The following is a 288,358-nucleotide window of genomic DNA, read 5'->3' as shown; positions in this document are numbered from 1 at the left end:
GTGCTTTTAGTTGATGCTATATCAAATTTGTTCTGAAGAGGTTTCATTTGTAGAGGATTCTTTCTGCATATTTTTTTTTGCCCTTGAATTCAGAAACCTATTTTGAACCTTCCCAATCATCAAATCCAAAAACATACCACAAATGCCTTAAGAATAGCTCCTGTATCATCTCTCATTTTCTCTGATCAACCAGGAGGTTGGCAGAACTCTGTTCTAATGGAGTGCAGAGCTGCAACTACATGGAATGGTTTGCAAAAATGCACAGTGGCAGTCGGGCAAATGGACAGAGAAGGGAAAGACCTTGGCTGGCATGGGAAAAACAAACCAGCACTTTACCTAATACATCCATGCTCTCCACGTGGTGTGTGTTGAGAAGACAGCATTTGGATGAGCTATAGGGAGAAAATCACAGCCTTACCTCTAAACAAGTTGCTTTCTTGAACTGTGTAGAAGGTTTGCAAAAAGCAAGATGCTGAAAAACCTGCCTATGAAGGGAACCAAAGCATAGTATTCAAGTGCCTATTTCCTTCATTCCCCTCAGAATTTGGAGCTGTCATTTGAGTCGACAGACAAGTGACTAAGAAAGGACTCAAAACTGGGCTGGAGGCAAAGGAAGATGGGCTTGCCTTGAGCGAAATAGCGATTGGAGTGTTCGACTAGGAAACAGTAGATGGGATTTACTCGTCCTACTCTGCCCAAGGCCATCAATAACCTTATCTCCTATCTCTCTCCTAGGAAAATGTTGTCAGCACCAGGCTGGCTGTGAAGCTGTCTGGAGGCAGTCCCCACCCTGCCTGAGTAAGCTTTTCTCCTGCAAAACAAGAAATACATGAAGCCTTAGGAGCAAGAGAAATACTGTAAAAGGATGCTGTAATGTGACGTTGCCAAAGAGTGAGTTCTGAGAGTGCCCACCGTAACGTGCATCTCCCAGAGGGCTTGGGAAGAAACACAGCTTGTTCTTAAATCCATGTTAGTTTGTTCAGCAACTAAATTGGTACAGAAATGATGAGCAGTTCTGGCCATCCACAGGGTTACTGTTGTAGGTGCTGGGAAATATGGGAATCAGAAGAGGTTTGGGCAGCTACAGATTTTGCTGATACCTTAGCTTAGAAGGTTCAGAGATGAGGTTCCAAACCCAAATAGCAGTGTTTTGGGTATTCTGCCTAAACTATGAGTTAGTTGCCCAGCAGATTTAGCTGTAACTCTTTTTTAAAATTGCATAATTATAAATTAATATCCATCAAATGCATTTATTAAGAAGGGCACTTCCTCCTTAGAGCCAAAAAAATGTTGCTAATAGAAAAATATAAGTTAAAATATGAAACACCTTAGGAATTAAGAATACAATATGCCTACTATTTTCCAAGAAGCCCTCATTTATTAAAACAAACTAACAAAAAAACCCACCAAGACAGTAAAAGTCAACATGAAATGGTCAGGTTAAACAAGAGAAGGGTGATGCTAACTTGTCACTCTTCAGACTTATCGTTCACACATGAGAGATCTGAACAGGTTCAGAGGATGCGGGGGGAGGGGAGGGGGGGAAGTTAACTTCCCTGCTTGTTTAAATAGCTGACCTTTTTCTCACTTGTCAGGATTTCTTGATATCACTTCTTTGTGTACATAAACTGTTCTTTTGACTAACTTGGCTCATCTTTAAGAAGTAAAATATTTTTTTAACAGATACTGAGCAGAGCATAAAAACTGAGCATGCCATCAATCACAGAATCACAGGATTAACCAGGTTGGAAAAGACCTCTAAGATCATCAAGTCTAAGCACTCCTGATCAGACTGAGTCAGTTGCATTTTAGTTTGTTGACTGAGGAGAGGCTGAGGGAGCTGGGGTTGTTTAGCCTGGAGAAGAGGAGGCTCAGGGGTGACCTCATTGCTGTCTACAACTACCTGAAGGGAGGCTGTAGCCAGGTGGGGTTGGTCTCTTCTCCCAGACAACCAGCAATAGAACAAGGGGACACAGTCCCAAGTTGTGCCAGGGGAAGTATAGGCTGGATGTTAGGAGGAAGTTCTTGCCAAAGAGAGTGATTGGCATTGGAATGGGCTGCCCAGGGAGATGGTGGAGTTGGCACCCCTGGGGGTCTTCAAGCAAAGCCTGGATGAGGCACTTAGTGCCATGGTCTAGTTGACTGGATAGGGCTGGGTTCTAGGTTGGACTGGATGATCATAGAATCATAGAATCAACCAGGTTGGAAGAGACCTCCAAGATCATCCAGTCCAACCTAGTACCCAGCCCTATCCAGTCAACTAGACCATGGCACTAAGTGCCTCGTCCAGTCTTTTCTTGAGCACCTCCAGTGATGGTGCCTCCACCACCTCCCTGGGCAGCCCATTCCAATGGTGAATCATTCTCTCTGTGAAGATCTTCCTCCTAACATCCAGCCTATACCTCCCCTGGCACAACTTGAGACTGTCACCTCATTCTGCTGCTGGTTGCCTGGGAGAAGAGACCAACCCCCACCCGGCTACAGCCTCCTTTCAGGTGGCTGTAGACAGCAATTAGATCCTACCCTCCAACAGACCGATGTTAGTTCTAGTAGAAATAAACAGAAATTAGCATGTTAACAGAAAGTGATAGGAAATAATCTGTGCCTTTCAGAAGCAGTTTAAGTGGAGTAAAGCAAGAGGTTTTCAATGTATTCTACACAGCGACCGTCTTCCTTCCACTAAAAGACTTGGAAATCTGGGATGCCCTTTGTCTACCATTTGTGAATGCACAACTCTAATTCTTTAGTTGTATTTTACTGAGTTAATGCTTGTAGTGCAAGATGTAACATGTTCCACAGCCAGACAGACCTGGTATTATCCACTAATAGAGCTCTGTAATGGTTCCCTCGTTCTTTCTTTTGAGTGTGTTTTGCTTTCTGTTTGATCCTGTGTTTTCTTGGCATATTTTTTATGATATTGTTAATACAAATTAGTACAAATGTCTTTATTTACAGAACTAATGTAGGTAGCATTGCCAGTCTCTGGATACCAAATTCTTGTCTGAATATGGAAATTCTGAAATACATTAAAGTGTTGTAACACTATAACTGCCTTATAACTAATCCATGCATCTCTAAATAGCCATATTTATCCTCCATTAAAAGTGGGGTGGGTTATTCTGTACCCTCTGAAAGTAGGTTAAGCTGAAATGTAAAAATACACCCTTTCTATTTATACTGAAAGCTAATCATGATTCAAGTAGAATGCAACTTCAAAATGCAAACTTTTCCAAGAACAAGAGTATTGTGAGAAATTTTCATTCAAGTTTAATTTAACTTCCTTTAAAAGTGGATTTTTAAAAATGTGTTAGTTCCTTGGTGCTCTGCATTAGGTTGCTGAGGAATGAATCTGGAGTATTTATTACCAAATTAAAAAAAAAAAACATTTCCAAAGCTTCCTGTGAGACAATGTTTTGGTGCAGAAAAAAAAATTCTGATTTATATATTTTAATCTAGGCTATTTCCTACATACAAAAAAAAAAATCCAAACAAACAAACAACGACCAAAAAGAGTCTAGGATTTGGCTCAGTCTCGCCCCATTGGCCTACAAAAATAGTGTGAGGAAGCCAGGTATATGGTGCAATCCTTATAGATGGTATCAACTGCTAGTGGACTGGTTTCTGCAAGGAATCCTGGTTTTGTCATCCTCATTCTGGCAATATCTCTTGATGTAATCCAGGGTAACTTTGCCTGTGCAAGGTGTCAGAATTAGGCTTTGGGCTGCTTGTTTGTATTCTGTCCATGGCTTGATGCTGCAGCATACAGAATGCTATAATATGTGGGATTTCAGTCTTCTGTTGATTGTTCTCTGAACCTTTGTCAAAAATCAGGCATTTATGTCCTTATTTAGAGTCTAGTCCATATTCTGCATATCTTCCATGTAACTCATGCAGAAGATGTACTGTGGCTTTGCAAAGAATGACTAATTCTTTTTCTATTACGATGACTCACTAGTTTTTGTTCTAAGAAACAGGCTTCTCAAATCACAGCTCTCACTGAAAGTTTTGAGGGTTTTATCCTTCTTCTTTTAATTTTTGCCCCCTCATTTCGTATTCAGTATTTATCAGTCTAGGCAGATGAGAGACTTCTTAATTTTTCATACAAATTTTCCCCAGTATCTTCCCTTAAGTATTGTCTGCAGAATTTTTACCTCCTACATGAAGATTTAAGAAAAGATCATTCAAGTATCTAATGCGATGAATAATTTAGCATTTGAAAGACATATTCTCTCAATGCTACAATTAAAGCACAGTTGCTCCTTACAATTATATGTAAAGAAATTTTCTATCTAATCCTGTTGATTAATCATGTCTTCTTTTTTTTTTTCCTCCCACTGACTAGCTGTCTAAATTTACATGCTTTTTGCAATTACCTTAAACACAGACCTCCAAACTTTTGCTACTATAGCTGTCTATAGCTATTTAATTCTGAGCACAAACAACTAGGTATGTGGCCTTTAAAATTTTTGGGTAAATTATTTCTACATTTCATGCTTCTTTATGGATTGATTCGTGGCCAAGGCATACAGCTGAGATATTTCAGTTTGCAGATTCTGTTTCTTTTCAAAATCCTGCAGTTTTTCTCCCATTTTTACAATGCACACAGAAATTCACTGTTCATCACGCCAGTGTAATGAAATTATTTTATCTTTTGGCAATGTCAGCTACTCTGAACAATAAGATTCTTTTAAAAATGCCAGGCAGCAGTACATTCTTGTGGCACACACTTCAGTACTGTGAAATGATTGTTTTTGTTTGCTTTGGGTTGGATTGGTGATTGTAAGCACATTTTTTAAATTGCCTTGTCATAACATTGTCTTTAAATCATTGTAATTTTAATGTTTGTGTGTCTTGTAATGACCAAATTGGCTGCATCATTAACTCCTGGTGAAGAGAGCTACACATTTAAACCTACTCTGTCTTTCTGTTAGATTCATGTTGGCATGCATTTAACTTTGAAAATCTGCCCCCTTGGTAGCTATGGCAACTAGTGATAGATTCTGGGGTATTACAAGCAAATATGAAGGGTGATGAACAGCCTAGAGGCTAAGAAGAATCTCTCTTTAGCATTAGTTACTGTCCATTTCCTCTCTAAATTTCTTGGTGGTGAGGGCAGTCTACAAGTGCCCCATATGCACATTGAAAGGTGTACAAGAGACTGTAAACAAACAAAATAAGTTGAAAAAAAAAAATGCACTGTGTGCAATGAGGTTATCTTTTTAGGGTTCTTGATTGTTTTCCTGACTGCATTTCCTTCTTTTCTAAGTGAGGCTCTTATTTTGGGTAAAAAACCCAAATGCACATTGCACATGGGAACTTCATCATGCATCTTCACTTGCAACTCCTTCATCTTCAGCTGCCATTCAGGTTTAGGAACTGGGGATGGGAGGGGTTGGACTTTGTAGAATGCCGTGGTTATCATCATCCATTTTGTACTGGAAAGGAAGAGAGGATGTATTGAGCTCCAGTATGTGAGCTAAGGCCCTTCTGGCACTTAAAATCATTGAGAGAATTTGTAGATCTCAAATAATTTGCAAGAATCCCTCTCCATGATTCAGATTTTCTTTGGGATGTTTCTAGCCAGCAGTCCTTGCTGCCTACAAGGCAGCCCTGTTATCAAGACCAGTTTCAGCTGTTGGAAAGAGAAAAGAACCATAGAGAAAAGATGTCCTGGGCCTTCCGAACTCTTTAGGGCAAACATCTGGGGTTTCGCTATTTAGAGACTAATTTGTCAAGTAATCCTCTTATAGATAGGAAAAGCAACTTTTGAAATTGCAAAATACCATTTCTACTGGACATACTAGAGAAAGCAAGAAGGCAACACCCATCAGGAAGGAATCCACAGCAGAAAGGAGAGGCAGGACAGAACAGAACAGAGGAGAAAAGGAAAGAAAAGGGTGGGATAGGAAGAAGGATCTGGAACAAAAGAATAACAGAAAGCCCTGTTTGTTGAGATAAGCAGAGTTTAATGAAATAACACTAAAAATAACAGCTTTTGCAGTGTGGAGGGTTTTAAGAAAATCACTCCCCAAGTACGATTTACCAGACCAGCTCAGATGGCTTGGAAGTAAGAAAACGTTGTATTTTACAGCAAGGTACATAACAAACTGTGGTGCTTAAGGTGTTTACCCCTCCACCCCCACTTGGAATCACCAGGCTAACTCAGACAGCTGGAAGTTAAAAAGAAGCGATGTTTACAGCACAGCACATATTTACAAGCATATATATATATATATTCTATACAGATATTTACGATTATATGCAAGTCAGAAGTAATACAGAAATTCAAAACCCCTCTAAATCAGTGACACCACCCAGGAGGGCTCCTTAACTACCTGCCCTTCTCCTCCCCAGCCCCTTTATCTCAGAAATAATCAATTAAAGCCTCATTGAAAGCTTACATGATTAATCTGCAGAGAAAGGAGAGCTGAGATGCCATAGCTGACAAGGGGTTAGACTGAAAATTATTAGATCAAGTTACATAGGTTCAGGCAAAGGAGTTAACGAAGCAAGCTGCAGCTAGGCACAGACTGAGAAACGTTGTTACTGTTTTGGCTTTATATGTCTCTCGGCAATCCAATGGGTAATATAGACATTACTATTCTTTTTCTTTTCACAACCAATGATCTATTTTCTCTCATTAAAACGTTCCAATTAGTGTCAAACCAGCACACAACCATATATACAAAACATATTTACACAAAAATGCAAAAATAGTACAGAAAGCCAGTCCTCTCCTTGGACTTAGAAAGCCCAGAATAGACCAATGCGACCTTCTTATCTTCCCTGTTATCTGGTCAGTCAAGGTTAGTATTCAATTATGCACAGATGAGCAATGGAAGGCAGAAAGCAAAGGGAACAAACAGTGAGAAAATGTTTATACATTGCCATTTTATCCTTCTTAGCAAACCAATGCATGATAAAGACTTTATCATTATTATTCTTTTCACAATCGATGCTATAATGTATTTACATTCTGCACTGAACTTTAAGGAAAGTTCTGGATTCTCTCATTGGAATTTTCCAATAAGCCTTAAACTACTACATGTAGCAAGCAAAGGAGTAGACAACCCAAGCTGGCAAGCCCCCAGAAAAAGAGAAACACCCAGGCCCAGAAGCAGAAGAACAGTGAGGGGAAAAAATGGAAACAGGCAGTGTCACAGGCCACTAAAGTCCAAGTCCCATCATCCTTTTACTTGTCCATCACTTCCCTTATTCAGCAGGCATGATGTCAGCATGATATTGAATGGGTATTCAATATCACGCTGACACCAAGCTGGTTCAAGTGGCTGTCTTGATTGGTGTTGCCATCCGGCTGAAACCTGACCTCAGTCTGTAGAGCCAGCCACAGACCAGGGGAGTCATCCTAACAATTGGTAATCACCTGATGAAATTGAAACTTAACTTCCAAACGCAGACAAGGACTGCAGGCATGTGCAGTAGATTGAGGCTAGGGCAGGGAGGTACAAGGAAGCACAGAGCAGCGCTTAACCATTACAAGCTGAGCAGTGTTAACATGTAAAAAGGAAAGTTTAAGGAAAGGGATGAATCAGGATAATGAGGGTGCTTAGTGAATAATTCCCGGGCCTTTTCTTGTGCTGCAGTGGCTACAGTGACAAAGAATCACAGCCCTTATTTAAAAGTTTTAAAGAGTAGCTGGTGTGATTTGTACTGTGGTCTGTACACTTTATGACTGGCTCTGAGCATTTCTTGCACACTGACAGCAAACTTGCTTGGCTGAAGCATTCGTAGCCTGTGTGCAGCGGTACCTGTAGTGTTCCTATTTTTCCAACCAGCTCTTCTTAGCTGAGCCCGCAAATAAGAAAAAAAAATCAAAAAACCATGTACATCGCTGTCAGGTGTGACCTGTGTAAAAGGAGCCTTTTGAATCCTGGTTTAATCAGAAGTTATATGAAAGTCTCAGTCTGTGAATCAGAGGGACACGTGCCATCAATTTACTCAATTCTTGAACTTCCCTTGAATCATAGAATCATAGAATCAACCAGGTTGGAAGAGACCTCCAAGATCATCCAGTCCAACCTAGCACCCAGCCCTAACCAATTAACTAGACCATGGCACTAAGTGCCTCATCCAGGCTTTTCTTGAAGACCCCCAGGGACGGTGCCTCCACCACCTCCCTGGGCAGCCCATTCCAATGGCAAATCACTCTCTCTGTGAAGATCTTCTTCCTAACATCCAGCCTATACCTACCCTGGCACAACTTGAGACTGTGTCCCCTTGTTCTATTGCTGGTTGCCTGGGAGAAGAGGCCACCCCTTACCTGGCTACAGCCTCCCTTCAGGTAGTTGTAGACAGTGATAAGATCACCCCTGAGCCTCCTCTTCTCCAGGCTAAACAACCCCAGCTCCCTCAGCCTCTCCTCATAGGGTTTGTGTTCCAGGCCCCTCACCAGCTTTGTTGCCCTTCTCTGGACACACTCCAGCACCTCAACATCTCTCTTGAATTGAGGGGCCCAGAACTGGACACAGTACTCAAGGTTTGGCCTGACCAGTGCTGAGTACAGGGGAAGAATAACCTCCCTTGTCCTACTGGCCACACCATTCCTGATGCAGGCCAGGATGCCACTGGCTCTTTTGGCCACCTGGGCACACTGCTGGCTCATCTTCAGCTTACTATCTATCAGTACCCCCAGGTCCCTTTCTTCCTGGCTGCTCTCCAGCCACTCAGTCCCCAGCCTATAGTGCTGCTTGGGGTTGTTGTGGCCAAAGTGCAGAACCCTGCACTTGGCCTTGTTAAATCTCATCCCTTGGTAGCATACAAGGCTGTATAGATGACAGGATGACTGTCAGGAAACTTCATTCTAATCTCTTGCTTTTCTTGTCTTCTATCACATTTTTACTCTTTTTTTTTTTTTTTTTTTTTTTTTTTTAACTGAAGAGACCAAAATTATTGAATAGGACCAGGGTAATGAACACTTGGAAGTACGTCACCAGAGAAAGTATAAGCTGTAGAAATGCCTGAAATAAGCATTATGCCTGCTGAATGTGCTGGAATTCTCTGAGTGCACTCTAAACTGGGAGGCAGAAGTGAGACAAATAAAAATAATCTCATTTGGAAGACAAACCTGTGTATCACAGAGGAACAAAACAGTAAATGTCTTACAAGACTGATGTGTTTTTCAAATGGACCTCTGTTCAATAGTTGATATAATTTTTTTTCTTTTTCATGCATCTTTCTAATGTCTTCAAGGTTCTTCATAAAACTGTAAGACAGGAGCAAAAGAACATAATATTTCTATTTGTGCCTTGTTGTTGTTGTTAACGTGTATAAAATCCTAAGTTTTTGCTTGGGTAGTTGGCATCTTCTTGGCAGCCTGTTTAAAATATGATTTAGAATCAACGTAGTACTGATTTATTATCTTTGCTCTTTTCTTTCTGAGTCAGCTCAATATGTGTCTTCGTACTTGCTTAGAGGTTTGGGCAGCGTGAATGTCACCATGATATTTCCATGTGTTTATGTGCACTTCTATTCCAGTGGCAGGACAGATCATTTCTCATCCTACTACACATAGTTCTCCAATTAGTGCAATCTAATTCCATATGCCCACAGAAAATCCTCACTTGCTACTGTCTCATCTATATTGAATAAATTTTGTATGGGTCTAACTGTATTTTTTTTTTTTTCTTTAAAGCTACCATCTATGTATACAGGTATTAAGCATCCATTATAGCTGACCTGAATTACTAAATTATGTTAATTACTCATATTTTTTGTGTGCTAAAGTAATTTCTTTTTATGCCATATACTCCTAAGTCTTGTTATACTACTAATACAGGAAGTGGTAATTTCATCTTTTAACCAATATTACATCATTTTAAACATCCAATCAGTGACCACGTGTTCTGTCCGAAATTATCTTTCAGCCCATTGTCTCTCCAGTAGCTGGGGATACAACTCTGTAAGTTATCACAGGATGTTAGGGATTGGAAGGGACCTCCATAAATCTTCAAGTCAAACACCTCTGCCAGTGTAGGACCATAAAATCTAGTGCAGGTTGCATAGGAACACATTCAGGCAGGTCTTGAAATTGTCCAGAGAAGGAGACTCCACAATCTCTCTGAGGAGCCTGTGCCAGTGCACCATGACCCTTACAGTAAAGAAGTTCTTCCTCTTATTGAGATGGAACTTCCTGTGCTGTAGTTTATACTCATAACCCCTTGTCCTGTCACAGCATGCAACTGAGCAGCCTGTCTTCTCCCTTTTGACACTCAGCCCTCCTATATTTATAAACATTGATTAGATCCTCTCTAAATCTTCTCTTCCCCAGACCAAAAAAAGTGCCAGGTCCCTCAGTGTCTCTTCATAGGGCACATGCTTCAGCCCCTTGATAGTCTTCGCAGCCCTAATCTTCGTAGATCTTCATACCCTTATCTTGAAGGAAGAAATTGTTGTGGTACTTCGGAATTAATAACTTCAAATTATTTTTGTTTACTGCTAGGAGAAAATCTTAAAGACTAAGCTATCCTTCTTCAATTTAGAGGACCAAAACATAGTGGAAATTTCCTTATCAGAAGCCCTTGCCTTACTTACTCATATAATTAAGCTTTGTCATCTGTATCAGACTTACTAAGTTCACTGCTATACTGTTATGTTTTGAAATTAATTATCATGTCTATGCCTCTGTAAATTCTACCCTTTCTCAGAGATTTTGAAATAACAGCTTTTTCAAAGTAAAGGTATGTAAATATCTCCCTGGATAAGGAATTGGCTGGATGGTCTCACACAGAGAGTGATGATCAATGGCACAATGTCCCTATGAAGACCAGTGACAAGTGGCATCCTTCAGGGGTCAGCGCTGGCACCAGTGCTGTTGAACATCTTTGTCAGTGACATGACAGAGGAATCAAGTGCACCCTCAGCAAGTCTGCAGATGACACCAAGCTGTGTGACACAGTCGACTTGCTAGAGGGCATGGATGCCATCCAGAAGGACCTGGACAGGCTGGAGAGGTGGGCCCAAGCCAACCTCATGACATTCACCAAGGCCAAATGTAAGGTCCTGCACCTGGATCGGTGCAATCCCACGCACAAATACAGGCTGGGTGGTGAATGACTGGAGAGCAGCCCTAAGGACCTGGGGGTCTGGGTTGATGAAAAGCTCAACATGAGCCAGCAGTGTGCATGTGCAGCCCTGACAGCAACTTCAGCCTGGAGAAGAGAAGGCTTCAAGGAGACCTTATAGTGGCCTTCCAGTATCTGAAGGGAGTCTACAGGAAGGCTGGAGAGGGACTATTTAGAAGATCTTGTAATGACAGGAAAAGGAGTAATAGCTTTAAACTGGAAGTGGGGAGATTAAAACTAGATGTTAGGAAAAAACTCTTTACAGTGAGGGTGGTGAAACCCTGGAATAAGTTGCACAGGGAGGTTGTGGATATTCCCTCCCTGGAGGTGGGATGATGCCTTGAGTGACCTATTCTAGAGGGAGGTGTCCCTGCCTGTGGTGAGGGGTTGGAACTGAATGATCTTTGAGGTCCCTTCCAACCTAAACCATTCTATGATCTCTGCATTATCTCAAAGTCAAATGAATTTCCTTCCTTCAGTTAATTCCCTCATGCTTGGGAGGCCAGCTTTTCCCTATAAGCAGAGAATAAGAATCTTTAGTACTGTTTGGAAACTAGGAGTCGTTGAAAAATTTGTTAGGCTCTATTGTCAAAGGGAAGAGTTGAGATTAAAATCTTGACTCCCCTGAAAGTATTTTTAAAACAAAAAAAAGACCAACAACAAGAAAAAAAACCACAACAGAAGGTAAAAGATTATACTCTAAAGATTTTCTTTCCTTGGTTTGGATAAAATCCCTTATTTTATTAGTGCTGTTACTTTTCTTTAGGAAATATTTAAACTGTAGATGATATGATATGTTTTAATGGTCAGGCTTGTCGGAAATTAAATGCTGGGTGACTGTGCAGTTCTTGAACTTTGGGAGAAAATTTAACTGAAGGGTTAGAAATTCAATGTAATTTTAAATGTAGCTAGGAAAACAAAGTAATTTTTCATCTCTCTGTACAAATTGGTAGAATTTTTTGTGCTTACTTGAGTTAGGCAAAATGTTCATGGCATTTGGACACTGAGTTCTCTGAAAATATTGATTAATACTACTTGTTCTACATTAAATATTTTAGGACCCTTTCAGAATAGCAGAGGTGCACTGTCTGTATCTCATCTGAAAGGAGTTCACAAGAACTGAGGTTGGGATCTCTCTGCAGAAATGTATCTGAGGTAAGTAGAAGTTGATATCTCTTTATTACTGCCTACCTGGCTCCCTTTGACAGATTCTGGAGACACAGGTGGGATTATCTTGTTAAAGCAAGGTAATTAGAGACCCCTTGGTGTCTTAGCAAACATTTCATATTTTCTGTGACTAATTCTGGTTTTCCAAAACCAATTTTAATTTCTTAACAATACTTGGGAATATAAGCAGGCAAAAGATATGATCATGAAGACAATACTGTCTGACCTAGCCAAGATGTGCTTGGCAGATAGTCAGTAAGTTAGTCATCAGTATGGTTTTGTATCTTGGATAACATCTGCCTAAAACAATTTGGAGCAGTTTAGCCATGCCAGGTGATAGGGTTATGGACATATTCATGTCCTTGGCTAGTACTCTAAAAAAGGCAACTTGCTTACTCTTCAACATTAACCTAGGAAAGAACAACCCCATGTATCAGTATAGGATGGGGACATGTTGGAGAGCAGTGAAGGGGAAAAGGACCCGGACATCCTAGAGGATGAGAGGTTGACCATGAGCCAGCAGTGTGCTCTTGTGGCCAAGGGGGCCGATGCCTTTCTGGGGCTTATTAGAAGGGCTGCGGTTAGTAGGTCAAGAGAGATTCTCCCCCTCTGGTGAGGCCACAAGTGGAGTGTTGTGCCCAGCTCTGGATTCCTCAGTTCAAGAAGGACATGGCACTGCTTGAGATAGTCCAGTGCAGAGCCACAAAAATTATTAAGGAAGTTGAACATCTTCCTTATTAGGAGAGACTGAGGGAGCTGCAGCTCTTTAGCTTGGAGAAGAGGTGACTGAGAGGTGACCTCATTAATGTTTATAAACATGTAAAGGGTGAGTGCCAAGAGGATGGAGTCAGTCTCTGCTCAGTGGTGTCCAATGACAGGACAAGGGGCAATGGGTGGAAGTTGAGGCATAGGAAGTTTCTTGTAAACATGAGGAAGATTCTTTTTCACTGTGAGGGTGACAGATCACTGGAGCAGGCTGCCCAAGGGGCTTGTGGAGTTTCACTCTCTGGAGATATTCAAGACCCACCTGGAAGCATTCCTGTATGATCTGCTATAGGTCATCCTGCTCTGGCAGGAGGGTTGGACTTGATGATCTTTTTTGGTTCATTCCAGCCCCTAACAGTCTGTGATTCTGTGATTCTTTCAGCTACCCATAGATATCTGCTGGATTTTTCAAAACTTAAATTAACTTCCTACCCCTGCTGTGGCTGGACTTAACCCATGACATCTACCTGTTACAGCTGCATGGGTGCAGTTAGCCATTTCTCTGGCTTAGGATATTATTGCTGTTTCCTCATTTTTCATTATCTGGATCTGCTGTACTTGTCCTTTTCTAAAGGTTTGAATAGCAGAAGTGGAAGGGAGAGGTCACTGTTACCTACACCTTCCTGTGTAAATTCTTTTTTCATGCAATTTCACTACTTTTCGGATCTCCTCTTTCTCCTTTATCTGTCGTGCTTATAATAATTATCCCCTCTGGCTGTAGCAAAAACCTTTATGGCATTTAATGACGGCACTTTTATTCCTTCAGTGACTCGATCTGCAAGCTGCCAGATGTCATCCACTTGCCAGCACTGAAACCAACCTGGTCTGTGCTAATCAGGAGTCTTATGTAGTTTCCCAGTCTATTTGCCAAATAATTTTAATGTATTTTTGACACTAAAATGGAAACAGATGTACCAGTTTGTATTTGTTAAAGGTGATGATAATTCCATTAGATTCATTCAGTTTAAACTTCCTTTGACTTAAGAACATCATCCGAATTCTAAACATCTTAGGAGAATGTATTGCTTCCAAAAACTTTAAAGTCTCAGCTAGGAATCCATCTGTGCCTGTATTTTTGTTTCCTGTTGACAAATATTTAATTACCTAGCTAATTTCTTGATGCAGAGCTTCTGTCTCCTGTCTAAGGTGCTACATCTAAGTTGAGAGGGCTTTTCCCCATCAAAGGTGAAGCAGAGAGATACTTCTCTTGGTGGAAAAAAAACATTGTTCAACTTGTAAGTTCGTTGTGACGACTCTGTTCTTGCACTGTATTCACAGAATCACAGAATCATTGAGACTGGAAAAGACCTCTGAGATCACCAAGTCCAGCCTATAACCTAACACCACAACATCAGCTAAACCATGCCACCAAGTGCCACATCCAAACTTTTCTTAAAGATCTCCAGGGATGGTGACTCCACCACCTCCCTGGGCAGTCCATTCCAGTGCCTCATCACCCTTTCTGTGAGGAAGCACTTCCTAATATCCAACCTAAACCTCCCCTGGTGCAGCTTCAGACCATGCCCTCTTGTCCTGTCACTAGTTGCCCAGGAGAAGAGCCTGACCTCCACCTGACTACAGCTTCCTTTTAGGTAGTCATAGAGAGTGAAAAGGTCCCTTCTAAGTCTCCTCCTCTCCAAGCTGAACAACCCCAGCTCCCTCAGTCTTTCCTCATACAACTTTCTCTTCAGCTCCCTCACCAATCTCATCTCCCTCCTCTGGACCCACTCCAGCACTTCAATACTCTTCTTGAAGTGAGAGGCCCAGAGCTGCACACAGTACTTGAGGGGAGCCTTTACCAGTGCTGAGTACAGAGGCAGAATTACATCCCTAGTCCTGCTGGCCACACTGTTCCTGATATGAGTCAAGATCTATTTGCCTTCCATGCCCCCTGGGCACACTGCTGGCTCACGTTCAGCTGTCACCCAGCACTCTCAGGTCCCTCTCAGCCGGGCTGCTCTCCACCACTCATCCCTCAGTCTGCAGCAGTGCATGGGGTTATTGTGGCCAAAGTGTAGGACCCTGCACTTGGTCCTGTTGAGTCTCACACCACTAGCCTCAGTATTCTTCTTCTTGTTGTATTTTAGAATTCTTAACTCTAATTGTTTCTTTCTAAACTGTCAGGTCTGATTATTTTTCCAAAGAAATGTCTCTGTCAGTTGGTTGAGAGGCTTCCTTTCATTATTTTTGATGTTGCCAAATAGTTTGTCTTTTTTTTTTCAATTCTTCAGTCACTAATCAAATAGTTGCAAGAGTAATTTTTAATGACATCTGGGTAGTAATAGAATACTTGAAGCAAATTGTTGTTTGGCATCTAGAAATAACTGTATGGACTTTATTCTGAAGTAGAGAGGCACTCAGTATGGATAAACTCAGAGTCATACCAATAGGTCTGTAGTTTAAACTCGTGTACAATTGATAAGTACCAGGAATAAATTAAAATTAATTCATGGGCTAGTGACTGTGAGTTAGACTATCTGGAACATAGGGCTCTATTGCCATTTTAGGATATGTTTCATCACAGACAATGCTGGGCTACAAAATCTGGGCACATTACCTGTAACACTGGAATCTCGCTTTCAACCTGAGGAAAGGAAGCAATAGAAAAAAATAAGAGTCCCATTGAGCTCAAAGGAGTGTTGTAAGTCTTAGCTATTTCTTTGGCTCTTTGAAAAGCAGTTTGAAATCTTCAAATAGAAGGTGGCATTAGAATGAAAATTATTCAGGCTGAGATTTGACTCTAGTGTTTGCACAGCTCATACTGAGTGTGTATTAACTGCCAATAATCCCATTGAAAATGAGACTGGAGCCCCCATTACAAGGATGTGGATGTGCTGGAGTGTGTCCAGAGAAGGGCCACAAAGATGATCAGAAGGCTGGAGCACCTCTGCTATGAGGACAGACTGAAAGAGTTGGGGCTGTTCAGTCTGGAGAAGAGGAGGCTCCAAGGTGACCTTATTGTGACTTTTCAGTATCTGAAGGGGGCCTACAAAAAAGCTGGGGAGGGACTTTTCAGGCTATCAGGGAGTGACAGGGCAAGGGGAATGGAGCAAAGCTGGAGATGGGTAGGTTCAGACTGGACGTGAGGAGGAAGTTGTTCAGCATGAGAGTGGTGAGAGCCTGGAATGGGTTGCCCAGGGAGGTGGTTGAGGCCCCATCCCTGGAGGTGTTTAAGGCCAGGCTGGATGAGGCTGTGGCCAGGCTGATCTAGGGTAGGGTGTCCCTGCCCATGGCAGGGGGTTTGGAACTGGCTGATCCTTGTGGTCCCTTCCAACCCTGACTGATTCTATGATTTTATGAAGCCAAAATGGACTGCTTTCCTTTTAAAACAGATTAACCAGAGGCAGGATCAAAAATCAGTGGACCAATTGCAGTCTTCCAAGAGTTTCCTAGATTGCACCAAACCTTTGTGGATTTTGACTGCACAAAACATCACAATATAGGAAGGGAGGCACAGACCTGACTGTTGCTGCTACAGCCTCTGCCAAGAGTACAAAAACTAGTGAACAGCTTCAAGTATTAATCACCTTTCTTAATTTCTTCCATACTTAAGAACTGTTCTGAACTAAAAGGGTTAGATGAAGAGATGGAAGGCACTAACTCAAAGCTGCCAGCATCATGCACACCAAGGGAACAGCAGTCTTGCCTTTTTTTTATTGTGTGCAAAGAAATTCTGCATGGATTTTAAGATATTGAATTCAAGGAAATTGTATATTGTAGCTGAGGGATAGACCACATCCACAGGCCTCCCCACACCCACCAAGCGGGTCACCTGATCATAGAAGGAGATCAGGTTGGAGAGGCAGGATCTGCCCTTCCTAAACCCATGCTGGCTGAACCTGAGCTCTTTGCCATCCCTCAGGTGCACTCTTATCACCCCCAAGATAACCTGCTCCATCAGTTTCCCTGGCACTGAGGTCAGGCTGACAGGTCTGTAGTTCCCAGGTTCCTCCATCCGACCCTTCTTGTGGATGGGGACCACGTTGGCAGTTTCCAGTCTCCTGGGACCTCTCCGGTGAGCCAGGACTGCTGGAAAATGATGGAGAGTGGCTTGGCCAGCTCAGCTGCCAGCTCTCTCAGCACCCTGGGATGGATCCCATCTGGTCCCATGGACTTGTGGGTGTCCAGGTGGCTCAGCAGGTCCTGAACTAATTCCTCATGAATTTCCAGGGGAACACACCGCTCCCTGATCCCATCCCCCAGTTCAAGAGGCCACTTGCCCTGAACTCCTCCCTCCTTACTGTTGAAAACTGAGGCAAAGAAGGCATTCAGGACCTCAGCCTTTTCTACATCATCAGTTATAGTATTCCCCTCCTGGTCCAGTAAGGAGTGGAGGCTCTTCTTGCCCTTCTTTTTAGCATTGATAAATTTATAAAAGTGCTTTTTATTATCCTTCACAGAGGTGGCAGCCTAAGTTCTAGCTGGGCCTTAGCCTCTCTAATTTTTCTCCTGCATAATCTGGCTACCTCCTTAAACACGTCAGGAGAAGCCTTCCCCTCCTTCCTGAGGTGATACACCCTCTTTTTTTTCCCCCAATTCCTTCAGGAGCTGTTTACTCATCCAGGCTGGTCGCCTTCCCCACCGGCTCATCTTTAGGCACATGAGAATTGCCAGCTCCTGTGCCTTCAAGAGCTCCTGTTTAAAGTAGGTCCAGCCATCCTGGACCCCTTTGTTCTCAAGGACTGCTACCCAGGGGACTTTGGAAATAAGTTTCTTAAGCAAATTGAAGTTTGCCCTCCGAAAGTCCAAGGTGTGGGTTTTGTTGTAGTGCCTCCCTACCTCCCTGCATATTAAAAACTCCACTATCTCGTGATCACTGCACCCCAGGCAGCCTCCCACTGTCACATCTCCTACCAGCCCTTCTTTGTTGGAGAGCAACAGGTCAAGCTGAGCTTGACCCCTAGTAGGCTCACTTAACAGCTGGGTCATGAAGCTGTCCTCCATGCACTCTAGAAATCTCCTGGACTGCCTCCTCTCTGCTGAATTAAGTTCCCAGCAGATATCTGGCAGGTTAAAGTCACCCATAAGGACAAGATCAGATGATCTTGAGACAGCCTCCAACTGTTTTCCTCTGTGACAGCGCTACCACACCATCATTCCACTTGACATCCTACCATACCTAAGCAGACTTAATGCTTTAAAGTACTAGACATTAATTGAAACAGAAACTGGAGTGGCAGCAGGTGATGCTTGACGGCAAGGGATCAACGCTCCAAGCTCGAGGCCAACCTCTGGAAAACAGTGAGCAGCTTTATTGTAAGACCAGTGAGCAGAATGGCCCTGACATATGTATGTTGCCTAAGAATGGGCATTGCACCAAGATGGGTGTGGGACTGTTTGGATCAGGAGTAGATTCAGCTCTGATGTGAGAGGAAGACCCCAGACGTCCTGCACTAGTGAGAAGGAGGGCAATGTAAGGGTCAATACTGATGGGCCAAGAGGCAGAGAAAAGAAATGGAAAGTGGAACTGTTTAACATCGTGCAGATGCTGCTGTGACTTGGAAGTAGCCTTGAGCATGGCTGAAGGCAAGAGATGTATGTTCCAGAACTGGTGTGACATCTGAGGGGGCTTTAATTTCTGAAGAGTTCAGAGCACAGACACCTCCTCAGGGCCTTGGGATGGGGTTGTACTAATGATGTGTATCTACCTGTATACAGCAAGGTGTACAGCCAGCCTTTTCCTGAGGGTGTCCTACATGACTTCAGAGCAGAGCCTGCTTTACACTGGAGTTGCCAAGCAGGCTATTTACTGGTGGCGTAAATAAGGCCAAATTTGGAAAGACGGGTCAGACTGTTGTGACATGCATTGTCTCTTCTGTTAGTAAGACACAACCATAGGTGCTTCAAAAGTACGTGAGAATTACAAGTACATATTCTGGAGACTGCTGTCCATTAGTGAAAATGTCATTTGCTTCCCAGCTTGTCCTTAAACTTTAGAACTGTCTATAAACATTGCAAAAGAGCTACAAAGCTCAGGATTCTTACTGAAAATAGAATCCTCACGTCTTCTCACAATAAAGACATCTTTTAAAAAAGGCACAGTGGCAAATCTTACCACTGAGTGCCTGGTTCTCAAGCATGATGGTACCACAAGCCACAAATAATAACTCTAAAGAGTATGGGAGGATAACAATACTTTCTATGTATTTCTTTCTGCTTTCATTTTGTAGGCTGATGTCATCATTATGAATTGTCAGTTCCTGGGATCACAGCTAAAGCTCTGGTGACTTTGTTAGGAAGATAATTCATGAAAGGCAGAAGCTAATTGTTCTCTGGATTTGTCCTTCATTGTAAAAATTTATGAGTAAGTTTGTAAGTGAATTTGAAGCTTATCTAAGCCACTTGAGTTTTCTCCCCTGGTGCTGCTATCTTTATTCCCAGGTTAAAGCATCCATCTAATAAAAGTCCCTGTTTCCAGAATTTGCTAAAGGGCACTAAGAAAAGTATTTTAACACTGTAAAATGGAGAAGTAAAAGTACAGAAGTGTCAGGCTTAGGTTTCAGAAATGCTTTCATTCTATTATCGTCAGCTTTTCCTAAAGCAGCAGCAGTCTCTTGTGACCTGTCTGCAAACACTTCCATTACAAAGAATAATAGGTGAGGGCATCCTTTGTCAGTCCTCTTTCAACATATGCTTAGGAAAATAGCAGAATGTCTCACCAGACAAAAGAAAAGCAAGGAGAAGTATAAAGGAATGTTACCAATATGAAATAGTGTAATTGTTGGATGAGGATGATACTGCTTATAATTCTGGTTTTCCTTCAGTTGTCTTCAATCTCAGCAGCCTCATTTTCAGGAGCCAAACCTAGTGCTATTCAACAGTTTTCCCTTTAGGAGGTAATTTACCATTTTAGTTGGCCTTGCAGTGACTGAAATAGTTAGGGGATTTGTGTAGTGACAGAAATAGATAAGATGTTTGAGGCAAACGGCTTAGCACTGTTTAGGAAAATCTCCATGGGACTTAAGAGGATGCACTGATGTAATACAATTGGTGGTTTTACTAAAATTCTTTCTGAATAACATCTATAGCAAAAGTACAGCCTACTCCCATTACAAAGCACACCCATTCTCCTCACCCCCTCCATAATATCCCTCCTGAATAAGTTAGAAGCCTGTCTAGAGATGTAAACAATACTGCAACAGCAAAGGCTACAGAAATATTTTGGAAATCTATTTATTGTCATTGCGTATTTGTTCATTGCTACGAGAACGACCAGCCAGCAGATCCTCCAGTGAAGCTGAAGCTTGAGACAGTTTCATGTTGTTGTTTAAAAAAAAAAGTATCAGAAGTAGCATATGATCTGCTTGTTTATATACTGCTTCTATCTTGCTTGATCAGAGTACATCAATGAAAGAAAGAATGAACACATGGTACTGTGTCCAAGCACATCCATGTCTATGCTCCTATGTAAATGTGAACATCTACATTCTCTGATATGGAACTAGACTACACACAGACAATGGCAAAAGATTAAGGAGGCACTCTGAAACACTCAAAAAGCCTAGAAGTACCAAAAAAAAAAAAAAAAGAAAAAAAAAAAAGAATGAAAGAACGTTGCTGAGGCAACCTTAGTTTGGTTTCCTGGTCTGGTTGTGCTGCAAATGAACAAATGAAGCAGTTTGGGAAACTTTCTGTAAAATGTTTTTGTCACAGGATGCCTATCTAGTAAAACCAAGACACTCACATACACATTCCAGTTCTGACAATGCTTCTCTCAAGCACAGACTGGAATCTTTATGATGAGAGACTTGATTTAGGGTTGGTTTGGACCGGTTTTGTAAACTTGGCTTTCTCCAAGTCCTAACTAGGCAACTTCCAGGTGACTTCCCAGGCCTTGCTACCATTTAGTTTTCCCATAATTCTTAGTTTTCTGACTTAAGGCTGTAGGACTGTTTGCAGAAATGTCGAATGCTCGTAGATATAACTGTAGTTAGCAAGAGCTGAGCTTTGAAAACACAGTGCTAAATAATCCTAAGAAATAGGTTGCAGACATTTAAAATTGCTTACCAACTTTGAATACCTCTGCCTCTCTTCTTAATCTATTAAATGGTTCTGTAACATTTGTGTATCGCTCAAGTGCTATTATGGTAAGCATCCAGAAAAGCCCCTGAGGAAATTTTGTATTCTTTTTAAGAGCAGGCTTGAATAGTGTTCAATGAACACATTAAGCAACAGTGTATTGAACAAGGAAAGAACGAAATACTAAACACTTTCAGGGCACTGTCCTTCCTAAGTAATCAAACGAGGCAGAGGTCTTCTCACAAAGAAACTTTGATGTCACCCATACATGGTGACAACACAACTGTACAATAGAGGTTTAATTAAGGCTGAACAGGGAGTTTTAAAGTTGAGATTTCCAAAATCCTGGATGCTAAACTTTGTCATGTTTTAGAAGAACAGTATTAAGGTGGGATTTCTGTGGTCTATACATGTATAATCTACAGAGAAAACATATGCCAAGCATATGACAGAAAAAAAATATTGGGATGTCTGGTTGACTTCGTTATTTCTAAACAGCCAGTAATGGGAGTTATATTAAATTAACATGTTTATTAAAGCGAAGTGTGTTGGTCTGTGCAGGAGATGGAGAAGGAGTCATTTTACTATTAATACATTTTCAAGGTGTCCAAATCAAAGCAGAGATTTTCTTGTACACAAGTATATCCCATGCCTACCACAATGCCTCTCTATTACCCACCTGCTGGAAATTTGCGTCAGCTGTGACCTTTGGAGCAACAGAACTAGGATGGGATTCAGGGTGAAGGTAAGGACAGATGAGGAAGAAGTGAAGGTAGTTCAAACAGTGCAGGTGCCTTTTAAATTCAGATGTCAGCTGCTCAGTCTCTGAATTTTGACACCTGTCTGTGAACTTCACGCCACTGATGTGTTATATTGTACAACACTGCTGAGATCTTCTGGTTCTGCAACTCAGCTCCCCAGTGTCACATGAAAGTAGGCATTCTCTCTATTTTTTCTGATTAAAGAATAAAAATTCCCCTTCCTATTGGTAATGAGTACAATAAATCACATTCTAAATGCAAGCCTTCAGTGCAGTGATAGGACATGGCCCAAAAGATAAAACACTGAAACTCTTCCATACTAAATGGTAAGATCCACCCATCACTGCAACAAATATTTCCTTTTTCCAGAGCACACAGCCAGAGTTTCCTTTGAACCTCTTGTGCTGGATCTCCTGGTCAGCCAATACAGATAATTTGTCTGCAGTATGCCATGGCCCCATCATCTAAAGGATCAAAAACCTGAATGGCAGGGATTTTCTTAAAGAACATATCTTCATGCCAGCCAACTCCAGCATACTATTCCTTCTACTTATTTAGAAGAAACACCCATTACAAGATGGGGAATTCATGTGTAGACATTTAGGAGGAACAAAAACAGAAGAGAGAAATAGTGTTCCAGGTAGCATTACCACCAATACCACAGTGAAAGCTCTCCTAAGCAAATGTATTTGTATGAAACTGCAATTACAGGCTATGAAAAGCCTCTGTCACCTTAAAGTAAGATATCTAAGAATGAATTGCTTTAATTCAATGGAGAACCATTGTAGGAGGTGAGCAGAGATTTGTGAAGGTGGAGGTTACACATTACCCTCTCTGGAATGTCCACGAGAAAATTAATACTCTGAGCAGTGCTTACAGGGAAACGGAAGGCAACTGTTATCACTTGGGCTCACCTTGAAGGATTCTGTGATGATAACTTTCCTGTTTAAATTTGGGAAATACATTGCACAAATGAGCTTCATTGTCTTTGAAGTTTCCTATGTGAGTCATGGTGAAGATTCTACGTAATTACATTAAAATTATGGGGACAGGAATCAGCATGCAAACAGGCTGAGGGCAAACATATAGTTACGTGATTCTATCAGCTATACAAATGAAAATTAGCTCTCTCTCCATAATACTTACCATGCTCTCTCTAAGTGTTACATAAGTTAGTGATAATATCTAAATATGTTTTCAGAACTTAGGAAAATCATGCCAGGAGAATAAATCAATGTAAAAGCTTTACAGGAAATTTGTTGAAAGTCAGTATTAGTAATGCATTTAACATCAAACCTGCCAAGCATGCCTATTTTGAGGGCCCAAATACAGAAGTTTAAGCCAAGTACTCTAACAAGAGCACTCTTCTGTCACTGTTCAGACAACTTGCATTGGCTCAAAACCTTGATTTCACATTTCCAGCTTAGTGAGGCAGCACAGTAAATGGTTGTGAGAGAGCTAGCAGAGCAGTTGAGAAGTCAGGAGGTGTTTAGAAAATGCTCACTAAAGGAACAAGGTACAAACATCTCTAACAGAACTTGTCTAATGCACAACAATGCTACAAAGAAACTGAGTAAATGCAGATTGCACTGCATGCTTTCACTCCTGGAAAACCTGTTAGATGACTATTAAATGCCATTGATGAAAAAGGAGAGCTTCCTTCAGATAGAGTGAAGTTTGAAGGAGAATGGAAAACTTTTTACAACTGTTAGAATGCTTCTGAAGCCTATTGCTCCTTATCTCACCTAGTATTTCTCTCCATGGAGGGTAAGGAGGAGGGGACAGAGGGAAGGAAGTACTGCAGGACAACCTAGGAACAAGTTTTAACACTGGCCACTGCCTGCTAGTCCTATTACTTGTCACTGTTTTCTTTTTATAGAAGCCCAAGTCTCTTCCAGTGGTCATGTACATTGTGTTTTGTGACAAGCAATTGGAACATACACTAAATAGGCAGCTTTTCAAAAATCACTTTCTGGTATTCTGTGGCTTCTCTCCAAGAGCAAGCGAAATAGCAAATATCAAATAATTGCTACATTCATGAGCACTCTGATTTTATCTTATAGATGATTGTTAATAAATAGCACATTCATTGATATTCAATTTCTTAATAATGTCTGCAGACCAGAGAGATTTTTCAAAGTGGAGTGGGGTTCCTTTTCTAAAATTACTTCTAACTCTATTTATCCTAATTTGGGTTTGCCTCTGCTGCAGAAACTGCATGACCAGAATCTGCAAGTTCAAGTGACTAAAGCCAGCATTCCTAAGCCCACATTTAGGCATAAAAAAAAAAAAAAAAAAAAAAAAAGGTCTGATTTCCAAAATTGCTGAGCAGCCAGTAGCCCTAATTGGAGTCTATGGGAACTGTTGGATATTCAGTGCATTTGGAAAATCAGGTCACTTACGTAATCAACTAATTGTTGCTATAAAAGCCCAACTTCAGCACCTAGTTTTACAAGGGTTTGGTGTCGCTTTGCCCAGAAACCTTTCAAAGTTAGGGCATCTGGCATGCCCTAATTGCTGACCTGAGAGGAGGCCCTGGCCCCTGTTTGTACCCTGGGAAACCCCTATCAGCAGGCTGAGGTTTGTCTGTTTATGATGTATATACAAGGTGCTCAAGCTGAGGCTGGAGGTGCATGGCTACTCTTTGTGATTTGGAGGTAGTGGATGCACCAGGCTGCAGCGACTGAACTGAGTGCTGCCTGTTCTGAAGCCACGACCCTGGACCTCATCAGCTACCTCTGAGCAACCCTGGATGACAAGATGCCACCTCCAGACCACTCCTGATTCTCTGACATCAGAGGACACTTCAAAAAATTTGCCCCATTTAAACAGTATTCCTGGAAACTCTGAGGCTTTATTGGCTTTATTCTATTATGTTTGGAAAGAAGGAAGAACAATCCAAAACCCTCTGGAAAAATCTTGTGGAAAGGGACCCCATTTTTGGCTCAAAGGCCACCCCCCTTTTGTCAGCAGGGATCAGCCTCCAACCCCATGCGTCATGACGCTTGCTGAAGGCTGTGCAGCAAGTATGGGACAAACAGTGCCATGAACTATTTTAGTGCTAAAATGAACTTAGTAAACATGGGTAGACTCAAGTTCATTTAGTACCTACAAGGGTAAGTTTGCAGAAATTCTTGTAAATCCCTGTTGCACAACATGCTCAGAGTGACTGTCATCCTGAAGTGATAGATATTCCCTTAACATTGTGAAACATAAATAGGTGTCTTAGTCTGACTTTCCACATCAGCAAAGATCAGTGCAGAGTGTTTTCCTCTTTGTTCTTATGTTTAAAATAGTACACAACAAATGTAAGCAAGTTTCTTAACTCCTGGGTAAGGTCTGGTTTCCTAACTCCTGGTGCTGGGCCAAGTTCTAATCTGAGGCACACAGCATGCATACTCATGTATCTCTGCAGACATTTCCAGGTACACAGTGCTGCTCACAATTCACCCAAGATTGCAATCTGACCTGAGAAGAACATTCTGGAGGTGGAGGATACAGGACAAACAAGTAATGCGAAGGAGCAAAGCAGCAGCGGCATTCTTTGGCCTGCAAGCCCCAAGTGCTCTTCACAGTAAGAGGCCCTGAGCGATAATCAGCAGTTTTCAGAAGCAGTCTTTATGAAGACGTGCTAGCATAATGAAATATTTTCATCCCTTTCATTAGGGCATCCCCACAACCTTCAGAAAGTAGGGCAGGCTGGCGGGCAACATTCAAAGAAAAGCCACACTGGTTGTGACATCAACACCGACACTTTAAATTACAAAATTAGCTGTCATTGTTTAACTTAATTTAACAGAGGCTGGGAATGCCTGCTTGATTGTCAACCATACAAGCTGCAAACAGCGAGTCAGCTCTTCGGCCTCAGGTGAGGTTCTGGACTGCACTGTCCCACTGCTCTTCAGCATGCCCTGCTACTGTCTTTCATCCCAGGATCAGCACTGTCCTTCCTTAGCATCTAGCTGATGGGTGAGTCTAGGTCCCTTTGTGCTACTTTAGAGAAGGTGAAAATTACATTTCATGCTCACAACACTGAGTAGTATTTCTGTTGTCCCATGCATCTTCAAAGCACTCAGTAAGAAGCCAGCTGAGTTGTGCAGCTGCCAGGGGTGGAACTGGATTGCAAGGCACTTCAACTGTCCAGTCCTTGAGGTGGAGCCAGAGATGGTTGCATACACACAGACATAAGAAGTACACCAGATCTAGTAATCTTTTTGCCAAAGAGTGCATTGGATCAGTTCACTGAACCAGTGCAGGGCCTAATCCACCATCTGTCCAAGCTGTGTGCTGGCCAGCCCTGCAACTTCTGAGAACAAGATGGAATACAAGCAGGAGCAAGCAAACAAATGAGGGAAGGAAGATGAGGAGCAGGAGCTACTTTGAACGGATATGCCAATTGCATTCAGCTGGCTGTGGTGTGAAGCTGCACATCAAGCAAAGCATGTGTACATGTGGATCCAAATGGCCTTCCCGTTTTTTCTGCACCAACCCCTTCCTGTTAGTGATGACATTCTTCTCCATAGGTAGGAAACACTGCAACCTTCTAATTTGTCTCCCATGCTTTGGTTAGAATATTATTTCCAATACAATTAGAATATTGTTTCTATTATTAGGCCTTCAAGGAGTCATTGTATATGCAGTACTCTGTTGTAAATCAGTGAACTAATACGTCAGCATAGAGGAGAAGGGAGGCAATAAATTACATAGGATTTGTACAGTCAGCCCTACAGACTGAATCACTTTTGTTGATGTTCTGATAGAAAATACCTCACAGTTGACAAGCTGCAGCTAAAGTACAAGTTGGATCTTGTGGCTTATGGATAGTCGTTGGTGTGAAACTATTCTCCTTTAATATCTTAAAATACGTAAGATGTAGGAGGTAAAATTTGCTATTTTGTCACTGTTCTTCTTTTCTTTCCCATCCCAAACCCCAGCATCCCCCACTGATTTTATTTACTTTTTACAGTGTTACAGTTTGTTCTTTTCTGGAGAGCTGTGGATGGATTTAGTTCACAGGAATGAAGAGAGAAATGTGTGTTTGTGCTTTCTGCTGAATACAGACGTAAGCCTACCCTCCTTTCTTTTTCTTCCTCATGGCACATACTGTCATTGTGTGATGACGCAGAAGTGTATCACCACAGAATATCATGACTTGTCAGGACAGGCACTGCCTCTGGTTTTGTTTTAATCACTAGCCTACAACTGAAATGAAACCTAAAAGCTGCCATAGTGATGACAGCTAGTAAATATTACTGGGAGTCAAAGTTACAGATAGAAAGCTGGCAAGAAGAATCACTCACCTACTCAATATCAAAGAGCTGTGTCTGTGCCAACAGCAGTGAGGCTGTGCCAGCAAAAATATGTTGCAGTAACACTACACATTGCCTTTCTGTGCAAAAATACTGGACAAAATTCAGCCTTTGGAGTAAGCAAACGCAGTGCCTCAAACACTTCAGGTGCTGTACCTACGTGTTTACACCCATGTGGCTCAAAACTGTATGTTTAAATAACATTAAGTGATTAAGAGAAATTTGCTAATACCACTGTAAACAAAGGAAATACTGTTCTAGAGCCAACAGCATAACCTTGGCTCCCACTGCTGGAGCTTGAGTGTTAAGGGGGAAAAAGCTGGCAGTCTGAACTTGGAAAGGGAGGGAAAAGGCAGAGTAGCACTCGCAGGAACAGAGCCGTTTTCCAGCTAAGGACTCTCCCAAGTGCCAGATCATAGGGAAGCTCCTGTTTCCTTTCAGCTGATGTTTTCTTTCCCAACAGGGCCCATAAGAGAGATCATACGCAACTTCTCAAAGCATGTGGCCAAGCATGCATGTCCCTGTCGTCTCCCCTCTTCCCCAGGCAGCTGCTCTCACCCTTTCTGCCTGCAGCCTGATGAGCTACAGGCTCTTCCCTTGTAGCTGCAAGTGAATTCACAGTATCACAGTATCATGAAGATTGGAAGAGACCTCATAGATCATCAAGTCCAACCCTTTACCACAGAGCTGGACTTGATGACTTCATGACACCAAGACTAGATTTTGCCCTCAGTGATGTTTATTTCCAGCCTTATTTTGTACGGTAACTTTCCCCCTTAAAATATGGCCTTGCTAAACCAGATAAAAGCATTATGATGGTAAATAATGTGCCAAGCCACAGAGCTGCAAACTGGTTAAACCCATATGTAAACGGTTCTGTAGCAAATATTGCTGGTATGTGGGCAGTAACCCCGAATAATTGAATTAATTAGTTATATGCCAGTAACTGATTTTAAAGGGCACACTAGTCACACTGTCAACAGTAGAACAGGTAGTTACATGTTAAGTATCTGTGCTATTTTATCATCCTGAACCCTGCGAATGCAAGACAAAATATACATTATGAAAGCAAGTGATTTCATTTACACCAGAGCTAACACTAAACTTTTTTAAAGTCTCTTAACTTTAAGACATATGTGTTTTGTTTTTTGGTTTTTTTTTAAGTTTCTGTTGTGTCCAATGAAGCAACCCTTTTTCCTGTATTTTCCACACTATTTTAGATAAAAGCCATGCCACACAGACTGCTAGGCTCAGGAGTGATCTCTCCTCTCCCAGACAACCAACAACAGAACAAGGGGACACAGTCTCAAGTTGTGCCAGGGGAGGTATAGGCTGGATGTTAGGAGGAAGTTCTTCACAGGGAGAGTGATTTGCTATTGGAATGCGCTGCCCAGGAAGGTGGTGGGGTCGCCATCCCTGCAGGTGCTCAAGACAGGATAAGGCACTTAGTGCCATAGTCTAGTTGATTGGCTAGGTCTGGGTGATAGGTTGGACTGGACAATCTGGGAGGTTTCTTCCAACCTGGTTGATTCTATGATTCTGAGTAAAATTATATGCATTTTCTGTTCACAAATAAGTTCACTATAAAGAGTACATGAGGAAGAAATAATTACTTTAAACCTGTAGAAATATTTCATGTTAGTGCAGCAGTTGGTGTTGGAACGATAACTTACTTGTTTATTGCAGGGTTTCACTACTTCTTACAGTTAAGGTTGTTTCAATAAACTTACTGTGAATTTCTCTGAGTATGGACTGGACTTTGAATTTTAAGCATTTCTAATATTCGTTTTGGGGATAATTGCAATATTCTTGTAATGTTTATTTTGTTTACATTTTTAATCTATACTCTCTGTCTTAACTCTGTTGTTAATATAGTCTTGGCCTGGGAGTCATAGAATCATGGAATATGTTGATATTGGCCTTTCGAATGAATGAAGAGCAAGATCACAATGAAAACTTAACACAGTAAAGGAAGTAGAACTATTCAAGATGACAAGGAGGAACAAACACTACCTGAGACACAGGGTTTGCAGGATATTTCTAGAGAGCTCCAAAGGGAAAAACAGAGACAGTATATAGTCTCCACATCATCTGAAGATTTTTGCTTTGTTCTTTTTATTTTAGCTTATTATTACAGAAAATTTATTGTGTGACATTCGATTAATTCTGATGTAACAGCTCATATTGGGATGTTATTACCACTTTGGCACCCTCCCAGAAAGGCTTCCTGACTAGGTTAGATTTTCATGCCCTTGCTCACCAAAAGCTATATCAAAGCCTAGACCCTCATCAAACTTGCTAGAAGTCGTGGGGTCTATATGATCTTCAGAGTTTTTCAGAGTCTCTTAGCTCTTCTGCAAGTGGTACTCAGCCACTTACTTTTTTTGCTGACCCAGAAGTCTTCTCATACTTTCTGTAATCTCAGGAAAAAGTGTAATTAGGCACAAGCCAGGAACCTACAGCTTTTAAGGACAGTCTTTTGTGTTCCTATACACTTCATGATCTTGCTAATCTATGCATCCTCCTCCCAGCTGGGAAAACAGCAACTGTTTGTCTGTTTTACAATTGGATTACAAAGAGAGTTAAAGAGTTCTTTAAGTGGTACTGTGGGCTTTAGAATGCCCATGTTGCCTCTCAGATCATGATGCTGGATAGATCTTAATCGTTGAGCTGGTTAGACAATTCATGGGAGTTTGTAAATCTCCATTTTAATGTGTGTGATCTTTTATCTCACGTGATTAAGATCTATCAACCCAAATGCAAAAGTATCTCTGACAGCTAAATTGTAATTTATTCCTGAAGCAAGGAAGGAAACCAGGAAATCCTGAAATCAAAAATTTGCACTCCCAGAGGTTGCTACTGAGACGGCTGCTTTCTAGCAGATAACAACATGACTTTCTCCATCACTTGCTCTACAGGCAGAATACAGGAGAACTGTGCATAGTCTACTGCTGTTGATATCGGGATTGATGAGGACTTTTTAAGAACAGGGTGGAGTAGAGCGACTGAAATAAGCTGTGACTGTGTAGTGGTAGCTCCCAAAACTTATGAAGGAACTTTCTCAGGAACCCTTCTTATCTCTCTAATGAACTTTACTAGAAGTCTATTAGAAGACTAAATGCCTAAGAGCATTATTGATTATAATCTTTTGGCTGTATTTCACCAGCATAAATCTCACCTGCATCTGTAGAGTTAAACCTACTCACAAGTAACTGAAGTTTTGTGGTTGCTGTAAGTCACAGGATTTTGCTGCTGGGGACAATGAGAAGGATGGGGGAGACAAGGACTCTCACTTCCAGCCCCTGGGCACAAATTCCTTGCCATTATTTTTAGTTACCAGAAGATACAGCATAGGTCTGTTGGTCATGCAGAAGGGACTGCAGAAACTCAAGTGGCTGTGAAAGTCTCCACTGGTGACTGCTCAATAGTTTGTTCAGCAGGGCTGCTTCCACAGGATCACAGGATGTTAGGGGTTGGAAGAGACTTTCAGAGATCATTGAGTCCAACACCCCTGCAGAGCAAGACCATAGAATCTAGCACAGGTACACATCCAGATGGTTCTTGAAAGTCTCCAGAGAGGGTGACTCAACAGCCTCTCTGGGCAGCCTGTTCCAGTGCTCCATGACTCAACAGCCTCTCTGGGCAGCCTGTTCCAGTGCTCCATGACCCTACAGTAAAGAATTTCTTCCTTGTGTTGAGGTGGAACTTCCTGTGCTGTAGGTTATATCCATTATCCTTTTCCACCCCCACAGTAGTAGTGCAGACTTTCAAAAGGGAAGTTGGTTATATGCAAATGAAATGCAAATACCTAATAAGCTTGTTAAATAATTAGCATAGAGTATCACACATGGTGCAGCATCAAACTTGGCAGCTATGAGCTATGATCATATCTACTGCACTGCTAGTAGTTCACTAGTTCTAAACTGGTTTATACCAGCTGAGGATCTGGCCCACATAGCATATGTAATTTCCTGGATAAACTGCTACTCCTTGTCATACTTAATCACTGGCAAATACAAGCCAGATTTATATTGCATATATATGCTGGATTTATTGAATGATCTTTCTCACTCTGCCATCAGTTCAAGCAGTCCATTAAAACAGTCACTGCAAGTGCACTGTGTGCTGAAGTCAGAGCAGATCACATGCTGGCATTTAGTTTTCTTGATAAAGAATAGAGGAAATAATGTAAACAAGTATGCTTGATTACTTTCCCACCCCCGTTCACCCATTTCTGAATCACACTGGATTAACAACACATCTGAGACAAAGATACTGAATTTTATTAGCATCACTTGCTCACTAGTGTCATTATTAAATGCTACATTATTAGCTACTTGGGTATATCATACATTCTTCCTGTACCGTTCCTCAGAAAATAAGCAAAAGCCAAATTGTTTTGTGGCATACTGAAACCAGTGCTGACTTTATGCAGCAGATGTTCATCTAGCCATGCATGTAGATGATTTCATAGATGAGGCAAATGTGTTCACCAATCACACACATTGTTTTTTTTCCTCCAGCACTGAATCATCATCTCTCCTTAACTACATTTTTTTTTTTTTGAAATAGAGAAAGTAGAGCACTGTACAAACAGTCATGACCTTTCCTGTCTTTAACCAACATTTTTTTTAGTGCCCCAATTCCAAGCTGACCTCCTTTTTCAGAGCTATCTTTGGAACTCAAATAATACTTTGAAAAAACATTTGTCATTTTACAATTAGTGCTTTGATAGTGATTTTCTTTCACTGTTTGTTTTCCCCTTGCTGGTCATATTACGGCAATTTCATTTTTATGAACACAGATAAATGGCAAAGGAAAATCCAATTTATTACTTTACATTTACCTCTATATCGAAGAGATTTCTGAAGGCTGTACTTCATATGTCTTTAAAACTAGAGACCTTCCTGAACTACTTCAAGGTTTTGTTTGGTCTAAGGAGGAGAGTAGGAACCACTTGCTTTGCTGTCACTATCTTAAAAAGCTTCAACAGCTCTGCATGTCTAATCTAGCTGCAGTACTAATACTAATAATGCATAGTTCATGAGACACAACCATCAAGAGTATGACTATGCTAAAGAAATACAGATGTGTGGAAATATTAAACAGCTTATGAAGTGAAGGTCTAAATTACTAACATGCTTGTTGTGGAGAAGAGAGAACACGCTGTATTTACTGCACTACAATATTGTGCTATCACAAATAAAATAAAATGAAAAAAAACCTAAATCAAATAGACAAAAAAAAACTTTCTACTTTTTTTTTTTTTTAATTTTCAAGCTTCTGTCATCTCATGATGCTTTCTACCACTACAGTTCATAGAATCACAGAATGCATTGGATTGGAAGGGACCTTTAAAGGTCATCTATTCCAACCTTCCTGTCTTGGTTCTAGTTTAAATTTCCCAGAGACTCAAAAAATATATATAGCTAACAGAACCAATATAATTATAGGATGCCTTCCCCTCTCCCCACTTTTGGAAAGAAAGAAATTAGATGTAGAGGGGAAAAGGTAAAACAGACCCAAATAAATAGTTTCATTTTGATTTGGACATTAAAAGATAAAACTTTAATAATAAATAAAAAATATTTGAGGTAGGGGAGTTACAAAGAAGTATAGGGAAGGAAAAACAAGATACAAATATATATATATATATATATATATATATATATATATATACACAACCAGATTGATGGCAGTTGGTTTGTCCATCTTGTGAAAGGATGGCCACACGGTAAAACAAAGAACAGCAGGAACAAAGGGGTGGTGCTGGCAGGCAGGGAGGCAGGGCAAGAGAGAGGGAAACAAGAAGTTCTTCTGTTTTTATAGGGGGCTAGACAGGAAGTGGGAGTGGGCTAACCACCTGGGGCCGGGTTCAGACCCACCCCTGAAGAGAAGTCACGCCATTATATGACTCAATTCGCTCTGGGAGGATGTGTCTCCACAGCATGTGTCTCTGCAGGCCCAGAGTGGTATTGTGGGCAGTGGCATGAGATGCTGGGTAGGTTTCCAACCACTCAGTGCTTGCCTCCACCATGGTTAGCACATACTGTTTGCCATTTGGAGATTGAGGCAGAGTGATGTAAACTATCTGCCAGGCCTCCCTGTACTTTTATTTTGGCCACTGTCCCCCATACCACAAAGGTTTCATGCGCTCAGCTTGCTCTATGGCAGCACAGATGTCACAGTCATGGATAACCTGTGCTATGGCATCCATGGCTATATCCACTAACCTGTCCTGGGTCCATTGGTATGTGGCATCGTTTCCTTGGTGGCTGGAAGAGTCATGGGCCCACTGAGCTATGAACAGTTTGTGCTTCCAGTCGAGATCTATTTGGGAGATTTGGGCAGCCAAAGTTGTCTTAGTGGTTGCACTGTTCTTCTGGGGATGCAAACACTGATAAGTTGGATTTTAACTGTCAGTCTCTCCAGGAAGGCAGAAATGTCATTCCCGAAATCAGCAGCCCAAATCAGCTTCCCCTTTCTGTGCAAATCATTTTGCTTCCATTCCTTCAGCCACCCCCAAGAAGTATTTGCTACCACCCGTGAGTCAGTGTAGCTGTAGAGCACTGGCCACCGTTCTCATTTTGCAATGTCTGGAGTCAGCTGGATGCCTTTTACCTCGGCAAATTGGCTGGATTTGCCTTCTCTGTCTCTTGCCTCTGCAGCTCTATGTGTAGGGTTCCAGACAGCAGCCTTCCATCTCCACTTCTTGCCTACAAGATGGCACCCACTTACTCCAAGTGGCATCTGTGGCATGGTGTGGAGTTGAGCCTTTCCCTTTAAATATCCAAGTTAGGACTGGAAGTCTTGGAGCGAAGAGGAGTGGTGACTCCATTCCATTCACCTCAGAAGCAGCCTGAACTCCTTCATAGGCAGCTAGAATTTCTTTTTCTGTGGGGGTGTAGTTAGTCTCTGAGCCTTTGTACACTTTGCTCCAGGACCCAAATGGGTGGCCTCATGTTTCTCCAGAAGCTTTTTGCCATAAGCTCCAGCTCCCACTGGTTGCAGTGTAGAGGATGTTCTTAATCTCTGGGACAGTTCAAACTGGTCCCAAGGCCATAGCATGGACCACTTCTCATTTTATTTGGTCAAATGCCACCTGTTTTTCAGATCCCCACTCAAAGCTATTTCTCTTTCTGGTCATGTTGAAGAGGAGCTACACAATTTGACTGTACCCAGGAATGTGCATCTTCTAAAACCCCACAAACCCCAGGAAGGATTGTGTCTCTTTCTTGTTAGTGGCTTCCACCATAGTGGCTACCTTATTCACCACATATCCATAGTGATATGGTAGCAGCCATCTCACCATCAAACTCCCAGAAACAGGATTTCTCTGGCAGGCCCTTTCACTTTGCTTCTCTTAATGGCAAAACCAACATCCAACAGAATATTGATTTTCTCACCCTTCTCAAAGACCTCTTCTGCTGTCTCACCCCATACAATGGTGTTGTTGATGAGCTGCAGATGTTCAGGAGCTCCACCCTTCTCCAGTGCTGTCTGGATGATGCTGTGGCAGATTGTAGGGCTGTGCTTCCACCCTTGAGGTAGTCTGTTCCAGTGGTGCTGGACACCTCTCCAGGTGAAATTAAACTGTGGCCTACACTCCTCTGCAATGGGGATGGAGAAGAAAGCATTAGCAATGTCAATAATGGCATACCATTTGGCCTCTTTCAATTCCAGTTCATACTGCAGCTCCAACATGTCAGGCACGGCTGCGCTGACTGGAAAAGTCACTTCATTCAGGCCTCTGAAATCCAGGGTCAGTCTCCATTCCCTGTTCTCCTTTCACGCTGGCCATATTAGGCTGTTGAAGGGTGAGTCTTATTGATGACACTCTCCTTTTTCAGGTAGTGAATCAGCTGGTGTATGGGGAGCAGGGAGTCTCTATTCATGCAGTATTGTCTGTGGCATACTATGCAAGAAGCAGCTGGTAACTTTACATCTTGTACCTTGTGTGTGCCAACCATGGAAGGATCATCTAAAAGGCTGAGCAGGATAGACAGCTGCTCTTTGTCTGCAGTCTCTACAGCTGCTATCCTAAATAAAATACCCTTCCCTCAGACAGTCAATGCCAAGGATGCAAGGTGCATCAGGACCAGTCACTATGGTGTGTTTCTCCCACTCATTCCCAGTGAGGCTTATCTCAGCCTGCAGCACAGTCAACTCTTGTGACTCCCCACCATGTAACTCCTGAAATTGTTATGGGTTCTGTCCCTCTGTGGCTTGAGGGTATCAGGGCGAATTGAGCACCTGTGTCCACCAAAGCTCAGTACTTCTTTGCTTCTGAAGTGCCAGGCCATTTTATAAACACTTCCCAGTACACTCTGCTATCTCTGTGCTCCACCTAGCTGGAGACAGGACACCTCTAATGCTGAACATAGTTACCACATGAAGTACATGGATACAAGCTGTTGGCAGAACCACTCCTCAGGTGAAAGGATTGCTTGTGGGACACCGGAGCAGCCTCTCTTCCAGAGGAGTTATTCCCAGTGTTTGCAACCTGCTGTTCTCTTACTCTGGCCCATAGAGCTGAGGTGGGCTGGCCATGCCATCTGTCCATGGTCACAGAGAGTTCTCCACAGTGAGCCCTGGGATGTCCTCTATCTGTCTTGGGCTGGTCTCCTACAAGGAGGAGGAGCACAGCAATGTGTGTTTCTTACAGCTGAAACATGTACCCATTCAGAAGGTGAAGAGGAAGTGTCCTCCCTCTTCTTCAGTTCAAAGACAGAGGCCTTAAGCTCATTAATGTCTCTAGTCAGGGTTTCCACAGCTGATGTTAGAGCTTTTCTAGGACACTATCTTCAAACTGCCTCACATCATTAACGAAATCATGGAGAGTTGGGAGATTGTTAAGGTCTCTGCACAAAAGCAGTTCTCCCAATGTGTGTGCATATGTGGAAGGGGCACCTTGGGTCAGTTTCTTCATCATCAGGGTCCAGAGGCAGTTGGCCATTTCCATAGATTATTTCTTGTACAGCCATTTGCCTCAAGTGCATGATCCTCTGTTCCATATTTGGGCTCTTAAAAGGGTGGAAGATCATGTCATCTTTTGAAGTGTACCAGTGTCTTAGAGTTGTGAGGAGTTGGGCCCAAAGTGTGTGTGTGATCTAACCTCCCCAGCTCTTTATCCACACCCCCACCCCTTGATAAGGACTCCAACTATTTAGCTTCTCTCTGGTCTAATTCCAGTGTCTCTGCCCCTGCATCCCAGCAGCTCAAGAGCCAGTAGAGATTGGGCATTTTCCCTTGCATAATCCTGCTGTGTTTGCATGATTTACTTTCAAGGGATGGTTGTGATTGTGACTACCTAGATATCAGATTCATTTCCATCTGGTACATTTTGCTGGGGTGTGCTGGTACCAGCGGAGCTGCCTTCCGTTGGATCTGAGTCTGGGAGAGGTCTGTCTGTTTTCTCTGGTTTTCTTCTGTGAGTGGTGACAGGAGCCTGAGAGATCGAATGCATAGGAGCAGCTGTTTGGTTGGGAAAGGCCGTGGGAGCTGCCCTGCCGCTGCCACTGGCCATGCTGTTCATGCTGGCCACGCTGCTGCTGGCGTTAGAGGAGTCATGAGAAGTTGCAGCTCTGCTACGAATGCCAGTCTGGGCACCGCCACGCTGAAACCCACAGCATCAGCAGTTACCACTGGCCTTCATCCTACCACTACAGGCTTTGTAAACAGTCCCTCCCCAGCTTTTTTGTAATCAGTTCCTTTCCAGCTTTCTCATAGGCTCCATTCAAGTACTGGAAGGCCACTACAAGGTCTCCCTAGGCCTTGTCTTCTTCAGGCTAAGCAAAATTCTTTCAGTCTATCTTTGTCAGAGCAATGCTCCATCTCTCTGATAATTGTTTGTTGTCCTCTTCCAGACATGCTCCACCAGATCCATGCCCTTCCTATGTGGAGGGCCCCAGAACTCTCACAGCAGAACACAGAAATGGCAGTTTATCACTGCAGGGGTTCCTGAATCTTCTGTACTATTACATCAATGTCCTCCCACCTAAACTGGTCTAGAATATTGTTCTAGAATATGGTGGGTAAGTTTCCAGACATTACACCTGACGTGATCAGGCTGTGTGCTTTCAGGGGGCCTCTGTACTGGTATCAACTAATCTGATAGGCTCAGTTTGGGCAGGGAGTGTTGCCTATTCAGACAGATGCAGAAATCTTTCAACTTCTGGACTCCACCTTCCTCCTCTTTTTGTCTCTTCATCCTGTGACTGCTCTTCAGTGTTTAAAAAATCTAATTAGCTTCTTTATTTAAATTTCTGTCAAGCAACAGAACTATTGCAATGTAAAATAAAGATTATAAGGTAAAACCACTTGTCCCAGCTTGGGACCACAAGCCTACCCAGGAATGAAGGACAGAAGTGACTCTTACCTCTTTCCAGGAGCAAGAAAGGGGATACTGCACACTGATTGGAAGTTTAAGAGAAATTCTATTCGCAAGAGTGTATATACAAAAGGCAAGCAGGTAGAATAAGCACATAAACCTACTAGGCCCAAACTGGCCTTCTAGAACCCTCCACCCCTTCCACCCTCAGTTGGCCTGAGGGTAGGCCAAAACTGTCCTCCCCCAGCTGGGGACTACAAGGGCTCAGTGGGCCACATGGCGCAGCTCAATTCCCTGCCAGCCATCTCCACCACCAACCATGCGATAAGAACTTACACCATTCCTAGAGAGAAGTGAAGAGAAGAGAGGCAGGAAAGAGAAGGGAGAGAGATCAGTCAGGCTCTGTCTTTTAAACTATGATACCAGAAGACAGAATAGAATAACAATATTACAATATCCTGGAACAAGCAGGTCTGCTATATTACACTACCCTGGGACAAGCAGGTCTATCCCCTTGGGATGGGCCTCTGTCCCTATGGTTTTTTTAAGGGAGACTTAAGATCCTTCAAACTACCACATCACTGTAATGATCCTTGTTCTTCAAATACTGAACTGATGGTCAGGAAGAAATATGAATGAAGAAGCTGAGTTAGCCAAAGAACAAATGAAATTGAGACAGTGGTGTAATGTAAGCGAACCTTCAGGACCACAGGCTGTTCTTCCTAGCTAAGAATCTCCTTGCACATACCTTATATAAAAACAAGGTCATGCTGAGGCTGCTGCTTGGCATCATGCCATCTTGCTTGGTGTCTGATGTGGCACATCCCAGCCACAGCATGGCACTGGGTAGGAAGTCATCTCCCAGCCCTGCACACCACTCAAACTCTGTATGCTCTCAGGCCTCAGAAAACAAAAATCTTCTGTCTAGGTCTCCTTGTGTAAGTCAAAGAGCGTGGGCATCCTTGTAAAACTATGCCTAGGACAATGCTGAGTTTTGACTGTGTAGTAACAACTCTGATACCTGCTCCATAACAGCAGCAAGACACTTTGAAAGAGAATCCAGTATGTTTTTAGCAAACATATGAGACTTAGACAAAAAGGAACCTGTTCCTTTGAGATTTTTTTGACCAGTAGTGTCGAGTCATGTATAAGCATGTTACTGCAGCTTCAGCAGCAAACACGGATGGATGGTGATTTTCTTGAGCACTATGCAAAAGAAAATAGAAACTGCTGGCATCTGTGCATGGGTGATGATGAGATCTTTAAACAAAGGACAGAATTGGTAATGTGCACCTGATATTACTCTTGAGAGCAAATAGAGTTTTTAAATTGAGAAGCTTAAACCCATATCACACAGAGCTATGCATGTATTGTAAAAAGGGACAGGATGTAGAGATGCAGAAGACAAAGAAGCTGCTAGGGAATTCATATTTGTGGTCTCATATGCTATGGAGTTTCTTTCTAGCTATAAATCTGAGGACAATCTGCTTTACTCCTGAAGTTAAGGAGTGACTTGCTGCTTTCAGACATTGCAATTTGCTGTGAACCTGATAGGAAGCAGCATACAGATATTCATATGGTAGTTGGACTGTCCCATTCCCTGAAAGGCCTGCTGGTGAGCCATGACAATAACCATAGATAGATCACTTTTAGACAAGGTGAAAAAGAGAATAGGTGTTGAATTTGTAATCGGGGATATCAGACACAGAAAGATGAAAACATAGTTCTTAAGAAGAAAGTACAAACACCCAATTGGCTCAGCTTCAAAATTCAGCTTGGAGTTATTAAGAACATCAAAATCTTAACCAGCAACAAGGCAACAGTTTATGGCTAGTCTGTGGCTGATTAACCCAGAGAGACTCTGCTCTAATGAGCCTGTAATAAAACTGTTGGGCCTTCACAAAAGGAAGCTGAAGCCCATAGCCAGCAGTGAACACATTTCCAGCTTTGTCTGCAGAATGTAGCCACTTCAGATAGTTACACAGAGTGCATCTAGGGTAGTTCAGGGGAGTATAAAATGCATTGTGCTGATGTGGTGCTCATTGCATAACCCCTGACAACAGACAGGGTATGGAAATTGGCAGTATTAGGGGCACGATGGTCACAGCTAGCCAAACAGAGGGCAGCTAAAGCACCATCTGATCTGCATGAATTTAGCTTTCATGGGGTTTATTCAACCATGACCTACAGAGACACGCGAATCTCAAAATGCTTGTTTTTGCACTTTAGTCATGAGGTGGTGTTGGAGTTAACTCTTCACATATGCCTTGATGCACAGGAGCCAGATGTTACTTCTTCCACTGAGGACATGAGGTTACTGCCCTGTAGAGGTCAAGAATTAAATAAAAACTACCGAAAAATACAAGAGCTATTCTTCTACACTCAGATGGTCATTGTGCATGTTCCTGGATAACGGAGACAAGTCAGTCACTGAAGTACCTGGGCACACACTTGTCACAAGATCTGTACTTGCTTTAATAATGGATTTTCTCTAACGTGTGTAATTCTGAGTCACAAAATTCTGCAAAGAGGAATGAAAGGCCCTCTTTCTTGCTTGCTGCTGCACCCTGAAACAGCACAAAGATTGCTTTAAGAGAGTCTACATGAACTGCCAGTTACATATCAGCTTTGGTGGTTGTCAGGGAATAAATGTTGACACAGGTGTTTTTTTTTTTTCACATTGACGGTTTGTTTAGTTTGATGCAGAAAACCATTCTGTGGCAAAGACTTGGGTTTTATTGATTAAAATAGTTTTATTTCTATTTGTTGCAAATATTGAGAGGAGAAATGAGATGTAACAGAATGAGAGGGAAAAACTCTTTTATGTTGTTTTTTATCTGTAAGTTAGAATAATAGAACAAATGCTATTTCTATACCCAAGTGATATTGTGTATTACTAGGGCAGAGCTTTTTTTTAAGGATGCCAATGGCTAATTCTTTTTAAATTACAGAAGAAAATGACCAAGATTTATGACTGGAATAAACGGAGTGAATTTGAGTCACGAAGTGCAGTTCTAAAAAGTGAACAATGGAAGAATATTCCAGTTCCATACTGAGGTGAGGTTGAACAGTAAACACCTGCAGTGCTTGCTTGCCCACTTGTTGGTGGCATATGATTTTCCTTTACCATGTTCTGGAGGGTTGAAATTACTCCCCCATGATAAATTTACCAGACCAGGTCAGACAGTGTGGAAGCAAAGAAAGCTATATTTTACAGAAAGATAAAACTTGCAAGCATATAATATAATGTATATATACAAAAATACATTTACAACTACTTACAAATATTTACAATTTAGAAGTAACACAAGGATCCTCACAGGGAGCCCACTGAATTATTCCTCACACCCTCTGGGCCAAAACCCAGAAGGGTTCCCAGCAACCAGACCCACGTTGTCCTCCCTATCCCACTACCTCCCAGATGGTTTGTACCAGCAAAGAAGGTTAGGGCAGAGATAAGGGGAGCAGTGAAAAGCAGAAAAGTTGCAAGGAGACCAAAGCCAAGGACAGAAAGAAGAATTGTTTATACATTGGCTTTTTATATGAATTAGCAAATTAATGGAATCGTATAGATATATCTGGTTTTGCATCCAGCAGCAAGTAATTTACCTTTTTTACTCTTTCATTTTAAATCAACATCTCTGGAAAGTTCCTATTTCTTGTTTACAGTTAGACACAAAAACTAAGTCTTAAACCATAACACATGTTTCTGACACTTTTACTCTAGGCTCTTCCTGCACCCCAGTCACTGGACTGCTTCTCACAGTCACTGGTTCTCTGTTTTCTTGCCCAAAGTAGTGGTGCTAGTCAGTCTCATTTAGCCCAGTCTCTTTAATCTGTGCATCCCATTTCTGGCATCTTTATTGACTTCTATAACCTCTGTTTAGTCATACTCCTTAGTTTACCTCTTGGCCATGTCATCTGTATACAGGATTTCCTGCCTCCTCTTTCCCAGTAGGATATTTCTGCTGATGTGAGCAGGACCATAATAGTCCATAGTGTGTTCTTTTGCATCAAAGAGGTTATGTTTTAGTTTGAGTCACACTCTGTAAATCTACATTGTGCAGTTACTAGAGACAGCAGTCTTTACAATCTTCATAATTATATCATCTCCCTAGATACCTTACTCACGCTACCTGTAGCCAAAAAAATCCCCAAACTGATGCTTCTCCATTAATGTCAAATGGCAATCATAAAATGGTCTTTAGCCCTTTCCTAAACTAAGCTTGTTTTATTTGAGTTATCAACATGGCTGGATTTTAACATCCAAGGTAGGTTTTAAGATGTCAGTACCACACAGCTCCACTTCTTTCTTATCACAGTATCACAGTATCATCAGGGTTGGAAGAGACCTCACAGATCATCAAGTCCAACCCTTTACCACAGAGCTCAAGGCTAGACCATGGCACCAAGTGCCACGTCCAATTTTGCCTTGAAGTGCCCCAGGGACAACGACTCCACCACATCTCCGGGCAGCCCATTCCAGTGTCCAATGACTCTCTCAGTGAAGAACTTTCTCCTCACCTCAAGCCTAAATTTCCCCTGGTACAGCCTGAGGCTGTGTCCTCTCGTTCTGGCACTGGCCACCTGAGAGAAGACAGCAACCTCCTCCTGGCTACAACCACTCCTCCGGTAGTTGTAGACAGCAATAAGGTCACCCCTGAGCCTACTAATTCCCTTCTTGTATACTGGAGCCAAGATTTATTTTGCTATAAATGTTTTCTTTAACACCAGCCTATGAAGAAGAAAATATGCCTGAAAAAATCATTACATATTTTGAAAGTATATTGTGTAGATGTGTGATTTTTGAGAGAAAAGGTTGGAGAGGGTATTAAATACTAACATGCAGAAAATTAAATAAAGTTGGGTGAAGATCTAGCAGCATGTACACATCCAGGGGAGAGCTACAATTCTAACCTCTTGCTGCATAAAACAACAAAAAATAGAGACAACCAGAGCAAAATTAGGCCTTCATCAAAAATCAGTCTTTAGTAAAGTTTAAGCCTATTCCACAAGTCAACTAATTGCTTAAATTGGCATTAAACGTTGAGAGGAAACCATAGGAAAAGAAAACAAACAAACAAGAAAACAAGCAAACAAAAAAGCAAACAACTTGAATGCTAAATTAACTTGATTATGCTGGCCTGAGTAAGAGATGGCAAGAAGACAAGTGTAAGAGCCCAAACAGTATCTTCCATATTACAGCCATCCCTCCTACAAATGACAACAGCATGAATCTCCAATGGGTAGGTTCTTCATGAGCAGAGAGGGACGACAATCTAGGACACTGAGATTGGAAGAGGCCATTTAAAGGTCCTTGTACAGTATACAAAGGCCAGGGTGTCTAGGTATTTTGATTAAGAGACCTTCTGCCTTTCAGATCAACCTTTTCAGAGTAGTCCTCTGTTGTGGAGGGCCTGAAGGCCCAAAAGCAGGCTTACTTATGCCTCCTCTGCCTGGATATGTCTCTCTGCCTGCACCAGGGGTAAACGAGCACAAAGGGGCACAACAGACTGGGACCATAAAGTCAGCTGCCCAGGACACCTGACTGTGTAAGTCCCCACACGCCCAGCTTGTGCCTGCCTGGTGCTGGGTCCACCTGATTCCCATATGTAAAGACCAGGCCTGTGGCTCTGGCCTAGTATGGTAAGGTTTGGCTGACTGCCAACCTGATTGGTCATTCGAGTGGCCAAAGAGGTCATTAACTCTCAGCCCACATTTAATAAATAGGGGTGCAGGGGCTCAGGAGAAGCCTTCCCCACGTTACTTGTGGCTCCACCACATGCTTGCCTGCCTGCCTGAGTACTTCCTTGCAGCTGTATGCCTGCCTTTAGTCAGAGTGAGACCCATGCTCAGACTGCACGGAGTTCTGCCTCTGCATCTGGAGATCCTGTCTGCGTACCCCTGGAGAGAGCAGCCAGCAGGATCCAGCAGCAGTAAGGCCAGAGACTGCCATTTCCCCTGAAACCGGAGGATTCCAGCCTCAAAGTCCACAAGCAGAGACCCTGAAGAATTGGACACTAGGCACAGGCTGACACAGCCCCAGAGGATGATTGATAAGGATTGTGAGTAGATGCCTCTGCAATTTCTATTACCTCTGCCATAAAGCAGAGAGCAGCTTTCAGCTCAGCTTTGCTGGGCAAACAGTGTAAGACCCCAAGCGGCATTGAGCCACGGGGAAAGCTCTCTCTCTGTATATAGTTTGAATGTTTGCTAGTTATTAATAACTTTCTGTACATATATGTTCCCATAATGTCTTCATAATCATGTAAAGAACAATTTAATATTAAAGTTCAGTGGTTGGGGGTGGCAAGAGTTGAAAATATTGGAGTTTAATAAATAGATATATATTTTTATAAAAATCCTCTCGCCTTAATTAATTTTTCCCCTCCACCACAACCGACGTACAGTCAATACCCTCCTCTGCAACGTCCTCCTGCCCAATCTTGGCTTACCAATCAGCCGGTTTTTTTCAAAGCCTGATTTCCTCAAAGCAGGTTAATGCTCTACATGTTGTCATGTAGTCAAAAATCTACCTGTATCTGGACATTAAGACTATTATGTTCACATGGATATTTCAAGATAGCATGGATATCTGCAGAACTTCAAAATTAATGTCAATTCAATAGGTAAAAATACACTTCCCTTTTCTCAGTCTTGTTGGACAGAAAGAATTGCAGCTATCAGCTTCCACTGTGTCACTGTACCATTAAAATCAGCCTATATATTGATAGAACTGTGACCTCTGGACAATACTGATCTTGAAAACCAAGGTAAATACTTGAGAACTGGGAACAAAACATCCTCTTTTAAGATATTTCAGTATAGAAGATCAAAGAGTGTTGAAACTAATAGTCTTCAGAAACAAGAACAGCTCTTTACATTGAGACACCATTTTTGCCATAAATGTTTCCTTTCAGATCTATTTTTTCATTTCCAAACTCCAATACCTTACTCACTCCCCAGAAAAGGAGAGCCTGAAAGGTTCTTCAATCATAGAATAGAAAATCATAGAATGGTTTAGTTTGGAAGGAACCTCAAAGATCATCCAGTTCCAACCCCCCACCACAGGCAGGGACACCTCCCACTAGAACAGGTCACCCAAGGCCTCATCCAACCTGGCCTTGAACACCTCCAGGAAGGGAGAATTCAAAACCTCCCTGGGCAACCTGTGCCAGCATCTCATCAGCCTCACTGTAAAAAAACCTTTCCTAACATCTAGTTAGAATCTCCCCGTTTCCAGTTTAAATCTATTACCCCTCATCCTATCATTACAAGACCTTGTAAATAGTCCCTAAATAGTCCCTCCTCAGCCTCCCTGTAGGCTCCCTCCAGATAATGGAAGGCCACTATAAGGTCTCCTCAAAGACTTCTCTTCTCCAGGCTGAAAGCCCCAACTCTTGTAGCCTGTCCTCATAGCAGAGGTGCTCCAGCCCTCTGATCATTTTTGTGGCCCTCCTCTGGACTTGCTGCAAGAGCTCAATGTCCTCCCTGTGTTGGGGGCTCCATAACTGTACACAGTACTCCAGGTGAGGCCTGACGAGAGCAGAGTAAAGGGGGAGAATCACCTCTCTTGCCCATTAGAGACTTTGATGTTACCTGTGAGGCACTCAGATACTGTTGATAAATAGTAGTGTCAATAATCAGTTAGCCATAGATGACTTCCAGTGTGGGAAATATTATTATCACCAGTGGAAGATTTCTGTTCGTTCTCCCTTCCATTCTCCCAGCAGAAAGGTAATGTAATAATGATAATTTTTGCATTCATTTTTTTCCTGATCACCACTAACAGAATCGGTGAAATAAAATTCAAAGGGACAAGAGTGAGAGGGAAAGAACAGAGAAACGTGTCAAATTACTTAGCTAGGAACTGAATCCTTGTACATTCCTGAAATGGTCCAAAACCAAAACCTCAAATCTGAACTTCCTCAGACCTTGGGAAAACAAGAATCTGTATGTGAATTTTGTGGTTTGGCTTCTCTCTTAAACCCAGCCTACCTCATGAGTCACTGATGCAAGAAAGTGCAGGCAAACCATTAAATGCCCTGCAATATCTTAAGAGAAAATAAATTAATCAGTTAAACCAAAAATAAAAACAAGGGTGACAGGCTTATTCTCTTCTAGGTTTCCTGTGTGTCAACTCCTGCTTTGAAATACAGGGCCTGAGAATAAGATCAGATTGTCAGAGCAACCTTTTAGTTATTCTCAAAAGACAAGGACGAAACCATAAAACACTGGGGTTTGCACCGTATGTGGACACACCCCCACAACAACACACAATGGTAATAAGAAGCAAAAGCAAAGAAAGCAAAGTCGAGAATGAGAGAAGTATTCTCCTCTCCTGCATAGTGTTCTCTATACCCTTCTTTTCCTAAATCAGCTGTTCTGGTGCCCATAATTCATAACATTAAATTGCAAACCAAGAGCAGGTTTGTGTGAGATGAACTAACTAAAGTAACGCAACTCGTAATTATGAATATTTGTGAGGTACTTTAATGTATGGGAAGTGCTTTTTCTCTCTGTCTGCCTGCAACATACTCCTCTAATGTCAAATGTCCCAGGCTTGGAGCTTTTGTCTACATCATTATTCACAATGGCACAGTGGAGCTTAGCATTCCTGCAGGGTAGCACTCAACCTCTTGTCAGTAAGAGTATTTCAAGTGAGAAGCACTGAAGGATCATTGCAATGACTTGTGCTGTAAGTGTGCATCTTGTTGTCAGTGAAAATGGTCAGAAATATTCCTAAGGAATACAATACTCACCCTGAAATGCTGATTAATCAAACCAGAATTGTGGCAATGTGTCTGTTTTAACATCTTCTGACAAAACACAGGCAGGTTTCCAAACCTGCCTGCTAGGCAGGTTTCAGTCAAAAGTCTACCTGGTTTCATGCCAGCTTGCCAACCCAGCTCCTTAACAGTCTGCCCAGCAGTCTGCTGTCTTCAGACTTCCCAGTGTTAGGGCAGCCTGTTGAACAAAGAGCCTCAGCACTGGAGTATCTTGAGCTCACAGGCTGTCATGACAAAACTAGACTGGTTATTGGCCTTAAATGTTGACAAGACTGGGGCTGCCTGCCCTGAGAAGGATAACAAAGATGCTTGTCTGGGACTTGCTTAATGGAAGCAACAAATGAGGGGTGAAGAGGAAGAAGGCAACAAGGACAGCAAAATACCTCTTCCCTTTCGCTCTGGTTAGTACTGTGATTGTGCTCTAGATCTGATACCTATTGAGGAAAGGAGAATTGACTTGGCTGAATTACCAAAAAAAAAAAAAAAATATTTTGCTCAAAGTATGTGTATACACAAAGAAGTGTTTCAACTCTTTACTATTCTAGGTTCCATTTAACTTCCCTCTAAGATGAGAAGGACAGAGCAGTAGAATTCTTTTTTTTCCTATGATGGGTTTGTACATGCACCAGTTTGTTGATGTGTACTGCACAGTGGTTGCACTGCATATGGATAATAGCTCAAGTTATTCCCAGCAGCAAAGGACTCCCTGTGCGCCTGCTGCTCTGCACAGGTCTGTGACTGCTCTAAGAAAGAGTCCAAGTATCAATGCCAATTTCCTTGCCAGCCTTTTTTTTTTTTCCTCAAAAACAACTCATAAACATAAAAGAAATATGACACGTATTGGAACTTTGGGGCATCTTAACTATTCCCCTTATTCTTTAAAGGATGTGGTTTTGCCATATAATGGGCTGGTGGATAACAGTCAGCTTCTGTCAGCTCTCAAACTACTGAGCTTCCCATCACTTGCAAGTCTTCTGTGTGAAAAATGGTCACAAATTGTGCAAGCAGGACTCATCACTACCCTGGGGTAGGAGTGAGGGCTAAGAACTTGTGGTTGAGAAGATAGTCTTTATAAACAATTCTCTTAACTTTTATTTTAAATACATTTTATAATATTATTTCTATTCTATGAATGAATGGATTTCATTCTAAGAATGGTATTTGAGGAATAGTAAACACCAAAAAAAAAAAAAAAAAAAAAAAAAAAAAAAAAAAGGAAGTTGAGTATTTGGACAAGTATTCTTGAAGTTGGGTATTTGGATAAGTATTTTTTATAATCTTACTGCATTCCCATTGCAGGCCAATGAGACTGACACCAGTTCATCTCCATAAAAATTGTTGACAGAAAACTAAACCAGCTTTTTATTACAGAGTAGTATGCGAATGGGGAAGGAATGGTCCATAGTTATTCTTCTGCACCTCGATGACACTCATTTATGGCTAATTATCCCAAGCAGAGCTTAGCCTAGGTACACTAAGCAGGAGTAAATCTGCACTTAGCTGATTTTTCTATCAACAACACAGTTCTGAGCTCATACAGCTCGAGATGGCATGTATTGCACTGTCTAGACATACACTCAGTTTAAGAGAGAAAAGACTTATGTCTGAAAAGGCTTCTTGTTCCATAGAATTTTTCTTTCTTTTTTTTTTTTCAAACATTTCTTCTCTTTTGACCATGATAATGCACCTCAGAAGCTGAGTTAACAAATCTTGAGAAAGTTTTCCTATAGGATGCGTGATCACTAGCAAATGTAAGGGACAGATTCTGTCCTATTGAGAAGGAAGGTTGGGTGACTTGCAAGAGTGTGTGACATGTGCAGGTAATAATGGGATGGCAGGGAAAGAAAGTCCATCCCCTCCATCACCGCAGTTTGTTACCTCACTCCTTCTTGGCCTGACACAGCTCACCTCTTGAAGTTAATTCAAATAATTTATCCAGCTGCTCAAACAGAAATACTGTATGGATATCAAAACTAGGTAAATTTGGTTTGCCACTAGCATTGCAAGCTTTTCAAACCATTACTTGACCTACTGCATTATTTAAAGCTTTTGCCCTGTATTTCAGACAGTTCAGTGTAAAAGCAGGATTACTACCTGTGTTGCTATGACTTGTGTTAGCAGAAGCTCTGAAGTCATAAACAAACTGATTTTTCAGGAGAGAAGATACTCATAATTCTTACTTGGAACACTAAATAAGTATTTCCTTTTCTCTAGTTCCAGTTTAATTTCAAAGTAGATTTTATCCATATCTACCTGTTCTTACATAAGAGCTGCATAGTAAATATTCTTGAGAGATTTGGTGTTTATGCATGAAGAACAATAGTACAATAGTTGAAACAGATTAACACACAAGATTTCCATCTCCTATCTGAAGGAAAGGCACAGGCATTAACAGATAAGATACTTCTGAAATAGATTGATTTACAGGCTGCTCAACCTTACCGGCTTCAGTGGACTACATATTTCCCAACCCCATTCACTTAATACATTCATATTCTATTTTTGCATTTGCCATCTGAGTCTTGCCTGAAACACAATGATGAAAACTGTGTCTATGTTACTGTATATGTCTCCATCATACTTATTTTAAGATAATTATTTTTAAGCTTAATACACAACAAATACAAAAATACAAGCTTACTTTGGCTTTTTGTGCCTGCTCTGGTGGTATTTTTCTACATATGAGGTGATTCTCTACCCATCTTCTTGGATGTCAATTCTAGAACTCTCCAGTACAAAGACCTAGGAAGCAACCAGTGCAACAGGAGTTTATACCAGCAGTGTCTGGTAGAGATTTTTGTCCAAATGGCTATTATATGCAGCCCTGTTCCAGACTTGTGTAGAAGTCCCAGTTTCTCACATCTCAAGGTTCCAGCTGGACTTATTTGCAAGAAAGGCATCTCCCTGCTGCATGCATAGAAGGAAAACCTGTAGTTATCTGCGAATGTTAAGGGTGAAAAGGAATTACGACAATGCTATTTACAGTCCTCCAAAGTTATCAAGTAGCTGAGCAAAATTCTGATAAAGTCATCTGCCTGACTTTGAATTATGAAGTCCATGCAAAAAAAGCTGTTGAACAACCAGGAGCACACTTTTCAGAGATCCCTGTTAAGGGTGTTTTCCAGATTCACTATAGTCCTTGAGAGTGAGGGCTAAGACTAAGATTTATACTCCATTCGCTTGCAAGACTATAATCAGTCTGCCCAGTGCTTGCACAGTTTTAATCTACAATAACCATCAACCAGCAGAATAGACATCCCTTGTACAGAACAAAGGCCTCTTCTTGTCTCTCTGCTAATCACTACTGTGTGACAAACTTTTTATAGCTCTAGATGTCTTTAAGTTTACTACTCCTTTTTTATTTCAATAGAACAAATTTCCAACTATTTTGAAAAGCATAGTGGCTTCAACAAATGACTCACTGATAATTACCATCATAGGAGAGACAACTGCTCAGTACTTTAATACACATTCAACTAATTCTCAATTATTGTGGTGGCTGTAAAAATCCATCAAGCAATATTTACTTTCAGCATCATTCCACAAAGCAAAACATCATAGAAAAATGTCTTTCATCAGTGTTTATCCATCCTCTGTGGTCAAGCACACCAGACTTTCAAACATCTTGGTGAAAATCAAGTGAGGTACACTTCTTTTAGATTTAGTGCTTTCATTTAAGTAAGGATTACTCACAAACATAAATCATCAAAGTCAGTGGGATGAGTAATATGAACAAAGAAAGAATAAATGGCAAGTCCAAGTCTAAAATGTATATATGATTGCAAACCCCTCACCACATTGGTTTCTTTACACCTTGGATCATGACAAAGGAAACATCAAAGTAGATGACTGGAAAAGTAGCAGTAAGTAGTGCTAGTTCATATCTGAAAAACTCTAAGAGTTATGACTTTCTCTTGTCTTGGCTCTGCTGGAGACCATTTAATTGTATCATAATTTCTCAGTAATCTCATTTAAATGACTAACAGAATCAGGCTTGTACTGACTGTCATTTGGGTAACTTTTATGCAAAACAATTCTGGATTGTTTTGGAAATAAGATTGCTCATATTCATGTGGACAGAAAGCTATCTTAAAAGGAAAATGTGAAAATGCAGGGTTTTTTTCTGTTTGCTTGCTTTTTGGTTGTGGGTGTTTTTTACCTTCTTTCCCTGGCCTCTACCCCTCCTTTTGTTTCATTCTGTGTCAAAAAGCTTCAGTTCCTGGGGCTTTACACTAGAACTGGTCAGCAGTAGCTTCAGTTGCTGTAGACTAGAAGAGCCTCTGGACATAAGGACATTTTGAGATCTCTCCAGCAGAAATCTGGGTATTACTTTTCAAGAAATCACCACTTCATATCAGAAATCCTGCAGATTATTGGCCTGGTTCATTTAATGGAATGATTCAAATGTCAGCAGTGAGGCAGCTCTGAGTAACCACACAGTTCAAATCTCCCTGTTCCTTGGCAAACTCTGAGCAAGGTGCCATGAAACTGATACTTAATGTGCTCCTTGGTGAGTTTGTTTCATTTCTGGCTGAAAACACCTGCTCTTGCTGGCATTGCAGTATCACTTGTCTACCTACGGTACTGTTGTCCAAGAGAAACTGCTGTTCCTTAGCGGTGTGTCAGCTCCCCCTTCCTTTCAAATATAACTACATTTAAGTTGTGCCTTGACTTCTCGGTCAATGCAGAATGCGTGTGCTTTCCTTCTCTAGTACTTGTACATTGTGTGCTCCAGGTTTCCTACTCATCATGTCAACTGCTCAGTCATATACAAAGGGAAGCTAAAACTCACCTCTTTTTTTTTTTATTTCCCCCCTTTTTAAACAGATATTCATAGCATTTCCCACTTTCTATATACTATACACTTCACAAAATTACACATATTCACATTCTTGAGGGCTTTCCAGTGATTTTTTTTTTTGTAGTCTCGCTGTGAAAATGAATGGCAATACATGTTTTTGCTTTCCACAGTATCGGCAGAACTACCCTTGAGTTTCAGTAACAGTAGTGTTACATGCCTTAGCAGTACATGTGTTCATTAATTTTTAAAGCATTTTTGAAAATACTTGGGTTTGTGTTAAAAATATTCAGGTGTCATCAGATTCTTCAGTCCTGAAGATACTGTTCTCTAGCTTATCTCTAAATCTAAGTAAGGTAACATATTAGTGGCTTGATGGGCAGAATTGCTATCTATGTCCTAAGGAACAAGACATCTTTGTTTACTTCTAGACTCACATAAAATATTTTAATATTGTAACCTTCTTGTTGACACTGTTGCTCTGCCTGAGAACATACGAATATGAAAGCCATTCACAGTCATTGAGTTTGCTTTTGCACTTCTGTGTCATCTGAAGATCAAGCATGACCCATCCATCCTCATTTGTCTGTTGCAGTGCAAAAGTATCATGTAAATTTCCTTTATTTAGCCTGTGCATTTATTGAGCAATTTTGGATGTTTCTTCATATTTAACAATTACAGTAAACATTGCCACATGTCTGCCTAAGCTACAACGTGAAGACCTGTTTCTCCTGGATTTGCTTTTAGCAAGAGTATATTACAGCACAAATATTTTTCAATACAGTTTCCACTAATGTTCCCAGGTGCGTGGAAATGTTTTGATTAATGCTTTTAACTGTAGTCGAATTACTTGCCTTTTTTTTTTTTTTTTTCTATTTTTGATATTTATCAAAGCACAGTGTTGCTGTCCCTGGAAGAGTTAAAAAAATGACTGGATGAGGCACTTAGTGCCATGGTCTAGTTGATTGGACAGGGCTGGGTGATAGGTTGGATTGGATGATCTTGGAGGTCTCTTCCATCCTGGTTGATTCTATGATTCTGCAAAACTTTCACTACTACTCATCTTGAGAAGGAAGCTCTGGAGGACTTTCTTAGTATTAAACATTTTTTAGTAACAATCACATTAAATATATAATGATTGGTGAATGCAGTTTTCTGTGACGGCACATTTTTTTGTAATACAAAGAAATTAAAGATTATAGCAGGTTTTACCATACCTTCAATTAATTCCTATGTGTTTATGTATTTATAACTCATTTAAATATATTTTAAAGTATTTTGATCCAAACTATATGTTATTCAAATTACTATGTTGTAGGTGGACTACAATGAAGGTAAGGAATTACAGCCTTTCTTCTCTGGAGGCACTGGGACTTTTACAGTTGACTTAACTGATTTTAACTTTCAGGCTGGGTAATATTGAGAGCTAATAGTGTAGAAAGCTCACGAGGCATGGACACAAGTGAATGCAAAAAAAAAGTTGATGTTATAGATGACAGACATAGCTTCCTGTTGTATTTCTGTTAATTACTTCTCAAGTACTCCTTTCCTAGACCTTCCATGTAGTATTATGACTCAGTATAGGCTCAGCAATACTTGTTATGCTAAAACCAAAAACTGCATTAAGAGGGTTTAAGTCAGGTAGTAAAAAAAAACACTAGTGAATATAAAGAAGTTGAGGTTGATATTGTGCCATCCAAAACTAAGGATAAATTCTACCATGCTACAGTCAGTTGAGAATTTAGAGATAGATCTTCATGACTTACTTCATCTCTTCAGTAGGAAAATCAGCAGAAGTGGATAACCACAGAAAAAGTTGCTTTTTAGAGTTTTTCCAAAAATTCTTAGGCTCACTTTGTGGAGAATACTAGCTATGGCTTTCATCCATACTATTTTTTTCTGTATCTCAGGAGGGGAGGAAAGATTGTATGTTCCTTCAGCTGTATCGGCATTAAACCCTCTATCTCACTTTATCCTTGGATTTGCCAACTTCCCAGTTAAGGTTTGGAGTAAGAATGAATTTTGTAGCAAAGGTTTTGAGTTTCCTGACCTCCATGTAGTAGAAGAAAAGTGAAATATAGTGGTTTTATATATATATAAAATCTGAGAGAAAGATTAAGTCCTGGTTTATGGTGGATTATAAATAGTCACCAACATGTAAGTAAACAGGCAACCAAAATAGTATCTTCCTTGGAGAAAACAGACTGTACTTATCCATTAAAAACAAAACCAAAAAACCCAAATCAAACAAAACCAAGCAACCAAACACCCCCCCAAAAAAAAAAAAAAAAAAAAAAAACACACAAAAAAAAAAAAATAAAAGCTTTGAGCTGTAGTTTAGTTTTTGGCAGTCCTAGGACCTGTCATTTCATTTTATTACTAAAATATGCTTAGTATGGGACATTACACGTGCTGCACAAGTTTCCTCACACTGGTTCTCCAGTGTGCCTGAATCTTTAAGTAGACCACCAATATTTATGAACTGGTAAATCTTCAAGCTCATTGCTACAGCTCATGCCTGACATTTCCAGTAGCACGCTGACTGTCTTTGTATGCATGTGCATCACTGACAAGTGAGATCATGGCAAAAAAAATTGACATGCAGCCCCCAGACAGAGGCAGCGGTCAATCTTTTGGAATTGTGCTACTTTTGAGTCTCCTTTCCAGTCAAGGCAGGCTTCACAGTCTTGTTACCATTAACAAGGCCTCATATCTTAGTTACTAGAAACAGGGAGCAATATCAATGCAAGAGAAGGTTATTAAACTTGCACAATAAAAAATCTGGGGAGATATATACAAATTAATATATGATACATACATTTATTGTGTCAATGAGATAAAATATCAGGAGCAGAGATAAACCAAGTGGTATTCTTCTGGTGTTTGAATTTGCTGTTAGGTTTGCTTTGCTCCAGAGGGCTGTCTCTGTTGACATATGAGATGACAGTGTAATCTAACAGAGCTATGTTAAGTGAAGACCATGTTATTTTGGTAAGAGTGTTTAACAGAATTATATCAGGGATCATTTCTGTTCTGGAATTAGGATTCAATACGGAATTTTTTTCTTTTGCCTCCAGAGATTTTACTTGTGAGAGAAAAAGAGAGTGACAAACCTGCAAGGAAAAAAAAGAAAAAAGAGAGATCAATATTTATTGCACACTTAATCAAATGTGTGCACATACGAGCACATTCTGAGATGAGAATTGGATTTTCCGTTGGCCGTGTGGTGTCCTTTTTCTAAAACAGAGGTTAAAACAGTTTCAAAACAGAACAACTTTCTTAGTGAATCCCCACTTCTTGCAGTGCTGTGCAGAGAGAAGTGGGGCTGAGGACACGGAAAGGTGGGACTAGTCGCAGACTGTGCCGAAGGCATCGCCCCGGGAGGCGCCCCTGCTTTTGAGCAGTTTTTCAGTGCCTTCGCCTCAGGTATGAGGGCAAAGACAAAGCCGGATGAAGAAAAGCTGTCAAAGCCTTTCACCCTTGACGATCAGTGCAAGCAAACCTGGCAGCTCTCGGTAGGCAGTGCCGAGCGGAGTGGTGTGGAATAATGCGCGCCCAGCGCTAGGCTCAGTGGAATAAAGCGCGCCCAGCGCCAGGCTCAGTGCCGTCAGCGGGTTCCTTCGCCGCCGCTCCTACCACTCCACTCCCACCCTCGTTTTATTTTTCTTCTTCCTTTTACAATTATTGTCTTTTCCGCAAACCAAAGCCGAGGAGCGCTCTCCCAGATTACCCATACGCGTGGCAAGGTGGCAGGTACGTGCCTCAGGAGCGCGGCTCCTGGGTCTTGTGCAACTGCTCTGAGACGACAACGCTCCCGTAGGGCCGAGACTTTAATTCTGACAGGCCATATAGATACAACTTGGTGACGCCATGCATTACGGGAGCGCTAAGGCTGCGGGAACCGCGCTCCGTACCCCGCGGCAGCCCGAGCGGCGTCGCTCAGACACGGCCGCAAGCCGCCACCGGGACCGCGGCGCTGCGCCCCTGCGGACGCTCCTCGGAACAAACACCCCACTAGGCGCTGCTGCGGGGCGTCGCGGCAGTTACGTAAACGCCGTCGCCCCTCGAGCTGCTCTCCCTCCCCGCCCCTCCCGCTGCCCCCCCGCGCCACCCCCCACCCCGCCGGCGGTTATGCAATCGCCAGCACACAGACCTACTGTACCACACACCGCCCCCGCCCCGCCCCTGGCTGCTCCCATTGGTCGTCCTCCGGCAGCTCCCGGCGCCGATTGGGGCGGCGTCCCCGCCAGTCACGGCACGGCTGGCATGCGGGCTATGAGCCCCGTGCCGCGCAGCCCTGACCTACTAACACACATCCCTCCGCGCCGCCGTCGCCACCGCACGCTCTCGTCCGGCCGCTCTGCTGCTGCCTTGCCCGGCACAGCACCGGATCACACTTCTGCCCGTGTCATCTTGTCTCGCCTGCGGCCCGGCCCGGCGCGGGCGATGCTTGACGCCTTGCCGTGCGCTGCAGGTAGGAAGGGTGCGCGTACGCCCGCGGAGCGGTGTGCGGGTATGAACTAGGGGTGCCCGCCCGGGCTGCGACGCCCGCCTCGCCTCGGCGGGAGGCGGCTGTTACATAATGCGAGCCCAGCCAGCGCCGGCTGCCGTCGGGCGGGGAGGGGTCCGTTGGGGCTGCCGGCTCTGGGCGCTGACGGGCGCGTCGGCAGAAGGTTGGTGGCGTACCAGGCAGCCCAGGAGATGCCCGCCGAAGGGTTTTCCCATACGGGAGGTTCTCGTTCATGGCCTGCTGCGCTGCCCCTCGGCTTCTCCTCCCAGCGAGTGCGGGGGTAGGGCCGCCGGAGCTGTTCTCCTACATTGCGTAGTGTGTCGGTGGAGAGCGCACTGCCGCGGCGGCTGCCGCGCGGGGCGGAGGGCTGGTCCCGGCCACCAGCTTCGCTTTGGCCCCAGGGACCCTAGAAGTTGTGTGCCGCCGGAGGCTGCCGGCGAGACCCTTCTTTTCGGGTGGCGCTGGGAGAGGTTGCCTGCGGGCATTCAGGATTAATGTCAGCGGCTCGGCCTCGGTCCCCGCGCCGTGCGGCGCTGTGCTTGCCTCAGCTCTTTTCGTCACTTTTGTCGCTGTTTTTCAGGCGCTGCGGGACCGATCGCATAATAGTTCCTGGAAATGTTGCATTATGTAACCACAGAATTTGCTGGCAACCGGGCTGGGAAGAGGGAGCTAATTATGCGATTTTATAATCTCGCTACAAAGAAACTAGGGCAATCTCACCCTGAAAAAAAAGCCCCTAAACCCCGTAACTGTAACAGATTTTGTTAAAGTGCGTTTAATAAGGGAAGTAGACAACTGGGTAAATGGAGAGACAAGGCGCCGGCTGCGTGCCGAGTGCCTTAAAACGAGATTTGTGTTGGTCTATATTTAGCCACATCGCATTTTAGCAATTGTGGCTTCATGTGCTATTTCTGGTCTTTTCTCCAGAGCTGTGCGTGTAGACATTCGAGGCCGTTTGCTCGGATTTTTAACTCCACGCCTTCAGAGACGTTTTGATAAGGCTATATTTTTAGGCAGGCATTTCGCCCAGACGCTGAAGCATCTCTCCGATATAGGCTTTCACTTGCCGTTTCTTGAGGGGGGGGGAAGTCTTATAAAAAAGGGGGGGAAAAAAGAGGGGGGAAAAAAAAGGGAGGGAGGGTCGGACGACACGACACGCGACACACACGTCTAATTGAAGTGAGGAAGGCGTTTAGGTGATGTCAGCCGCTCGGGAGAGAGGTAGATCAGTCCCACCCGTGCCCCGACGGCCACGGGGGGCGGCGAGGTGCCGCTGTCCCCCGGGGGCAGCCGCCAGCTCCGCGAGTAGATCAGTGCGACAGAGCCGGCGGGAAGAGGAGCCGGTACGCGGAACTTGATCCCGTCCGCACTAGCCCCTCAGGCTTGCGCTGCGCGCGGGGGTCGCCGTCTTCTCAACGGCCGCTGGGAGCCGTTGGTGGCCGTTGGGGCGCGGCGGCCGCGCGGCGGCGGGTGAGCGGGGGCTGGGGGCGCTGGCGCTCCCCCTCAGCCCTTTGTTCTGGGCTGGGGCGGCGGCGGCGGGCGAGTGGTGGGGGAGCGGCAGGCTGATAGCGCGGGGCCGCGCTGAGGGGGGGAGCGGGTCGGGAGACATGCGCCGCCGGTCACGTAGAAGGCCGCCGAGCCCGGCCGGGCAGCCTTTGTTGAGGACGCTGAGGGCTGAGCTGCGGAGAGGCAGCCGCCTCTCCTCAGCTCGGACCCGTACAGTGCCAGGCGTAGGGTCCCCACACCTCTTACCCGCACTCCTTGTCCCACCGTCTCCTGTGGGCAGGAAGCGCCAGACAAAGGGCACACACACACACCCTGCCCCCACCCTCCGTTGCCTCTTCGCCCCCCTGGAGGGGTACGGCTAGCAGGTAGGTATGAGATAGCCTAACACGCCCCCCCTCCCCCCCCCCGCTAGACGACTGTTTGGGGCTTTCTCCTTACGTAACGAACAACAAAAATGGCCATTGCCTAATTCTCTTATTTTGCGAAGTCACTTCGATATTGCAGTGGCAAAAGCCGTGGCTGGACATCCCGTACTCTGAGGTCAGATTGTGTTCTGCCCTCGATGGGACCATAGCTCGAAAGTTGCTGATGATAGATAACTTTGCTCTCAAGATGAGGTGACTTTTGTGTGTGACTAAAACGGTCCTCTAAGCAGATGAAACCAGCATCTTTGTGATCAAAGCTCCCGAGCCCAAACTAACTATGCCTTCCACTTCGTATATATGCTTGGTATACCCGCTGTAAGCAGTAGTAGCAAAGTATTTTAAATTTGTAATATTCTTCATAATATGGATAAACTTTTCTACTACTTCATCGTTGGGGGTCAAGTACAGCTGTGACTGTGAAGCTGTCTTGGAGTCACTGTCGTGTTAAAAATGGCCTTTCCCCCCCCCCTTTTCTCATGCAACTTGAATGATTGCACTTGGTTTCATTGTGCTTGCTCCTGTGTATGTAACCTACTTTGAGTCATGTTTGCCCATTTCAGTAAGTAATGCAATCCAGACACTCTTTAAAATGTTGCTATGTGCATCTATTCATATTCAATCAAAATACTGACTTTGATGGGAAACTTGAATGAGTAAGGATTCAGGTTTTAGTTGAAAGACCTGATTTAAACAAACAGGTTCAAGGGTTACTGAATAAAGATCCTTAATATCATTGACATTAATAGGTACTGTTATGGAAGTTCTCATGTTACAGATGTTTTTGACTGTGGAAGTGCTAACACTCTTTGGAACGATCTGCCTCTACTTTCCATTTTAATTTATTTCTTTCATATTTTTAACTATTTCTTATTCTCCAAATGACCTTTAACTAGCTTTTAATATCTCCAGCTTCCTGGGTTAGTCTTCAAAGTCTCACGTTTCTGCTGTGTTGAATTTTGTCTGTTTGTGGCATGTGTGTTAGTTTGTTTTCAATTACTTTTGTTTTTTAAAGGAACTTATCTGAAAAGTGTAAAAAAAAAAAAAAAAGCTTAGAGTCTTCTCATGAGCAATATGAACTTACATGATCTTAGATTTTACATTATCCTAAGAAGGAACAATATTTGCCACGCTCTGGCTGAAATTTGTAGACCATTCAGACGTTTCTTTTTCTATTGCAATAAAGTCTAAATATGTTTGTGAAAGATATCATTACCTTGCTGCTTGTTCAATCCTTTATCTTGACATAAAATGAACTAAAGGCTCATTTTATTTATTAGTTTTAAATTGACTTATTTTAACAAATAGTTATGCAAACTATCCTTATGCAATACTTTTTTCCAGACAGCAATCTTGCTGCTGTTATAACATCACTATGATGCAATAATATGAACAATAAAACCCTCTGTTTGAGTCTTATTACACATGGTTAAGCAATGTATCTGACTCATCAGCTTAATTGACTCTTCTAGGTGACCTTGCCATGATCATTACAGCCAGTTATGAGATATAAATGTGCTTCGGATATGTAATAGAAAAAAAATGCAAATAGATGGCCAATTCCTGCAGTCCATTCTAAAAGAAAACAACAACTGATTTTGTGTTATGTTGCAGTGCTGGAAAATATTTTTTTAAATCTTTTTTTTTTTTCTTTAAAGTATATGTAACTCTCTAATATTGATGCTAAATATGACTGTCAAAAATAAGATTGTGTAAGCAAGTGCATACTTGACTCAAAATGACATTATTGTTCTTAAACATTTGTGTTAAAAGATAGATCTCAAATGAGTTATTATTAAGAGCTCCTTAGACACTCTGTTTTTCCAAATTCACATGTTGAATTAGCAAACTATGAGAGTGAATAGGGTGACATCTATCTTCAATCAAAAAGAATGCCTTAAGATGTGGTTGTTATTTATTTTCTTTCTTGAGTTGCTCTTTCTTGGTATAATTTTCATTCTGTCCTAAAGTATTTGAATAGCTCAGAGGTGGCTATGCAGCAGTTAGCAGCATAAGTGCCAGTACTGCAAGACCTTTTTAAAAGCAGAACACAACTCAGTAATTAAAATGATGTTTACTATGGGCAGTGTTCTTTCATCCGGGACTGTCTCACAGAATTGGAACTGTAAAGATTGTTGGTTTTTCTGTTCTATTTGCAGTGAAGGGTAGACACCAACATTTTAGAGGCAGTATTTGTCTCACATATTTGTACTCCAGTTATATAACAAGATGTGTGTTTAAAGCATCAGCTGGGACTAATTGACATAATTCAGCTGCCTTTAAATAGTGCTATATAAATTTAGGTCAGCTGAAGGTCTGGTCTATGCTTAGCATTTTCAGAACACAACTCAATAATAGAAAACCATTTGTTGTCAAAATTGTATTTTTGTTGTTTGTGCATTTTTTATTTTTTTCAAATAAGAAAAGCCAAGATCGTATTTCCAGGATATTTTTATCATTACGTTAAAGCATTTTGTTGCCTAATTTTTCCTGATGTTAAGTAGCTATTGAAATTAGGAGAAACATGCTGCCATAGTACTGCAACATTAGTAACTATTGTTTCTGTTGAGGCTTTATTAAAGATATTGGAAAGTGATATTTAAAATAACATTATTTATATATGCTTACATGCATATGTAATTAAGCATTTATGCAGTTTTATCTACATTTCCTTTGCTTCTCAGTGTTATTATAGCTTTTTCTGGCACTTTACTGGGAATTTCTTTTCCTTCCTTTAAATCAGAGCAATAAACAGCTAGTTTTTGAAAAACTGAACAGTTCTTCTAGGATTATATTATCTTCCTAAGGAAATGAAAGAAAATATAGGTCAAATTTGTACCTATTAACCTTGACTGACCTTTCTGAGCAACAGCTACCTTTAGTATATGTTTCACGTACTCCAAATAATAATTTTATTTGCATAATTTGTGTAATTTACCTTTGGGAAGCAGGCTGTACTTTAATGAGTTAATTTGTAGTTATTAAGATAAACCGTAACTTAAGTAATTTTCCTAACAATGAAAGCCTTTTGTAAAACTTACATACGACATCAACTTTCTGGGTATGGCTTGGAGGTGGGTAATATGAAGGGGCAATAGTATTCTGAGTTCCATGAGCATTTTTTTTCCACACTATTTGATTGATGAGTGGTGTAATAAATTACTTTTTGTGTTCCCAGTGGAATATATCGTGTAGATATCTTCCTTTTTTTTTCTTTAAATAAGATAACCATTTTAGCAAAAATGGGTCATCTTGTAGAAAGCTATCATCATCAGTGTTCCACTGACCTAATTATACGTTGATCCTGAAACCGTAAGCGCTTAAGATGCCCATGAAGTTGTAATAATGGGAACTTGTAATAGGATCAATAGTTCTACATTGTGCCATAATGTTATAAGGGATTCATGGCTTCTGAGTGCAACTATGTAATAGCAGTAACTGGTGGTAGCTAATACTTGTATTGTAAATGTCTTTTGTGTTTGGGTATCCCTCCACAGATAATGTGACCATCATAGCATGAGATGCAATCACTTTTTTTTTTTTTTTTCCCAGAAAGTTTGAATTTAATTTACTCTACATTGCCTCGACCCTCTTGTCTGTTAGCACTCTTCTGCTGGAGTCAACATTAAAGGTTTACTTCAGCAGCATCACTTTACTAATGGTGCTAGACAAAGACAAGAAAAAGTATGTTGAAGGATTTCAGTAGATGTTGGAATGGGACTACATCCGCTGTTGGAGAGGATTACTGAATTAGGATAGGTCTGAGAGGTGCAGAATTTCATGGCATAGTTTTTGTATGTGAAAAGCAGTAGGAGGTAAAGTGGCTCCAAAATATTTCAGCAGTGTTTAGGCAGGCTCTGTGTTTGTTCACTACCTGTGCTTTAAACTCAGACACTTGTCCTGTGTATGCAATGAGTATGTTGGTTGGTTTTGTTTGTTTGTTTGTTTGTTTTGGGGTTTTGTTTGTTTTTTGTCTATTTGGTTTGGGTTTTTTGTTTTTGGTGGTTTGTTTTTGTGTACGTTCTAGTAGTCTTGAGACAGATTTCAGCTGTTTTTAAAATGTGTTGAGGATAAAGTGCAAACTGTATTCTTAGAGTTTTCAGTGTAAGAAATGCAAATGGGTAATTTTGATTTTTATGAGCAGCTTCTATAGCAGCTCTTCTGGTATGTAGACAGATTTGCAAATAACCTGTGATAGAATGATAACAGTAATATAATTGGTGATGCCTATGCAAACTATGGACAACAAACACATACAAATACAAGCTTTTGTTGTTTTTCTGTAGTTTGCCATTTAGTGATAATGGCGATAGAGGCATGGTTCTTCTTGGAAGTAAGAAGTTGTACTTGGATATTATTTTTGTATCATTGTGCAGGATTGAGAGAGAAATCTTTTGGATGCATGGTGATACAAAAGTGAATTGTGTTGGAGCATGCAGCTGCTAGAAATGGGATTTCATTTAGTTTTACAGATGAAACAATAGAATTAAACAGTTATCTTGTTCTAGGTTACATTTGGAAAATTGTGCTTGAAGATAGCATGATTTTTTTTTTTTTTTTGCTAAATGTTTACGTACGTGGGGAGGTCCACATGCTTACTCCAAAGCAGAAGAGAGAAAGGAAAGATTGTGGCTCTGTCCTTCAACCTTTCAGTTGTTAGAGTATGAATATACAAATCCCCAGGATCAGATCCATAATGTACTATTTTGATACAATCAGATTACTTAGGTAGTTGTTTTAAGTCCATGGATAAATTAACTTTTGGTATTTCTGCTTGCTTAATTTCTTACTTCAATAGCATGACTTCTATACAACAGTCTCATTAACACTTGGATCTGGGGGCTGTGTCTTGCTTCTATTGAAGCCAATGGCAAAATTGCTGTGGGAGCAAGCCTGGGTCTATAATTAAGTTAATAGGGTTGAGTGTTATTACATTGTTGAATTGGCACGTAATGCCATTAACATCAACCAACAGAAAATCTTTAGCAGTGACTAATGTAAGGCAGTATTAAATGTTGGTTTTATAATACTTTGAGGGAGTGATAGAGCAATTGAAAAAATTAATCATAAGGGAAAATACTGGAATTTGAAATACAGTCAGAGGAATAATTACAGTTCATTAATTTATGTGTAAATACTGTTTTCCAGAGGAATTATAAAATGTGTGTGAAGTGAAATGGCTGGTTTCATTGAAGGCATTTTTGCCATTATCATCATCAGATGGAATTTAATTTGTTTACAGACTCAGCATTCAGCTGGTCCACATGAAGAAGTATTAATAAACAAGGGCTTTCACTCCTGTTTGTAATGCAGCAATTCCAGTTACCATGATAGAAATGCTCACAGAAGATGTAGAAAGAGCTAAAGATTTGTTTTCTTTGTTCATTCACTAAAGTAATGGCATCAGAAATAACTATGTAAGAAGCAAAATAGTAAGACTGTGTCAACGGTTTACATGTCTGTCTTGACAGCTTTACTGCTGGGCTGTACCAGAGAGCAATGTTGAATACTGATACAAAAACATGGTCATTTGTCACGCACTTAATATTTGCTGTAGACTTGCATGCTACTTACATTCTATTTGTGCCAGGAACAAAGTGTACAGGAGGGAGGCTGGCCAAAACAGGAGTTACTAGTGCTACCGTGACCAGATTGTCCACTAGAATGACCCAAATTACAGAAGTCATGTTGAGCAAGGGACATGAACTCTGCAGGTTGTTGAATTGTGAAGTGCAGCTCAGTGCTAGTGGATTGTCTGCAAGAGATTGTTTGGACATGCAACTGAGTTTTTACTGATGCACAGGCAGTCGTACTGTATATTGTGAACTATGTATGACATTGCCTACATTCATTTAGGGAAAAACCTCCAAATCAATAACTTTTTTTTGCTTTATTATTAGTAGTAGTATTTCTCCTAGATTGCAGTGTAGGATAAACAAAGTGGGGTCGCTTTGAGCTGGAGACCTTATAGGTAGATAAAGTCATGTACTTCGCCTAAAACTATCTTGTTCAAAGCTATATATATTGCCGCTACATATATATACTGTGGAAATGGAAGACTGGAATAGAAGTTGACAAAAAACTTGTATTAAATCTATGTGTCATGGAGAGTTTATGGGGAAAATACGGGCGGCGTAGTTTCGGGAAGAGGGAATTCGCATTTTTGCAATAAATCACTGATAAAATAGTCAACGCCTCGCGTATTTTCCCCATAAACTCTGCCACGAAACTGCGTTCCTCGACACTATGTTAAGTGTATTTTCAATATTCTAAAAGGCCACAGGTCCTCTGTGTTTCCCTGATGTTGTCACTGCTTCAAGTATAGATGTTCCAGGGAATGGCAAATAGATATATAGGAAATAATGATGTATGCGTATAAGTATCCTTTTTCTAAGAGACAAAAATAATATTTAGGTTTGATTGTAGGTCTCAGGTACTGTTTAATTCAGTAAGATCTCTGAATTGATAAGGCCATGAATTTTCCCAATACTTGTATTCTTTTGACTTCATTGAGAGCCGGATGAGAAGCATACTAAGAGAGAAGTCATGATCCAATAGGTAATCAGTACATGTTACACTGCTTCCTGCTGTGTTTCCATAGAAGTTGAATGCATTTTCTCAGACATTCAGAAGTTAATGACACAAGTGAAAATTCTTGTATATTGAGACAATTAAGGTGCAATAATTGTGATTCCTAAATGTTAAAGGTAGTGAAATAAAATTTTAATATTTTTCTTCTTTTAATGTAAAGTCAACACCACAAAATTCAGAATTTCTTTTCACATATATATATACACTCCATGTGTTCAATATTGATTTATTTATTTATTTATTTATTAAAGTGTTGTGTTGCACTAGGTTTAAAATGGTATACATAGTAATTAAACCACTCATGGATACATATAGCAGTGGAATGGACAAGATGGCTACACAGTGTCTTCAGCAAATCAAGTCATATTGAGCATTTAGACAGCAAGATACTGCTTTGTTGGGGGCTTTTTTTTTTTTTTTGTTAACTTGACAGACAATTTCCTTTGACTCCACTTTGACTAGAGTCTAACTATGCAATTGCTTGTATATTGGATATGCATTTCTCCTTTACAAATGTGGCAATTTGTGGTGCTGCTTTTGCACAAAAATGTTAGATGGTGCTTTGGTGTAGTTTCCTTCTAACTCTGTTTTTCATTAAGGCTATATTATCAAAGACGAATAGTTACATATCAGTAATTAACAACAGATTTTAGGAAATTCTGCTTAGCTGTTCTATTAAATATGTTAATTTTTCATTACAAGAGTTGGCATGGTTTGATGAAACAGAACCCAACCTTAAACTTGAGCCTTTTATGATCCTACTTAATTGTTATTACATCATTCACTTGTCTTTGTCTTCTGGAAAAGACAAGAAAAACTGGCATAAGACAATTTATTTATAGCTTTCACAGCTGGTAATAATATTTTTTTAATTTTTTTTTTTTTTTTTTTTAGTCATTGTAAATACATTCCTTTGAATTGTTACATTAATCTGAAGTGGCTAATCTTTCAATATTCTGGTTTGGTTTTGTTTATTATATGGTCAAGAATTACTGCTGATTCAGTAGTCAGTTCTGTAAAAGCACTTGACACACTACATTTATTTTACTAGGAACTTGAATGACTGTGGAAAATGAGGTATTGAGAAGGTATCTCATATCAAGATCAAATGATCTTATGAGAATTAAGTAATTTTGCACTAAGAGGGACTAAATAAAACAAGAGCCAACATAAACGCTGCATTCGAATGTAGTGATTATAAACATTGTTAGTTTTCCTTTGGCGATGGTAACAGCTTTAAATCTAAACTACTTCAGTGAAAACACTGTTTTCTAAAGGTGCACATGCCTCGATAGTAACAAATTTCACTGTGATGTAAAAATGTATTTTTCAAATGTAAATTATTAATTATATGTATTTTTCAATGCTGATTTTAAAGTTTTCTTTGTAAGAGACAAAAAAAAAAAAAAAGACATAATTTGTATTGCCAACATTCTAAAATGTGTCTATATAAATGTATTTTACAGGACACAGAAAATAATTATATCTTTATTAGCTTTAATGAATAGTAGTGTTATTTTAAGACAATAGAAAGCACTTCAGCTTGTCTAAATCAGATTGTTATTTTTAATCTTGTAGGACCCAAATACATAGCATTTCTAACTCTCACACCACAGCTGCTTTCAAAAGAGATACTTTAATGTAGATGAACAAGATACTTTCCAGTGCTGCTCATCAACGTGCCTGATGTCATGCAGTATTAAGTGTTAGATGTTTAGGTTTGTCAGTAATACTGTGAAAAGTTTTGTGATAGCATTGCTGCAAGATCAAAACTCAACTCTTTTTTTTTTTTTAATTTATTTATTTTCCTTGGATCATGCTGTATTTGTTCTAGAAGCAAATCTGCTACCTAGATATCATAATGCTTAGAATATCAGTTGGTTCCGTGTTGTGCTGTCCTCATATTACAGCAGGTTTAATGAATCAAAAGTGAGTCTAAGCTTTTTATCAAGAGCTATTTCTGCATTTCCCAAGCATGCAATTCCATAATACTAATCAAATTCTTTTATTTATTCCAGGTTTTTAAGACGTCTCCCATTGCTTCTGCAGAGAAAATTGGTTCTGGACTCTTCTGTCTGAGAATATGAAAGCAAAGGAAGAATGCATGTGGATTTAGAATTACTGTATTTATCAAGTTGTGGATTGAAAAGTGCTGAGGAAATAGCTTGCTCTGTTGCTCACTGTAGATCTACAACAAATTGTTTCTGATGCAGCTGAGAAAAATGCAGACCCTTAAAAAGGAACATGGACCTGTTGACACAAGTGGCAATGTTGACAAAATCATGGTACTTAAGTCTACTTTAGCAGATGTGTCTGAAGAATTGTCTACAAATGAAGATATGCTACTTACTGAAGCAAGTAGTGGCAAAAGCAAATCTTCAGCTTGCCGGAGAAAGAGAGAATTCATTCCAGATGAAAAGAAAGATGCTATGTATTGGGAGAAAAGGCGGAAAAATAATGAAGCTGCCAAAAGATCTCGTGAAAAACGACGACTAAATGACCTTGTCTTAGAGAACAAATTAATTGCACTGGGAGAGGAGAATGCCACTTTGAAGGCAGAGCTACTTTCATTGAAGCTAAAGTTTGGTTTAATTAGTTCTGCAGCCTATGCCCAAGAGATACAGAAACTCAGTAGCTCAACAACTGTGTATTTCCAAGATTATCAGAGTTCCAAATCAAATATTAGTTCATTTGTAGATGAACATGAACCATCTATAGTTGGTAGTAGTTGTATTTCTGTCATTAAACATTCTCCTCAAAGCTCAATGTCTGATGTGTCTGAAATATCATCTGCAGAGCATGCTCAACCAAGTCATATACAAAGCAACTGCAGAAGTCCTGAAAATAAGTTCCAGATTATAAAACAGGAGCCTGTGGAATTAGAGAGAGAGCCAAGAGATGACAGAGGTTCATATAAAGCATCCATATACCCAAACTACGTGGGAGCCACCTTTAATGTGTACTCACATTCTCCTCCTCTCTTGCAAGTTAATAGGTCCTCCAGTAATTCCCCTAGAACATCAGAAACTGATGATGGTGTAGTTGGAAAGTCATCTGATGGAGAAGATGAACAGCAGGTTCCTAAGGGTCCAATCCATTCCCCAGTTGAACATAAGAATGTTCATGGAACAGTTAAAGTTCCAGAAGTTAATTCTTCTGCTTTGCCTCACAAGCTTCGAATTAAAGCCAAAGCCATGCAAGTTAAAGTGGAAGCAATGGATAATGACTATGACGCAACACAGAAATTATCATCACCCATTGATATGTCCTCAAAAAGACATTTTGAGCTTGAAAAACATGGTGCACAAAACTTGGTGCATCCTTCTCACACTCCTTTCTCAGTTCAAGTGACTAACATCCAAGACTGGTCACTTAAACCAGAACTCTGGCATCAGAAGGAACTTAATGTAAAAATTCAGAGTGGTTGCAAAACTGGAGTTGTTGAAATAAAAGACAGTATCTACAATGTCTCTGAGTCAGAGAACCTGTATTTGAAACAGGGCATAGCAAATTTATCTGCAGAGGTTGCTTCACTTAAAAGACTTATAACTACACAACAAATCTCTGCATCAGACTCTGGTTAAGTTACTACTGAATAAAGGCTTACTGTTTTAAAGGATGTCATTTGCAGTAGATCAATATGTTTTGTATTATGCTGAATTTTCACTGGACTTGTGATGTCATTTCACTGTAATGTTCACATAATGTCGGATTGGTGTCTTTTTGTGCACAAATTATTATGAAGATAGGTTGTGTTATGATCACTATGCCTTGTGTATAGTCAAGTAGCCTGTACAAAGGCTGTATATAGTGAACTTTATTTTCTTTTCATTCTTCTACTATAAGGTGTGTAAGTTGCCAGTTACAATAAAATATTGGTGACAAACACAGAACATTTACTCCAATTTAGTTGATTTTATGAACTTGTAAATAAGTTGTTGATCAAAACCTGGCTTTTTCTTACACTGTGCTCAACTTCACTTACATGTTTGGTTTTTACAGCCTAACAACCAAATTACAACATATGTAATCCTTCCGGCCACCCTTTTCCTTAACACATTTTTTTAGAAGAGAATAGAAATAAAGTTAATATTTATAAATGAAACCAATTTATAGCCTTAGCCTTCTTTAACTTATTTATTAGTAGAAGTTAACCAAAACCCACACAAATTCTAACCCAGTAAGTAATGTTAACAGCCATTTTTTCCTTCTGTCACAGGTGAGACAGCAATGAATGGTTTATTGTCGTAAACCATTTTTTTTTAATATTATAAGTTGGTGTTTTAGATTAAATTAGTTAAGTTGGATTTGTACACCTGCAAAGTTTTCAGAGCCTTGCAGTGACAGAATTGGGCAATGCTATCTTTGTCAAGTGGTGGCTGGTGCTTGCATAGGATGCAGGGATGGAAAGACATATGCACAAAGGCTGCATAAGAGAGTCTGTCCTTGCATACCATGATTCTTTCCATGGCACCTGTAGGTGAAGGAAAAGGCTACTGGATGTGTAGACTCTGAGCTCAACTAGGCAAATATCTACATAAGGGGCAGGCAATAGTAGTAGCAGAGTTAGAGGAGAACATCTGCTATTTTAATTCCCAGTGGGGACAAAATGCAGTTTTAAGTATGAAGTAAGTTTGACCACCATTTTGGCCTTGGTTTCAATGGCTTAGTTAACTGAACTGGAATACCTTGGCTCACTATAGGGCATATTGCGAAAACTTAAATGTCAAACAGACACTATGTGAAGAACTGCCCAACCCAAATACTACTGGCCCTTTGCAATTTATGCAGACAAGTTCTTCACTTGATGACTGGACAGGGCTGTGCTGCTCTTGGTCTTTGAGAAAAGCCACTGAACCATGGAGACCAGACTTGCATCACATATCCTTGGTTTGGCTTACCAAAGTCTTTAATTTTAAAATTAAAAATAATTTATAAATAAAACATAGACATGGGCAGAGGTTCTTTTCACTATACTTCCCTCTTTTAACATACTAATAAGACTAACAAGCTTTTTTCTGAAGAGGCTTTTTATTAATTACCATACTGTATAATGAATTGAACCCTTCCATAGACATAAAATACTAATTAAAAACAAACACAATTTCTCAAGGTATTGTTTTTTTTAAATTCATACTTGACTTGAGCAAGAAGAACTTTGACAATTTTTTGGGGATACAAAGAGGAGTCTGAGTCACTCCTGATAGCTCTGAAACTTGGTCCAGCAGTCAAGGCAATGGCAAAGCTCCCTCGTGTCAGCAAGGCCAGGATTTGATCCTGTACCTTTTCAGGAGCTGATGTTTCACAGTCATGTTCTGGGAGAACCTCGGCACAGAAATCACTGATACTTTCTGAGCTTTTTTTGAGCCTTCTAACTGCTGTTCTGTATTTGTGGAATTCAGAGTTAATAAACTGTTATTCTTTTTTCATGCCTTAATAATACAATAGATCCCATAGCTGGGCTCTGTATGTATTTGGTAATTAATATAGATGACATTTCAATGTTACTGAAAATAAGCTCAGGATTATTGCATGAAATGTAAAAATTTGCATTGAATGATGGGGATATGAGACACGAGGCAGTGATTGCTACTGTCTCTTTGCTTGCTAAGTATCTTCTGTAAGCAACAATAAAGTTCTTTAAATATTTTGCATATTATTTATCACATGTAATGTGTTCAAAGAGAGTACTTAAAACTCTCAGTGTTGCCATCTGTGTAAGCCTAGATCTATTTTTTTTTCTTCCCATTTCTTGTTACAGTTGTTTGTCATAATGGAAGAATGTTGTCCTCTTTCTAGCTCATTATATATTTTGTGTATCTGTTTTGTGCAATTAATACTTAACAGTAATGATGTAGTTAATTTGTTGAAGGATGTCATTGCAAGAAAGTTATAGCATGGAGCTTAGGAGCACAATCAGATGTTATTTATACTCCCTTTATACCTTAGTGTTATGCTTCTTTTGAAGAAAGAAATAAATAATTTGTCTTTTGTTCAAAACGAGATCTAATTACAACATGATTTTCTATTACATTTGTTGTCATAGTCCAACAACATAGATGTGTTCACTGCAGACAATGACAAATCTTCCTGTGCTGAGGTTACCATTTCTGCAGACAATATTTGGAGTATCTTCCACAGATGTAAATACAGGAGAATTGGTGGTACGTAGAAAGCCCCCTTCTTGAATACAGTTGCAAACTGGCCAGATAAATCCCTCAATTGCTCAGCTGCAGTAGAAGTGGTCTAGATGGCCTCCTTACCCATCTTCAGCCTGTTTTCCTTCAGGAGATGGGATCAGAAAAGATGGAGAATCACACAGATTGGCAGGGAGGGAGAACGCCATGGGACAAACTTCTTGTTCCAGCTTTCAGATGGTACATGGGTACATAAGTGGATGACTGGAGGAGCTGGGGAATTCGATAACTGTGCTCACAAAGACTGCCTTCCCTGTTGTAGAAAGTAGACTTAGCCTCCATGAAAACAATGCCCTTAGCTGGTTTACTGGTCTCTCTACTGGAAATGGGAAGGTTGGTTTGAGCACACAATGGGCTTTACCTAAGTGGGTACAAACTGGTATCACATTCTCTTAAGCTTTAAAAACTCTTGTAAGATCAGCAATTAACTGACAAACCGAAGAAAAAACATGCCGAAGTGGAATCTTTCTCATGTGAAGGAATGTGGATGATTAGAAACTAACTGTAAAGTGTGTCTTCAGATGACAATGTTAGGAAGACCATATACAGAAACTGCCAACTTCAGAGCCATAAGTTGTAAATTTTCATGGGAACACAGGAATTACCATGGTAGATTAATGTAGCTAGTCCAACACCTTGCCTGTGATAATCACTGGTATTAAAGGCTTCATGGAAAGTTCTAAAAAAGCTCCATGAGTAAGTGTTGATTAACAAGGTAAGTTTTTTTCTAGTGACATCAACTGATGGCTAATGAACACTGATAAGTGTGAGTATCAGATCTTCTGTTAAATCTGCCTCACTTCATTCTGTATAAAGACAGTAATACATCCTCATTTTCTGTCAATACTTGTATTTTGATAGGTACAGAAATTGAATGTGAATTTGCTCATACATACAGCAGGCCTATACATTACGTTTCTCCGAATCCTCTACAAATTTTTCCTTCAGTAAAACTGCTGTATTGCATGGGTTTTGTTTAGATGTTACTAATATTCTGTACAGCCAAATATTCTCTGTTCATGAACAGGAGAGTCAACTGGAAATTCATGCTTATCCATATTATTTTGGATGTTTTCATCACAGCCCAAGTGTCCATGAGAGCAGGTTATGAGAATAAAAACATTTATTTTCTGTAGAATTCAACAAAAACGTAAAATTGTACCACAAACCCACTTCTGAAGTTTTAGTGTCAGGTTCTAAAAATCTTTTTTCTACTAGCTAGTACATAAACATGATTTTGAAACTAGGTAGTGTACAATTAATTTAGCAGAAAACTCAGAAACCAGTTAATATATCCTTTATTACCACCATATTGTTTTAAAAATACTTTTGGAATTTATTGCACAACATGAGCCTGGTAGCTACGAGAATGCAACAAAACAATTTTTGGTATTTATTGCAAAAGAAGGAGTAGCACATACTGTTCTGTTACAGTGCCAAATTAGAAGTTAAAAATACTACACCAAATCCTAAGGCTTTTAGCTCAGTGTTAGAGTCTACTTTCCATAACGAAGCAGGCTTTTTATGTGTGTAATATGCAACTTACTCAAGACAAGTAACATTATCAAGGCGTAACCTCTACAGTTCACTCAAACAAACTCCTATTGATTTTCCTGTCTCTAAGGCTAATTCCCTTGTGACACAAGTGATATATGAGTCACTTTATTCATGTCACTGGAGTTACAGGGAACTTGCTCACATACAAAGGAGAAGGCAGCCAGATATTCAGCAATTATGTATTCAGTGACAGCTCTAAAAGGAATTGGTGAATTATGAGCAAAAGCTCGGAGGAGAGGCATGTTTATTTGCTTGAAAGAGAAAGCATCAGAAGACACTTGGTTTGAAGACTCACAAAAATAGCAAGTGTGCATCTGGGTTTTTTATGTTTTTATCAGCCCACGTGCCAATCTCAATGGCCGTGACTACAGTATTGTAATTCCTCCTCCTTAAATGCTGTGGAGCTTGCCAGGATCAAAATCAGAAGTACTCAGGAAGACTTAAGTGCAGGGCCTGCAACTCTACCATGATTTTATGTTGATTTTAACTCCCTGCATGCAAGCACCTCTGTTGCTTGTACAGCATCTGAGAAAGACTGCATCAGTTCAAAGGTTGCAGGGAAGCTAAATGGCCATCTAGCACTATTCATATTCCGATAATGTAGTCAGTTTCTACTGTCCCTTGTTTCCCCTACAAATGGATGCACAACTTAAAAAGTCAGGCAGTTGCTACACTTTTTCATGCTATTCAGATTCTTGGATGTGCAGATGCCTGAAGGGCATCTAATTATATAATCTATGCATGTGAAAAGATACCTGTATGTGCTAGCATTGATATCCATTATGTGTACATTTCTGAGGCATGACCTGTGAGCCTGACCTCAGTGCCAGGCAAGGTCATGGAACAGGTCATCTTGAGTGCCATCACAAAGCACCTACAGGATGGCCAAGGCATCAGGCCCAGCCAGCATGGGTTTAGGAAGGGCAGGTCCTGCCTCACCAACCTGATCTCCTTTTATGATCAGGTTACCCGCCTGGTGAATGTAGAGAAGACTGTGGATGTAGTCTACCTGGACTTCAGCAAAGCCTTTGACACTGTCTGTCAAAACAAGCTCCTGGCCAAGCTGGCAGCTCATGGTTTGGACAGATTTACTCTGTGCTGGGGCAAGAACTGGCTGGATGGCAGAGCCCAGAGAGTGGTGGTGAATGGTGCCACATCCAGTTGGCAGCCAGTCACTAGTGGTGTTCCCCAAGGATCAGTGCTGGGCCCAGTCCTGTTCAATATCTTTATTGATGATCTGGACGAGGGGATTGAGTCCAGCATCAGTAAGTTTGCAGATGACACCAAGCTGGGAGCAGGTGTTGATCTGCTGGAAGGTAGGAGAGCCCTGCAGAGGGACCTGGACAGGCTGGATAGGTGGGCAGAGGCCAATGGGATGAGATTTAACAAGGCCAAGTGAAGGGTTCTGCACTTTGGCCACAACAACCCCAAGCAGCACTACAGGCTGGGGACTGAGTGGCTGGAGAGCAGCCAGGAAGAAAGGGACCTGGGGGTACTGATAGATAGTAGACTGAAGATGAGGCAGCAGTGTGCCCAGGTGGCCAAGAGAACCAATGGCATCCTGGCCTGCATCAGGAACAGTGTGGCCAGTAGGACAAGGGAGGTTATTCTTCCCCTGTACTCTGCAGTGGTCAGGCCAAACCTTGAGTACTGTGTCCAGTTCTGGGCCCCTCAACTCAAGAGAGATGTTGAGGTGCTGGAATGTGTCCAGAGAAGGGCAACAAAGCTGGTGAAGGGCCTGGAGCATAAACCTTATGAGGAGAGGCTGAGGGAGCTGGGGTTGTTTAGCCTAAAGAAGAGGAGGCTCAGGGGTGATCTTATTACTGTCTACAACTACCTGAAGGGAGGTTGTAGCCAGGTGGGGGGTGGCCTCTTCTCCCAGGCAACCAGCAATAGAACAAGGGGACACAGTCTCAAGTTGTGCCGGGGTAGGTATAGGCTGGATGTTAGGGGGAAGTTCTTCACAGAGAGAGTGATTTGCAGATGACACTAAGCTGGGGGCAGATGTGGCTGGGTTGGAGGGCAGAAGGGCTCTGCAGAGGGACCTTGACCACCTGGACAGATGGGCAGAGTCCAATGGGATGGGGTTCAATAGCTCCAAGTGCCAGTGCTGCACTTTGGCCACAACAACCCCATGCAGAGATACAGGCTGGGGTCGGAGTGGCTGGAGAGCAGCCAGACAGAGAGGGATCTGGGGGTGCTGATTGATACCCACCTGAACATGAGCCAGCAGTGTGCCCAGGTGGCCAAGAGAGCCAGTGGCATCCTGGCCTGCATCAGGAATGGTGTGGTCAGCAGGAGCAGGGAGGTCATTCTGCCCCTGTACTCTGCACTGGTTAGACCACACCTTGAGTACTGTGTTCAGTTCTGGGGCCCCCAGATTAGGAGGGACATTGAGATGCTTGAGCATGTCCAGAGAAGGGCGACGAGGCTGGTGAGAGGCCTTGAGCACAGTCCTACGAGGAGAGGCTGAGAGAGCTGGGATTGTTTAGCCTGGAGAAGAGGAGGCTCAGGGGTGACCTTATTGCTGTCTACAACTACCTGAGGGGTGGTTGTGGCCAGGAGGAGGTTGCTCTCTTCTCTCAGGTGGCCAGCACCAGAACGAGAGGACACAGCCTCAAGCTACGCCAGAGGAGATTTAGGCTCGAAGTGAGGAGATTTAGGCTCGAAGTGAGAAAGTTCTTCACTGAGAGAGTCATTGGACACTGGAATGGGCTGCCCAGGGAGGTGGTGGAGTCGCCGTCCCTGGAGCTGTTCAAGGCAAGATTGGACGTGGCACTTGGTGCCATGGTGTAGCCTTGAGCTCTGTGGTAAAGGGTTGGACTTGATGATCTGTGAGGTCTCTTCCAACCTTGGTGATACTGTGATACTGTGATACTGTGATTTCCCATTGGAATGGGCTGCCCAGGGAGGTGGTGGAGGCACCGTCCCTGGAGGTCTTCAAGAAAAGACTGGATGAGGCACTTAGTGCCATGGTCTAGTTGACTGTTTAGGTCTGGGTGATAGGTTGGACTGGATGATCTTGGAGGTCTCTTCCAACCTAGTTGATTCTATGATTCTATGATACTAAACATCTTTGCTTCTTAGAATATGGACCTCTAAAAAATTTACTGAGGACATATTGCATTGATTTCCGTGGGATTTGTGTTATGCAGCCCTGAATGCCAGGATATTAATGGTCTGTATAACAATCAGAAAATACCAAATCGTAACAGTATATCATACAAAATAGCTGAAAAGATGATAAAATGGAATGAGAGCCATTGCAGAACACTCTGTTCCTTTTTCTAGGCATTGTTCCCATTAAGGATTTAGAAATACTAGAGGGAGTTTAGAGAAGAACAAAAGCAAAATAATAAACTCTTAGGGGCTGATCCATGAATTAGAATTACACATTAAACTCTAAGTTCACAGTATACACATCAACAGTCAATACATACATACAAAGAATTTAGTTACCATTCCAAAAAAGAAAAAGAAAAAGAAGAGTTTTGGCAACTTATTTTTTTGAGGTCTGGTAGTTAAACATGCAAACAAGAAAATGTCAAAACTATTTATGCAAGCAAAACTACATTGCACAAGAGACAATAACAGTTAGACGACATACGTGGCCTATAAATATTGTATGAGGCTTGAAGGAATTGTTTATACTTTCTCATTTTCTATAAGAATAATGAGATTACTTTAAAGGAACATTTTTAGCTTCTTTCATCAGATAATATTTATGGCAGTGAAAAATACAAAAGTTGGAGAAAGGCAAATAATGCTGAGTTGGTGGTTACTGTAAAGTGGTAGAATGGAATAGTTCCAGTTGGAAGGGACTTCAGCAAACATCTAGTCCAATTGCACTATCACTTCACAGCTAACAGTGAAAGCTTCTTATGAAGGACATTGTCCAAATCACAAAATGGCAGGGTGGAAGTGACTTCTGGAGATCATCTGGTCCAGCTCCCCTGATAACGGATTTACAGATATCTCTCTTTAAGACACTGGCAGGCAGGTACAATGACCACTTTCCTAGGAAGCCTATTTTGGTGTTCAGCCACCATCTTGGTAAATGAATGGTTCCTAATACATAGTCTGAAGCTCCCCTTGTGCAGCTTTGGACCATTCCCACGTATCCTATTGCAGGATCCCACGGGGAAGGGTTCAGCAGCTCCCTCTCCCCTTCCTCTCCTCAGAAAGCTGTAGAGAGTGATAATGTCTCAGCCTCCACTTCTCCAAACTAGCCAGAGTTCTTGGCCACTTGCCATCTATCTGCTGGGCATCTGCCAAAGATGAGTCCTTTTCAAGCACAGGCAAAGAAATGCCAGACTCTAGGATGGATCTGGAAGACTGGGAAGAAAGGCTGTGCTCAAGGGCAGCAGCATGGGGTTTACCTTTCCCTGGCTGCTTTCAGCCATGTAGCTTGCCATGTGTGCTAGGCCTAGTTTTGTCCCTTCCCAAGTGCAAGATGCCATGCTTCCCCTTGCTGAACTTATTGGTTGATGCAGAGAGCAGCACCAACTTGTGACTCCATGCAGGAGGAGGGAGTTGGTGTTGCTGTAGTGAGGCTGCACCCATCAGTGCAGGCTGCTAGGACACCAGAGCCCTGGAATATAGGGACAGAGGGTGTGGTGAGGCAGATCACAGGCCTGAGGTGATGGGGTGTGGGTTAGCTGACAAACATGCACCCTGGGACCAGCTGCAGAGATGCAGGCCTGAAGCTGGGCAGCACTTGCCATCCAAGGCAACCATGCACCGGGACTTGTCACGTATAGAAAGACCTCTCAACATTAACATCCCATGCCTTCCAGTAAAAAGGGGCAAGGATAGCAACAGCACCTGTGCTGTTAGTAAAGTTCAGACATTTTATGTGTGCATATTTAATGATGCCCCAGTCCTGGTTTGAGTCCTCCCATGAGGCACCCTCCAAGGTCACTGACATGGTGGTGGCCTCTTGTTGCCTGTAGAGTCTTCAGGGTTGCTATTGTCTTCTTTGGGGGTCACTGTGCCCTCCCACCAGAGTGCTCACTGACCTGTCCACAACTGGAGGGCCTCGGCACAGTCCCCACTGACATGGATGGCAATGGAAGCAGAAGGGTGGCTGCCAGGACCCTCACCAACAGCAGCAGATGAGGTGCCAGAGAGCTCATCTGCACTTGATCTCACAGAGTTGCCAGAGGGGGCTAGGCCAGAGGGACAAGAGAACCTCCTCAAGAGGCAGTGTGGGCAGGGGCATGTGCGGGCTGCCATCCTACCCTTCAGCAGCATGGGTGTCCTGTCAGCCCATCAGACAGTGGGAATGCTTGCTGTGCTGATGCATGGAAACATGCTGTTGCATGGTGTGGTTTTGGAGGGAGACTCTCAGCATGTGGCCTGCCAGCCCTCTATTCATCCTGTGGTTTCCAAAGACCACCTCAAGCTCCCAATGGATCAAGGGCTGCAGGGCCTGGAGGAGTACTGGGTTGTTCTAAAAGTGGTTCAACCAGCTTGGGGACTGGATGCCATCCACAGGATGCTTGGCCACTCTATATTCAACCCACCATTGGGATACTTGACACTGAAGGAGGTCATGAGCAGCGTGGTGTCTCAGAGCTCCTCCAGCCTGGTGCACAACTAATAGTGTCTCACATGGTAACTGGTAGTGTCTCACATGGTGTATTGACATGCTCCATACTGCCATTATTCACTCTGTTGGCTCCCCTGTTTCTTCCAGCAGGGCATCAAAGACAGCACTTGGCTAACTGTGGAAGGCCTTGTCCTGTCATTCTGTTCTAGCCAGAAGGCACATGAGTGATCCCTTCTGCTCAGCACTTCGGTTCTCATTCAGGAAATACATCTTCTTTGGGGTCCTGGAGACAGGCTGCCAAATCAGATGGGCTTCAGGAAGATCTGTGGAGTTGAGGCTGCTTGAGCATGGAGGAAGGGAGGCATTGTAGCACCTCACAGCACACTCCAGTGCCTACGGGGCAGGCATCAAGGGTATAGGAACAAGAACTTCCTATCACTGTCTGGTGAGAGGGTGAGAGATAGTGCCATGTCACTGTCTGAAACTAGAGTGGCTTATGCTGGAGATAAGGAATCAAACCCAAAACTTCTATGAGGATCATGAAGCACTGAAGATAGTATTCCAGAGAGGTTGTGGCATAACTGAGCCTAGAGGTCTTCAAGACTTGAGTGGCCACAACCCAGAACACAACTGTCCCATGAAGGGATGCTCACTGAAATCCTGCAAGAGAAGGCATTGCAAATACATAATGCTTACATTAAAGCTAAGCAGTAAAGATTTCAAAGGTGCAACAGTTTCCATAAAGCTTTTACTTTCTGATTTCATTTAACTTAGCAGCTTTCACAATGTTTTATTCAGGTTAGGATAGTTCAGTTGGATGGAACCTACAATGATCATGTAGTCCAACTTCCAGATTACTCCAGGGCTGAACAACAGTTAAAGCCTATTATGAAGGACACTTCCAAGCACTTCTTTTGAAGGCATTGACAGGCATGGGGCTACCTCTCTAGGAAACTCCTCCCAGTGTTTGATCACCTTCTCACTAAAGGTTCCCTAATGCCAAAAGGCCAGTTCTTTATCCAACACATTGTGTACCAGTTCATCTCATAGTGAAACAGCCTCTCCAGGATGCTGTGAAAGGCAGTATCAAAAGCCTTTCTAAAATCCAGTAAAAACACCGCTATCAGTTTCCCTTCTTCCATTATGTGGGTAACCTTATTGTAGAAGGATCTCAGATCAGTAAGGCAGGATTTTCCTTTGTGAACCTGTACTGATTGTGCCTGATGACGGCATTGTCCTTGAAATGACTCTCAATGGAATCACAGAATGGTAGGGCTTGGAAGTGACCTCTGGAGATCATCTAATCCAACCCCCTGTCAAAGCAGGATTATCTAGGGCAGGTCACACAGGAACATATCCAGACAGGTCTCGAAAGTCTCTAGAAAAAGAGACTCTATAACTCATCTGGGCATCCTGTCCCAGTGCTCTGTCACCCTTACAGTGAAGCTTTTCCTTATGCTGAGGCATAATTTCCCATGTTCCAGTTTGTATCCATTGCTGCTAGTCCTATCACAGGGCATACTGCATGCAATATTGTATTTGCAATACCACATTGCAAAGAGACCAGCACCTTCTTCCTGACACTGACCCTTCAGAAATCTATAAACATTACAGTATCACAGTATCACAGCATCACAGTATCACAGTATTATTAGGGTTGGAAGAGACCTCACAGATCATCAAGTCCAACCCTTTACCACAGAGCTCAAGGCTACACCATGGCACCAAGTGCCACGTCCAACCTTGCCTTGAACAGCCCCAGGGACGGCGACTCCACCACCTCCCTGGGCAGCCCATTCCAGTGTCCAATGACTCTCTCAGTGAAGAACTTTCTCCTCACTTCGAGCCTAAATCTCCTCTGGCGTAGCTTGAGGCTGTGTCCTCTCGTTCTGGTGCTGGCCACCTGAGAGAAGAGAGCAACCTCCTCCTGGCCACAGTCTTCCTTTTTTCCAGACTAAACTGCCCCAGGTGTTTCAGCCTTTCCTTGTAAGACAGGTGTTCCAGTTCTTTAACCATCCTTTGTAGCCCTTTGATGGACACTCTCTAGTACATCCCCATCTCTCTTGAACTGAGGAGCCCAGAACTGGAAACAATACTCTGTAAATGGTCTCAAAAGGGCAGAGTAGGGGGACGGGGGGAGCAACCAGTAAGATCTCCATAATTCTCCCAGGTACTGAGTTTAGACTAACAGGTCTTTAGTTCCATGGATCTTTGATTTCTTTCTTCTAAATTGGAATAACGTTGGCCAGCTTCCAATCAGCAGGCACCTTCCCAGACTCCCAAGGTGATTGAGAACAGTCTTGTCATAACTTTCTCTAGCTCCTTCAGTATTCCAGAATGAATCTTACCAGGTCACATGAGCTTATGAACATTCAGCTGACACATCTGGTCTCTTAAAAATTTCAGTGTCAACAAATTCAAAGACACTGTTCCCACAGTCATGGTCCTCCAAGTTAGAACACTGGGCAGCTCAAGGTCTGTCATTAATATTACAGACTGAGGCAAAGAAAGTATCGAACAGCTTTGCTTCTTCTGCACCTCTATTTGCTAGGGAACAACCTTCATCAAGTATGAGTTGTCCTCCATTTTCCTGTATTATGGTTGACAAGGAAACTGGTGTCTCTGTTTAAAAAAAAACACCTTACAACGTTCTCCCTTTTTATGTCTTATGATCATGTTTGGTGCGATAAATAGTTAAGTAGCATGGCAGATTGCACAAAAATTCAGCTGGCTTTTACAAGGTTGCTTTGTAAAGAATTCTGTACATCTGTAGCCTCAAGAGATTACAGAAAGACTCCAGAGACTCCACATCAGCCTCCTCTCTCTATGCCATGTATTTGTGAAGTGGTTGGGAGCAGGCATTCTTCCTAAAAGAGTACTGAAGTGTATCAGGGTAACAATGGACTAAAATACACTGCTGCTGCTGCTGCTGCGGTTGCTGAAGCATGATTGCTGCATGCCCCCCGAGTTGTTAAGAGGCTTTTTCCCTCCTGTTGGCTCTTGTGAGTAGATCACAGAAAGCTTTCCTAAGAAGCAGTGGTGATCTAGTTGGGGGTGTTTCATTGCAGTTAGTTCAGATTCCAGGTACCTTAAGCTACCTCCTAGAATAGGGAAATCACAGAGCCAACAAGAGTTGAGTCCCAGGAGCAACCCCTGACAAAGATTTCAAATCAGCCAACACTGGTTCTGACTTTGGCATCCTTGATCAGTTTGAAATGTTCCTTTATTCAGTTGCCTGGATCTTTACTGGGTTTATCCTCATTGCCTCAAAAAGCGTTTCAGGTATCTAAGTATAAATAAGCAATAGATCTCAACCTAGAGAAACTGGACCTCTTTTATTTACTCCCACCCTCTAGACTACATCTCTCAATGCCAATTTGAATATTACGTTGTGTTCATGTACGTACAGAGTGCTCTCCACTTAAATTCTCCCCTCAGTCCTGCATAGTAACAGAATCTCAGTTCTGTTACATTACTGGGGCTTTGACATAAATTTTCCAGCAATAGTGTGTGGCTCAATATTTATATCAGAATGACACCCAGCCTTCAACAAGGATCTCAGTTTGTTATGGTATCAACTTTTTTGTGCAATGCAGTAGGAGTGCTGGCAATAGGGAGAATGTAAAAAGGCAAAGCAGTAACAGTGTCACGTAAACTGGTCCGATAGCTTGGGTCACATTAGTTATCTATTACACAAGTCTTTCTTTAGAGAACATGGTCTAGTAACTAACTTTCCATATTAATTGATTAGGCTGTCTGCCTCAGCTTAGTTATTTTCTGCTCCGCTTCTGAAAAGACTCAGTTCCAAAACCTGTGGTTAATTATGTTGTAGTTCACAGGAAAAAAATGCTTTTGTTGCCACTTGGAACCTTTAGAACAGGAAGGAAAATGTGTTCCTTAAGGAGGTACTAGAGAGTCTGGGACACAAGACAGTTTCATTTTTTATTTATTTATTTTTAATACTCTGCACACATACTTTCTTTAAGTCACTTTTTTCCAAGTATCCCTGTTTCAACTGAAGCTACAGTCCCAAAATACCCACATGGCAGTTGTCTCCATAGGGCAGATCATGGTTTTCTTAACTGCAGCAAATTTTCCAATTGGAATTCCAATCAGGACCATTCCTGGTTATTAAATCACTCAGGTAAAGGAAAAAGGGGGGGAGAAAAGAGAGAGAAAAATGCAGATACCAGTATTTTTTATTTTCATTCAAGTATGACTAAAAATCCAAGGGCAGGCTGCAATTCAGCAAAAAGATTACTAAATCAGAGATATGAAATGAGAGACAGGTTACTGGTATATGAAATGTTTTTCTTGGAAAGGACACAATGTATATGTTTGCACATCTGTCTATTTATAACATGAAACATGACCCAAGCACATTTTTCCTGTGCCACACTTCAAATATTGCATACACATGTAATGGTGAAATGCACTGAAAAACTGCCATTACAAAATGACCCAGTTTTGGGTTATCAAAATGTGTCAAAAAAGAATGATAAGGACAATTAATAAAGAAGAATAAGGATAATTAATAAGCAGATTCATGTAACAGGTTTGGAACTTGAGCTGAAAAGAACATGTTTCACATGTGGTGCTGAGTAATTTTTGTAACACTGGAAGTGCCTTTCTATAGTGCTCCAAGCTATTTTTTCACAGTTTTGATGCAGAAGACAGTGCATGTTCAAAACTTCTGCTAAATTTATATCCTAGTTCATTTCTGAAGCATTCACTAGAGAAATGGGAGCTCTTCTGTCCTTGTCTGTGACCATTCTACCACTCAAAGGTTATGGGAAAGAACATTAAAATGGGGTAAAGAGCAGCAGAATATGCAATGAAATCAAAAGAATTTCTCTCAGTGTAGCTGATTAAGTATAGCATCAGGCAGAAAGTTAAGTAAACATACAGTCATAGAAAAAAAATCCTGCACTGGGGGAAAGACTCCTTTGGCTTTTCTTGTAAGAAGAATTTGCTAGATGACAAGTCTAATTCTCGCAAGAATTTTGTTGCAAAATTTGCGCTCAACATTTGGACCTTATCTGTCAAGCAGAAAGTACAACCACATGCAGCATGAGAGAAACATTTCAGTTTGTATGACAAATGTCACTTGAAAATGGGCTTTGCTTTTAATTTAGGACATTGTAAACACATCAGGAGAAACTAGTTTTGATCATTTGCCAAATATTGCACAAGTATTTAGACTAATAAATATCCTTCTATAACAGGAAGTGTACTGTATATTTTATGTGTTCCCACAATTTTTAAGTGTAAGCCTCATCCTTTCTGTTTCACAGATGTTTCTAGAGAAAAAGAAAATTAGATAAAATAGCATATAATACTATTTGTAAAAAAAAAAATCAATCATCAGCTAAACAGTTAGGGAATATTAAGAATACATTAAGAGTCCACTTTAATTAGATGTCTTTGCTTACTGATTACCTTTTCAGACCCCAGGTTAAAGTCATTCCTTACTGAACAACATATGATGTATAGTCAAAATAATCCTAAATTGAATCAGTTATTTATTTTCACTGTGTTTTACAAAGAGAGGTCGTATTACAGCTGCTGGAAAAACAAACTGGTCTAGTTTTGTACACCATTATTTCCTACGCCTGTGGACCAGACCTGTGAATGCACACCAAATATTCTGTCTCATACTGCTGTTAGAAAGGCTATGGCATGAATGGAGATCTAAGGGTTTTGTCTGGCAAACTTTGCACTGGACTCTCCCTTTTGTATCTAAAATGCTGCAGGAAGGAAACAAGCCCAAACAACCTCTACATGTTTTAGGTGTGGCAAAAGCTCTCTTATTTATGTTCCCTTACTGTCTGGCTTGAAGGGCTGGTAGTATGGAACAAGCACAAATAGTTCCAAACATGGGAAGAATACTTCTCCTAACCATGCAAACAAAATGCACACTGTGAGATGGTATGTGTTAGATCAAGGAATGCATTGTTATCTTTAGTTGTGTATTCACAACAGAAAGATGATCTATTGTTACCAGAGTTAACTTCAACTAAATCCTGCAAAAATTTGGTGTGAGTCTGGGGAAGCACAAGACAGCATATAGACTGCTTAGCAAGTTCTTGGAACGAGTTAGTAATGATGTTTACATGCAGATATATGCAAAGTATGCAAATAGTAGAAGGGCCTTTAAAGTTTTAACCAATGAGTTTGAGAATGTTGGGAGTGCAAAATTAAGTGGAGTACAGTGACCATGACATGAGAGCTAATTACTTTCAAGAAGAGATGGAGCAATGTAAAATTAAATCAGCAGGGGGAAAAAATGTTAGAAATCTGGAAAGCAAGTCAAAGGACTAGAAGGGTTAGGAGAATTGGCATGGAATCACAACATTCTTTTGGTTGGAAAAGATCTCTAAGGTCATGGAGTCTGGCTGTCAATCCCACACTACCACAGCCATTAAACCATGTCCCAAGTGCCATGTTGACACGTTTTCTGAACACATGCAGGGATGGATGACTACGTCCCTGAGAAACCTATTCCAATGACTCACCATTCTTTCAGTAAAGAAATTTCCCCTAATATCCAATCTAAACTTACCCTGCCACAATGTCAGGCCACCTCCTCTCTTTCATCACTTGATAGCAGGGAGACCCACCCCCACCTCATTATAACCACCTTTCAAGTAAAGTGCAAGGAAGTCTCTCCTCAGCCTTCTCTTCACCAGCATTCAACACCAGTTCCCTCAACTGCTCCTCAGGGCTTGTTTTCTAGACCCTTAATCAGCTCTGTTACCCTTTTCTGGACATGCTCCAGCACCTCAGTGCCTTGCTTAAACTAAAGGTCCAAAACTGAACACAGTACTTGAGATGCAGCTGTTGCGGAGAGGGATTTCTCTATGCCTCCCTTATTAGGGGGAGGTGAGAAATTAATTTGAGGATGTATTAATTTTTTATAAGAAATATTTATTAAAATTAATATTTACAAACTCATGCCACCCCCAACCACTGTGTAATTAAATATAGTTCTAGTGCAAAGTTATGAAAACTATTAGTATATGATATATTTACAGGGATTTGATTATTAACTGGAAATTATCATCAACTATAGACAGAGAGAGATTTCCCTCAGGCTTAATGCCTGCTTAACAACTATACTGTCTGCTCAGCAGCGGCTGAAACTATGTCTGCTCTAAGGCAGAGGTAACTTAATTTACAAAGGAATCAAAGCTTACTTAGATATGTTGCCCTTAATTATTAATCACCCTCCTGGGATTGTGTCACAGCACGTGTCCAGTGTGTCTGGGTCTTTGTGAGGCTGGAATCTTCCCGGCTTGTGAGGAGAATGATAAGTGTTCCCAGTCTCTGGGGTAAACAGGATTTCTCTAACCTTTTCTCCTGGTGTGAAGTGGTCTCTGCCTCCATGCTGCTGGTTTTCTGGATGCTGCGTATCCAGGAATGGTCGGCTGGCAGGATTCCAAGTACAGGAGAAGGATTTGTCCGTGCAGCTTCGAGCACGGTCTTCTCACAGCCAGCAGGCTGTGTTTGTGGGTTTGCAGACAACCTAGAAGGTCTGCTGTCCTGATTCTCCAGGCTGTAGCAGTGGGCATGCAGTGTGTGCCAGGCTGCTGGGAGACTGAGCTCTGTAGATAAATCAAGATAGTTCTTGGCTTAGGGGGCTATCGGCTCCCCATATGTATCAAGTGCAGGCGTGAACGTGCTCTGCTTCTAAAGTTACGCAGACAGGTTAACTGCACCTTGAGATCAATGCAAGAGGGCTGAGCCTCAGTGAGTATGTAGGTGAAGGCCAGATCCTATGTCTAGGCCTTGCAAGCAGGTCAGAGCTGCAATGTGGATCAGAGAGCTGAGTCTGAACAGCTAAGTCTGAACCTCTGAACACGTGGTGCTCCTTTGCACCCCTCTTTATAGACTGTGGGCCGAGATTCGTGGCCCCTTTTGGCCATCTAAAGTGACCAACCAGGCTGGCAGTAAGCCAAACCTTACCTTAATAGGCAGCAGCTGTTTGCCTGGACCCTCCCAAATATGGGGATCACCTGGCCAGACCCCAGGGATACACGGACTGGGTGTGTGTGTTACACAACCTGTTTACTACCATGGGTCCTGGCAGAAAAGCATGTCCAGGCATGTAGAGGCATAGGGAGACCTCAGTTTTGGCGCTGCAGCCCCTCCACCACAGCACCCTCACCGGGGCAGAGCACAGGGGCACCTGCATTTCTCTGCTCTTGCTGGTCACATTATTCCTGACACAGGCCAGGATGCTGTTTGCTTTCTTGGCCACCCAGGCACACTCAGGTGCATTCAATCCTCTCATCCAGATCATTAATATTAAGGAGAACTGGCCCCAAAACTGAGCCCTCGAGAACATCACTAGTAACTGGCTGCCAACTGGATTTAACTTCATTCTCCACCACTCTATGGGCCTGGACAGCCAGTCTGTTTCTAATTGAGTGAAGTGCCCACCCATCCAAGCCATGAGTAGCCAGTTTCTCCAGGAGGGTGCTGTGGGAAACAGTGTCAAATACTTCTGTAAAGTCCAGGCAAAGAATATCCAGAGCCTTTCCCTCTTCCACTAACAGGGTAACCCTTTTGTACCAGGTTAGGTTTGTCAAGCAGGATTTGTCCTTCATGAACCCATGCTGGCTGGGCCTGACCACCTGGTTGCCCTGCACATGCTGTATAATGGCACTGAAGACAATCTGCTCCAGGACCTTTCCTGACATCGAGGTTACAGTGATAGGTCTGTAGTTCCCTGGGTCCTCCTTCCAGCCTTCTTATAGATGGATAACACATTTTCCAGTCTCCAGTCAGCTGGGCCACCCTTGGTTACCCAGGACTTCTGGTAATTGATGTAATGAGGCATGGTGAGCACTCCTGATGGTTGTCTCAGTACCTTTAGGTATAAGCCATTCAGTCCCATAGACTTGTGCTATGTCTAAGTGATGCAGCAGGTTGCTAACCATCTTCTCTTGGATTAGGGGGACTTCATTACACACCACACCCCTATCTTCCAGCTTAGGGGGTTGGGAATCCAGCATACATGTAGTCTTACTACCAAAGACTGAGGCAAAGAAGGTATCCTGAGGTACTCATATGAGTATTACATTCAGTTTTGGGCTCCCCAGTTTAAGACGGACGGGGATGTGCTGGAGAGGGTCCAGCAGAAGCCTAAGAGGATGATTAGAGGACTGCAGCACATGCCTTATGATGAGAGTCCAAGGGACCTGGGGCTTTTTAGTCTGGAGATGAGAAGGCTGAGAGGGGATTTAATAAATATTTATAAATATCTGAGGGCTGAGTGTCAGGAGCAGGGGGACAGGTTCTTCTCACTTGCTCCCTGCGGTAGGACAAGGAAGCAATGGATGTAAGCTGTGGCACAGGAGGTTGCACATCAACACAAGGGGGAACTTCTTTACTGTAAGGGTCACAGAGCACTGGAACAGGCTCCACAGAGAGGTTGTGGAACCTCTTTCTCTGGAGACTATTCCCTGACAAAGTTAATGCAAACATGTGGTCAAGACACTGTCTGTACAGGACATCTATAAGAGTCTCTGAATGGGCTGGGTGCTTTCACACTTGCAGATACTCAAGAACTTCAACTTTGTATTCTTACAAACTTGAAGTAAAGATTTGTGAGGTTCTTGCTTAAACAAACCTCTGAAGCTACCTCAAATATTGCTGCAGCCATTCTTGAGAAACTGGGTGACAGTGAGAAAAAAAAAATACATTGTTCCTTTAAAAAATGAGAGGCAAACTCGAACATTATGTATCAATCTAATTGTAAACACTTGCAAGTCAGTGAGGAAACAGGCGAGGACAAACAGGAGTTGATCATAAACACAATAAGCTGTCTTAGTCTGCCATGGGGGGAATAGGTTGAGGAGCAGGGAGAAATGAATAGATAGAATATATCTTGACTGCTGTAAGGGTTTTCTGTCTCACATGACAGATGCATAGTAGGCTGGGGACGTATGATCAAGATGAAATTGCTGAAGTGGGGATGCAAAATCTGTAGCATGACAATAGCTCATGGTGAGTTGACAGTTTTTCAACATTAAACAAACCCTAGACCAAAAGCAGTTTTGCAGTAGCCCATGACTAATTTAATCTGCTAAATATTTTCATTAAAACTGTGAAAAGGTAATAATCCATTTATTAAATTAGCAGACAATTTGGAGCTGAAAGAGAATGTCTGTAAAGTGGAAGACAGGTTGAAGATTCACTGTGATCTTAGCAGATTGGAGGAAGAATGTGAAGAAAAATAGCACAGCTAGCTGTAGGCAACATAGGAGGCTCCTAGAGTGCCTAGATGACAACTTCTTAAGACAAGACATTAACAGCCCTACATGAGGGGATGCATTATTGGACCTGTTGGTCACAAATGCAAGTGAAGTCATCAGGGATGTCAAAGTGGAAGGCAGTCTGGGCTGCAGCGATCATGTGCTAGTGCAGTTCACTGTCTTAACGGGTATGAAGCCCATGAGAAATGCAGTTAGGACTCCAAATTTTAGAAAAGCAAAATTCCAGCTCTTCAAGGAATAGTAAATAGGGCCCTGTGAGAATCATCCCTCAGGGACAAGGGAGCCAAACAGAGATGGCAGATCTTTATGGATGCTTTCCATAGAGCACAAGAGATCTCAATCCCCAGATGTAAGAAATCAGGCAAGGAAGGCAAGAGACCACCATGGCTGAGTCAAAACCTGCTGGTTAAATCAAAAGGCAAGTTAGAACTACATAGGAAATGGAAGAAGGAACAGGAATCCTGGGAAGAGTATAGGGATGTTGGCCATTTCTGTAGGGACAAGGTCCGGAAGGCCAAGGTGTAGGTGGAACTTAACTTGGCAAGGGATGTAAAGAAAAACAAGAAAGGCTTCTACACGCAGGTAAACCAAAAAAGGAAGGTACCAGAAAGAAAGTGTACCCCCCTGATGAGCAACAGTGGGGAACTAGTAAAAACAGACGAGGACAAGGCTGAGACTCTCAACAGCTTTTTTGCCTCAGTCTTCACTGGCAACCCCTCTCCTCGTGGCTCTCATGTTGATGGCTTACAATTTGGGAGACCAGGGAGACAAAGTCTCTCCCACTGTAAGTGAAGACGAGGTGCTTGACTATCCGAGAAACATGACGATATGTGAGTCCTGTGGACCTGAAGAAATGTATCCCAGTGTCCTCAGGGGATTAGCTCATGTGGTTGCCAAATCACTTTCCATGATATTTGAAAAGTCCTGACAATCAGGTGAAGTCCCTGGGGAGTGGAAGACAGGAAACATCACACCCATTAAAAAAACAAAAAAGGGTAGAAAGGAGGACCCTGGGAACTGCCATCCTGTCAGCATCACCTCCATGTCTGGGGAGACCATGGAACAGATCCTCCTAGATGCCATGCTAAGGCACACGGAGGACAGGATGGTGATTCAAAACAGCCAGCGTGCCTTTACTTGGGGCAAATCCTGTCCGACTAACCTAGCGGCTTTCTATGATAAAGTGACTGTAGCAGTGGATGAGGGACAACCTATGGATGTGACTTATCTGCAAAGCCTTTGAAACGGTCCCCCACAACACCCTGCTCTCCAAGTTGGAGAGATATGTATTTGATGGGTGAACTGTTCAGTGGATAAGTCATTGGCTGGATTGGTTGCATCAAGGGTAGTGCTCAATGGCTTGAAGTCAAGATGGAGAGCAGTGCCACGTGGTGTACCCCAGGGGTCCGTACTGAGACCTGTACTGTTTAATAATTTGATCAATGTTATAGATAGTGGGATCAAGTGCACTGTGAGCAAGTTTGCAGATGGCATCAAGCTGAGTGATGCTGTCAATACACCAAAGGGATGGAATGTCATCCAGAGAGACCTGGACAAGCTGGAGTGGTGGGCCCAGGTGAACCTCATGAGGTTCAACAAGAGCACACGCAAGGTCCTGCACCTGGGCTGGAACAATCCTCACTGTCAATACAGACTGGGGAATGAGGTGATAGAAAGCAGCCCTGTGGAAAAGGACTCGGGGGTGCTAATGGATGAGAAGCTGGACATTGAGCAGACAGTGTGAGCTTGCAGCCCAGAAGGCAAATTGCATCCTGGGCTGCATCAAAAGAAGCATGTCCAGCAGATCTGGAGAGGTGATCCTGCCACTTTGCTCTGCTCTCCTAAGATGTGACCTTGAATACTACATCCAGGTCTGGAGCTCTCAGTACAAGAAGGACATGGGCCTAATGGAGCAATTGCTGAGGAGGGCCACAAATAGGATCAGGGGTTTGGAGCACCTCTGCTATGAAGACAGGCTGAGGGAGCTGAGGTTGTTCAGACTGGAGAAGAGGATTCTCCAGGGAGACCTAATAGTAGCCTTCCAGTACCTGAAAGAGGCCTACGAGAACGATGGAGAGGGACTGTTTAGAAAGGCCTGTGGTGACAGGATAAGGAGCAATGGCCTCAAACTAGAGAAGAGCAAATTTAGATTGCATGTTAGGAACAGCTTCTTTACTAAGAGAGTGGTGAAACACAGGAACAGATTGCCCAGAGAGGTGATTTGGGCCTCATCCCTAGAGACATTCAAAGTGAAGTTCAACAGGGCTCTGGGCAGTCTGATCTAGTTGAGGATGTCCCTGCTGACTGCAGAGGGGGTTGAACCATTCTATGATTCTATGACTCACACAAATTTGTTCAACCGCACAATTGGATAATGAATAGCAACTGTATCATGACAGGATTCCATAGTGGTGACCTGTGATTTGTAATGGGTTACCAATTTATCACAGGTTAAGAAGATCATGCTGTTGCAAAAAAAACTCAAACATATTTGAAGAGATAAACCAGAAAACAGCTTATGAGATTCAGGTATAAATTCTGTGTTATTCTGTGTTTTCAGTTTCGAACACTACCCTCGAGAACAGGAAGCAAAAGCCAACCAATGGTAGAGAACCCAAGACAGGGCTATGACAAAGAGTGCATCAAATGCATAACGTACAAGAAAGACTGGGAAAACTGAGGTTAGTTAACCTAAAACAAGAGAAAAGGCTAAAGAATAAAAGAAATAAGAATCTTCATGCACATTAAATGTAAAGAATTGTCTATTTGGGAGGGATGAGAATAGATTTCCACAACAGTAAGAAAAATTAGAACTGGATATTGAGGAAAACATGGAAAGGATTCAGAAGCACCAGGCCAGATTACTTCTGAAGGCTATGAAGTCTATTTGTGATAAATTTTTAAGAGGACCTTAGATAAGGATTTGTCAGGATGTTATTGCTTTTGGGAAAGAGGATAAACAAGTCTATTCCTTGAAGCTCCTTTAGACCCACATTTGTGCATCTCTGTAATCTGTCTTTCCCCTAGTTCCTTATTTCCTTAGCAACTTTTATCTGCCTCAGAAATTTCAACAGTAAGGAGGGAGGAGTTCAGGGCAAGTTGCCTCTTGAACTGGGGGATGGGGTCAGGGAGCGGTGTGCTGCCCTGGAAATTCATAAGGAATTAGTTCAGGACCTGCTGAGCCATCTGGACACCCATAAGTCCATGGGACCAGAAGGGATCCATCCCAGGGTGCTGAGAGAGCTGGCAGCTGAGCTGGCCAAGCTGCTCTCACAGTATCACAGTATTATTAGGATTGGAAGAGACCTCACAGATCATCAAGTCCAACCCTTTACCACAGAGCTCAAGGCTACACCATGGCACCAAGTGCCACGTCCAATCTTGCTTTGAACAGATCCAGGGACGGTGACTCCACCACCCCCCCGGGCAGCCCATTCCAGTATCCAATCACTCTCTCAGTGAAGAACTTCCTCCTCACCTCGAGCCTAAATCTCCCCTGGCGTAGCTTGAGGCTGTGTCCTCTTGTTCTGGCACTGGCCACCTGAGAGAAGATAGCAACCTCCTCCTGGCCGCAACCACCCCTCAGGTAGTTGTAGACAGCAATAAGGTCCCCTCTGAGCCTCCTCTTCTCCAGGCTAAACAATCCCAGCTCCCTCAGCCTCTCCTCGTAGGGCTTGTGCTCAAGGCCACTCACAAGCCTCGTCACCCTTCTCTGGACATGCTCAAGCATCTCGATGTCCTTCCTAAACTGGGGGCCCCAGAACTGAACACAGTACTCAAGGTGTGATCTAACCAGTGCAGAGTACAGGGGCAGAATGACCTCCCTGCTCCTGCTGGCCACACCATTCCTGATGCAGGCCAGGATGCCACTGGCTCTCTTGGCCACCTGGGCACACTGCTGGCTCATGTTCAGGTGGGTATCAATCAGCACCCCCAGATCCCTCTCTGTTTGGCTGCTCTCCAGCCACTCCGACCCCAGCCTGTATCTCTCCATGGGGTTGTTGTGGCCAAAGTGCAGCACCCTGGCTGCCATCCCCTTGGACTCTGCCCATCTGTCCAGGTGGTGAAGGTCCCGCTGCAGAGCCCTTCTGCCCTCCAACCCAGTCACATCTGCCCCCAGCTTTGTGTCATCTGCAAACTTGCTGATGACTGACTCTATGCCCTCATCCAGATCATCTATGAAAATGTTAAAGAGGATGGGGCCCAGCACTGATCCCTGAGGGACACCACTAGTGACTGGTCGCCAGCTGGATGTGGCACCATTCACCACCACTCTCTGGGCTCGGCCCTCCAGTCAGTTCCTAACCCAGCACAGAGTGTTCACAGTATCACAGTATCACAGTATCACCAAGGTTGGAAGAGACCTCACAGGTCATCAAGTCCAACCCTTTACCACAGTGCCCAAGGCTAGACCATGGCACCAAGTGCCTCATCTAACCTTGCCTTGAACTGCCCCAGGGACGACGACTCCACCACCTCCCCGGGCAGCCCATTCCAGTGCCCAATGACTCTCTCAGTGAAGAACTTTCTCCTCACCTCGAGCCGAAATTTCCCCTGGCGCAGCCTGAGGCCCTGGCACTGAGGTCAGGCTGACAGGTCTGTATTTCATTTTCCAGCAGTCCTGGCTCACTGGAGAGGTCCCAGGGGACTGAAAACTGCCAACGTGATCCCCATCCACAAGAAGGGTCGGATGGAGGAACCTGGGAACTACAGACCTGTCAGCCTGACCCCAGCGCAGGGAAAATGATGGAGCAGGTTACCATGGGGGCAATAACTGCACACCTGAGGGATGGCCAAGGGCTCAGGTCCAGCCAGCATGGGTTTAGGAAGGGCAGATCCTGCCTCTCCAACCTGATCTCCTTCTATGATCAGGTGACCCGCTTGGTGGATGTGGGGAGGCCTGTGGATGTGGTCTATCTGGACTTCAGCAAGGCCTTTGACACTGTCCCCCACAGCAAACTGCTGGCTAAGCTGTCAGCCCATGGCTTGGATGGCAACACTCTGTGCTGGGTTAGGAACTGTCTGGAGGGCCGAGCCCAGAGAGTGGTGGTGAATGGTGCCACATCCAGCTGGCGGCCAGTCACTAGTGGTGTCCCTCAGGGATCAGTGCTGGGCCCCATCCTCTTTAACATCTTCATTGATGATCTGGATGAGGGCATGGAGTCAGTCATCAGCAAGTTTGCAGATGACACCAAGCTGGGGGCAGATGTGGCTGGGTTGGAGGGCAGAAGGGCTCTGCAGAGGGACCTTGACCACCTGGACAGATGGGCAGAGTCCAAGGGGATGGCGTTCAATAGCTCCAAGTGCAGGGTGCTGCACTTTGGCCACAACAACCCCATGGAGAGATACAGGCTGGGGTCGGAGTGGCTGGAGAGCAGCCAGACAGAGAAGGATCTGGGGGTGCTGATTGATACCTGCCTGAACATGAGCCAGCAGTGTGCCCAGGTGGCCAAGAGAGCCAGTGGCATCCTGGCCTGCATCAGGAATGGTGTGGTCAGCAGGAGCAGGGAGGTCATTCTGCCCCTGTACTCTGCACTGGTTAGATCACACCTTGAGTACTGTGTTCAGTTCTGGGGCCCCCAGTTTAGGAAGGACATTGAGATGCTTGAGCGTGTCCAGAGAAGGGCGACGAGGCTGGGGAGAGGCCTTGAGCACAGCCCTACGAGGAGAGGCTGAGGGAGCTGGGGTTGTTTAGCCTGGAGAAGAGTCTACAACTACCTGAGGGGTGGTTGTGGCCAGGAGGAGTTTGCTCTCTACTCTCAGGTGACCAGCACCAGAACGAGAGGACACAGCCTCAAGCTGCGCCAGGGGAGATTTAGGCTCGAGGTGAGGAGAAAGTTCTTCACTGAGAGAGTCATTGGATACTGGAATGGGCTGCCTGGGGAGGTGGTGGAGTCGCCGTCCCTGGGGCTGTTCAAGGCAAGATTGGATGTGGCACTTGGTGCCATGGTGTAGCCTTGAGCTCTGTGGTAAAGGGTTGGACTTGATGATCTGTGAGGTCTCTTCCAACCTTGTTGATACTGTGATACTGTGAAATTATGTATAAAAATCAACCAATATTTGCACTCCACCTGGCAATAGTCTTGATTGTATTGCTATCTTTTCACTACAAAGAAAGAATTCACATCTAGATAACCATCATGGGATTAATGTGCTTAGCTACAGCTGTACTAACCATGTGCATTTCTAGTTAGGAACATAGGCTCAGCTGTATGTGAATTTATCACTGCCATCAGTATCATACAAACACAGAAGCATAGAACGTCTTGAGTTTTAAGACACCCGCAAGCACAAGTGAGTCCAACTCCCTGCTACTCACAGGACTACCTAACATTAAATCATACAAGTGAGATACCTAAAGGTAGTAGAGATGCTGCAGGAGTCATACTGGTACATAGTGTAAGGAACCACACTCCCAGATGTTACTGAGAGAAAGCAAGATGGTTATGATATTTTCAGTCTGGCTTTCTCCATTTCATCAGATCTTTTATTTTATGCAGCTTATCACTAACATTATGAATAAAAGCTTACAGAGTGAAGTTGAATGTAACTGGCTAACCAGCTTTCCTTTTATAACATGTAAAAACACATACGTAGCCATTATGAGTTGCTCTGTATCTGAGTCCAGCCACTATGGAAAAGTTACTGTTCTCTAATAATATATGAAAATGCTGGGTAGAGGTTTAGATATCTTTGCTTCCTGATTTTTTTTTTTTAATTATGGCTGTATTTAAGATATATGTGTCTATCATAATCACATTTTTGGAAGGATTTATTTAATTCATAAATTATATTCATTATCTTTTAGAGTTGCTGTCACATCTTGTCCTATGTCTGATTTCTATATAATTAAGTGATTTATCACCTCATCAATTCCTTTTTGAAATGTCAAATTATTGGCACTATTATTTTATTGCACAGCAATAAGAATCAAATTGTTAGGAAGACACAGTTCTCTCTTGAAAAAACCTTAGCTCATTGGATCAAAATCTGCATACAGATCTAACTAGGAAACTGATTTAGTTAAAAAATGCAGACAAACAAAAATGGTGATATTTCACATTTATAATGTGAAAAAGCTGTACAGTCCCACTAAAAAACTCAAACAAACCAACAACCAAAGGTTTATGAAAATTATTAGCAGTCTGCAGTAGTAAAGAATGCATTAATTTCTTTTGGAAAATGAAATTCTTAAGAAAAGGACTTTGAATACACATTATGTTTTCCTGAGCCTTTTCACTACTTCAATTTCAGACAATGAACCACAGACAGTACAGTTGGAAAAATCTAGTTAAGTTACCTCTACTACCACTGTAAAAGAACATATTCTTCATTACTTTTTCCAACTTAATTTAAAAATTTCCCAGTTATTGGATTTTCAGTTCATACTGTAGTAATTATCTTACTTATCCTTGTTTATATGAATCCATTGTTCTTCCTGATCCAGTTTAAATACAGGTTTTCTTTTCCTTTAGTTGTAGCATTGACCACTGTAAACACAAATTCGCCTGGAATCAGTATCTTTATTGTCCTTTTCACTTTACTTTTTCCTTGTCACCTTTGAAGAAGCGTGGCTTCATGAGATTGAGGAACTGAAATATTCTAAAAATAAGACTGCTTTTTGTACTCAGATTAAAGCAGTTAAATCCAGTCACTTTCGAATTCAAGGAATTGGAAGTGCAGTGTGTGATCCATGGTTTATGAGGAAATACATCTAATCTGATAAAAAAGGTGGAGGAGTTGGAAATATTCAGAATATGGATTAGAATCACACAGAAAAATCTAAGGAAACTTTTTTTTTAGGATAAATAAATGTGAAATTCTGATGCTAATGTAGTTGAAAGGAATACAGCCATTGAGTTCATAAGTATCTGGATTCTACTGTGTTTATCTTAAAATGTATTCAACACTTCAGAGTTAATCTGAAGACACAGTGGAAGTCTTCTGCAACTTCTGAATGAATAAACATTATTATCTTATATGAATTGCTCAGTGATTGTCTCCGCCCAATGATTGTCAGTTGCCTATGTTAACTTTAAACCTCAAATCAACAAACTTACACTTGGTTAATGAAGAATTTCTATTGTACCCAAAAAATTAATATATTTTTTCTGCTTAGTCAGATAGATTTTTCAAATTTATTTCCAAAATTGTTTTTCTTCTGCCACAGTCTTGCAAAGAGTGACTTTCTTTGGAAATCTTTACAGATTCCTGTGTATATAGAATCCACATAGAATCCACATAGAATCAACCAGGTTGGAAGAGACCTCCAAGATCATCTAGTCCAACCTAGCACCCAGCCCTATCCAATCAACTAGACCACGGCACTAAGTGCCTCATCCAGGCTTTTCTTGAAGACCCCCAGGGACGGTGCCTCCGCCACCTCCCTGGGCAGCCCATTCCAATGGGAAATCACTCTCTCTGTGAAGAACTTCTTCCTAATATCAGCCTATACCTACCCCGGCACAACTTGAGACTGTGTCCTCTTGTTCTATTGCTGGTTGCCTGGGAGAAGAGGCCACCCTCCACCTGGCTACAATGCCCCTTCAGGTAGTTGTAGACAGTAATAAGATCACCCCTGAGCCTCCTCTTCTCCAGGCTAAACAACCCCAGCTCCCTCAGCCTCTCCTCATAGGATTTGTGTTCCAGGCCTTATTACAGAACAACAAAAAAGTAGTAGCAATGTTAAGCAGGAATTGAATCCGAGTATGCTAGGAAATCATTCAAGGTAAAAAAAAAACATGCTTGTGTGACTTGTCATCAGGAAGAGAAAAATAAGTATGGAGGTTAGAGCTGAAAGTGTAATGTTCTAAAAAGCCTATATTTGTAGCCCTTATTAAAAGGGAAAATTGGAGGTCTATCACTTCTGGGATTTTTCTGGGAGAGGATAAAAAAATATCTACTCCTTTGTAGTAACAGTCTTGCAGGGGCACAGGGGTATTGAGACCAGATGGAATTTACTTTCATCCAGAATATACCTGTCTTTTCACATGGCTTATTTCTAAACTGTAGGCTTTTCAAGATAGAAATGCTGCAATCTAGCCAGTTTGCATGACTTTGCCAGAAAGGTGAAGTCAGCAAAAGGCACAGAGATCCTTGGCATTTCAGAGCTGTCACTGACAAAATGTAGTTCTCTGTAACTAGACTTGAGATGACACGTAAGGCTGTATTTCAAGAGGGCTAATCTTAGAAATGACTGGGTCATTCTAGCCCAACTTAGCCAAAGCCTAAGGCAGGCTTTCAGCATGGCAGGCTTCAGTCCAAATGGCTGCACTTATTACAACTGTAAACCATTTTATGATGTGGGCAGGTGGACAAAAGTGGGCTGCATCTTGCTATAATTTGAAATAAGTTTCCTGGTTTTGCTCTTTACATAAGAATAAAAAACACCCCATGGGTCTGGATGAACAGCTCTGTGATGAACCCAGCTTCAAGTAGCTAATGTCTCTAATCTATTCTCCTTCCTACAGAAGTGCATATGGGAATGCTTGTAAATTTAATGAAGTCCTGACTGAAAGAAGTTTGTGCCTAGCTTCCAAATAGATATTAATAAGTTAACCTTAGATTGTATTAATTCTTTCTTATTATGAAGAGGGAATATACTAGCTACAAGCAACTACAGAGTGCCCAACTTTGTAAGACGGCTGAGTCCTTTTTGGTTTGGGTTTTTGTTTTGTTTTGTTTTACAGAAAAAGCTTTTACTTTTAACATCTTGGCTCAAGTGTCTGGTTTTGATTTTTTTTTCTCTATTGATTTCACTGGATTTTGGACTGGGGTCTTAGATGTGCAGCTGCTACTAATACAGGGTAAGTATTCGAATACTGCACAAAACTGGTAAAAAGAAGTGGCTCGTAAATTTATATTGTACAACAATATAAACCAGAAGACAGAGCAGAGAAGAGGCTATCTATTAATTTTTCTTAGATCTCACAGGTCATATACAAATGGTGGTTTTCCACAAATTAGTATCTAGTTGCACTTTTCAGCTAGTTCATGGCTCCAACTTCAGGCGAGATCTGGGCATGTTTGTCACTCTATTAAATAGGCAGCAGAAGAAAGGGCCTACAGTAAAACTGCTTTGCCACTTAATGGGACTTTAAAATGCATTTTGAAGGTTACAGCACCTGTTTACACCTTCTTTTCCCAAAAATTGCCTTGTTTTCCCTGTTTTCAAATTGTTATCGTTAATCTGTTTCTTACCTTTGTGGCTAGTCTTCCATTAATAACACTGTAACAGCTGGCTATATTCTACACTGGGAATCGAAAAGTCGCTCACTTGGTGCCACTGAGCATCTTGGAAGTGCATTTTTCTTCAAGACATACTGTAACTGACAAGTGTAACAGTCAGTAAGAACTTTTCAGCCAACCAATGAAACTGAAGTCTTAGATACAGTAAAAATTACTAAAGATCATAGTATCACAGTATCACCAAGGTTGGAAGAGACCTCAGAGATCATCAAGTCCAACCCTTTACCACAGAGCTCAAGGCTAGACCATGGCACCAAGTGCCACGTCCAAACCTGTCTTGAACAGCTCCAGGGACAGCGACTGATCACATTGTAAACGTGCCAAAATTAATTTGATTAAATCTTTAAATGACACTTCAGCTGATTTTTTCCAGTAATGAAAAAGAGTGTACATAACATCTATTAATTAAAACATTATTTTCCTATTCTTTTCATTATGAAAGTCTACGTATCTTCACTTCTAGTTTACTATTATGGCTATTTTTGTGTACTATGTGTTTGAAAATTTTAAAGGAGGATTCTCCTCCAAGAGCCTTAAATAATAATTGTCTTGTTCTTTGTACGTCCCAGTGCACTTTTCCCACTTAGCTTGTTACCTAAGCTTTGCTATTTGAACAATAGTTTTTCTCTTCTCTAGGCCCATTTTCTTTATATATTTAATCATGTCACGAAGTTCTAACTGAATTTGTGACATCAGTAATTTCCATAGCAACAGACTGACGCTTTAAACACAGGATTACGATGAATGTAGCACAGGATTGAGTAAAAGGAAAACAGAAGTATGAGCAAGCAAGGCTTTATTAGAGCAGGTTGATGTTTAAAGAGTGGAGAGAGGAATATAAATGTTGAATACACTTCCACTTTTTAACATTACCATTCTGAGTGAGGGTCCATATATTGTGGCTATTTATTTCAGATGTTCACAATATTTGATGTAATATCTGTGGGACTCAGATGCTGCCAAAAGTTTCAGACACATCCATTCATTAGTCATGTGCTTACATATCTAACACAAGACACAGTGGGTCTTCATGACTACTAGCAGTTGTAACGAGATCAGCAGAGGTAGTGGGCTCTCATCACCTCTGAAAAATCATGCTTAAAATATTTCAGGTTGAACTCTGTAAAATTGGAATGCAGGCAACCATTGGCAAATAATGTCTGCATGTTAACTTGTCTCAGTCAGTTTATGTCATAGGTTTAGCATATAAAGAGCCATAAAAAGATTTCCTTTTAAAAAATATTTTTAGTCCACCACAATCTTATTTACATAATGAAAAAAATGGTATTCCCTGCAGCTGAGTTTTGTTACTATTAAGTGTCTTGAATATAATGCAAACATACACACACATGTGGATCTCTGCTGAGTCAAATTTCACAAATGCTACATTTCTGAAAGCTGTGGGCCATTTCTGACCTAGGAGACTGTCAGCAATATTAGCCTAACATTTCAGCTTGTTCTTGGAAGCCTGGTTTAGGATTTTTTAAGTCTTCCACTTTATCAAGGTGTTTAGATACATAAATTTTTCTTCCCCATCCCAGCTACTGGGCAGCTGCATGATCATAAATGTTACACATCATAACAGCTCAAAATTTATCTTTAGAATTATATGTGCATAATACATCATATTTTCCAAGCATTAACTTGATTTTCTCAAAAAAAAAAAAAAAGCTGCATCTCATAGCAAAAATGTAAATATCTTAAATTTCACATATAATCTACTGTAAACTCAGTTATTTGGTTTAGACACACACAAAAAAATTAGCTGAGCAGAAGGGAAATGCAATTATGCCATGCAGAAATGTAATATGCATATTAACTCCTAGCTTGTTCATGATCAGTAATTAAGAATTATGTCTGACAAAACCAGTTTATAAAGTGCTGTTCATTTTTCTATAAGATTTTTCTATAATAATTTATAATTTGAACATAAAAGACCAGGTTTCTCTTAGCCCCTAATAGGGACCTGATTTCATGATGAATATATTGCTGTTAAACACTCTGGAGTTTTGTGGTAAGTTCTTTCTACTAGAAATCACATAATTCCAGGACAGAAGTGTTGCAATATTTTTAATCTCCTGATTGCAACAATGGCAGTAATTTTTGTTTCAGTAAGAGTTCTACTGTAATAAAGATGTGATGGTTTGGAAGTTACCCATCCCCCAACTCTGATGAAATCACCCAGACTAGACTCAGCTGGCTGGAGGTTAAGGAGTGAAGCCTTATATTTACAGCTTAGTACAATATACAAGAAGATTACTTACAATATATACAGCTGCATACAGAAATATACAAGTTAAAGGTAACATAGAAACACAACACCCCTCCCAAAAATCAGAGTTCCCTGAAGGGGCTCCTAACCACCCTTCCACCTTCTTTCCACCCCTCTACCTTTATCCCAGAGTTTGCCTTACATGCAAGGTGAGTTTGAAGGATCCGCAAGGGAGGTTAGAAAGCAGAAGGATTAGTTACACAGAAGCATCCCAGGGAGAAACCACAGGCTCTAACAGAGACTCACACACACTGTCTTATCTGTTTTGTGTTTTTGTTTTTATATATCTCAGCAAGCCTATGAGTGAAGTAGACAACACCACTGTTTTCAGAGAGTATAATCTTATTTCTCTCATTATTCTAATTTGCCTCAAACTAGCAGAAGTGTCCTTTATTACTTCAATTCAAAAACTTCTAGATTAAACTTTATTCAGAGCATTGCCCCCTTATTTTCGTCAAATGCTAGTTTGGATGGAAGATCCACCCTCCGTATTTAGATAGTGTTTTTATGAAGTGATTAATAATTTGTTCCAAAATGCTTCCTACTAGTTCTATTTCATTCTTCTTAGTTGCATAGATTTGACAGGACGGTTTTACTGCCTCCTTAGTAGCAGCCCAGATAGTTTTTTACTACACAAAAAATAATATAAACTGGGAAACCTGTTTCCTAGCATAATTTTATATCAACTATCTCAAATCAAATACCAGTTACATCACTAATGTTCTACTGTTTTCTGTGCCTCTCATGCACTGGCCCTCCCTAAACTATATGAAAGCTTGCCCTCTCAGTTGCCAAAGATCATCCAGTTAACAATAATGTTGACTCTGTAGTTCTTCAAAAGGATACAAAGATGGAATGGAAGTTATTTCTTCACCTGTTGTCTAGAAGCCTGAATAAAATTAATTATTTTAACAGTATTCATAAATAGCTGAAACCAGTACATTCACCTTAAGTATTTAGTGGTGCCTGAATGAAAAGCTATATTTAACTGAGTTGGTGAATATCTGCTCTTGTCAAGCTACTTTAAAGACACACAAAAGCTTTTTAAAAGTTTTAGCAAATGGAGATATACCAACATTCAAAGACTTGGAGTTGCTACTAGACACAAATATCCACTTTTAGGAATCTCCATTGTTGTTCAATTCTCTATTTCCACTATCTTTGCTTACATCTAACCCCACAGAAATAAATACCTTTATTTAATACCATTTTGGGATAAACTGTGTGCCCTGCTGTTGATTTACCCATGCAGGAGGCTCTGCTCAGAATGTTCATATTCCTATTTTAGCATTCTGCCTTGTTTGTGATCTTCAAAAAACAGGCAGACAACTTGGTCGTTTCTATCTTCTATGACTGAGAGGTAGCATTTTAAAGTCCCTTGAGTAATCAGATCACATATGCCAGGTCCACTAAATCAGTCCAATGCAGTCATCTCCATATTCAAGATGCAAGAGCACATGCACAAATGAGGTTGATATGAATGCAGTGACAAAATCTATCCTGTGGTCCAAAGTGTAAGTGACACATAGGTACCTTTTTCAACAATATGTGTTGGAACCAGGTCACAAGTACCATGTAAGCAACCTTGTCAGCATAACAAAGCAGGCTGAGTTTAGTAAGAGCAAAGTAAGAAACAGCAAGCTGTAAAAACATGTATCTTAACGTTATAATCTCAAAGCTGCACTGTGCAGAAAGAAAGTAGATAATCTAAGGAAACAGCTGCCTGCAAGACATACTGAATAGGCATGCTGCCAGAACGGGAACATGCAATGTGTGCTACACGCTCATTAATAACACAGTGAGGGACTTTTCTTCAGCAGTATCAATGGTTAAAAGATGATAAAAAAAGATAAAAAATTTTAAAAGTTTAAAATCAAGACTGAAAATGCAAGTGTGCTAACTGGGTAACATGATAATCAGGAAAGTTCATGTATCAGTAAAAAGTAAATATATGAAAATTAGAAAATTTTCACACCATCCACTCCAGGCAAATGGTGTGAAAACGAAACAACCTCTATAAACAAACTTAGAAAACAGGTATCTAATGGATCTCACTCTCAAATATCAACAAGCACAATTAATTTCCAGCTTGCAAGAAGGACAAATGATTAAGCTTGAAAAGCCAAAATCAGATGTTCCATTTTTCCCCCAGAAAGTGTTGCCTTTTCCCTCTAGTTACATACTGCAGCTGATGTGCTCATCTGGGGAAAATTAAACCATTAATTCCACCTCATCTGCATGTACAATGTCATCAATTCAAAGCAATTTAGGTCAGATTCTTTCTCATCCTTATTCCTGCTTCCCTCTGTAGACTGTCTGGACATTTTCATTGTCACCTGTGTATCTGCATATTAATATACACATAGAATTATTTTTCTGTCTCACTTAAAATGTTTTGTTAGTATTTTTAGTAATACTGGATGCCTAACTGAACATCCAGAAGTAGTTTCATACTCCTTGATTTAGGATCTTAAGTTTAGAGGCTGCACTCCTCCATTATACTTCATTGAGAGAGATTATTCCTCTGGAAAGCAAACCATGGCAGGTGCCTTGCACTGAATGGTGCGCAATAATGTTCTGAGGGAACCTAACTCCACTAACCATGTATGCTGTTTCCCAATTTCTGCACCTACACACTGTGCTGCCTAAGTTGCAATAGTACTGCATCAAAAAAAAAAAAAAAAGAAGAAAATCCCACCCCAACCTCCAACGCTAAAATCTCCCTCTCTTCAGTATTTTAAAGTGAAAGCTCTGCGCAAAGCTAAAAAGGGAGCTGCACATTTCCCTTTACATTCTCAGCCCTGTACATGGTGAGAACCTGCAGCCTGAATGTAAAGGGGCTTTCCAAGTTAAGTCCAAAAGTAAAATCAATTAGTGTTAAGGACTTTCAATTTTTTCCCCTTATAGAATCACAGAATTAACGAGGTTGAAAAATACATTCAAGATCATCAAGTCTAACCTATTACACAACACCATCTAACCAACTAAACCATGGCACTAAGTTCCACATCCAGTCTTTTTTTAAACACTTCCAGAGATGGTGACTCCACCACTTCCCAGGGCAGCTCATTCCAATGGACAATCACTCTTTCTGTGAAGAATTTTTCCCTAATATCCAGCCTAACCCTTCCCTGCCATGTCTTGAGATTGTGTCCTTTTGTTGTGCCACTGGTTGCTTGGGGAAGAGACCAGCCCCTACATGGCTACAACTTCCCGTCAGGTAGTTGTAGAAAGCAGTAAGATCTCTCCAGACCCTCTTCAGATTATGATTGAGTGACTATATTACAAGTAACAGCTGAATGCAGAGAATTGCTGAGCTATCCTCCATCTACCCTGAATTTGTTTCCACCTATGCCAACACTGCTTCTCTGGGCATAAGGGAGGCTGAGTCAAGGTTTATACAGTTGTGCTAAATCAATTTATTTTACCCATAACCGAGTACCAATATTTGGGTTTCTGTGTGCAGCAACAATCAGGTTACCAAGCGATGTCATATAAGTAGTCATTAGCTTTGTTCCAATTGCTCTTTTTTTCTTATTGGGATGTATGTTTAAACAATAATCTGCATTTCAATATATTTTTCCCTCCACTACTGAATGTGTTTCCCATGTACTACTTTGCCTTTAAATCTGTGTTGTTGGAACTAAACCACAGCAAGAAAAACACGGAACAAGAAAATACGGAAAACCTTTCATCCAAGAATCCTGATTCATGCTTGAATGTCAGTGCAATGGGAGGAACTGTATACTGTATTACAAAATGCACTGTGGTATTAAATTACCAGAGCACACTTGTGGGAGCATCATGCAAATTTATGCAGTAATATAGACACACACAGTTCAAAGAACAACCTACAACAATAAGCACCTTTATGACCTTATGCCAAAATTCAAAAATTTGATTAAAACACATTTATACTGTAGACTGTGAAAAAGAATCTTTAAAGAAGTTATTGGAAAGAAGTTTTTAAGTGTAAAGCATGCCTTATCAAATGTAGATATGGGAAACACCAGAAAAAGTGAACAGAAATTAAATTTTCTTTTCACTTTTTATACTAAGAAAGTCAAACATTGATTGTGTAAAAACAAACTGTGACTCTAAAATTCTTTCAGCTTTAATGATGATTGTGGGTGCTTGATTTCATATGCCGACCACTGCTCAGGCAAGTGTTTGCTAGTCCTTGAGTCTGGGATCTACTGCAAACACACCTGCCTTCAGCTTCAAGGCAATATCACGGTAATGTAGCAAATCCAGTTCTGTTCCTAAAGTCTTTTTGCTTTATGGTGTATCTTTTGGAATAGTGATGTCAGTTTCTGTTGACATAAATGGGTACGATCTTTCAAAATTCACTCTCATAAAGTAAACTGTTCTTTGACTGCGAACAAAACTTCCAGGACAGGCATCCTTTTTTCCTTTCTGCTGGAAGTCTTTAGCATACTGTGGGCGCTACTGAAACAGTCTATTAATCACAGTCCTGTTTAAATAGTAAAACTTAATAAATGCAAGGCTAGTCTGTCTGTTTCTCCCCTTCATGGCACTCTACAAAACCAAACAGAACGTCATTTTTAGACTTTTTATTTTCTCCAGAAGGCAGGCAGTTGAGGAGATGCTGAGCAACTGCATGGAGGAATGCAGTAGCTAGTACTCCCAAACAACAAAAATGGCTCCATCCGAGCCCTGCCTCTCAAGCAAGCTTTATCCATTCAATTAGGTAACACTGAGTTTTGAAAATTACAGGGGGTGGGTGAAAGTCATGTTTTCAGTACTCAAGGCCCAACTCTTTCAAGTAAATAAACTTGGAAGACAAACTTCACAGCTTTAAGAGCCTCTTTATTTATATCTAATTTATATACTCATATTCTGGCCAAAATAATGATTCTGACACATCAAACAGTGAAATGCTACTGTACTTTGACACAGGTCATAGTGGTCTTACAGCCTGTGAATTTGTAATTGAAGGTGGCAACAATCACCCTCCTCCACCCTTACCTCTTACCTTTGACTCACTTCACGCCAGCGGGCCCATCACTGTGCATCCTTGGCAAGCTGACACCCTTGCAATACCGAGACAACTAAACCCAGCTCTGAATATGAGCTTGTACTACTTCCATCCTTACTGAGTGCCCTAACAGTTGCTGTGCACTAAGACACGAGATCAGTGCAGCCTTTAATCTCAGTACGCAGAAGCTAGTGCTGCCTACCTGGTTTCTGTTACTGACCCTAGTTGTTTTGATCAGCTCTGAGGCCATCACTAGGCCCAGCCACGGCTGTGACACTTGGAAAGATGCGTGAGCTCGAAGCTCATGTGCATTTACCTTGGAACCTCAGTAAATACAACAAAGCTTGAGCATGTTGCCTTGAAGATTGGTCTAGAAAAGTTCACCACAAATAAATGTGCTGCACGACTTCTACAATTACGAAGAAGCCTCAGTAAAACTAAACAGTGTGCTTTACCGGTGAGAAACCTTCCCGTGCAGTGGTGTGTTTCAGACGGCGTGTGAGGAATCTCAGAACTCTGATGGTTAACCAGTCTTTTCTCATCACCGCCGTCAGCCAGAGCTGGGGCCGGCTCGCTTGCCACCACCGCGCCGCCCCAGTCCCACGGGCTCCCGCGGGCAGCCCGCAGCCGCCTCAGCCCCCAGCCGCCGCAGCCTCCTCGGCTCCCCGATCCTCGCCCCTCGGCGCCGGCGGCCGGGGAGGGAGGGGGCCCGCGGCGCCCCGTGCGTGCCGCCGCCGGTCACGTGGGCGGCGGAGCTGGCGGTGGCGAGAAGCTAAGGCGGCGCAGGCAGCAGCATGGCGGCGACGCTGGGTGGCCTGGGCCTCCTTCAAGGCCGAGTCAGGCTGGCAGCCGCCGCCGCCGCGACCTCCTCCCTCGGCCGGACTGGCTGCCGGGCGTCGGTACAGGGGAGCGCCGCCGCTGCTGCTGTCGTCCCGTTGGCCGGGAGGAGATATGGTTCCGAGGCGAAAGAAGAGGAGGAGCTGCGGGTCCGGTACCTGGACGACGAGCACAAAGGTAACGAGGAGAAGGCGGTGGAAGCGGCCAGCGACCGGCCAGCCTTCTCCCGTTGCCGAGGCTCTGGCAGAGGCCGGCCATAGGGCCAGGGTGACCCCTGCGCCGCGGAGCAGGGAGGAGGAGGAGGTCCTGGGGAGAGCTGCCCAGCGGCAAGGGGCGGGAAGAAAGCTTCAGCTCCTCCTCCTCAGCCTCTCAGCCTGTGGCTTCGTCGCAACGTTCTGGAAATTGGGCATGGCGTGTTGCAGAACTGGGTCAGAACTGGGTCTCTCTTGGCTTTTCTTTTTCAGGGAACTACGCAGCACGTTCTGTATGTGCGAGGTACACCTTTCACAGTTGGAGTCTGTTGGCCATTTTAATGGGAGGAAATGAAGTTCAGTAGCAAACTGCTACAATCATCCTGCTTCCCATGTCTGTTCTGTGCTTGGTATGCAGAGGCAGACAGGGGCGCAGGAGTTGTATGGGCTCTTTGTTCTGGGAAGTCTGGCTCAGCACTCTTGCTCATCCCCTGCACCTTTCCTAGTAACCAGCTCACCTTTCTTACGCTATCAGCTGTGGCTGACCTTGTTCTACACTGTACTGACAATCTTCTTTTAACCCATCTAGTTACAGAATATTCATGTACCAGACTGATCTGGGGCCAGTTTACCAAAACACAGACACTTTGTATCACCTCTTCTGCTTTCATTTTCACCTGATTCTGGAAATACTCTTCCTTTGGAGCTGTTTCACGTTTTTTGGTATTTGTCACTTCTATCCCATTTGGGTACAGCAGGGTTAGGGATGGTGGAGAAATAGTAAGTGCAAGCTGTGTTCCTGAGAGTTTTTGTTTAGGGACGTGATGTTATACCTACTTTTTATGGGGAGGACCATAGTGAGGGTGGAAATCTCTTCATTAGTAGCTCATGGATCTCTTTATGTGGCTTAGTATGTCTTGGAGTAACCATTTATTGATATGTACAACTCAGTTTAAGTCTTTCATCATGCTAACTTGGTTATTTCAGATACACTGCAAATGCAGGTGAACACCTGTAAGTTAACTGTGCATCTGTATAGTTTTCTATATAGATATAGAGAGAGGTAAAACCTTAGAAATCTAGTGTGGTGCTTAGAAGATTACTGATTTTCAAAGGAAAACTGGGGTTGTGCTTTCATCTGAAGCCATGTTTTTCTGATTCTCTAAGGGTCAGTAAAACTGATGATACAATCTGATCCACTTTTGTTTTAGTCATTGTTCTGCTCCTAACTCTTTCCAGTTCAATTTAAGACAGTCTTCTGTCAGGTTTTCTCAGCTATCTGTGGAACACAGAATTAGTTTTAAGCATCTATTTGACTTTTAAAGGTTATTTTAAATAGAGGAAGAGGCAAGGCAGGAGCAAAGAAGAGTTTGTAAAAGGTCGGAGGAGTGTTTTTTGCTGCTTTGTTTTGTACCTTGCCAACAAATGGTAGAAAATAATTGAGTACTACCTTAGAGTGTTATTTCTGCTATTACATAAGAAGCAATCGAATTAGGTACTTTGTTACAGTTGTTGCATCAGTTGGACATCATTGATTTTGCAATGTTATGAAGATGTTTTATGCTTTATATGTGCCCTAGGATACAGAGTGTATTGCTCAGTGTTCCTGATGTGAGTACTTTTATTCAAATAACTGATGGATTTTTTTAAGAAAAGGTGCAGAGAGATATGGAGTTTTATATCAACATGCCACCTCTTTTTATTTTTCCTGTTGAAATTTTTTTTTTTTTAACTTATTTTATTTTTTTCCCATCTCAGGCTATACATCTTTGTTAAATGTGGCATTAAGATTTCCCTGAAACATGGAGATAGCACTTGGAGTGTTAAATTAGCCTTGACCATCATAAAGAAGGATTCAGTCAGTGTAATTTTAATTTGTGGATTCTCTTCAGGAAAAAGGATTTTCTTTGGCATTGCCCTTCAGAAGGACACAGAAATAGTGTTGATTAATAAAGGATAAAAGCAAGTGTCTAGAAGTAAGCCAGAAGGAGACAAGTTTCATGTGCCTCCTTTAGTGGCACAAAGAGCAGACAGTGTTTCTGTGAAAGAACCATGTTTTTGCTTCCTCGCTGTGCCACTACTGTACACCCTTCTCATCTTGTTTGTCAAGTTCATTTGTCTTTACCTCCTTACAGCATCTAATTACCCTTGCTGCTTTAGGACACTAAGTCAGTTATAAATCCTTGTGGTCTTTGTTGTTCATCTCTTAACCTGCCATTCCTTTTTCCCACTTGTTCAAGTTCTAGACTTACGCAAGTGGGACCTTGGTGCCTCATCATGTTCTTCCATTACATGCTTCTTGACTACACACAGGAACAGATTCTGTCTCTCCAACTACCTTTGACATCACACAGAGACTCATTTATACTGTAGTTATGGTCTGGTCCATGCTTGCCTAGTCTTTGTGTGCTGTGTGGAGAAGGATGTCTCATCCAGGGGCTTTTCCAATTGAGGAAGGCAGGAAAACTTACACTAAATACCTCTCTTTAGACAGTTCTTTCTCTTCAGGCAAAGTTGCAGACTGTTGTTATGTTGTAACACTTTTGTGTGATATGATTGTGCAAAGCTGTTAAACTGAAGTGAAAAGGCTAGTTACTGAAATTTAAACCCAGGACTAAAGACTACAGCTTCCAAATTTGAACAGAACTATAGTACAAAAGAGCTGAGATTCGTGGAGATTGTGGTTGTAAAGTTCCTCTGTATTCTGAATGTGTGACAACTTGTGAAGCTTTTAATACCAGTTTTCTGTGAGTACATGTGAATATCAATACGTAGTATTTTTTTTTAATTACATACATAGTTTTTTGGACATTCTATTTGATATCACTAGGACTGAAATATATTGCCACTATTGACATTTTGCAACTTTTAGCCAAATTACATTAGTGATTCCAGTAAAAATTTTGATGAGCTTAGAGCCTTTACTTTTGAAGTTATGTATGGAATTAGGACAAGTACCTGTTGTCTTGGCTCAAGTGCTGCAGTGACACTTGCTGGAAAGTGATATAAGTATTTGTAAAATTTAGATTTTACTCAAGAATGAATCTTTGTGTTTTGCAGCTGGTTTTAGGTCAGTTTGAGTATGTAAGGCAGCTTTTTCTCACCAGTTATAATTTTAGCATATGTAGAATGGACAGAACAAACACAGTCTTGGTTGAGGTGTTCGTTTAGAGGTCGATGACTGATAGTTTGCTGATAAGTTGGAAAAGCTTGCCTTTCTTTTGTTCTATTTAAATAAAGCAAGACTTAGCAGATGAAATACACCAATTTAAGCAGTTCAGGAAGAAATTTAAAGTGATACTTAGAGATAAAAAATTTACTATTTAAAAAAAAGCTGCCTAGTACACATCTGTATGATTTTGCACTTAAATAGTTCTTCATAAGACAATCAACAGAACTCACCAGAATTGTGCATGAAAGACTCACCATCGATTCTTGTTTTGTTTAAAAAGTGTTCTAGAATAATAAACATCTAAGTCAACTTGTATTCTGTGGTTTATCTGAGTAGTTAAGTGAGACAAGTTCAAAAATAACATAGCTCTCTTTGATCTTCCCTCCATTTTTCAGTCCATAATTCGGATTTCTCTGTGTACAAATGAAGGTATCTTCATAAGTACCTCTTATACAGACGTAGAGAATCATTTTAACTCTTGACAAATATCCTGCTTTTATGTTCATATTAGTATTTATTTGTGAATAACCGTGTAAATATTTTTCTACCAAACACTGAGGATCAGTGTTTTTTTTAAAACTAGAAAGTAGCAGATAAAACTGATAAAAATCATTATTTAAAGTAAGATTTCCTGTGTGCTGATATAAAACATAGTTACATGATGATCTACTCACTTCACTTAAGACGGTCCACCCTGTTTTGTACAGCATAGAAAGAAACACGATCTCCACTCTCAGCAGTTTTACATGGTGATAGCGATATTTTTCCTCTCACTCTTAAAATGGAAGAACATTTCAGTATCAACTATTTATATCTAAGTTGAAAGTGTATTGTATATTACAAAATAAGGTTGTTTCTGGGAGCTCAGAAGTATCTTGAAGCTCTTTTATTTACATATATATAAATCTTATCTTGTATGCATGCATGTGACCATACCTGCAGGAGGAAGAAAAGGAAGGAGAGTATAGATAGATCAGTCCTTTGGCAGACCTGAAATAAAAGAAGCAGTATGTGCTGAATTGAGAAGACAGATGACCTGTGTAGTCTGTGCGATCCATATTTGTGCAAAGCTGAATGGTGAGGTAGTAAATACTTAGACAAATACTGAGTTTCTGAAATACCTTTTTCCATCTTGTAGATTGATGGCAACAGTGTAGGCATTTTTCTTTGAGATGGCAACCTCTCTTTTTGTTTCTTATTTCTGATCCTATCCTAGTTCTTAGTTTTATTTCCCTTAACTCCTGCATCCTCCAAGTGGAAAAAAAAAAAAAGTCCTGAGAAGACCTTTGAATCATAGAATCATAGAATGTCAGGGGCTGGAAGTGACCTCGGAAGATCATCTGGTCCAGCCTCCCTGCCAGAGCAGAATCACCTAGAGCAAGTCACACTGGAATGTGTCCAGATGGTTCTTGAATATTTCTAGATGGGGAGAGTCCACAACTTCCCTGGGCAGCTGGTTTCAGTGCTCTGTCTCCTTCACAGTGAAAAAATCTTCCTCAGGTTCACATCAAATGTCCATTGCCTCAGCTTCCACCAGTTGCCCCTTGTCCTATTACTGGGCATCACCGAGCAGAGCCTGACTCCATCCTCCTGACACTCACCCTTTACGTATTTATAAACATTAATGAGGTCACCCCTTAGTTGTCTCCTCTCCAAGCTAAAAAAGCCCCAGCTCCCTCAGTCTCTCCTCATAAAAAAGATGTTCAACTTCCTTAACAATTTTTGTGGCTCTGCACTGGACTCTCTCAAATAGCTCACTGTCCCTCTTGAGCTGGAAGACTCAGAACTAGACACAATACACCAGATGAGGCCTCACCAGGGCAGAGTAGATGGGAAGGAGAACCTCCCTTGACCTGTTACACCCTTCTAATACACCCCAGTATGGCATTGGCCTTCCTTGCCACAAGAGCACACTGGCTCATGACCATCCTTCCATCCACCAAGACTCCTAAGTCCCTCTTCCCTTCACTGCTCTCCAGCAGGTCCGTCCCCAATGTATACTGATACATGGAATTGTTCTTTCCCAGGTGCACAACTCTACACTTGCCTCTGTTGAATTTCCTTAAATTTCTCCCTGCCCAACTCTCCAGCCTGTTTTAAGTCTCCCTGAATGGCAGCACAGCTCTTTGGTGTGTCAGCCACTCCACCCAGCTTGGTGTCATCATCAGACTTGCTGACAGTACACTCCATGCCCTCATCCAGGTCATTAATGAATACATTGAATAAAACTGGTCCCAGTACTGACCCCTGAGGAACTCTATTACAAGTCTTCTTCTAGACTCTGTCACATTGACCACAACTCTGACTTCTTTCTTTTAACCAGTTCCTAATCCACCTCACTACTCCATCTCCCAGACCACACGCCCTCAGTTTGGCTGTGATGATGCTCTGGGAGATGGTGTCACATGCTTTACTGAAATCAAGGTAAAGTACATCCACCACTCTTCCATCATCTATCCACCTGGTTGCATCTTCATAGAAGGTTATCAGGTTGGTCAAACATGACTTCCCCTTTGTGAAATCATGCTGACTGCTCCCAGTGACCTTGTTGTCCTTGATATGGTAAAGCATAGTGCTGAGGATAAGCTGCTCCGTTATCTTTCTGGGGACAGAGGTGAGGCTGACTGGTCTATAGTTGCTTGGGTCCTCCTTCTTACCCTTTCTGAAGATTGGAGTGATATTTGCCCTCTTCCAATTCTCTCACACCTCTCCCATCCATAATGACTTGCCAAAGATAATGGAGAATAGTCTGGCAATGACCTCCGCCAGCTCCTTCAGTGCTTGCGGGTGCATATCATCAGAACCCATCGACTTATGGGTGTTCAGTGTACTTAACTGTTCTCTAACCCAGTCCTCACTCATCCAGTTCCAATCAACCAAGGAAGCCTCCTTCTTAGCCTTGTCTTCCTCCATGACCTCAAGGGTGTGGGACTCCTGAGTATAGATGGAGACAAAGGCATTCATCAACTCAGCCTTATCTGCATCCTCCGTCACCTAGGCACCCATGCCATTCAGCAGTCAGCCTGTATTGCCTCTAGTGTTGATTCTTCCTGCAGTATATTTGAAGAAGCCCATTCTGTTGTCTTTGGCCTGCCTTGCAAGATTGAATTCCAAGGAGGCCTTAGCCTTCCTAGTAGCTTCCCTACATTCTCTGGCAACTGTCTTACAGATCAGTTAAGACCTTTCCAGGGCTGGATCTATTGAAAGGGTCTATGTGCTGCCTATAGATTCCATTTAATTGTAGTATCTTGAGGAAGCAATTGTCTGAAAGATTTCTATAGACTTGGTAAACTTAGACATCACCAAGATAAAATTTTCAGAGTTTTCCCATTTGACTACATGCACATTGGTTTTAATGTTGTAGCAGAAACACCATTTGTTTGTCCTTATTTTGAACCCTTTAGCTTACACGGGCATGATTATCAGGCAGTGAGACTACTGATCTCTAACTGCAGTAAGGGAGCTGTAAATTTATGATTGGAGCTTTGAACCAGGCACTGAGTGCAGGTTTTGTGTCTTAGGGAAGATTTTTTTCTATGACTTGTATTACTTTTAAAGAAATAAAGTTCAGATTTCCTGTTGGTAACATTCTTTCTGTGTTTGTGACTTCCTTTTACCTGTATCAGAGTTACTAGTCTCAGTGTGGTAGCACTTCCTTTAAGAAGTCTCTGAAGGCAGGTTGTCTAAATATGGAAACATATATTTTAAAATTGAGTACCTTTTCTGATTGCTCGTCAGCACTTCACATACAATCATGAAATTTGTGCATGCAATTCTGTAATTATACATTCAGCTTTTGGAACCACTGTTTCCATCTGAATGTGTTAGGGCCATATTTTCATTCGTAAAATCAATGTAATTTCTGTTGAACACTGGAGTGTTATCACTGGAAAATGCAAGTCAATTTCTTTTCTTTCAGAAACTCAGCAGCTAAGAGGTTACACTAGCTTTTGGGTTTTAGCAGTCTGTTGCTTTTTCTGTAATTTCAAAACAATAATTTACATAGATAAGATGTATTTTACTACTTCATAATAGTGATAAACTTTTCTTCCCTTCCAGGAATTGTGGTGCTAGGATTAAACAGATCCCATGCCAAGAATGCACTTAACAAGAATGTTATAAAAATGGTAAGTGAAAAGAATAGTTTTTAGCATAATGGTAAAATATTGGAGTTAAGCACTTTTAAAAGTGTTTGGTCATTTCCCTTCCTCCTTTTTTCTGTAGATATCAAAAGCTGTGGATGCTTTGAAATCTGATAAGAAAGTACGAACTGTTATATTCCGGAGTGAAGTCCCAGGAATATTCTGTGCTGGTATGCAACTTAGTTTTCCTGAGAAGCTGGAAATCTGTATCTCATACTGCATTAAAAAAGCCCAGATTCCAAGGAAACATGTCTTTTATTTGTATTTATCTCAGTAGCAGACAAAACATTTTTGTATGATTTTCCTCAATTTCTAACAAGGACCAGACATCTGTTTTATTCTTTCTGTGTCATAAAGTATTTCAAAATATGTAATAGATTATTCATGGCAGTGGAAAAATATTTAATTGAGCTTCTAGAAAGCTTCTCATGTACTTCAGAGTGAGGACCAAATAATGCTAGAGGCCATGTAAGGAGTCTGTGTAGAAAGCTCTATCAAAACTATTTTAAACATTATTAAAAGCAACTTTTAATTAGAAACATTCTTAAAATTAGTTATGAATGTGACTGTTAGCACAGGCTGAATATATTCTCAAATAAAAAAAACTCAACCAAACCAAAACCCACACACCTCAACTCACATACCTGTATTTGTCCAAGTGCTTAGGAAAACAAAAGCTCTCAGCTACAAAACACTGGGAAACAAAATTTGTAGGTATGTGAAAATCAATTGAAGAAACTGTGTGTTTTGTGTGTGTCAAGCGAATAGTCTTCTGATTTTCAGATCTCCTATCCAGTTCTTTGTTAAAATTGTTTGGAACTGAAACCAAAAGTAAGTCCATTTTCTTCTTTCTGATATGGAAGTAGAAAAGAAAGAGGAGATCTGTTCTAAAATACTTTGTGATCATTTATGCAGTTATTGACCTAGTTGGCTGCACATAAGGTAGTTAATTCAATTTTAAATGCAAAATATTTTTTCAGAACTTTACAGGTGTAACATACCTAAGTACTTTTAACCGAGTTTACATTTTTTTTTCCTTTTATAAGTCTGTTTTTATCCAGAAAATTCATCATTCATAAGACTTAAGGAAAAAAAATTGTCTTGAAAAAAGGGAGTGATCAATTCAGCATTTAACAGTACATATAAATAGGTTAAAGATGTGTATATTAATATATTTAGTGTAAAGATTGAATCTTGTTTTAAAACAAGATTTAAAGATCAGTTAATAAAATAATCTTCAGGAAAAGATTGCATGCTCTGGGCTTTAAGCTGACAAAGAACGCAGCATCAGAGCTGTGCAGACAAATGAGATTTCAAGTTAGGTGTCACGTATTTGATGTCAAAAAAAAGTGGCTGTTAATCGAGATCTGTTTATTTTCTTTCCTTAACTATTTTTTTATACCATTAGTGAACTTCATAGTAATATTCTATAGAAAATACGAGAGCATAAACACTGCTTTTGAGGGAGAGTATCTATAATAATTGTATTTATAACTTCCAAGTACTGTAGTGTTCTTGGTTAGCTGACTGTGCAGAGTTGTTTTAGTATTAAGATTTAAGGTCATCCTATTTGTCTGATTAATAAAAAAACAAACAACTCATGATTATGTATATGCAGCTAATAGGAAGGGAAGAAATCCCTGGAAAGAGGAGTGTGAAAGACAAGGGCTGGATAGCTGTTTGAGGAGCTTACGCTTGAGAGTTAGGATGGCAACTGGGTGTAATTAAAAAATAAGTTGACAATTAAAGGAGGGTTCTAAGAAAGGAAACTCCTGCAGCTGAACCAGTGAAATAAAGAATGTTCCAATGGCAGTAATTGAAATTTAGGATCATAGAATCATAGAATCAACCAGGTTGGAAGAGACCTCCAAGATCATCCAGTCCAACCTAGCACCCAGCCCTATCCAGTCAACTGGACCATGGCACTAAGTGCCTCATCCAGTCTTTCCTTGAACACCTCCAGGGACGGTGCCTCCACCACCTCCCTGGGCAGCCCATTCCAATGGGAAATCACTCTCTCTGGGAAGAACTTCCTTCTAACATCCAGCTTAGACCTCCCCTGGCACAACTTGAGACTGTGTCCCCTTGTTCTATTGCTGGTTGCCTGGGAGAAGAGGCCACCCCCCACCCGGCTACAATGTCCCTTCAGGTAGTTGTAGACAGCAATGAGGTCCCCCCTGAGCCTCCTCTTCTCCAGGATAAACAACCCCAGCTCCCTCAGCCTCTCCTCATAGGGTTTGTGCTCCAGGCCCTTCACCAGCTTTGTTGCCCTTCTCTGGACACATTTCATCACCTCAACATCTCTCTTGAATTGAGGGGCCCAGAACCAGAAGACTTGAAGCAGACTTTGTTAATGAACATAGGCAGAAGTAGCTCAATGGCTAGATGGATTGTGTCTACAGGTGACTTTAAAGGGTGTCTATAAGAATGAAACTAGGGAAAGCATAGTGGGACATGGAGAAAAAAGGTCTCAGCTTGGGGAAGGAGGGTGAAGGAAGGATTGTACTAGATGTAGCAAGGCATTTTCCGGAGGGAATTTACTCATGAAATTCAGTTTGCAAACTTAAAACAGCACATTGTCCTTTAATGTTTAAAGATCAGTCAATTTCCGTTAAAAAAACCTCAAGGATCAGCTGGTGAAGTGTTATCACACTTTTCTTTTGCATTACAGTACAATTCAATTACGCTAAACTTTGAATGTTTCTTTTTTTGTGTATCCTTAACTATGTTTTCTTGCTTGCATGTGTGGGAATGCGTGACTTTAAAAATAACATTTTTTTATTATATTTTTTTTGGAACATCATCTGATACTTTACAGACTGCAGATTGAGAAACTTTGTCCGAGAATGTAATTTCCTTTTATGTGTGGAATGAAATCCAAGATCCTTAAATCTTGCTGTTCCTCAGCTATCAACAAAAATCTGTAAAAGTCACAAGCGAAGTGTTTTGTTTCCTTCTAAGGGCTAGTCCACAAACATGGGATCCAACTGTTTGTCATAAAATGACAGCGTGGATGATTAAGTGATTTAAACTTTTTTGCTGATTGATACGGGTTTTAGTATAATTCCAAATTCTGGAATTTTCACATAGTGAAATGGGAGGGAAAATGTAAAGGCATTTTATAAAGGAAGTGCCAGTAATTCTGCCCTTTTCATTTCTGTGCAAGGACCTAGCTTTGACTCCTATACTACTGTTTTCTTCCTATCTTCTTTCTTACATCCTATACTCTACACTCTACTTTTTCTTACATCCTACACTCTGTACATCTGTGAGCTCCCTTAATAGGGATACTCTAGCAGTGATCAAAAGACACACCTAGAAGTCAAAGAACTTGACTGAGGTTAAAAATGTATTGTACCTGTGGAGTCGCCTTCTGTTTCCATCACAGTTGCCCTGGTACTGAGCAATTTCTTTGTCTAAAACCAGGTAAATAAATACTGACCTTTCTGGAATGAACATGTATGGCTAGTCCTGACCTATGTAAGCCTGTGCTGTGTGCCTGCCCAATTCTGCAGCCAAGGCAGGTGAGTCTTTGTATTTCCTGGCAATGTCCCAGTCCCTAGGAAGGCACAGTCTGTGCATGGAATATGGCATATGTCCCATGGGTCTGTGATCAAGTAATTAAGAGCTGTACTGTGTTAGCATAATGGACTGAATTGCATTTACATAGGCAGTTTGAATAGCTTCATTCTACATTATTAATGTAATTTTAACATGTATATTTGTGAGGTTGCTCAGGTAATTTTATTCTCAGGATATTTTATCTATAGAAAATTTCTGGAAGTGCAGCAGCTGTGTTCATTGAACTGTTGGGATAAACAGTGCTGAGAGGGAGGGAGTATTGTCTGCAAGTTGGTGCAGTTTTGGAACGGCAGTGTATCCTTAGACAATCCTGCATCTTCTGAAAGAAAGTACAAATAGAATGCATCACCCAGGAGCTGCTGTTGTGGTTTTCACAGGGTTTTTTATAATGTTTGTTGAACACCTAATTTTGCATCTTAAGGCTTTTGTTGTTCAACTTCTTAAGGCATTGTAGAAAAGGCAAAATAATATATGAGTAACTTTCAGTCACTATATAATTTTACATTTGGAAATCTTGGTTTGGCAAGTTGAAGCCTTCTGCATGATTCCAAGCCTTTTTCCCTTCCTCTGTTTCCTCCTCCTGCTTTTCACCCTCTCCTTTTTCTCCCTCCTGCCTTTCCCCCTCTCCCCCACTTTGAAGTGTGATGTGAAATGAGAATTATATTATATTTTGCAATTATAAATGGGGAATGTCCAAGATCAGATAATCTTTTAAAATAGTTTTCTTAGTTGATGATTACAGTAATTCAAGAAACAGCTGCCTTTTGTGTTACTTTCTTTTCACCTGCTGTTCCTTGGGATATGGTTTCCCTTAGGACTGTCGTGTTTCTCCACCCTTCTTTTTATGTCATGTCAAGAAGACACTAGTATGTGTTTTGCGAGACCCCTGTTCTTCATTTGTTTTTGTCTTAGGCAAAAGCTAGCTGCCTTGTAATTAATTAGTTCAGTTTACAGCTCATACAAATAAACACCCATGCTACCCTTCCAAGTAGTTACTATTTTATTTTCCTTCCTCTGGTGCCTGACCAAACTGATTGTCCCAGTCCAGTCTGAGATGATTTATTTCCTGAAAGTCTGCATGTAAGTTGTCAGTTTCCCTGCCTCCATTAATTCTTTGTTGATAAACAAAAAAAATCTGCCATCTTATATGGAAGGAGAATGAAATGCTGTGATTCCCTGAAGGAACAGACTACTCTTGGAATTCTTTTTGCATGTGAGGATTAGAAAGAGGGCTTTTGGAAGCAAGAAACTTTTAACTTCTTGAGGGTTGTTTTTGATGTCTGCGTATAGTTTATAATTGTGAAGAACAGACTCTTCAGTATTGCTTCTGCAAACTGAATTGCAGTAATTGAGGGAAGGTTGTGCAAGTGATGAATTATTTGCTTGGTATATGTGTGCACCCAATGAATGAGGGCATTGATGCAATTTTTAGTTGACAGATTTTGAGAAATCTTGTTCTTAGACGTTGCTTCAGAAGTCTTTAAGACATAGAGGAATATGAATAGTTAACTGGTATTGTAACTGGCTTTCAAGATAATTTGAAAAACTGGGTATTAGGGCTTTCTAAACTGCTTTGACCTGAAAGTTACTGCATCTTGGCCAAGAAAGCCCCCTCTTAGAAAACCAGAAGTAATCTTTCTGCCAGAAGAAATGCATTGTTTGAGTCTGTAGTTTGAGTAAAACCAATACAAATGCTTTTCTTGTTGGCATAACTTGTCTGCATTGGAATCTTGTTTCCAGCACAGCTGAATTGGCTGTATGATGTGTAGTTCCCGCCTGCCATTTCCAGCTGGTACAGTTTTTCTGGCAGAAGTCTGTGAAGTAGACAGACCTGGTAGAGTAGATCCTTAAAGGCTTCTTTATTTGTAGGATTTTGATGTGGAGGAGGAGTGGAGCTCTGTAACATCTCCATAAAATGCTGGACCTACTCTTACTATTACAGATCTAGAAAGATCTGCAGGAAAGTATTCCTGTAGATTTGTTTTTCTGTCCAGGCTCTCTTAAAAAGAAGAGAGAGTACATTTCCAGATAGCTTATTTTGGTCCTCTAGATTGCAGCTCCTGCAAAAGAACTGAGAATAGTGCACTGTTCCCTTCTGAGGATTCAGATCACATGTGAAAATATTTTAGTATATTTGAATATTTTTGTTGTTGTACATATATTACATTTTCTAAAATAAATGCCTTCAGAGGTAGACACTGATGAAAGTTTGATTTCAAACTCATGCTAGCTTCTTGTAGGCCACTTGGCCCAGTGACTGTTGGATATATATTAGAGCAATATGAATTTGTGAAGGTTGTTCAGCAGTGTGACACATTTTGAACAACTGAGACACAAAGAATGCAGTTACAATTGCAATTCAATCTCCTAAGAGTTTCAGGGAAAAAAAAAAGATAAGAAAACTGGTTTAAATGTTTTTCCTTTCAAAGTACCTCAGTCAGGTAACTCCAGGTCCTCCTCTACCTTCTATCGTGAAGTGTCATGCTAAATTTAAGGAGAATTTTGAATAGCTGTGGGTTTGAGAAGTAGAAAACTTTGTCTTAAACAAGAGAAGTAGAAAACTTTGTCTTAAACAAGTATTTTCTTGGTCTTAAATGTGGCAGAGCTGCTGTGTTCCTAATTGATCACTTAATCTTATTCTTGTGTTGGAATATAGTTCAAATGAGTTCAGTGTGTTACTTGTTACATGTTATTCTGTTCATGTTTGTCTTAACCTTGTGGCTAATTGTTGAACAAGGTACTGGGAAATTAGCAAATAAAAAAATTCTTGTAGTTACTGCAGCACATGCTGGCACAGTAAGTTTATTCTTCAGGAATAAATACACATTTGCTTTTTAGCTACAGAAGAAATAGAAATGGAAAGTTTCCTTGAAGTTTTCAATAATAATATGAGAATGTGACCATGTTAGTTTTCTTTATCTCCAAAAGAGTGATCCGTTCCTGCTGAGGAGGCAGGCACAGGGAATAGGATAGGAAGTTGAGTGGGACTGTCAACAAAAGTACTGTCTTTTAAGTTAGCTCTAATTGGCTATGAAATGTTCATCTGATTTCTCATTGGTGACTGCAATGCTTAAAGCAGTGTATTGCCAAAGTTCTGGTATCAGAGGGGTGGCCTCTGAGAAGAGTAAGAAATGTGCTTGTATTGGGCACAGCAAGCTCCGGCTAGATATGAGGCGAACTTATGGATGCCCAAAGCTGTCAGTGACTCTGGTGGCAGCTCTATGATGACAATGTAAGAAGTGGTAAAATAGCCATGTACAGCAGCTGTGAGACAGAGTGAGAAAAAGCACGAGATAAACAGGTCTGCAGACACTAAGGTCGGTAAGAAGGTGGGAGATGAAGTGCTCTAAGAATAAATTCCCTTGCAACCCAAGGAGTAGACCATTGCAAGGTATGTTGTCCCCCTGTAGGTCATGGAGGACAACTCTGAAGCAAGTATCCACACAGCAACTCATGAAGAATTCTGTGTTTGAACAGGTGGATGTGCCCTGATGAATGCTGCTGCTCATGGAGAGCCTTCCTAAGAGCAGATTCCTGGCAAGAGCTGTGGCCTGTGCAGAGTAGCCTATGTAGTAACAAATTTTATGTTTCTGAAGGGCTGCACCCTGTGGAAAGAACTTATGCTGAAGGAGTTCTTGAGCTGTACCCTGTGAAGAGGACCCATGTTAGAGCAGTTTGTGAAGGACTATCTCCTGTGGGAGTGGCCCTGTACTGGAGCAAGGGAAAAGTGTCAAGAGGAAGGAGTGGCAAAGACCAAGTGTCATGGTCTTACTGCCTACTCCCATTCTCCTTCGCCATCTCTACCTGTGCTGTTCAGCAGCAGCAGAGAAGGTACAAGAGTCAGTAAGAATTTGAACCAGGAAATAAGGAAGAGTGAGGAAAGGTTGTTTTAGTTTTCTTTTTGTTTTTCGGTATTGTGAATTATGTTTTTAATTACTAAAAAATTATATTTCTTTCTTAACTTGAGTTGGTTTTGTCCAGAGTGGTAACCAGTGAGTGATCTCCCTGTCTTCATCTTGAGCTTTTTGTTTTATTTTCTCCCCATCTTACTGAGGAAGGGAAGTGAGAGAGTGGCGTGATGGGCACTTGGCAGCTGGCCAAAGTTAGTCTACCACAGTCACTTACTATGAATTTTTGAAGTCAGACCAAGGCAAAAACTATGTTATTGAGGAACTGTGAAATTGAGGGCAGACTGATTATTTAAAGTGTCAGAGAAACTTGTGTAGGAAATGAGCTAAACGAAGGTAGTCAGCTGAGTGAAGTAGTAACCAGTACTGTAAAGAACCTAAAGTGGATTATATTCAACAGAAAAGACTAGGTCTGTAGCTTCTTGTCTTGGTTCTTTATTCCATCCCTTACTTAAGATGCAAGATTCTTTTCTTCAAGCTTCTGAGCTTGTGCAGAATATTTGTTTATATGTCTTTCTCCTCATGCTTTGTGCATTGTAAACAGTTGCTTATGAAATATTGTGTGACCCTCTCCTCTTGTTGTTATTTTTTTTTTATTTAGAACTTTAGTTACTCCTTTAGTGGCAGGAACAATTTATTAAAAAAAAAAAATTCTGTTCTAGAGCTTCTCCATCCTTTTGCTTATTGAAGACTGAGTTGAAAGTACTTCCAGCAACAGTGTGCTGGAAGTTTTCCTCTGTTGGAATTAAGAGACAATTTTATTTGCAGCTAATATTGCTACAGCATAAAACATTTAAAATGAAAAAATCTCTGGTAGTTGGTTGTTTTCAGCTGAGATGCTAGTTGTGGATATTCCCATGACATTTTTCTTCCTTTTTTGGTCTTGAACGAGCTGTAGACCATAGCTCACTGTGATTTGTGAGTACAAAGCTGATGAGTTTTAAGATCAGAACATTAGTGAAAGATAAATTATGAAAGCTAGCTAGAGAGCCATATTTCTAGCTGTATTTTTCCTTGATTGATATAATTTTGAGATTTTCCTTTTCAAGCTGAGGAAATGGAACATATGACCACTCCTTATCTTCTGTGGCTTGTGATATCTGTTAAAAAATGGAAATTTTGAAGATTCACTTACCCAGTAAACAATTTTCTTTCTTATTCCCCATTAGAATTGAAGCCATCTTCAGTCTGAGACCCATGTTCCTACTTAAAATAAAGCTAAAAACCTAAATTTGTCTGATTTAATACTCTAGTTGTGTAGTTCATCTTGCCAAGCAGAATCAATATATTTGTGGACAGTGACTTGTCAGAAATGGTCAAACTAGTGTTTTACCAGTGTAAGACTTAACTAAAACTGGACTCTTGTCATGGGTGGGGTTGCTTCTGCTACCGTTATTCATACCATGCTGCAGTCATGCCAGCTTCAAAAATGAAGTACTATCTGGAGCAAAGTATCATGGGGCTTGAAGTTCAGTTTGTAACATGGGAGGCTTCCTGTTCTGGTTGCTGTTTCTGCATTCTGGTTTTTTGGTTGTTGACTCTTCTGGTGATGGTGATGAGATGAGTTGGGAGTGAGTTAGCTGCTGGTTTTGTTTGATTCTGTTTTATTGTGCATTTTGCTGTGCTGCTTCTGTGAATTAGCTAAGCTAAGGTAATCATGCATTGTATTATTAGATTATTAGCTAAGATAATTCTCCACTTATGTTATCTCATTTATTCAGTGAACTCTTATCTCTTTATCTCAACCCTGAGTTTTTGTGTGTTTATTTTCCCTCACTTCTGTGTTAGAGGAGCAGACAGGTTAACCCTTGCATTAAATCAGTACAACTCTGTAATACAATTACATGAAACTACAAATAAGACACTTATTTGAGGTGTGGGGTTATGAATATCTGTCTTAAGAACTGATTTTGAGCACCAGAAGGATCTGCTATTAATTCAGTGTCCTTCACGTAGCTTACATGTACTGGGAAGTATGAAAATGAGTTAGAGTGTGTTTTTGGTCAATGGAAAATATGGTGAGGTTGAGGTAAGCTTTACTGGTAGAAAGAAATGCCTAATTAAAAAAAAATCTTTCTAAATAGCTTAATGAATTGGTTTAGGCTTTCAGATCGTTAGAAGAGATGCACACTTAGAACAGATGTATTTTCTGGATTTTTTTTTCAGTGAAAACCACCTAAAAATATTAAAAATATATTTAATTCTAGCTAAAAGATCTCTGAGGGAGTGGAATTTGATTCTTTAGTTTAATCAGAGAAGGATAACAGGAAACAAGAACAACTATACCAAAGCCCTTTAAGAGTATTGTAAAAGCGTGAGAAGAACTGATCCAATTGAATGCTTAAAATTTAAACCATGAAATACTAGGTACAAAATAATTTGTTGCTATGCTCTAGAGAAATAGTCACAATGCATAAATATACTGGTGAAAAGAGAAATTATTTGTTTGGGTTCCATATATGGCAGTCAGAGTTGTTCTTGAAGGCATCCTGTCATTTCATGAGTATGGAGAAAAATGCCTGACCATTTTGAGTTCACTTTTTGTATTTAATTTGTACTAAATTGCATGAAAATATTAGAAATGTAGCTTGCTCTTTAAAGTGGAAAATAGATGATTTGAATCTTAACTTTAGAGATATGATATGTATAACCAAATGGCTGAATATCATGTTTTGAATGAAAATAAATACAACTATACAGCTTGCAAACAAGCAAATCAAACAGAATCCTGAACAGCTGGAGAACTTCTGCAGTTTTGTGAGATGTTTGAAACTGTTTGAAACGCTGGTTACAGAAATGATACAGTAGAAATTTGTAGTAAGTCGATGTTTAACCATGAAACAAGCAAGAACTGTGGAGATGAATCTTCAGGCGTGTCCCAGAATTTGAATGAAGGTGACACGTTTTCAAGATGGTTATGAAGCAATGAAAGGCAGCTCACTTGAGTACCTAGAATAATGAAATGTGCATGCAGGCTTTCTTAAAGTGCTGTAATGACTTTTCAAATACTGAAGTCTTTCCTAGAGCAAATTTTACCAGAACAGACTTCAAAATTAAAAAAGGTATCAGGTGAATGTAGAATATTGTCTATAGGAAGAACTATGTTCTGCAGTGGATGTCCTGATATTCTTAGATAATCAATATTTTTCCAGAGTTCTTCTTATAAAGAGACTTTGCTTTCTGGATATATACTATTAAAAAAATACTATTTAGATATTTAGAGACTAATCAGAAATAGTTTACCCTGTGTTTTTAGTCTTTTGTTCATACATTAAGACTTGATTCAGAGATCTATTTGGTGATCTAGCTGGCTTATTTGAACCTGTATTGATTGGAAATGCATCTTGAATAGCTATATTATGTATGTCCTGCAACTGCAGTGCACTTAATTTTTGTTTTAATAATGTATTCTATAGTGTTTCTATTAGGTTACACAAAAACACTTTTCCAAGTTTACATGTAGATGACTTTCTGCATTTCATATTCTTCTTGCAGTTGGATTTGACTTTTGGAATATAATTGGTGTGGCACTGCTTAGGAGTTGTGTTGAACTTTTTGTACCAGCACTTGCTTAAATGTATTACATTTTATTTCATGTACATATTTTTATATGAGATATTATCCATACGTAATACAGAAATGCACAGATGAACTTGACTATAACAAAAAAGATGTAATTGAAAACTTGCATAACCATCACCAGATGACTTCAGATGTCTCTTGTATTTGCATCATGGTCTGAGAACAGCAAATTAGTGTATGCTTGAGATTCTTCTCTTCAGGACAATCCTTTTTGTGGTGTAAGTAGTCATTTTTAAGCAAGCTGTAGGCTGTGTAGATTCCTGCAGGTGATGTAGAGCTAGATAGCTGTGCTTTAATATCTGAAGGAATATCTCTTGCAGTCTTCGTTAGTGTCTCTAGGTATTTGAAGTCACAAAGCAGTTTGGGTGGATTCTCTGATATCCTTGTATATATCAGCTTTCTGTAACTCATTTTAGGTATTTTGAGGGGTTTGGCTTGTTTCACCTGTATGCTAGCAAATTCTGTGACTACTAGTGAGTTTATCTTAAAACGTTGTGTGATAACTCCATCCCAGCCATGCCTAGTTTTAAGTTTCTATATAGCAACCCTTATGGTGCTGTGTTTTAGATTGGTGATGAAAAGTGTTGATAAGATACCACCAGTATTTTCAATTGTCACTGAATCATTCCTGCACAGCATCAAAGCCTCCTGTGGTTCTCACTCTGCCAGCAAGTCGGCTGAGGATGGACAAGAAGCTGGGAGAGGGCATAGTTGACACTGATTTGAATTGAGCAGGGGAATATTCCATAAAATATGACATCATGTTAGCAGTAAAACTGGGGAGTTGTTTTTCCAGAGTAGACCTTGCTTGGAACTGGTGGAGCTTTGGTCTCCTGGTGGCAGATGATTGCTTTTGCATCATTTGTCTTGTTAATTTCCTCTGTACCTGTTAAACTGCTGTTATCTCAGTCCGCAACCTGTTTTCCCACCCTCTTCCTCTTGATTTTTAAAAACTGTTCAATTTCTCTCTGTTTTGCTGGTGGGGACTGAGCAAGCAACTAGCTAGGGGCCTACCTTCCAGCCAGAGTCAAACCCAAAACAAAACAATAATATTGTATGACAAGAGCAATGAAATCTTGAGTCATTAGCTAGGGTGGCTCCAAAAATGTCCTGTATGGTAATGAATACCAACTTAACCATAATGCTAATATACTCCCTTTTAACTTCAGTACTTTAAGTCACTTGAAATCTGTTCCAACAGATGTTGCATCCCTAGAGAGTATATTTTTTATCCAGTTCTATATTCCGAGTGCAGTGGTGAAATTTTAAGTACTTAATGTTTCAGGATGTACACATTAACTGTTTTTAAATCCAAGAGTATCTTTGGCTCTATTTTGGTAGAACCACAGGTTTTAGAAAAAGATTCTTTCTCTACTTCTAACCCTTTGTAATTGCTGATATGTGCAGCCTTTGAGAGATGCCTTATGGGGATTGTTAATTGCACTGCTTTAGCTGTGGACAGTTGCAGTTCGTCCAGGACAGAGTCTGATTTAGAGTATTCTGTGCTAGATGACTAGTTTGAGATGTATTCTTAAATTACAACATGTTTGGCTCTTGTATTTATAGGCCTGCATGAGGGATGCACTTCTGCATTAGATTGTTCATTTCAAATCTTGGGGTGGGGAAAGTGGCTCTGTGTATGTGAGAGTGAAGATACTTATTTTGTATATTTTTTTCAAATCCCTGAAGAGCTGGGTTAGTATTCTAACCTGCATTAAGACAATTCAAAAAATCCACCTGTCTTTCCAAGCAACTTGTACATCTCTCTAATAAATACATTTTAGATTCCCAATACAGCTTTGCAAATTTTGAAGTGGAATTTTATTTACTACAGAGAGCTTTATTATACAGAATTTTGTCTTTTGGTAATAATCAGGTTGTTCATGGTTTGGTGGTGATAGCAGGTCAGTAAGGGTTGGTTGGCATGATACCAGTGCTTGTTTTGTGATGGGGAGTGGACATTTTAGTTTGTGTAATTCTGTCTTTTCACCATTCTAAAATTCTGGTTAAAAGAAAGCAATCAAATCCTTATTTGTATAGATGTGTAAATTCTGTGGTTGTCATGGACTCCTACATCTTCTTGAAAACTGCAGGTTTAGTGTCAGATGTTGGTGTCCCAGTTTGAGGCCACAAGCTACCCAGGACTGGAGGACAGAAATGAATCATACTTGTTTTGAGAGTAAGAATGAATACTGCACACTGATTGGAAGTGTAAAGAGAGAGATTCTATTTACTAGTGCATATGTATGCAAAAGGCAGTCAGGTAGAATGAATGCATCCACAAGCTAAGCCAAGTCTATCAGACTAAAATCATCTAGAATCCTCCACCCCTTCCACCCTCAGCAGGCCTGAGAATAGGCCAAAACTGCCCTCCCTAGCTTAAACCTACAAGGCCTCAGCAGGCTTTCATGACACAGTTCAAAATTCCCTGCAGTTAGAAGCCCACACAAACCGTGATGCAAGAAGGCATCTGTGTTCTTCCCAGAGAAAAGAAGGGAAGGGAGGAGAGGCAGGGAGGGAAAGAGGGTGGTATCAACCAGGCACTGCCTTATAAGCTGTGATACCAGAAAGCGGAGCAGAATAACAGCGTTACAGTGTCCTGGGATGACTAGGTCTGTTCCTCTGGGAATGGGACATTGTCTCTATGGCTTTCTTAAGGGAACCTGGGACCCCCCCAAAGTACCACAGTTGGGTAGAGCTTTTCCAACAGTTTCAGGGAATGCATATGAATCTTTTTTTTTTTTGGTAAGAAGTTAAACTAACTTCTCTGTGCTTATAGGAAACGGTTAAATGCCTTATGGTTTTAAAGTGTGTAAAACCGGGTGAAGATCAATTTAACAGAAGGGATAGGATTGTTGATTTGTTGCTATTATTAGTACTCAGTTGGTATGGATAACTTTTTCCAAGGCCCCTGCTATGCCAGGCACCAAAGGTAAATGCATTTGTACTAAGATTAGAAACTTATTTTTTTTTGAACTTTCATTATGTGCCTCAGAGCATTGGACTCTCTGAGGTCCATGTCTCTTCCATAAATATTAAGTTAAATGAAGTAGTTACCTTTGTTTGAAATGCTCATATACTATGTCTGTGGATGTTTCACATCTTGTGGATATTTGACATCTTGATTGGTGACGAAAGGTGGGTGATTTTCTTAGCATCTCTCTGAGGCAGGTTGAGGCCAATGCTGTATGAGCTAACTAACCCAATTCCATGGTGTGCTAAGTGCCTATGGTACCTGTTTCTGGCTGCCTTTTTTTTTTTTAATATATATATAATATATTGTTGAGGGAGCTGAGCTTGTTTTGCCATTTATATCCTTAGCTGAGAAACCTGCTGGTAAAAATAATCTGATCTCATGTGCTTGTTGGTAACGTGGAAATAGAATACACGTGCGCAACACATGGCAAAAATAGTTATTGCACGGCAAAGAATTCTTTGCCACTTGCTTTTGAAAATAGTAAAATTGTCATGTAGCAGAAGTATTTAGACGTATTTGAATCATGACATTTTTGTCTTGAGATGATTTACAGCAGTTAATTTTGTATCTGTTTCTCTCTATAAAAAATGTAGGTAACACACAGTGCAGCTATGTATGTGTGCCCTAATTGCCACAGATATGAGGAAAATCTTTCAGCAATTAAGATAATTACTGTCACTTGTCTTTGCCCCATAAACTGGTTTTCTTTAAGGGCATCTCTACTGTGAGTGTACTACAGTAAACATTACTTTTCAGCATTTAGATTGAATGTGCAGCTATTGAAGGATGAGGAAGAACAATGTAATTGAATTCACATAAATGTAGCGGAACATTATATTCACAGTTAGACTGTGGTCATGCAGTGGTGCAAGAAAACATGAAACACTGAAAATGGTTTGAGTCCTCCCTATAGTTTCAGGCTTTTTTGTATGGAGTCAGTGTACATTTGTTGTGTGCCTTTAAAAATGTCTTCCTTTGTAAAAGTAATATAGGCAACATGAAAATTCTGACATTTTTTATCCTTGTGCATTCGCTTACTGTATTTAAATGCTAATCCCTTATGTATCTTCTAATAAACAGAAATATACATATACTTCTGTTTATACAAACCAAGCAACTCTTGTGTTGTCATGCACTAAAAGATGTTTTAGAGATAAATAAAGAAATGCTGTGACTTTTACGTGGAGTCTGCTAATTTTAGACAATATACAGTCCCCAATAAACTATTTAATGATAAAAAAGTGCAGATATGTAGTTGTCAACAATGTCCCTCAATATTTTCCAATTTAATATAAGTAGTTCATAGTGAACCAGTGCAGTTAGACAAGGTATAAGAAATAGTCTCTTGTTAATATTTTAACACTTACTGGTGGGGTTTCTGTCACCAGCTGGTACTGACTGACTGCATGTGGCTGGATGTGGTTTTTAAGGGATTGAAGTCTCCTCTCAAATGCCATCAGTCTGTATAATTTGTTCAGCCCCTCCAGATGCCTTATTCCAGCACTGGATCTCCTTTCCTTTCTTCATCTGAAGTAATTTGCCAGCAGCTCTATTGGCTGGTCTTTTAAAACTATAAGAGATTTAAAAAAAATAGAAGAGATCAAATATCTCTGAAATACTTTAAAATAACAAGTCCTTAGAAAACCGAATTTAGTTTGCAACACTGGTGCTAAAGATATTTTCAGTGGATGGGAAATGTTGCTGTTTTCAGACAATTTTGTTTATTGTTCTGCATAAATTTGAAGCCTTTGGGGACAGTGGAAATAAGAGGAAGTACTGCTTGTGAACTGCTTAGCTTGGTGTTTATGAGAAATAGAATGGCAGCTGCTGTTTTTCTTTCTGATTTGTGTGTGAACAAATCATACTTAAGAGATGTGCCTGCTCATGGCTGAAATGCTTGCTAGTACTTACTTCCACATAGATTTGTATGAAATGGCAAGCCTATGGCCTTGAGTACTGGCCTAGTATTATTGTGAGCCAAAGATTTTGGTACAGAAATGCTAGACATTTTAATGACTTTTCCTTTTCTTTTTTCCTTCGTCCTTCTGGACGTAAAAATGTAAGCTTTTTGAATAGATGTATAGTGGCTAAAGATGACCTCTGTATCTTTAACCTTGAAGACTTTCCTTCTCCTGTTTGTTTCTCACCTGCTATAGCTTGAAAACGTTCCTAGTGACCTCACCTAATCTTTCTAAGGCTTTCTAATCTTTCCTTAAGGTTTTGTGGCATGCTGTATGTAGAGAACAATCATCTTGTAATTGAGATGCAAAAAGTTGCCATTTTTGTTACAGATATTCTGCACAATGTGTGTCTGTTTTCATGTGCATTGTTTACCTGCTTCTTTACATATTCCACTGACACTATCACTTTCTTCATAGCTGCACAGAATCCAGTGTCACTGAATCCTGATCTGCTGGAAGTTTCCAGATGATATACCAATATGACTGAGAAAAAAAAAAATTATATTGGCAATGCCTTTCAGATTGAGGGGTGGGATGAAGGGTAACGAAGAAGACTTTTACCCATGCCTTCATCTACGTTCAAGTGATACACCAGTTCAAATCATAGTTTTTCTCTGGAAGAACTCCCCCTTTCTTTGATAGGATTTATGCCTGAGTACTGACTTCAGGACTTCTTTAGAAGAGATTCTCACTTTCTCTTTCTTACCACTTAGCACACTTCCTCTTTTTCTATTTACAGCTCATGAAACTGGGCATGCTGTTGATTAAACTGTCTTTGTAGTAGTTACTAATCAAAGCAGATAAACCCAGCAGTATCAATTCCTTGTAACATTACAAAAAACATACATGCAGTGGTCAAATAATGGTATATGCAAAAGATTTGAGTCAGTCATCTATAATAGTTTAATGAGGTATGTCTGTTTTTTCCCAATTACTCAATTTACTAGAAGTCAAAGTGGAATGAACAACAGGTTGCCCAAAATTTCAAGTCTGCTCATATTTCTTTCAGGTGAAAGGCTTAGTAGTAGTTATGAAGGTATCAGCTTTAGTGTCATGGTTCATTCAAAGTTAAATAAGAAAAATGAAGATTCTTACCACTAGCAAGTTTTAGGAATGCATCCCTATTAATCAGAAGGTAGAAAACTGTGTGTGACTTGTCATTATAGGGATTGCAAGCAGACTCACTGCAAATCTATTGCAATTGGTACAAATGAGATGCAGTGCTACTGTAATGCTGTTTTTTTTTTTTTTAGTGAAGTGGTGTTAAAATACCCATAAATTCTTATGCTGTTGAGTATATTACTTTCAGTTCTTTGCTTAAAACCCAAAAACTCTGATGCTGGTCTCTTCAGAAGATTTTCTCCTGGAAGGTGTAGAGTAAATAGAAATCACAATTAATGATTCTGCCTTAAGTTTGGAACTGCTATATACTAAGGCAAAGAATACAGCTGTTACGGTTTTCTTCATTTGAACTATGTTATTCTGTATGAGAATTAATTATGTTTCCTTAGGAGAAAGTAAGTGCTAATCATGTTACAGACATGGTGTAGAAATTGTTAGTGAAGTTGAATTTGGAAATGAAAAGTAGTTTGGGGAAGTTGAATGTTTAGACAACCAGAATAACAAGATTAAAGAAATACTTCTCTAATGCTTATTGTGCAATAATATACAGGTCCAAGTGATGTAGGACAAGTTTTATTGGTTTAGAAAAAAAAAAGGCAAGCTCATTATTGAATAATAATTACAGCACACATTGCCTTTTATTAAATGTTGATATGTATTGTTACCTTGATGAGAAGTGTAAACTCTAGGTCTTGTTGTCTTTAAGTCACTTTAAGTAAAATTTGAAGATTGGGACAAACAGATTTGATATGATTTGATAACTGTAGAGTCTGTATTTTTATTTCCTAGCCAGTTACTGGGTGACCTGAACTACTGCCATCACTGTCTAATACTTCTTTGATTCTGTCTCAGTCTGAGAGTCAAGGATGTTACAGTCTCCATGAATACCTTTTTCAAATCCTGATTTATTAGCTTCGTGATCTCTCTCCATCCTTCTTGTAGGCCCCCTGCAGGTACTGGAAGGCAGCAGCCTTCTCTTCTCTAGGCTGAACTACCCCAGATCCCTCGACCTGTCTTCATAGCAGAGGTGTTCCGACACCTGACCATTTTTAAGAGGGTACTAGGGACTAGCGAGTGACAAAGGCAATGTTGGGTGATGTCACAAAGAACACTTACTGGTATTTGGGAAAAAAAAGTGGGTTTGTTTTTAGGAGGTGAGACCAGGATCCCTATAATGATCCTGTTTTAGTTTTCCCCCTTCTTCAAGTGAGGATGAATTCCAGAAATGCATGTGAGGTATATTAGCTGCCTTCATTTTTTTGTTGCTGTTGTTTTGGGTTTTTGTGACAGAAAATGAGGAATATTGTTGGGTCCTTCTAAATCTAGAGCTGAACACCGAGCAGACAGGATGGAAAAAGAGCCAACTGATTTCATTCTATATCTGATCCAAATTTACATACATATTGAAAAGGAATTGTAGAACTTCTGTATATAAAGCTAGGGTCATTTCTGTTCAGGATTCCTGGATTTGCAGAGAAAACATGTCTGAATTAGAACCCTGGCCTTTAAGAGAGACTTGAAATTAAAAGAAGAAACCCAACCAAACAAGTCTCACTGAATGTGTACTGTCTGAAGTGTCCCATTTATGGGAACTGATTTAGCAACCAGTTCTTCAGATGTGCTGATTTAGGTATAAATAATTGTACTATATGAGATAACGTATAACAATGGAGCTACAGGACTACTGTGTTTGCAGAGGGAGTGTGTAGGACTGGCATCCTGCCAAAGGCACAAATATACAGGAATTACAGGTATTTTGTTTGTTCTTCACAGTTGTATGATTTTCAGGAACACTTCTGCGGCACAGAGGGGATATGTGCAGAAAGTGCAGACATCTAGGTCATGCAAATAAATTATGACAGAAAGTCTTGCATGGAGGAATGTAAATACCAGGTTTTTACTGGAAAAAAATTATATCCATATTTAGGAAGCTTCAGGAATACAAATTATATTGCCTTTTTTTTTTTTTAATTAATTTAAATTACTTCCTAAAGTGAGAAACATGCATGGCATCATTCATGCCAAACTGTTTCTCCCTTGACTGACTGCACCAAGCATCCTGCTTGTTTTGGTTTTAAGTTTAGAATACACATGTAAATGCCTTTTATTCTTCTTTTGTACTCAGTTCACACAGTGTGCATGAAACAGTTTTGTGTGCAACAAGATTCATAGTAGCTGTCAATAAAGCAAATGACTACTAGAGAAAGTAGGTGGCTGTTTTTAACTTATGAAAGGCATGTTATGAAGTCTACTGCTTTAAAAACCTTTTGATAACCTTATTCTATGAACCAGTTTCTTAGACAAAATGTTATTTAACAGGCAATTTTGAAAAATGTATTATAACTTGCTTAATGTGTTTGTGTGTAGAAGTACCAGAGACCTAATTAGCTAGGTGTAGGGTATGGATCTCTGTTTTTAGCCAATGGTTGGTTGTTTTTAGCTCTTTGGGGCTTCAGAACTAGCTTCTATTAACTCACTCCTAAGGCAGGGTCCAATGGTAGTGCACTGGTTTTATTTTTTTGGTTATGTACACGTTGCATATTAATATTTCTTCCTAATGATCATAAGCATATGTATCCTTGCTCATATTAATATAAAATAATTATCGATCTCTGTGGTGTACTGACTTCCTAAGAATTTGGAGCATCTGAATAACTCAATTCTGAATGCTTTCTTTCCTTCTTACATGAGAAGATTTTCAGTGCTTGATTAATATTTGGCGATGTTACTGACTTGTCTATTGTTATTTTTAAATAGCAAAACTGCATTTAATGTTTTTTAAGATCTTTAAAGTCCCAAAATGAAGGTCATACTTGCCTTGTAGAAGTGTTGATCATATCTGTTTAATTTAATATTGAAAAATAAAAAGGAAAAAAAAATTAATATAAAAAGATATAAAGTTTTTGTGGATGCATGGCCAAGTGCTGTGGAATTCCTTCCTCGTTGAAAAGTTTGAGGCACTTTATGGCATAGGAAAAATTAATGTAAATATTAGATTTTTATCTGTTCTTAAGAAATAAGAAAACAAACAAAAAGATGTGTGGTGAAATACACATTTTGCCAACAATAGCTTGTTCTTCTAGAGATTAACCTCTGTGGAAATTTTCCTTTACACTATACCAGTTAAATGTAAATATTTGATTTAAAGTTTAAAATCTGAAATCTCAGAGAATAGAAAATGCAGAATGTAAGTTGCAAAATTTTCTGAATAAAATCTTTCTTTTTGGTAGTACTTGTAAAAGAAACTGATCTTCATAAGCAAATGGCTAACAGTTGTTTATTGAGTAGTAGATATTTTAGTAATATTTTTCCCTGTCTCTTGATCTTTAGCTTTCAGATCCCTCGTGCCTCACAACTAAAAAGTATGATTTTTGATGACATGTTTCCTTTTTGAATGCTCTGAATTAGTAGCCAAGTTACAAGAATCTATAGAGTTGGTTTGAATATAAAATCTTTAAAATATTTAAAAATGCCCTGGATCATATTCAGTACATTGCAAGTTTATCTTTTGAGTTGTGTAGTTTTGAAAAAAATAGACTTGAATATTAACTTTTATTTATTTGGGGGGGGGAAGTAAAAAGAAGGGCATTATTCTTTCTTTTTTTTTTTTTTATTTCTCAAATATCCAAAATATAATGTTGGAAGAGTTGTTTAATTCCACTATATCATTGGAAAATGAAACAGACTCCCAGAATATAATACCTAAATACTGCTTAGGTATGCATAGATATGTTTAGGGTGAAAGAAGCTCAGCTGGAGCTTGAACTAGCAAGATGTCAAGAAAAGCAAGAAAAATTCCTGTAGGTGTGTTAGTATCAAGCAGAAGTTCAAGCAACAGTAGGGTCCACTGCTGCATGGGACTGACAGCTTAGTTAATGATACACAAAATGCAGAAGAACTTTTCATTTTCTCTTTGCCCTGCTCTGCATGAGAAGTATCAGCTCTCAAAGTCTCTCTGTGAAGAAGCAACGACAAAGTAAACAATAAACCATTGGCAGTAGAAGAGAAATGTACTAGTTGGACACATACACAGGACCTGAACAGGATCTGATGGGATGTATCCGAATTGGTGCACTGGAGAGACACCATGTACTGTATCTAAGGTACTGGAAAAGGGCAAATAGTACATCCACCTGTGAAGAGGAAAATCTGGAAAACTACAAACCTGTCAATCTCCCTTTAGTCTTTGAGGATGTAGTGGAACCAGTATTTGTGGAAGTTATTTCCAAGTACATTAAAGACAGAAGGATATCTGGGAAAACCCAAGTCAGATTTTTTGAGAGTAAATTGTGTTTGACCAACATCGTTGACTTCTGTGATGAAACCACTTCCTTAGTGGATGAGAGAAGAGGTATGAATGCTGTCTACCTTAACTTTAACAAGGTATTTGACATGATTTTCCCCATCATCCTTGTAGAAAATGTTTTAAGGTGCAGTCTGCAGAGCAGACTGAGGACTGACTGGCTAGGGTATTTATTATTGCCTGGATATATTTGAAAGTCATCTAGGTATGGTGCTGAAGGATACAGTGTAGTAGTTGCCCTGGTAGTGTTAGGTGATGATTGAACCTGATAACCTTAAAGGTCTTTTCCAACCATTATGATCTTGTCTAGCTCTGCTGCAGAGGATGCAGGTGTTATGGGGTCAATAAACTTAGCATGAGCTAGCAATGGCTTGTGGCAGTAAAGCAGGAAAACAATGTCTTGGACTGCATCAGAAGAGGACCATCAGCGATGAAGGTGTGTGCTTATTCTATTTAATGCTTAAGTAGAGCAGCAGAAGTTGGTTAGAGAATTGAAGGCTGTTTAGAGAGGAGAGAGAACTGGTCTTCCTGTGCCCAGTAGATAAAGAGGAAAGTATTTGCATTCTATTTGCATGAATATATACAGTGACAGAAGTTGTGGGTCCATGTTACTTCAGGAGAATTCCATGCAAGTGAAATAAATAAATTCTTCATTGTGAGATGATTAACTAAAGGATTAAGTGTGGGAATGCTTTTACTAGAGAAGTGGTGGAATTTCCAGCACCAGCAGCATTAAAGACTTTAAAGTTCCCTGAATAACCAAATCTAGGGCTGTGCCTTTGACAGAAGGTTGAGCCAGGTGACACTGAGAGTTTTCTTCCAGTCCATTTTTTTTTAAATGAAGGTTAGTCCACAATAGTTAAAATTTGTAAAGTGAACTGTCCATAATTGATCAGACTGGAATAATTTTCATTCAAGAATGCAATCAGTAGTAGCTTTAATGATGAAAGATTGGTGATCTGAGTCTGACTGGATGGGATGGGGTAATGGAATTTTTACTGGAATGCAAGCATATTTTGTCCAAAAAGCATAAAACATGTTTTTCTTTTGCACAGATAAGATATTTCAGTAGTGATTGACTTTTATACTGTGATTTGTCAGGTGCCTAGCTTTACATACAGGAAAATTGTAGTTGAAAGCAAAATAAAAATAAATAACCTATGTAGCAACATTAATATAAATTTTAAATTATGCTTTTCTGGGGTTTTGAGAGTATTTTTAAGACTATTAATTTGAAGTATGTAACTGTCAGCAGAATAATATAACTTTTTTTTTTTTTACTGTGGCATATATGTTTAAAAAACATTAATGATATTTAAATAAAAATTTGCTTGCCTTAGAATTGACACTATAAATAAATACATTTGTTTCATGTGGTATTCCAGTGTCTGTTCAAAATTGGGAATTAGGTTGTCCTGAGGAGTTTACAGGGTGTAAAGGTTGCCTTTCTGAAATGATTGGAAAAAATGAGAAAAAAATATTGGTAAACTTTCTGAGTTTGAACATAGGTTGACTATTGTGTTGTCCTCAAATATGTGTGTACAGATCTTTTGTACGGCTTTTGTAATCTCACAAGTTGCCTGGGGTTCTGATAGTATTTTCAGCTAAATGAGAGAAGCCCTAACAAGAAATCCAGGGAAGGGCACACAACTACCTTTGAGGAAAGACTGGGAATCATAGAATCATTAAGGTTGGAAAAGACCCCTGGAATCACCAAGTCTAACTATTGACCCTGCTTGACAAATTTCGCCCCTAAACCATATCCTCAAGCACCACATCCAGAAGTCCTTTCAGAGAATCAGCCAGGTTGGAAAAGACCTTCAAGATCATTGAGTCCAACCTATCACCTAACACCCTGTAATTAACTAAACCATGGCACTAAGTGCCTCATCCAGTCTCCTTTAAACATTTTCAGGGACAGTGACTCTACCACCTTCCTGGACAGCCCATTCCAATGGGCAGTCACTCTTTTTGTGAAGAACTTCTTCCTAACATCCAGCCTAAACCTGCCCTGGCACAGCTTGAGACTATGTCCTCTTATTCTGTCATGGATTGCCTGGGAGAAGAGACCAACCCCTACCTGGCTACGACCTCCCTTAAATGCATTCAGGAATGGTGGCTCAACTGCCTCCCTGGGTAGCCTGTTTTAATGTCTGACTGCTTTTTCTGTGGGGGAAAAAAAAGATTTCCTAATGTCCAGTCTAAACCTACCCAGTTGCAGCTTGATGCTGTTTTCTCTTGTTCTATTGCTGTTTACCTGTGAGAAGAGACCAATACCAACCACTCCACAGCATCCTTTTGGAGAGTTACAAAGAGCGATGAGGTCTCTCCTTCAAACTAAACAGCTCCTTCAGTTAGTTTTCATAAGATCTATTCTCCAGGCCCTTCCCCAAACTGATTGCACACCTCTGCACTTACTCCAGCACTTCAGCATCTCTCTTATATTGAGGTACCCAAAATGGGACACAGCATTCAAGTTGTGGCCTCACTAGGGCCAAATACAAGAGGACAATCACCTCCTAACTCCTGCTGGAAAGCACTTAGAGCTACCCTAATGGATGGGGGTTTTTTGGTAGTAGTTAGGTGTTAATCTGTAACGTGTGTGAAAGCTGTCCATTTGCCTCAGTATTTTGGTTCAGTATCTTACCTGTTCTACCCTGTGGAGAAGGAGAAACATTAATTCGTAATATGCTTAATTACATTGGGAGTAAGTTGCGGGTGTGCAGCAGTGGTAACCTTTTAATTGGTGAGGTAATGTATGTTTTGTATTCCTTCCTGAAAGCATTGTAAACTTCATTTGTGCATTCCTTAATCTGTTTTGTTGGGTTATTAAATATTGCAGATTATGTCTTTGCTTTACAGTTTTCAGTGTTCCTAGTTCTTGCCCACAAGGTATAGAAGTACTGGATAGAGTATGCAAGAGAATATCTTCTCATGCTCAGATGTCACTTTATTTGTGAACTTTTGGCCTGCTAACAGAATCTCTGAGCCTAGTTTGACAGGATGAAAGGGCAACCTCAAAATGACATTGCTGCAGTGAGAGTTCAGTGCTTTATTCTACCTCAAATTCATGCGCATGTGGCAGGGTTTTTTTTTTTTCATTTTCTCAGAGCATTTTGGGCACTTTTTGGCACTTGGTAGAATAACTTCACTGTTTGATTTTGGTGTGCTAGATTTCTGAAACACATATTTTTAAATAAAAATATTTAAGTAAGTTAAAATTTTAGGGATGATTTATAAACCATTACATTTTATGCCTTTTCAGTTTATAGCTTTCGTGGTGTGTTTTGGAAGTATGTGTTAAAGCATAGTATAGAACAGTACTGTACAAGAAAATTTCTAGACTTTTATAGTATTTGGAAAGTGAGGCTTTTAGGAAAAGTGTTGGAACAGATTTTTCAAGCACACCACTTAGCTTTTCAGCAGTATATAATTCCTCTTTAGAAAGTACGTGAAAATACCCTAATAAGGCAAACAGCATGGATTCAGAGTAATCACTGTAAAGCTTGTTTTCTTTTGGTGCATTCTCTAAGCTAAGTAGACATCCTTGTCCTGTAGATGTGTAGGTGGACAAATTCTGGTGAATAACAGCAATATGCCTGTCTTGCTGGACTGCCTTTGGCTTTCTCAAAGAAATAAAAAAATATAAAAACACCACTGAAAACAGGAAGCATTGTGAAATCTGAGGCACATACTGCAAGAACTTTTCTAGACTGAAAATACTAACTATGGGAAGCCTACAGGGATGTTCTTTTCTACCAGTAAAGGTCATAAATTTTGTGAATTAATTTCATTCAAAATTACTATGTTCACAAGTGGAGAGTACATGTCTTGATTCTAATATAGCTGTAGAATAAATTGATTGCACTGTCAATGCAGCTTTTCACTGTTGCACCTACTCTTTTGCCTTGTACTAACTGCTACTAATTTGAAAATGGTATTCTGTAGTCTTTAAAAGTGAGTTATTAAAGTGTGTGGAGCAAAGAGGTGAGAGTTGGAGAGCATGACTGCTAGAATCAGAGTTTTTATTAACTTCTGAGGAAATGAGGAGTTAGACAAAACACTGAGATGCCAGAAAGAGTAATACAGAGAAAACAATGATTCATCCTTTGCTTACAAACCAGATGGATGGATGTGGGTTCATGATGACAGTGTACAATCAAATCTGCAAGACCTAGTTTGCCTAGGATCTCTGGTGTCTCAAATTTTCTTTCATGCATCTCTGAGTAGAAGATCTTAGCCCTGCGTTCAGCATGGTGTGGAGTCTTGGACTCACAGATGGAGTGGATGTGAGAAGCAGATTGGCCTGCAGTTTTCAGCAGTGACTTGATAAGAAAGTTGCAGAGGTTAGTTCCGTGAGAGTTAGTTTTGTGATTTCAAAAGCCTAACTACCTTCTTGCTCGCAACAGTTGAGCAAATACTATTCTAAGATACTTCAAAATAAGAAATGTGGGGTGAAAGAAGGCATCTTTGTCTTCAGTAGCTGAGACAGCAGAAGTCTCTGGTTTAACCTGCGCTCTCCTTCATGGCTGTCTTCAGAAAGTTAACCTTTCCTGCTTCTGACTTCAGATTTCGAAGAAATATGTGAATAGTTCACTGATATCTGGGTCAAGGAATTCTTTTTGTATTCTTTGATCAGTGATTGAAACATAGAACAGGAACAAAAATATTGCGTTGATGGCAGTTCCATCTCCTTTGAACCAGAGGATGGCAAAGCACATGTTCTGTTGGAGTGCAGTGAATCATTTCTGCCTAAAAGTGTTCTCTTGAAAAAAAGCTTCAATTGCTATTATTAAGCTTTGGAAGGCTAAAATAGGAAAGGGTTAGGAAAAGAACTTTTTCCACTTCCTTGACAGTTACAAGTTTGAAATACTTAAATGGCAAATGTAAGATTATAGAAGTGGTTAAGGCGCTAAGGTCAGCTATTGTACTAGATTTTTTTTCACAGTCACTGGTTTTAAATTGGCAGCTACCTTTTAATCCATTCCTATAAAAGTTTCTGTTGGAAATTTAATAGATTTCTGTAAGTATCTTCAAGGAAATACATATTTTAAATGAAGAAAGAAATCTACATTTTCTGGGGTTTTTGTTTGTTTGTTTGTTTTAGAGGGGTTGGGGACGTTTTTTCTGTTTTATTGAGTCCTTTTTTTTTTTTTTTTTTTTAATTGGTCTAAATAAATCAAAACCTTAAAATTGCTTGGTCATATCTTAACAGTAGATTTTCTTAACGGTAATATTAGCGGTGCTTTTCAGTTTCAGTGCCTCTCTTTTGAAGTTTTCTTTACATACCTTTCCAGGGTGTGTCCAGTGAGCAGGATTTCAGTGTGTGAAGTTTTGAGCCAGATTGCACAGCAATAGTGTTCCTGTTCATAAAGCACACAGTTCCTTGTTGTTTTTATATAGGCTATGATTTGGACAGAATTGTAGAAGCTACATGCAGACATTGACTGATACAAGAGAAGTGGTATTTTTTCATTTGCATACTTGCTGATAAAACTTCTAAAGCAAGTCTTGTCACAAAGTTTCATAAAGTTCCCTCTAGCTACAGAACCCTATACATAAATGTGTTTGTGAAAGTTGGTTGTGGTTTTACATGATTTAGATTTCTATACAGATTTATGGATGCAAGTTTTGTTTGCTTTTCATGTTCCTGGCAAGATTTGTATTCTGAATTACCAAGGTAGCAATTTGAGTTTAGCTGCAGTGTATACTTGACCAGAGCATTTCCTGCTTATTTAACTCTTCTGTCATACTGTCTTGGGGCATGTCCAAGAAGGTTGTTTGGAAGCTTTCAGTAAGGTGTCTGATAGTGCAAATCAAACTTGATGTTACTTAGCAGGAAACATGCAAATGCAGTCAGGACTGATGGTTCGTTGTTTTTATGTTGACATGGAAGCGGAACAAAAGCTTGAGTGAAAAGAGTAGCTTTGCTACGCTGGGAGTAGGAGACACAGTTGCTTTTTCTAGCATATTACGTTGAAACAGCAGCTCGATATTTATCAGAAAAAAAAAATCAGATTGAGATACTGGATTTCCCAGAGCTAGATAAGAGTCATGAATTTGAATTAATGCTGCCACAAAAAGTATGTGTTGAAACATGTTTGAGGATGGTGAGGAAAGTCTAGCGTGAGTTAAGTCTGGAAAGGTAAAAAGACTGCTGAGTATAAAATTCAGTTACAATCTTAGCTTAACCAGAGTCCAGTGGATAGTGTTTTGATTCTTGGGCATTAATTATATGTCTTGTTTATTTAGCCTTTTCAGACATATGCCAAGAGACTAAATGAATAAGTTCATTTTTTACCAAATGTTAAAAAAAAATCATGCTAAGTTGCAATGTGAATGTTGCACTTCTTTGGAGAGTAATTGTGTGTGTGCAAGTTTTGTCTTCCATGTATTTTTCCTCTATAAAGAATATGGACTTCCTTTCTTCCTTTTTACTTAGCTATTATTATTAATTCTGCCTCTCTCTTTTTTTTTTTTTTTTTTAATTCACATTTAGGAGAGAAAAATGTTAGTTTTGCATATCAGTGAATTGTTAATAACACATTTTTGTAACCATCTCTAGTTACAGGGTGCTTTCTAAGCAGAATTGCTCTCATATGCTCATGAAGAAAATAAAAAAAGATTAGAAAAAAAATCAAGTAATGTTTTTGGAAGAGTGAAAAATATGGTATGTAGCTTAGATGCAGAACAGAAATCAGTAAATAGGTATCAGTGTAGGTCCACTGTAGAATTTTCTACTTAGTCTGTTAGCGTGAAAATATTCACCCTAGGCATTTTGTGATCTACTGATAAAAGGTTAACATTGGCACAATGTGTAGAACACACACTGAATGGACTTTGTGACACAGTTGGGAAAATAAAGTATATGTCAGATGAAATACTAACATAAATTCTGCTGTTTGTGTGCTGTTTTAATACGAGAAGAAGAAATGTCATTGGGAAGAATATACTAGTAATAATCTGATGATAGATAATTTGATTTTATTTTTCTTTGGGAGTGGTTTTTAGGTTTGGTTTTCCTCGACTAACAGTCCATGTTTTCCTTGAAATCTGTGGAAAATTAATGTGATCAATTTAAATTCATTGTCTCAAAATAGATATAATTTTTTTTTATAAAATAGAGGAATATTTTACTTTTGAAAATGCGTTTACAGTACTTTATACAACTTGCTAACATGCCTGTAAAATGTCACTTACAGGTGCTGATCTTAAAGAAAGAGCAAAAATGCACTCAAGCGAAGTCAGTTCTTTTGTCTCAAAAGCAAGAGCAACTATTAACGAAATGGGTATGTAATCTCTCCCTCAAACAATGTTATTTTAACTGTAGCCTCTGAAGGCACGCATCACAGGAATGACACAAACTGTATGGTTGGTTCTTGACAGGTAGTAGGGTAACTGGCACTATATATATTTGCAATTGCAAATCACAGTGCATTAATTCTTTTAAGATGTTCCTAATTGAGTTGAACTTTCTTTTAGTATGCTAGAAAAAGCTACATCTCAACAGAAACAGAGGTGATTTGCCCTGCTCTTTTCATAAAGCCCATATTGTTCATTGACATCCAAGTACTGGAGACTTTAACTTTCACTATTGTATTGTTGTGGTTGGTGTAGTTAATACATTTTAGAAACATGTTAATCATCAGGTGTTCATAGAGAACTCTACTCTTAGTAGAGTTCATCTACTAAGCCTTCTAAAATATTTGTTCATAGAGAACTCTACTCTTAGTAGAGTTCATCTACTAAGCCTTCTAAAATATTATTTAATACTTACTTGTTCTGGTGTCATAAAAGTTGTTAATAGTTCAGGATTTTAATTGGCTTGCATGAGTTTTTAAGGATAGTACTTGCTCTGTAAATTCTGTATTATGAATTCACTATGCAATTGTTGCATTTCTTGTTGCTGCTGATCAGCTTTAATTTTTATTTTCTTGGTGGTGTTACTGGTAAGTTCTGTTAAAAAGAGAAGTCCTGTAGGCAGCATATTTTGTAACATGAGATTTTGGCACAAAACTCTGTGTAATAAGTAATTTCTCAGATCATGTTTTTAGGTTTAATTCCTTAGTAGTATTGGGTCAGATCTTGGTTTGGCAGAGTGGTATGAATGGAAACTATTATGTCTTTGAAGATAAATAACAGACTACTGAAGAACAAACCTTTAATTAGGTGCTTCATTGAGATACTTGTGTCCTTGAGTTAATGTCTTCTGTTTGAAGTGAGGCAGATCTTCCAGGCTCATTAAATAAAATTAATAAAATGTCTAGAAACAAATAAATTGGTAATTTCTTTCATCTGATACTATATTCCATGCTGAAGTTTGTCCTCTTCTTGGAATGTAGACCAAGAGGTATCAAGTTGTTCAATTAGTTACTTCTAATGATTTTTGCGAGGCTTCCTTATCTCTAAGTTACAATTTTTTAGCCTTTCTTAAACTGAAGTTACTGGAAACACTTTCTGAGATGCTGCACCTGGGGGCAACTGATTTGAAGATTTTCCTATGACAAGGAAATACATTTTTGAAAATCACATTATTTTAAATTCTGTAAGTGAGAAAATTCCTGAAGAGGTATTTGGAGTATAGACAGAGGCTTGATGCTTTGTTTTGCTTCAGAGTTGAAAAGACTTTAAAAAAAATGTTTGATTGTCTTCAACTTTATTAGGGTTTCTATGAGAGTGATTAACTACTGAACATGTAAGCAAATTTGCAGTGACAATCTTAAATGTTTAACAATGAGTCATTAGGCTAACAGTGAAATACCTGAAATTTAGGAAACCAATATGAGTGCTTTAATTCATTAGTCTCTAGTCTTTTTCTCAAGAAAGAACCATGGAATTTTAAGTGGAATTTAATATTTGAGTATCTATATACTAAAGTAGATAGGTACCTATATGATTTGTGAGGAGTTACAGTAACAGTAGTTGGACATGGTGCAGGCTGGTATGGTGAAAGAATTTTAGCATAGCACTTGCTTGGTATTGTACTAAAACATTTGCTTACTTTCTTTTCCACTTTCTCCCCCTTCTTCCTTCCTCTCCCCTCCCTCCTTATGCAATCCCTTCCTTCTCTCTCTCTCTCTTTTTTTTTTTTTTTTTTTTTTTTTTTGTGTCTCCTATAAAACACTACACTGAAGAGTTGCTGTAAGGTTCTTTAATGGTTGCATGTACTTGGTTATCTCCCAGTTCATTTTTAAAGGATTTTTTCCCCCAGGATTAAAGAAGAATATTGAGATGTCACTTCTAATGTTATTGGTCAATTTTTGTATCATGCATGTTTGGACATGCAGCTTTTGTTTTTCAGTAACAAGATATGTTCCCATATTTGAGGGGTTGTTGTTTCTAAACACACTGTGCCAACAGTAGATGTGTTTATAGGATAGAGCTAACATTTCTCGGAAGGATCTTGGCAAAGCAATTTGAATTGTGGTTCCCTGTATCAGGAGCTGGTCAGTTGTATGAATGAGATTAGATTAGATAAGTATACCAGGTGTCATGCTGTGTGATGCCCTAACTGAACATTAATTTAGTAGCAAGCCAGATGTTCTCAGTTCTTTTTCTAAAGAAGACATCTGGCATTGAAAATGTAAATGTTTTGTAAATGAGTGGAGCATTATATTTGGATTTGATTTCTGCAGTGAATCTGTACTTTGAAAATAATGATAATGATTTTTTTCCTGCAACAAACAGAATATCACAAGATGGTTAAAGAGGGGAAAGAATTTTCAAATTATTATTTGCCACTACAGAATACTATGTAGCCAAAGAACAGTATTTCCAGTCTCCCACTTCATTCTTTCTCTATCCAACTTTAATGCTGTAATCTCATTTAAAATGTGTTCTATCTTATGATTTTCAGAAATAGGTCATGTTTTGATAATTGCATTTGTGTTCAGATGTGTGACCTAGTAAGAAGTTGCTTCTTTTTAGCAATATTTTCAGAAAGAAGACCATTAAGTTATCTTGGTAGACAAAATGCACAAAAGGTTAATTGCATCTTGAACAACTGGATAAACTTGGCTTTTAAGAGCTGACATGCTTTGGCTGTCTTTAGGTGCTGTCAATTTCATTACATTTAAAATCCTTACACTAGTGGGTTTGTAAAAAACTGTACTATCGTTTTGAAATACAGCTACAGAGGAGAATTTTCAGGAAATTGAAACTATACTGTGCCTGTTTTTAAGGGACTAATTTATAACTTCTTGCTAAATTTGGGTGAAGTATTAAAAATGCAATAAATACCAGTTGGTATAAAAATAGGCATTTTTTCAAAAGAGCTGGAAAAAAAAAAGTACTGAACTGTTGGTTTCAGTGCCTAGAACATAAAGGTGAAAAAATCAAAACAGCCTCTATTTTTGTCAGTGGTTTCTTTTGCTAAAATTAGAGCAGAATTGTGGGATTTTTTTCCTTTTTTTTTTTTTTTAGTAGGAATTATAAGTAAGACTTACACTTGTCCATTACTATATTCATCTTTGAGACTCCCCCTTACTAATGTAAGGCTATCTTTACCCTCAAAAAACTAGAAAGGCATTACTAGATCTCTTGCAACTATGCCCAACCAAACAAGCCTTGCTAAATGAAATAAAATGTTTATGACTCACAGAAACCTTCATTTGATGCTTTTGAATGGGAAAGCCATCACTGTGGGTCAGATCTTTAGCATAAATTTTGTGATGTGACTCCCACGACGTCCATGGGAATTTTCTTTATACTGGCTTTTGGGTATAGCCTTTACAAATATGTAAGCTGTTGGCATTTCAGTTGCAAAACAAACTGCAGCTGTGTATGAAACTCAAAGCATTTTAACAGAAAGAAAAATCAAAGTTGCAGAAAGAAGTTGAGCTCAGCAAATACTTTTGGTTACTTGAAGTGATTTTTGGTGCCAACCCCTACTAAGTGAGAAACACTGTTGGTTAGTAAAGCTTTTCCAATGAACATAGGCCTAAAGTTTCACTATGTTTAGTATCTTAATCCCACAAGTAGGGTAAAAGAAAAAAAGGAGAGTGACTTTATTAATAATTTTTTTTAAACTGAAGTGTGGTGTGGTCAGGCTTTGATTTCTTCATCACCATTGGAGGCAAAATATCTTCCTCATGGCCTGATGGAAGGTAGATCTGAACTAAGCTAAGGAAGAATTTTTTAATTAAATGCTCATTTTACTTGTTTTATGTTGGACATGATCCATTCTAATGGACCTTATACTGCATTAAGACATCTGATTAGTTTGGATGCATATTTTGTGATGGAACTCTAATAAGTAGCGATGATTAGTAACTTTGTTTAGACAAAGTTTGGACATAGTCTAATTTAAATTAACTCATTGTGATGGTTTGGGTGTTCCCCGCTCCCCCCACACTTTAGAAATTAACCAGACTAGACTCAGTCAGCTCTGGGAATATAAATGAAGCTATTTATTTACAGCTAGCACAATATACAAGCAGATATTTACAGTATATGCAGTTATAGACAGAAATATACAAGATAAAGGGTAATACAGCAACCCAGCAGCCCTCCCAGAAACCTGAGTCCCCAGGAGGGGCTCTCAACCACCCCTGCACCTTCCCCCTGCCCCTCTCAACCTTACCCCAGTCCTAAGGAAGAATAGAGGTTCAGCCAAGAGGTTAAGAAGCAAAGGTGAGTGGAAGGTGAGGTTAGGGAGATGCAGCTCAGTCAGTGCCCAGCCAGAAAGTGAGACAAAATGATGAGAGTGTTATCTGATGTTTTCCTTTCTTCTTCAGCAGGACTCTGAGGGGAGTAGACATCACCATTGTTTTCCTTTCACAGCCTATGATCTAGTTCTTCTCAGCAAAACATTCTACCCTGCTTCAAACTAGCACACTCATCCTGAAAGAAACTATCAATTCCTTGCTCCTTTTTTTTTTGTTTGCTCTGTTTTGTTATTCTGTGCTTTTTTTGTTTTGTTCAAAGCAGATCCAACTCTGCTACAGAATCTACAGATTTGTGTCTTTCTACCTTGGTGATTTTCTGACATTCTGGTGTGTCTCAGTCATCATAAGACTTCTAATTTACCTGAAAGAATGCTCACAATCATCCTTTAGGAGAACATCTTTTTGTACAAAAAGTTCCTTTTGGGCTGTTGGAGGTCATACATCCTTGGAAACCTTGTTTGTGCCACAGCCTGTGCTATGGTTTGGTTTTTCATACAGACTGTCAGAACTGGATTTCAGAGGTCCCAGGCGTGGCAGAATTATATATTTTTTACTTTATTTCTGATCTGAACAGCGAAAGTGTGGGGGGGCACTGCTGAACGAGAGGGCAGCCTTGATAACTGAGGATGCAGGGAAGGCAGAGTTGCTGAATGCCTTCTTTGCTTCAGTCCTTACACCTAAGGCTGAACTCCCCTATGTAGTCCAGACACTGGATGAAGGAGTGGAGGCCCGGAGGAGGGAATGCTCCTCACTGGTCAGTGCAGACTGGGTTAGGGATCAATTACACAAATTGAACATTCACAAGTCCATAGGCCCTGATGAGATGCACCCAAGGGTGCTGAGAGAACTGCCTGAGGTTACCACTCTGCCACTCGCCATCATCTTTGCCAAATCGTGGCAGACAGGAGAGATGCCTGAGGACTGGAGGAGAGCAAATGGCACTGCAGTCTTCACAAAGGGCAAGAAAGAGGTTCCAGGGAACTATAGACCAGCCAGCCTCACCTCCATCCCTGGAAAAATGATGGAGTGGCTCCTGTTGGAGGGCATCTCAAGGCACTTGGAAGAGAAGAAGGTTATCAGAAGTAAACAGCATGGATTTTCCACGGGGAAGTCATGCTTGACTAACCTGATAGCATTTTATGATGCCATAACTGAATGGGTAGATTCAGGGAAACCAGTGGATGTAGTCTACCTTGACCTTAGCAAGGCCTCTGACATTGTCTCCCACGACATTTTAGTGAGCAAGCTCAGGAAGTGTGGGATGGAAGAGCAGGCAGTGAGGTGGGTTAGGAACTGATTACAAGATACAGTTCAGAGAGTGGTGATCAATGGTGCCAGGTCCAGCTGGAGAGCTGTGACCAGTGGTGTCCCCCAGAGATCAGTGCTGGGGCCAGTTCTGTTCAACATCTTCATCAATAACACTGATGAGGGCACAGAGTGTCTGCTCAGCAAGTTTGCTGATGACACCAAGCTGGGAGGCTGGGCTGATACAGCTGAAGGCTGTGCAGCCATCCAGAGAGACCTGGACAGACTGGAGAGCTGGGCACAGAGGAACCAAATGAGGTTCAACAAGGACAAGTGCAGAGTCCTGCACCTGGGGAGGAATAACAAACTGCACTTGTACAGGCTGGGAGGTGATCTGCTGGAAAGCAGTCCTGTGGAGAGGGACCTGGGGGTCCCAGTGGATAGCAAGTTACCCATGGCACAGCAGTGTGCCCTTGTGGCCAAGAAGGCCAATGGGATTATGGGGTGCCTTAGGAAGAGTGTGTCCAGCAGATCAAGGGAGGTTCTCCTCCCCCTCCACTCGGCCCTGGTGAGACCTCATCTTGAATACTGTGTTCAGTTTTGGGCTCCCCAGTTTAGGAGGGACAGGGATATGTGGAGAGGATCCAGCAGAGGGCTACAAGGATGATTAGGGGACAGGAGGGCATGGCTTATGGGGAGAGGCTGAGTGAGCTGGAGCTTTTTAGTCTGGAGAAAAGAAGATTTAGAGGGGATTGATAAATGTTTTCAAGTATCTCAAGGCTGGCAAGGAGTGGGGAGATAGGGTCTACTCACTTGCTCCCTGGGGTAGAACAAGGAGCAATGGGTGTAAGTTTCAGCAAAAGAGGTTCCACCTCAACAGAAGGGGGAACTTCTTTCCTGTAAGGGTTACAGAGCACAGAGAGGTCGTGGAGTCTCCTTCTCTGGAGCCTTTCTAGGCCTGTCTGAATGTGTTCCTCTGTGATCTGTATTAGATAGTATTGTCCTGCTCTGGCAGGGGGCTTGGACTCGATTATTTCCTTGGGTTCCTTCCAACTCCTAGTATCCTGTGATCCTCTGTGATCCTGTGATCTACTCACTGCCTCCCCATCATTTCATTTCAAAGTCTCAAAAATTGGCAAGAATGCTCATTCATGAGTTTTTTGGGAGTTCTGTGGAACTTTGGTTAACATTTGTGCTAGTTTGAAGCAAGCTGGAATGTTTTGGTAACAGAACTAGATAACGGGCAGTGAAATGAAAAACAATTGTGTCTACTTCTCTCACAGTCTCGCTGAGAACTCTGGGAAGAAGAAAGACTTTTTCTCCATTTTGTCTCTCACTCTTGCTTTTGCCTTAGACCGGGTCACATCTCATTAACCCTGCTCCTACTAACCTTGCTCCCTAACCTCTTGGCTGCACCTCTTTTCTTCCTGAGAACTGGGGTAAGGTTGAGAGGGCCGGGGGGAGGTGTTGGGGTGGTTTGAGAGCCCCTCCTGGGGACTCAGGTTTCTGGGAGGGGAGTTGTGCTTTTGTATTGTTTATCTTTTGTATATTTCTGTATATAATTGTATATAACTGTATATATTGTAAATAGCTGCTTGTAAATTCTGCTAGCTGTAAATAAATTGCTTCATCTATATTCCTAGGGTCCGTCTGAGTTAGCTGGGGCAAATTCAAAAGTGTGGGGGGGCGGGGTAACCCCCAAACCATCACATTTTATAATTGGCTTTCCCAACGTGGGGCTAGATATTTTGGAGTGAGTGGAAATTAGCTCTGGGAATTAAGATGAAGCTAATCAAGCAGCTATTGTATTTGGTTGGTGCATTGCTCTGGTCTGGTTTTGTTTTCTTGGCATTTAGTTGGTTAAAAGGTCAAATTGTTGCTTATTTCATTGATCTGGCTTATAATAAGGCTAAAGCTAAGGTTTCAGATATGTTCTGGAGCTGGGGTGATTTGATTCTTGGTTATGCTGGTTTTAATATCTCTGAGAATATTACCAAGGACATTACAGGAGCTCTGGTCAATAATGTGACAATCAATGGAAATTCTGCTTTGAATATGGCTCTAATGAGAGTTATTCAGCCTAAGACAGGAATCCCAACTGTTTGCATAGGCACATGCTCGTGTAAAACTGTTTTTCTTCTCACAGTTTTTAATATTTGCCTCATGATTTTGATATTCATATTAATTTTGGCATTATTGGTGAAAAATTCAAAACCAGTTTCTGTAAGAGCTAGGAAAAATTCTGTGTCTCAGAAGCAGTCTCTTTCACAGCAAAACAAGGGAACACAGTTATCGGCTTCCCCCTTGCCAGCCTCTCCACCCTCCTCTATAGGTTCTGGGAACACAGCCAGTGTTCCCACCACTAACATAAACAATGATAACAAAAACAAAAACAAAAACGGGCAGAATTCGGTAGGAGCCTCAGGAGCACAGGCAGGTACCCAAAATCAGAATGTTCCTAGCAACAATCAAAACACGTCAGGGTTGGCAGGCATCCCAGGAGGACAGGCAAATAATCCCACTAATGTTAATAATACTACTAATGCTGGTAACGCTAGCCCAGTCAGTCCAAATCCTAATGACACCAGCTCAGCCAATTCGAACCCCCAGCCAGCAGACCAGAACCAAAATCCTCCTGTTAAAAGCAAGGCAGATCTGAACTCACAAGCTCCAAGTCAGACCCCTAAGGATACAAATGCTCCAAGTCAGACCTCCAATAATTCAAATGCTCCAGGTCAGACCCCTAAGGATTCAAACCCTTCAAGTCAGACTCCTAAAGATTCAAATCCTCCAGCAGACACATCCAAGTCTGTTGCTGCTCAGGCCCTTCTGGCACCTGCTAAGGCAAAAGCTAAGACAAAGAGTGGTTCGCAGGAGGATGTAAGACAGGGGACCTCTAGTGATCAGCAAGGAGAAGAGGAAGAGGAGATAGTTAGTCTGCAAGACCTTGTAGATGTGCTGAGACAACAATACTCAAGTGAGAGGAGCGCTGTGAGGTTAGCTGCCAGGAGAGAGGATGGTTCCCATGAGTTTAGGAATGCTATGAGGAAGATTGTGTTAGGCCCGGCACCACCAGAACAACAGGAAGAGGAGGAGGAAGATGACATCCAAGGCTCAAAGGATCCACTCAGAGAGGTCAGGGAAGTTAGGAAGGAATACACAAGGGAATCAGGTGAGCCAATCTTAAGCTGGTTAGTGAGATGCCGTGGCATTGGTGCTAATGCCCTGCAGGTAGGAGACAAGTCTGCCAAGCAGCTGGGACCACTCACTAAGGAGAGTGGAGTGGACAAACACCTGGCAAGTCCTCTTGGTAGGGTTAGCTTGTGGACACGCCTTCTGTTGGCTGTGGCTATGAGATATCCTTCCCGAGATGATTTGCCATGGGCTGCCAAGAAGTGGAACACCGTTGAGCAGGGAATTAAGCTTCTGAAGGAGTTTGCTGTGAAGGAAGTGCTTTATGGAGATCATGGCACTCATGAGCCTGATGATATTCCTTTGGGAACAGGTCTCATGAAGAAGCTTATTAAGCTTGCTCCTTCATCCTATGCTAACATCTTGGCCAGTAAGTTTCTAGCAAGGAGTGATAATGGAAGGTCTTTCACTGTTGGTGAATTCACTGACCAGCTCAGACAGATTGAGGACAGCTTGTCACATTCTGGCCTAGTCTCTGCCATACAAACTATGACCACAGAGATTAAAGATACCATGAAAGAACTGAAGGAGGATCTCAAAAACATTACTAATCTGGTAAAGGATACCATTCCTGCATCATCTGAATGGGTGCATGTTTCTGCAGTCAGGAACAGACGCCCACCTCCTGCAAGGCAATTCCAGCCCAGGAGGAGACAAATTCCACCCAGACAGCAGCAATCACGTGCGTCACTGTGGATACTTCTGCGTGACACATACGGGGAGAACATGAACAAATGGGATGGTAAACCTACTTCAGCTCTTTCAAAGAGGGTCAGGGATCTGCAGAGTGGCAGAAACAGAGGCAATAATGCCAGGAAAGTAGCTGTCACTTCTTCAGTTCCTGAGAGCAACTGCAATTGTTCCAACAGTTGCAGTTCCTCTCACAACACCACCAATCACTGTGTACACCCTACATGCCATGTTCAGCATTAGGGGTGCCCTGCCTCCAGCCAGGAGGAGGAAAGGGATAGTGGAGAGAACCGAATCTATTGGAATGTATTCATTAGGTGGCCTGGCAGTTCAAGAGTTCGGAAATACAGGGCTTTAGTTGACACAGGTGCTCAGTGTACTTTATTGCCATCTAATTGTAAAGGGACAGAGTCCATATCTATCTTTGGAATCACTGGTGGATCTCAAGAGTTAACTAAAATACAGGCTGAGATCAGTTTAACTGGTAAAGAGTGGAAGACACATACTATTGTAACTGGTCCTGATGCGCCTTGCATTTTGGGAATTGACTTTTTGAGACAAGGTTGTTTCAAAGATCCTAAGGGTCATAAATGGGCTTTTGGTATAGCATCTGTAGAGATTGAGGATGATAAATTGAAATTGTCCATTAGACCTGAACTTTCTGATGAATCTGCAGTTGTGGGACATCATGACATAGAGGACCTGGAAGTGCCAATTGCAACTCAAACCGTTCATCACAGGCAGTACAGAACTAACCGTGACTCTTTGTTGCCCATTCATCAGCTGATTCGTCAATTGGAGAGTCAGGCTGTCATCGAGAAAGCTCATTCACCTTTCAACAGTCCCATCTGGCCTGTGCGCAAACCTACGGGCGACTGGAGACTGACAGTTGACTTTCGTGCCCTCAACGAGGTGACGCCACCCATGAGTGCAGCTGTGCCGGACATGCTGGAACTCCAGTACGAGCTGGAATCGAAGGAGGCTAAGTGGTATGCAACCATAGACATTGCTAATGCTTTCTTCTCTATTCCCATAGCAAAGGAGTGCAGGCCTCAGTTTGCATTCACCTGGAGAGGAATCCAGTACCAGTTCAATCGTTTGCCTCAGGGGTGGAAACACAGCTCAACCATCTGTCATTCAGTCATCCACAATGCACTGGAGAAAGGTAAAGCTCCAGAGCACATCCAGTACATCGACGACATCATTGTGTGGGGCCAAACTGCTGAGGAAGTCTTCGAGAAAGGTAACAAAATCATTGACATTCTGTTGCAAGCAGGTTTTGCCATTAAGAGAGACAAGGTGAAAGGACCTGCCAAAGAAATTCAGTTTCTGGGAGTGCAGTGGCAGGATGGTTGACGTTACATTCCTCAGGATGTGATCAACAAAGTCTCTACCATGGCAGTTCCCACCAGTAAGAAGGACACACTTTCTTTTCTTGGTGTGGTGGGATTTTGGAGACTACACATTCCTGGTTTCAGTCAGATTGTCAAACCTCTGCATGATGTGACTCGTAAGAGAAACAATTTTGAGTGGGGACCTGAACAACAAGCAGCCTTTGATCAGATCAAGCGAGAAGTGGTCCATGCAGTGGGCCTGGGACCTGTGAGATCTGGTCCAGACATTAAGAACATTCTGTACACGGCTGCCAGTGACAATGGTCCAACTTGGAGTCTCTGGCAGAGAGCTCCAAATGAGACACGTGGTCGTCCACTTGGTTTCTGGGGACGTTGTTACAGAGGTTCAGAGACAAATTACACTGCAACTGAAAAAGAGATTCTAGCAGCCTATGAGGGAGTGAAAGCAGCTTCTGAAGTGATTGGAACTGAGTCACAATTGCTTTTAGCTCCTAGACTGCCAGTTCTTAACTGGATGTTCAAGGGCAAAGGTTCATCACCACATCATGCCACAGATGCAACCTGGTCTAAATGGATGGCTTTGATAACCCAACGAGCACGAATGGGTAATCTTGACCGACCTGGTCTGGTGGAGGTGATCACCAACTGGCCGGAAGGCACAGACTGTTCCAAACCTCCAGAGGAGAAAATAACTCGTGCTGAGGAAGCTCCTCCCTATGGTGATCTCTCTGATCAGGAAAAGAACTATGCTTTGTTCACAGACGGTTCCTGTCGTCTTGTTGGGAACAAGCGAATATGGAAGTCAGCAGTTTGGAGTCCAACCAGGAGAGTTACCGAAACGAAAGATGGAGAAGGAGAATCCAGTCAGTTCGCTGAGGTAAAAGCTGTTCAACTTGCTCTTGATGTGACTGAACGTGAGAATTGGCCTATCCTTTACCTCTACACCGACTCGTGGATGGTAGCCAATGCTCTATAGGGTTGGCTGAAGGACTGGAAGAAGAATGGTTGGCAGAAGAAAGGAAAGCCTATTTGGTGTGCTGATCTATGGCAGGACATTGATGCACGGCTGGAGAGAACTCCAGTGAAGGTGCGGCACGTAGATGCACACATGCCTAAGAGCAGAGCTACTGAGGAACATCAACATAACCAGAAGGCAGACCAAGCTGCTAAGATTGCTCAAGTTGATACCAACTCTGAACTTGACATTGACCTTGATTGGAAACACCGAGGTGAACTGTTCTTAGCTCGGTGGGCCCATGACTCATCTGGACATCAAGGCAGAGATGGAACATACCGATGGGCTCGCGATAGGTCAATTGACTTGTCTATGGACGCTATCACCCAAGTCATCTATGACTGTGACATTTGTGCTGCTATTAAGCAGGCTAAGCGAATCAAGCCCTTATGGTATGGTGAGAGATGGTCAAAGTACAAGTATGGTGAAGCCTGGCAGATTGACTACATCACTTTACCTCGATCTCGTTCTGGCAAGCAGTATGTGCTAACGATGGTAGAAGCCAGCACTGGATGGTTGGAAACCTATCCAGTTCCACATGCTACTGCACGTAACACCATTGTTGGTTTGGAGAGACAGATCTTGTGGAGACATGGAACTCCAGAGAGAATCGAGTCAGACAATGGTACTCATTTCAAGAATAATCTTGTAAAAAACTGGGCCAAAGAGCATGGTATTGAATGGATCTATCACATACCCTACTATGCACCAGCTTCAGGGAAGGTTGAGCGCTACAACGGTTTGCTGAAAACCACCCTAAAAGCCATGGGGGGTGGAACTCTGAAAAACTGGGACAAACATTTAGCAGAAGCTACCTGGTTGGTAAATAGTAGAGGTTCAGTAAACAGAGCAGGACCTGCACAATCAGATTTGGTCCAAACAGTAGACGGTGATAAAGTTCCTGTTGTACATGAGAAGAATCTGTTAGGGAAAACTGTTTGGGTATTTTCTCCTTCGGGCGAAGGGAAACCTGTCCGAGGGGTGGTATCTGCTGAAGGTCCTGGTCATACATACTGGGTAATGCAGGAGAATGGTGAAATCCAGTGTATTCCACAGAGAAATCTAACCTTAGCTGAGAGAGTTTAAATTAAGCTGTTAAGAGTTTTCTGTTCTAGGTAACATCGGCGCCCAACACTGAGAGAATCTACGATAGAATCTACAGTACGTGAGCACGAACCCAACATCACCTGGGAGTCCCTGTTCTGAGCTTTTGAATCACCTACATCTGATTGAAGTGTGAACTGAATTGTATATATTGTTTTAGTGTAAATATTGGTTTAGATTAGATTGGATAATTCTCAGCGATACTCTGAGCGAAGTAGACAAGGGGTGGATTGTGCTAGTTTGAAGCAAGCTGGAATGTTTTGGTAACAGAACTAGATAACGGGCAGTGAAATGAAAAACAATTGTGTCTACTTCTCTCACAGTCTCGCTGAGAACTCTGGGAAGAAGAAAGACTTTTTCTCCATTTTGTTCTCTCACTCTTGCTTTTGCCTTAGACCTGGTCACATCTCATTAACCCTGCTCCTACTAACCTTGCTCCCTAACCTCTTGGCTGCACCTCTTTTCTTCCTGAGAACTGGGGTAAGGTTGAGAGGGCCGGGGGGAGGTTTTGGGGTGGTTTGAGAGCCCCTCCTGGGGTCTCAGGTTTCTGGGAGGGGAGTTGTGCTTTTGTATTGTTTATCTTTTGTATATTTCTGTATATAATTGTATATAACTGTATATATTGTAAATAGCTGCTTGTAAATTCTGCTAGCTGTAAATAAATTGCTTCATCTATATTCCTAGGGTCCGTCTGAGTTAGCTGGGGCAAATTCAAAAGTGTGGGGGGGCGGGGTAACCCCCAAACCATCGCAACATTAAAAAATCCTGGTTTGTTAAGGAACACTCCAGACCTGCTTACTACTCTTAGAAATGACTGCTTAAGCGACATTGACAACATGTTTGCTGGACATAAATCTGAGCAGCAAAGGAGAAGTCAGAAAATCCAGTGAGAAGAAGTGTGGGTTTCTTTCTTAGGAAGGGCAGGTATCAGGCTGTAGCTGAGAAGCTGAATGAAAGCTACCAGATTTGAAAAAGGACAAATTTACAGCTGAAGTGTAATGCTCTGCAACCATCCTCAGTGTCCCTATGTTGCTGACACTGTGAAAATGAGATTTTGGCGCAGCGTTTCTCTGGAAGTGTTATTTTGTTGCCTGTTTATTTAATTGTGGAGCACAGCTGACGTAGTTCAAGACTGCTAGCATTCTGAGTGTGTTGCTGAGCTCTTGGTTGTTTTCCAGTAATAAATTGTCGCTTCTCTTAACACTGACTTAATTGAAGATACTCTTTGACTAAGAATTGTCTGTTTCCTAAATAGACAGTACTGTCATTGCAGAGCTGAAATTACGTGCTTTGTCACATTTCATGGGATTGTTTTTAATTAAAAAACAGAATGCTAAACTCTGTACTGTTTTAGAGACAATGAATGCAACATTAAGCTCCTCTACCAAGATGTTTATTAGCTATTTATATGACAGCACTGCTTCCATAATTGCTGATACACTTTCCCACCATAATAACTTTTGTAAAAATTGATAAGGATGACTCAGAAACACAGGACCTGGATATTAGGATGAGCTGATTTGTTCTTCCTCGTAGATGTGAAGGTTAAGGTAGAAAGTGGTTTGCATTTCTGATTCTTTGCTCTATATCAAGGCAAGGTTGGACGTGGCACTTGGTGCCATGGTCTAGCCTTGAGCTCTGTGGTAAAGGGTTGGACTTGATGATCTGTGAGGTCTCTTCCAACCCTGTTGATACTGTGATACTGTGATATCTGCCACTACTGTTTGGCCTTAACAAAAATTAACATAGCCTCAGGTGCAGTTTATTTTTTCTTTTGGTAGTAATTCTGAATGTTGCTCTGAGAGGGAAGGAGGCTGTGCTCTGCACATGGTTCTTTAATTTTCTTCTTACATGTGCTAGTTTGAAGCAGGCTAGAATATTTTGGTGAGAAGAACTAGATTACAGGCTGTGAAAGGAAAACAGTGGTGATCATAGAATCGTAGAATCATAGAATCAACCAGGTTGGAAGAGACCTCCAAGATCATCCAGTCCAACCTATCACCCAGACCTATCCAGTCAACTAGACCATGGCACTAAGTGCCTTATCCAGTCTTTTCTTGAACACCTCCAGGGACAGTGCCTCCACCACCTCCCTGGGCAGCCCATTCCAATGGGAAATCACTCTCTCTGTGAAGAACTTCTTCCTAACATCCAGCCTATACCTACCCCGGCACAACTTGAGACTGTGTCCCCTTGTTCTAAGTGATGTCCACTTCCCTCAGAGTCTCGCAAAGGAATTTGGGAAGAAGAAATGAAAACATTAGATAACACTCTCGCCATTTTCACTCACTCTCGCTCTGGCTGCTGACTGAGCAACATCTTACTCCCTAACCTCACCTTCCATTTGGCCTAACCCACCTTTGCTTCTTAACCTCTTGGCCAAACCTCTCTTCTTCCTTAGGACTGGGGTAAGGTTGAGAGGGGCAGGGGGAAGGTGCAGGGGTGGTTGAGAGCCCCTCCTGGGGACTCAGGTTTCTGGGAGGGGAGTTGTGTTGCTGTATTACCTTTTACCTTGTATATTTCTGTATATAATTGTATATACTGTAAATATCTGCTTGTATATTGTGCTAGCTGTAAATAAATAGCTTCATTTATATTCCCAGAGTTGACTGAGACTAGTCTGGGTAATTTCTAAAGTGTGAACACCCAAACCATCACACTACAAAAAGTAACTTTACCAAAAGAAGTGCTCTACTTGTGGGAGCTATTACTGAAATCAATATAGCCAGTTTCCACATTGGCTGTTAAAACAGACCTCCACCACTACTTGCTGACAATGGCTTCTGTTCGCTCTCTAGGGAGTCACATTATGTATGTTAGATACATAGGGGAATTCTACCCTTTCCTTGCCCCGTTCAAGTTTGAAATTGCATGTTTCAATCCCTAAGAATGAGAAGGAAAATTTAGCTCTTTTGCTTTGCTTGTCTCAATCTCTGGCTTTGTTCCTAAAACCAATTGGTATTCAAAGGGCAATGATCTCCTTCTATGATCAGGTGACCCGCTTGGTGGATGTGGGGAGGCCTGTGGATGTGGTCTATCTGGACTTCAGCAAGGCCTTTGACACTGTCCCCCACAGCAAACTGCTGGCTAAGCTGTCAACCCGCGGCTTGGATGGTAACACTCTGTGCTGGGTTAGGAACTGGCTGGAGGGCCGGACCCAGAGAGTGGTGGTGAATGGTGCCACATCCAGCTGGCGGCCAGTCACTAGTGGTGTCCCTCAGGGATCAGTGCTGGGCCCCATCCTCTTTAACATCTTCATAGATGATCTGGATGAGGGCATCGAGTCAGTCATCAGCAAGTTTGCAGATGACACTAAGCTGGGGGCAGATGTGACTGAGCTGGAGGGCAGAAGGGCTCTGCAGCGGGACCTTGACTGCCTGCACAGATGGGCAGAGGCCAATGGGATGGGGTTCAATAGCTCAAAGTGCAGGGTGCTGCACTTTGGCCACAGCAACCCCATGCAGAGATACAGGCTGGGGTCGGAGTGGCTGGAGAGCAGCCAGACAGAGAGGGATCTGGGGGTACTGATTGATACCCGCCTGAACATGAGCCAGCAGTGTGCCCAGGTGGCCAAGAGAGCCAGTGGCATCCTGGCTTGTATCAGGAGTGGTGTGGTCAGCAGGAGCAGGGAGGTCATTCTGCCCCTGTACTCTGCACTGGTCAGACCACACCTCGAGTACTGCGTTCAGTTCTGGGCCCCCCAGTTTAGGAAGGACACTGAGATGCTTGAGCGTGTCCAGAGAAGGGCGACGAGGCTGGTGAGAGGCCTTGAGCACAAGCCCTACGAGGAGAGGCTTAGGGAGCTGGGGTTGTTTAGCCTGGAGAAGAGGAGGCTCAGGGGTGACCTTATTGCTGTCTACAACTACCTGAGGGGCGGTTGTGGCCAGGAGGAGGTTGCTCTCTTCTCTCAGGTGGCCAGCTCCAGAACAAGAGGACACAGCCTCAGGCTGCGCCAGGGGAAATTTCGGCTCGAGGTGAGGAGAAAGTTCTTCACTGAGAGAGTCATTAGGCACTGGAATGGGCTGCCTGGGGAGGTGGTGGAGTCGTCGTCCCTGGGGCAGTTCAAGGCAAGGTTGGATGTGGCACTTGGTGCCATGGTCTAGCCTTGGGCACTGTGGTAAAGGGTTGGACTTGATGATCTGTGAGGTCTCTTCCAACCTTGGTGATACTGTGATACTGTGATACTGTGACTCATGGCATGGTACTGAAAGTGTGATGCTCTTCTATCCAGGAAATACTAAGCTCCTTTCTTTGGCACAGCATTAGGCTTTGAGTTCAGAATAATGTGTTCAAGTACTGTACTGAGCCTGGCTTTTACCTAGGTATGCAGTGCTTTATGACATTACTTATCTGGTTTCTAAAAAAAACCCACAAAACATATGGGGTTGTTCCCTCTGTAGTGTTCAGTAAATGAGCTGACTGAAAATAGTACTTATATATTAAGCTTGTTTAGAAATAAAGATATTTTAGGACTAGACTGAGAATTTAAGTTTATGGAATACTGGTGAAAATACTGGAGGAGAAAGTCTAGAAATGGTCAGCTATTTTCTTTCTGTTGTGTTAAAAAGAATGCTACATTAGAGTATGTATTATCTATAAATCAAAGTACTAGACAATGAAAAAATGGAAAACTTGCTCCCCTGGCTTCTGTTAGATATTTGAAATTATAGTTGTATTTTAATTTGAATTCTATTTTATGTGCTAACAAGAAAAAAAAAACTTGGAAAGAAGTAGAATATAAAAGTGTAACTGAAACAATCTTTTCCATTATCCTTTTCTTCTGTAAATTCAGTGCTTGAATATATGCTATGCTATTTGTCTGAATAGTGATTTCTTAAACATAGTTTGTAAGGATAAGAAATAGTTTTCATTTTTGTTCTATGCAAAACTTTTCTTCATTGCCACAGAAAGTAGATTCTGTCACCTAAGGTTTATTTAATTCCTGTAGTTAAAGAACCTCTTCAATTTCAAATAGTTTCCCAACTTTTGCTCTTATTACCAAGAATATGAAATACGCAGTCCCTATTACCTGTCAACAATAAAGTACCAAATACAACATTTAGAACACTGCATGTTCCTATGTTAATTACTTTTTTGTCAATTAAAAAAAAATCTTGGACATTTTTAAGAATGAGTGATCACTGAAGGAAACTGCAAAATTAATGTTACTGGGGGGGATGCCTTAAAAAAACCTTTTAGCTACTGCCATAATAAAGGGAAGTTAAACTTTTCTTATATATTTTGCTTTATAATGAATTGCAGGCCATGTGCAAGAAACACTTTCATTAAAAAGCAAAATTTTGTGGCAACTACTAAACAGTACCTTACTTAATGTGACTCTTGCTACCAGTTGTCTGTCTGAACTTTAAAGGTGTTAAAGCAAAGATAATAAAGTTCTAATAATTCTATTAGCAGTATCAGTCTATTAAATTTCTTATGCAGGTGCAGGAATTAGATGGTAGATAAAAGCTTGTCACAACTGTAAGTGGCATGTATATGGAAAACTATCCAAGTGCACATGTAAACCATTCAGACACAAAAATATGGTCATATTTTCACAGACTGAGATATTTTTAAGACAACGTAAATACATGAGTTACTATGAGTAACCACCTTTCATTCTTCTTGTAATTGTGTGACAGATGAAGCTTTGTAGCATTTAATCACTTGCCTTGCACAAAGAAATTTAACCAATCTCCTTTGCCTTCAAGTTCATATGGGGAGGTTTTGCAGACTGTCTTGCCACTTCTCTATGTTGCTGAATATATTGGTTGGTGTTTGTATTGTTACAGGATGCATGAAAGTTCATGTGGAAGTATTTGGTGTCTGTTACCCTTTTTCCCCATAGAAGGGCCCTGCTCGTGGTGGTACTTGCAACTGAAAATGCAAGCAAACTGTTGTAGTCACTAACTTTGTGATGGATTGTCCCAGTCTGGAGGAATCCCAGGTATGGGAGGTTCAGATTCTTGGGCACAGAATTAAGGCACAAATGGTGTCAAATGCATAGCCTAGCTTTATTGTGTTCACGTGACATACACACACAAGGATAGGGATGAGGAGAGGGAAAGTGTAAGAGAGGCAGGGGAGCAGTGAGAAAGAAAAGAAAGAAATACCCTCATGCAGAGAGAAGAAAGGTCACCCCGAAGTCATTTGGCATTCTGAAGGTCTCTTTGAAGAGGGTGGGTGGGGATTGCTCTGTCTGCAGGTCGGAGCTTCTCTTCTTTTACCTTTCTTCTTCACTGAATATGCACATTTTTCTGAGAAACACTTAGCATTTTTCAGAAATCACTTGCTTATCCAGGCCTACTGTCCAGTTGTGTTGGGCATCCTCAGTGTGGTAGGGGATTTTCAGAGTTGAGTTCCCCTTGTCCAGCAGTTTTTTCTGAACTGGTCACTGCTGTCGATAAATCAGGAGCTGCTAGACTATATTTGCACCAGAATCAGCATTACCTTTCACAACAGGAAGCCTTCACCTCCTATATGTGATCAGTGACAGGAGTTCAGTTCCAGGTGTTGTGGTTCAGAATGGTGGTCTTTCAGTTCATGCAGGCTGAGCTGTCAGGCAGGTGGTCCCATGTTAACATGCACAAGCTCACTCTGTGTTCCCCGACTGTTTTCTTGTCCAGTTAGTTGTTGCATACTGGGGGGGCTCCTGCAAGGTCTGAGCTCATGCAGGAGGGGCTTTTCAGGACAAACAGGATGCTCACTTAGCATTTTTCAGAAATTTAACTCAAAATAAGTTTTTTCTGGGATGCTGGGACATGCTGTTTGTCTCAGTCTTTGATGTGTACTTTACAAGGCAAGGTAAATAAATGCTTGAACACAGCTGACATTGCACTCTTAAGTGCAAAGCTTGTATGCCTTGTTAATATTGTTATTGTTCTTCAGGAAAAGATCCCAAAAGATGTTTAATGATTTTAAGTTATTCTGGGGGCTCTAGGTGATGCTTCTTGAGCAGAGGGGCTAGAAGGGTGACCTCCAGAGGTTTCTTCCAACCTCAACCGTTCTGTGATTTAAAGGTTTCTCACATGCTGCAGGCTTATGTAGGAAGGTATTTCTCACATCTACTTGAGTTAGATAATGAACTGTGAAGCTTTTTGTATATCACTCAATTTATGGCATACTTTCCTCCAGTAATTCACATAATATAGTACACAAGATGGTTTTTAGGCAATTCATTCTTCTTGCTTTGTGTTTTGTGAAATCCATTGTTCAAACAGAGAAATGAGCTGCTAGAAATACCTCCCAAAGTTGCTTGTCCTGGTGAGCTGTTCATTAATCAACCTTATTTGTCAAATAATCTGTAATGCACACGTGGAATAAATAAGATTGACAATCTCTTTCTCCATTCTGTGGGAACTCAGTTATGCTGCCATGTAAATGTGAATTCTCTTGCTGCTTTTGTCTTAGTTGGAGACTCAAAAGTTTTGATGGAAGTAGTCTCACTACTTTTTTTCTAGTCAGTACTGGGAAACAATTCTTCTTAGACCATCTGATGATTAAAGACAGGTCAGGCTTGTGAATCTGGTTCAGTAAGTGCTAGAGGTAGTAACTAGGTTGTGATTTACATCTGAATAACTGTTCTTTCTGAAGGTGTATAGCCAGAGGTAACTGGATAAAGATGAACGATGCAGACTTTTTTTCAACATTGTCCAGATATAGGAGCACAACAGAGGAAACGCAAGGGGAATTAAGGTGACTTATTTTAATTTTGTCATCTCATATCAAATACTTTAAAAGACATGCTTTGAAGTGGGCTTCATTTGAGCTTTCCTAAATATCAAGTTTTAACTGATGTCGTTGGCTAAATTGAAAATAGTTGTTATAATCTATAAAAAAGTACTTTGAAGTTAATTATATCTAAGGGACCATATGTTAATTATGCATTGTTAGAAATCAAATGGGCTTATCATAGAATTTTCTGATTCATGGAAGTGATGGAGTGTGGCTGTTGCTGCAGCAATCATGCAGACCTTTAAGAGAAACTGAATTCCAAGTCTGCTGGACTTGGCATGTTTTTAATGATGGTTACTATGTTCTAGTTGTAGGGAGGGCTGCCGCAGATGTTCTTAGGATTGATTGTGTGAAATTGCTCTCGCGTTACAAATGTATAGTTTTTATAGAAAACACATTGACATGTGAACAGCCTAGATCCCAACATTTTGTGCCTTGCTCAAAAAGTCTTTTTATAGAACTATGTGGTGCAGGTGCTAACAGTATACTTAGTTAGAGTAAGTGCCTCCATGGAAGGCACTTGTGGGAGATTGGTGTCATTGGATTTTATATATTCTGAATATTTTTTTTCTGCATGTCATGTATTTTAAGTTAATGTTAAGTCAGTCATAAAGGCAGGGCTGCTGTTGTGTATAAATAGTTCTCAATTTGGTTCTATATTTATTAGTTATTCTTATAATGTATGTGTTTATTCTTTTCTTCGTATTTCCTTCTTCCTGTGTGTCTGTGCAAAGCAGATTTTTCCTAGTTGTCTGTCAAGAGTAAGAAACTGTGGTTGCGCAGGAGTGGAAAAAGACTGCTTGATATTTGCTTAGCAATTATCAAGAGTAATTCAGTTTCCTCTTAACTCTGATCTTACGTATTTGTAATTTTATAAGAACGTTTTTAGTGAATCAATCAGAAGTCTTAAATAGTCACATACAATTCAAGTCAATAGAATCCAGGCAACTTCTGCTTTCTATTTGGGGAATGTCAGTGTCTGCAATATATGAATCAGCTGTGTGGGCTTGTAACACACATCTGAGAAACTATTTCTTGGTTAAATCCTCCAGACCTAGTGCCTGTATTTATATGCTGGTGTTTTACTCATCACAGAATCATCTCTAAGGAGAAAGAAGATCCCATGTTAGTCACTAGCAGTGGACATCATGTGGAAAGTTACATAAAGATGAAATAACAATTACCTGCTTCAAAACACTTAATCCTTTGAGACTGCTTCCCACACATTCCATGTGTTTTTATATGCTTAAATGCGAAGTCCTCCTTCTGTGACATTCTGTACTTGTGACAAAATTGTGGGAGAGTTTAGCTTACTCTGCTCTGTGTATTTCAGTTACAGAGTCACAGGAGAGTAGAAGGCTCCCAAGGTTACAAGACACTGCTGGTCAGCCTAATCTAAAACTACACATAAAATAAATACTCACTGGGGAAGCATTCTTGAAGTTAATCTAAAGATCCATGGTTACTATAGAGTAGAAACAAGCCCAAATTCTTTATATTACTAGATGTCATGCTTTCCAACTTCTGCATGACCTTTTTTAGAATCATAGAATCAACCAGGTTGGAAGAGACCTCCAAGATCATCCAGTCCAACTTAGCACCCAGCCCTATCCACTTAATTAGCTGTATCGTATTACTATGTTTAGTTTCTCTTAATGGATTTTTTTCCTTGCTATTAATTGTTTTAGTTCTTCAGTTTACCTGTTGGTCACTCCAGCTGTGTTATACCTTGAATGGCAAATAAGCATCTGTGATAGTTTTAAGCCATGAGCTACCCAGGGCAAAAGGACAGAAAATGCATTTTACCCCTTTCCAAGGAGCAAAATAATAAATGCTCCAAACTGATTGGATGTTTAAATGGAAATTATATTTACAAGTATATACAGTATATTCAGGTAAAGAGAGTATGTTCACGAGTTAGGCTCAGTTATTCATTTGGGTCTACCAGATCAAAAACCTTCCAGAGCCTTCCAGAAAACCTCTGCCATACTCAGTGTCATCAGGCCCAAAAGCAGGTCAAAATGTCGCCTCTTTCTCTGTCCAGAAGCCTACCATAGGCTTCTACAGGCCTTTTGACATTGCAGAATTCCCTGCCAGCCAGGGCCAAAAGAAAACCATCTCTCCACAGACCAAGATAAAGAGTGCCCTCTTCCTGAGGGGGAGAGAGAAGAGAGAGAATTAGCTGTGTACTCTCTTAAATAGAGGTTGGAGGAAATTGGAGAAGAATAACAAATCACAATATTCTGGGATGAGCTGCCCATCCCCCTGTCGTGGAGGGCCTGTAGGCCTGAAAGCAGGCTTATTTATGCCTGCTCTGCCTGGACATGTCTTGGCCTGCACCAGGGGTAAATGAGCACAAAGGGACACCTGATTGTGTAAGTCCCCACACGCCCAGCTCGGGCCTGCCTGGTGCTGGGGCTGTGTGATTCCCATACCTGGAGTCCAGGCCTGTGGGTTTTACCCAGTGTGGTAGGGTTCAGCTGACTGCCAACCTGATTGGTCATTCGAGTGGCCAATGAGACCATTGACTCTCAGCCCACAGTTGATAAACAGGGCTGCAGGGGCTCACGTGCAGCTTCCCCCACGTTACTTGCAGCTCTGCTATGTGCTTGCCTGCCTGCCTGTGTGTGTACTTCCTTGCAGCTTTATGCCTGCCTTTGTATGAGTGCCTGGTGTGCACATTGTCGTGGGTTGTCGGGAGCAGACCCACTTGTCTGTGTTCAGTCGGCCTGAGGAGCAAGCGTTGGACCCATGCTCAGACTGCACAGAGTCCTGCCTCTGCACCTGGAGATCTGCCTGCGTACCCCTGGAGAGAGCAGCCAGCAGAGTCCAGCAGCAGTAAGGCCAGAGACTGCCATTCCCCTGACGCCAGAGGATTCCAGCCTAGAAGTCCACAGGCAGAGATCCTGAAGAATTGGACACTTGCAATAGGCTGATGCAGCCCCGGAGGGTGATTGATAATTGATAAGGGTTGTGAGTAGATGCCTCTGTAATTTCTATTACCCCTGCCATAAAGCAGAGAGCAGCTTTCAGCTCAGCTTTGCTGGGCAAACAGTGTAAGTCCTCAGGCGGCATTGAGCCACGGGGAAACTCTCTCCCTGTTAATAGTTTGAATGTTTGCTAGTTATTAATAAGTCCTGTAGATTTATATCCTAGAATGTCTCCATAACAGTGTAAAGAACCCTGTTAATATTAAAGTTCAGTGGTTGGGGGTGGCGAGAGTTGAAATATTGGAAGTTAATAAATACTTATATTTTTATAAATATCCTCTCGCATTAATTAATTTCTCCCTTCCACCAAATGGGCGTAGGCACTGGGAAACCTCATCTGTGACACCCCCTGAGACTTTCTATCTTTTGGAGGACTTTTTCTTTGGGGTTATAACAATCAACCCTTAACTTCCCTTAACCTATGACAGCATCCTTTTACAGAGTCTGTATTGCCTTCTGCCCTAACAGATTGTTACTCAGTTAATTTAATCCACAAAAAAATTTCAGTCTACTTGTTGATATTTCTCTCATCTTTAGCTAATCTCAACTATGTGTCTAGTTCTGTGATGTCAAATACAGAAGTGCATTTTTGTCATGTATCTGGCTCTGTTGCTGACTTAAGACTAATGTATACTGAAATGGGCCGTTATTTTGGTTTGCTGTACTTGGAACTTTCTTTTTCTAGTATCTTTAAGCATTGATGTTATATTATGACTTGAATATTGCTATTTGCTTGTGACACTTGCTTTATATGCAGAATGGAATAGGTATGCAGCATGTTTTTATAATGCAACATATATTTAAAGTAAGCCTTTATGAATTAATTGTATGAGCTGGCTTAGTATTTAGTGTCCTTCATATTCCATGCTTTTAGGTACTACAGTAGTTCAGTGCAGTTCTCTGACTACAGCTTAATATTGCTTATTACATTTTCAAACTACATCTGCTTGTGAATCTGTGTTTTACATTTTTCTTTGTGTTGTACACTGTAATTATTTTGTTTCTTCTATATATAATTTTAGTTCCTTTCATGGACTTTTCTATATAGAACATGATTGAACACTGATAAATATGTACCATGTCTAGAACCTAACACTCTGTTAGATTCTAGAATCTAACACTCTATATCTGTTTGCAGTGTGACAAAAAATGTGGAATGATCAAGAATAAAACCATTGTGCTTGTTGGTAGAGCTCTAAGTAATTTTTTTCTGTCACTTGGAGCAAATGTAGAGTCATTGTGGAGGATGTACACTGCAGAGTCTATGTAATTTATTGTTCTCAAAATTCAAGTGTGCAAGTCTCAGTACTAAGTCTACAGGGCATGATTTGTTAAGCCTAACCTCTTCTATTTTTATGAGCTGAAGAATTTTGATAGGTACATGTTAAAATTACCCAGAAACATGAACATGTGCCTCTTGTGCTACAAAATATGAATATTCTAGTTCTAGTAACTTAGAAACTCATTTTACAGTCTAGAGTAATTGATAATTTTTTTTAAATTGCATTTTCTATATTGCTTTTTCTGATGCTTCACAAGAACATGTTAAAAGCATTAATTTATTCAATTTTGATTGGTATGTACACAGGTATTGTGAAGAATTTATATTTTGCCTTTCATTCATTATCAGCTTCCATGTCAGGTCATCCTTTACTATCCTTGGGAAGTGATGATTCTACCATACAATGTCAAACTGCTTTTTCTCTTTTTGAATTAAGACTTTTAGTATTTTGATAGTAATGTAGAGTGCATTCTTGAAACTAAGGTGTGTTATAATACTCTTTCTATAAATTAGCTTTCCATGTATAGTTTACTTGACTAGCTAAATCTGGAGGTTTCATACCATTGGGAAAATGATCCAACTTGGAATACAGTGAATAGTACTCTAGTTACTGTTTGCTAGTCCCTGAGAAGTGAAACTTAGTTAGTAACTTCTGGAAAACACAGTTAATAATGGCTATGCCTTCATATTCAGATGAATTATTTTTCATTTACCTGTAGCAAAGGCAGATAGCTGTAAGAGAAGTGCTAGCTGTATCAGCTAGGATCAGCTGTATCAGCCTTGAGCTTGGATTGCAAGACTTTTTGGAGAACTGGTTAAGGTGACAGGTGCAGCAATTTGATTCTACTAGGAATGAGAGATGCTTTTTCTCCTTGCCTTTCCATATATCTGAGGAAAATAAATTGAAAAAAAGCAGGTTTTGCTCTTATTCCCTTTGCCATGCTTCCATGCTCAATGGCAAATACAGTGGATACTTTGGGCACTTTGAAGTGATGGCAAGTGCATGATACTGCAGATGGCAATCAGTAGTTCTTTTGACATTGGAGATTTATTTAGACACTTGATCACTTTTGATCACAATCTAAGCCAGCAACCAAGGGACTTTTTGTTTCAAAGCATCTATTTTAAAATTGAAAAACATTGGTAATTTTTTTCTTTCCCTAAAGACAATTTACATTAGTTGTTAACATTAAAAGGATAATGATTTTCAGCTAAAACTAGCTTTTTATTTGATTTGATGTTTTATTTTGCTACCCAGTGAAAATCTATGTTTGTATACAATTTGACAATTCTGTTGATAAACATTGACATGTAATTTTTCTGTTTGTTTACTTGTCTTTTTAAAAACTAAGTTCTCTGAAGTGTATCTATCAGAAAGGGAAAAGGTAAACTAGACAGCACAGCTTTTAAGTTTAGAACAAACTAGTTGACTAAGGAAAGGAAGTAGTAATTAGTACACTAGATAAATAATTATTGGTCACGTTACCCTTCTTAAAGGACATTTCCTCATTCCTCGTTTTCAGCAGTTTTTATTTCTTTTTTTCATTTCCAACTAAGACTGAATAAACTCATCACTGAATTCAAGTGGTTGAAACAGTAAAACAAAGAAAATATTTTTTAAGATCTACAGAAAAATCTGTTGCTGTCAAGAGCTGTTTTAATGTGTCAACAAGCTGTGCATCCAAGTGTTCAACTAATGAATTGCTTTTGACTGTCTTTGAAACTTTGGTAGCAAATACATATTACTAAACCATTGAGTATAGTTTAGAATTATTGACACCTTGTGGTGAACATCACATTAGATATAATTAAAGCTTTAATAACGGAGTTTATTTCTAAAGTAAAAAAGTACATTTTTCATCAAACTTCTTTGAGTTTGTGGTGAAGAGGAAAGAAGAGAATTAAAACATTTTGGATGTGAAAAGCAGTACTTCAAGCTGAATGTTTAAATGACTTCCCCATGTCAGAACACTGATGATAAGTTAAATACAAACCATGCCATGGTCACAAAGGCTTCTGGAGCCCTGCTACCTGTTATGTCTACTGGCATCATGAGCATCTGTGTATCTGACTGAGAGCTTTCCCACATTTCATTAAGCTGTTCATTGCTGGTTTACAGAAGAACAGAGGCAGTAGTGGTGCCCACACCACATCTGAGAATGTTAAGACACAGAGAGCATCCACGTGTGATGATGTATCTATCTCTATGTCACCTGGGACTGTTTGGGTATGTGCCTTTTTGAAATATTCCTGTTTTGTAGTTTGCCTAGCTCTGCTATGTGTATTTTTTGAGTTTGATCAAATTTTTGTCAAAAGTGAGCAGCAGATCCCTGTCCCTCTTAAACTGAACCAGGAGCTTGCCCTTCTTCTGTCAGGTGGAAACCATTATGCTTACCTACCATGGTGATGTGGTTATAGGCAAGCAGGTTAGGTTTTGGGTTGTGCAGGTTGTTGTTGGGTTTTTTTTCTTTGTTTTGTTTTTTTGTTTTTTCCCCGCCCCCCCCCCCACCCCCAGGTGCTACTCTCCTCGTTGCAGTGAGCAGGCTGTTGGCTTTCCCTCTGCTGATCTCGCATTGAGATGAGGAGCTCCCACTATTGGTATTGGTGTTCTTCATTTGGTCAGTGTTAATTGGTACTTTCTTTTTCAGCTAATTTGCCTGTGCAGGTTATGATGCATATGACATCAAGATGTTCTTCATTTGATCAGTGTTAATTGCTGCTTTCTTTTTCAGCTAATCTGCCTGTGCCTACTATTGCTGCGATTGATGGGACTGCATTAGGTGGTGGTCTAGAGCTTGCGCTAGCCTGTGATATAAGAGTGGCAGGTAGGTTGGAATCCTGTTTGTGGAGTGTGGGATTACTATGTTGCAAATGGCTAGACTAACCTTTTGACAACAGTCTTATAAAATTTACATTGTATTTGATGTTGTTTACAACTAGTTATTTTAAAGGGCTTTATCAGAAACCCAGACTTGCTCAGCAGAAGCTTGCTCAGTGTTTAATTTCTAGCAATTTCCACCGATAACTCTTTTTTTTTTTTTTTTTTGTTACATGTTTTATTTTATTCTTAGGTCTTTCATCTTATTAGTATTACCAGAAATGTTATGTAGTTGTTAGGATATTTTATTTCTGTATTCTCCTCCCTTCTATTTGGAAGAGGAGAATACAGAAAACTTAGTTTTGCCTAAACAGGTTGCAGGGAAAAAAAAAAGTTGTATTATTACACAAGCAATTAAGCTGTTAGAAAAGTGAAACAGCACTTGAGAAGAGGAACTTTGACCTATCCAGCTGTTAAAAATGCAAAGCCATTAGTTGGAAAGTAAATCAAAACCTGGTCCTGAATAATTCCCAGTAATTTAGAGTATATAACACTGTATAAACCTTAGCGAATATTCGATCAGCTAAATAATTCATAATAATCAGATAAGACTTCTACCCCACTTTACGATGTTGAATAGTAACAGTCTTTTAGTATTTTACATTTTGAAAGTAAGTCTCTGTTACTTAACTTGTAATTGCTGCTGTGTGAAAATTGAAAAGGAGCACAACTTGCCTTGGTGGGAGTGGTTGGATCTTTTACTAAAGGCAGATCATTAGAACCTATTTGAAGATTATCATAAACAAATGCTTTTAAAGTGATTTGTTGTTCTTTGTGAAGGAAATGAAATAAACTAACATTCTGATAGGTCAGTCTTACAGTATTTTTCAACTTTTTTCCATATAGATTATAGTAGGAGTTTAATTCCTTTTTTTTTTTAGCCTCATCTGCTAAAATGGGCCTAGTTGAAACAAAACTGGCAATCATTCCAGGTGCAGGTAAGGATATTTTGCTTTTGTTTCCATAGATAACTAAATTACTCATGTCTTTTTATATGATTTTGAACTGCTGTCTATGTATTTCTACCTATTTTTGTATTTCTCTTGAGGATCATGACATATATTCAACATTGTTGCTTTTATTACTTACAAAAAGATACTGCAAAAGTGTATTTCTGATTTTTAGTGTGAAAATTAACTGCATAAAAATTTAAGTAGTTACACACTATTCCATAATGTCTTTAGAATTCAAATTTGTTTTCATCCTGCTTGTAAACTGACTGTAAAGAGTTTAATAATGGGAAGTATAGCAGTCTTAACAGTGGGGTTTATTTCACATTTTTGGGGGTCAAAAACTTATTTTCCACTTAAAGGGCCAGTTGAGTGGCTTTTCCTGGATTTAAGGGTCATGAAAGTTATCTAATGAATAACGTTTGAGGAGGTCTTTGTGTTCTGAAACCTTATAGTTTTATTTGATGGATAATTCATCACTATTTGAATGAAGATACCTGTCTTTTCTGGAGGAAGGGAAGTAACTTGAAAACAAATGCATCCCTGTGACTCTCATACATATTTGGTCTCCATTTCTGGAAGTTCTGGGGAATTTTCTTGTAGAGGTGAAAATAAAACTTACATTATAGAAGCACTGGTATGAAGCTTGTGTAAGAAACTATAGCATCCTACAACTATTCTGGGCAGTTAATACACAGCTTAAAATGCTCCATGATGATTACTGTAGAGTTGTAAATACTTTCCCCTGTCTCTTTTTCTCTGTGATCAGAACTACATTTTATAGAAAGAGAACTTGAGTTATGATGACTGATCCTTTTTTTGGTCAGAGGATAGGAAATATTTTATATGATTTTTTTAGCATATATTTCCTTGTAATATTTCTACTGTGAAATAATATGCCTTGAAGAGAAGTCCTAGTGAAGAAAAAACCAGAAAATGATGTGATTTCTTTGTTGGCAATTTTTCTGCCACTTTGTCTTCCCACTCCACCCTCTTGTAACAAATTTTGCAGGACAGTTTTGGCAGTGTAATTTTCAGTTCAAGTAATTCAGGTCCAGTTTTTGTGCATTCTTGTCACAAATTTGGCAGGACAGTTTTGGCAGTGTAATTTTCAGTTCAAGTAATTCAGGTCCAGTTTTTGTGCATTCTTAGTGTTGATCTAACTTACATTGTGTGATGATTTGGGAGTTACCCAACCCCCCGAACTCTTATGATATTACCCAGACTAGACACAGCCAGCTGGAAGTTAAGGAATGAAGGTTTATATTCACAGCTTAGCACAATATACAAGCAGATATTTACAATATTTACACCTATATACAGAAATATACAAGTTAAAAGTAATACAGAAGCACAACACCCATCCCAGAAATCAGAGTTCCCCAGAGGGGGTCCCAACTACCCTTCCACCTTCTTTCAACCCTCTGCCGTATCTGAGAATTTGCCTTACATGCAAGGCGAGTTTGGAGGATCAGCAAGGATGGTTAGAAGCAGAATTACTTGGGTTACACAGCAAAAGCCCAAGGAGAAAAGCACAGCCAGTAACTCAAATAGAGACTCTCACACGCTCCGTCTTATCTGTGTTTGTGTTCTTCTTGTTATATGTCTCAGCAAGCCTATGAATGAAGTAGACATCATCATTGTTTTCTTTTCACAGCCTGTAATTTTTTCTCACTAAAATATTTCAATTAGCCTCAAGCTAGCACATGTTGTCTGTGATGGTTTGGGTGTTACCCACCCCCTCACACTTTGGAAGTCACCCAGACTAGACTCAGCCAGCTCTGGAAATTGACTGAAGCTTATTATTTACAGCTTAGCTCAATATACAAACAGATATTTACAGTATATACAGTTATATAGAGAAATGTATGAAATAGACAAGGTAAAAGGTAATGGAGAAACACAGCAGTCCTTCCAGAAACCTGAGTCCGCAGGAGGGGCTTCCAAGAGCCTTTCCACCTTCTCCCACCCCTCTCAACCTTACCCCAGTCCCAAGGAAGAATGGAGTTTTGGCCAAGGGGTTAGGAGCCAAAGTGGATTAATCAGAGAAACGGAGGTGCTTCTCGGAGCTCCCCAGCAGGAGTAGTGCTTTATCTATGTTTGGATTCTTGTTCTTATACATCTCAGCAAGCCTGTGAGTGAAGTAGACATCACCACTGTTTTCCTTCCACGGCCTGTAATCTAGTCCTTCTCACCAAAATGTTCTAGCTAGCTTCAAACTAGCTCATTGTCTCACATTTCCTTGTCTATAGTTAAGTATAGATATTTCAAACTTGCAGTGCTTTTACCTTAAATTTTAGGTTTCTGACTCATTTAGTGTTTCATTCAGAATATTTTCATGCTACTCAAGGACTGAGATTTGAAAAAAATGTTTTTTTTTTAAGAGTTGGTTGGTTGGTTGGTTTTACTCATCCTGAAATAATGATTCGGCCATAAATCTTAAGCTCCTAGAAAATATAACAGATTGCATGATGTTGTAATGCTTTTTGAACTTAAAACATTTTTGTAGTATGTCCAGTGATTAATTTTCTCTTTGTCCTATTGTTTTCTGCTGACTCTTTTTGCTGAGTTTATTTAAGCTTCTTACAACATTTCTTGATCAGCCTGTACTTGCACCAGTTCTGTTGAGCAGTTAGAATGTTTCAGCTCGTTGTGACTCCTGTTGGCCAAATAGTAACTGATTATACTCTGTCATCTGAAGGTGAAGAATGAGTGAAGGAGTTTTGCATGTGTCATTTGGGTAGAGAAGCCAGATAAGCCCACTTGAGCCATAAGCTTTGTAGGTAATGGAATGTTTTCTTACAGCACTTACTTAAAGCTGCTGTGGACCAAAGCAGATCATGACAGTGGAGCTGAAAAGAGAGCTGTAGTGATTAAGAGGCCTCAATAGGTTTCTGCTGCCATCTAATACATCTGCAACATTCCTCAAAATATGTTTCTTCTTCAAATTAGGTCTCTGTAACATGGTAATCTACTACTGCCGTGGTAATCTACTACTGCCTTTATTCTGTTCCATTAGCTGCCTTGAGGATATGATAAAGATATAAAGATTTTTACCTTGGGTGATATTAAGATGAGTGTTTGAGGCTATATGAAAAAACTTTTTTATTTTCTGTTTTCCTGGTTTGAGAAAACCCACAAAGTTATACTCAGAAAGCAATGTTAGACGAATATTAGTAGAATGTGCCATTTCACAGTTTCCGAGGCAGCTGCCAACTTTCACAGTTCTTGCAAGTCCTCTGGTTGTGAACAGGTCTAGCAGGGAGCATTCCTGAATTGGCTCACTCACTAGCTGTGTCAGAAAGTTATCGTCCACGCACTCCAGGAACCTCCCAGAGTGTTTTGTCTCAGCTGTATTGCTTTTCAGCAATGTTTGTTCAGCCTTTTTTCTTCATCACTTGTCTTCTCTGTGAACTTGCAGTGTGTAGGCTGGTTGTGGTTTAATTGGACTATAGGCCAATGGACACAAAAACCCCTAAGTCTCTTGAATGTCACTCAAAGCAGATGGCCCGGTGAAGGGGAAATTCTGTTGTTCTCAGACAAAAAGTTTCAGCACAGATGAATTATCCTTGATCATGAAAGAATGGGGCACAGGAGGGAAGTGTTGTGGATGTCCTCTCTGTGGAAAATGTTTTTATGGCAGAATACTCTTCCCACTGGGCAGCAAAGGGTTCATATCAGACAAGGTTTCATAAGAAATGACTTGCAGCATAAGGAGCTGCAACTTTTATAGCCTGTCCTCACAGGAGAGGTGCTCCAGTCCTCTGATTATCTTCGTGGCCCTCCCCCAGACTTATTCCAACAGTTCGATGTCCTTCTTGTGTGGGGGCTCCAGAACTGCACACAGTACTCCAGGTGGGGTCTAACAAGAGCAGAGTAAAAGGGACCAAATCCCCTCCCTTGCCCTGCTGGCCACACTTCTCTTGATGCAGCCCAGCACACAGTTGCTGTCTGGGCTGCATGTGCACACTGCCAGCTCATGTTGAGCTTTTCATCAACCCAGACCCCCAGGTCCTTTTCCTCAGGGCTGCCCTCCAGCCATTTGCCACCCAGCCTGTATTTGTGCTTGGGATTGCACTGACCCAGGTGCAGGACCTTACCCTTGGCCTTGTTGAATGTCATGAGACTGGCCTGGGCCCACCTCTGCAGCCTGTCCAGGTTCCTCTGGATGGCATCCCTGCCCTCTAGCAAGTTGACTGTGCCACACAGCTTGGTGTCATCTGCAGACTTGCTGAGGGTGCCCTCAATTCCTGTGTCCATATCACTGACAGAGATGTTTAATAGCACCGTCCCCTGAGGAATGCCACTTGTCACTGGTCTCCAGGTGGACTTGTGCCATTCATCAGAACTTTCTGCGTGTTACCATCCAGCCAGTTCCTTATCCAATGAGTGCTCCACCCATCAAGTCTGTGTTTTTCCAGTTTGGTGACCAGGATGCCATGTGGGACAGAGTCAGATGTCTTACTCAGATCCAGGTAGATGACACCAGTTGCCCTCCCCTTGTCCACTGTTGCTGTGAATTCATGATAAAAAGCTTTTTTTTTTTTTTTTTTATAGTATGCCACTCAATGACAGATCTATTACAAGAAGATAAAAAGTGCATGTAAACAACATACATAAACTTTCATACTTTGTTAGTAGAATGGAATGATTCCACAAGGGAAAATAATGCATGATAGGTGTAGGGAGTACATGTAACACAAATTAATTTTGGGGAGTTTTGCTTTTTTACATGAAAGTTTCATGTGTGAAGCCGAGGTATTGGTATTCATTAGCTATTACATTTCCACCAAAACCTTTAGAAAAATGCAACTTCATTGATATTCATACACTTGTGACAGCTGACTTGATACTGTAGCTACAGGCCTCCTTGGAGTGGTGGTGTTTGGTTGTTTGTTTTGTTTTGTTTATGAAGGAGTTTAATTTAGCATGACTTCATTCAAGTTATCAAAACAAAATTTACCGGTGTTCTTCCTTACTACTACTTCATTACAGAGCTGTCTTCTGCTGTTTAAAGGTAAAATAAAACCCCAGGACATAATCCCTCAGATTATACTTTCCTTGACAGCATTCAGTTTAAAAAGACTTAAAAAAAACCCCAACAAAACCCAACCAAACAAAAAACCCCCAAACCAACAAAAAAACCCCCACAAACAAACAAAAAACCCCACAACAACAACAAAAAACAAGCACAAACCCAACAAAACAGAAAAGCTATAACTTCTTTATGTATCTTAAAAGTTACTTTGAAACCTCTATGCCAAAGATGAAACCGAAGCTCTGTTCCATAGCAGATTGAACTGATTCTGGTCTTTGTAGTACGCAGCAAGAGAGAGATTCAATGGCAACATTTATGTGTTCTCATCTTTTTACTTGTTTTAAAGGTTCTTGGGTTTTTTCCTAAACTTTAAAATGTGTTTGGAGAAGTTTTATAGTACTTGCAGATTATAAAGGATAGGAGGAACAATCTGAAAAATCACTTTTGTTTACATAGAATGAAAACAAGCATAAAAATACACGCTGGATTTAGGTAATTGTTGTGTATTTTATTTGTCCATTAAAGGATTCATTGTCTGATTTTAGAAACAACACAAAGGTTTCTGCTACCAGGTTTATTTTAAAGATGAAAAAAATTATTTCTATTTTAGATGAGAAAGATGCCAGGAGAACTTCCAGATGTGAAAAACTCATACATAATGTGATCTCGCTAACAGCAGCAGTATGATTTAGCCAAGTGTAAAGGTTAAATAAAATGTCAGACATTTCAAGTTGAAACGAATCCTACGATGTATTGTTATCGTATTCTCAGATTTCTATTACTTTTGAAACTAAAGTACAGAAATTGCATTTGACAAATACAAAAAAGAGTTAGTGTCAGTGTTAGTGTCTGAGGTAGAACTTCATGGCTGTAGAACTAAACTGCACATTTAGCGTCATTTTTCTGCAAGTAGGTGCTTTTTGTAGTACATCATGACAGATTTAAAAAGAAAGATCTGCCTATTTGTATGACTTTATACTCCTAACTGAGGAATCTTGTATCTCTCTATTCTGTCTCTGTTCTTGCCTTCACTATCCTACTTTAGTCATCTCTTTTTACCATGAAGTCTCACTAGTTTTTACATATTTTCACGGTGTATAAACACACCGAGTAAGTCCTTTTACATTTTTAAAGTTCAGCTTGTAATCTTGTGGCAACTGACTGGCTGATCAGAAAAAAATAAGTCAAAAGTAATCGGTTAGCTTTGTGTTTTTCTCTCTCTCCTGTTTTTTTTTAGTCTCTACGTTCTGACTTTCCCCATTTGCTTTTACCAATCTTAGGTCAGACTTTTAATACTGTAAGGTTCCCATGTGAACATAGTGGTTGAATACAGTTTCAAATAAACTCCTGAACCAACACATTTAGCATTTTATCAATATTGTTCTTAAAAATTCATTTGCTGTGGAGCAACTAGGAAGATGCACTTTCCTCCTCACCTTCCTTTACAGTTAAAAAAAAAAGGTAAACCCAACAGATTAATTTTCAAACAAGATGTCATAGTGACTGCTGAGCATTTACAATTCTTTTATTATATGATACAGTAAAAACCCTGAAGTAGCTATTCTAAGAACATTTATATGTGTTTTCTTAAATCATCTGAAGCGGAGATTGCTTTATTTGCATTTTAATACTGTATAATGTTTATCTTATGCATCACATTAAGTAAATGGCCTGAAGTAAAAAATTGCTAATAGTGCAGAAAACAGATGTTTGAACATCCAGTCTTGAAGTAATTAAACACAGTATAAGTAATATTACTACAGCAAGGTAAATTGGTTCTGCTTCTCTAAGTTAAGGAGAGCTGTGGTTCCAATGTTTTCTTAAACAAAAATAAGTAGATTTTCATCAAATGACTACTTTTCTCCCTGGCTTTATGGTCAGTTGTGATGGTCATGATGCTAAGGCAAAACTTCAAAATCTTGTGCAATACTAACACTGCAAAAGCTCCATACATAAAACTAATGTTTTGCAAATTTAATCTGCTTCCATAAGTAGAATACTTTGGAAGTAATGGCAACATACAGAAGATGATAGGAGGACTCTTACGTCGTCAGAACTGTCTCTTATACCTACATGAAGTATACAGCGTTTCCAGAGTGATTCACAGAGCAGCCTGTGCTTTTTCCTTTTAAAAGTAGCCATAGAACACTTTCCAAAACCATAGCAAATCCACAGCTAGTACTTTCTACAGGAAAAGAACTATCATTAGTCACCTAAGTGACTACACTTTACAGAATGTTACTTGAAATGTGAAGTTCAGTGTAAGAAATTGACCACTTCTGACAGTCTTATCAGAGGTTGCAGAACATTTAGAACATTTTGCTTTTACCTAAATTTGGAGGTGGTGTGGTTTTTTTTTTTCTTATGAATCAGAGCTACCCACTGGACATTTTGAGAAATTTCAGCAACCCCAGCGTACTGTGTCTAGTTTAAGTTAGTCCTTTGATGCTAAGTAAGGAGGAGGTAAAACAAGGACAAGAAAAAGCCCTAGAACCCAAGCTGAAAATTAGAGAAAGTTTAAGATGAGAGAAGGCAATTACTTCTCTTGTTCTTGGAAAGGAAAGTGTGATGGTTTGGGTGTTACCCCCCTCCCCCCCCCCCCTTTGGAAATCACCCAGACTAGACTCAGCCAGCTCTGGAAATTTGAATAAAGCTTATATTTACAGCTTAGCTCAATATACAAGCAGATATTCACACTATATACAGTTATATACAGAAATGTACAAAATATACAAGGTAAAAGGTAATAGAGAAACACAACAGCCCTCCCAGAAACCTGAGTCCCCGGGAGGGGCTTCCAATGGCCCTTCCACCTTCTCCCACCCCTCTCAACCTTACCCCAGTCCCTAAGAAGAATGGAGGTTCGGCCAGGGGGTTGGAAAGCAAAGTGGATTAATCAGAGAGATGGCATGCTAGAGAGAAGTGCAGCTCAGGCAATGCCTCAGGAAGCGGTGCCTTATCTATGTTTGGATTCTTGTTCTTATACCTTTCAGTAAGCCTATGAGTGAAGTAGACATCGCTCTTGTTTTCCTTTCAGAGCCTGTAGTCTAGTTCTTCTCACCAAAATATTCTACCTAGCTCAAACTAGCACAGAAAGCATGGAAGATCTGAGATCATTGTAATGTACATATGGAGAAATCAAATCTTAGTAACAGAAAGTGGTTGAATTTTCTTTGCAATGTCTTAGGGAGAGTATAAAACTGTTGTTCTTTTTATCAAAATTGAATTTATGGGTAGCTTTTATTAAAATTTAGTTACAGTCTGAGCAATGTTAGCAGTTTCCTCATTCTCATAGTTACATATTTGCTTTCATCAGTTTGGAAACTGTTTTGTGAGATTGATGGATTGCTCATTTTTGAATGACAACCAGAAAAATGTAAAAAAAAAAATACAACATGTTTGGTTTCTTCCATCTTTCTCAAATCACATTGATTTAAACTCTGTTCAAGTACTATTTCAGTGAGCAAAGGTTGTAGTATCCCATTTGTATACTTTCCAGATCATATCTGTGCCATTTGTAATTAAAGAGTGAAGTCTAGAAAAGAAACCAAACCAGAACTTTACTTTTGGAATTTTATTTTCTCAGCATGCATATATATATATGTGTAAAATACTATGAAACTGGATAGAAACTGTAGTTTAGGCAGGCCGTAACAGTATACATGGAATTCACAGTGAGTTTCATAGTACAGGTACAATGTATAATATATTGACTTGGTTTACTCAAGTGAAAAGGGCATGGAGAGAATAAAGTGATGGAGAAAAGAATGATCTAAAATGCTGCTTTATTTTTTTCAAAGCTGGTTAAAATGATCTGAATATATATTTGCAGCTGATTAGGTAAGAGACTTTTATATTCTCTCATAAGGAGCCATCTGAGCTCATCAATGCTTTTGATGAAATGATTTTCACCTTGTGAAAAATTTTGAATGAATTTTTGAAGTTTTAATAGCAAAAGTTGTTTAATTATAAAACTTTGTAGAAGACCACCCTTTCAATCCCCAAACATGTCCTGAAACCAGCACTTAGTGTCTATCTCAAGCTCTCTTGTCCACTCAAAACTGTGTTTAAAACTTCGAATCACGCGCTTGAGTGTTAAAGGTTTTATGTTATTTTCTGTCAGCTTCTCATTTTTAAGCCTATGCAGTACTGAAAGGAAAAATAAGTAATAATAACCAGTGTTTATATAGAAAATACAGTTGCATAAAATTTTCTTGGCTTAGTTATTTTTTTTTCCTTTTTAAATTTACAAAAAATACATTTTGGAAATAGGTATTAGACAGACAAGATTCAGTATCTACTGACTTGTGTTTTTGGTGGGAGTGGGAGCTAAAACAAAAATCCTAAGCTTCAAAGTTCTAGGCTTATCTTCTTCCATAATCAGCATTTCTGAATTTTCAAGTTCTTCACCTTCTTATCTGATTACCTTTCCATGTTCCTCTGTTAAGGAGACTCATTGCTACTTCAGTTCTTTGTCAGAGATTATTTACTGTCTTGGTAGTGTCCTTTGTTCACGTAATTTTCTGTTTGGCAAATTTATCAAACATTTTCTGTATTCTTAAAAGACTCTATGGTAACACAAATGGTAAGGACAGAAACTTCCTCAGGGACTGTTAGGAAAGGCAGAGAAAATAGGCAGGTGGCATTAGAAGACCAGTACATAAAATTATAAACTTTAAAGAATCGGTCATAAATGATGAATGAAGACAAAAATACATAGACTAGTCAGTTTGGGTTGGGAATTGTACCATGACCAACTGTCAGTATGTGTGTATGAAAAATATACAGGACAGTGTAAGACTGCAAAATAAAAGGAGTGAAGAACATTATTCATACCACATAGGCAGTTTTTAAAGTCTTAGTTGCAGTGCATCCCTCCTATCTCTCAGCACTGACAGGCTAGGAAACATAAACGTCTCATTTTAGTCCTTAGTTTGTCCCTAACTGAGATTTGTAAAAAAGAGTGATGAAAATATTTTTTACAGCGTTAAGGAACTTGCTAATGTGCACAATGATAGACACAATTTAATACATGATGATGGAGATGAGACATCAGATGCTAACGCATGTAGCTGATCATATTATGTATCATTTGGTGGTTTTCAGTAGTTCTGTAGAAGCGATGACCAAGTGTGTTTTTCAGTTGCAGAAGCTGAGATTAAAAAGTGTGTGTACAAGACTTGCATGATTCATAAAAAGCAACATTCATACATAGGAATCAAACAGCTCATAAGACACTCTTAAAGTGGTTTTAAGTGACTCAGCTTCTGTGGCATATCCCTTCTCTCTGCCCTTGCACTGTATTTATGGTTTGACAGATCTAGTTGTACTTTCACAGTCTGTACATATGCTTGGGAATGGCATCTGCAAAAAGTCTTAGATCTGTACAAGGAGGCTGTGCGAGGAAGCAAAGATAGAAAAGTGCAGGAGAGAAAGAGGGGGAAAGATATGCAAGTTCATCAGGAGGTTGCTGTCAAAGAAACAGGGCAGATTGGAGGTACAAACCTGAGGCCTTAAGAAGTTTATTTTTAAAGATCAGGACATAGAAATAAGATGCTAGACCTGCCTTATTTAATCTCTTAAAGAAATGGTTTATTAAGAAGAAAATCTCCAATGCAAGGTTTAGAAACATATCCATGTATCTTTTTTTTTCTTCTGTTTGTTTTTTTTTTTTTTTTCCTGATAGTCTCACAGCATTTTTTAAATTGAAATTATGAGTATATCCTTCCAAAGCTTAGTTACAAGTCTTTGTGTGATTATTTGGTGAAAATTTCCATTGACATCGGTGTTTGCCACAGTAAAGAATATAAAAATGGTGATCTTCCTTTAGATTTGTTTCACTAGTAATGAATCCACAGGGATTCTAGAGGTAAAAACGAAAAACCAAAATTTTGAGAAGGTTAAATGAACACAGTGTTTTTGTCTTTTATATTCTAGACATTGCACAAGTGACCCTTGCTGTGCCAAGCACACAGAGAAGAGTTGCAGTTTAGTCATTGTCATGTGTTACTAAACTAAGGCCTTGTGTAAGCAGGGGTCACTAGGTGAAACTAATGCATTGCATTGGTTATGTCATGTTTGAGTGGCTTATGAAAGAACACTGTGTGATTTTTTTTGAAGGGCAGGAATAGTTTTCTTCAAGTATTTCAGATTACCTTCTGCACTTCATTTGCTGAGTGAATGGAAAGCAATTTATGGGAAGCAACAGTCTTAGGAAAGATGAAGGCAGTGAAATATATTGCTCTGTGTGTTATTATTAAGACTGCTCTCATGAGTATGTCTCCATCTCAATATAGATGTTACTGGGGGCGTAGAATTGGGAGTGGGGCTCTGGAGTACCAGCTGGAGTGTGTAAATGGGGGCTAGTATAGACGCAACAATGCTTGGTAAGTTCCTAAAAATTACGTCGACAGCTGTTGAGCTCATCCATACTCAAGTGTGTTTTTTGAAGAGAGGCCAAGGAATTTTTAATCAAGGAAGATTACTGAGCAGACTACTGTGTGCTGAATATTTAAAAATAGACTTACTTTTAATAGAAAAAAACTCTTTGTTTAAGCATGGAGTGTTCCATTTTTCACTGAAAATGCTAAAGTTGTTTTCATTTAAAACAGTATTAAATTATTATGAATGAGATGGAAACAGATAATGAGATGGAAAGAAGATAATATTTATTCTGTTTATTTGGAATCTTTTATAGGATTGTCAGCTTGAGTAGTGTAAGTGCATTTTAACTTTAGTGTGTCTCAGACTGCAGAAGTTTGGGAGTAGAGAGTTTTCAGTGATGTTAGATTGGAAAATGTCTGATTTAAAGAAAATTCCCTATGGAATGTTTTTGCGTGAAGTTATTTTGGTAGTCTGCTCTCATAGGACCAATTGCTAGTCTTTTCCCACCCTAATGAAAGTAGGTCACTAGTTTGTGGCACTCATCCAAGTTGTGAGATTTATTTGGTGTTCAAGCACACAGTCTAGAAATAGTGATGCAGTCTCAGCAAGGCCACTTTTCATTTCATGAACATAATTTCCAGTGCCCTGGAATTAATTTATTCACTGACCTGTTAATAACTGCAATCTGTCACTGGCTTACAGAGGCAGAGGAAGTGTCTGGAAATAGTCATGGTCACCCTACCAGGTGATTAGTTACAGGATATCTGTTCAATGTAACTTTTTTTGTTGTGATCATGTAGAAGAGCCTGACTGTTAATGAAAACAAGCCAGCAACTTAATCAACAGGAAAATACTTGTAATTAATGAATATTGGAGAAAGATAGTTTAAGTGGTTGTTTTACACCACATTATACCATAATATATCTGAAAAATGTTCTGGTTGCTTCTGAAAAAGCAGAGAAATTCCACACATGTAGGTGCTCGAAAAAAGCACATTATAGGATCACCAATGTACTTGTTAATGTTTAAAAATAGTACTTTTAATTTAGTGGTGCTCCAGATATATTCTTCCCCCATCCACTCAATGTTTTTATTAAAATTAGAATTATTTTTTGCCACAGGAGTGGCAGAAGGTCGCTCAGGGCAGTAGATAGCTCTGGGTAATGGAATAGCTGTTAACCCTTTCCTACTTCACGTGTAACATAGCCCTGGAGACTCAAACTTGCTGCTGCCTTTGAGAGAGAAGGACTCATGGGTGAGAAAACAGTTCTTACAGTGTGTTGTCATAGCTGGCTGTTCCTAGAATTGCTGCTTCTATTTTCAGTGTTTCTGTTTCTGCTGTAGATAAGCAGCAAACTTAGTTCTAAAGGCATCTCTCTTCTGTTCTGCATCCTAGCTATGAGCCTTTTAACATACTTCAGTATCACAGAATTGTTTTGGTTGGAATGCCTTTAAGATCAACTCCAATCATTAACCGAGCATTGCCAAATCACTTTGAAATGTTGTCACTCAGCACCACCTTTAGTTCTGAATGTTTCATTTTTTCCTCATTTACCATTCCCTGTGGTACAAGGTGCACAGCATCCTGGCTCTTAATCCACTGTCTAGAAAAGTAAACTTTTGCCTGTGTCGGAAAGCTCACGCTGATTAAAATATCAGGCAATACCACTGCGTACAGTAAACCCTGCTCTTCAATATGTATGGGAAAAGACTTTCCTAGACTTGCACAAAACCAGTCTTTGGAAACAGATTAAAGCTGAATCATAGAATGGTTTAGGTTGGAAGGAACCTCAAGGATCATCCAGTTCCAACTCATGCCGTAGGCAGGGACACCTTCCACTAGAACAGGTCACTCAAGGCATCGTCCAACTGGGCCTTGAACACCTCCAGGAGGTGAACATCCACAGCCTCCCTGGGCAACTTCTTCCAATGTCTCACCACCCTCAGTGTAAAAGAACTTCTTCCTAACATCTAGTTTGACTCTCCTCTTTTCCAATTTAAACCCATTACTCCTTGTCCTGTCACTACAAGACCTTATAGGTAGTCCCTCCCCAGCCTTCCTGTAGTCCCCCTTCAAATAGTGGAAGGCTTCTACAAAGTCTTCTCAAAGCCTTCTATTCTCCAGGCTGAAGAGCCCTAACTCTCCTAGCCTGTCCTCATAGCAGTGGTGCTCCAGCCCTCTGATCATCTTTGTGGCCCTCCCCCAGACTTATTCCAACAGTTCGATGTCCTTCTTGTGTGGGGGGCTCCAGAATCCGGTGGAGTCTGACGAGAGCAGAGTAAAGGGGTGGAATCCCCTCCCTTGCCCTGCTGGCCACACTTCTCTTGATGCAGCCCAGCACACAGTTGCTGTCTGGGCTGCATGTGCACACTGCCAGCTCATGTTGAGCTTTTGATCAACCCAGACCCCCAGGTCCTTTTCCTCAGGGCTGCTCTCCAGCCATTTGCCACCCAGCCTGTATTTGTGCTTGGGATTGCGCTGACCCAGGTGCAGGACCTTACCCTTGGCCTTGTTGAATGTCATGAGACTGGCCTGGGCCCACCTCTGCAGCCTGTCCAGGTTCCTCTGGATGGCATCCCTGCCCTCTAGCAAGTTGACTGTGCCACACAGCTTGGTGTCATCTGCAGACTTGCTGAGGGTGCCCTCGATTCCTGTGTCCATATCACTGACAAAGTTGTTAAACAGCAGTGGTGCCAGCACTGACCCCTGAGGGACACCACTTGTCAGTGGTAAATAATAAGAAGGTCTTTGTTTTTGTTTTGGGCTTTTTTGGGGGTTCTAGTTTAATACAATTCAGGAGCTTCTCGAGGTACTTGATGTGATACTAAAGGTACTAAAATTTCAGGTGGAACTTTCAGCGCAGCTGACCAACTGCCATTGCAAACCATGGGAAGAATTGCCACTCACTTTTGGTCTTAGTTTTCATCATCAGTAGTGGTTTCTTGAAGCTTTGGTTTAGAGGACAACTCTTTAGAGGGGCCAAACACTTACTTTGGGAAGAAGCTCTGTTGTCTGTAGGAGTATCATCCTACACATCTCTTCTGGTAGAAGAGAATTAATGAAATTAAATTAAAACACTCACTGGTATTTTGCATTTGCTCTCAATTATAATGGGAAAGGACATTTTATGAATAAGCAAAACTAAACCCCAAAACCGAAATAGGACAGAAAATAATAGCTTTCTCTACGAGTCTTGCTAAAACCAGTATTTTCTAATGGAGACTTGTATGAAGTGCTGCAGCTACTGCATACTTCCCTGTTTGGTGATATTTATCTTACCAGACATGATTTCCCCGTAAGGAATGAGAAATGCTCTGGCTGCTTTGTATAATATCCAGTCTTTTAGAGTATGGAATGCTAGCAAATTTTGATGACTTGGCCTATTGAATCTTTTGATGTCTCCTTTGTTTTCAAATTCTTTCAAGTGACACAGTAAATTAAGCTGTCCTCTATTCACTACATCTGCTGACTGTCCACCAAAGTCTTTGTATTAGAAAAGAGAATAAAACAAAAATAAATTCTTAGCAAGTAATTTTCTAGTATGCAATAAAACAGAAACCCCAAACTGGGTATGAGCAATGTAGAGCAACATTCTGATCTAGTAAATTACATAAAAGCAGAAGATAGTTGTTTTTTCATGCCAGGAAAACAAAATTATTTTGAGACATACTCCAGTGTCTCAAAAGACTTCAAAAGTATGAATGTTTGAAGCATACTTTTGAAGCCTTTTTAGTTGTATTAATTTCTAAAGTGCTTACAAGGAAATGCTATTAATGTTTTATAGCATTCCCATGCCATCATATTAGTGTGATCATGACTCAGTATTGTTTTTTTGGGGGGAATTTGGTTTCATTTTTGCGTTTCAGTGTGAAATAGAAAAGCATTAATGTTTGACAGCTTTCTAAACTCATAGTTGTGGTATATTGAACTCACATGTTGGGAACATGCCTTGGTCTGAATCTTTAGTTCATCTATGTTATAGAAACAGTTTAATTATTTAATCATCCATGTGAATATTCTTGAAAATTTCACTGTTCTTAGGGTTCAGTTGTTGGCTTTTTTTCATTACTGTGCTGGTTTATTACTTTTGCTGATCTTAATGTTATTGCATGATTGACTGTTGCAAAGGAAAAGTCTTATAAACATCTATAAATATCTGAGGGGTAGATGAAGGTGCCTAGTGAGAGGATAAGGAACAACGGGTACAAGCTAGAATGTTCTTTTCTGTGGTGCCAGTAATTTCCAGTGAATTTGTATGTATATGTGTGTTTGTGTGTGTGTGTATGATTTATAAAGTGATTTGGTAAGTCAGAAGTCGTAAGATCAGAGGAGATGTTCATATTTTCATTCATATATTTTGAATATAAACTTTGCCTTCCAGTTCAGTCTTCATTTTCTGCAATATTGGAAAAATACCAAAAGACTTAAAGGAGAAAAAGTTGATGTGGAATTGATTGCTATCAATAGAGAATTCTCAGAAGACAATTGTGATAATTTGAAGACCAAATATTCTTTGTTGTGATAATTCATCCTGAAAAGTAGCAGGTAGCTATTAATCTTTCATTAAAATCCTGAAGTTTGACACTGAATTCATCTACTCATTACCATGAGGCTGACAATGAGCAAGGCAATATGCAGCTTGTATTTCTTTCAAATGAGTGAATTAATAAACAGTTTTAACCCAGATACGTTGGACTAGATTTGCTATTAGAGGCAGAAATAAAGTGACTGAACTTAGATATTTCAGTTGTTCATGAGGGTATTATGTTTAGACAGTGTTATAACCATTGCAAGTGATCAGGTCTTCATGCTGAACATTTAGAGGTGTCAGCTATTTTTCTGGATGGCATCTGTGACTAGAAAAAAATGTACTACTTCAATATTGAAGTGACAAAGTGGAAGAAAGTAAAACTGAAAGTAGAGAAATAATAATATATGCAGCATAGGAAGCACCTATTGCCCTTGCATGTTGTTCAAGTTGAAAAATCTGACTGCTGTGAGTTAAGAAGCACTTAACTGTAGTCTTGGAAGTGTCAAAGATCAAAATAGTGAAAAAGGCTGTTACCTTGTGTGTTCTGAGACCATCACACTTCTTTATTTTTAAATTAGTTAAACCCCAAGTAAATTCTTCCCACGTTCTCTAAAATAAATTAGAGCAGGGAAGGTAATGTAACATAACTATACATTTTCTAATTCTCTTGAATTCTAGGCAAGACTGTTTTTGTTTGCCCATGGTAAGAGCACTACTCTTTAGTTTGGCATTTACTATGTGAGAAAGAAAAAAAAAGAGGGAGAAGGAGGAAGAGAGAGAGGGAAAGAGACAGAAAGAGAGAGAGAAAGAAAAGGAAAGAAAGTGATAAAGAAAGAAAAACAGAAAGGCAAAGAAAGAAAAGAAAAAAAAAAGATAACTGAAAGCTATGTTTTGCAGTTGAAGAGGCATTTCACTTTCTGGTGGGCTGAATAATAGTTAGACTTTTATCTGTTTCAGGTTTTTCAAGTGGCATACATTTTAGGATGTTTGTGTAGATGTCCATTCTTGTCCTGAAGCCAGGTACTGCAAAAGAAAAATCTGATCTTCTGCTTTCCTTGATCTGGACATGGCCCTCAATAGCCTCTTCTAGGTGACTCTTCCTTGGAAGGGATATTGGACAGGATGAGCTCCAGAAGTTCTTTCCGACTTCATTTGGTTAGTGGTTCTGTAATTTTGGTAGTTGGATGAAAACTATGGTTATTGTTTTTACTTCTCAGAATTAGTGCAGTGAGCTTGTGTGTTGTAAGCATAACTACTGGCACAGTGTAAAGAAACATGTGAGAATCTAAATCTCTTTTGGGTTTTTCCCTTCTCCCCTGTCCCTGCGTAGGAAAAAGGAAGTAGTACTTTCAGAGTAGACCATCAGAATGACAGCTGGTGAAGTCTAATGGGTCAGTGGAAAAATCTTCAACTTTCCTCAGAACACTATAGAACAAAATATTATTTCAGTCTTATGCTATTGTTCTAGTTTATCTTTTTTCATTCTTGTTTCATGGTGGTGTAAAACTTCAGATCATGACCTCTAACAAAACTTCTCCTTAGCAGTTTTCATTATGTGTATAAATTGTAGTTTAGCCTTCTAAAGAAGAGCAGTTTAGCCTTTAAAAAAGGGATGTTCTGTGGTTTCTGCCCTCTTCTTTGTGTTTTAAGAATAAGGAACTCCTTTTTATATTCTTTTAATGATGGCAGTAGACTGGATTCAGAACTTTTGTTTCTGTGTAACCAAGCAGATAGGTAAAGCAGGTGTGCAGTTACTGGATTGGTGCCGAAGAGAGTTTGCCTTACATCAGGAGGACAGCTTGACTAACTGAGAGCAAGGTGACATTATCCTTTAAAATAGGTGTAGCGTAATAGTGAAATGATACTTGTTCAGTTGCAGATTTCTTATGTGCTCTAAAACCAATTTGTGTTCTGAGATTATTTTAAAAAATGTCTGTTTTCTTATTGAAAATTATTGTTAACAGTCATATTTAGGGAGCAAGAGATTCACAAGGCGTAGTGATTCTTGTCCCAGAGCATGGCAGGTTAGAAAATACAGAAGGAAGACAGAAATGACCTGGTACTATATGAAGTTTTAATCTGGGGATGTCTGAAGATGCACATTTAATGACCAGATTGTTCCAGTGGTTAATTTCAAGGTGTGCCAGCAAGCTGTAGAGTGACTTAGTTAATATGTTCTGACATTGATGGTATATTTCTACTGTGATAGTTTTAATATAAGCCTGAGGAAGTGTTTAGCTGAGCTAAAAATTATTCTAGCACGTCTGACATCAGTGATGGGGTTTCATTTGGGTGTCTTTTCTGTTTTCTGCTGAGTTGCATTGGACTGCTTGTTCCAGGTTTTGCTCCTAGCTAGGACTGAACAGAATAGGAATCTCACATCCAGCAATCTTAAGCTCTCTACAGATGCACAGTGTGGAATCAGAATGCTTAGGTAAACAGATATGAAAAAACCCTTACTGACACAAATGTCAGGTTTTCTTTGCTTAAACGAATAATTGTGTTCTCCTAATTATATGCACATAGTCTAAATCTGTCAGAGATAGTTCTATTGTTAGGGATTTACATAAACAAATCAGTAAGCAATTTATGAACCCATAGACCATTATTTCTTTGGTTATGTGGGGTTTTCTTACAGAGATAAATTAATGCAGTAAGCATTTGTGGGATTCATAGCATCTTTGTCAGATTAGAGGTTTACATAGTATTTTACAGGGAATCTTCAGTGCACATCTCAATAATTTATAAAGTTTAACACTAACTACACATTTTTAGGTAACAGAATCATAAGACCAAATGTAGAGTTTGATTGGCTAACTCTAAATGACAAAACATGACTTTTGACTTTTATTAAAGGAGAGCTCTGACAGTTTTCTTTGCTACATATATGGTCTTTACAGTCCCTTTTGTCAGCAAAACAATGCTGCATACTAAAATTGAAGTAATATCTGGTGAAAAGTTGAGATTACTTTTATTTTACTTCTTTGTACTTTCGTGGTATTTATAGATGTAAGCCATGAGAAGTCAGCTTTAGTGAAGTACAGTGACATTAAAAAAGCATATTTTAAAATAATTATAGGTTAAGAAAAGCAAGTTGTGCTGTTAAAGAATTTGAAAATGTGTTTTTTATAAAAGGTTTTACTGATTTATATTCAGTCTTCAAATATGCATGAAGTATAGTATGAGTAGTGATATTTTTTTCCTGTTTTGCAAATTGAAAATAACTCCAGACCAATCTGCGTGACTGCAGAAGTGGGGTGTTGGGATGCTAACTATCTGGAGTGTAGCTCATTGATTTTTGAGTGTCTGATTAAAGCAAATTACATCAATCACTGGGGTGGCAATGTGAAAATATGGAAGTGGTGCAATAGTAGTAATCATTTCCATAATGAAAAAGTCAGCTGTAGGAATGTGTGTAGGAGGAAAATGTTTTCCAAGAACTAACTACATTTGAATATAATTTCATCTAAATAGAAGACACCTCCATGAGGCTGATATTTTCATTTTTAGTAATCATTAACATTATTTGTTAGAGCTTGCCTGTAATTCTCTCTTTTGACTATTGACCTGCTTATTTTTATTTCTGTATACAGAAAATTAAAAATAATACCCATTATTCTGCTTTTCATTTGTGTCTTTTGATGAGTTCAATGTTTTCAGTACTTGTTTGTCAGTTATTTTTGTTGTCGGTCTGCCAGTTATCACTATGTCATGTTTCACTGTGATTTATTGAGCTCTTCTAATGGTGAAAAGGCCTAGTTTTAGTTTGTGCATTTCTCTGCCTCCCAGTCAAGTATGTGGCTGACTTACCATAATAACCAAGTCAAAAGCAACACTTTGTAACATGTACTGCTTCTAAAGACAAATCATAATTAAACAAGATACTCATTTCTACTAAACAAGTTTCTTAAGGTGTTACAAAGATTTTAACTGTCTTTTAAAGAACTGATTTATTGCAGTAAAGATGCAGAATAATTTGGAAAACATACAACCATCTCTACTTATTTAACTCAAATATTTTGCAGTATGTGATTAAGGAAAATTCATATTGATTCCATAACTCATCACACCCTGTGTCTATCTTTTTTGAGGAAATCAGATACTGAATATGAAACTGGATGGAATCTGGCTTGTTCTAGTCAGTAAACTTAATGTAGTGTTGTTGCAGAGGCTTTCATGTCTGTAGTTTTACAATGTAGAACCAAAAGATAAACAAATAATGCATCTCTTTGAAAATCCTGCTTTTTGGGGACAATGTAGAAGCTGGTAAGAAGCTGTTTCTAACTCAAGTTCCTATTTGCAATATTATTAAGTAGATAATGGAGGTGTACTTTTAGTCTTCTATTTCCAGTTTTAGTAAGCAGGTATCTTAGGCTTCATTGTAATGGTCAATAGATTTTTTTTTTTTAATGAGATAATCAAAGATAAATATCTGACATATGAAGTCCATATTGTTTATCTGTGCTTGGTGTCACTGAGATTTCAAGTGCTTATATGCTTTGTGATAGTAGACAAATATGAATGATTACAAAGAACAAGAATGGAATTCCATCCAGCTAAGGACTCTATCATTTACCTGGAGCTCAGGTTTTAGTGAACTGTGTAACCTAGGTGAATTTTGTAGAAGCTGATACCATAGTTGTTGTAAATATTTTTGTGAATCCATGTAAAGGTAAGTAATGTTTAATAATGGAATAATTTTAATGGTTTGATACTTGCATCTACTGTAACTTAAACTGCTCCTTAACATAGGATCATGCCCTGAGATACATGATTTTTCCTACAGATGGTTGCTTACTACACTTGCTCTTTCAAATTACTTTAGGAAGAAACAATGACTAGTAGCTCAGGGGATGCTAAATAAAAACCTGTAAGAGAAAGAATCACTTTATGAAGACATGCTGTGCAAAAAAGGAAATGTAATATATTGTGATTTAATTAGAGATTACTTTTGAAGGACAGATAACTGGCATATGTTGCAAAATCATAGGTATTTTTTCTATGTTGCATAATTATAAATCTGTAATGCCAGATCCTGTTTGGCAATGAAGAGGTCAAAATATTTTTTTTTTTCAATACTTGACAGTTTAACATTTTATAACATTAGCAAAATGCCTATGTTTTTGACCAGTGCTGAGTGATCTCTGTATTTCTTTAAATGCTTACCTGAAAAAGCAAAAATAGATGCAAAACTGTTTCTGATGTTTGTTAAACATTGTTCTTTATCTTTTACTCTTTTTTTTTTTAGGACTACTAATGATAGTAAAAGTATTTGGTCTCACTGCATGCAGGATGCTAGTGGTGGTATTTCCTATTAGTGTGGTATAGATTGCTAGTTTTAGTTTGAATTGTAGTAAGTGTTCATTATGCTGCTCATCACTTTAAGCCAGTGATGTTAAGTGTTAACACTAACTTCAGGATTTAGGAATTCCATTCAGTGTTTGAGGATATTGGGAAGAAGTAGTTGACTACTTTCAATGGATAGCACCACAGTTAGTTCACAACCTTGTCACAGTGAAAAGATAAAATACCAGTTCTTGAAGATCATCAGTGAAGAAGCTCAAAGGGATTTACGGTAATCTGAGAAACAACAAAAAGTATTTTGTCGCATTCCAGAAGATCTAACAAGTGAAACCTTTTTCATTGAAATGGAAGAGCTAAAAAATTACAGTAAAGCTTCTAAAAAAAAACAACCCTAAACATTTTCACTGTTGTGATCATCAGTGGACCATAGGCAGTGTGATTGTGTAACCCAAATACCTCAAGCCTTTATATTTCCACATTCAAGAAAAGGCAAAAGGTCATTAAGTGACTGTGTGAGAATGAGAAATGAAAGTGCTAGTTGGTAGAAGAAACATTTTGCATGATTTTAAGATGAGCTTAGGCATTGTATGTAGTAAAGCAGTATGAAGATGTAATTAACATGTTGGGATATCCTGTCTATCTGTTTTTGCCAATTTAATGTAGTTTATTAACCCAGAAGTAAACAGCTGTAGGAAAGATAAGGAAAAAGCTCACCATGGTCACAGCTTGTGTTGTATTACTTGTAGTTGTCAAGCACTGGAAAAATGAGAGAGATAACTCTTACTATAATACCAGGCCTGGCTATACTTTCAAAAGCCATATGCACGCAAATGTGAAGAGATGAATGTGAAAGCAACTTCTTAGCATTGGGTGTCTCCATGCAGGATCCAGTGATTCCAGCAGGCTTCCATTCACTATGGGGGGAGATTACACAAAGCAATGAGTAATTTTTAAGTTGTAATGGGATATGTTCGTTTCGAACATCGTGACAGTCTTCTGGTTGAATAGAATCTTGTATTACACCTGGAGTACGGTAAACATAGCCAGATTGGTTTAGTTTTGCACCATGAGATGTAGGATTTAATCAGAAATAAAGGAATCAAATACACTGGCAGGAAACCAGCTGAATTAATAAATAAACTGTGCAATTTAGTGAAATAGCACATCATTTAGGAAACTACTTCAGCATTAAGTGTACAAATAAGGTCATTTCAGGAATTCTGTTTAGATTTTGGCTAAATATGTTTTGTATTAGAGCACTTCTTTGACCCTAATGAGTCTGTATGTCAAGCCTTCTAGCAAGTTAGGGATTTGTATCATACTTCAGTTCTTCTTCTGTGGAGGAGTTCCTGTAGAATAGTGTCTTAGATGACATTTTAAAAATGTCTATTATATGAATCACGTCTCAGTGGATTAAAAACTGGTTGAACTGTGGTCCACATCAGCCTCTATGTTATAGTTATATGAATCAGTATTTGAGGAGTATTCATACCATGAAGATAGTGCAGCAGAATTTAGCTGTTATGTTACATGTTGGAGGAAAATCATCTGGTTGTACCTGGGCAGTTGGTCTACACTGATGTAATGGGTGGCCATTTGCCATTCGCTTTGAAGTTCAGTGTACAGGGTTAACCCTTCAGAGGGAATAACCTTGAACCTGACCCTAGGTGGTCTTGCCGCCTCCCCAGGGGTGGATCTGAACGCTAGCAGATGATGCTTAGCCCACTCCCCCTTCCTGTCTAAAGGTCCATAAAAGCAGGGGGGACTTGCTGTTCTCTCTCACTGCACTCCCTGCTTACCAGCATCACCATCCTGTTCCTGGTTCTCTTTGTTTTATCACGTGGACATCACCCATGAGGTGGACAAACCCATCGACATAAAAAAATCTGGTTGTATTTACACATTTTGTATCTTGTTTTTCCTTCCTTGTACCTTTGTAACTTCCCTACCTCAGATACATTTTTAGTTTATTGTTAAACTTTTTCTTCTTTTAACTTCCAAATCGGAGTGAGATTTATTTATTTGTGTGTGCTTACCTTTCCTCTCTCTCTGCATCTAATTCCTTTCTTTTGGGAAAAAAGGGGGAAGAAGGAAGTGCACTCTATAAATTGTTATTGGTTCTATCAAATATATTTGAGTCTCTGGGAATTAAAATTAGAACCAAGACATTCATTAACTCCAGTTTTGAATGTGATTTTTCAGAAAAAAAACACTCATCTCAAGTCCAATTGTTTGTGTCTTACTTTATCTCTGTGATATTTAAAGAAGTGTTCTAAATCATATGAAACACAGTGTTCTTACAAGCAGTATAATTACAGCCAATCCATCCAAAACAACAATCACCAAACCTTGCAAACATGGATTTCACCTTTCTCCACATTAGCCAGCGTGAACCAGCCCAGTTTTTGATAAATTGTCGCAGTAAAATATTTGTAAAATAACCACAATAAAGCTGGGTAAATAAAGTGCCACAGCACCCATAAAAGCTTCATTTTAGCTTTCAGAATTAATTAGCAATAAATCAGTTCAAGGTATCCCCACATTGGGCACCAAATAAAAGAATGTGGTGGGTTAGGAACTTTCCCCTCTCCACTATTGAAATTTACCAAACTAGCTCAGGTGGTATGGAAGTTAGAGGAAGCAAAGCAAAATTTACAAGCATATATACACAATATATCTACAAGTATTAACAGTTATATACAAATTAGAAATAATACAGAAATCCATACTCTCTCCCAAATAAAGAAACTGCCCAGAAGGGCTCAAAGCAACCCTCTCTTTCTCCCTATACTTTTCCTAGGCAAACAAAACAAGCAGCAGAGCTTACATTGTTTTCTCTTACCCAAGATTAATGGAAAGATGTTAGAGTGGAGTTAAGAGGAAGTGAATAGATCCAGCAACACAGACCAGAGTAGGCAAAACTGTTTACGTTTTAGCTTTTTATCCCTCTCAGCAAAGCAGTGAATGATACAGACTTCATCGTTAATTTCTTTTTCCAACTAGTGATCTAATTTCTCTCATTAAAATATCCCAATTAGCTTCAAACTAGCACAAAGGAAGTTTCAAGTTGTTTTTACATGAAAAAGTAAAGGAGAGGCTTTCTTATAACTGCAAAGCTAATCATCTTAAGAACTATGTAATTGAGAGCATCTAATAGAATCTGTAAATTTAAAAAAAAACCCCAAAACTATTCTCTTTAAACTATTTAGTGTGTTGTTGTAGCATGTAAATACTCTGATTATGGACAAGAAGCTTGTTGTTTAAGGCAGATTTCAAATAGGAGGAAAATAATTGTCCCTGATGAAAAACATTTAGAATATAAGTAAAAAATTAGAAAAGATGCAATATGTGGTTTCAAAATACGAGGAGAATTAAAAGTGTTACACTGAGATTTTTACTCAGTGGAGATGGAGTGGAGTCAACAAAAGGTGCTTACAGAGATCATAAACACAGATTCATGAAGCTGTGACATTTAAAGAATTAAGTCCTGAATTTTCATCCATATACTCCCATCAGCAAAAGTGTGCAGGCTAATTGTACACACTATAATCATAACCCATTGTATTTTTCATCAGGAGTAACAAAGACTGCTGTTAGCAATTCCAATATACTCTAGATGGAGAAAAAAAGTCTGTTTCTTCAGCACTCTCACACTTTGCTTCTTTATACAAACATTTGTTTTGAGCTATAGTTGATCGATGCCACAGATGAAGATGAGCATGAATGTATGGAAATCAAGTTTTGAGCTGGCAGAGGAGTTGTAGGAAGCTCATAAAGAGTACACCTAAAGGAGTAAATGCAGCTTGAATTGTGGATCTGTCTTATACAGCTTCTGCTGGTTGAGATGGTTGTACAAACCATTGCACAGCCTCTGTTTTTCTGTCTGATTACTTTGTGACTCTCTTAAGCCATGGATTGGGCTGTTACTAGAATTCTTTTGTTCCACGATATTATGGACTTGTCTATTTTTTAATTTTCATATTTAAACAAGAACAAAATTTTACAGCAAACAAAATTGTCATCAAGTATGGAATAGGCTAAACTTTTGTGAAGTTATTAATTATTACATCTCCTGATGTTTGCACAGTCTAAAAATCTTCAACACTTAATTGAACCACGGATGAGTTTTAGGCATTGGTTGAAAGCACATTAGCTCAAATCTAAACTTTCAAGTACAAGGGCAGATAGAAGCTGTAGTTTTCCATGTGTGATTCTCCAGATTACAGGTGTGGCTTATTTGAGCAAGCGAGGCTTCAGAACCAAAGAGCCTTGTGCTTGGTCTGTCTAGCCCCGTGTCCTGTCACCCATAGGGCAAATGTATATAATCAATACCTCACTTTATTACTTTCCCAGATTAGGGATTTTTTGAGTTGGATGTAGTATTTGAATAATTCTCAGTGGATTTTCATCCCATGAATTTTTCTGATCTTTCCTCCCCTTAAGCTTTTGTTAAAAGCTTTGTTCAGTGCTTGTACCACTGAGTCGATTTTGCACAAAGGGATCTGTATTTTCTAATGTAACAGTGACCTGGTGATTATGTGATGCTTGCATGATCTAAGTACCATTTAAAAAAAATTACCACTGGTGACATTACCAGTGTCTGTAACTACGGATTCTCTGAGCAGTAAGAGTAGAAGTGCTGACCGAACTCATGCATATTCTTGATGTTCTGCTTACTCAGAATAGCTAATTTGATTCTGTTACCTGACAAAGAGCAGTTGCTTTACTGAATGCAGGTTCTGATTACCTAGCCATGATGCACTTTTTCCTGATGCGGTTTGTTAAACAGCTTAAAACAGTTACTTGGAAGTGTGTCAGCATATTACAAGCAGCTATGCTGAGGGAAGATTGCTGCTTACTGTCCTACCTTCAGCTGCTTGTCTTTTCCTCTTTCTAGAAGTCATCACTCATTTAGATCTGTTTGCAGAACAGCTTGTATAAACTCTTGTTTATTATAGTAAAAATAAAAGGGTGGGTAGAGACCTGTAACCTAAGCCATCCAAGCAGATTTTGACTGAAGCAGATGCTGGGAATCTGATCTGAGTACAGGGATCAGTTGTATAAGCAGCTTCAGGGGTGTTTAAAGAGAAGCAATAGTGTCTTTTATTGAAACTGGACCTGCATGTTTGACTAAAGGTAATGTCATGCAATATAAACTTCTCTTATGTATTCTAGAACAATAGAATAACTTAGGTTGGATGAATGGTTTTGAGGTGCTATGTACTACTTACCTGTTGAAATTAGCTCAGGATCTTGACTTGTTCTTGTCCTGCCAAGTTTTTTATGCCTTGAGGTTATTTGTTCCTTAGTCTCTCTGACCAAATGGTTCTGTGGTTTGTCCACACTCCTTGTGATGATTGGCTTCTTCTATTTGACTAGAATTTGGCTTGCTGCAACTCGAGTCTTTTGCTTCCAACCCTTTTCCTGTGAGTCTCTGAGAGTAATTGGTCTCTGGCTTTTTCTACCTATCTTTAACTACTATTTGAGAATTAACATGTTGCAAGGATACTGTGGTAGACTGTCAAAGACTTCCTAAATTTGTGGTAAATGACAGTCTTTGCTTTCCCCTCTTCTGTCAAGTCAAATAGGTCACTGTCAGGCACCTCCTCGCATGGAATACAAATGACTTCCAGGAAAATTTGCACTGTACCCTTCCCGTAGCCTTGTTAGGCTGAGTGGCTAATAGTTCTCTTTATCCACTCTGTTGAAGAGTATGACATTTGCCTTTCTCTGGTTTTCAAATCATGTACTTCAGTTGATTGCTGTGATCTTCTGAAGTAGAGACCTGTGTCTCCATGACCTTTAGCCAGTTTTGTTGCACCCTTAGGTACATCCCATCTTGTCTCTTAGGACTTGGCAATGTCCAGTTTGCTTATCTGATCTCTAACCCAGTCATAGTCTAATGGGATAGTACTTCAGTCACACAGATGATACCAGGAGGCTCAGGTGCTCTTGTGGGCCTGAGAGTAGACCTTGGGCAAGGCAAAGAAGACAAACTGAAAAGTATTTCATCCTTTCTGAGTTCTTTACCTGTTGGTTGATCCCATGCCTTGTTCGCTAGGGATCCACAGGCGCCCTTGGTCAGTTTTGGTGCTAACACTTACAGAAGCTCTTCTTGCTTCACTTACTTCCGCCTGTATTCATGTACATGTCTTACGTCTTAAGTAGCCTGTCACAACTTCCACGTTATGTAGAGTTTCTAATCTTCAGGGTTTTTTCCCTCATTTTCATTTGAGACATTGTATCTACTGCCTTTACATTTGCTGAGGGAATTTATCCTGAGGCTTTCTGCATGCCCATTATTTTTCACAGTATCACAGTATCATCAGGGTTGGAAGAGACCTCATAGATCATCAAGTCCAACCCTTTACCACAGAGCTCAAGGCTACACCATGGCACCAAGTGCCACGTCCAACCTTGCCTTGAACAGCCCCAGGGACGGCGACTCCACCACCTCCCGGGGCAGCCCATTCCAATGTCCAATGACTCTCTCAGTGCAGAACTTTCTCCTCACCTCCAGCCTAAATCTCCCCTGGCGCAGCCTGAGGCTGTGTCCTCTCGTTCTGGTGCTGGCCACTTGAGAGAAGAGAGCAACCTCCTCCTGGCCACAACCACCCCTCAGGTAGTTGTAGACAGCAATAAGGTCACCCCTGAGCCTCCTCTTCTCCAGGCTAAACAATCCCAGCTCCCTCAGCCTCTCCTCGTAGGGCTTGTGCTCAAGGCCTCTCACCAGCCTCGTCGCCCTTCTCTGGACACATTCAAGCATCTCAACGTCCCTTCTAAACTGGGGGCCCCAGAGCTGAACAGAGTACTCAAGGTGTGGTCTAAGCAGTGCAGAGTACAGGGGCAGAATGACCTCCCTGCCCCTGCTGACCACACCATTCCTGATGCAGGTCAGGATGCCACTGGCTCTCTTGGCCACCTGGGCACACTGCTGGCTCATGTTCAGGCGGGTATCAATCAGCACCCCCAGATCCCTCTCTGTCTGGCTGCTCTCCAGCCACTCCGACCCCAGCCTGTATCTCTGCATGGGGTTGTTGTGGCCAAAGTGCAGCACCCTGCACTTGGAGCTATTGAACGCCATCCCATTGGACTCTGCCCATCTGTCCAGGTGGTCAAGCTCCCACTGCAGAGCCCTTCTGCCCTCCAACCCAGCCACATCTGCCCCCAGCTTGGTGTCATCTGCAAACTTGCTGATGACTGACTCGATGCCCTCATCCAGATCATCTATAAAGATGTTAAATGATCTGGATGAGTCTTGATGACTGCTGCCAGAATTTCCTCTTCTTTTCATTGGGGAAATTGTAGCCTTCAAACAAATAGCTCAGTAACCTGAAGTCTCTACTCAAAAGTAATTGAATGTTTTGTAATTATAACTCATGCTGTTTCAGGTGAGATTATGACACTAGAAATATGTTTTACCTGTTCTGTTTATATATATACGTTTATATGTTATATACATTTAACATGCATCTGTATACGTTTATATATAGAAGAGTGTACAGTAAAATGAGGTTAAACTTTTTTCTTTTTTTAGAGTGATTATTTATATTTATTATTTATATTTAGTCTGTTGATAAAATGCACAAATGCAATTGTTAAGGCAAGTCTCATTGCTCCAAAGTCTCATTGCTCATAGAGTATGAATGACATTCAAATGTTTCAAGTCTATATTTAAGTACTTTTCCTTCTCTTTATGTCTTTTTAGAATTTGAAATATTGCTTTAAAAGTAGGAATTCTGAGTAACTGGTTTATAGCTAACTTTCCTTTAAAAAAATCAATTATTCTGTGATTAATAAATTTATTTTTAACAACAGATCAGAGAATTGTAAGAGTTCAGTTAAATCTGTAATTACAGAGGGTTTATAGCAAGACTGTATTTAAATTTATTTCATTGAAATAAATTTTCAAAATGCTGCACTGTTCATGTTTATTTTATGGCAGTAAAATGCAGAAAGCTCAATTACAGCAGTCTGTAGATCTAGTGGATATGTGTTTAACATAGTTCAGGCCTCAGTGACCAGTTTAATGAGCTGATCAGAATTTTCTCATGTGATTGTTTTTGCAGCACTTATCATGTACTGTAACAGAACTTTTCGAAAAGAGTGCCTTAAATTAGGCAACTCCAGTGGGTTTCAGATGAGAAGTTTAGCTTCATCTACAGGCGTTTAATCAAACCTTTCCTAAAAGAAACTGTTTTCTTAATACTGACTTACGAGATGATGACTTGTCTGTAAAAACAAATTGCTGTTTTGGTGTAGGGCAAACAGGTACTACCTTTCAAATGATTTTGTACGCAGGATGTTCAATGACAGTTTCAGCCTTTGTGTGACGAAGTAAAATGATTTTTAAACTCTGACTTCATGTTGAACAAGGTGAAATTTTAGCTTTGATCTTCAGAGATGCAACTTAAGATGTGTGTGATGATTCATTCGTGGTTTGGATTGTAATGGTTTTACTAACTTGTTGGATGGTGCTGCATGTTTGAAGTCTGTATGAGTAGGTGAAACGACTTCTGTATTGTAGCTGCAGTTCAGGTAACTAGTGTTTTAATTACTGTCCCTACCCTTATATAATCAGCCCAAGTTCTAATATATTAAAAGTAATGGCATTATGTATGATGGCTTTAAAAAGACACATTGGTTGTGTAATCTACTGAAAGCGTATGTGTAGAATAGTATTTGAAATTCCTTCCTGATGATCCTTAGATGGTAAAGGAACAAAATGTGGTCATGGTGTAATTATTATGGCAAATTGCATTTCTCATGTAACAGGAAAAAAACAACCTCAACATGCTGCTTTTATTCTGCAGCTTCTAGTTGAACCTAAAATGTTATTTTCATATGCCGGGCAAAGGATTATTTTCCTAGATATCTTCTTTTTAAAGTACTGCAACAATGTCCTTTTGGCAATTTAACATTAGAGATGAAATAACAAAGAGACTGGTGGCCAAATTTTTACTGTTTTTTACTGTAGCCCTGTCCATGACTCCTGAATTAGGAGGTCAGTGCATCTTTAAATACTGCCATACGCCTCTATGAAATTCCAGATCCTATATCCGCATTGACAGTCTTGACATTAAAAAAAAAATTATATATCCATTTTTAATTTTATTTGAGTTACAAGAACAATTTTAGAAGTCCCATTCAGAGAGAGAAAATACACTGCAGCAAGGATTATAATGACCACTAGAAAAACTAGAGGATGCACATAGTATACAGCTATGTAAAACATCCTCCCAGTTGTCGAATTTTGGTAGAAACTACTTTTGCATATATAGCAGATGAATATATGCAATATGCCTGTTACAGATCTCGAGTTAGGTGCAATATCTCTGCTGTAATTCATACTGTTGGCATTTAAAAGAAGTTGTTATTGCAAGTTCTTTAATGAGTAGAAAGCACTAGTAGGGAAATATGTAAAAAGGTTATTTCCTTAATGAAAGAATTTTAAAGCTGGATGATTTGGGGTTATTTCAGAATTAAAAGTAGGAATGGAATAAACTGGAGCCAGTTTATCAGAGAACTGAAAACCAGTACTGAATCAGATGCATCAAACTTTTAAACTTCACAGTACAGCTTGACTTAAACTTCACTTGACAGCTATTGAGTTCTAGCTGTCAGAGGCTTCTGAGCCATGTACTGGCCCAAACAGGCTTTCAGTTATGTTGCTTGGACGTCTTGACCTATTTGGTCACTCTATGGGACTCTCTCTCCAGCGCAACCAGTTCTGAGTTCTGGGATGAACAGTAACATACAAGACTACGTGATTAAAGGTAACACATTCCTAAGCCCATTGGATTGAAATGTAGCATACCATTAAAGATGATGGTCGAGAGATACAAGTTACAGTATCACAGTATCATCAGGGTTGGAAGAGACCTCATAGGTCATCAAGTCCAACCCTTTACCACAATTCTCAAGGCTAGACCATGGCACCAAGTGCCACATCCAATCTTGCCTTGAACAGCCTCAGGGACGGCGACTCCACTACCTCCCCGGGCAGCCCATTCCAGTGTCCAATGACTCTCTCAGTGAAGAACTTTCTCCTCACCTCGAGCCTAAATCTCACCTGGCGTAGCTTGAGGCTGTGTCCTCTCGTTCTGGTGCTGGCCACCTGAGAGAAGAGAGCAACCTCCTCCTGGCCACAACCACCCCTCAGGTAGTTGTAGACAGCAATAAGGTCACCCCTGAACCTCCTCTTCTCCAGGCTAAACAATCCCAGCTCCCTCAGCCTCTCCTCATAGGGCTGTGCTCAAGATCTCTCCCCAGCCTCATCGCCCTTCTCTGGACACGCTCAAGCATCTCAATGTCCCTTCTAAACTGGGAGGCCCAGAGCTGAACAGAGTACTCAAGGTGTGGTCTAAGCAGTGCAGAGTACAGGGGCAGAATGACCTCCCTGCCCCTGCTGACCACACCATTCCTGATGCAGGCCAGGATGCCACTGGCTCTCTTGGCCACCTGGGCACACTGCTGGCTGATGTTCAGGTGGGTATCAATCAGCACCCCCAGATCCCTCTCTGTCTGGCTGCTCTCCAGCCACTCCGACCCCAGCCTGTATCTCTGCATGGGGTTGTTGTGGCCAAACTGCAGCACCCTGCACTTGGAGCTATTGAACGCCATCCCATTGGACTCTGCCCATCTGTCCAGGCGGTCAAGGTCCCTCTGCAGAGCCCTTCTGCCCTCCAACCCAGCCACATCTGCCCCCAGCTTGGTGTCATCTGCAAACTTGCTGATGACTGACTCCATGCCCTCATCCAGATCATCTATGAAGATGTTAAAGAGGATGGGGCCCAGCACTGATCCCTGAGGGACACCACTAGTGACTGGCCGCCAGCTGGATGTGGCACCGTTCACCACCACTCTCTGGGCTCAGCCCCCTCGGTTGAGGGGGAAGGGGAGAGGTTTTTAGTTGTTTGTTGCTCAGGTTTTTGTTGACTTGTTTTTTTGTTGGGGAGGAGGTGGGGTGTTGGTGAGAGCTAATGCCTACCATTATTTGCTTAGGTTTTCTAGCTATTTGGCTAAGTGTTTTTGTTCTAAAGTCTACATGTTTTTAAAATTCACAGTAGAGCCTATAAGATTACTTACATTCACAACAGGGAGTTTGGGTGAATTTGGCACCTCAGCCAAGATTTTGCAAGGAAATGGGGTTTAGAGGCCTTAAAGTCCTTAGTTCAGACCTGACATCAATATATGACTCAGAAGGACACTTGGAAGGGTCCAGTGTGCTCACTGAATTGTCACTGAGGGCTTGCACAGTATCCAAGAGTGTGAAACTATAGACGTAGAAGAAGAAAGATAAACTGCATATTCAAAACCAAGAAAGACTTGAGAGAGTGTTCCAGAGATTCCGTCTTCCAAAGCAGAGGTATTTTTTAGATGCTCTCTAATGAACTGTCAACAGAAGCAGTAAATTTGAAGAAGTGTTTGATGTGCAGGAGGGTATTGGAGCATTTAGAAGCATGCAGATGGATGACATTTTACCACCAAACTGTCTTACTGCAGGATATGGTGAAAGGAAAACGCACTTGGTATGACTTGTTCTGAAAGATACTTAGTATCTCCTGCTAGCATGTAGTGCTATACCCAAAGTTATCTTGAGCTTGCCCTTTGAAGTTTTGGGATTCCATTCATTTTAATAACTGAAAATCCTCCATTGCTGACGAATTCTGTAACACACTTAAGTATGAAAGGTCATCACCACCAGTAGATACATGCTTTTAGAATGAATATATGGCAAGATCACACTGGTGGCTGGGTATATTTAAGTATGACGTTAGTGTATGTTATTTTTGTCTTGAATCAGAGTGTAAAGTTTTGGAGCATGTTGTTTCATCTTAGCTTCAGAAATGAAAGTGAAGTGATAGAGATGTACCTATATGTGTTAAAGTGCATTGCCTATTACACTCAGGATTTGTTAACATATTTTAATTTTTCCAGTTGGGATTTCCTTCTTTTCCATTTTAGGAGTTTCCTATTATTTGTGATATATAAAATGAATATTTTGAAGCAGTATTATTTAAATAAGGGTCCTAGTGCTGTCAAGGAGAGGACATGATGAAATGCAGGTCTTTATTATTGTAATGTAAAGCTTCAGTTCATCAAGTTGGTAAGGCAAGTAATTGTTTTTAATAGAAGATGACATCAAATTTCTTTGAGACATAGATCCATAGATCCATACATCTCTTGCATCTAATGTCATACACTGGTATACTTTGCAGATTCAAGAGGTAATAGTCCTTAACATGTACAAACATGATGTTATGTTTCTCTGTGTTATGTTCAGTAATTCACTTCAAACATAAACCACTGTTTGTGTATGAGTAACAAAAAAAAAAAACCAGGAACATCCTTTTGGCACAAAGGACTTTGAAAAGCCAGAAAGATCTCTGTACAAAATGAATTGTTAATTCTGTTTTAAGGTTACTTACAAATGTGATTATGCATAGTATGCATATATATTATATGTTTGTTGCAGCTATGATATTCTAAGTTTGGAGATACAACTTAACATACTTGAAAAACAAATAGGATTTTCTAATGTTTAGATTGCACTCATATTTTTGAGATAAATTTGAAAAGTACTCTGTAAGTGAAATAATCTCTTGTTTCACTTGTAATGAGTTAAGTCGTTAATTCACTCTTTTTAACTTTCTCTGTCTGAAAGTATTAGAATAATATAATGAAATAATTGTAATCCAATTGAGATGTTTCACAGAGTAGGCCATGCCACTGGTTGTGGTTGCCATGCTATGTGTAATGAAGAGGGAGTTATGTGTTTCTCTTCTTTATGAAAATCAAGGCAAATTATTGCAAGAAGCAATGCTACAGGTAGTATCACAGAATCATCAGAGTTGGAAGAGACCTCACAGATCATCAAGTCCAACCCTTTACCACAGAGCTCAAGGCTACACCATGGCACCAAGTGCCACGTCCAATCTTGCCTTGAACAGCTCCAGGGACGGTGACTCCACCACCTCCCGGGGCAGCCCATTCCAGTATCCAATGACTCTCTCAGTGAAGAACTTTCTCCTCACCTCGAGCCTAAATTTCCCCTGGCACAGCGTGAGGCTGTGTCCTCTCGTTCTGGTGCTGGCCACCTGAGAGAAGAGAGCAACATCCCCCTGGCCACAACCACCCCTCAGGTAGTTGTAGACAGCAGTAAGTATTATGACAAGGGACCACTATGGATGGAAGGAAAACCACAAAGCTGTCTGGATGCTTTAAGATACTTGGAGGAGGACATGAGGTTCTTGGGGAAGCTCTGCACTTGCTTGCCTTCAGCTGTGTATTAATGGCATGCAGAGCTGTGTGTGTTACTTTCTGTTCTCCAGATTTTCCCATCCTGCATTATATTCTTTTGAAAGAGAAGAAGCCTCTGGTAGTTTTTCCCCAAAAAATAGTAAAAGTGGTCAAGCATGTTATGGATCGAATTCTTGTCAGATTTCATTTTTGAGAAATAAACTTTGCTCCAATGTATATTGAGAAAATTAGCTATGTTAATTAAAAAAAAAATCTGCAATTGGTCTGGAAATTGTAAGATTTTGTATCAAAATTTAATACAAGTAAATATTTAAATTTTTTTTCCTTTATTCATGAAAGTGTGAGATTGTAGTGGAAGTGGTGACAAGATTTCTGCCAGATAACAAGGCCGTTAGTGCCACTGTAGAGGTTTTCAATCAGTATAAACTCATCTATTGGGAATCACTGCCATTGTTTAAAATATTTAATATAGCATCCACTATGAAGTAAACATTTGTAGGTTGAGATTTCTGCCTAAGCCTTTAATTTTTAAAAAATAAAAATAAATACGAAATAATCTTCTTAAACATCTGTGATCAGTGACACTTATCAGTTTAATTAAAAAGTTTCAGAAGAAAGCAGCAATCTGATAGAGGTTTTAAGAATTTAGATGCTAAGCCTGAAAAGAAGTCTTCAGGCAGGACTTAGTCAAAATTATATCCTTCTGCATCATAACATGCAGCGTCTAAGAAGCTAAGATAAAATCCGCAGGGAAAAAATGACCTAGTAGTTCCAAAAAAAGCAATAACCAGCAAACCAGACTAAAATACAGAGAAGAATGTTTCAAGTTTCAGTAGAGCACTCTGAGTTAATAAACCCTCAGTTCATTTAATCTAGATTTCACTGTTGGGATTTCATTAAAATAAAGTTTCTTTTTTGCTGTCTTGAGCTGCAAGATACAAGAGATAAGGGCACTGTTTTACTGATTACTGTTTAAAAATTAGTGTGTTTCTATTTAGGAACAAAAACATTTGGGAGCTATTCTGAGTTAGAAGGAAAACTATATGATACTTCTGTGCTAGTTTGAAGCAAGCTAGAATGTTTTGGTAACAGAACTAGATAACGGGCAGTGAAATGAAAAACAATTGTGTCTACTTCTCTCACAGTCACGCTGAGAACTCTGGGAAGAAGAAAGACTTTTTCTCCTTTTTGTTTCTCACTCTTGCTTTTGCCTTAGACCTGGTCACATCTCATTAACCCTGCTCCTACTAACCTTGCTCCCTAACCTCTTGGCTGCACCTCTTTTCTTCCTGAGGACTGGGGTAAGGTTGAGAGGGACGGGGGGAGGTGTTGGGGTGGTTTAAAAGCCCCTCCTGGGGACTCAGGTTTCTGGGAGGGGAGTTGTGCTTTTTATATTGTTTATCCTTTGTATATTTCTGTATATAATTGTATATAACTGTATATATTGTAAATAGCTGCTTGTAAATTCTGCTAGCTGTAAATAAATTGCTTCATCTATATTCCCAGGGTCCGTCTGAGTTAGCTGGGGCAAATACAAAAGTGTGGGGGGGCGGGGTAACCCCCAAACCATCACATTTTTTTTATTGGCTTTCCCAACGTGGGGCTAGATATTTTGGAGTGAGTGGAAATTAGCTCTGGGAATTAAGATGAAGCTAATCAAGCAGCTATTGTATTTGGTTGGTGCATTGCTCTGGTCTGGTTTTGTTTTCTTGGTATTTAGTTGGTTAAAAGGTCAAATTGTTGCTTATTTCATTGATCTGGCTTATAATAAGGCTAAAGCTAAGGTTTCAGATATGTTCTGGAGCTGGGGTGATTTTATTCTTGGTTATGCTGGTTTTAATATCTCTGAGAATATTACCAAGGACATTACAGGAGCTCTGGTCAATAATGTGACAATCAATGGAAATTCTGCTTTAAATATGGCTCTAATGAGAGTTATTCAGCCTAAGACAGGAATTCCAACTGTTTGTTTAGGTACATGCTCTTGTAAAACTGTTTTTCTTCTCACAATTTTTAATATTTGCCTCATGATTTTAATATTCATATTAATTTTGGCATTATTGGTGAAAAATTCAAAACCAGCTTCTATAAGAACTAGGAAAAATTCTGTGTCTCAGAAGCAGTCTCTTTCACAGCAAAACAAGGGAACACAGTCGTCGGCTTCCCCCTTGCCAGCCTCTGCCCCTCCTTCTCCAAGTGCTGGGAACACAGCCAGTGTTCCTGCCACTAACGTAAACAATGATAAGGATAACCAAAACAAGCCGCAGAGTTTAGCAGGAGCCCTAGGAGGACAGGTCGGTACCCAAAATCAGAATGTTCCTAGTAAAAATGAAAACAAGTCAGGGTTGGCAGGCATCCCAGGAGGACAGGCAAACAATCCCACTAATGCTAATAATACTACTAGTGCTAGTAACACTAGCCCAGTCAGTCCAAATCCTAATGACACCAGCTCAGCCAATTCAAACGCCCAGCCAGCAGACCAGAACCAAAATCCTCCTGTTAAAAGCAAGGCAGATTTGAACTCACAAGCTCCAGGTCAGACCCCTAAAGATTCAAATCCTCCAGCAGACACATCCAAGTCTGTTGCTGCTCAGGCTCTTCTGGCACCTGCTAAGGCAAAAGCTAAGACAAAGAGTGGTTCACAGGAGGATGTAAGAGAGGGGACCTCTGGTGATCAGCAGCAAGAAGAGGAGGAGGAGGCAGTTAGTCTGCGAGACCTTGTAGATGTGCTGAGACAACAATACTCAAGTGAGAGGAGTGCTGTGAGGTTAGCTGCCAAGAGAGAGGATGGTTCCAATGAGTTTAGGAATGCTATGAGGAAGATTGTGTTAGGCCCGGCACCACCAGAACAACAGGAGGAAGAGGAGGAAGATGACATCCAAGGCTCCAAGGATCCACTCAGAGAGGTCAGGGAAGTTAGGAAGGAATACACAAGGGAATCAGGTGAGCCAATCCTAAGCTGGCTAGTGAGATGCCGTGGTATTGGTGCTAATGCTCTGCAGGTAGGAGACAAGTCTGCCAAGCAGCTGGGACCACTCACTAAGGAGAGTGGAGTGGACAAACACCTAGCAAGTCCTCTTGGTAGGGTTAGCTTGTGGACACGCCTTCTATTGGCTGTGGCTATGAGATATCCTTCCCGAGATGATTTGCCATGGGCTGCCAAGAAGTGGAACACCGTTGAGCAGGGAATTAAGCTTCTGAAGGAGTTTGCTGTGAAGGAAGTGCTTTATGGAGATCATGGTACTCATGAGCCTGATGATATTCCTTTGGGAACAGGTCTCATGAAGAAGCTGATTAAGCTTGCTCCTTCATCCTATGCTAACATCTTGGCCAGCAAATTCCTAGCAAGGAGTGATAATGGAAGATCTTTCACTGTTGGTGAATTCACTGACCAGCTCAGGCAGATTGAGGACAGCTTGTCACATTCTGGTATAATCTGTGCCATAAAGACTATGACTACAGAGATGAAAGATAGTATTGAGAATGGCATTAGAAATGGCATGAAAGAACTGAAGGAGGATCTCAAAAATCTGGTAAAGGATACCATTCCTGCATCATCTGAATGGGTGCATGTTTCTGCAGTCAGGAACAGACGCCCACCTCCTGCAAGGCAATTCCAGCCTAGGAGGAGACAAATTCCACCCAGACAGCAGCAATCACGTGCGTCACTGTGGATACTTCTGCGTGACACATACGGGGAGAACATGAACAAATGGGATGGTAAACCTACTTCAGCTCTTTCAAAGAGGGTCAGGGATCTGCAGAGTGGCAGAAACAGAGGCAGCAATGCCCGAAAAGTAGCTGTCACTTCTTCAGCTCCTGAGAGCAACTGCAATTGTTCCAACAGTTGCAGTTCCTCTCACAACAACACCAATCATTGTGTACACCCTACATGCCATGTTCAGCATTAGGGGTGCCCTGCCTCCAGCCAGGAGGAGGAAAGGGATAGTGGAGAGAACCGAATCTATTGGAATGTATTCATTAGGTGGCCTGGCAGTTCAAGAGTTCGGAAATACAGGGCTTTAGTTGACACAGGTGCTCAGTGTACTTTATTGCCATCTAATTGCAAAGGGACAGAGTCCATTTCTATCTTTGGAATCACTGGTGGATCTCAAGAGTTAACTAAGGTACAGGCTGAGATAAGTTTAACTGGTAAAGAGTGGAAGACACATACTATTGTAACTGGTCCTGATGCGCCTTGCATTTTGGGAATTGACTTTTTGAGACAAGGTTGTTTCAAAGATCCTAAGGGTCATAAATGGGCTTTTGGAATAGCATCTGTAGAGATTGAGGATGATAAATTGAAATTGTCTGTTAGACCTGAACTTTCTGATGAATCTGCAGTTGTGGGACATCATGACATAGAGGACCTGGAAGTGCCAATTGCAACTCAAACTGTTCATCATAGGCAGTACAGAACTAACCGTGACTCTTTGTTGCCCATTCATCAGCTGATTCGTCAATTGGAGAGTCAGGCTGTCATTGAGAAAGCTCATTCACCTTTCAACAGTCCCATCTGGCCTGTGCGCAAACCTACGGGCGACTGGAGACTGACAGTTGACTTTCGTGCCCTCAACGAGGTGACGCCACCCATGAGTGTAGCTGTGCCGGACATGCTGGAACTCCAGTACGAGCTGGAATCGAAGGAGGCTAAATGGTATGCAACCATAGACATTGCTAATGCTTTCTTCTCTATTCCCATAGCAAAGGAGTGCAGGCCTCAGTTTGCATTCACCTGGAGAGGAATCCAGTATCAGTTCAACCGTTTGCCTCAGGGGTGGAAACACAGCTCAACCATCTGTCATTCAGTCATCCACAATGCACTGGAGAAAGGTAAAGCTCCAGAGCACATCCAGTACATCGACGACATCATTGTGTGGGGCCAAACTGCTGAGGAAGTCTTCGAGAAAGGTAACAAAATCATTGACATTCTGTTGCAAGCAGGTTTTGCCATTAAGAGAGACAAGGTCAAAGGACCTGCCAAAGAAATTCAGTTTCTGGGAGTGCGGTGGCAGGATGGTCGCCGTTACATTCCTCAGGATGTGATTAACAAAGTCTCTACCATGGCAGTTCCCACCAGTAAGAAGGACACACTTGCTTTTCTTGGTGTGGTGGGATTTTGGAGACTACACATTCCTGGTTTCAGTCAGATTGTCAAACCTCTGCATGATGTGACTCGTAAGAGAAACAATTTTGAGTGGGGACCTGAACAACAAGCAGCCTTTGATCAGATCAAACGAGAAGTAGTCCATGCAGTGGGCTTGGGTCCTGTGAGATCTGGTCCGGACATTAAAAACATTCTGTACACGGCTGCCAGTGACAATGGTCCAACTTGGAGTCTTTGGCAGAGAGCTCCAAATGAGACACGTGGTCGTCCACTTGGTTTCTGGGGACGTTGTTACAGAGGTTCAGAGACAAATTACACTGCAACTGAGAAAGAGATTCTAGCAGCCTATGAGGGAGTGAAAGCAGCTTCTGAAGTGATTGGAACTGAGTCACAATTGCTTTTAGTTCCTAGACTGCCAGTTCTTAACTGGATGTTCAAGGGCAAAGGTTCATCACCACATCATGCCACAGATGCAACCTGGTCTAAATGGATGGCTTTGATAACCCAACGAGCACGAATGGGTAATCTTGACCGACCTGGTCTGGTGGAGGTGATCACCAACTGGCCGGAAGGCACAGACTGTTCCAAACCTCCAGAGGAGAAAATGACTCGTGCTGAGGAAGCTCCTCCCTATGGTGATCTCTCTGATCAGGAAAAGAACTATGCTTTGTTCACAGATGGTTCCTGTCGTCTTGTTGGGAACAAGCGAAGATGGAAGTCAGCAGTTTGGAGTCCAACCAGGAGAGTTACCGAAACGAAAGATGGCGAAGGAGAATCCAGTCAGTTCGCTGAGGTAAAAGCTGTTCAACTTGCTCTTGATGTGGCTGAACGTGAGAATTGGCCTATCCTTTACCTCTACACCGACTCGTGGATGGTAGCCAATGCTCTATGGGGTTGGCTAAAGGACTGGAAGAAGCATGGTTGGCAGAGGAAAGGAAAGCCTATTTGGTGTGCTGATCTATGGCAGGACATTGATGCACGGCTGGAGAGAACTCCAGTGAAGGTGCGGCACGTAGATGCACACATGCCTAAGAGCAGTGCAACTGAGGAACATCAACATAATCAGAAGGCAGATCAAGCTGCTAAGATTGCTCAAGTTGATACCAACTCTGAACTTGACATTGACCTTGATTGGAAACACCGAGGTGAACTGTTCTTAGCTCGGTGGGCCCATGACTCATCTGGACATCAAGGCAGAGATGGAACATACCGATGGGCTCGCGATAGGTCAATTGACTTGTCTATGGACGCTATCACCCAAGTCATCTATGACTGTGACATTTGTGCTGCTATTAAGCAGGCTAAGCGAATCAAGCCCTTATGGTATGGTGATAGATGGTCAAAGTACAAGTATGGAGAAGCCTGGCAGATTGACTACATCACTTTACCTCGATCTCGTTCTGGCAAGCAGTATGTGCTAACGATGGTAGAAGCCAGCACTGGATGGTTGGAAACCTATCCAGTTCCACATGCTACTGCACGTAACACCATTGTTGGTTTGGAGAGACAGATCTTGTGGAGACATGGAACTCCAGAAAGAATCGAGTCAGACAATGGTACTCATTTCAAGAACAATCTTGTGAAAAACTGGGCCAAAGAGCATGGTATTGAATGGATCTATCATATACCCTACTATGCACCAGCTTCAGGGAAGATTGAGCGCTACAACGGTTTGCTGAAAACCACCCTCAAAGCCATGGGGGGTGGAACTCTGAAAAACTGGGACAAACATTTAGCACAAGCTACCTGGTTGGTAAATAGTAGAGGTTCAGTAAACAGAGCAGGACCTGCACAATCAGATTTGGTCCAAACAGTAGACGGTGATAAAGTTCCTGTTGTACATGAAAAGAATCTGTTAGGGAAAACTGTTTGGGTATTTTCTCCTTCGGGCGAAGGGAAACCTGTCCGAGGGGTGGTTTCTGCTGAAGGTCCTGGTCATACATACTGGGTAATGCAGGAAGATGGTGAAATCCAGTGTATTCCACAGAGAAATTTAACCTTAGCTGAGAGAGTTTAAATATAAGTTGTTAGGAGTTTTCTGTTCTAGGTAACATCGGCGCCCAACACTGAGAGAATCTACGATAGAATCTACAGTACGTGAGCACGAACCCAACATCACCTGGGAGTCCCTGTTCTGAGCTTTTGAATCACCTACATCTGGTTGAAGTGTGAACTGAACTTGTATATATTGTTTTATTGTAAATATTGGTTTAGATTAGATTGGATTATTCTCAGCGATACTCTGAGCGAAGTAGACAGGGGTGGATTGTGCTAGTTTGAAGCAAGCTAGAATGTTTTGGTAACAGAACTAGATAACGGGCAGTGAAATGAAAAACAATTGTGTCTACTTCTCTCACAGTCACGCTGAGAACTCTGGGAAGAAGAAAGACTTTTTCTCCTTTTTGTTTCTCACTCTTGCTTTTGCCTTAGACCTGGTCACATCTCATTAACCCTGCTCCTACTAACCTTGCTCCCTAACCTCTTGGCTGCACCTCTTTTCTTCCTGAGGACTGGGGTAAGGTTGAGAGGGACGGGGGGAGGTGTTGGGGTGGTTTAAAAGCCCCTCCTGGGGACTCAGGTTTCTGGGAGGGGAGTTGTGCTTTTTATATTGTTTATCCTTTGTATATTTCTGTATATAATTGTATATAACTGTATATATTGTAAATAGCTGCTTGTAAATTCTGCTAGCTGTAAATAAATTGCTTCATCTATATTCCCAGGGTCCGTCTGAGTTAGCTGGGGCAAATACAAAAGTGTGGGGGGGCGGGGTAACCCCCAAACCATCACAACTTCACACACCATTTAATGCAGGCTTCCTATTTCTTTTATGCAGTTTGCGTTTTATTTCTGACATTTCAAACAGTTTTTAATTAGGTAAAACTCCAGCAGAAAAAATGGTTTTCAAGGCAAACTTGCATTCCTATTCATACAGTGAAGGAATCAATGATGTAAATGTAAAGACTTTATTCACATTTAAACAGCCTCATTTGATTTTATGTCATAGTTCCCCAGTGTTGTGTTTTTGTCTCTTGTGGCGGTACAGGTTAGTGTGTGTAAGCTGATCTGTGGGGAAGAAAACAGAGTCCTGGTGAGAAAATGGGCTGTTCAGAATACCTCTTTGACTAATGAATGTAGTGAAATACAGCTGGAGTGGGCATCCTTTCAGCAGAAAGGATAGTATAGAGTGCTTTGCCATTGCCTGAAGCTCTGGAGTGGCTGTCATTGTATTACAGATAAGACTAACAAGTATTTTCTGAAGATAATGCAGTGCATTACAGAATGTAGAACTTGACCTTACACATGGCTTTTCCTTTTTTAATAGTTTCCAGAGGGTTGATAGCTCACATTGTTTAACTTGTAGAATATGACTGCTGAGTTACATATATTCTGTCCAGCAGCAGCTGTGCAGGATTCACTGGACATGGTCAAACTAACCCTTCTGAGAAAGTGCACACATTCTGAGGCACTCACTGTGTTTGCTGTGCATGTGCAAAATACATTCATGATTCATCTGACCAGCATTGTCATAGATTTCATAATTTAGAATCAATCAGGGCTTAATATGTTATGGTATTTAAAAAGTGGTTTAAGAGATTAAGTGGAGTTTAAATGAGAAAAGAATCCTTGCAGTACGTCTTCTGCAGTGAGACAGGTTTTGTTTTGCCTACCAGACTGCCAGGTAACTGCTTTTTATTCTTACTGAACGATGTGTTCCTAGAGCTTCATCTCCTTCTACTGGTTCAGTTCATCCACAAGTTATACCTGTGTGCCATGTTTATAACATCTGATATATAGTATTAAAGGAAAAGGCTGAGTTAGTTATCTTGTCTTCAATCATTGTAACACTTTCAGACATGTAAGTGGCGTGTATTCTGCAGGTTGTTGTATGATGAGGCCTTGAAATGCATACACAACATTGACAGAATAATTGTGGTGATCACTGTTTCTGTAAAGTAGACATAGAGATTCAATGCTGTGTCTATACATGCTTATACATCTTTATACATACATAAGTTCTTTATTGTGAAGATGGTGAGAAACAGGCTGTCCAGGGAAGTGGTGGACACCTAAGCCCCAGAAGTGCTTTGAGCAACCTGGTGGGAGGTGTCCCTGCCCATGGTAGCAGAGTTAGAGCTAGATGGTCTTCCAACTCAAGCCTTTCTGTGATGAATAACTATCTCACTGTCAGTGCATACTGCCAGTGTCTGCTTCTAAAAGTTTTTGCTTGTCTGAGGCTTCCCAAGAAAATGCATGCTTCTTAAGAATTCCTTAGCCAAGGGTCTTAGAATGGGCTTATATAACTAACAAGCTGTAGTCATTGAGACTGAAATTTATAATGCTAAATGAATTTCTCAGGATAATTTTAGTAGGAATGCAAGTAAGAATGTACATGATTTAAAAAACAAACCAAAACCCACCCACCAGCTCTTTCAACATTATAGGAGATCCTATGTCTAAGGGGATAATTTCTGGTATCCAAAATCTAACTAAGCACTATCCTTGGAATCATAGAATTTTTTTAGGTTGGAAGGGACCTTTAATGGCCATATAGTCCAACCCTCTTGTAGTGAGCAGGGACATCTTCAACTAGATCAGATTGCTCAGAGTCTTGTCGAACCTGACAATACTTCCAGTGATGGGTCATCCATAGCATCTCTGTGCAGCCTATGCCAGTGTCTCACCACCTTCAGGGTAAAACATTTATTCCTTATATCTGGTCTAAATCTACCATCTTTTAGTTTAAAGACATTAGTCCTCTTTCTATTGCAACAGGCCTTTGTAAAAGATTGTCCTCATCTTCTATATACATTACTTGAAGTATCGAACGGGTGCAGTAGGGCTTCCATAGAGCCTTGAGTTCTCCAAGCTGAACAACCCCAAGTCTTCCAGCCTTTTCTCATAAGAGGCATGTTCTATCCCTGTGATCATTTGTATCGCCCTACTCTGGACCCACTTCAACAGATTGATGTCCTTGTGCTGAGGACTCTGGAGCTGGACACAGTATTTTAAGTGGGGTCTCAACACAGTGGAGAATCACATCTTTTGATATGCTAGTGGGACATGCTTCTTATCATGCAGTCTGGGTATGATTTGCCTTCTAGGCTGGAAGCAGAGGTTGCTGAGTGATGTTGAGCTTCTTGTCAACCAACACACTCTTCAGGGTTGCTTTTAATCCCTTCACCCCACAGCATGTACTGATACCCAGGTTTGCCCTGACCTTGGACTTGTCCTTGCTGAACCTCATGAGGTTCACATGGGCCCGCTTTTCCAGCTTGTTCAGGTCCCTCTGGATGACATCCTCATGTGTGTCAACTGCACCACTCGGTGTGATATCGTCTACAAACTCGCTGAGGCTACACTCAATCCCACTTTCTGTCATTGATGGAAATATTAAACAATACTACCTGCAATACAGATCCCCAAGGGACACTGCTTTTCACTGATACCCATTTGGACATTAAGCTGTTGACTCAATGTGACCATCCATTTCATTCCTCATCCACTGAATAGTCCACTCATTGAATCCATATCTCTCCAATTTAAGGGGAAGGGTGTTGTGGGGACTGTGTCAAAGACCTCCAGAAGTCCAGTCTTACCTTTAACTCCTCCCTTGTCCACCCTCAGAACAAGACTTGCCCTTGGTGAAGCTGAGATCATCTGCCTGTCCTCCTTGTGTCTTAGCATTAGGAGAACCTGTTCCATTATCTTCCCAGGAACCTAGGTGAGGCTGGCAGATTGGTAGTTCCTGGGCCTTCATTTCTACAATTCATTTTTTTTATGGATGCAGTGTTTCCCTTCCAGTTATCAGGGACTTCACCTGTCTGCCGTGGGTTCTCAAGTGTCATGGGGAGTGGCTTCACAGCTGCATCAGCTAATTGTCTCAGAACTCCAGAATGTGTCTTGTCAGGACTTGGGTATGCTCCTGTTCCTCATTTGGTCACAAGCATGATCTTCTCTTACAGTGTAAGACTTTGGTTTCCCCGGTCCCTTTCAGTCTGTGCATTTGCGAGGTGTGGGGAGAGAGGTTGTCAGAGAAGACTGAGGCAAAAAAGTTGCTGAGTCTTTCACATGCTGCATACAGATTTTCTCTTAAGCTTTCTATTGACACTCATTTGTTTCTGCTCAGACCTGTGAAGTATTTCCGTTCTATTGAGAGGATGAAGTCAGGTTTCAGGGGAGAAATCTTAGACCTTTTCCTGTGGTCATTGCCCCCCTGCTGCAGTGCCCACTACACCAAGAGCATACGGCTGGCTGTGGAGCACCACGGCATCTTGTGGAGATGGCTCTCAGGTAGAATGAGGAGGGAAGACATAGCTCAGGACTTACTTAGCAGGAAACTAAACTTCAGAAAAAGACAGACCTGAAGAAGCAATGAGGATCTGGGAGGAGTTGCATGAGTTTTTAAGTGGAAAAAAACGGTGAATGTTCCTGTAACTAAAAGGACAAGTTGTTAAGAAAGCAGTAGATGGGGAGGAAGTGAGAAAAGCCTGATGGAAAGCCATAACATTGGAGAGAGAACTAAAGCTGACCAGCCAGACACTGAAATGGGAAAAAGGACAAGGCACAGCCTTAAAGTCCAAATGGACAAATGCTGCATGAAAAATATGTTTGTGTGGGGACATCCCAGAGATGACTGTGCCCACTAAGACACAGTTACTTAGAAGGTTGGGAATGGAGCCAGTGTTCTTTAAAGAGTTGCGTACCTGTAGTGGAAAAGTGTGTGTGGGGATGTCATTCTACCATTTGTTTAACAAGCTGCATTAGTTCCTATGTAGACTCAAATTGTTCTAAGTGAAAATGGGCTTGTTCTGTTTTCACTCATTTTGAAACTGAACTTTCTTACCTCGGTGTAAATCTATCTGATACTCCCAATGCTCCTGTGCAGATGTTGTGCAAGTCTCGGTGCTCTTCTCTGGCCAGCAGTCCTAGCTCTGGCATGAGCTGAGTTCTACATGCTGTTGGGTATTACTGCAGGGCAATGTTACTGTTACCTTTCCCAAGATGGGAAATAAAGGAACTTGTAGCTCTGAAGGTAATATACTTTATAAGCCTCCTCAAAAAGTCTATCTTACATGGATCCTTATATATATATATATATATATATATATATAAAACAAAAGGAAAAGCCACCCTTAGGAGATGTGTCAAATGCATTTTGGAAGCGTATGAATGAAAAGTGAAGCAATCAAAAATTAACTGCTATTGCATGCAGGCTTGCAAAGTTTTAAGCCAGCTCTTTATGCATTATTCTGTGTATTCTTCCATTTCATGACCATGTGTACTACTGCTTTTCATAATGAGATTTTTTTTTTAAAGACTGGGGCTTGCCCAGGTGTGTTGTCTGAAGTGGATGTTTCTGCAGACGTTACTACCACTGTCAAACCAAACTGAACTCTGCATTCCAAAGTGAAGGTCTTAGAAGGCTCAAAATAAGGCTGTTTAAAAAAAAAATAAGAATAAAATAAAATTTTACCACAAGCTTCATTCTTAGGTACAGCTGAACTGTTTTGGCTTACTTAAAAAAAAACACCACATGAACAGGCTTGCAGTATGAACTCCTTGCTGGGCAACACTAATACAGGGAAGAGTAATTAAAAAAATGTGAGCAATTATACTACATAACACTCTGTATCAGGTAATGTTATGTGATATGAATAGAAGTAATACTAACAGCACTGCCTGCAGCTAGAGGTATAAATGAGTCATATTGCTAAGAAATAATTTTTCAATTAATTTTAAGCTTTTTTGAGTGCTTAAGAAAAAAAAATAGTAGGGATGTGAAATGAAAACTTACACAAGCGTAAAGTACAGGATTATTAGGTGATGCAATAGAAAATGAAAAAGATAAGAGCACAATCAAGAGAATTAATGAAATTCCCTGTTTGTTTTTGAATGCCAAATTCACATTAAAATTACTGCTTTGTGCTTGAAGTTAGAGCTAAGTCAGAATGAACAGTCTATTTTATCTCCTTGTCCTAGAGGGGTGCGAGTTGTCAGGATAACCTGATACAGATGTGAGGAAGTGTGAAACCAGAAAAGACTATTAAGTATAATCCAAACAATAATAGTTGGTAGTGTGGTAATATGAACAAGATACTATCATTTCCTGAAATTGAGGAGATGGGTGAAATACAGTCAGAGCTCCCTTTGGTATTTTCTTCACACAGAAGCTTAGAAATATTTCATTAAATATTAATAGCAACATAAAAGACCTTTGGTCTTACTTTCATTTTAATTAGGCAGGGTATATATGCCATTCACTTTGAAGCCAAATGCTACCTCTTTGTATAAACCTGCAGGGGGTACTAGAAAATTGAACCAAGTAGCATTTATCTGTTTCTCCTCCTGCCATGAGATAATTAAGATCTACTCTTTTGCACTCTCTTAGTGTCACCTGATCCACATATACAGGTTTCATACTGACTTCTAGAGTTCGAGCAGTATGGTGTGAAATGCTGCCTCAGCCCATTCCTCATAGGGTGCAAGAACTCAGGAAAGTAACTAAACTGCTGAACATAAGAGGGAGAATTAATTGCATTAAAAAATCGGATTGGAGAGACAAGATAGTAATTTCAGGAGAGAAACAAGCTGTATATAATAACTTGAACCTATTTTGCTTTGTAGTGAATGATCAAGGCAACTGAAAAACCTGCAAATTTAATGATAGTTGCTGTGTCTGAAAAGAATAGGAAGATCTTTGATGCATAGAGCTAAGGCAGGAATTAACAAGGAACAAATGAAGAAAAAGTAAAAGAAATCAGTTCTGTGAAGTGTTTTTGGTTTCTGGTCCTGACCAGCTGTTTACCCAACCTGCCTACCTCTTTCAAAGGTTCCCCTCTCAACATCTAAAGCCTAAGAATCATCATCAGTGAGGCATTATTGCTTCTGATCTATTGGCCAGGGATCCTGGGGCCTCTGTTGGGAGAACCTTGAAGAGCTGCCAGGCTTCCTCTGGATAATGGCCTTGGGCATGCCTATTTGCCACAGCTTGGTGTGCTTTTTGCAGATGGCCGGGTAGCCTAGTGCTTCTTAACTCTTAGATATAACATAACTTTGATTAGTCAGTCTATCACAGGACTCTAAGATCACCAGTCCTGCAGTCTGTGGGACTGGCCACTCTTTGTGGCTAGGGTTTCTCAAATGGAAGAATCTCGTGGACTTAAATATTTGAGTTACACACACTAACCAATAGGAGTCAGGGCTGCTTCCAAACTCACCTGGGTTCTTATCAATAGAACAAGGGTTTTTATACTGAATACTTCACTGACTGCTGTATTTGTATTTTCCAGTGATTATCAGAAAAAAACCTGTAACTCGTCTGACTGTCATTATAGTGTGCCATGACTGTAATGGTCTTCTCAGTACATATGCACTATGAAACATGATGAATTGCATCATTATGTTTTTTCATGGATAGCTTCCTCCACAGAATAGGTCACTCTTTTTTAATCAGCTAGTACTCAAAATTTTGTGTATTTTATTTCCCCATTGTGTAAATTCAACATCATTCCCTGTGTCCTGTACATTTTCCAGACTTGTTCTGGAGACATGATTGTCCATTTTTCCATGTAGAATTACATGAAATGATAATACTTCATCTTCCAAAAGAATTACAGAAATACATTTCTATAGTATGTATGTGACACCCATACTGTGGTGATGTTTTTTTCCAAAACACTTGTGAGGCAAAGGAATATAAATAGCTTTGTTTTATCAACAAGGTCAAAATCCAGCAAACAGCAGCTTCCTTCATCTTCTGACTGTCTTGTTTTTAGAGAAAAATGCTAAGCTACACCTCTAACTTTTTTGCCATTTTCTTTCTTTTTTAAAACAAAGCTATATTGGCCTGGTTGTGATACGCTGATACTCTTCAAATGTAATTTGTCAACTTTAACAGATATAATCAGGTTTGTAAATTCAGAAACTTCCACATCAGGTGTAACAGATCATCTTAGGTTCAACCCTTCTGCTATTAGAAAGGCCGTTTCAGCCTGTGACCTAGTGGTTACCGGTCTTGAGCAAGTGATGACCACAGAAGTTGCAAAGCAGTTTCTGACATATCTCACTTCCCTTGTTCTCAGATACACACGTTAGAGCTAGCTGAAAATGCTAAACCTGTTTCTTACTGCTAGAGCAGCTGGTTTGAATTTGATAATGTTTGTGTTTGGTCCAAAGAAATCCCTGTCTTTGCACATGGGAAGCTCTAAGACTGCTGGCTGTTACTCAGGGGGAGGAAACAGAAGGAATGGTTTTGTTAGTGCATACAAGTTCTTGCCTTTTTTGTGTCAATAAATAAACTAAACCAGCAACCAACTCGCAACTACTCAGGAATATTACAAGTGGACTCTTTCTGTGTTAAAGAAGTATTTACTCAGGACGATGGGATTTAGATTGAAACCATTAGACTTAACTTTTATGACACAGAGGACTAAAAATATTAGTCTTTTGGTTTTATGGAAAATAAAATGCAAAGCCACTCAAACCACAGGCAGACAGAGCTTATGATACACAGGACTCCCTGTCCCACCTCCACCTGACTGAAAATGGTGACTTAGAAGATAGCAAGCAATTGCAAAAAACATGTTTGGTGCAACAAGCACCATGGGTGTGTTCCCCATGTGAACTTGCAGAACAGATACAGTGCTCTGCAAGGGGAAGTGAATGATAAGAATCATGGTTCACCCAGCTTGGAGACGTTGCCAAAGTATAGTTGATCTACACCCCTTATCAAAACTTCTTCAGTAGAGAATAAAAGATGGGTCATTGTCACTCTTAAGGCACCCTGAGGCCCGCTATGCAGATTGTACCTATTTCTTGCAGAGGTCTGCTAAATGCCTGGGGCTGATGTTATGAGAAAGCTTCCTTCCCTAGTATGGCCCAACAGTAAAAGTCAGTATGTAGAGGTGAACTGGACCTCTTACTGCCAAACAGAGGAACTGGTGGAGGACATTTGGTTTGAGGGTAGCTTTGGCTTTAGCAATCATGAGAAGATCAAGTTCAGAATAATGAGTGGTAGGCACAAAACAACAATTAGAATAGCAACCTTGGAGTTCATGAGGGCTAGCTTTGTGCTTGAGAAATCCCATTGCTTAGGGCTCTGGAAAGTAGAGGGGCTTAAAGGCTGGTTGATACTCAAGAACTACTTCCTCCAAGCTCAGGATCAGTGCACCCCTAAGAAATCAGCCAAGGGAAGTAGGAGACCTGCACAGCTGAGCAGGGATTTTCTGAAAAAGCTTACTTGGAAGAAGGAGTTTTATAGTACATGGAAGAATGGTCTCACCACTTGGGAAGATTTCAAGAATGCTGTGAAAGTATGCACTGATTAAATGAGGAAAGCCAAGGCCTGCTTGGAATTGAATTTGGCTAGGGATATCATGGTCAACAGAAAAGGTTTGTTCAAGTATATTTGAGGCAAAAGGAAAATCTGAGAAAATGTGGGCCTGCTGTTGAGTGAGGCAGATGCCATAGTGATTGAGGGTACAGAGAAGGGGGAGCTACTGAATGTTGTGGGAACCAAAAAAGGGAGTCAGCTAAACGTGATGAATGATGTATCTTTGGAGTGCATCCCTGTGTATCCTTGATGCAGTAAGACTGAGGATAGAAACATAGTAAATTGGTATTCTCGCCTTGTGTAATATTTGATGGAAGTGACATAACTTAGAACAAAGAACTGAAAGTAGTCTATGTTAAAATAGCTATCATCTTGCTATTACCTCACTGTTATCCTATAAGAATGTTGGAAACAGTATTTTATCCAATCGCTGTATTCTATAACTTGTAGAATTACCACAACTTGTAGAATGGGATATAAAAGACCATGGATATAGCAATAAATGGCATTGGGGCTCTTGCCCTTGGTTTTCAGCTTCAACTTTGTCTGTTGTGTTGCTGTTATTTTGTCTGTCACCAGTAAACATATACAGTGACAGAATGCCTTTGCTTTACTCTTTACTATCTGGGTCTCCAGGATGAGGAGACATAGAATATTCTTCAGGTATCTGGGAGAAGTCTTGCAGTCATTAGCCCTTGTTCTCATAGGGGATTTTGACTTCCCTGATGTCTGCTGGAAATGCTAAGACAGAAGAGAGGGAGTAGTCCTGGAGGTTCCTAGGGCAGGTGAAAAACTTCCTGACACAGCTGTTGTGGGTCCTTTCTAATTAAGGCAAAAAGAGGATGAAAGGAGAATCCCTGTCTTTTACTGGATTCAGGGTGGAACACTGTGATCAAGGATGAGGTACTCAATACTTCCTTTACCTCAGTCTTTAGTAGAAAGGCCAGTTGTTTGCTGGGTACCCAGCCATCTGAGCTGGAAGGTAGGAATAGAGAGCAGAATGAAGCCACCATAATCCAAGAAGATGTGTTTAGCAGCCTGCTGTGCACCACTTTGAAACACACAAGTCTTTGCAACTGGATGGCATACAAGAAGGGTGGCAAGGAGGATCTAGGATAACAGACCTGTCATCCTGACCTTGATGCCAGAGAAGGTTATGGAAGGTCATCTTGCAGATGCAGGACAACCAGGTGGTCAGGTCCAATCAACATGAGTTCATGAAGGGCAGGTCTTGCTTGACAAACCTGATGTCCTTCTGACAAAAGGTGAACTGCCTAGTGGAAGAGGGAAAGGCTCTGGATGTTGTTTACCTGGAGTTCAGGAGAGTCTTTGATGCTGTCTCCCATGGCATCCTCATGGAGAAAACTGCATGTGACTTAGGTGGATATTTTACTGTCTTAAAAAGTGGCTGTCTGGGACTAAGGAGTGGTGGTGAATGGAGCTAAATCCAGTTGGCAGGCAGTCACAAGTGGTGTTCCCCAGGGCTCAGTTTTGGGGCCAGTTCTCTTTGATATCCTTATCAGTTATCTGGCTGAAGGAATTGGGTGTACCTGCAGTAAGTTTGGAGATGACACTAACTTGGGAGAGAGCGATGATCTGTTTGAGGTAGGAAGGCTCTGCACAGGGACCTGGACAGGTTGGATTGATCAGTTGAGGCCAACTGTGTAAGACTGAACAAGGCCAAGTGCTAGGTCTTGCACTTGGGTCACAACAACCCCCTACAGGCTTGGGACAGAGTGGCTAGAAGGCTGGTTGGCAGAAAAGGACCTAGAGGTGCTAGTTGACAGCTGTCTGAACTTGAGCCAGGAGTGTGTTCAGTTGGCCAAGAAGGCCAACAGCATCCTGGCCCGCAGCAGGAATAATGTGACCTGCACTGGTATACTTGAGTACTGAGTTTAGTTTTGGGACTCTCACTACAAGAAAGACTTTGAGATGCTGGAGTGAAGGGTAACAAAGCTGGTGAAGGGTCTGAAGAACAAGTTTTCTGAGTAGAGGCTGAGAGAATTTGGGTTGCTAAGTCTAGAGAAGAGGAGGCTGAGAGCAGATATTATTGCTCCCTATAACTGCCTGAAAGAACGTTCTAGTAAGGTGAGTGTTGGTCTCTTCTCTGTAGTATCAAGTAATAGAATGAGAAGACATTACCTTAAGTTGTACCAGGGGGCGTTTAGACTGGATATTAGAAGAAAACTCTTCACTGAAAGATTATTAAACGCTGGAACAGGCTCTCCAGATAGGTGGTTGAATCCTTGTCCCTGGAGGTGTTTAAAAGATACATAGATGTGATGCTAAGCTATGTTTAGTACCAGTTTGTTAGAGTTAGATAATGGTTGGATGGGATGATTTTAAAGGTCTTTTCCAACCAGAGCAATTCTGTGATTCTATGCTTTATGAGTAGTATTTCTTTAATTATTTCACAGAATTTCTCTTGCTCTTGAGAAATATTTGAGCCAAGTATTGCAAATCTCTGAATTTCAGAAACAGTAGATTCCTGTCCCTTTCTTCTCTGCTGCTATTTTTGACTCTAATTCCAGTCATTCACTAAGAATTACTTTTCCCCCCAGTCATCAGACACAACTGAAAATAAGCTTTTAGGAAGAATTGTCTGCAAAAATATTAATCCTTTATAGCTTTGCACTAATGGGTCTGTATTAATGGTCTTTACATTTAATATGAATTTAAGGTCTGAGAAAAAAGTATTAATTGGATGACTGAGTTAATTTGAGTTTTGACAACTAATTCTTACTGTAGAAATTTTGTGAAACTTGAAATAATAATAGAGAATGCAATGTATATAGACACATGAGTGGAATTCAGTTTCTTAGGGGGCCTTGGTGCATTAGTTTGATGTGGACATCAAGGAATATGAATGACTGTGCTGAAACTAAAATTATCAAAATGGAAGTGAGAAGTTAGTTTCTTTTTTACTGCTTAGCTCAGCGTGTTAATATCATTGATACTTTGCCAGAAGGAATGGGTATTTGTTAATTTATTATGAATTAAGTAAAATTCTCCTTTTAGGTTGGAACTGTGAGGTCCTCATAATAAGCTTCCTGGCTTCCTTGTTTCGTGGAGTGGTAAAACATTTTTATTTGCCTAACAAAATTTGGATGGTTGTAAGAATTTTTTATAGGGTTTCTAGAAAAGAACCAAGCTAAAAGAAGCCCTCTCATGCCCTGATTCTCAGAAATACAGTGATGGTCTTGCCACAAAAAGAAGAAATTCAAGAACTTTACACAAGGTCACTGGGAACTCTGCATGCAATTACAATCATCTGTTTCAGCTCACAGCAGCTATAAGCTTGCTCCTTACACTTGATTTCCTGGTGGGTTTTCCTTAAAAGAGTTCTTTCCATAGCTTGTTTTCCTTTGTGTGTGCCATTAGCATGAGCTGTATGTAGATTATACTTGAAGAAAATGTTTCTTTATGCTTTGTGGGGGGAAGTGGTTGTCTCGTTTTAATCCAGCATGCTTGCATGAAACCATGACTGGTCTCATATTTAGGAAGTTAAAATGATCTAACACAGGACTTAGTGGAGAATCGTGACTGTATTTAGCCTAATAAAAAGGGGAAGGATGTGAGGTTGTCTGTGGGATTTGAACCTACCATATTAAATCACAGGTGTGCACCTTAGCCCTCTGTGATGTTACAAAATAGTAAGGAATGGATGTACATATTACTAGGGATGGAAAATTATCAGAGCAAAACAATTAAAATTGCTGCTGCACAAGGGTATTCCACATGTACAGTACAAGTAGCATATGAGATCACTGTCACAAATAATGGTGTCATTTTTGTTGAGTGTGTTTCAATTTTATCAGTTCAGACAACCTAGGGTTTCTCTGCCACAAATTCTCTCTGGTGTGAAATAGTACATGGATTAAGCACAGGCAGCAGACTGGAGAAGAGGGATAAATTATTTTATTTGATAAGACATTTTTTAGGTGCAGGTAGGACTACTAAAAAAAATGGGAGACTCTGGTTTGTAGCCATACTAAATTATCAATCAAAATCAAGTGGTAAAACCCAGAATGTTTTGTTTGAGATTAAATACAATAGTCTGTTTCACCAGAGTTGTTGGTTTAGGCACTCAAAAAACCCCAGGGAATGAGAGATGCATGAGCAGCCAACCAGATAAGAGAGTCTGAGACAGTAGTTTAGACTGTCTTCAGATTTTATAACAGATGTGTCCAGAGAAGGGCGACAAAGCTGGTGAGGGGCCTGGAACACAAACCCTATGAGGAGAGGCTGAGGGAGCTGGGGGTGTTTAACCTGGAGAAGAGGAGGCTCAGGGGTGACCTCATAGCTGTCTACAACTACCTGAAGGGAGGTTGTAGCCCGGGGGGGTTGGTCTCTTCTCCCAGGCAACGAGCAACAGAACAAGGGGACACAGTCTCAAGTTGTGCCGGGGAGGTATAGGCTGGATGTTAGGAGGAAGTTCTTGCCAGAGAGAGTGATTGCCATTGGAATGGGCTGCCCAGAGAGGTGGTGGAGGCACCGTCCCTGGGGGTGTTCAAGAAAAGACTGGATGAGGCACTTGGTGCCGTGGTCTAGTTGACTGGCTAGGGCTGGGTGCTAGGTTGGACTGGATGATCTTGGAGGTCTCTTCCAACCTGGTTGATTCTATGATTCTATGATTCTATGATTCTATGGTCTAGTTACTGGATAGGGCTGGGTGATAGGCTGGACTGGATGATCTTGGAGGTCTTCCAACCTGGTTGATTGTATGATTCTATGAAAAAAAAGCATGAAGGCCATGCTAACATACTGTAAGCTTGTCCTGATTTTGGGACTCAGTTGGGTGTCTCTGCTGAGTACGTACAGCTTGCTACATAGCCTTAAATTATTCATGCATGGTAAGGTGCAGCCATGTTTGGTTAGAGTTAGCAATGGATGTCTGATAAAAACTACCAATTTCTGAGCTGTTTCAGTAGTCCATTAGCAAGAATAACTTCCAGCTGAGGCTGGCTGGGAAGAGGGCTGTAAGTTCTTAGGCTAAAATGCTCTCGGGCTTTAAATATAATTTTTCTGTTTAAAAATACTATTGTTTTGTTGGTCTTTTTTCCTTTTCTATTTCTGAGAAAGTCTGAGGCCAAGAAGCTCATGAGGATTTCTGCTTTCTCACCAAATTTCTAGCTTTGCAGGCAGATGAAGTCTACAAGGGGTTACATTCACCATGTCTACACTTTTTCTAAAGATTCTGTGACTCTCTTTGGATTTCAAGGGTAAACTGTCCTTTATTAAGAGCTTTTTTCCCTAGTTTCTTGCTCATATGCCATGTAGTCTCTGAAAGATTTAGACAGAAACAGGGCTTGCAAAGCCTCCACTAAAGTGTTCCAACACTGATTCTTTAATCAAGCAGATGGATTGCTGCCAGAGAAGGGTCAAAGGATCTGCATGTAGGAGTGCCTTGTGAGGACCAGAACTAGGAGCAGCAGCCAGGTTGTAGCCACACGTCAAAGCAGAAGGAGTTCAGCATTTAAGCTGGCTCACAGCAGAATGGTCCTGTCTGAAGAGCAGGATGAGGCCAGCTGCTGAGAAGTTCCTGGTGCTCCATAGCTTGTTCCTCCTTATAATGTCTTGTAAACTATTCTTACCTAATGAAAAAGGTGTTTGGTTTTGTTTTTTTTTGTTTTTTTTTTTTTTTTTAAATATGTGTAATGTTCCCTCAGCTATCCTGCATCTTACTGCAGATAGAGGTTAATTTCTTCATTACCTTCTGCCTATATAGTCCCAAATGTCTCTCTTCCTGAAATTTAGATGTAAGGAAAATAAGATCATAGAATCATAGAATCAACTGGGTTGGAAGAGATCTCCAAGATCATCCAGTCCAACCCATCCCCCAGCCCTAGCCAGTCAACTAGACCATGGCACTAAGTGCCTCATCCAGTCTTTTCTTGAACGCCTCCAGGGACAGTGACTCCACCACCTCCCTGGGCAGCCCATTCCAATGGCAAATCACTCTCTCTGGCAAGAACTTCCTCCTAACATCCAGCCTCTACCTCCCCCAGCACAGCTTAAGACTATGTCCCCTGGTTCTGTTTCCTGTTGCCTGGGATTAATTTCTCTGATCTGTAAAGCTGTTAAGACCAACTCATCTGTGCATGATTAGGTGACAAGCACTAGCTTCTCCATCTATAGGGAAAGATGTGCTGCTGCATACAGCCATTTTGCATTGCATACTGTAAGCAGGGACTTCTCTGCTGTATTGCTGTGTCATAGCAGCAGGTGTTTTCTTAATATAATTCCTTTCCTTAGTGTTATAACAGTATAATAGCTACAACCTGGAAATAATCATTTGTTTGTTCTCTCTCTTTGTTGATTTCTTGTCAGTTACTGGCTTTTGGGGGCTTTGGGGATTTGCAAAGTGACTTGAAGATGGAAGAGGTGTAACTTTCTATTAAGGAAAAACATCTGAGTAATCCCAGACAGTAAGGTGTTAAAATACCAATTCAGACTTCGTGGATTAAGTCCACTGTTACACAGGAACAACCCTGGTAGAAAATCTATTGCATATGCATTTAAAGTTGTTATGTATCTTTAGTAAATTTATATGCATATTAAAGTGAGGTCTTTGTGTTTGGTTGGCTGTTGGGTTTTTTTTTTGTTGGGGTTTTTTTTTTGTTTGTTTGTTTGTTTGTTTGTTTTTAACAAATTAGGACTGAAATGTCCTTAAAAACTCTGATTCTCAAAACAACAATGTGAATTTGGGTAAACAGTATTTAGCAGTGAGGGAATAAGTAAACTTAAATGTACTATCTTTTGTCTGCTTTTTAATAGTAATGTGAGCTCAAAACTCTGCTATTCCTACATAACTTCTATCATTTGATCCTCAGTAGCAATATGTGGAACCATACAGGGTTCAGTCAAAACAGGGGTCAGTCAAAAATAGCAAACATATGTGACTTCCTGATAAAGACATGAACAAATAAGCACCGTGGATCTTATTCTAGTTGCTTTTGTTGCGTCATATTTGTATCCTTTCTGTCTTTAAATATCAGGTCTTACCCTGATCTGGAGGGTTTGTGCTCTTCTCAGTGCAGCTTGAGTAGTGACTGATTCACATTTGTATAGTGAATGAGAAAAAAAAAAAGCAGTGTAGATCCTGTAAAAGGTAATCCTGGCTTTGAAAGTGTGTTCTCTCCCAGACTGTGTCATGAGCTTCTAATCTAATACGTTCAGATCACTTGATTTTAATATTTTAATAGCAGGTCTGGAGGTACTGAGCTGAAGTTACTAAGGCTGCTTGTGTCTCTGGAAAAAAAGGACTCTTTCATGGTTCAAAGATAGGCTTTGAACATAGCCATGCGATCAAAGTTAGCCCATGGAGAATATCCCTTAACATACTGAATGCATGTTATAATTTATTTTAATGGTTAATTTCTAATGCAAGTTTTAACTTTTCTTGAGGACAGACAAAATACTTACAAGGAAGAGAAAGCAATGTAACATTCCGAATACAAATAAACCTGCACCAGACATCCCAAACCATTTCAGTTATTCATGTGTCTTACAGAAGTCTTAGTAACAGCAGTCATTGTTTCTTCACATGTCAGATATTGCTGTAAAACAAGAAACAGAAAGATCAGTCTAGAATGCTGTTCTGGAACTCTTAGATAGCACTACAAAATCTAATGTATCAACCTTTTTTTGTTGGGTTTTGGGCTCCCCAGTTTAAGAGGTACAGGGATCTGCTGGATAGGGTCCAGCAGAGGGCTACGAGGATGATTAGGAGACTGGAGGGCATGGCTTATAAGGAGAGGCTGAGGGACCTGGGGCTTTTTAGTCTGGAGAAAAGAAGATTCAGAGGGGATTTGATAAATGTTTACAAGTATCTGAAGGCTGGCCAGGAGGGGGTGACTGGCTCTACTCACTGCTCCTTGGGATAGGACAAGGAACAATGGGTGTAAGTTGCAGCAAAAGAGGTTCTACCTCAACCCAAGGGGGAACTTCTTTACTCTAAGGGTCACAGACCACTGGAACAGGCTTCCCAGAGAGGTCCTGGAGTCTCCTTCTCTGGAGCCTTTCAAGGCCTGTCTGGATGTGCTCCTCTGTGATCTGTGTTAGATAGTGTTGTCCTGCTCTGGTAGGGGGTTGGACTTGATGATCTCCTTGGGTCCCTTCCACCCTCTAACATCCTGTGATCCTGTTATCTGTGATCCTGTGACCCTAAAAAAGTTAGTATTTCTGCGTATCAGACTTGGTATCTCAAAATTAATTTTGATTTTTCTAAAGACTTTGCTTTTTGCATTGCAGATTCTTAATGTGTGCCAGCTTTGAATGATTTGCTATAGTCTATGGCTTCAAAGCACTTTAAAATGTTGTATACGTTATGTTACAGCCCAGATACTAAAGTGAGTGCAGTGAGGCTGCAGTGTATGGCTGCCTCATCTGTGAGGGCTTACTACTCATGGTGAAAAATACACTTCAAATGTACAAGCTCATTTTTTATATATATATATATATATATATATGTCAGAAGAGAGAGCACTCTGCTTCCTCAGATTTGACAGCTAAATTAGACAAGATTGTGTCCTCCCACAGTCTCACAGATTTTGATGTTTTCCGTGGGCTCCCATTCAGTTAGCCACTGATTCTCCTTTCTTTAGTGCTGCTCAAGTCAGACGATTTCATGCATGAATAAATTCAGAGGTAAATTTTTTAAATCACATTAATTTGGACCAGTTGAAAGCAGATTAATTTGATAGTAGTCAAGGTGGAAGAAAGCATAGGTTTAGGAATAGGGGTTGGTTTTGGGGGGCGCACACAGCGATGGATTTCTTTGCTGTGTGAAAGGCTAAATTGTTAGATTTCCATAAGGAGAGCACCAGAGTGAGGAAAACATTCAGTTCATTTGCTCATAAGCTGTGACGACTTCAGATGTAGTAGGATGTTTTTTGCTTTGTTTGTTATTTCTTTATTTTAGTTCTGTCCATTAAAAACTGGAGTAATTGCCCCAGTTTGGGACTGTGATCTCTTCCAAAACAAAACTAAAAGTACGGTGCTATTGTGATAATAGTTTTTTTCTGTATTTCACTTGCTCTACATAATGAAAATAGTTTTTCTTGTGTCTGCTTTCTATTAATTTATTATTTTTGCATGAATTAAAATTTTACTTCTTGTAGTCAGTCCAAAACTGTAAGAATATGGACTATGAATACAGGCATTTAAAATACAATCCAAATAAAAGTTTTTACCTATTATTGCTCATAAAGAGAGATACCAAGGGAGCTGGGGCTCTTTACCTTGGAGAAGAGGTAAAGACTGAGAGGTGACCTCGTCAGTGTTTATACATATATAAAGGGTGAGTGCCAGGAGGATGGAGCCAGGCTCTTCTTGGTGATGCCCGATGACAGGACAATGGGCAATGAGTGGAAGCTGAAGCATAGGAAGTTTCATTTAAACACGAGGAGGAATTTTTCCTCTGTAAGGGTGACAGAACACTGAAACAGGCTGCCCAGGGGGCTTATGGAGTCTCCCTCTCTGGAGATATTCAAACCCCACCTGGATGCGTTCTTGTCTGATCTGGTATAGGTGATCCTGCTCTGGCAGGTGGGTTGGACTAGATGATCTTTTGAAGTCCCTTCCAGCCCTTGATATTCTGTGATTCCGTAATAAACCCCACATAGTTTTAAAGTATGATCATGCAGAACATCATTTGGCTAAACCTTCAGCCTGTTGTTATAGCTGAGTAATGATTTCATAAATGTGTGGGTGTAATTTTGAAACTTGAAAATGACTTTTCTTAAGCCATTAATTCTGTGTTCAGCAAGATGTGTAAGATGTGTTATGTTTTAATGTGTGTGCACTTTAGAATTTCATTTAAGTTCACTTTCAGTCACAGCATTCCATAAATGACAGTAAGACCCAATTTCTATCTAGAGTAATAGGAAGGCATGTGGCCTTACCTGATACCTGTGTCTTCACATGCTTGTTGCATTTGTATACATGTAAGTAAAAGTGATTCTCTTCTCTTTGTTAAGTAACTTCAGTTTTAAAAACCGATCGTCAGTGTCAGTGCATGGCCAATACTATGGGTCTTGGGAGTCCACAAGTGGTAATATAGATCTCTGTGTGTTAAGCAGTGTTTAGGCGGACAGTTAGGTTCATGCAGTTGTCTGTACCACACCTGTGAGGGAAATGTGGGCTAAGCTCCGTGTGCCAGAGTCCCTTTTGAAATGGAATTGGTTTTATAAAAATCATGTTCCCGATGAATGTTTTGGTTCTGCGCGTTTCGTGTACGCAGCTATCTGTGGGGAAGCCATCATCTGTCTTTCTCAGTCTACCAGAAGATTACTTATTTTGAAAATAAATTAGTTCTTCTGAATTGCCTGACAATCTTTCTGTATGAAATCTGTGATTATTTAACTGCTAGTGAATTCTGAAAGTATATTTACACTTTCATGCATCGTAAATGCTGGTATGTCTTCAAGCCAAGTACTACATTCTTCTGATTCAAGCTGACATGTTCAAGCCACCCATGCATGGCAGTTTGGTGTGTTCTAGGTGGTTTTCAAATAGGTTTTAAAAGAAACCATTCCACAGATGCAGATGAATAAAACAGATTGTGAAAACTGATTTGCAAGTTAAATTGGGAGTTCTGGAGTGGGGGTTTGCCACTGCCAGGCTGAGAATAGGTAGCAAGTGATCCTGCCTCTTTGGTCACGGGACCTCTGATGTTCCTGCAGAGCTTTCTTCAGCCTGACTGGCAAGCAGACTTCTGTGAGCCCTTTTGGCAAGCTATTATGAAATCTTGCTCAAGCAGCTCTTTCATCACAAGCCTCAGAGCGACCTCTGAGTCAGCCTCAGACTGCTGTCTCAGGCTTTGCTCAGGTCTCCAGTTTTCTTCCAAACACTGGTTTGTAAGGCCAGACATGAGAGCGGCCTCACTTACTGCCTGCTCTTCATCAGTTGAGTGCTTTTGTCTCCTAACAGACAGGCTGTTTTGTTTATTTTCTTCTCCATCCCAATTTAACCCCATCACTTGCATCTTTGTTGAGATGTTGCCAGATATAAGCTTGTTTAGGTTGTTAGTTGGTTATTCCGTGTGCACCATTGAAGAGCTCTTCATTTTCTCCATGAAAGCAAAGTCTCAGCCCATGAAGATTTAAGGTAACCAAAACATGCACAACTTTGCAGGATCAAGGCCTAACCTGGAAAACAGTCTGATGGAAGGCTGGTATTAAATATTGCCTTGGGACTTTAGAATGTTTAAAGTTTTGAAAATTATTTAACTTAGCAATAAATGGTGGGGACTATAAAAGTGGAAAGTGTGCTTGTTACACAGGCTTTCAAAATGTGACTTGCATGACTGTAAAATATGTGAAGATAATCATTATATCCATGTAGTGTATTTATGGGTTCACATTGTTAAGGGTTCAGTGTTACAGCCAGCAGGTTTTTGTGCCCTGCATTTGTGTGAGTTTCAGCAGAAAGGAGGAAAGTCTGCTCCTTGCAGCTTTCTGCACATGAATTGGAGAGATACATTGGAGCTATGTCTTGACTGACTTGAATAATCAGGAAGTTTGTGTCTGACAGACTTTGGGTTCATCACTAACTATTCACAAAATTTACAAAAGCAGAGTAGCCTTAAAAAAAAAAAAAAGAAAACTAGAAATCTGTCAGCTAAGTCAATGTAGTATAAATCAAACAAAGCTCATGGTAGAAAGAAGGATTTTTACTTGACTTGATAAACAGGATTATTTACTGAATTAAAATTCTACATTTTTGTCAGAACAGTTTTGTTTTTTTTCCTGATATGTTTTGACAGAGTCCTCAGCTATGAGAAACTACTGACTGTAGATATTCTGTGCCAGAATGATGAATCTATTTCCAGTAAGTTAGTTGCTTCATCTTGTTGGATATACTCTTGGGAATTTATCACGTAATTCCCTTAATCCAAAGCAGTTGTATACATATTCTGTAACTGATGAATTACTGACAGTAAATAAATCATCATACAAAATCAACTATTTATTGAAGAAAAAAAATACAGCGTCTTAGCAAATTTGCACTAGAACTTAGCAGTCTTGTATTACTGTCTTTTCTCATGAACAAGAGCATCAGGTTAAACTGCCGTTTACAATCTTACGATATTGAATATACACCTTCTCAGATAAGGAGGCATTTATGTTGCAACTGTATGTCAAATACTTTTATCAACACACTGAGTAATAGCAGATCACTAGTCCTTGAAATAACATGCCATTAAATTTATGAAGATGAAACAACTATTCCTCCATCAAATTCTGTTCTACATTTAGATGAAATGCCTCAGTTAAGTAATGTCTTTGAACACTGAGTGTTACTTCCTTTAGCTCTGATTGTAGTTGGCAAGCATTATATGTGTATTACCAAAACAGAACATCTATCTGCAGCATACCCTCTGTCTTTTCCTCATAAATGAATGTAACTTGGGTGTGTTGAATGCATTTTAGTGCGTTGTTTGCATTTGATTAATTGGACCTTACTGATTTTGTGTGTGCATATATCTTATTCCTACTACTGAATGTATATGATTGATGCAGTGAACTGTTGGCTTCTATTCTGAGAATATTAATCAAAGAATATGCTTTTCTGCTTAATGGCTTTGCAGTGTAGGAGGCAGCTAAACAGCATAGAATATAGTCTGCTTTTTTTCCTCTTTAATCATTATTGTGTAAGTCACTGGCAGGAACTTTTTTTTAATCTATAAACTCTATTTCATGCTTAAACATATCCATTGTTTGGTCAATGTTATGAAATATTGTTGCTCAATTAGATTTTGTTTTCAACATTTCCTGGTAAAAGCAGTAATACAAGAGATAAACAGTAAGGGAAAGAGAGAGAATTAAGTAGAAAAACATACTGAATATAGCAATCAAGGAAGAAGCAGAAGATGTGTAGTCAGTAAATTCAGCCTCGTAGGATTTTGGGTCCTAGGATTTTGACTATTTTTTTTTAATCAAAAGCCAAATCTGATGCTTTTCTGGATTCTATTATTGTGATTAGAGGGATAAATTATAACTAAACTATTCATAATGAGAATCACGGTAGACATTTACTGCATTGTGACGTACACTTGAAGTATATATAAGGATAGACATTAAAGTTTGACACCTAGTTTGGGTGAGAAGTTAATAGACATGTTAATTGTTTAAAAGGAAAACCAGCTCACATTTTTATGGCATGTAGTTCTCCTATCAATGTTGATACCTACATCTTTAGTTATTGTTTATGAATTTCACATGTAAGACAGCCAAGGCTAATAGGAAGGTTTAGGGTTTGTAGTGTTTTACAAGGGGATTTGTTTTGTCTTCCCCACCCCTCTCATAAAAATGCCTAGAGTAGAGAGTTTCTCTAGTTTTTGCTATTAGCAAATTTATTTCCCCTAGCACTATTACTAACTTAGTTGTACAACTAGCAGAATTGGTAGAATTTATTGAAGAGGGGTTCCTGTTGCTGTTCCTATTGCCATTGATCGTTAGGACAGCCTTGATAAAAATCATCTCAGAGTGATGAGACTGCAGAGAATATAATGTCATTTGTATTTACTAATGTTGTTCTATGAAATTTATTTAAACTGTTGTAAGTCTAAGCATTTTTTTATTACTCCAGTTTCAGCCTGGAAAATATCTCTCATGCTTTATTATAGATCATGATTTTGTAATATTCTAGAAAGGCATGAGGCAGAAATACCCTAAACCTTCTGCATTTTTCTGTGAGGTAACCTGTTCAAAGGCAGATCTGTTTTTTATGGAGAATACAGCAGTACTGAAACTTGTTAATCATAAGAGAAATGTTAAATATTTGAAAGCTGAATAGTTGAATCACATTTTTTTTTGTTTGTTTGTTTCCTTTCAGTCAGTTTGTTTGTCTTTGAAATGTCTTTAAAGTATTTTCTGGAAACCTCAGTTGCAGAACTAAATGGTTTCAGTAAAATACTAGCTTAGTCCATCACTGTCTAGCAGAAATTATATTAGTACTATTCTACATTAGTTGAACACACTTTAAACCAGTGTTGTACCACCTCCCTTTGAACACTTCCTGTAAATATTCTTCTTGCATATATACATATATTTATATATGAACATACAGGCATGCTTCTGCAGAAAAAAGCTGTTTGGAAAGAAATTTTTACTTACAGACTATCTATAGCAGTTGAATATTTGTCTCAAATCCATGTCAAAATGTACATTTTCAAAATCTTGTCTTGGATAAAGACCATTTTGGCTGCTTTAATTCACACAAATATCCTCTTCTGTAATTTGAGTCTGCTTCAGTTTTGATAATAATTGTTTCCACATTCTCATTGAATTCTGTAAAGTAGTTAAGGTCCAACTAAGGAGTCTTCAGATGTCTGGTTAATGTACTTTCTGATTACTGACCTTCTTAAAATGCTCATCTGCCAAAGAAGTTTTTAGTGTAGTACAAAGAGCTAACTAAAGTTAGCGCTCATCTGTGCTGCTCCATACTTGCCATTGTCCTTCCCTAGTCTTTGTAACCAAGCTTTAAAATTCAACAATAAAGAGACAAACCCATGACATTTTAAAGACTTTGTCTAGTAGTTTTAGCATGGAGTAATTATTACTAGAGTTCTGTTTTTTTTTTTCAGTATAGCTCTTTGAAAGTGTTTATCTTATGGCAATTAATATTATAAAAATCTCAAGATTGTTAAAAAAGAGGCAGAGGTTTTGGATATGGTGATTACTGCCAAGCAATCTTCCTTCAGCTTTTGGTTGAATAAGGCAACTTGACTACCATTATAATCTTTATTAGTATTATCTCTTTTTAGTTATTGACATGTCTTGCTGAGAAACAAGCCAATTGATTTCATTATAGACGTAGTTTCAAAACTGGATAAGACATTCAGGAATGCCTTTATATGAAAGCTGGATTTCTGTATGCTTGTGTAATTGTTTATGAAACCTAAAATACATGACCTGAAAAAGGCATTAGCATTTGTACTCTAAATGCATGAGAAACTAATACATACGTTTTCTCTTTTTACAAACCTTAGGTGGGACACAGAGATTACCTCGCACAATTGGAGTGTCTCTGGCGAAAGAACTAATCTTCTCTGCACGTGTTGTAGATGGAGAGGAAGCAAAATCAATAGGATTGATTAGCCATGTGGTAGAACAGAATGAGGCAGGAGACGCCGCATACAGAAGAGCGTTAGCTCTGGCAAGAGAATTTTTGCCTCAGGTAAACCAAATTTGTAGTTTTTAGTTTTCACCAAACATTAAAACTGAAAAATAACCAGCTGTATTAAGGAAAAAAACTGCTATGAAGTTATGAATTTAAAAGCCATTCTTAGTTATGTGGAGAGCAGTCAGGATTTTTTTCTCTCGTTTTGAGTGGCGTTATTTGGTAATCATTTCATAGCAAAGGAAAAAGCTCTTGTCAGCCCTTGTGTTGGCATGATGTAGTCTGTGTTTGTATTGTGTATTTTTACTTTCAAGTTTTAAATTTTAAAAAAAAGTAGAGTGTGAGTTGGTTGGTATTTTGGTAAAGCTGTTATCTTAATAGCTTATTCTGTATCTGTTGAGCACTTCAGAAGAGAGGCAAAAAGTTGATATGAACGTGGACATACCTTAGTGTAACTCCTATCCTGAAAACATAAAGTTAAATGTATTTTCAGTATTAAAGCAAAACTGATTTACTAGTGGCAAGTTTTCTTTCTGTAGCTTACATATAAGCTTGATGACAGTGCCATGCTCTAATTACCATTCATTCTAAGTTACATCTTATCTCTGATTTCACAAAAAGATTGAAATGGAATTTGCTGAATTCCTGTGGTCTAGAATATGAAAATGTTGTGAAGAATTGAAGTATGACCCTTACCAGGACACTTTGTCTTAACTGATTGCTACCTGTTCCTCTATTCCCATAAATTGCAAGCTGATTGTTCAGACTAGGAGAGTGAATTTGGAGCTTTTCATAAGCCTGCTTTTCAAGTGAAGGGTCCCAAGTAGCAGATACATAGGAAGCAGAAGAGAATAATTAGTGAATTACTTTATTGGATCACAAGTGTAACATCTTATATTTTTAATTGAAAATGCAGAATGTTGCAGATTAAGTATGGCACTTAACATTGGTTATTTGTTGTGATGGTTTGGGTGTTACCCACCCCCCCACACTTTAGAAATCACCCAGACTAGTCTCAGTCGGCTCTGGGAATATGAATGAAGCTATTTATTTACAGCTAGCACAATATACAAGCAGATATTTACAGTATATGCAGTTATAGACAGAAGTATACAAGGTAAAAGGTAATACAGAAACACAACTCCCCTCCCAGAAACCTGAGTCCCCAGGAGGGGCTCTCAACCACCCCTGCACCTTCCCCCTGCCCCTCTCAACCTTACCCCAGTCCCAAGGAAGAATAGAGGCTCTGCCAAGAGGTTAAGAAGCAAAGGTGAGTGGAAGGTGAGGTCAGGGAGATGCAGCTCAGTCAGAAGCTGAAGGCAGAGTGCAATCTAATGTTTACATTTCTTATTCAGCAAAACTCTGAGGGGAGTAGACATCATCATTGTTTTCCTTTCACAGCCTAGTTCTTTTTCACCAAAACATTCTAGCCTGCTTCAAACTAGCACATTTGTGTTTCAAACACTCTCACAGTATCAGGTCACTTCTCTAAAGCAGTATCTGAACATTCAGAAGTTGGTGCTGAACTATAGGCACAGGACTGAGAGGACAAAGATGTCCTGCTGTTCAGCAATAAGGAGAGTGGAAAGGCTTCTTCTCTTTGGGGACCTTAGTCATTTATGGAAAAACGTCATCACTTGAGTAGTGCAGGCTTTGCAGTAGTGTATTTTAGGTTTGAAGCTCCATCAGTTAATTTTATTCCATTATTACGTCTTTTCATGTCTCCATTGTGTGATACTATGGACAAAAGATTTACTTTGCAATGGCTTATTAAGTTATTTGTTACAGTGGCTGTTCTGAGCCTTGTTTTGAAGCAGATTTAGCAAACTTGACAAAACTGAACATGCTTAGCACATTCAAAATATAAACCAAAACCACTGCTTTAATTGAGTTATTTGAAAAACAGTACACTTCCACTTTTTCTCAATATTGAAATAAAAGTTTGAAAGCAAATGTCTATTATAGTGATATATTTGATGTATTTACTATAAATTCAATAGAAGTCCAAAGTCTAGAATGTCCCAGTGCAAGAACACTGATGTGCTTACTCTTCACTGCATAATCTTGATGTAATTTTGATGATATTTAGATAGACTCTTTCCTTTTAGGGACCAGTAGCAATGAGAGTTGCAAAACTGGCCATCAATCAGGGAATGGAGGTAAGTAAAATTTGAAACAGATCTACTGCAGGGATTTTTCACTAGAGAACTGGTTTTATTTTCTCAGTGTACAGTCTTTCAAAATGTATTTAGTCAAAACTTTTTAAAAAGATGAAATGCAATTTTTTTCTGTCTTAGATTCCTGAGAGTAAAGATGATGGCTGATTTCTGCAATGAGGCTTGGTAACCTGTCTAAGAGTAGTGCACCCTGTTAATTATTAATATTAGAAAGTAAACATAAACTACTTGGAACAATTCGTGTATCAAATGCTGGGCAGAAAGAAACCTCAAAGTCATGTTCTGTCAAGTCTATCAATGCTCTCAGTGTTTAGTAACTAATGAAGTTAAAGGCTGAAAGGCATGTTTATTTTTAATAGTTGAATATAGGTTATCTGGAGTCTTTATTTCATACATGTGTTTTACTTTAGGCTTGTGAATCATCTTGGTGAGCTCAGCGGTACTATTCATGTTTAAAGTTAAGCCCATGCATAATCTTTGGACCAGGAGCCCTTATATTTCCACCTGGGACAAGAGAAAGAGAATCCAAGTGCATGCAACATCTGAATTTATAAAGACAAATTTAAGAATATCTCTTTTTTCTTTCAAGTCTTAAAAGCAGCCAGTGATGTAATTGAGTTCAGCAAAGCAAATTACCAGTAAGTTTTGGACCAAGAACCAAACTCGGATGCCGTTGTGCAAAGAGTGGGTTTGTTAGGTTTTCTCAGCAGGAAAATGACACAATTCAAGATACATTTCATAGGGACTCAGAGTTCAACATGCTGCAAGCTCAGTTAGCTAGCTTCCTCCTTTAGGAGGAAGTTCTTCACAGAGAGAGTGATTTGCCATTGGAATGGGCTGCCCAGGGAGGTGGTGGAGGCACCGTCCCTGGAGGTGTTCAAGAAAAGACTGGATGAGGCACTTGGTGCCATGGGATAGTTGACTGGCTAGGGCTGGGTGCTAGGTTGGACTGGATGATCTTGGAGGTCTCTTCCAACCTGGTTGATTCTATGATTCTATACCAGGTATAGGAGAATGAAAGATCCAAATTAGGAGCAGTAGAATTAGAGGGCTCCAATACAAGATCTGCTGTATCAAAACCAGTCAAGCCAAAAGTTAATTCCAGCCATTGTTAAAACCTTCCATGTCAGAGATTTTGCAGCTTCCTCTGGTGATCTGTCCTGTAGTGTATGTCCTCTTGACAAATTGCTTTTGGTGCATAGCCATAATCCTTCCAATGGCCGCATGGAGAACTAGTAAGTTCTGCAGCAGATGTTGCATAGGACAGGTGAAGTGAGGGAAAAATTCAGCCTTTTCAGCTGTTCTGAACACATTATTAAAACTAGGTGATAATGCACTATTGGCTGTTGGCCTTTTTTTCTTACTTTAAATCCCTTGAAACTTGAATTTATTGTGTGTTTTGTGGGATCACATCATGTTCTTGTATGACATTATGAAAGTAATTCATTTGAGAACAGTTTTTAAAATCACACAGTCATTAAATCTTTTCCTCTGTAGTAAATGCAGTGATTATGAACGTGGAAGCAGCTCATCGTTTTCAGCCTGTATGATTTGTACTGAAGAACATACATTGTTTTGACAGTGTATTTCATACTGGTGGTATCACCAAATAAGGAAACTGTTTCAGAAATATTTACCACTAACTCTCACCACACGGCAGTGTAGCATTTCTGTGTCAAAGTAACATAAAAGTGTTTTAATACAGAAATACAGCATTTAAGTTAGCTGCCAGGAAATAATCTGTAACAGATAGACAAAAATATGCTTTTAAAAAACATTGTATTCTTTTCCTCAGGTTGACTTAGTAACAGGCTTAGCAATTGAAGAGGCTTGTTATGCTCAGGTATGTAACTGCAATGACACAAAATACCACAGGAAATTAATTATTTATTTGTTTGTTTATTATTGTTTATTTATTTATTGGTGTCTATTACCAAACATGCAGAAATTCAACTAGAAATTGCTCTTTGATATTGTTAACAAATATTTTGGTGAAGCATTACCAGCCACATACCTTACTGGCCATATACAGTGCTGTGCATCTAATCCAAGAACTGCCTTGCTTTTGCTTTGTTTTGGTTGAACATGAAATATCATGAAGGGCACTTCACCCACACATGCCAGAAATATGCTAACCAACAGAAAAGTGAGAGAAACTTGGGGTAACGTATTTGAATTTCTGTGTCCTGGACTTTAACACAGATCTTTTTTAAATAGAAGCATCAGCATGAGATGCTTATTTAAAATATACAGTGCTCTGATTAATAACCTACCCCCCAAAAAACAAATACAAAACCAAAACAAAGCCCACTGAAAACTCAACATCATTAACACTAAATGTTGAGGTGACGGAACATGTCCAGAGAAGGGCAACAAGGCTGGTGAAAGACCTGGAGCACAAACCCTATGAGGAGAGGCTGAGGGAGCTGGGGTTGTTTAGCCTAGAGAAGAGGAGGCTCAGGGGTGACCTCATTGCGGACTACAACTACCTGAAGGGAGGCTGTAGCCAGGTGGGGGTTGGTTTCTTCTCCCAGACAGCCAGCAACAGAACAAGGGGACACAGTCTCAAGTTGTGCCAGGGGAAGTATAGGCTGGATGTTAGGAGGAAGTTTTTCCCAGAGAGAGTGATTTGCCATTGGAATGGGCTGCCCAGGGAGGTGGTGGAGTCACCATCCCAGGAGGTGTTCAAGAAAAGTGTGGATGAGGCACTTGGTGCCATGGTCTAGTTGACTGGCTAGGGCTCTGTGCTAGGTTGGACTGGATGAACTTGGAGGTCTCTTCTAACCTGGTTGATTCTGTGATTCTATAAAGTTTCTCAGAGTCATTTGTTTGTAGAATAGAGACTTCCTCCATGTTGTGACTTGGATACGTGTGGTACATTCCTGTGGTACAATCTTACTAAGCATTGTAATTTTCATTTTTCTGTTCTACTGTGTGTTACATGTTGGATGCATTGAAGAACTAAGAGTTGTATAAAAATATTTTCCTTGGTATTGTTTTTTGGTGTCAGTAATGAATTGTTCCTCTGCTCATTGCAGACTATTCCAACAAAAGATAGAATTGAAGGTCTTCTTGCATTTAAGGAGAAGAGACCTCCTCGCTACAAGGGAGAATAAAAGAAGCTGATGCCTTTTAAATTACAAGGGGGATAAAATTACCGCTATGAGGACCATTAAGGTGCACTTTCAGTCTGCACCTGGAATATCACAACCACCAAAGTAAAAGCAAATCATACCGATGTTACATTTTGAATGTGTCCATACTTGTACTGGGCCCAGATAGAAATGTGTGTCAACTCATGCTCATTACAGTTTCTGAAGATTCATCTGTGTATTGGCAAGGTCACAGGTTCATGCAGCATTTTTGAACTTTCATACATGTGAAATGCACCATTCCACAACTGAAAAGGCTCTGTTAAGTTCTTTATATAGACAAAACTTATATGTGATGCTAAGTATAAACCTGCTATATCGTTTTGTCAAAAGAAAAGTGATGGCTGAACACCAAAAATAGAAAATTGTACCAAATGTGTGTTCAAATTATTCTGTATATCAGTAAAAAATACGAGTATTCTACCTGAATATGTACCTTATTAATAAAGCTAAGGGGAATGAAAAAGATTACTGTTTGGAAAATGTTAAAATTTATTTATTTGGCTTACACTATACTGTGTAAAGTGAAATTAACTTTAGTACATGATGGCATTCTTTTGATGAAGTCATTGCCATTACATTAATTTAATTGTATTAAAGGAAGACACTTCTGAGGCCAGCCTTTAATTACACATTCTTATATGTTGAACCTGGCTTTGTCTTGCATTCTTCCAACATATCCTCTGATTGGCACTATCTGCTGTGAGGGAGCTGTGTTTCACTTGCCCCAGTCATTTTAAATTGTTGATGATTATTGTACAGGGATACAACTAATGCACTGTTAAAGAAACTGGAATTCTCTTAATCTCCAGACTGTTCTTTTTGCAGGTCCTAGCAGAGTGTATTTACATACAACAGGGACGATACTGAAATGTTCTTTATTCTCTGGTGGTCTCAGGGTTCTTTTCATACAGTGAAAGAGAAATCAGTAGGTTATAAGGTGAGAAAACTGTTGTGATTCATTCTTTATATTTACTGTGAACATGGCACATACAGCAAATTCCTGGAAATAGCCTCTTAGAAAGTATTTTTGTTAACTTGACTGGGAAATAAACATGGCTTAGCAGCCAGAAGCTGTCTTTTTTGTATGAAAACAAATTTCCTTATGTTTGGTTGCCATTGGCTCATGGAACTTGTGCAAGCTCTACTGTTTCTGCAACATTAACTGTGGTCACTGTCTGTATCTATGATGATAAAGCAGCCAATCAACATGAAATGACAAGAACTCATTTAAATTCATATTTAGACATATCATTACATGTAAATTGGTTATAACTGGTGGAGCACACACTTTGTTGACTGGTGGACTTGCTGAGTTGATCATTTCATGCACAATAATTTCCTAATAAAGTACCAGTGCTTGTTTTGATAGTCATATAAAGCCTAGAGGGTCATTTTCTCCTGTTTTTGGAATGCTAACATGTCATTTTCATTTCTACTGAGTAGGAAATAATTATGTTAATAAGAGAAAAAAATATTAAGTCTATGCTGATGGATTTCTGTTTCATAACTTTGAAATAGATCCTGTTTATAAAGCTGCCTTTGTTTTTCTAACAAGCACTGATTAAGTAGTTTCTGTGAATGTCTATTTTAAAAAAATCAAGTAACTGTAAGTGCTGGGGCTTAAGACTCTGTAGACTCATGCCTTTAACCAGTAGATTTGATCTCATAAAATAATTTTACTGTTACAGTGTTCTCTATATTCCTTTCCTCAGGAGAAGATAATGTCATAGTGTAGCAATTTGAGTCTCTTCTTTGAAGTCAACAATTTGAATATTATTAAAAAGTGAGTACCAGTAGGACAACTTTAAAAGATACTTTATAGTGATGTTCGAAATGCTTCTAAAGGGAACAATATTTTAGCAAAAGAGATGTTAATCGTTTACTGTCGCTGTTATTAGGTGATGTGTTGTGATGGCTGCACTGCTCGCGATTATAGTAATTGTTGAATTCTCTTTCCATAAGAGGATAATTTGTAACAGAAATGTTCTTATATAGGCTGACTCTTCCTTAAAAAAATCATTGTCTGGCAAATCTGCCTTCAAGTGAAGGGGCTCAGCTCTTTCAGTTCCTGGTAATGCCATGCTTTTCTCCAAAGTAGCCGATGGGTGAGCAAGCTGTGATTCCTGCTGATTCCTTGAAAAGTTATCTCATGGTCCATAGGCGTAAGCATCTTTTTCTCTTGCTTCTGCTGAGCTCTAGTGAATACTGAGTTCTTCTCTTCTCTACTGAGTTGGATATTGAAAAGTTGTCATACCAGGTAGGTCTGTTGCCTTCAGCTGATTACCCCTCAACACTGTAAGCAAGTTAAGCTTACTAAAATGCTTAGAAAATCTGTTTCATGCAGAAATTGTGTCTTTATATAACACATATCATTTTAGCCTTAATGAATGTACTTGTGTTTTCAATATTTCTGAAGTAATTCACATGCTTGCTCGTTTTACTCATTTGTGGACAGAGTTTTCAGAATTGTCTGAATGGCTTAGGCCCTTTCAGTGCTTTTGAGTGTCCTGCCTGCAATGAAGAAATGTGGTGTTCTGTTTATTTCGAAGTTCTCTAATGATACAGTTAGGTGCGCTGGGAGACTATTGCTCTGTGGAACATTCCTCTGAGATTTTCAGAGACTTTTGTGCCAAATTGCTGAAATTCTGTCAGTCTATGTGCAATTCATAGTCCTACATCTAGGTTCATACAAATACTTTTCTAGATCTGCTTTTAACCAGCTGCATTTAGAATAGTAAACATCAGAATGTATCATTTGCAGCTGTTTTATGTTTTCCTCAGTTGTTGCTCTTTGATACATTTAACCATAACCAGATTTGAGCACAACCAAAAAAAAAAAATCAACCAAAAAAACTCTCTGTTCCGTCCACCACAGGAGAGGACAGATGCTATTTGGAATCTCTTCGGGGTAGCCTTCAGAAATAGAGGGAGGGCATTGATACTAGTCTCACTTCACATACCCAAAGCAACCATCATAGATACAAAGTGAAGAGACTAATTGAAACATTAATTTGTCACCAACTTGAGTCCTATGTTGTTGCTTTTCCATGCAAGCAAATCCTGGAGAAGGTGTCTCTTGAGATTAGAGAGAGTATTTACTTACAATTAAATGTAACTCAAAACCATTGGAACAGTGTGGCCAGTAGGATAAGGGAGGTTATACGTTCCCTGTACTCAACACTGGTCAGGCCACACCCTGAGTGCTATGTCCAGTTCTGGGCCACTCAATTCAAGAGAGATGTTTAGGTGCTGGAATGTGTCCAGAGAAGGGCAACAAGGCTTGTGAAGGGCCTGGAACACAAACCCTATGAGGAGAGGCTGAGGGAGCTGGGGTTGTTTAGCCTGGAGAAGAGGAGGCTCAGGGGTGACCTCACTGCTGTCTACAACTACGTGAAGGGAGGCTGTAGCCAGGTGGGGGTTGGTTTCTTCTCCCAGACAACCAGCAACAGAACAAGGGGACACAGTCTCAAGTTGTGCCAAGGGAGGTCTAGGCTGGATTTTAGGAGGAATTTTTTCCCAGGGAGAGTGATTGGCATTGGAATGGGCTGCCCAGGGAGGTGGTGGAGTCACCATCCCTGGAGGTGTTCAAGAAAAGCCTGGATGAGGCACTTAGTGCCATGGTCTAGTTGACTGGCTAGGGCTGGGTGCTAGGTTGGACTGGATGATCTTGGAGGTCTCTTCCAACCCAGTTGATTCTATGATTCTATGATTGTGTGCTTTACATTGGATGAGATGTGCTTTCATGTCTCATTTATAGGATTTTAGCCTTGTTCTTGCACCTAATGACACTGCTGCAAAGACATAGATGCTCACTCTCTGGTGAGGCAGATGCAGTCCATGTACTCAAAGCGTAGTAATGATCATGATGACGTTATTTTAAGATGCTCTTTTTCTACAGACTTTTAGGAAGACAACTAGCTCCAAAACTGAAAAAAAAAAAAAAAAAAAGGAGAGTAATTGCAAATAGGTAAACCAAAAAGAGAGATGTATTCGGCTTAAGGTAATTAAATCACTCTTACGTATTTTGAGGGATTATTGTGCCTTTTATGTCTGTTGGCTGTTGATTTCTCTGAGTCTGGAGCTCAGGAACCAGGATGCAGGGAGCACTTCTGAGAATTTTTCTTGTTTTCACTTGTATGTTTCATAAGCAAAATTAGGAAACTTTTAAAAGTCTTTTTACCAGTATTTTTGAAAAATATAAACAGAAATGATCATGGTATCATGGAAGATTATGTAACACACCTGTTTTATTATAGTTTCCTTGTGCAGGAAGTAGTGTGTCATGGAATGCATTCGTTATATCTGATTATATATGAGTGTGTATACTTTCGTGTCATATTCATGCGTGCGTATGTGTACGTGTGTATGCATATGTGTACATAGAAATAAAATTCTTCAGACTGTCAGAGGAGACCAAACTCCCTCAGGATATGACAGTACTGTTCTACTCCAAAAAGTTTTGAATTTCTTTGTGCAAAACAGCCACCCACAAAAATGTTGAATTTCACAAATCATGTACTGTGACTGCTATCAGTGTCCATACATCATGGGCGTTCTGCACCACAGAAATTCTGCAGCAGAAGCAGCAATTAAACAGCAAGGGGACACGTGTATGTTGCCATATATCTGATTGTGCACAGCTGGTATTTCAAGACTAGAGTAAATGTAGCAGAAATGGAAGTGAGCTCTAAGCTTCAACAAAGGTGTGGCATCCAGATAGCACATTCCTCCCAATATCATTTTTTCTCTGCAGTTCAGACAGGCCTGCAGCAATCATCATTTGCTCATTAATCAACAACTGTTGTAGACTGTAAGATTAGTCTCCACTCCCCTTAAATAAATTTAGACTTAGAATTCATCTTCCAGTTTTATCTAGTAGATAATTCTTCCAAGGACACTCATTCACATGGGAAGAAATATGGAGTATGTTAAAAGAATTTATTACAGAGGGTGTGAACATTCTGTGTCAAAGCTACCCTATTGCAATACTTCAATTCAAAATAGTACATTAACCCTCAAAGGCATAGGCTGTACACATATGTTTATAAACTCTTCAGCGTTTTGGCTAGTGACTACTGCTCTGATTATAATATCTGAAGCATATGCTAATAAAGATTTTTTTTAATATTAAAGACATTAGAATATGTTGCCGTTTTCTTGTTGCATAATCACTTTCAGAGGAACATGAAGAGTTTATTATTTTTGTAGGGAACTTATACATCAAATTGTTGCTTCTTTATTCTAGCAACTGCTAATTGATTTAACATTTTCCCTCAAGCATAAGGGACTTTGTGATATCATCATTGGCTCTACTTTTTTCTAGCATGTTGCTAATCTTATGCCAGTTGTACACATTCTTAAGATATGTCTATCTTTTATGCAGCTAGAAAGCTGCATAAGGATGGAGTCATTAATGTTGTGTTTTCATTATACATAAATGTTAGTAATAGGTCTGTATGCTTCTGTGGAAGGCATTTGACTCTACATCTTTTGTGTAATCAGTCTGTACTTCTGACAGTCCCAAGATGGTTGTATTCAAAGCTGGTCTGTAGCTGCACTTTTTTTCTAACTGTACATTACATTTATAACCTCAGCTTGTGACCACTCAAGGTTCAGTTTGTGGTTCAGGTAGTCCTGTAGTTATTGTGTTTAGGCCAGCTTTTCCTTCTGAGTAGTGGTGAAAGGCGGAGAGAGCCAGAAAACACACTTTTAAGAAGCACTGAATCTGGGAAGCATGGATAGGAAAGATGGTTTGTAAAGTCTGTTAAGACTGCATTTTTAAGTCACAGTCCACTTAAGCACAGTCACTTTTAATATCTTCAGCAGCAGCTCTGCAAACAGGATTTTCCCATATTGATTGTTTTTAGCACCTGAGTTCTACACTCTGGTGACTAGCAGAGATCATAACATCCAAACAGAATTCCTATGCTGTTTGTATAGGAGCCACACAAGCAGTGTGGTAAGGGTTCTGCCTAATTAACAAGTTTGTAAATGACCATACAGGCAAGAGTTTTTTCCTGCTTAGTATACAATGAAATTCCTTTCTTTGTTATGGATTTTTACCCTTTTCTCCAAATCTTAGCTGAAATCAGTCCTTTTTGAAAATGTGAAGAGAATATACTGCCACTCCTCAATCTGATGTAATTGCTCAGTAGTTGAAGGACTCGTGAAACACCAGAGTGACTCAGCTTCTGCTCTTTCTTTTCACTTGATAGACCTGAACCCAACCCTCCTGCAGGACCTGGTCACTGGAGGCTTTCAGTCAGGAACTTCCAACTTCGGTTACTTACTTTAAAAGTTTATTTATTGAGATGTAGAGATAGTGACCATTTGCCTATTAGTTTAGAGAGGGCGGGCCTGTCTTGCACTCTGTTTTGCAGCAGGTACCAGTTTCTTAATAGCTTCTGTAGCAAGGACAAGAATCCTGCTTTCTTTCTTCCTGTCTGCAGCATCTTCTTTGTACTATGTGGAGGCCTGTCTGCCAAGTCTGAAGATGCCTGGTGAGTCAGACTCCTTAGGTGTGGAAGATCTAATTCATAAATCCTGAAAGGCCTTAGATGCAGCACTAATTATCATTACCTAATATAATCAGGACTGTAACTTCCTGAATCTCAGCAAGAATGTTGACAATCTGAATTTTGGACTGGAGCACCTAAGTCTCTGCATAGATGTAGTCTGGATTGCGTGCATTTTTTGACTGCCCTTCTAGACTGCTTTACTCTTTAGGATTACTAGTTAAGCTTGAAAATACTTCCTTAAGGGAAGGAGATCAAAAAAGTCACTTTTGCCATTGATGACATTGTAGACCCCAATGGAACCAAGTTGCTGTTAATAGGCTGTGATACTGATGAAGCCTGGCTACTCCTTTCTGCACTAGTTTCCTAAAATAGTCAGGCCGTCATCAGTGAGGAAGAAGGAAACCCTAGCAAGTCAGGGAGCAGCAGTGGCATAGCTCTTCTGCCGTGATCATTGGCTGTGCTAAAGCAGTTGTATGAAGCTGGTTATTCCAGCTCTGCAGCCTAATTCTGCCAACAGAGAAGCACAAAGTAGCTGCATACAGGATGAACTTTTGATCACGCTCTCATGTGTATATGCATAATATATAAAACACATGCCCATATATCCCTACTATTTCCAGCACATAGTTTTAAGGTTGTTCATAGAATCTTTGGAAGCATTGTTTCCATTGTTAAAATAGTTCATTAAAACCACATCTCCACAGGTATGTGTGTTTAGAGTTACAAAAACATTTTGTCCTATACATGTTTTTATATTCCATATAATTACAGCGTATTTATCTGAAGTATTTCGCAAGTAGGCTTTTGTGTAATACTGGTAGAAGATTAAGTAATAGCTGCTTACTAGCACTATTGCACAAGAACATCAAATGTTATTGTGATGTTCTGAGATTTGAGGTACCAAGCATGCTTTTGGCTGCTTTGTTCTTGTGACCTTTATGGTCTTCTGGATAGTATAGCAGTTCTGTAACGATGCACATGTTTTCCTTTACACAAATGCTAGTAACCACTTGAGCAGGGCACTTGATTCCAGTTTTGATGGGTGGTGCCTATAATGGACAACAGTAGCGTATCCAAGCCAAGTTGGCCATCTTCGTGCTTTACAATGCCAAAAACTTCAAAGCTTCTTCCTCTTAGAACTCTAAAGTAACACAAGTTTGTGTTTCTTCGTATCATCAAACTTAATTATTGGCAATAAGCAACTGCTGGCAGGAGAAACGCATCACATGGCTCCATTTCTGCTTTAGAAAAGGTCAGCATATGGCATAAACACTTTGCTGTATTATGCAGCCTTGTACTCTGATCACATAACACATGCTTCAGAAAGCATTATGCAATCTTATACTCACTGATTAATGACTGCTTGCACAAGAAGTTTTTCATTACCCTGGGAATGATTAACTTTGTGACATAACTCTCATCACATAAATACAGAAGGTTCAAATAGAGCCTCAAAATAACGTGTTTCAGAAATAACACTTTCCTGCTTAGCGCTGTGTACAGTTCATGATTAACAACTGCTCTGAACCTTTAGAGTTGAATAGAAAAGCCTATTTGTGAGAACTGAAAACAAGATTTATTTTTAGGGTTTAAAGTTTTACCCAAGATGAATTTTTGCACACAGCAGCATCTCATTCGCAGTGTTTTTCCTCTGCTTGTGTAAGTTTGAATTTCCTGAGAAAAATCCATGCCAAATATTTTCAGTGTTCAGCCAGTGAGTTAAACAGAACAAGTCAAATCTAGCCCTTATTTAGATTAGCAATTGCATGTGTGCAAAATGACTCAGTCTAGTGTGTTCAGTATTACAGTTCATACAGCTGTGTACTTAAATCAGTGTAGTTATAGTGGTTAATTCCAAATAATTGCTGATTTTCTTGCAGATGGAGTAGGAAAACAAAATGTGGCCCCAAGTGCAGTGGTTTGCAGACCTACACTCTGAACGTTGCTGTGGCACTTAACATTTTCATGATCTATTGATGGATTGTTGCATGTTAAAATTTTGCAGATTCTGATACTAGGAAGCCTAATGATAGTGTGTCACAGATGTTAATTTAAGGATGTATAGAAGAGGAGGAGCCTATAAAAGTGAATGTTCACCACTATATTCCTTCAGATATGAAAATTCATTCTTGGTTTTGAAGTAATGTCAATTGCTACCAGTTATCTGTGTTTCAACAGCTTTGTTAAGTTTGGATCAGTTCTTTCAAGGAAATAACTGTATTAAACTTAAACTTAGTAATCTGCCTTTAAATGTCAGACTAAAAAAAAAAATTGACATCTGCTTTTCTCCTGTAAGTAACAAAAAGTCACATTAAATAGAGCTACTTAAAGTCTTCTCAGTAGAGCAGATGGTATAAGATGTCACCACATGACAGGCACGTGTGCCATTTCTTCAGAAATAAGTTTTCAGTGTGACCAACTGGAGAAGGTAAACATTGACCTTCAGTCTGATCTCTAATTTTTGCCTTTTCCTGCATTCCAGCTCCTACAAGCAGTAGTAAAGCTAAAAGAAACAGCCTCTGACTAAGCGTTAGCTAGCAGCGTGCCCTCATTATAGCTGAGGGCTCTTGTTCTCACTTAGCCTACGTGCAGAGCCAGCTAGTCTTTCAGCTGTGATGACGAAATGCCGTGCATTTCTTCCTGGAATAGTACGCAGATAAGAGGCCACTTGTTATGTTGAGGTTTCAGATGAACTCCACTAAGGGTTTCAAAACACTCTGTCACAATTGCATTGGATTTCTTTAACAACCAATTCATTTCAGACACTTTTAAGATAAAAAGGGAAGAGATGTTATTTTATTTTCCCTTGAGGTTTCACTGTTTAAACATTTACAGGATATGACTGGATAGTTTATGCACAGCCTGAATTTATTAATCTTAAATGAAACTATCAGATCAAAATGCATCTGTTCCTCACTTGAAATTCACATTATTTATAGTCCCCTATGCATACCTGCAAGTTTGCAAGAAACAGAATTCTTAAGTGTGTGCTGTGCCACTAGAAAGATCCGGGTCTGCAGACTCAGTTGCTGAGTTCTGTGAATTTACTCTGGGTCCAGGAAAAGATGAAAGTTCTCGGAACCTTGCAGCACAAAATGTTAATCCTTTATCCTGGGGTTGAGCTTAGGTGCTAGGACATGTGTACAGAATATAAGCCCAGTTGCCCAAAGTATTGCTTGACAACACTGGGAGGACCTGTGGGATTGTTTTGTGCCTAGTTAAGTGATTCTGTGCACTAACAAAAGTAACTTTAGTGCAATTAAATGAATCACAAGAGTGTCCAGACTGTAAAGAAAGAGAGATCTCTGAATTGTTTGTTTCAAATCATCAATATGCTTAGTAACAGCAGCGATTGTTCATTATCGTGAGGGAAGGAATTTATTGCCTGGCATAAATAGTGGATCACGTGCAGGTGACATACCTCTCTCTGCTCATTCTTAGACACTAATTACACTTTGGAATCTGTGATATGGCCCATTTCTGTTCATTCATTAAGGATCACATTAAGTCAGTTACAACTTGTCTCTCCATTGGATCAGCATGCCAGTTGAGGTAGAGGTAGTCAGTAGGATAGTGAGTCTTAAAACAAGAAATCTGGGTAAGTCGCAGCCTAGATGAGTATTAAAAACCAACAAACAACTGCAACTGGCATCTCTCCTTGGTCACTTCCTCTGCAGTCCTCTACATTTATTGGTATATCATTAACTGGGAACTAAAAGCTAAATTCCATTTCCTTTTAAGACAACAAAGTATATTTTTTCCATTTGCATAATGGAATTTGGATCAGGTCTTAAGTCTGTAACCTTATTCCCTGAATGCCTTCCAAATAAGTCTGTAATTCCCAGAGAGATCAATAGGGATTTTGCTTATTTATAGTCTGTTATCATTTTTTTCCTGCAACTGTGCTTCAGTGAAGAGGGTCTGTTTTAAAAGGTCCAGAAGACACTGGAGTTGTCAAATCCACCACTTCCCTGAATTATTTTAACTTTTTCTGTCTCAGAGTAGTGACTTTCTTGACTCCTGACTCAGAAAATGGGAAAAAATTCTCTCATGAATAAATTAATTCATAATTGTTTACTAGAGGCAGATGAATCCTTCACATTACTACGAGGAATTCCTGTCCTTGCTAGAGCAGGATAAAACAACAAACCTATGTTTCTCCGTGATTTTTCTGATGCCTTTTTTTTTTAGTGTCAAAGGCAACCGAGATACTGTTGTTGCAGTGTTCATCATTAGTTTTTTTGAATATCAATTGATTATCACAAAAATTCTGATCCACCAAGTATAAATATGAATTATTTGCATCCCCTCCTTTAAAATGCTGCAGTTGTGAGCTCTGATTTTAATTAAATACCGTGATGACTAATTTGTTAGAAATGCTACTTCCAAAGCGTCTTTGATTTGTAAACCAGTTATTTATGTCTTCTTATGTATTGTTCGAAACATCTTGCTGTGGTTTATCTTATTTTCTATCTTTAGAAGATTTGATCTTAATGTCTGAAAAAGACATTGTTTTTTTTCCGTGGAGTATCACAGGGAAAAAAGCAACCCATGGAGCCTTTCTTCGGAGTGATACTAAAAGGGTAATGCTGCTCTGTGGTTCAAAACCCTGAGATGTTTTTAACTGAAAAAGCTACAATTCAAAATTCATCATCTTGACTGAATGCACAGAACCAGCAAACAGTCTCACCAATTCTCCTGCTAACAAAACCTGTTTTCTCCCCATCTTTGACCTTTGCCACCTTCTGCCGATTTTTCCATGCAATCCCAGCTCCTTCTGCCCATGACATCCCCCTGCTTAGTAGAGGGGAGCGTGTGTGCAATCTCACCCATGTGTGTGTGCTCTTTGTGTCTGGAGCCCTGCAAGAGAAAGTGTGGTGACCAGATTACATGACTTTTTCTCCAGGAGGGAGGTGGGAAAGAGACACTATCTTAACGCTTTGTCTTCTATCAACCCACTTATAGAAAACTAAAGGATCATCTTCCTCTACCTCTTTCAAGGGCAATTTATGTTGTGTAAGGGTTCAAAAGATACAAGGGTGAGGACTGACTGATAGCAATTACATGACTTTGTTTCCCGAGGCTATGGATGCATGGGTAGAGCATAGGGGATAACTGTGCTGCTGGGTTTTATCTTGTTGCAAAGTCAATCATTATAGCTGTCAGAGGCACAGACTCTACTGAGGATTGAGAAACTGTGGTGACAGGTTTCAGCCAACAAGCAAGAATCCAGGTCCTAGGCTGACTTGAACTGACACAGTGATTCATTGTTACCGGTATCCAGACTAGCTGGATGTGAACCAGGTCAGATTTCTTTACATGCATTTGCAAATCCTAATTTCAGAATAGCTGCAAAATACTATTTTCCTACAAATCAGAATTTAAACTGAAGTAAAGAAGAGGGAGAATCTGCATTGTGTCCTGAATGTCAGCAGCTTTAGGTTATCCTGAGTCTTGAAAGCAATAGCATTAGCACTTGCCAGTCTGTCCTTCTTGACAGAAATGTAAATAGTGAATTAATAGCAGACAAATAGGTGTATCAAACACTTATGGGGGTTAGGACCCTGCAGTATTGTTTTATGAAACAGTTGTTGCTTACAAGAAATATTGTAACTGTGACTTTCAGTCTTGCTGCAGAGAAGGTAAAAATTTGGAGTGGTTTGGGCTTTTTTTTTAATGTGTGCATTATCTATTCTTCAGAGAATTATTTCATTGCTAGAAGCAGATGGTGATTTTTAAGCCACTGCTATTTTGGTGTGCTTTAAAAAAAAAAAAAAAAAAAAAGTCCTAAAAATAGATCCAAGTTGCCATATCCAGCAAAAATACATTGTCAGCTCTTCTGTTGGGCTAAAAACAAATCTGTCAGCAATTTCTTGGGGTTAAAGTATCGGAACACTTGTGCATGTGTTTTTTTAATTGGGTTTGTTTGGTTTTTTTGGTTGTGCTTTTTTTTTTTTTTTTAAGAAAGCATTTAAGGTGATTTTGTAACAGAGTCCATTTAAAGCTTTAAGTATGAACAAATTATCATCTCTTGTTATAAAGACACTTTATGAAATTGATGAGACCTGCACTCCATTTAATGTTGTGGATCAGCTGCACAAATTAGACTTTAAAGTTTGTATGACTCTGAAATCAACATCTTTGGCTCTGCTGGAATAGGGCATTAAAAACCCAGACCATTTTCTGTAATTATGAAAATGAAAATGAGAGAGAGAGTTATTAATGCAGAGAAAAAAAAAAAAGCATTGGTAATGCATCTTAGTCAAATAGGGTTCTTATGTTTTATTGAAAATAGTATCTTGGATTAAAAGTGTGAATAAAAAAGGAAAAGTCTTTTGGATTCCCTGTGCACCTGCAGGTAATTGGCATAACAGACTGATAGTACTGTATATTTCCAGAAGTATTTTCAGTATTGGCTCGTTTTGGCATCGCTGTTGGCAAAAGAACAAAGTGTAAGGGTTCAGATAGAAGAAGGTGTTATTTGTTATCTCTGTAACACACAGACATGTCCTAGAAGAACAGATGCAGAAACATGAGCTAAAACCATATCTCTACAGTAAGGATTTCATTTTACTGATCTCATTGCAAAACATTTTGTCTGGCAGCATTTGTGTACCTGCAGTACAGCTCCTTACAGTTAAATCCCGTGAAGTATTAAGAATCCTTGTTGTTCATTAGAGATTGGCAAGATCAGTAATTTGCCGTATCAAGACCTTGGTTTACCAGTTTAGTGGGGTGAAACTTCCTATCAGGAGGTGCCCAGATAGATTTAAGTGTGCTAAGCGCTGGCAGCATCAACCTCTTTCAACTGACTCTAGAGGTACCTTAAGCTCCACAGGTTGGTCTTTCAATTTGCATATAAGTTGCACACTTAGAGCAAGCAGTGAGGCACTTCTTAGCACAAAGTTGAGCATATGCTCCAGAGCAGATCTCCCTTCAAACTCCCTGAACTTCATGTGCAATGTTCACTTTGAAATACTGTCTCTCTATAAATACATTGTCAGTATGCTATGATGTAGAATCAATTGGGTTTGAAACCTAGTTGATTGAAGTATGTCTGGAGATGAGCTCTAAAGCACCACAAGCTGTCACGTGAAGGAGGCATGAGAGCGGAAACGGATACATATTCTGTTGTAGTGCAGTAAAGAGTATGCTTACCTCATGTGTGTTAAAAGCCCTGAACTCAATGCCTAGATGTGCTTTAGCTATCAGATCCACCTCATGATGACCAGCACTAACTACACAAATGTAGTGTGAGAGATTTCCTACAGGAGCCACATGTTGCTTGCTACAAGGACAGGTAGATTTTATGTGCATGGTATGGGTAGAGTGTGCTAGGGTCATGGAAGTGCTGTAGATTCCAGACTTGTAGCTGGTATGGTATACATATATTTGCTGTCAGTTTGTCTTCTGCTGTTTTAGATGCGCAAATGTGCAACAATCAGTGCAAGCCACATCTGTTTGTTCATGCAGCAGAACCACGCTGTGGCCTGTCCCAGGTCTAGCACTGTACAGCACCCCAGGACTGGGTAGAGCAGACTGAGTTGGAGGTGAAAAAAGGAAGCCACATGAAAACAGTCTGATTTCTGAAACAATTCAAAGTTTTTTGAAGTTGTGACCTAGTGAAATTTTGTTTCAGGAAAAATCTCTTCCTTCTCTAACTTTTACCCTTTCACAGCTTGACTTCTTTTTGACCACAGTTTTCATTATCCTAGCATTATCTTCTAAGTAAGGCTGATCCTGAACTTTCTTGTCATTTTCCTTTCCTCCCAAACACTGGTATTTCTGTGGTCTTTTCTCTGAAATAACAGATTGCTTCCCTTCTCAGACCAACTTTTTGGTAATGAAATCTTACCTTTCCTAAACAGTTTTGCTATTGCACAATCCTGAGGTGAAAAAAATCAGTGAGGCAATAGAAAGGGTGGAAAAAATGGCTGCTTCTGGCAAGACAGGCATGGGATGCTCAACTCCACTGATCATTAACTTCTGTAGGCACAACCACGTGGTCCACAGTGATTTTGAGATAAACTTCTGGTTATGCAAAATCAGCCACTCTCTTTTTTTGGAATTAAAAATGAAGATGAACTGAAAAACTATTTTTCATGTGAATTTTATGGCATTCACATCACCTTAACCCAACAACAACCTTAAAGGAGTCAAAAAAAAGTCAACTAAACAAATGAATTCTTATGTTCTTGGCAGTAGGTCTTGCTTTACAAACATGAACATATGGCAGATCTCTACAATTTACTCATCCTTAATTGAACACCGAGGAGAAGAATCAAAATCAAAGTTGAGGGTATTGAGTCGCACTGACCAAAACACACTAGCTAAAGTCAGCAGGTCTTATATGTCTTAGCAGAGGAGAAGGCAGGAGATCAGCTCTACCTCCCTAAAAAGATGTGCAGTTTTTTCTTTTTTAAGTTCTCATTTGGAGAGAACAGGAAATTAGCAGAAATTAAACTGCACAGATTTTACCCAGTATTTTTTTGTTAAAGGGTGTAGGCTACTGACAGGTGTGTAATTTTGCTTGTGTGGTTTTGAACATATATATATATATATATACATACTTATGCATAGGGATGTGTAAGTGCTTTTCAACAGCACCCTGTCTCCAGCATGTGTCAGTATCTCCAGGTGCATGTAAGCCATCTGAACCCTGCAGCCTTAATTGCATAACACAGCCACATTACAAAATATTACCACACCAAGATCGTTTACATTATTTCATAACAAAAAGAAATACTATTACAGAACATTTTTAGCCTTAAGGGAAAAATTACTAATTATTTAGAACATTGTCTCTGTGTGTTTGTGTATGGTGTATAGGGGTATATGAGCCTCATTATGGAAAAATGTAAGGGTGGATTAAAGCAGAATCCGTGGGATACAGCCCCAAGGTCAGAAGAGTTTCAACAGACAAGAATGTCAGAAGCCAAGCAGAAAATGCTAACAGAGTTGAATATAATGAGCTTACTGGAGTGATGTGGAGTACTTGAGGGGAAAGTGGCTCTTTTGAAGGGCGAGCAGCCATCATAGGCCTGGTCACAGGACAGGTCACATCCAGAGGATGGCTTTGGTAGACAGCAGATATTTGAGTCTTCCATACACTGACATTAAATTTCTACATTCTCTAGACAGCAAGTGGATTGCTGACTTCTGAGACAGATTAATTCAGTTACCTGTGTTCTGTGTACTAATCCATTTCTGTTTCTTGCTTCAAGGTAATAGTGCAATTGCTGGCCTACTGCCTGCAGTCTTCTGGGTTAGAGACACCTTTTAGTCTGTAAAGTTGTGTTTTGGTTTTTATGACTAGCAAGAAAAAAGACCTGAGTTCTTGTTTCTGCTCATACACTTGCTTCTGTGTGTCATCTTCTGACGAAAATGGAGGTGTGTGTCCCCACCCTCAGGTGTGTGTCCCAGTTTTCTGCCTGTGGAGGCTAATGCTTTTCTGCATGCATTGATGCATTCCCCTTGTTGACATCAATAGTGCGATTACAGCAGTTTTGAAGAGTCACTCATCTAGAGTGAGGCACCCAGGATGCTTTCCTGTGAAATGAAGAGTTACATTTCTCTAGGAAAAGAGGTGGTGGCTTCTGGTTGTCCCACGTGCAGGGTAAAAGAAAACACACTGGCTCCAGTAAAAGCTGAAAGAGAAAGTGCTGGCTATTATTTTTTGTATCAACTTCACTCAATGAGTGAACTAGGAGTGTAGTGACATGCATGTCATCTACCCTTCAAGGGTTTTCTATGTTTTAAGACTAGGACATGAGTCTCAGCACAGTGTCTTAGCTAAGAAAGTTTTATGTTGTTCAGGAGTTCAGCATTCAGCATAATCCTGTAAAGGTTCAGATGCCTTCATGGACAGACACAGGCTGAGTGCTGGGTTGGTTTTTTTTGTTTTGTTTTGAGGTTTGTAACAGGAGTGTGTAGTTATTTTTTTCTCTGAGAATCAGAATTTTGCTTGATTTGAGGATTTGAAAAATACTGGGTTTGATACATACTTAGGCCTTACTCTTTCACAGAATTGAGTTTACTTCTCATATCCTAATGGGTGGCGGAATATAAGGTAGGAAAGGCTGTCTGCAAAGTGCATAGAGCTCCACTAGAAATGATGATGATGTCTAGTGTAACAGTAGGAAACTGCACATTGTGGCAGTGGACCCTCCAGACTTTTAAATTAAAATATGCATCTGGTATGAAATAGATGTTTTCAAAGTGCTTTTCATGGTGTTTTGTTCATCTCTCCAGAATTCTAGACTGCTTCATTGAAACAAACAGAAAAACATCCCTACAGGCAGTATCTGGCATCACAACACTTTCTCTCCTTCTTGTGGAGCACTAACAGGAGAGAGCGCTCTCAAAAGGCAAACAAAGCTCTGGACAGTGGATGAGAGGAGTCTGTCCACAGTCTCTTTCTCATGGTTCTGCTGTCCTAAATGCTGGCCTGCTGAGTTGGAATGGGGGTATTAGATTGGTGGAGTGAAAACTTTAGTATTAGTTGGAGGAATTCCTCTTATAGGACAGAAATTCCCCTCCCTTCTTTAGCAGATATAGTAAGGGGGCTTGAGAGCAAATTTGTGCTTTGCTGCCATCTTTCTCCTCCAGCCAAGCTGCATCTGTAGAGAAAAGGCTCTTTATGATATATAGAGGTGGCCCAGAGCCTAGTGGTACTTGCAATCAGGATATACAAGATGCTTCTGACCTTGCTGTTGTGTTGCGTATGTAAAGAAGGCTAATACTTCACCCCAGGGGAATGATAGGATTTAATTCCTGTGCGTCATCTTGAGGCTTTCTAATGCAAAGAAAAGCTGTAAACACTGCTTTTGAAGGCCAGTTCTGAGAAATAGTCTGTGCTTATGCTCATTCACCTGTGTCCATATAATACAAGCTTCTTGTGAAACACTTCAGAAGATGCATTATTACAGAAGTGCACAGCTGAAATGTCTCCATTAAATCGTGTGGCAGCTAACACCATCCAAACGTTTCCTATGTTTCTGATCTACTTTCTGCAACCATTGCTAGGTTTTGAGTCCCTACATTACCTTCTTCCTGCAGTCCTTTCCAGCCACCTCCATGTCTCATTAATCTGCAAAACAATGTATGAATGACTACTCAGGATTCTGACTACTTCCAGGTGTCTGACCATGCAGGACAGGACCTATTTTTATTTGGCAGTGGTGGATCATGCCTGAGCTGTTTGTTTTTCAGGCCTGGTGTAGCATGTTGTTTGGGTTGGGTTTTTTTTTGTGTGTGTGTGCATGTTTGTTTGTTTGTTTTAATGTACTTATTTCTGTATGTCTCTGTGTCTTGACTCCTCTTCTCCTAAACACAATCATAGCTCCGCAGGTAGGAAAGAAGGGATAGCTCCAAGGTTGGCCAGGTTACCCATAGCTACTAATTGAGAAGCTTTTATGAAGAACTTGCTTGCAGCTGCAGCTTGCAATCGCCTGGACTTAAATCTGTGAGTGACTAAAGAGAGTTAAGCGATGCAGCATGTGATGTGCCAGCACATCCCCCTTCATTAACCTTTCTCTGAGTAGGCTTGTCTTGAAGTATTCTTTGAACTCACTTGTAGGGCTGCATTTGTTAATTATTTCAGTAGTCAAATAGATGATGTCTTCTGCTACTATTATTAGAGTTTTGGTCCTTGAAACTGGGACTACACCAGCATATACCAGCTATCTGCTGGATCTCTGAATGTATGCCTGTGTCTATTTAATAGGTACCAAAAGTGGAAAATCATACAGGCTTTGGTCATTCTCTTGTTCCTCAAGTCATTTTATATTGGAATTACAACATGAACTCACAGCTAAAAGAAGATCCAAAGATGACAAAATGGTTCAATTTGTTCATGTGCTAGTTTGCAGCTGTATGCTACCAGATTTTTATTACTGGTTTAGGGTAGCGTAGCAAAAAAGTAGATACATCTGTGCCCATACTGTATGCTAAAATTAACTCTTGAGGGTACAAGCAAAACAAAACACTGTTCTGTGAACAAGTTTTACTATACTACAGATTTCTGTTACCATCAGTCAGTATGCAACTTCTCCACACCTGAAGCAACTCCAGGTAGCATAGCATTGCTTGAGCTGTTAGCAACACTGAAGAAGAGTATCCTGGACAGAATGTTTGAGCTTTGTTTAAATTTAGTGTGGCCAGCAGTTCAAGGGAGATGATTCTTCCCCTGACTCCACTCTGGTGAGTCCCCACCTGGAGTACTGCATCCAGTTCTGGAGCTCCTATTACAAGAGGGATGTGGATGTGCTGGAGTGCATCCAGGGCAGGGCCATGAGGATGATCAGAGGGCTGGAGCACATCTCCTATGAGGACAGACTGAAAGAGTTGGGGCTTTTCAGTCTGGAGAAGAGGAGGCTCCAAGATAACCTTATTGTGGCCTTCCAGGATCTGAAGGAGGCCTACAATAAAGCTGGGGAGGGACTTTTTAGGCTCTCAGGGAGTGACAGAACTAGGGGCAATGGAGCAAAGCTGAAGGTGGGTAGGTTCAGACTGGATGTGAGGAGGAAGTTGTCGAGCATGAGAGTGGTGAGAGCCTGGAATGGATTGTCCGGAGAGGTGGTTGAGGCCTCATGGCTGGAGGTGTTTAAGGCCAGGCTGGATGGGGCTCTGGCCAGCCTGATCTAGGGTAGGGTGTCCCTGCCCATGGCAGAGAGGTTGGAACTAGATGATCTTTGTGATTCCTTCCAACCCTGACTGAATCTATGATTCTATGATCTCACACTCTATTAGTTAAAGGGAGTGTGATTATACAGCAAATACTGTGTTGTTCACAGTGTTTGGTAGTTTTATTGCTGGCTTTAGTGTCTGGAATGGCATTAGTAACATGAAAAATGCAGCATACACTAAATCTACCAGTCATATTTTTGAAGTACATTTAGAAGAACCTGCACAAGTACTCTTCAGACAAGCATTCACTGTGTGCATAGCTGAGGTGATGATTTCCAGGAACAATGTGCAATTCTGCAAAATACACATTAATGTGCTTCATGTATTTATGTGTCTTTAATAATGCTTCTATTAAATATGGACACTAAGATTCATTAATATGCAATTAATGTAGTCACATATATACCTACGTATCTATGTGGATTTTAAACATGAAGCTGATTTTAAGCAATGTTTATGGAAAGAAAACAACCTCTGTACCTGGCTTTTCAGCCTCCTTCTTAGGACCAAGAAGTACATTCATATGTCACATGTGGCTTCTCTAGTGTAATTGCTGAGCCTAGCATCTCTGTCAGTGTCAAGGCTGGCAGCACAGCACTCATTTTGGCTTTCCTGACCAGTTCTACCAGTGTGGCACAGCCTTGCCTTTGTGGCTGAAGGAACAGTTTAATTCCCGTTATTATCCTCTCTGGCTTGTCTGATGGAGAGCAGTGCCCAGCAGTGATGCCTTTTGGTCAGGAACTGACTTACCTGATCTGGCAGATTAGAGCAGCAGTGTGTTGCATATAGTCAGCTCACAAGTACTTCGGCAGACACCTTGTGCATGTCTTACAAAGTTGCAGCTGTTCAACGTTATTTATTCACACTGGCATTTCACAGGGTTGGGCATTTTGTCTTTTGGCTTTGGCCAAGTAGCCAGCATTTAGCACTTCTAACTATGATGTCAGTCTATACATTATGGTCTCAGCAAAATCCCAGTACATACTATGACAATTGGATGTCATATTTCAGAGAAATCGTACTTGTGTCCACTGAAAATATTCAGCACAAAATGTAGGAGTCACAGTTTTCTTTGTCAGTCATTGTTGCATCTTTGCACTGAGATGAGTAAAGTCATAGAGTCATAAAACCATTAAGGTTGGAAAAAATCCTTAATATCATCGAGCCCAACCATAACCCAGCTACCTTGACCACTAAACTATATTCTGAAGTACCACATCTACATGGTTCTTGGACACCTTCAGGGATGGTGGTGCCACCACCTCCCTGGGCAGCCTATTCCAATGCCTCACCACTCTTTCAGTAAAGAAATATTTCCTAATACTCAATCTGAACCTCCCCTGGCACTATTTAAGCCTATTTACTGTCATCCCGTCACAGGTTACCTGGAAAAAGAGACCACTAGTGTCACTACAACCTTGTTTCAGGTAGTTGTACAGAACAATAAGATCTCCCCTTAGCCTTCTCTTCTCCAGACTAAACAACCCTCGTTCCATCAGCCACTCTTTATTCAAAATGCCCTCCAAATCCCTCCACAGCCTTATTGCTCATCTCTAGACCTCAGCATCTGAACCTCAACATCTTTATTGTGTTGTGGTGCCCAGAACTGCATACAACACTCAATCCACAGCTTGGATACTCACTGGACCAAACACAGAGGCACGATCACTTCCCTGCTACTCCTGAGCACACTTCATGTCGCAGGCCAGGATGCTCGTGGCCTCCTTCCTTACCTGGGCACAATGCTGGCTCAAGTTCAGTCAGCTGTCTGCCAGCACCCCCATATTGTTTTCCACCAAGCTGCTTTCCAGCCACTCTGACCCAAGCCTGTAGTATTGCTTTGGGATGTTGTGACCAAAGTACAGGACTCAGTACTCATTAAACCTCATCCCTTTGTTCTCAGCCCGTCAGTTAAACCTGTGCAGATCTCTCTGCAGTGCCTTCTTACCATCAATCAGATCAACTCCTACTCAATTTAGCTTTGCCTGCAAACTTGAGGGTGCATTCAGTCCCCTCATCCAAATTATTGATAAAGATGTTAAACAGAACTGACCCCAATATAAAGCCCTGGGGATCACTGCTTGTGATCAGCTGCCAAGTGGATCTAGCTGCATGTACCACAACTCTTTGGGCCCTGCCATCCATCCAGTTTTAAATCCAACTAAAAGTGCATCTGTCTATGCCACGGACCACAAGTGTTTCCAGGAGAATGCTGTGGGAAGTAGTGTCAAGGCGTTACTGAAGTCCAGTTACACAATATCCACAGCATTTCCATCATCTCTTAGGTGGGTCCCATGGTCATAGAAGATCAGGTTGGCCACACAGGACCTTCCTTTCATGAACCCATGCCCACTGTTACCCTGCGTTCCTTGTGTAAGCATGCCCAAGATGAACCATTCGGTAATCTTCCCTGCTACCAAGGTCAGACTGGTAGTTCCCTGGTTCTTCCTTTGCTGTTTTTGTAGGTCAGTGTGGTGGTTTGGCCCTGGCTGGGAGCGAAATGCCCACCAAAGCCACTTTATCACTCTGCTTCTTGATGGACAAGAGAGAGGGGGAAATATAACAAAAGGCAGGAATAAAATAGGAGCAATTTCATAATAGTAAGCACAAGCAAAAGACCACATGTGGAAAGCAAAAGTGAAAAGAGATGTTATTCTCTGCTTCTCATCAGCACATGGTGGTTGGTCTCAGGAAGCAGGGCTCTATGCATAACGGTTGCTCTTAAGGACAGATGCCGCTGATGAATATCCTCTCACTTCCTTCTTTCACTTAGTTCTTATAGCTGAGCTGACATCCTATAGCATGGAATACCCCTTCGGCCAGTTAGGGTCAGACAGCTTGGCTGTGTCCCCTCCTAAGATCTTGCCCACCCCTCAGTGCACTCTTGGGGTGAAGAAATGTTGGAGAAGCACAGCTTGGGTGCTTGTCCAGCAGTAGCCAAAACATTGGTGTGCTGTCATCTACAGCACTGCAACACACAGCACTAGAAAGATGCTGTGAGGAGAGTTAACTCCAGCTCATCCTAACTCAGTACAATCAGTGTCACATTGGCAAGCTTGCAATTATCTGGCACCCACCCCATTAACCAGGACTGCTGATAGATGATGGAGAGCAACTTGGGGAGCTCCTCTGCCAGCTTCCTCAGCATTCTTGGGTGAATCCTATCCAGCCCCATAGGCTTGTGAGTAATAATATATAATAACATAAGTAATACTTATAATAATATTCTCATGGCTCGAGTTGACTCTGCTGCTGATATTCAGTGCTATGCTGCTATGATTCCAGCTTCAAAATGAAAGTGCTGGATAGAGCAAAGCAGTATGAGCCTTGAAGTTCAGATTGTAACATGAGAGGCTTCCGGCCCTGGTTGCTGCTTTTGTTTTCTGGGCTTGGGGTCCTGGTCTTTCCTGCTGGGCAGGCTGCAGGCCAGGCTGTGGGAGAGGGGAGGGGGGAGGGGTCCCCCCCTGGCTTCTGCTGCTGCTTCCGAATTTTGCTGTGCTTTTTTTGCACATAGGCTAAGGTAATTGTGAATGTTACCATCTCATTTAACTCTTGTTATCTCAACCCAGAGGGTTTTTTAGTGTTATTTTCCCTCCCATCTGTGTGTAGAAAAGGGGGCGTTGTAACTAACCCAGCTTGAATATGTAGATTCTTGCCTGTTCTTAAAATAGAAGCTGGGTGTGGTGGTGGTACTTTCTGAAAGTAGAGTCTGTACTTCCTAAAAATAAAGTTAATTTATCAGTGTAAGCACTATGAAGTACCGGCATATAATCCTCTTCACCTTCAGTGGAATTTAGAGCTCCTTCTCATTGGTCAGGATGAGGCAGATATTTTTGGCAGCTTTTGGTAAAATAGATTCTTGTAGCACTGAATGTTATTCTGACCGAGCCTTTTTCCTCTGTTATGTTGTTAGAAGGACATAATGCAGGAAATAAACTGTTTTGTTTGTTGGTGGCGTTATTGAATGGCAAAAGTTGAATGGACATCCAGATATTAGTTGTGCGTGCACAATACTGGCTTGTATTAGTGATTCAGAGGTTTTCCTTCTTTGAAAAGGCTGACAAGGAAAAGTTCACATTATGTGAATACTTACACAGGTTTTTTTTTAATTTATGTGATTTGACTATATATAAAGCTTGGTAGGACTGGGACTTTATTTTAGTTTTCAGAATGTAGACTTTGGATCCTGTACTTAATTTATATAACTTCTAACAGGGCAGAGTTGATAGAGTTCAGATTGAAGGGTAGGTCTAAGATTTGTGGCATATGGTTTCCTTCACCTCCTCTTGTGTATTTCTCAACCATATTATTGTTCATACCAAAAACCTGTATTTATCTGTAATGATACACATAAGTTTCATTCATGCAGATGTCATTTTTTTATCTATTTTAGCTGATAAGATTTATGGTCCCAGTCTGTGTTGCACAGTGGAGCACAAATGACCCACTGAATGCTCTTGTGTTGCAGTGCTAGGTGTTAGTGGTACCTGCACCAACTTGTTTCTAAAGCAGTTAACAGTGTGAACTGTTCTTCATGTTTACCAGAATGGAACATTTTGTAGTGTTTTTATTGCAAAATTTCTGTTTCATCAGTGTTTTACTGATAGATCTTTAGCCAAGACATAGTCTTGATGTTGCTGCTGTCCAGTTTGTATTTTGTCTCAGCTTAGCCCTGTCTCCTATACTGACCCAAATTGCCCTGATTGGAGGAGATGGCCATGCAGCAGCAGACTCTGTATTATACATGGGGGTCTTTTCTGACACTAAACCTGGACTAGTTTTCAGTCTTGAAGGACTTTTCACCCTAATACCAGAAGCACCTCAGGAACAGTGAAGACTGTTGCTTGGAATCCATGAAGGCTGGTGAGGGGCCTGGAACACAAACCCTATGAGGAGAGGCTGAGGGAGCTGGGCCTGTTTAGCCTGGGGAAGAGGAGGCTCAGGGGTGCCCTCATTGCTGTCTACAACTACCTGAAGGGAGATTGTAGCCAGGTGGGGGTTGGTCTCTTCTCCCAGACAACCAGCAACAGAACAAGGGGACACAGTCTCAAGTTGTGCCAAGGGAGGTCTAGGCTGGATGTTAGGAGGAAGTTCTTCCCAGGGAGAGTGCTTTGCCATTGGAATGGGCTGCCCAGGGAGGTGGTGGAGTCACTGTCCCTGGAGATGTTCAAGAAAAGCCTGGATGAGGCACTTAGTGCCATGGTCTAGTTGACTGGCTAGGGCTCTGTGCTAGGTTGGACTGGATGATCTTGGAGGTCTCTTCCAACCTGTTTGATTCTATGATTCTATGATTCTATTCTATTCCAACCTGGTGATTCTATGATTCTATGAATGTTGCTCTTCTTAGCATCATTATTGTTAACTGAGATTGACTTGAAGGTGATGGGGCTGCTGGCTGCCATGGACTGTCTTCCAGAGAACTGGTTCCTGAATGCTGTCTGTCTCTGTCTGAGCAGGACTGCAGGAAGATTGTTGGGTTACCAGTGTGCTCAAAACATATAATTCAAAGCCAGTATAGTGGCAACAGTTTAAAACTGCAGGCTGCTTATCCAAAAATGAGTGCCACTTTGATTGAATTTGTTACTTAGCATTTGTAGCACCAATGATATAGCTCAAAAATCAGTATTTTTTTCAGTTAGAAAGTACTAATGTACGACAACACAGAAAATTATATATTTCTAAAGATATCTCACAGAATCATTGAGCTGTGGCCTGTGGCCCTGAAGTCTTAGCTTTTATTTCCTCTAAATATACTCTGTTCTGTTTTCTCTCTGCCTGTCATATTGAATAAGTTACAGGCACAGGACCAGGACTCATGTCCCATGTATCATGTAAAACAAAGCAGACTTGTAAGGCTAGAATTCCATCAAGTGCTCCGGCAGCCACAAAGCTGAAATGGGGCAGCCAGGATTCCAAGATGAAGTTGTAGCCTCTAACTCAAAATATGTGCAGTGTTTTGTTTTCACGTCTGATATCTACTGCTATGTACGATTCTTGTGCTTACTTGATGTGTTCTGTAAAACAGCATCATCTTTCAAACATCTTGCTGCCTTGCCCCAGGTTCCTTCTCAGCCATCTCCTAGACTCCCTCATTTGTTCTCCACTTCACTGTTCTTTACTAGTGCATCTTTCTCTGCCGCTCCTCTCTAACCCTCCATGGCCAAGGGGCCATTTGTTCTCCACTTCACTGTTCTTTACTAGTGCATCTTTCTCTGCCACTCCTCTCTAACCCTCCATGGCCAAGGGGCCATTTGTTCTCCACTTCACTGTTCTTTACTAGTGCATCTTTCTCTGCCGCTCCTCTCTAACCTTCCATGGCCAAGGGGCCATTTGTTCTCCACTTCACTGTTCTTTACTAGTGCATCTTTCTCTGCCGCTCCTCTCTAACCCTCCATGGCCAAGGGGCCATTTGTTCTCCACTTCACTGTTCTTTACTAGTGCATCTTTCTCTGCCACTCCTCTCTAACCCTCCATGGCCAAGGGGCCATTTGTTCTCCACTTCACTGTTCTTTACTAGTGCATCTTTCTCTGCCGCTCCTCTCTAACCTTCCATGACTGCCGTGGTATTACCACTCTGCTCGACATCAAATTCATAGTCATGGGCAGTAATACCCTCATGTGTACCATTTACTGTCACTGAGTAGTACTTTAGCCTGTGAGCAGCCTCCCAGCCACCACATTTTGGTTCTCACCAGATGCAATCACCAATCAGTCACATGCTGCTTCTGCGCTATGTGCCTGTATGCTGTAGATGCAAGAGAGAACCAGATCCTCTGAGAGTAGGTTAGCTGACTCATACAATTTTCTGGCCTGATGTTATCAGCAGTAGATTTGAATAATTCACCAAAGTAGTACTACTACTGCAATTAAGGATTATTTGCAAATGCTCTCATAAGCTATTGTAGATCACACTTCTGAGAAAACATTAGAAGGCTCATTTCATATTAACACCTTCCTTGATTTGGGGCTGAATTTATCTATATTTTGTGGCCTATGCATTCAAAGGAATGGTTTGGCAGCAGCCAAGGTTGGTGTGCCAAACTGTTGATGTCTTTTCCAAATCCAGATTTGAAAAGATACTGCTGATAAACTGATTGGTGATGCTTTGTGCCTGGGACAGATAAATGGTTCTTGACCCTCCAAATGGTGATGTATGGATTTCCCCATCTGTTCATGTCGCACATCAGTCAAGTGGTGGCTCTGGCAGATGGAAAATACTCCTGCCTTGCAGCAAGGAAAACGTATTTTGTGCGTGTTTAACTAAACCAACTGTTATGATGTCATAATTTATATGTCATGAACATAATTGTTCAGAGGAAATTCTGCAGGAATTTTAAAAGGATTGAATAATTTTCAGATTGCTTTTTTATAGTTACCTACCTGTTGAATTGAAGAAATACAGTTGATTATTTTCTTTCTAGCATGCCCCTTCTAAGTACCCATAGTATAGTATTTCAGTAAGGATTAACTAAATTCCCTTCAAAATGTAGCTTTTGATCTCTCTGCTTTCAGGGCTATTTTGTCTGAAGTGAATTCCATTTCTCTGATGTTTTCTGTTTTGATTCTTAAACACTGTGATAAATGTTAGGGTCTATTAAATTTCAGCTTTCTATTTTTATCCATTGGTAAACACTACACCAGATGTGGGTGTGAAGGATTCTGAGAAGCTGAGGGAGTTCTGCTTTTATTCAGCAATTCTAACTTTCATAACTGAGAATTTAAACTTGTTTTTTAGGGTTTTGTGTATGCTGTTTTGTGGGATTTTTTTAAGAGCTGGGAAAAACAGGCTTACGCAACTTAGTTTGCATAAGTGCAGTGAGTCATTCACATTTCTTTTTTGTGTGTGTCTCTGTGTGTGTGTGTGTGTTTTGTATCACTTTATATAACCTTTCTTTGAAAAGGAGCTACTGTGAATGCTAAGAATATATCTTCCCTGTAAAAATGAAAAAGAATTATGCCTATTAAGCAGGTAGCTGCTTCTTGATGAAGTCTCCTCAGAGGTGCTTTTCTCCATCAAGGCATTTTGGTGATTCTTCTTAAGGCTCTGGTTCTTTGTGGCAAACTTTAGTCTGGTATGTGAAGGTGTAAGGGGAAGGCCAGGTAGGTTTATCTTTTCCCCTTTGTGGGCAGAGATGTGGATAACTCCACATGATAATTATGTAATATCTATATAGAGGCTTCAAATGTGTGTGTAGTCCTTTCAGCATACTGTAGCTTCTGTTTTATCTCATTGCTTCCTCCATCTAGGGAAGGTATCCTTTTAAAGCAGTGCATCTCTGTGCATTTTTTGAAGAAATTTGGGGTTAAATCCTTCACCTAGTTATCAGGCCCAGGTGGCAAGCACCTTCCATCAGGCACAACGACAAAGAAGTTGTCTAGAAGGCCACATCTCCTGTGACACTGCTGCTTAACTCTGTGTGATCAAATGTACCGGGAATGTGTGGCTGCATGGAGTTTATTGTTTTGAATGCAGTACTAAGTGTCAGTGCAATTCAGGAGCTAGAATTGATGTTTTATTTCATGTTTGTATGTTTCAGATGTATTTTCCTTCACAAGTGATGGATGGTACTAATGTAATTGTCACAGGGAACTTCTTAGTTTTCCGAGAAAAGGGAAGCAGGGTTTGTGGAGCAGTGGTGTACACACAGGTCTTGTTTATGCCCCTATGGTTGTTCTTGAAGCCTAGCACTTCATTTCTGCCCAGCTGTATCATCATGTTTTCTGATCTGATATGCATATTCTCTGACCATGCTACAGATCTCTCCCAGAGTGGAATGTTCCCCACAACACTTTCATGCTACTTCCATGCACACTTGGAAGTCACTCCACTCTCCTCTACAGCCCCATGTTTTATCCAGACAGATTCAGGGACTCTTTATAAACCAAATTTTTATTTCCATTAAAGTACATATTTAATGCAAGAAGCATTGTCTGTCCTCATTCATTCTTCTGCCAACATTTATTCTATGACTGCAGCAGTTACTAAAACAGAGATCCTGTGTTTTCTGTCTGATGTGGAGCAGATGTTTGCAGTTTGCAAGATAAGGCAGTGTTAATCTATTGCCTAATTAGCAGATTAGCAGTATGGGAAGTTCGAGAAGTACCCTGAAACACTCAGGTGCTGGTTTTAGTTGGTTGTGGTAGTGTACTCAAGTAGACTTTAGACATGAGAATCTGAGGTCTTCATTGTTAAGAAACTGGATTCACATAAGGAATGGTAGCACCAGTCTAGTTTCAAAACTATGATCAATTTTCATGAATGTACTTGCTTGTGTAAAATGAGGCATACACTTAGGTTCCTTGCTGGATCAATATTCATAAGAGCAGCTCTAGTTGTTGGGGCTGTAAATGTGGTTAACATACTCAGAGACAAAAATGCCTAGTAGGAGTCAGATAGATAAAACTGCTTCCTCTAGCAGCTGTCGACAGTAAGTTACATCCTTCATTCAGGAGATAATATACTGGCATGACATCTCAAGATAAGAAAGATCTCTGAGCTTGTGGAACTCTGTATGAATAAAAAAACATCTCTTACACACAAAAAACCTACAAGTGAAAATAACTTCAAATTTAATCCCCTTAAAGAGGTGTTTTCGTTTTGCACACAGCTGTGGACAATACCAGCATGGCTGTAGTGGTTATTCTCACCACAGTTTCATAGCATTAAATGGCCCCTTGTATAAGCAAGCAAATAATTAAGTTGCCTAAATGCCCCCTTGCATGAGCAAGCAAATAACTAAGTTGCCTACACCTTGAATGTGGGAGTCATGACCTGGAACGTGGGACCTGAGAAATGGAGCTTCTTAACAATAAAATCATGCAACAGAATTTTTTTTTTTAATTTATTCTTGCGCTTCAAATATGATGACTTAAATTTGCTGATCCTCAAGGCAGGCCTTGAAGCCCTGTTTCTAATCAGTTCTCTGTCCCTAACCAGCATTTATGCCCCTGCTGCAGAGGACTATTATGTATAACGTCCATGGAACTCAATAATACAAGCCAGCCACTTCAGTGTGCCATGTAGTATAAGTCTACCAGGAATTTTAGAAGACTCACTAGAAGGTGAATGTCCACTTGCATAAAACAGTGGCCCTGTAACAGTACACTTGTGTGCACAACAGACATAAAGACAAGAGTCTAGAGAAATGGAATGGGCTAAGAATACAGAAGATCATATGGTTTATTCAGGGAAATATACCCTCTGTTCTTAAACGTCATTGAAGCTTGAGTAGAAATGAAAATTTATCCTCCTGCTTTTGCCATTTTATAGATTTTTTTTTTCATATAATTCAGTGTACAGTCAAAGATTTTTATTGCTTACAGAAAGAAGCAATTAACAGGCAGGGCATTGAAGGAAAGAACAAAAAGCCTCACAAGGCTCAGATTAATCTTTCTCTGTTTTTCTATTGCATCCTCATCTGACTGCTGGAGCACCACTCAGTGGAGTTAATTTTTTTTGCAATTGGGTTTTAGACATTTCATAAGCATTCAGCACAAAGCAAGTTAACTTTCTATAACCATGATAAAGCAGGAATAATTACACTTTAAGTGACCCTTATGAGACATTTCCAGCTGCCTGGAGTAGAAATCTGGGTCACTACTCCTCTGAGCAGTGATGTAAGGCATCAGGACACTGCTGTTTTCCAGATGAAGTAAATTGCCCTCTTCCTACTGAAGTCGCAGGAATGATCCTGTTGATGGCCGTAAGTTTGTCCTGAGCTCGTCAGAACGCTGTTAGTGATATGCATAAGCTAGAAGGCTTGTTATTCTTTGCATTTTCAATATGTTCTCACTGGCTTGACATTGCCTCTAGTTCATTTTAGTAGAATTTTTTAAAAAGACTGCCTTCTGTATGGCAGGAAAAAATAAATTCATACGTTTTGGATATCAGTGAGCTGAAATTTATATGAAACACAGCATATTCTTCACCTTAACCAAGTAGTTTCAACAAGTCATAGCTATTACTGAAAGTGTATGGCCAACAAGGTAGCTCAGTGTCAGAACAGATAGCATGGGTATCAGCCTGGGGATATAGAAGCTACTCCATGCAAAGCTCTTGCAAGGGTATCATTTTGCACTAACAATTTATTGGGAAGCAAATATTCAATGTTACCAGCTTTGGTTATGGAAATGGCCTTGAAATAATGTATATGAAAAATCCATTTTAGAAGTACATAGAAGAGGGGAAATAAGCTTCATCAACCTATTATTGGAAACTTCTTCTCAAACTGTTTTTTATTTGTCAGCCAAATACCGCAGTAATTAAGCTGCAAAATTAAGGGAATGTGCTTTGCTTTTAGTGGAAATTAACATTGGTTTTCTCCAGGCATTCAATCACTTAACTCAGTTGTCTTTTTATATTATTCAAATGTGATACACATTAGTCAAACATAAGTGGTTGAAGAATCATGTTGCAAAATGCCTCCTGAGAGAGAAGTATGTTATAAACATTTCTACTAATGGAATATTTATGTTAATGTAAATTAACTCCATAAGGGTGGATGCTTTTATTATTTTGTTACTTATACAGCACAGAGTATAGTACAGACTGACGCTGCAGCCAGCAAGGACTTTCAAATGCATGTTTGGCGACCCTCAAGAACCAAGGCCTGTCACACAGACTGAAAAAAATAATGCAGATTTGTGTGATGCTGACGACAGGAAAGACATTTTGCAGATGAGAAAATGCAAAATTAACTGAATCTGTAGGACAGTAGATCAAAACAAAGAGTTATAGCTAGCAGGCCACAGATTTAATTAGAATGATAGAGATAGGACCATTTTGGAGTGGGTGATCACTGTTCAAGAGTATTAGGTGTAGGGGTCTAAAAATTGCCAGAAAGACTACAGCTGTTGTTGTGTATTTGTCTGTATTTTTTGTAATCCAAAATAGGTCATTTTCCTGGAGGCATAAGATCTGACACATGCTACAAACCTTGCCTGGAAAGCATTTTCAAAGTTATAGCTGAATTTAAGACCCCAGCACTTTCCAGAAAGCGGTGTAATGCAGGCTTCCCCATTGGAAGCAACTGCTTTCTAATCCCCTGCAGATAACCTGATTGCAAACTCTGAACTTTTGTATTTGTGTGTGTGTGTGTGTGTGTGTATAATGCACACCTGAATTCTGCCACAGGGAAGAAATTGGCCATGATAGCTTCACGGATGCCAAAATGGAAAGGACAGTTGCACCATCCTTTTGGAGGCAGTGCAGCAGACGAAAGAGCCATGTCTGTTTTAACAGTCTCCAGCTCTGTGTCTAAGCATAAGGGAAAGACGGAAGCTCTGGAGGTTAGAAGATGGGCAAAGTCCAGCGAAGCTGTGTCCAGGGTTTCTAAGTAGGTGGGGTTTTACTCAACTTCCTAATTTGAAGTGCTCTACAAAATAAAGAACAACCTGCTAAAAAACTTTCCTATAGTCCAGGGTCTTCTTTGTTTATTTATTTCTGCAGCATGTACATTTGTTATCAAAATCATTCACCTTTTGCAGGAGTGCACAAAGCACTCTTTTCAGGGTTTCACTAATTCAAGAACAGCCATGATAAGATCAAGTTCTTGTCATAGAATTTGGTATGCCACGTCTCCCAGATAGGATCAGATTACAAAGACAGTTCAGCTCCCAGTTAGACTCCTCAGTGAAATGGTTAGATTTTTGTCAGCACTCAACATCCAATGGGTCTGTTGTTCATTTTCAGGAATGGGAGCTGGTGAGCACTTCTGAAAATGCAACCCTTTGTACTTAAATATTTGCATGTCTTCTCCCAGGCTCATTTCCCATGAAGTTATGTGATAATTTTTCATTATTATTTTCAGAGTTTGTTTCCTCGCTTAATAAAACAGAACCAAATAGTTCTGTGAGAGTTCCACCACATCTCTGTGCAGTGAGATGTTCATATTTTTGTGATTACTTTTTTTTTTTTTTTTACATTTTGGGGAGTTTCTTGATATTTAAAACCCAAGTGTTCGTAACTATGTGCACAGATGAAACCACAAATATCGTGATGAGTGATAACTCCAAGTGCTAAATTTAAAATGTAAGTTGTTATTTGTGTAGTCAATTAACATGAATGTCTGGTGAATCAGAGTAAATCCACAAACACATGCCGAACTGGGATTTTTGCACAAGTAAATCCATTTGCATTACTGACTTGTTCCTTGGATAAATATGACAGTTTTATGTGGCTTTATGTATTTACAAGAACTACAGATTACTTTCTTCCAGCAGAAATCAGTATAGTGGCTTAACTCACCTTAAGCATTCCAGATTATTCCTTAATTCTGACTTTATTTCTTGAAAAAAATTGCCCCACTGTCAGGTGCTGCAGAAGTTGCTAGGTTCTAGTCCCTGATGGATACCTGAGAATACTAATTGAAATATACATCGCATAGCTGGTCTGGTATCCTGATGATGCTGGACACAGCCAAGACTCCTCTAAATCACTGTCAGCAGTGTCCCATGCAAAGTGTTTTCCTCCCTAGGAACATCTTAATCAGATTTTTTTCTGTTATTGTCTATCCTTGCAGCTACATCTTCACACTGAAGCTCTGCTTCCAGTCTTGGTGGTGCACACCATGTCCTTGGCATTGGCTCTGTATGTCTCTTTCAACTTACCCCTACCCCTTGGTGCCATTTGTAAGCTTCTAATTCCAGCACTTCCCAAAGAAGTGCTTTCTCTACTTTGCCAATAAAAAAACACTCCTCTCTGCAGCAAGGAAAGCCAGCTTCAGTCACCATTTCTTTTGTTCCTTTCTCCCTTCTTTCCTCAGCTGTCTGCATTTTATCACATTGTCTGTGTCTTTCCTGTGTGTGTCAGGTGAACTTCTGTAGTTTGGATGCATTTCTGGACAACTAGGAACTGCTTTTCTTGCTACAGTACCATGTCTAGCATGTACCAGAGTGCTAGTTCAGTGTATTAAGAAATTTATGTTGATAGAGGTAGTGATCAGTAGTTACAACAACCAGCTCTTCCTAGTCTGTGTCAATTATCTAAGTGACCTCTATTTAATTCTTATGAATCACTGCCTAGGTAATCAGCATCACTAACCTGCAAGTCAAAGTAAAGGCAAGCAATGAGCTGTAACTTCTGTGTTTCACTAAATGATCCTCAAGTGTTAGCTCATCTTCCCATGCTACCCTGCACTCTTTATGTGTTCACATACTCATTGCCTTCTTGGTCTGACTGAGCTCAGGGCATTAGGGACTTTTTAATGCAGGTGCTTACTGATACACCACTTATCACAGTGGTTCATATCTTGCCCCCTGACAGAGTTCCTGCATGCACTGTTAGTACTTTGCTATTTGGCAGATATTAACAGCAAAGGTTGCATTAGATAGAGAGGTATGGAGGCATTATGCCGATTTTTGTTGCCCAGAAGTGATCTCTGGTGTGATGGCTGGGTGGGATGGGATTCTTCCATTTTCCCCACCTCACCTGAGCTCTCTGCCTGTTTCAGGGCCTTTGGAAGGGTTTCCTTTCTTAGGGCAGGTTGTCTGGCCCCTTTCACAAGCACTCAGATCAATTTCACCAGGTGAAAAAATATTCTGGTTGCTTGGAGCTGTGGGAGAGGCAATACTGTATACCTTTGGTAGAAAGCTAACCTTTCCTTCCACCATTCTGCTCTTCTCTCTCCTCTCACTGAGCCCTGCAGAGGGAGATTAGTGATCAAATGGTAAATCTCCCAAGTACAGAAGTAGTAAACCTCCCGTCCCCTCCCCAAGAGGACACGTATGCTGACAACAGCCTCATTCAATCTGACACCTGTTTCACTTTAAAACAGGCTCCTATAAATAGAGTGAATGTAACCCTAGGTGGCATTGCAAAATATTATGGAAAATGCGGCTTACAACCCTGTGAAGAAGGGGGAGTAGAGAGAGTGGGGGTAGGCAAAATGGCACTATCTACCATAAAAACCTGGCAGCTTCATGCAAGGGCTGTTGCTTTTAATTTAAATGCTCATTTCTTATTCTATTTTCAGATCCTCTCTGGGATTTTAGGAATGTTGAGACGTGCTGGTTATAAAGCCCTAAGTACAAAATGGTCACGGATGGCTGGAATGAGGCATGTTATAATGGAAACAAATCACTTGTCAGAAAGCAGCCTTCAAACTTTTGAACAAAAGCTCAAAAGGGTCAGGGAAAAGACATGTTTGTTGACTTAAAGTGGGTGGATGCAGGTCATCAGAAAGGCGTAGGTTTCAATATTGTTGAGGTAACTCTTCAGTTGTGTGTAAAAAGTAGGTTTTAAACCTTACATGACAACCACAAATGGAATGAGCAACTTACATTAAACAGAGAGCTTACACATGTATAAACTGCAGCATGCCTACTACCAGAATGTAAAGCGTGCACATCGTTGCAGCACAGCCACGGAATGGAGCTCAGCTGTGGAAACTGCTTAGGGTTTGTAGGTGTTAATGTTTGTCAGAAGACTGTGCTTTATCTACTGAAATTTAGAAGGCAGACCAGTATTCCTGTAACACAGAAGTACATTTCTGTGACTAATTGGTATTTTAATTTAGCTTAGCTTTATAGTGATCTGAGTATAATTCCAAATCCTGAGTCTGTGTGCTCAACCTTCTGTAGGTTTTAACTCTAAACAGAAATCTGCAATGCTGCTTGTAATTTCTTTTTTATTTGCTTGCAAGACCAGTAATGAGGTTCATGACCCCTGGACCAAGTGCAGTGAGGAATCAGTCCTTCTTTCTCCTGTCTAATGTTTTGTGTTTCTGTATAAAATGAGTAAGGTTGCTCTACACTATGTTGTATAAAGTGGATGCATTATAATCTTTGCAGAACATCTTGTTGAATCCCTTAATTCTTCTGCAGCTTGGTTTCATAAGAAAACAAAGCTTCTGCAATATTTGTTCACCATTAGTCTGTCTGCTAGTTCCCTTCATGAGCAGCTCCTGAATTTGTTCAGTCTGAACTGGATTCGAAGAGGGATTAGAGGTAATTATGTTTTGACTAGATTTGTGAAAATTTCTGTTTAGAAGGAAAAAAAAAAAAGCAGAGGCAGTGCCTCTGTGGAGGGGAAAGCAGGTAGAGCAGAGGTGTCAGCATGGGAGTCTTCAGCACAGTACAGAGTGTTTTGTGCACACAAATCGTGCATGCGTCAGGGACACAGCAGAAGCTGGGGAGGCAGGTTCGGTCAGAGGGAAGCAGGGAAAGCAAGCTGACGGGACAAACATTTGACATTGTAAATAATCTGCTTTCTTTTAATTCATTCATTTCATGGAATAATTTCTTTCTCATATGGAAAACAGAATATGTAATAAAATTATACAGGTGAGCTTCAAACCACAGGGCAAGTTTTTGGTGTTTCTGAGGCTTACTCAACTAAGTAAATATTATTTGGCTTTCAAAAGGAAGAAACCGAGACACTTTCTTCACAGAGATTTGAATTGCTCAGATGCACCAAGTGACTCAGCAGCAACCAAGTACAGCATGCAAGACATGTTTAGGTAGCCTAGAATCATAGAATCGTTTAGATTGGAAAAGGCCCTTAAGATCATAAAGTGCAACAGTCTACACCACTTCCCTAAGCATGACATCTGCACGTATTTTAAATGCCTCCAAGGATGATGACTGAATCACCTGCTTGGGCAGCCTGTTCCACTGCTTGACAAACCTTTTGGTGAAGAATTTTTTTCTAATATCCAACCTAAACTTCTGGTGCAACTTGAGGCCATTTTCTCTTGACCTGTGCTTGTTTCCTATGAGAAGAGATGCACCCCCACCTTACGACAACCTCCTATCAGGTAGTTGTAGAAAGCAATAAGGTCTCCCCTGAGCCTCCTCTTCTGCAGGCTGAACAACACCACTTCCTTCTGCTGCTACTCATAGGACTTTTTCTCTTGATCTCTCACCAGCTTTATTGCTCTTTGTTGGATATGCTCCAGCACCTCAATGTTTTTCTTGTAGTGAGAATTTCAGCATTCAAGATGCTGCCTCACCAGTGCCAAGTACAAAAGGACAATCACTTCCCTAGACCTTCTGGTCAAGTGTGGCCAGCAGCTTACACAGTTTCTATCTGTGTAACCTTCGCATTACACAGATGTGTCCAAGCCACCCCAAATACTCTCACAGTATCACAGTATCACACAGTATCACCAAGGTTGGAAGAGACCTCACAGATCATCAAGTCCAACCCTTTACCACAGAGCTCAAGGCTACACCATGGCACCAAGTGCCACGTCCAACCTTGCCTTGAATAGCTCCAGGGATGGCGACTCCACCACCTCCCTGGGCAGCCCATTCCAGTGTCCAATGACTCTCTCAGTGAAGAACTTTCTCCTCACCTCAAGCCTAAATCTCCCCTGGTGCAGCCTGAGGCTGTGTCCTCTCGTTCTGGTGCTGGCCACCTGAGAGAAGAGAGCAACCTCCTCCTGGCCACAACCACCCCTCAGGTAGTTGTAGACAGCAATAAGGTCACCCCTGAGCCTCCTCTTCTCCAGGCTAAACAACCCCAGCTCCCTCAGCCTCTCCTCATAGGGCTTGTGCTCAAGGCCTCTCACCAGCCTCGTTGCCCTTCTCTGGACATGCTCAAGCATCTCAATGTCCTTCCTAAACTGGGGGGCCCAGAACTGAACACAGTACTCAAGGTGTGGTCTAACCAGTGCAGAGTACAGGGGCAGAATGACCTCCCTGCTCCTGCTGACCACACCATTCTTGATGCAGGCCAGGATGCCATTGGCTCTCTTGGCCACCTGGGCACACTGCTGGCTCATGTTCAGGCAGGTATCAATCAGCACCCCCAGATCCCTCCCTGTCTGGCTGCTCTCCAGCCACTCCGACCCCAGCCTGTATCTCTGCATGGGGTTGTTGTAGCCAAAGTGCAGCACCCTGCACTTGGAGCTATTGAACCCCATCCCATTGGCCTCTGCCCATCTGTGCAGGCGGTCAAGGTCCCGCTGCAGAGCCCTTCTGCCCTCCAACCCAGCCACATCTGCCCCCAGCTTGGTGTCATCTGCAAACTTGCTGATGACTGACTCCATGCCCTCATCCAGATCATCTATGAAGATGTTAAAGAGGATGGGGCCCAGCACAGATCCCTGAGGGACACCACTAGTGACTGGCCGCCAGCTGGATGTGGCACCATTCACCACCACTCTCTGGGCTCGGCCCTCCAGCCAGTTCCTAACCCAGCACAGTGTTACCATCCAAGCCATGGGCTGACAGCTTAGCCAGCAGTTTGCTGTGGGGGACAGTGTCAAAGGCCTTGCTGAAGTCCAGATAGACCACATCCACAGGCCTCCCCACATCCACCAAGCGGGTCACCTGATCATAGAAGGAGATCAGGTTGGAGAGGCAGGATCTGCCCTTCCTAAACCCATGCTGGCTGGACCTGAGCTCTTTGCCATCCCTCAGGTGCGCTCTTATCACCCCCAAGATAACCTGCTCCATCAGTTTCCCTGGCACTGAGGTCAGGCTGATGGGTCTCTTCCTCAGGGCCCTGGTGCTCAGCAGTGCTGCCCACCCCTGCTGTTTGGATTGATCTTTGGGTTGCTTTTTGGGGCCTTTAACTCTGCATCTGCTAGTACTGCAAGAAGACAGCTTTGCCTGCTCAAGCCCGGCAATCTTTTGTCATCCATCAAGGTCATTATATGAGTTGCCATGATAAGGAAATGGCTTCCAGCTCCAGGCCATGTGGACAAAAATGCTCCTGGCACCTGAGTTAACTTGTTTGATGATACCTTGTTGGTTTTTTTTTCCACAGTATTGTGCCCTGCACGACTGACCTTAAATTTGTCAGCTGATTATTCTTTGCCGCTTCGTACTGATTTTCTTTGCTGACCTGTCCATCACTTGAAGGACACTTGGAAACCATGGAGGGGAGCAATCCTGGGAGGCATTCAGTGTCTTCTCTTCAGCTGCTGCTCTGCCTGGGAGGAAGCTTATTGATGGTTTGGACTTCTCAGCATTGCTGTGGCTGGCTTTGCAAACATCTTCTATTTCCTGTAGGAATGGCACTGCCCTTATGGTGCAGAGCACTGCTTTGGTTCTGCTGTACCACTGAAGCACTGTGTTGAGCTCAGATGCTCCATCATAGGCTAGTCTCGGTGCTGAGGCAGAGGTAGGGGGAGGCAAAGAGAATGACTCCCTGTACCATAGTTAGGTATATGGGAGTGCAGCGGCACTGGGAAAGTATGAAAAGCAGGGGAGAAGAGAGGATGGGTGAACTGCTGCAAATTGCTGCTGCACCTTCCAGTAATGCCAGCTAATTTCTCTGTGCTCAAATGAGCATCAGATGAGGAAAAACTCTTCTGGAAAACTGAATCCTTGATAGTACATTTATTTGTGGGTAGGATTGTGCCCTGCTGGCCATGTGACTTGAATGTAATGTACTTGTGCACACACAGACAGAGCATCTTTGGGTTTTATCACATGGCTGCTAAAACATAACATTGAAACATGAGTTCATTATAACACAGTGTCACTTCATTACTGCTCAGGGCAGCTCAGGTTTCCTTCTGGATGGACAGCAAGTAAAAAGAACCTTATGGCATTTTATCCTACATGTCAGGTGTGGTCAGCATCCTCTGGTGAGTTTCCCAGTGTATGGATTTAGAGTCTTCAGCAATTGTCTCTCACAGAGTTGAATTTGACATAAATACAGCAATATTAAATTGGCTGCTTCTAGAGGTTTTTCCAAATTACAACAGTTGGTCTTATGAATAATTTCTCTCTAATCAGATGAGTCTCTTTCCTCTGTAAGTCTTCTTCTAATCTTATTTTCATAACTTGTTACTTCTCTGACTTTCAATTAACACTTCATCTACATTCTTTACTTAGACACAGTAGGTGTAGCCTTTTGAAATTCTTCCCTAATGTGATTTTTAGTACTGTCACTTCACTTAGGGGCATGGTAATGACTAACTTCTGCTCCTATGGCTGTGTTGTTCTGTTGCATAATGACTTTTCTGAAGATCTGAATTAATTCAGGTCAGTTCGTAATTTGGGGCCACATGGGCAGTAGGAAGTCTGGGGAAAAAAGCATCTGTAACCAGAAAGATCTTATGGGAGTGTTACATAACTCAAGGAATGTTATAGCTCATTAGCTATAAGTCTAGCTCTGCAGACTGAAGAGGAAGGACCAGTCACATTAGGACAGATACTGGATCTGAGTAAGGCACCCCAGTCCACTCCTTGTGTAACAACCAGCACAACAAAAAAAGGCAGTGAGTGATACTAGTAGGCACCTCCCTCTGAGAGGTACAGAGGCACTCATCTGCTGGCCTGAAAGGTGCCTGCAGAGGTGTGCTGGTTACCAGGGGATTCACATCAGGAATGTCATAGAGAAACTACCAAGCCTTACAGAGTCTCCTATTATCCACTGCTTTTGTTTCACGTGGACACCAGTGATACAGCCAGGGAGAGTATGGGGAGGATTAAGAAGGATTACAGAGCCCTGGGACTGGCAGTAAAGGACTGCAGGTAGTTCCTTCAGCTGTCCTCTTGGGCAAAGGGAAAGGGTTTGAAAAGACCAGTTGAACCTGGTGAACCAATAAATGGTTATGGGACTGATGCCACAGCTAGGATTTCAGGTACTTCGACTGTGGGACTCACTTTGTGAAACCCATCTACTCTGATCTGTCAGAGAAGGGGAGGTGCATCTTTGGTCAGTCTTGCCAAGCTCATGAAATGAACTCCAGTATAAAGTTTTTTTCTGGGGAAGAGAAAATCCATCCCACTCCTACCAGTTTGATGCTAGTGCCAACAACAGAGGCCCAGTGCATGCCCACTCCTGCAGGGCTAAAATCTTACTGGCACCACAGAGATGCGGTGGTATGGATCCTGTGACTGGACTGTTGGAATAGAAGGATACAGGCTTTTCAGTGAGGAGAGGTAGGGGAGGTGAGGAGAGGGTGTCACACTATGTCAGTGACCAGCTGAAGTGCATGGAGGTCTGCCTGGAGATGGATGAAAAGCTGACCAAGAGGTTATGGGCAGATGACATAGAATTACAGAATTGCCTGTAAGAGGCCTTCAAAATCATTGAGTCCAATCACCAGCTCAGAACTGCAAGTTCACCACTAAACCATGTCCCTCAACATCACATCTACATGGCTTTCAAAATCATCCAGGGATGAGGACTCCACCACTGCCATGAGGAGCCTCTTCCAGAGCTTGACAATCCTTTTGCAGAAGAAATTGTTCTTCATGTCTAACCTTAACCTCCCCTGGCACAACTTGAGGCTGTTTCCTCTTTCTCTGTCAGTTGCTCCCTGGGAGACTGACTCCCACCTTGCTCCAACCTCATTCTGGTGTTTGTAGAGAGTGAGAAGGTCTTCTCTGAGCCTTCTTCTCTCCGGGCCAAACAATTGCAGTTCCCTCAGCCACTCTCCATGAGACTTGGTGCTCTTGGACCCCAAACAAATCAGATTTGGGCAAATTCATGCCCTTCACAGCATCTCAGAGGGCAAACACTTCAGAGGCAGAGGCCAGCTTCTCTTTTCAGCAGAACCAATTACAGGTGCGACCTGGCACAGCTGCGTGTTTGAACTTCCCTCCTCTCATACCAAGCCATACATGCCATTACCAAGCAGAAAAGCTTCAACTGCCAGAACTGGTGCTGTTGTGAAGTAGGGAGCATGGAGTTGGAGGGTCCAGAGGTAGTGATCAGTATGAGGAACCAGGAAATGTGCCCATTGGGGTCTGCTCTAGGCCATCCAACTAAGAAGACAGAGTGGATAAGACCATCTATAGACAGATAGTAGCAGCATCATTTTCATAAGCCCTGGTCCTCATAGGGGACTTCAACCACCCCAATTTTTGTTAGACAACACAGTAGGTAGTAGGCAATCTAGGAGGTTCCTAGGTTTAGGTGATAACTTCCTTCTCCAAGTGACAGAGGAGCCAATGAGAAGTGCTATTCTAGGCCTTGTTCTCACCAACAAAGAGGGGCTGCCAGAGAATGAAAAGCTCAAGGGCAGCCTTGGCTGCAGTGACCATAAAATGGTGGTGCTCAAGATCCTTAGGGTAGCAAGGAGGGCACACAGCAAGGCCACTGCATTGGACTTCAGGAGAGAACAGAGCTTGACCTCTTAAGGAATCTTTGGCAGAGTACCATGAGATAAAGCCCTGGAGGTAAGAGAGGCCCAAAAAAGCTAGTTAATATTCAAGGACCATTCACTCAAAGCTGAGGATTGATGCATCCCAAGAAAGGACATCATGCAAAAATGCCATGAAGCCTGTGTGTGGGAACATACAACAACGTCAAAAAAGTAGCCTAGGGAGGGTGAAAGCAAGGATAAGTAAACTGGAAAGAATACAGAGTAATTGTCCAAGCTGCCAGAGATTGGGTTAGGAGAGCTGACAGAATTCAATCTGACAGAATTAAATCTGGCAAAGGATGTCAAGGACAACACAAAAAGCTTCTGTAGGTATGCTGGTGATAGAAGGAAGACTATGGAACATGTAGCCAGCCTGGCTTCACCAAGGACAAATCATGCCTGACAAATTTAGTGGCTTTTTATGATGAAGTCACAGCAACAGTGGACAAGGGAAGGGCAACTGATGTCATCTACCTGGACCTGAGTAAGACATTTGACTCTGTCCCACATGGCATCCTGGTCACCAAACTGGAAAAACACAGACTTGATGGGTGGAGCACTGCCGGATAAGGAGTTGGGTGGATGACTACATGCAGAGAGTGGTTATCAATGGCACAATGTCTACCTGGAGGCCAGTGACAAGTGGTGTCCCTCAAGGGTCAGTGCTGGCACCAGTGCTGTTTGACATCTTTGTCAGTGATATGGACACAGGAATCAAGGGCACCCTCAGCAAGTCTGCAGATAAAACCTATATGTGTGGCACAGTTGACTTGCTAGAGGGCAGGGATGCCATCCAGAGGGACCTGGACAGGCTGGAGAGGTGGGCCCAGGACACCCTCATGACATTCAATAAGGCCAAGTGTAAGGTCCTGCACCTGGGTCAGCGCAATCCCAAGCACAAATACAGGCTGGGTGGCAAATGGCTGGAGAGCAGCCCTGAGGAAAAGGACCTGGGGGTCTGGGTTGATGAAAAGCTCAACATGAGCTGGCAGTGTGCACATGCAGCCCAGACAGCAACTGTGTGCTGGGCTGCATCAAGAGAAGTGTGGTCAGCAGGGCAAGGGAGGGGATTTGGTCCCTTTACTCTGCTCTTGTTAGACCACACCTGGAGTACTGTGTGCAGTTCTGGAGCCCCCAACACAAAGACATAGAATTGTTGGTGCAAGTTCAGAGGAGGGGCATGAAGATGATTAGAGGGTTGGAGCACTTCTCCTGTGAGGACAGGCTACAAGAGTTGGGACTTTGCAGCCTGGAGAAGAGAAGACTTCAAGAAGACCTTATAGTGGCCTTCCAGTATCTGAAGGGGACCTGCAGAAAGGCTGGGGAGGGACTATTTATAAGGTCTTGTAATGGCAGGACAAGGGGTAATGGGTTTAAACTGGCAGAAGGGAGATTCAAGCTAGATGTTAGGAAAGGATTCTGTACTGTGGGGGTGGTGAGACACTGGCACAGGTTGCCCAGGGAGGTTGTGGATGCTCCCCCCCCCCCCGAAGGTGTCCAAGGCCAGGTTGGATGAGGCCTTGCACGACCTCTACTAATGGGACGTGTCCCTGCCTATGGCAGGGGTTTGGAACTGGATGGTCTTTAAGGTCCCTTCCAACCTAAACCATTCCATGATTATATGATTCTATATAGACTGTCTCCAAAAGAAAACAGGAGACCAAGTTACCTGGGATATGAAGAAGGCTGAGGTACTTAACAAGTTTTTTGCCTCAGTTTTCACCAGCAAGTGCTCCCAGCCACACTCCCCAAGTCACAGGAGGCAAGGGCAAGGACTGGGAAATGAACCACCCACTGCAGGAGAAGATCAGGTATTACTAAGACAAGGGGGTGATGGCTTTAAACTGAAAGAGAGTAGATTTAAATAGATGTAAGGAAAACATTTTTTGCTATGAAGACAGTGAGACAGTGAGACAGTGAAATGGGTAGTCCAGAGAGGTTGTGGATGCCCATTCCTAGAAGTGTTCATGGCCAAGTTGGATGGGCCTTTGAGCAGCCTGGTTTAGTGGGAAGTATCTCTGCCCATAGCAGGGGTCTTGGTACTAGATGATCTTCAAGGTCCCTTCTAATCCAAACTGGTCTATGATTTGATGAAGTCTGAAGAGTGAGGATGGATAAACAAAACCTCATTAATAACCACTCCTTAAAATAAAAATAACCCCAAACCCACTTTATTTCTGAAATACTCCTCCAACAATACAACATTGTAGTAGCTCCAGGTAATGCTAGGTGTTGCAAATGAACATTTCTAGTGTGGAGTCCTGTCACTTCTTACCAACTCTCCTCCTATGTGTTGGCACAACACACCCTCTGCTCCAAGTTTCCTTGCTAGATATGTGCCAGATAGGGTACTGCAGTAGAAAACACTGCTGAGCTGTTTGCTCCATTCTGGCCCTTTCTAGCCTGTATGCCATCCAACATCTGTCAACAGGCAAAGAAAATAAGCAGAAAGAGTAAACGACGGAGCACCATAGTTTTCTTAACAAGTAGTTTTTTAGGATGCTGATGGAGGCAAACACAGCAGTTAAAATCTATAAACTGTGAACACTCTGTCTAAAATATATGAGTTTTTTTCCATGCTGATTTCAATTTTTTAATGCTTTTTTTTTTTCCTGTAGCTCATTATATAATGAGAGTTCATGATGAGATCATGATAACAAGACCACAGCAGCTACCAGGAAGTATCCTGGAGCACTGAGTAGCTGGCATGGTAGAGAAAGTTGTTACAAAACTGTTTTTAAAAATAATTCTGGAATCCTGCCTCTCTTTCTGCTTATTTTAAGGTTCATATGCAAAGTGTTGAATGTCTATGTCCTGAACTTTGCTGCTAGCGGATCCTCCCAGTTGGTCTGTCTGGTAACTGTTGGTATGATCATGATTCTGTGTTAAAACTTTAAAAATAAATTAATGATAGCTATGTTTGATGACATCATTTTAGCACCCATATGACTTAACTCTCCCTCACACTTTGCCTGAGACCATTCAACAGCTGCATTCTACCCATATTCCATCACTTTAGGCACAGTCAAATTTTTAGACAGAGAGATTTATACTGTCAGAAATGACTGCATCTAATTCACTACAGAGATGCTTGTGCTCTCTTTATTCTTCTTAGATATTTGGGAGAAGAAAATCAAGTTAAAAGTTTGCTAAAGGAAAAGCTCTGCTATTCTTTTCAATATTATTAATTTCAGAGTAAAAAACATTGATTTGGAGGCAGCAGAATTTGTCTTAATCATAGAATCAACCAGGTTGGAAGAGACCTCCAAGATCATCCAGTCCAACCTCTCCCCAGCCCTATCCAGTCAACTAGACCATGGCACTAAGTGCCTCATCCAGTCTTTTCTTGAACACCTCTTGAACATGGTGACTCCACCACCTCCCTGGGCAGCCCATTTCAATGGCAGTGTTGTGTTGCCATCATTGTAACTTAAGTGATGCAGGGCAATATTAATAGGTTCATTGTATTAAGAAAAAATAGTGCCATTGAAATAGTAGTTGAAAGATATTGATCTTACAATTAGAAACCTATTCCAGAGAGAGCTTAGATTGTTTAAAGGCAATTATTTCTGGAAAACCTGTCATCTGTCTTTCCTACCTAGTGGTTGTGCTATTTCCAGTCAGCTGTGATTAGGTATCAGCCTCCATGTTAGCAGTTCTGTTTGTGGTAAGGTAAAATGCACCAGAGTCACTGGCCAAAGTTTGCTCTTAGCTATGTTACTGCTACGTGTTATGTGGATCCCTCCCCCCAGTAACTTGTAAACCTGCCCCAAAGAGAGTAAATTCACTACAACTCAGAATCTGGAAAGTCAGATAAATGAAATTGTATTTTTACAGTTTAAACTAAATGTAACAGTACAGACAGAATAAGCTATTACAGAATATGGCAACCCTAGGGAGACGAGGATGGAATAAAGCAGTGGTGAAGCAGCAAAAGCAGCAAGGGGAAGATACCAGCTGTGCTTTGATACCAGCTGTGCTTTGCTTCCAGATACTAAGTTTTCAATTCTTCAATGAAATTACATTAACTTATCCACTGTTGCCATTTTATGGCCTATCCCTGGCATGTTCACCTCTTCACTCAGAGACTCTAGTACTTCTCCACTTTACAATCAGTGTCTTAAGTTTCTCTGTTCCTAATATTTTTATGTCTGTGGTAGAAATCTAGCTCAAATGGCCACAGCTATGGACAGTCTGGGGTAAACTGGCTAGTGTTGCTGACAGACACTAAGCTGTCAACAGTTTTTCTGCCTTATTCTGTTGATCAGGAAATTCTTTTTTGTTGCTTTAAGAATACATTCTTCTCATTTCCATATGTAGTCAAATAGTATTTCTCATGGTCAACATCAGAGTATTTTTTCTATCAAGTAAGAAAAGCTCTTGCTGTAGTTAGTGGTGTCATCTCCTGATGTGGTGGAAGGGAACTGTGAAAAAATGGCTATTAAGTGTGGCATCTCATACATGTTTCTAACCAGCACATACTAAAAAAGTTCCCCTGTTATGCCTTATGTTTGTATTTCACAGAACTGCTAGTTTAGAGGATTCTATCCCAAGTTTTGTAAAACTCTCTTTACCATGGATAAAGATGCCATCTCCTATCTCTCCCCTTCTCCAGTTCCAGTTCAGGTATAAAGCTGTTAAATGTTTTCGCCTTCA

At 40.5% G+C, this 288,358-nt stretch overlaps 2 protein-coding genes across 5 annotated transcripts; both read left to right on the top strand.

Annotated features, from left to right (window-relative positions):
• Positions 1–55,321: 55,321 nt before the first annotated feature.
• On the top strand, positions 55,322–70,048 carry NFIL3 (nuclear factor, interleukin 3 regulated). 3 transcript variants are annotated; one of them, XM_064176872.1, is made up of 2 exons: positions 55,322–55,493; positions 66,067–70,048. In XM_064176872.1, the coding sequence occupies exon 2, from the start codon at positions 66,256–66,258 to the stop codon at positions 67,630–67,632; it is 1,377 nt and encodes a 458-aa protein (XP_064032942.1). In that variant the 5' UTR covers positions 55,322–55,493; positions 66,067–66,255; the 3' UTR covers positions 67,633–70,048. The 3 variants fall into 3 exon arrangements, with proteins under 3 accessions (XP_064032942.1, XP_064032944.1, XP_064032943.1); XM_064176874.1 differs by lacking the exon at positions 55,322–55,493 and adding an exon at positions 56,685–56,872; XM_064176873.1 differs by lacking the exon at positions 55,322–55,493 and adding an exon at positions 57,145–57,400.
• A 35,833-nt stretch (positions 70,049–105,881) lies between these two features.
• AUH (AU RNA binding methylglutaconyl-CoA hydratase) lies at positions 105,882–244,133 on the top strand. 2 transcript variants are annotated; one of them, XM_064139913.1, is made up of 11 exons: positions 106,004–106,166; positions 106,454–106,484; positions 113,412–113,479; positions 113,577–113,664; positions 142,132–142,218; positions 169,935–170,027; positions 170,962–171,018; positions 236,986–237,173; positions 239,225–239,275; positions 241,089–241,136; positions 242,332–244,133. In XM_064139913.1, exons 1-11 carry the CDS (start codon positions 106,104–106,106, stop codon positions 242,407–242,409), a joined length of 852 nt encoding a protein of 283 aa, XP_063995983.1. In that variant the 5' UTR covers positions 106,004–106,103; the 3' UTR covers positions 242,410–244,133. The 2 variants fall into 2 exon arrangements, with proteins under 2 accessions (XP_063995982.1, XP_063995983.1); XM_064139912.1 differs by lacking the exon at positions 106,454–106,484 and having other exon boundaries at positions 105,882–106,166.
• The last annotated feature ends 44,225 nt before the right edge of the window (positions 244,134–288,358 follow it).

Source organism: Pogoniulus pusillus, chromosome Z, assembly GCF_015220805.1.
Source record: "Pogoniulus pusillus isolate bPogPus1 chromosome Z, bPogPus1.pri, whole genome shotgun sequence".
Taxonomy (NCBI): Eukaryota; Metazoa; Chordata; class Aves; order Piciformes; family Lybiidae; genus Pogoniulus; species Pogoniulus pusillus.
Note: the sequence above shows the minus strand (reverse complement) of the source record. Positions and strands in the feature narration are given on the sequence as shown.

What these genes read in the sequence shown, in the direction of transcription:
- NFIL3 (XM_064176872.1), top strand. Translation starts at nt 66,256, where the DNA reads ATGCAGCTGAGAAAAATGCAGACCCTTAAAAAGGAACATGGACCTGTT.
- AUH (XM_064139912.1), top strand. Translation starts at nt 105,947, where the DNA reads ATGGCGGCGACGCTGGGTGGCCTGGGCCTCCTTCAAGGCCGAGTCAGG. An exon ending in ACAAGAATGTTATAAAAATG is followed by an intron (nt 113,480 to 113,576) that starts GTAAGTGAAAAG and finishes TTTTTTCTGTAG; the next exon opens with ATATCAAAAGCTGTGGATGC. An exon ending in CCCAGGAATATTCTGTGCTG is followed by an intron (nt 113,665 to 142,131) that starts GTATGCAACTTA and finishes TGTCACTTACAG; the next exon opens with GTGCTGATCTTAAAGAAAGA.